Source organism: Pipistrellus kuhlii, unplaced genomic scaffold (assembly GCF_014108245.1).
Source record: "Pipistrellus kuhlii isolate mPipKuh1 unplaced genomic scaffold, mPipKuh1.p scaffold_m20_p_15, whole genome shotgun sequence".
Taxonomy (NCBI): Eukaryota; Metazoa; Chordata; class Mammalia; order Chiroptera; family Vespertilionidae; genus Pipistrellus; species Pipistrellus kuhlii.
Window position 1 is genome coordinate 32,619,505 of NW_023425460.1, and position 245,135 is coordinate 32,864,639.

The 245,135-nt window shown below is 44.1% G+C and overlaps 7 protein-coding genes, 1 long non-coding RNA gene and 1 pseudogene across 24 annotated transcripts; 4 read left to right on the forward strand and 5 right to left on the reverse strand.

Annotated features, from left to right (window-relative positions):
• Nucleotides 1-12,100: 12,100 nt before the first annotated feature.
• On the reverse strand, nucleotides 12,101-18,337 carry FGF8 (fibroblast growth factor 8). Of its 3 annotated transcripts, XM_036437949.2 has the most exons (6): nucleotides 18,100-18,131; nucleotides 17,995-18,031; nucleotides 17,377-17,463; nucleotides 16,936-17,116; nucleotides 13,718-13,824; nucleotides 12,101-12,863 (listed from the first exon to the last, which is right to left on the reverse strand). In XM_036437949.2, exons 1-6 carry the CDS (start codon nucleotides 18,129-18,131, stop codon nucleotides 12,573-12,575), a joined length of 735 nt encoding a protein of 244 aa, XP_036293842.1. In that variant the 3' UTR covers nucleotides 12,101-12,572. The 3 variants fall into 3 exon arrangements, with proteins under 3 accessions (XP_036293842.1, XP_036293846.1, XP_036293845.1); XM_036437953.2 differs by lacking the exon at nucleotides 17,377-17,463 and having other exon boundaries at nucleotides 16,936-17,083; nucleotides 18,100-18,337; XM_036437952.2 differs by lacking the exon at nucleotides 17,377-17,463 and having other exon boundaries at nucleotides 18,100-18,337.
• A 5,216-nt stretch (nucleotides 18,338-23,553) lies between these two features.
• On the reverse strand, nucleotides 23,554-26,051 carry NPM3 (nucleophosmin/nucleoplasmin 3). Of its 2 annotated transcripts, XM_036437957.2 has the most exons (6): nucleotides 25,896-26,051; nucleotides 25,519-25,604; nucleotides 25,155-25,274; nucleotides 24,931-25,024; nucleotides 23,963-24,087; nucleotides 23,554-23,880 (listed from the first exon to the last, which is right to left on the reverse strand). In XM_036437957.2, exons 1-6 carry the CDS (start codon nucleotides 25,999-26,001, stop codon nucleotides 23,872-23,874), a joined length of 540 nt encoding a protein of 179 aa, XP_036293850.1. In that variant the 5' UTR covers nucleotides 26,002-26,051; the 3' UTR covers nucleotides 23,554-23,871. The 2 variants fall into 2 exon arrangements, with proteins under 2 accessions (XP_036293850.1, XP_036293851.1); XM_036437958.2 differs by lacking the exons at nucleotides 23,554-23,880; nucleotides 23,963-24,087 and adding an exon at nucleotides 24,370-24,627 and having other exon boundaries at nucleotides 24,858-25,024.
• A 947-nt stretch (nucleotides 26,052-26,998) lies between these two features.
• On the reverse strand, nucleotides 26,999-54,933 carry OGA (O-GlcNAcase). 6 transcript variants are annotated; one of them, XM_036437844.2, is made up of 16 exons: nucleotides 54,280-54,933; nucleotides 50,081-50,132; nucleotides 49,577-49,674; nucleotides 47,703-47,833; nucleotides 47,198-47,369; nucleotides 45,260-45,358; nucleotides 43,791-44,075; nucleotides 41,600-41,758; nucleotides 40,543-41,156; nucleotides 39,996-40,170; nucleotides 36,745-36,830; nucleotides 35,691-35,795; nucleotides 34,922-35,007; nucleotides 34,463-34,655; nucleotides 30,316-30,475; nucleotides 26,999-29,110 (listed from the first exon to the last, which is right to left on the reverse strand). In XM_036437844.2, the coding sequence occupies exons 1-16, from the start codon at nucleotides 54,476-54,478 to the stop codon at nucleotides 28,974-28,976; spliced, it is 2,751 nt and encodes a 916-aa protein (XP_036293737.1). In that variant the 5' UTR covers nucleotides 54,479-54,933; the 3' UTR covers nucleotides 26,999-28,973. The 6 variants fall into 6 exon arrangements, with proteins under 6 accessions (XP_036293737.1, XP_036293738.1, XP_045437986.1 ...); XM_036437845.2 differs by lacking the exon at nucleotides 30,316-30,475 and having other exon boundaries at nucleotides 54,280-54,926; XM_045582030.1 differs by lacking the exon at nucleotides 43,791-44,075 and having other exon boundaries at nucleotides 54,280-54,924.
• A 284-nt stretch (nucleotides 54,934-55,217) lies between these two features.
• On the forward strand, nucleotides 55,218-61,653 carry LOC118718939. The gene is made up of 2 exons (XR_004987996.2): nucleotides 55,218-57,716; nucleotides 57,951-61,653. It is a non-coding gene; the product is annotated as an uncharacterized LOC118718939 (long non-coding RNA).
• KCNIP2 (potassium voltage-gated channel interacting protein 2) lies at nucleotides 58,867-79,982 on the reverse strand. Of its 6 annotated transcripts, none has more exons than XM_045582034.1 (10): nucleotides 79,620-79,982; nucleotides 63,511-63,606; nucleotides 62,627-62,725; nucleotides 61,855-61,979; nucleotides 61,369-61,438; nucleotides 61,136-61,206; nucleotides 60,903-61,010; nucleotides 60,629-60,733; nucleotides 60,429-60,491; nucleotides 58,867-60,150 (listed from the first exon to the last, which is right to left on the reverse strand). In XM_045582034.1, exons 1-10 carry the CDS (start codon nucleotides 79,690-79,692, stop codon nucleotides 60,103-60,105), a joined length of 858 nt encoding a protein of 285 aa, XP_045437990.1. In that variant the 5' UTR covers nucleotides 79,693-79,982; the 3' UTR covers nucleotides 58,867-60,102. The 6 variants fall into 6 exon arrangements, with proteins under 6 accessions (XP_045437990.1, XP_036293831.1, XP_036293836.1 ...); XM_036437938.2 differs by having other exon boundaries at nucleotides 62,627-62,680; nucleotides 79,620-79,981; XM_036437943.2 differs by having other exon boundaries at nucleotides 62,627-62,680; nucleotides 63,521-63,606; nucleotides 79,620-79,980.
• Nucleotides 79,983-81,556: 1,574 nt separating this feature from the next.
• On the reverse strand, nucleotides 81,557-228,822 carry ARMH3 (armadillo like helical domain containing 3). Of its 4 annotated transcripts, none has more exons than XM_036437870.2 (26): nucleotides 228,656-228,822; nucleotides 219,239-219,351; nucleotides 217,391-217,447; nucleotides 217,135-217,281; nucleotides 214,485-214,592; nucleotides 206,864-206,956; nucleotides 206,008-206,082; nucleotides 205,800-205,886; nucleotides 198,679-198,735; nucleotides 195,702-195,745; nucleotides 194,606-194,666; nucleotides 192,251-192,297; nucleotides 191,658-191,733; nucleotides 189,497-189,590; nucleotides 182,622-182,723; nucleotides 177,061-177,119; nucleotides 174,164-174,229; nucleotides 173,031-173,100; nucleotides 171,483-171,543; nucleotides 168,179-168,267; nucleotides 152,000-152,082; nucleotides 150,691-150,817; nucleotides 147,416-147,491; nucleotides 109,441-109,519; nucleotides 85,260-85,376; nucleotides 81,557-83,117 (listed from the first exon to the last, which is right to left on the reverse strand). In XM_036437870.2, the coding sequence occupies exons 2-26, from the start codon at nucleotides 219,338-219,340 to the stop codon at nucleotides 83,025-83,027; spliced, it is 2,070 nt and encodes a 689-aa protein (XP_036293763.1). In that variant the 5' UTR covers nucleotides 219,341-219,351; nucleotides 228,656-228,822; the 3' UTR covers nucleotides 81,557-83,024. The 4 variants fall into 4 exon arrangements, with proteins under 4 accessions (XP_036293763.1, XP_036293764.1, XP_045437989.1 ...); XM_036437871.2 differs by lacking the exon at nucleotides 228,656-228,822 and adding an exon at nucleotides 228,231-228,466; XM_045582033.1 differs by lacking the exon at nucleotides 228,656-228,822 and adding an exon at nucleotides 219,725-219,864.
• On the forward strand, nucleotides 121,105-121,632 carry LOC118718929 (annotated as a pseudogene).
• A 3,234-nt stretch (nucleotides 228,823-232,056) lies between the features above and the next one.
• On the forward strand, nucleotides 232,057-234,802 carry HPS6 (HPS6 biogenesis of lysosomal organelles complex 2 subunit 3). The gene has a single exon (XM_036437855.2). It carries the CDS (start codon nucleotides 232,219-232,221, stop codon nucleotides 234,640-234,642), a length of 2,424 nt encoding a protein of 807 aa, XP_036293748.1. The 5' UTR covers nucleotides 232,057-232,218; the 3' UTR covers nucleotides 234,643-234,802.
• Nucleotides 234,803-237,668: 2,866 nt separating this feature from the next.
• LOC118718931 (39S ribosomal protein L42, mitochondrial-like) lies at nucleotides 237,669-238,257 on the forward strand. The gene is given in 2 exon segments (XM_036437961.2): nucleotides 237,669-238,133; nucleotides 238,136-238,257. Coding segments are annotated over 2 exon segments (426 nt in total). The 5' UTR covers nucleotides 237,669-237,814; the 3' UTR covers nucleotides 238,243-238,257.
• Nucleotides 238,258-245,135: the final 6,878 nt, after the last annotated feature.

Consider the following 245,135-nt stretch of genomic DNA (forward strand, 5'->3'; position numbering starts at 1 on the left):
TTCAACCAGGGTGGACCTTCCCTCTCTGGAACTCCCTGATGCCTTGTTGGCACCTGTCGTAGGTCACTTTTCTATCACACTCTGCTCCGCATCGTTGGCCATTGTTGTCCTTTGCAGAGTAGAAAGACTGGAGTCAACAGATCTGGCTTCAAATCCTGGCTCAGTCACTTGCCAGTTGTGTGGCTTGAAAACAGTATTTAACCCTGCTGTCCTCTAATTTCTTCCTCTGTAAATACAGAATATCGACGCCTAACACATGGAGTCATTAGAAGGTCAGCAGAAGGAATGACTGAAATAATGTATGTAAGCACAGTGTCTGAAACATACGGCACTCACTAAAGAATATTTATGCAACCCTACTACACACACACACACACAGACACACACACACATACACTGTAGTTTTGGGACCTCAGCACTTACTTAAAACATTTATATTGACATTACATATATGCCTTAATTCTCTTATCTTTAAACCGTGATGATATTGTCTGATTCATCTACACTGAATCATTGAAATAACATTGAAAAACATGCCCATTTGTAATTGCCTATTTGGTATCAGACCATCGTCTGTGTATCTAGTTTCTCTTACTGGATGGTAAACGTCCCAGAACGGGAACAAAGTCATCGCTTTCCGTGTGGACAAGAAGTGAAGTGGAGCCCAGGGCCGGGTGCATGGCGGTGGGAAGAGTCATAGTTAGGACCACATCCCCCGAAGAGCCAGCCCCCCCCACTGAGAGGTGCCCTTCTGCCGAGCCCACTACCATTCTCAGTTACCACCATCTACTGACGGCACAGGCACAAGCACAGACGTCACAAACGGTGGCTCTACCTTTGTCCTTGAACATGGTGTCCTTAGTTTCTAAGCCCAAGTCCCAGTCACTAACGGCAGCCAGAAGCCAGGCCTTACGATGCCCTCAGGTTGAGAAGTGAGCAGGAGCCAGAAGGATCTCTGTCTACCTGTGGGGCAGGGCCAGTCCTTGGTGCTGGTCCTGGAGTAAGGTGACCAGACGTCCCGCTTTTAGCGGGACAGCCCCGATTTTTAACAATTTGTCCCGCGGCATTTTTAAAAAGTCCCGATTTTGCCGAAACCGGTTCGGCGAAGTCGGCCTGCGGACTGAAAGGTCCCGGGTTCGATTCCAGTCAAGGGCATGTACATTGGCTGCGGGCACATCCCCGGTGGGGGATGTGCAGGAGGCGGCTGGTCGATGTTTCTCTCTCATCGACGTTTCTGGCTCTCTATCTCTCTCCCTTCCTCTCTGTAAAAAAATCAATAAAATATATTTAAAAGAAAAAAAAAAAGTCCCGATTTTAAAATCGGTACTTTTTTTAAAATGCCGCGGGACAAATTGTTAAAAATCGGGACTGTCCCACCAAAAGCAGGATGTCTGTTCACTTTATCCTAGAGGGCAGTCAGGAAGCCTGAGCTCGGGAGAGGGCAGGTAGAAGGTGAGTCCCTGCCGCTAAGCTCCTGGCCCTGAGCACAGCACTGCTCCTCAGAGCCCAAAGCTGCAGGCCAATCAGCAGCAACACTCCCCGGCTAGTCAACAGCCCAATCCCTGGGACCCAGCCCAACCAACTCACCTTTGCCTTTTGCCCAGGTCAGCTCGGGTCCAAGGATCCTCCAACAGGGAGCGTTCTGCTGGATTGGGGCTCACAGTCAGTCTTCGGAGCACAGCAGAGGCAAAGGAGCAGCTCGGCCAAGCGCCTCCTCACCGGGAAGACGGGAGCCGTGGCGATCCAGCCAATGGAGGCCTGGAGCTGGTCTGGAGGGGGAGCAGCTGTGCCCTGTTGGCTCCCAGATCATCTCAGAGGCCTTAGTAGGCCTTCCAACCTGCATCAGCAGGAAGGGAGGGGGCGAGTTTAGGATAATCAACACGGCCTGCTGAGGGCTTCTTCCTAGGCCCCTGGTCGGCAAACTCATTAGTCAACAGAGCCAAATATCAGCAGCACAACGGTTGCAATTTCTTTGGAGAGCCAAATTTTTTAAACTTAAACTTCTTCTAACGCCACTTCTTCAAAATAGACTCGCCCAGGCCGTGGTATTTTGTGGAGGAGCCACACTCAAGGGGCCAAAGAGCAGCATGTGTCTCGCAAGCCGCAGTTTGCTGACCACGGTCCTAGGCGAAGGGGGAGAGGAGCTCACCTCCTAACCACAAGGATTCCGTTTACCGCCGGCTTCCTCTGTGCCTCGCAGCGATCTAAACACTTCCCATGCGTCGTCTCGCTGGCCCTCCACCCGTAAGGAGGCTCTGTTATAAATCCTACTTCACAAGGGAGGGGTGAAATAACTTCACCGCGTCACAGAGATCCACGCTAAAGGAATGACCACTCGTGGCATCTCCTTTGTCTCGTAGCGTGGCTTGAAGGGGAAGAAAGAGTTCATTTGGAAACTCCCTAAGGCCCTTGGGCTCTGGGGCAGGATGTAAGACTGAAGAGCCTGGAGTGAGTGGCCCAAGACTCTTTAGCGCTTCAGAGACCAAAACCCCAGGTTCAGATCCTAGGTGGACCACTAACTAGCTCTACTGACCACTAACTAGCTCTATGGACCACTAACTAGCTCTACTGACCACTAACTAGCTCTATGGACCACTAACTAGCTCTGTCGCTTGGGGCAAACTGCTTCGCTCCCCTCAGCCTTCATTCCCCGCAGGCGTCTTCAAACTACGGCCCGCGGACCACATGCGGCCCGCAGAGGAGTCTGATCCGGCCCGCCAGGTTTTTTGGGCAGTGAGCGCAGCCGAGGTGTTACAGTAGGAATTAGTAGTTCATATAGTCCGGCCCTCCAGCTCTCTGAGGGACCGTGATCTGGCCCCCACTTTAAAAAGTTTGAGGACCCCTGCCCCATGGGTAACATGGGACCGGGAGTGGGATCTCGCAGGACGATGGTGAGGCTAGGGCCGGACCGAAGATGCAGCACCTGGCACCTGGGTGCTCGATGTGATCATTCCGCTTCTCCCTCCCTCGGGCCCGCTGACCGCCCCGCAGCCCACCGGAGTGAGGGGAAGCAGCTGGGAGGGGGCGGGAGGGGGAGGAAGGGAGGGGGCAGTTTGAGTGACTGCAGGCCAGCCCTGAGGGCCTCACAGGGGATATTGGCCCTAGCCACAGGTGCACCAATTACTCTCCCCTCGAAAAGCCTGGGGGTGCACTTCCCCCTCCTTCTCCCGCCCCGCCGAGCCGGCCTGTGGTGCAGCAGGAGGCAGTGGCAGCCCCCCAGCACCAGTCCGCCGGCTGGTCGTTTGTCTTCGGGTTTGATGGCCTCCCCGAGGCTCCGGTGCTTTGGAAGGTTTCCCTCCCTCTCCCAGCCACCTCCCACCACCCGCGGCTCGGGTTTCATCCCTGGGAGCTCTGCTCCGAATGGAAGTTTCTGGTTAAGATAATCCCTGGGTATGAGTGGTCAGTGCAGGAGGAGGCAGGAGCCTCTCCGAGAAGGGGTGGGAACAGCCCGGCTTGTCCAGGTGCTCTGCGCAGCGCGGGCTCAGCGGCTCGTCCCCAAGGCACCTTCCTTCCCAGCGGGGCCGGCCGGGGGCCTGGGCAGGGGGCTGCAGCCCACCCAGCCCTTCCTCTCCGGAGGGCCCGTGCCTCCTCTCCCCCTGACGGGCTCAGGCCCTCCGCCTCCTTCGCCGCCTGCCCCCGCGAAGATGTCAGACTCGGAGGAGGACAGGGGAGCCCACGCCCTGAGCCCACCAAAGCAGACTTCGTTTGCATCTGGTCTATGGAATGGGCTTCCACACAGGTTTTCCTCCTGAAACGAGCTTCTCTTGTCAAAATGTCTTTTTGGAAAACAGACACACCCGTTCAAACCTTCCGCCTCTGCACGGGGAAGGTGAGGGTCAGGGAAGATGAGGTTCTCTGATGATGCCGCCGCCGCTCATTCTCAACGCCTTTCCCTGCGATCGCTTTTGTGAATCGGTCCCGTGGGGCACCTGGTGCTGCCCCGCTCTTTGCCCACACCACGTGGGGGGACACCTTCAGGTTCACTGGTCTGTGAACCCCAACACATGAGGCACCCAAGGGCAGGGACCTTGCCTTGTCTCCCCTTTGTCTCCAGCAACTCAGCGTCCGGTGTGCATGGAGGGAAGTTGGGGCTGAAGTGAGTTGGGCTGATCCCCGTCGGAACCAGCCCAGGGGGGTCCTCTCTCCCACGAGGCTGCCTTAACGCTGAGCCCTCCCTCCTCTGTCTCCTACCGCTCCTTCCTCCTCACCGGCTAGCTGGGGTCATCTGTGTCACAGGGGGCGCTTTGGAGGTCACGGGCCTCTCTGGCTTGCCCACCATTGCTTCCCAACACTCGCTTTAACGCCTGGCCTAGAGGATGCGCCTAACCCACTCTCCCACGCCGGTGCCAGGCCCAGGGACAGGGAAAGCTGGCATTGGCCGCGAGGAACGATAAGAAGCCTTGAATGTTGACTCTGTGTTGTCTGTGCTGCTCTCCTTCCATTCTTTCCAACCAGACAACTCACACCTGACTCCCCCCACCCCTATCGGTGTGGGCTGCTTCGGGGGTGGGGAGAGTGCGGCCGGACCAGGTCTGCGGAGCAGGGCGGGGAGGACCTGCACGCGGGCCGGAATGAGCAGGAAGACCGCCCCCCACAGACACATCCTATCACCCTCCCAGCTGTCCTGCAGGGCCGCGGCCTGTGGCGGGCACACCTGCTTGGGTGAAGTCAGGCTTCAGGTGCAGAAGAGCCTCGCCTGTGATCTCTCCCGGAAAACAGCTCCTGGAGACTCTGCCTTCCTCCGCTCCTCGAGGGGCCTCGGGAAGGACATGGCCACGCAAACCTGGGCTCCCGGGGACTCGGCTCCGCTGGCCCAGCTCTCCCCCAGAGGCCGCCCCCACAGTAGCCACCGTGTGTTAGGGACAGTTGGGAAGGCCCTCGGCCAGACACCTTTCATTCTCCTGGAAACTCTAATCCTCATGACAGCTCTGTAACGGGGAGTCTGGACCCCACTTGGCAGGTGAGGAAAGTGAGGCCTGGCGAGGTGGAATGACTCCGGGTACACAGTGAGGGAGCCAGGATTCCAGCTCGGTTCTGTCTGACTCCAGAGTCCTTGCTCTTCACCGTCTTGCCCAGCCATTGCTGACCTCTGGCTGCTCCTGCAGCCATGTCTCTGACTTCCTTCTCTGACTTCGCTGAGGCCTGAGGACAGGAATAAAGATTCCCTCTCCCTCCCCCCTCTCTCCACCCACACTGCTGGTGAGGAAAGTGCCCCCACACAGAAGCCTGAGTCCGGGGACAGGCTTCTGGAAGAGGTCCTCCCCTTCCTCACACACCTCTGCGTCCTCCCCCTTACCAAGGTCCCAGGACAGAACTCTCACCATTCCAGACGCCAGAGCTTAAGCCCTGACCCTCCTCTCTCAGCACCCACCTTGGGCTTCAGCCTTGGGTCATGGCCCCCCCCCATCTTCCCGCTTTTATTCAGAACCCCCTCGCCCAGGAGCACCCTAGAAATGACCTCTCCCTCCTGCTAGCACCTCTCCTCAGAAGCCCGGTTTCTCTTCCGCCAGGCTCCACCCCCACCCCCACCCCACCAGGGAGGCCCAGGCCTGGCTTAATGGAAGTGGCTGGAACTTGAGCCCAAGTAGAAAAGTCCGTGCACACCCTCCGAAGCCTCAGCCCGGCATCCTCCTGACCCAGCCTCTCCTATCGGAGCCGGGATCGGGCAGCCCCTACATGGTGTATTACCCACGATGAATGTTTTATGAGCGAGCTCTTCATTACTGCCGGCTGCGGGAGCTGGGGCAAGGGAGGAGGGACGGGGCCGCCCACAGAGATGCCGGCCAGGGAGACGAGGTGGAAGTATGTTATTAAATGGCCCGGGGTAGGTTGTGATGGGGTAGCTCAGTGGTCGGCAAACTCATGAGTCAACAGAGCCAACTATCAACAGTACAACGATCGCCATTTCTTTGGAGAGCCCAATTTTTTTTAAACTTAAAACTTCTTCTAACGCCTCTTCTTCACAATAGACTCGTCCAGGCCGTGGTATTTTGTGGAAGAGCCACACTCATGGGGCCAAAGAGCCGCGTGTGGCTCGAAAGCCGCAGTTTGCCGACCACTGGGATAGGGAGATTTCTCTTGGAAGAAAGGTTTCACAAGAGTTGGTGACGTTTGTCCAACTGCGATGATTAAATGTCGGCAGCTGGAAACAGGAAGCAGCCCAAGAAGAGAGAGGTTTGAAGCCTGGGCTTGGGAGCCGTGAGCCTGCGGGCAGACAGAGGGACAGCTGGAATTTGGTGTTGACCCTGGCCACTCCCACCCTTGGAAGCCACGGGCCGGCTCTCTGGGCAGCCGGCTTGGGTCTCAGGGCCCAGTGCCCTGGCTCCTCAAGGGCTTGCCTTTCTGCCACTCCCAGGCACTCTCTGGTCCTCTGGGCTCAAGGGAGCAGGAGGCTACAAGCCACACAGAGAACCTGTCCAGGCTTGGACTTGCCCTCTCGAAGCAGTGTCAGTCCTGGGCCCTTGTTCTGAGCACCTCCGGCCAGGTCCCAAGCTACCGCCCATCTGACCCTTCATGGTTGGGAAAAGCTAAGGGCATTGTGTGACATGGGTTAATGCCCTGACTCCCCTCCCCTGTATGCCCGCCCATCCTACCAGCACACCACACCCAGCTAAGGAGGGAAGGAGGAAGAAATGCTGCTCCCCAGAGCGATCCAGTGGCTCCGCTCATTTCGCTGTTGCTGAGAGAGGGACTAGGGGGCTGTAGCGCTGAGCCTGAGCCCTTCCCAGCATCTGCCAGCCAGTAGCTGGGGGACATGCATGAGGGTCAGCTCTGGGCCTGCCCAAATGGACAGTTCATCCTTCAGGGTCAGCAAGAGATCCAGATGGGGCGGGGGCAACCAAAGGGACCTTATTGGCACAACCCTCCACCGTAATGTGGGACCTGGGGGTCCCCCTGGAGTTCCTGCCAGCTCCCCATCTGTCTTGCTACCACTTACTCCTCCTCTTTCTTCTGCTCTCTTTGGCTCTTAATTCCCCTTCACTCTCTCCTTTGAAGTGCCCTGGTTGCTATGGAAACCCAGTGGCAGGGAAGGAAGCAGAATTTGGGGAGGTTCTGAGACGTCCATCCCATCAGGCCCTACTTAGTTACTTGTTCGTCCAGATTCTGAGACATTACTGCAGCTTGAGGAAACGGGGGTGAGCCTGGGCAGACAGCCTTGGACCTTCTTTTAGTAAAATCATGCACTGGATGGGCTCGGAGGGTCATCCATCCTCGGACTATTCTCTGGTCTCCCTGACCTTCCAGCATTGCCAACGCCTGACCCAAGTCCGAGACACAGAGAACTCCCAAACCACCCCCTCCACTCAACACCTCCGAGTCCACTCACATTTTCCCAGTTGATTGCTTCAACTATTGTTTATTGCATACCTTCAATGTACCAGGCACTGTCCTAGGCACTGGATAATCATCGATGAGAGACACAGAAACCATAAGCAAGTGTACACATAAACAACAGGATAATATCAGATCGTGATAAATACAACAAACTCTTGCAACAACATGGATCAGCTCCCCACCCCAACTGCCTTTGGCCTGTCCCCCTGGCCAGCCCTGCACCCTGGTTGAACTCCTGGTCTAGGGAACAATTCGCATGTTAGCCTTTTATTATATAGGATAAAGCAGGGAGTGATGACAGGAAACTACATAATGAGCAGTCAGCCATCCAGCTATCCAGAAGAGCATTCCAGGCAGAGAGAACAAGTGCGGAGGCTCTGAGGCAGATGCAGCCGGAAGGCAGCGTGGCCCTAAGGGAGAGTGGGAGAGTGAAGCCGTAAGGTTAGGGCAGACGGGAACACACAGGCCGTGGGGGGTGGGGAGGGTTTGATTTAAATTCTAGAAGACACAGCCACAGCCCTTCAACTCCTCTAGCTATGGTGGTAACACAATCATGTTTATGTTTTAAACTTTGTGCAAACTGAGTACAGAAAGGATTGTAGGGGGATAAGAGAGGAAACAGAGAGAGCAGTTAGGGGGCTGCTGTCATGAGCCAGACAGGACTGAAGATAGCTCGGAGCAGGGTGGTGGGAGTCGATAGGTAGAATTAGGTTATTGGATCTGACATATGCAATGGAGGTCCAGGGAGCAGGGTGAGAGGCAGGGAGAGGCTGAGAGAAGAGCAAGAGACTCCCGGGTTAACCCAACTCTGTTGGCTGCTCCTTCTCGGCCCTGGGTGAGCAGAGGTGGGAGGAAGGGAAACTGTGTGGACAGTAAAACTCGCCCTAATCCCACCTAAAAGCTTACGCTCAGAAGTTGCTCTTTTGCCTTTATCACCAGGACACCACCGAGTCTGCTCACATTTTATCAGTTGGTTTTGCTCCCATCTATTCCATGGGCCACGCTTCCTCAGCCCTCTTTGCGGTACCCCCCTTCACCTTGACCTCTAAATGTTTGGAGTGTACCAAGGTTCAGGCTTAGAGCTCTTCTTATTTATGCCCGCTTCCTAGGTAATCCATTCCATGTCTTGGCTTTTAAAAATCACCTGTGTGCTGAACACTCCCAAATTTATATCTTCACACTAGACCTCTCTCCCTGAATTCCAGACTCATACACAACTGCCTACTCAACATCTCCACTTGAATAATTAGTCGCTCAGACTTACCATTCTGTGCACCCCCATCCCCCCTCCCACTACACACACACACACACACACACACACTCATAACCTTCCCTCACTTGGCTCCAGCCACACTGGTCTCCTTCCTCTTCCTCTAATACAATAAGCCTTTGCACCTGCTGTTCCATCTACCGGAATGGCTTCTTCCCCAGATATCTTTTATTATTATTATTATTGTTGTTGTTGTTGTTGTTGATTTCAGAGAGGAAGGAAGGAAGAAGGGAGAAAAACATAATTGATGAGAGAGAATCATTGATTGGCTGACTCCTGCATTCCTCCCACTGGGGATTGATCCTGCAACCCAGGTATGCACCAACTGGAATTGAACTCGGGACCCTTCAGTCCGCAGGTTGACGCTCTATCTACTGAGCCAAACCAGCTGGGGCCCCCAGATATCTTAACGCCTTACCTCCGTCAGCTGTCTGCTCCAACATTAAGTTTTCAGTGGGGCCTTCTTTGACCGACCTGTTTGCAATTGCTACCACCCTCGTCCACCTGTCAGCCTCATTTTCCTGTAGTGGTTGTCGGTATCTATTCTATACACTGTTTGCTCTGCATCCCACCACTAGAAGGTGAACTTCATAATAGCAGGGCTTTGTCCCTTATACCCTGCTTCTCCTTAATCAGATCACAGCCTGGCTCATGATTGGCACTCAACAGTGAATGAATGAATCCAGTTAGGGAAAGACCGCCAGTCCTCAAGAAGCAGCCTGGGTCTGAGGATTAAGACCTGATTTCTAGTACTCGCTTTGGCACTAGCCATGTGGCTTCCGGGCCTCACGCTGTCTCTCTGTAAACGGTGGAGAACTTCTGGTCCTTTGCTGGTGCACGTTCTAGAAGGAGGCTTAGCGATAGCCCACCTTCGGCCATTTGGCTGAGGGTAGAAGGCAGGGACAGACAGGACCTGGTGGAGTAAGAGGAAAAGAACTCTTGCTTCTTTCTAGTCAAGGTTTGGGTGGAGTCTCCACTGGTTTTGACTTGAGAGGCAAGGGTTTGCCTTGGACTTGGAGCGCTGGTGAGGAAGAGTGAAGGGGGGGTCCAGCCCCATCTGCTGAGTGCGGACAAGGAGAGGCCTGGTCCCTGAGCCTGGCCCCTCCGCATGGGGAATCTGTGCCTGGGAGGGCCTCGCGGGAAGTGCTGCAGTGAGAAAAGGAGAAGGGAAGGTGGGAAACCAGGATGGGTAAGAACCAGGAAGGGAGGACTGAGAGGGCTTCTGTGGCATCACCTGTGCCTGCGCATTGGTCTTCAGTGGAATTCTGGGAGATGAAGCCTCCACGCAGACCCGGCCAGCGCCCACTCCGAGACAGACCGGCAGGCCTTTTGGCTGGGGAAGACCCAGCCCTCCTCCTTTCCCTGGGCCTCGCAACAGCTCCCTGCTTGTTTTCCCCGAAATAAATGGGCTGAGCATATTGGGCCGGCAATAACCCCTTGAAATCAGTTGTTATCACAGTTAACAACCAGTTTGGCTTCAGTTCAGGCTGTTAACTATCAAACCGCTAAGTGCCGGTAATGATTGATTCTTGGCCAGTTGCAGCTTGAGTGGGCTGTAAAACCCCATTAGTGAGGGTTCTGTGGAGGCAGCAACTCAAAGATAAACAAGGTGGTGGGTGCCCTAGCCAGGCCTAGCCCACTGCTTTGGGCTCTGCCCCATGGCACCTTGGCCTGGAGTCCTGCTAGGATCCAACCCCTTCCCAAAGTCTCAGGCCGTCTCCTGGACCAGATACCCATCATCCCGTCCACTTCCCCCACCCCACCCTATCGTCATCTCCCTCCTCCCTATAGGCAGGCCCAGCTCTACGGACAGCCCACCTCTTCCCCCTTATCATCGCCATAGCACAGTCCCCCCACCACCGCTCCGGAGTCCTCAGGCCTCAGGGTCGCTTTGGCCTCGCCAGTGGCCAGCCTTGGCCCGGCCTGGCCCCGCTTTGTGGCCAGGATCACAGGCGGGGAGAGCCTGACATTCCACCCCACCCCAGACTCCCTCCTGTCCGGCGGCTTCCCCCAGGAATTGCTCTCACACAAATGAAATGCGGGTAATTACTGGGCGAGGGGCTGGACAGGCGGCCTGCAGATGAAAGCGTTTCCTGGACGGTCTCTTCATTTGCATGGCATCAGAAGCTGCTCAGAAGGTGTGACTTTTCCCACAGTGAGACCCAGCGCCCTGCACAATAAAGCCAGGCTGCTCACCCAGAATTAATTAAAGGGGGAGGGGAGGAGATGGAGTGGAGTTGGAGGCACGAAGAGCGGAGAGCTGGAAGAGAGATGTCTAGAGCGCCCCCCCCCCCCCATCCCCAAGTCCCAGTGTCTGTAAACCAAACCTACCGTACCCAGAACCCTCACCCTAGAGCAGGCTGGAAGAAGCGACGTGGACAAACCGCAGGGCATCCCCCATCTCACTACTCCAAGGCCTCCCACGGAACCCTGGCATTCCCGATCCACCTGGATGGCCTGAGCCCGGGACTTGCAGCTGCGACTCTGGGAGACCCATGTGTTTAGAAAGCCTTGGGGTGCTCGCCTGCCAAAGGAGGTGCCACAGAACAGACGCGCAGAGGGGAGAAGTTTCTGGATTGTCCTTGGACCTAGGAGCTGGGCACCCTCAAAGAAGGTAGCAGAAGCAGCTAGCACCGGAGGCCTCAGTTACAGAGCCTGGGCCAGCTCTGCCCTCAGGAGACCTGTTACGTCTGGGTTTGGGCTCTTCATCTTAGCATCCCATGGTGTGGTATGATACCAGTGCCACCAGTTCCCATCCAAACACCCCCCCATGGACCGTCCCCTTTCCCACACCATGACCTGCTTCCCCTCCCTCCAAGCCCCCTCTCTCCAAGGGGGCAGCCACTCCCTAAGCCACAGTCCCTGGGCTCTTTGGCAGCACCTGAGCTCAGCACCTTCTGCTCACAGCTCTCTGACCAGATCTGCGAAAGCGAACACTTGTTCTGTGTCACGAATGTCAACACCAGCCCTGGAGGTCCCCCCTCTGACACACCCCCACCTTGGGCCCTGGCAGCTGCTCTTTTCTTTCATTTTCTGGAGGCTCATACTCAGAGAGAATGAGCCTCGGCACCTCCTGTCTCTCTCGCAGACCTAGGCACACACACAGGCACTTCTCTTAGACGCACGGAGTCCGCGATCGCAGCTCTGGCCCTAGGAGAGCCATCATTTCTGGCCCAGGGGTGGCCTGGGGAAGTGTTAGCCATAAATCCTGTTAAAAGCTAGGAAGTCCGTGTCTCCCAGGACCTGCTAAGAGCCTCTTCTCACTCCTTCCCCTGCTCCTGTCCTCCCAGGAAAACCCTCCAGTGTCAGTGATGGAGACAGCAGACAGACATGGGCCTCAGGCTGCAGGGAGGCTAGTCAGAGATGGGGCCTGATTTGCTGCATCTCACAGCCCCCCGCACTCCCCCCCCGGCCAGCTGGGGCAGGGAAGAGGGGCGGGAGGTTGACCCCAACAGGACTCACCCACCAGCACACATTTTTAATATGCAAATTAAATAAATATTTCAGTCATTTAATAGCACTAATACACAACCTCCCCCCACGGATGCCCACCCTCACAAAGCCTGACCTAAGTGCCTCCCCTCCCCTCTCTGCCCCCACCTGGGGGTGCCGTGGAGCTCCTGGCTGCCTGGCCAGCTGGCCCTACGGGCACTGGGGGCTCCGGAGGCTCAGGGGCACCTCTGCCGGATTAGAAAAGGCCCCCCCGACTCCTGGGCCACCACCCGGCCTTCCTGAGAGTGAAGAAGACACCACAGCCAAGTGGAATACAAAAATAGAGCCTCTCTTTTGTTTAAAAAAAAAACAAAACAAAACAAAACAAAAACAGCAAACAATTATCAACAACTAGAACCCGGGCTCCCCCCAGGCGGCTCCCCAGCCTTCAGGGGCGCAGGCCTCCTCTGGCTGAGTGTCTGGGTCTGTGCCCCCCAGAGGCCTCGGGGGGAGCTGCGGGGCCGGCCGGTGGCGCCTATCGGGGCTCCGGGGCCCAAGTCCTCTGGCTGCCCCGCAGGCTGCGCGTGAAGGGCGGGTAGTTGAGGAACTCGAAGCGCAGGCTCTGCTCGGTGGTGTGGTGGCCGCGGGGCAGGCGCTTCATGAAGTGGACCTCGCGCTGGTGCTGCCGCGTCGTGGAGCCCTTGCGGGGCCGGCCCTTGCGGGTGAAGGCCATGTACCAGCCCTCGTACTTGGCGTTCTGCAGGGCCGTGTAGTTGTTCTCCAGCACGATCTCCGTGAACACGCAGTCCTTGCCCTTGCCGTTGCTCTGCAGGTAGGAGCACCAGGCGCGGCGTTACTGGGCTCTCTGCGGAGCCCCCGCCGCCGCCCCCGCCCCCGCCAGAGGCAGAGGGCAGGCGGCCCGGGCGGCAGGCGGGCTCCCCAGCAGATGGCACCGTGGGCAGGAGCTGCAGCCCACCCCCTGCCCGGCACCGGCTCCTAATCCCTCGCCACCCGCAGCCCGCCCGGCAGCTTCCTGTCCTCCCGGGCAGCAGCGACACATGGCCATCCCCGGCAGGGCTGGGCCTGCCGCAGAGCAGGGAGAGGGGCCCGGACCCTGCCCGCCCTGGCCTCCTGCCCGCCAGTCTGGCCAGAGCAGCCAGCACCCACCCGGTTCCCCAGCTGCCCCCCTCGGTCCCTGAGGGTTTGGGGTCCAGGGCCCCTGGGCAGCCACCCCCTGGGGGAGGGGAGGCCCTCGGGGAGGCGCTGAGCCTGCAGCCCCAGAGGCCCAGCGAGAGAGCGAGGAGCTCGAGGCTGGAGAGGAGCCGTGACTAATGGGGCCATTTCAGAGCTCGGCCGAGGGGCTGGGCCTGCGGCTTACTGAACATTCCAAATGCTGGTACCATGTAATTGGACATAATAGCAAAGCAATTTGGCGATTTGTTAAAAAGATATATGGAATTTACCGGCCTCCCCCCAAGCCCCTTCCCGAGCCTTCCTTCTTCCCTCTTTGCCTTTATAGCTCTTCCTCTCTCAGGCAGTTCCCTTCTCCCTCACCTCTCTCTCCGGAGCATTCGGTAACCCCGAGGTGGCCCTGTGTCTCCCTGCCCGCCCTGCTGTCATCCTAGAGGAGCCCCCCAGGCCCCCAGCCGCTCCCGGGACCCCTTCCTTCTGGGGCGTCACCTTGGCAATCAGTTTCCCCTTCTTGTTCATGCAGATGTAGAGACCCGTCTCAGCTCCTCGAACCCGAACCCGGCTCCCAAAGGTATCCGTTTCCACAATGAGCTTTGCTGTCCGGGACAGAGGAAGAAGGTTACCGGAAGCTCCCCACGGACCTGGGGCCTCGCCCCAGCTGGCCACACACTTGTCACATCCTATAGCACCTGCTCGGAGGCCCAGGTGCCCGAGAGGTGGGCATCAGCCCTCTAGGCAAGATCAAGTCCCCTTCCCAGCCTCAGGAGGCTTACAGAGGATGGACAAGATCACGGTGTGCCCACTGGGTTCCGCAGAGCAGCTTTGGGGCCATCCAATGGGAAAGAATCTCTTAAAGCCAGACAGTAATGACGTTTATGTCAAGGCTTCCCGACTAGAGTTCTCCTGCTAATGGGAAGATCTATGAGGACGCTTCCAACTCAAAACATTGTGTGCACGGGCCTGCAGCTAATTATACACATCTGGGTGCAGTGGCGACCTCCAGTCCGGAGGCTAAATGTCAAAGCATTCCCTCCTGTTTCTGGTACCTCGGGGTCTAAGTCACATCCCTGCCATCCACCCACCCGCCCCCCTGCCCCACTGCTGCTCTGCTGAGAAGACGGGGATGGCACAGCTCTCCCTCACACAGCCCCAGCCAGAACTCAGACGCCAGCGTGGAGGATCCCGCCTCTTCCCCATGCTTCCCAGCCACACAGTCCCCAGCCCCGGTGTCCAGAAACCAACAGCTCATTGGTTTTTCCTCTTTCAATGGCCACCACAGCGAGGCTTCTCGCCCCAGGGACCCAGCCCTTTCTGAGGGTGCGGAGGGAGGAATAAGGCACACTTTTCTCTGTCTGGAGAGGAAACGTGGAGCTGAATGCTATGCCTCTTCCCCCTCCTCCGTGCCTTCAGACAGCCAACTCGCCACAGAGGCCAATTCCTACCAGCTCCCGGTGTCACTCCTCCCTTTGAGGCTGCTTTAGCCCTTTGGGACAGAAGGGGGTGGGTCTCCTGCCATCCCCGCTGCAGAGCTCAGCCTCCTCCTGCCTGGAGAAAGCTCTGGGACTCCCACAGTGACAAGGCCGCACCGCCTCTGTCTCTGAAACTCCTGGGAAGATGGGCATCAGGGTCAGCAAGACACCCTCACGGCCCAGCCTGAGGCCGCCCACCCCCTTCCCATAAGCACGGAGCTGGGACCCCACAGCCAAGTCCTCAGTCTGGCTCCCAGTCAGCCAGGGGAGAATGCAGCTGTCACCTCTCCTCCCACCCACCACCTCCTCTTGGATCCAGCCAGCCTGCTCATCCCTTCCCTGCGCGTCCTCCTGGGCCAGGAGCGGGCGCTTTTAGGGGCCAGGACAGACGGACGCTGATGGGCCAAGGGCAAGGGAGGACCCCTCAGAGGACTCTGGCCACGGGGGGCGGATAGGGATGGAGGAGGCCCCCCCTGTCCCTTTCTGCGGCCCATCAGAAAGCCGCTAGGACCTCTCTGCTGCTCTTTTCCAGACGCTTCCTGTCCTGGCTGCACACCCCAAGCCTCTGCTTTTGGGCCCTCCCGCTTCCCCTCCTGCCGGGCAAGCAGGGCCCACAGAGCCCGGGAAGCAGCCTATTTGCTTAAGGAGAGACGTGGGCGTCAGCCCCCTGATGTGAAAGACGAGTTCTTCCACGGCCAGCGCAGCCTCTCCCTCCCTCCACAAAACCCCAAAACCCAGGGATGCCCGGCCATTTGCTCTGACCGAGTGAGCCCAGGAGCCAGGCAGGCATGCGTCCCCGCTCCCTGGAAGCTGAGAAGGGCAGCTCGCAGCCCCTCTGGAGGGACAAAGGGCCGATTGGCTGGCCCTGCCAGCCCAGCGGGGGAGCTGGGCCACCGTGCAGGCCGCCCCCGCCCCCACCGTCCAGAGCCCCCACTCCCCTTCCTGCTGGCTGTTTCTGGGGAGCTGGGGCTGCCGTCCACCGCGGCTTTCCCCGGCCCCGGCTTTTGGAAAGCTTAACATTTTCAAACCTATTCTTCCACCCAGTGACAGATTTATCCCAGGAAAATTATGTCTCCTTCTCCAGCTTTGAAGAGAAGTCAGCTACGTCGACGCAGAAAAAATGCAGCGAGACATACTCGATCCCCCAAACTGGCTCGAGAAGAGGAGAAAGTATTCAGGAAATGTTAAAAAAGGTGAAAGTAAGAAGAGTTTTAATCGCTCTGCCAGACGCGGGGGTCTCTCCAGAGATTCATAGAGAACAATCTTGAACCTCTTTTTTTTTTTTTTTTTAACATTTACAGACTTGCAACTCTTTTCAAAACTCCACATCTGAAAAAAAAAAAAGGGCTTGTTCTTTTTCTGTTTTATATCATTCTTCATTTTTCTTCTTAGCTCTTAAAGTGCCTCACCTTTTTATTACATTTTAATAGAGTCTTCCCCTCTCCTTTCATGCTTGTTTAACTTGGTCATTATTTAAAGGTTTTTAAACTCACGATAATCGCTCTCTAAAAACAACACCCGCCGCCCAGAGGGCTTGCTTTCCTCGGGGTACATCGGGCTCTGGAAACTGGCCTCCTTTCAAGGCAGGAATATTGAATGTTTTAGAAATCAATCAGTCCTCAGACTCTCGGGCCGGCCGGCCAGGCAGTAGCTCCCTGCACTCACCACCCCACAGGGAGCCGCTCTGACCCACCACCTGGGCTCCTGGGCTCCCTTCCCCAGGCCCATTCCCAGGTGGGACTGACCCCTCTGACCACAACGTTTAAAGGTTCACAGCAACAACCAATTCCCCCCGCCCCCCAACAAGCTGTGAGCGTGGCGGGGAAGGGGGGACTTCTCTTCTCTTTCCCACTCTCCTTTCGTGGGCCCTGGCGACATATCCTCTTTCAAGAGCTTCCCTCCAACCTGGCCCCCCTCCCCCTGACCCCTCTGCCGCCTCCACCTGCAGCTGGGGAGGGGTGCCCGCAAGGGGGAGGTGGGAAGGGAAGTTCCTGGATTCATTCATCTGCTGGGCAGGGAAGGGGCACCTGTGGGCCAAGTACTCCCCAAGGCCCCTTCCCCAGACCTCGCTTCTCCAGCTGACCCCCAACATGCCTTAACCCCTTGCCTTCTGAGCTGGCGAGCCTGCAGGCCCCGGGGCCACCGCACCACACAGTTGGGGCTGGTGGGTGCAGTCTCAGCCGGCCAAGGGAAGGGCCTGTGCCACCAGCCGCTCCAGGCTGCCCCCCGCCGCCTTACCGAAGGGGTCCCCGTCCTCCGCCATGGCGTTGATGCGCTTGTTGGCCAGGACCTGCACGTGCTTCCCGCTGGTGCGGCTGTAGAGTTGGTAGGTCCGGATGAGGCGGCGGCTGAGCTGATCCGTCACCAGGCTCTGCTCCCTCACATGCTGTGTAAAATTAGGTGAGGACTGAACAGTTACCTTTAGGAAATTGAAAAATACACAACACGCCATTATAATGCTACTCTGCCCAGGGGCCCAAGTGGCCCCCATTGCCCTGTCCCCCACCACCACCCACCCAACCCTCCCACCCACCCCACCCCGTCCACTGCCCCCGGCAGCCGGCCGCAGGGACTGGGGGTCCCCCCACCATGCCAGCTCAGGCTCCCACCCCCTCCCGGGAGAGCCGGGCACACCCAGCCTCACGTGGACGAGCGGGGACGGGGAGGATGCGGACCCACCTGTTGGGGAACACCCTGGGCCTCGCGCCCGGCTCCGAACAGGGGAGCCAGCTCCCTGCCCGGCTCAGGCCCCCCGCCCGGGCCTTCCTGGAAGAGCAGGGCGCTTTTGAGTAAGGGGGCAGCGCCGCCGGACCCCTGACATTTACACAGACAAACTGACGGGCAAACGCTGAGGGCGCACAGGGCCCGGGCACCTGATCGCTCCGCCCGACCGGCCACCAGCCGCCCCCGAGGGCGCGAGAGGGTCCCGGCCGCAGCCCCCCGCCCCGCCGGCCGCAGCCCCCGGACCCTGGCCGCGCGCTCCCCGCCCGCCGGCCCCTCCCCGGCGCCAGGTGCGGCCCGTGCGCTCCGTCCCGTGCGCTCAGGCCGCCCGGCCTCCGAGGGCGCGGGCCACGGCGCGGGGCTGACCCTGAGCCCCCGGGTCCCGGCTCCGCCGCCACCGCTGGGTGACCTTGTGCCGGGCCCTGCCTCTTCTCCCAGCCCCCCGCCCGAGAGGTCAGGGTCGGCTGGTAAGGTCCCTCCAGCCCCGCGGCGTCGGTCCCGGCGGCCCTGCCCCACCTGGACCCCGCCGGCCCCCGGCCCCGGCCCGGCCCCGGCCCGGCCCCGCGCGGCGCCTACCTGGGCTTGGAGGCAGAGGACCAGCAAGTGCAGCAGCCTGCGGAGACAAAAGCGGGGTGAGCGCGGGCGGGCGCGCGGCCGGGGGGACGGGGCGGCGGTACTCACAGGCAGCGCAGCGCCGCGCGGGGGCCGCCCATGGCGCGGCCCGGAGGGAGCGGGGAGCCGGCGGGAGGACGCCGCCCGCGGGCGCACGGGCCGGAGCGGCGGCGAGCGGGGCGGCTCGGGGCGGGGGCCGGCGGCGATGCCCACGCGGCTCCGCGGGTCCCGGGGAGGGCGAGCTGGCCGCGCCGAGTGGCTCCGCGCCGCTGCGGGAGCCGGTGGCCGCTGGCGACTCGGGAGCCGGCGCGGGCGGAGGGTAACGGGCCGGCAGGGTGGGTGGGTAGGTGGGAAGGGGAGGGGGAGGGGAGGGGGCGGGGGGCGCCGCACCGGGCGCGAGGGGGGAGCGCGGGGCGGGCGGCCGGAGCCCGCAGCCCCGGCTGGGAGCTGGGGCCGGGAGGCAGCCCGCGGCGGGGGCGGGGCGGCCGGGGCGGGGCGGCTGGCGGGGCTGGGATTGGGGGTCTGCGCCAGGGGAGGGGTCTGGGGACCCGCCGGAGGGGTGTGGGCCACCGGGGTGGGCGCCTCTCCCCCCCGCATCCGGGGCCTGTCCCCTTGCGCGCTCTGGAGGGTTGGACACGCGGGGACGGGGGTGCCTCGGGCGCCTGCTCCATGGGGTCCCCGGGCACTCGGGTGAGTGGGAAGGTGTCAGGGCTCCACGACGGGGCCCAGGGCTCTCTCGCCCCAGGAGGTGCGACTGGCCATTGAGCCACCTACTGTGCGCTCCCGCTGGGCCACCTACTGTGCGCTCCCCCTGGGCCACCTACTGTGCGCTCCCACCGAGCCACCGACTGTGCGCTCCCGCTGGGCCACCGACTGTGCGCTCCCCCTGGGCCACCGACTGTGCGCTCCCGCTGGGCCTGCCCCCAGGGAAGCCGCGAGGACGCCGGACTGAAGGGCTGTGAACCGGGCTCCCGGGCAGTGCATGCGCGACAGAGAATCCAGCCCCGGCCTCCCGCTGAACCCCTCGCCCTGTCTGTCTCTCCTGTCCGGTTCAGTCTCCATGAAGCCAGAGAGAGAGAGATCTCTCCCTCTCCCCTCCCGCCCCCATCATCACCGTCTCCTCCCGCCCCTGTCCCCCTGTCTCCCACCCCCACCCATACAAACACACACACGCGCCCGCCAAGACTCGGGAAGAACTAGGAACCACCTATGCGAGGGAGCCCCGAAGTCCCTGGAGAGGACGCCCAGCCCCTGCCACCCCCAAAGCAGCAAGCTGATGGGGCAAAGGAACTGCTGCCCGCTGCTTCTCCTGGGAAAGAGGCTTCCCCCAGGCCGCCAGCTTGTCTCCCTCCGAGTCTCATTATTTGTGCACTTGAGGTATTTACACACCTACTGTGTACGAGCCAAGCCAGGGACTGGGGCTTTGTGTCCACGGGGGTGGGGGAAGTGCCCAAGGAGGAGGGGTGGGCTTGTCTGAGCTTTCCCAGCCTCTCACTGCTTCACATCCACCTCCCCAGGTGGAGGCGAGAGGGGGTTTCTGGGGGAGCAGCGTGGGGGAGCAGCGGTGTGTGGGGGGGGGGAGGGTACTTCTCAGCAGCAGGTGGAGCCGCTGATGCCCAGCCCAGCTGCTGCCTTTGACCACACCTCCCCTGCCCCGCTGGCCCCTGCTCGTCCTTGGGGATGGGGATGGAGGAGTTGGGTAGTCTCAGGAAGCCATTAGGCCAGAGGCAGTAAGCAGGCCTTTTTCCAGCAGGCAGCCAAGGTCTGCCTTCCTCTCCTTTCTCTGTGTCCTGCCTCCCCCCACTCCCAGCCACACTGCTAACACTGAGCAACGTGCACATGGGAGAACAGAGTCAGAGGACTTGTCCCAAGATCTCACCCCTCCTCAGAGGAGTGGGCTTCCTGAGCCCACCTGCTGCTCCCTCCAGGAGTCTGTTCACTCTGTTGGCTCTTGCCCAGACAGACCTGCAGGCAAGGACCATGTCTTATGAGCTTGGCACTTGCAGCTCATGGCACAGAGCTGGGCAGGGTTGCTGTGCAGTTCATATTCGGTGAACCAGCAATGGGGAAACTGGCTGAGCATTTAGACCTCAGCCCATGTGCTGCTTCCCTGGAGAGACTCGCCTTCACCCCCTAGCCCCAACAGATAATAATCATAAACACAACCATTTATTTGCTAGAGCCCACTGGAAAATGGCCGCATTGGGTGGGGTGTGGGGAGACAGGTAAGGTGGGCTCCGTTGCCCACGGCCCAGACCATCCCCTTTGCTTTGTTGTGCTCCTCAGAACTAGAGGCCTGAGGGGCACCTGTTGAGTGCTTACCTCCCCAGCTGCACTGCTTCAAGCAGGCAGGAGACTCACCACCTTCGCCTCTCGCCTGTGCATAGTGGGCCCTTGAAAAGATTTACTTGCAGACTTTAATGAATGAATGAGTGGAGAGATGGAGAGCAGAGGACAGGAAGGGCCTTCTCCCCACCAGCGACCAGCACCCCAGCACCCAGCCTCTCCTTAGTGTGTTGTGCATGGCCCTGGAGTCACAACCAGAGTGACTCTGGGCACCAGCCTTTCCTGGAGTGGGGGTGAGAGCCAAAGCTCCTGGCTCAGATCAGGGTCCGACCAGGTTCTGGAGGCCCCAGAAGGCTCTGAAGGCCCTGGGCTGAACCTCTGTGATCAGCACCCTCCCCTCTCGCCCAGAGAAGCCAGGCATCTGGGCCTACAAGTGTGGATGTCAGGGTTTTGGTCCTGCACCTTAAGCTCTCCCAAAGGGCCTGCCTCTGCAGGACCAGAATTCCTTTACATTTGAAGAACTTCCCCTGAACTTGATCCTCTTCCATTTGGGGGGGGAGAGAGAGGGAATTCTTCTCGTACCCCCAAAAGCCTGTGTCTCTAGAGGGCCACAGATGGGGACACACCCTAACCAGGCCCCAGGTACAGCCTGGGTACCCTCTGTGAGTGACAGATGCAAATATTCCTTAGGGGCCCCAGCAGGCTGCTCCCTCCCGCCCTCGCTCCCTCGCTAGCCTCCCAGCCAGCTCGCCCTCTCCTTTATCTTATCAAAGCCCCGTAATTACAATTGCTATTTTGTTTCCTTGAATCTGCAATCAGAGCTCCCTGGCCCTGATGAGGGAGTGCCTGTCAACCTGATCGCTGAGTGACAGCCCGGCCACCTTTCCCGGCCGCCCCCACACTTCGCAAACACAAATACCCTTCTCTCTCTCTCTCTCTCTCTCTCTCTCTCTCTCTCTCTCTCTCTCTCTCTCTCTCCCTCTCTCTCTCCCTCCCTCTCTCTCTCTCTCTCTCTCTCTCTCTCTCTCTCTCTCTCTCTCTCTCTCTCTCTCTCTCTCTCTCCTTACCAATACAAACACACACTCCTCACCAACACAGCTTCTCTCACAAGCACACCCTCGCGGGTACCCTCCCACACACACACACACACACACCTTCAGCCTCTTTCCAAGCGCATCCCTCGCCCCCGGCCACTCCCGGCCCCTCAAATCCACACCAGCTCGCGCAGCTCCATCGCGCGCCTCCTGCGCCCGGCGTTCAAAGCGCCGCGGACCCTCCCCCGACCCTTCAAATGCAAATCGTCGAGACTGCGTTAAGCACTTGGGGCTCCGTCTGGGAGCCGTTCCCCGTCCCCGCACCAAAGGCAGGTCTGCCCCCCTCCCCCGCAGAGCCGCTGTTCGCCTTCATCCCCGTGAATTGGCAGCGCTCCTACTGTGCGCGAAGGGTGCAGGAATGAGAATCGAGGAGAGACCGGGGTGGGGGAAGAAAAATTAATTCCTAGTCCTCTCCGCGGGGCGCCCGGTCCGGCTGGGGACCTCCAGCACCAAGGGGCAGATGTGGATTGGGCCCCCACTGCGGGCAGCAGCCGGTAGGGGATTCACTGAGACCCAAGACAAAAGTCAAGGCACACAATGAGCCATCAGCGGCGTCGCCGAAGGTAAATATTTGAGCTGAGCCATGCGCAGGAGGCAGCTGGGTCGGCCTTCCCCCCTACCAAGCCCGGAGAGATTACTCTTCCCAGCATCCAGCGGGCCTCCCTCGCCTCCAAGCGTGCACGTGCTGAGGGCTTTGGAGGCTGCAGGTGAGAGGAGGTAGGGAAGCGCTCTAACCAGAGCCCTCACAGTGAATGATGAGCAAAGGAATTAATTCCGTTCTAATAACTTATTCCCTCGCCTTCCGCCCAAACTTCGGCGCCCAGACACCTTGCAGGGCACATGGGCCCCAGGACGCCTCAAGCCCCTAAAGAGGCGACTCGGGGTAGCCACACGGCCACCGGTGGTTCCAGCCTCGCCCACCAGAGGGCGCCAGCTTCTTCCTCCCCCATCCCTCTCTGCTCCCTGCTGTGGGAAGGTGACTGCTTGCAAGCCTGGCTGCCCTGGTTCCTGGCAGCAGCACTTCAGCAAAGTGCTCCTGGCGAGGATAAAGGGGCCTGTAACCCTGATCACCACAAAACAGCAGGATATCTTCTGTCATCTTCAATTCGAGGGAAAGGGAGGTTAAAATCTGGGCCTCTGCTCCTCACCACAAAGAGGAGGGAACTTCTCAGGATGTGTTCAAGAGGAAGTGCTCTCCGAAGCTTACCCCAGCTGGCCCAATACCAGCCTCTCAGGTTATCTAGGGACCCCTCCCACTTGCTCACTCATCTGTGGGAGGCAGAGGGCCTGGCCCCAGCAGGCACTGTTCTCTGTCCATCTTCAGCATGTCTGGCCCCAGGCTATCTCAAGAGGTAACCTTTTATTTGTTTGTTTGTTGGCATTGAGACACCCCCACCCCATCAACACAGCTGCTGAACTGCTGACCCCAGAGTTGGCCACAAATACAACACATCACATCAAGTAAATCCCTTTCTCTCCGGGCACAGCAGCAGCCAAGCGCCAGGACCAACTGATTCCAGGCACCAGAGCCCCTAGACCAGGCAGTGTGTGTGTGTGTGTGAGAGAGAGAGAGAGAGAAAGAAACCCCTTAACCTAGGAGGCTGAATCCCAGGAGCTCCTTTCTGCCCCCATATGCCAGGCCACCAGGATTCTGGTTTCCCTGTCACCCAATCTGGCCAACCCCCTCCATCTGGTCCCTGGAATCAGGTTTCTAAAGGCCCAGATCAGCTCGGAGACAGTCTGCAAGGCTGAAAGGAGGAGCAAGGACTGGCCTCCTCCCTACTCTGAGCCCCCTCATGGGGCTAGAGATGCACATTCCTCGGGCTGCTTAAACCCCCTTATCTGCCCCCCTGCCCATCAGCCTGAGTGCTGACAGAGGCCCAGACCCCTTGTTTGGATGCTGATAACCTCCTGGGATGGCCCTCCCCCACCTGTAGGAACTGGAAATGAGTTTGGTGTTGGGAGGTCCTCTTCTAGCTAGACAGTTTGGGCCTAGGCCTGGCCTAGGGATAACAGGATCCCACAGTTCGTCAGCCTCCCCCAGGCCTGGGGCCACCCTCAATGCTGCCACAGTGCCACCTGGTGGTCCCTAGGGGAATGTCAGCCCAGCAGGGAGAGAAGCCACACAATGAGTTTTGCAAAAAAAAAAACTCTACACCACTTTATTTTCATCCTTTACCCAAAATGTAAAAAGTGTTTAAAATATGTAAGTCCTGAGCTTCAAATGCTGACCTCCAACCTCAAAGGGAAACAGGGTCAAGACAGTTCAGAGTTCCACTCCTGAAGAAAAGGGGAGCCCCAGGCATAGTATAGAATTAGAACATCAGGACCCTAGCAAAAATGGGACTCCCTTTCTCCTAGTACCAGCCCAATTCCCAAAGCCCCAAGCCCCTCTTCAGTGGAGACATTTAAAATTCTTGATACTTGTTCAGCAACGTGGTGTATGGCATGTATGCAGCAGCTAGCTGACCTGAGGAGAGCAAAGAAGAGATCAGCATTCAGGCCCTCGTCTGCTCCTCCTGACCTCCCAGGCACCCTGCCCTCCCACTCACCAAGGGGGGTTTAGGCCTGCCCCTCTGTTTCTTGGCAGGCAGAATGGGGTACAATTCATCTTCCTCATCCTCCTCACTCTCCTCTTCTTCACTGTCTTCTTCCTCAGAAACACTGCTTACAGTAACTGGCATACACACAAGTAGTAAAAGGAAGGGGGGGTAGTTAAAGCCAGGTCTCCCTCATTATGTTATTCACTCATGCACCGCGGTGCTAGGCAGGGCCCTGAACGCCCAGCACTTATAGTCTAGATGGGAACAACCGCCCTAGCCGGTTTGGCTCAGTGAACAGAGCGTCCACCTGCGGACTGAAGGGTCCCGGGTTCAATTACAATCAAAGGCACATGCCCAGGTTGTGGGCTCGATCTCCAGTGGGGGGCATGTAGGAGGGTGCTGATCAATGTTCTCTCATTGTTGATGTTTGTAGCTCTCTCTCCTTGTCTGAAGTTAATAAAAATATATATATTTAAGAAAATAAAAAAGATGGGAAGAACCTCAGATACTAAACTGGGTGACAAAGAGCCAAAGGGTTACACATCGCTGGAGCTGGAGAAGCGGAGACAGGTTCCAGGAAGGCGGGAAGCATGAGGACAGAAAGTGAAGGACCCATCATGTAGAACCTGTACGGCAGCTACACTGGGAGATAGGCTGGGAGGGGGCAAGAGTGTAGAGTCAGGCCAAAACCGGTTTGGCTCAGTGGATAGAGCTTCAGCCTGTGGACTGAAAGGTCCCAGGTTCAATTCCGGTCAAGGGCATGTACCTTGGTTGCAGGCACATCCCCAGTGGGGGGTGTGCAGGAGGCAGCTGATGGGTGATTCTCTCTCATCAATGTTTCTAGCTCTCTCTCTCTCTCCTTCTTCTCTGTAAAAAGTCAATAAAATATATTTTTAAAAAGTGTGGAGTCAGGAGGAGCAGAAATGGACAGGAGACCTGAAGGAGAGTCCACTGAAGGAAACGGAGAGGACTCTCACCAATCTGGTGCCGCCCAGTGATCTGCACAGGACCAGAACCTGACTTCAGGCGGAAGGTTACAGGAGGCTGAAGCTGGAAGTCATCCAAACTGAGCTAGGAGAAAGACAAGGATGAAGGTCTAGCCCAATCCTTCTCTCCTCTCCCTCTCCTCTCCTCTCCCCCCTCCCCCTCCCCCCTCCCCCCTCCCCCCTTCCCCCTCCCCGGGTATGGCCAGGGAACTCACCATGGGTTGGCAGGACAACCTGAGGTTGGCCACGGGGACTGCAATCTCCTGGTGGTCATGATTACGGGCCACAACTTCTACCACATTACACTCATCTTTGGCCCCCTCGGTGAGGCAGAGCTGGGAAGGGTACACAAGACTTTGGGGTCTCCCTAAGCAGGCGACACAGTGGAGGCATCTATCCTAGAATTTGCTCAACCTCAGAGGTCCCTCTGAATTACCTGGTCACGGGAGGCCATTGGGGGGTGGGGCAGAGGAGGTGATTCCCACAAAAGAAAAGTTTGGGGCGGGCTACAGGCAGAGGCCCACCCGTGGCCTGCTCAGGACAAGCTATTCATCCCCACCCCTCTTCCCCACCCCTCACCATGGTCAAAGCCAGCACGTGCTCTGCATCATCCTCTTCCTCTACCTTGAAAGTGAAAGAGCGGGTGTGGCCGGAGAGCTCACAGCCTGGAAGAGATCAGGGTGTGAGTGTGCACGATTGTGGGGAAAGAGGGGACGTTTCCCCAAACTCTACCACGTGTGGCCGTGGACTGACCGGCCACCGTTCACACGCCCACTTCTCCGGAACACCTGGCGCTCGGCCCGGAGCCCGCCCCACACACCTGGACGGGGGTCTGGCCCCCACTTCCGCTCCAGCAGCCGCGTGCAAGCCCCCTCCGCCCCCACCCGTGCCGTGCACCCCTCTGCATTCCTTCCTCACCCCGCCCAGGACGACCCTCACCCCTCCTTCCTCAATACCGAAGAGAAAACTGTCCATAGTGACCGGAGCGGGGCCCCGCAGCCCGCCGACACCCCCGGCCCGGGCTCGGCTCTCCGGACCCCAGAACATTAACGAGGCGGCCATGCTGCGAGGGCGCTCCGGAGCCCCGCCCCCGACACGTACTTACCGGGGAACCCAGCGGCGGCGCCCCGCCCACCGAGGGGACGCTGGCCAATGAGAGGGAGCCGGAAGCGATGGGCCAGCTACCCCGCCCAGCCTGCTCCGAAGGAGGGGGGGAGGGGGCGGGCCGAGGCTGCAAGGGGGAAGCTGCATGAGGGAAGCGGGAATTTGAGATTAATGTTCCCCTTCGCCCTCATTACCACCAAGGCTTCCTGCGGGCAGCTCCTACCTCGGTGCTCTCCATCTCTCCCAACCCGGGGTAAACTTTCCTCAAAGGGAAACTAGGTTATAAACATGGAAACCTTCCCAAATCCCCCAGCAAAGGTGTTTCAAGGCATTTTTTCTTATAAAAAAACAGGGAAATGCACCATTTGCATTTGCTCCAAGTGAGTCGGGTAGCCGTAAGTGGCATTTAACCCCAGGTATCTTGTACCAAATCACTCTCTCCTAGACTCGCTTCCAGCTCCAATGACTTCGCAGCTTACTATCCAGATGGCTTATCTTCATTGAGCTTCAGATGCTGGCGCCTGCTGGCAAGACTAACTCCTGCTCCTGGTTCGAGCTCCTCCCAAATCATTCCAGAACATCCTTCCACCTTACTTTCTGGGCTCATATTTTGGGCTACTCTCCCAGCTTTCACCGTTTAATCAAGAACCACACTAAAAGCATGTTCCTTATCCTGTTGAATAGCAGGAAGTCAAACAATTTGCTCCCAAGTTATATAACCGAAGTTAAAACTGACAAAAGGGCGACTAGGCCAAGAACCAGTCTACTTTTATTTTTGGCCTTGCCTTGGGAAAACCGGAAAGGAGGTCTTTTATTGGAGATGGGAGGAGGAGAGGACTGCCCTCAAGAGCTATGAAGAGGGAGGAGGAATACTTGCTTGCAGGTGAGACATGAAGGGCAGGAGAAAAGATACGAGGCGGACACAGAAATTAAGTTTACACAGTACACCACCATACACATTCACTTCAAGTTTTATTTTGCCTCTTGCATGATCTTCACATAATTTACAGTTCGTTTTCTACAAGAACTGAGCTGTGATCTAAACAATCAAGGAAATGTCATTCCAACTTTAATAAATATTCATAACCATAGAAGTAGCATAGCATTTTACAATCCTAGAGTGATGAATGTATAGGCATGAACATCTGGTTCTCAGCATTTGTGACCAGACGACTAGCCAGTTATTAAAAGCCAAGAAAAAGCCACAAGCGAACACTAAAAGTCTTGATTCATAGGATGTTGGCCCTGAAATGCTCCAGATAAAATGCCACAATTATTCACTAGTGTAGAAAACATATTTAAAGAGAAGCCCATGACACTAAGCCGTTTAAACCAATCTTGTAGATACTCCTTTCATACCTCAGCCTTGAAAATGCAAATGTGGTCCAAACTTTCCAACCTACTATATCTATCAGTTAGAGGTTTCTTTCTTTCCTCCCTTCATCTCCCCTATTCAGTGCCACTCACGGGCCTTGGTGGAAGTCACTAGTGGAACCCCTTCTAGGTACCACCGTTGAAGACGCTCTCAAAGCCCATCCTGAGGGAATCCTATGAAGAAAAGTATGTCTCAAGTTTCCTTTTCCTTGCCCTTTCCCTCAGCTCAAAGTTAATTATCTGATACAAAACTACAGGGAAGCTGATAATAAAACAGTTATAAATCTATGAAGAAGTCAGCCAGTCATGATGAAAAAATGAACCCTGCAGAAATTACCTACTAGCCTCATGCTCAGAACCCTTAAATACGCCAAATCTAAATTAAAATACATGAAGCTCTCAGAATCTGTAAAGGAAAAATTAACCATTAAGTCATTGATTAAAGTATACTCATTATTTGTCTCTTTTAAAAATTCAATACAAACATGCAAGAATTAGGCTGTGATTTAATAAAACCAGTAGTAACAGGTCTTGAAATGAAAGGACAACTGATCTGGGGGCAAATGGGACCGATCAGTCCCTGAACCCTACTTGACAGATGTCAAACTAACATCACACATGCTGACCTGTATTGAGGCTAATTTCTAGAAGTGACTGCACTTGCACAGATTGAGTCCTATGAAGTTAGGCTCTCATACCCAAAGTGGTTGTGGCCTAGCTTAGGTGAGAGGCACTTTAAAAATAAAACTTCCAAAAAAAAAAAAAGAAGCCTAAACCAACCAAAGGCAAAAAAGTCACTTTCCACTGACTTATATTATTCAAAGTGCCATCCTGAATCACACCTTTCATTTTCAAAATGAAACAAAACCGGTAAACACAAAGGTAGGCAGATCACAGCTAGTTTATATACAAAAAATTTACAAGCTTGTCATTTTTAGGCTTTTGCCACAAACAAATGCACATTTGTCCCTACAAAGCACAACACGCCTGAACCAATCATCACTACCGGAGACAACTGGCCATGGCTTTACAAAAAGCAGAATAACTGCCCAAAATTGAAATCATTTATTCAGCTTATACTACGCCACAACCATCCCACTTGGAATTTCCACCCTGAAGGCTCTGAAATCCACTAAATCTTTCTCATCTCTGCCATGTCCCCAAAGAATGAGACATTTCATTCAATAAGCCAAGGAGGATGACAAATGATTTTGATTACTCTAAGGTGAAAAATGCAACCACATTGGATGCAGAAAACAGTGCTGACTACATTTATTGAAGACCCCCTTCCTATAAGCCCATGTAAGAGGACTTGACACCTAACACAAGACCCAAAAAGGGGCCCACGTATCTATTTCCTATAGGATTTGCTGAATACTATCTTCTAACCAGTGAGTAGTCTCAAAATATGATGCATGAGTTTTACATAGTCTTCTTTGTTTCCAATCCCAATTGACTCATCTGTGGCCGCTCCAGAGGCTGAACTGTATAAAGACCCCAACCACTACCCACCAGGTGAAGTTAAGAGACTTTCGGACAGTTCATAGTGCCAAATGTCACAGGCTTCGACCAAGTATAACCACATCCTTTGGAAATCCTTCCATTTTTGCAATTTCAAAACAGCCTAACTTGCTGTAAAATTCCAGAATTCTTTTATCATCTGGTCTCACTTCACAGAAAGCCCCTCGGGAGCCTAGAAATAAAACAAATAATCAAAATACATTAATTAGTAGAATTACAGATATAAATTGACTACTCTTTTAATATATTTCAAACAAATCATAGTGGGAACTTATCTATTATTAGTCTACAATTTTTTAAATTTGTATTAATACTAAATGAATATTAATAATGATTATTAAATACTATAGTAATAACTATCTTAAATGAATATGTTAACTAGCTTGGATGTGGTTATTTCAAAATGTATTTCCAATCATCAAGTTGTACAATAAATATATACAATTCTTAACTGCCAAATATACCTCAATTGAAAAAATTCAACTGTAAGTGCAACTCTTCTCCAGAAAGAAAACCTTTTGGGGAAGAGGTCGTAAGAGACCTTAAAGCAAAGGTTACCTCTTTGAGGGCATATCCCCAGTAGGGGGTGTGCAAGGGGCGGCTGATCAATGACCCTCTCTCATCGATGTTTCTAACTCTCTTTCTCTCCCCCTTCCACTCTGTACAAAAATCAATATATTTAAAAAAAAAAAAAGGTTACCTCTGCTTGATGTTTTAATATTAAGTTCTAAGCACAACACTAAGAAGTATGCAGGGTTGTTTAAATTATCCCACAAAGGGAAAACACTGACTCAAATGATACAAAAATGCAACAGGTGCATTCTCAATGTATCAACCACCCTCTAATGAGCTGCCCGCTTTTATATTGCCCAAAGATTACAGTTAAGTTTTTTTTACTATTTAAAAAGGCTGTTTAAAAAACACTACAACATAAACCATATGCGGACCTTAAAGCCTAGCATACTTATTAACTGGCTCTTCACAGAAAAAGACTTCATACTTATGTAAAGCCACATATTTTTGAAGGTTGAGTTTAGCCAAGTTTGAAGGAAACGGGTGTCTGTATTCCTAAATGAAATTTCTCCCCAAAGTTCATTTAATTTTCAACTATCATTTATGAGTCTCTGGCAAAATAAATATATCCTCATGTGTTCACTTCTCATTTACTTGAGGCTCAAAATAAGCATTCATTGTGTAAAAGAGAAGCATTTTTCAATGATTAATACTCAAGCAATTCTTGCACAATAATTCAGAAGCCAAATCATAAATGGTGGAGAAGGGAATGTACATTCACTATAATTCACTTCTTTTTAACCTAAAACATAGTCCTATCCCCACCTAACCCAAACACCAGCAACTCCACAAATATGTACTCACCATTAGCCTTCAGTGAAGATAGGAGGCAAGCCATCATGCTTTTGGCTACACTTGGGTCAGTTACTTTTTTATGAATATCCACCTTTATCAGAGAAGGGAAGTTGGCAAGGAAAGTTTCTGGCAACACTTCCTGCTCTTCATGGAAACTCAACATTATTTTCTAAAAATTAGAATTTTCTAAAAATTAGAATCTGTTTTGATTTTCAGTATCCACTCATTCTATATTTATATCCCAACTATAGAACTCAATAACAGGAAGGGAAATAATATTCAATAACTCCTCTAGTCATATAATTATCACATAGAGAATTAACTAACTTACAGTTCTAGCTAAAACATTTTCACTTTTTAAAACTCTAAATATAGTATATGCTATATTTAGGATCTTGGAACAGAAAGTGGACTTTAGTGGGAAAACTGTTGAGTAGTGAAATTTATAGTAATGTACCTAAGTTGGTAGACTTGGACAAATGTAGAAAATGAGTGAGCGATATAAAGGAACTCCGTAGTCCTGCCAGCATGGCTGAATGGTTGAGCATAGACCTATGAACCGGAAGGCCACCATTCCATTCTGGGTCAGGGCACATGCCCAGATTGCAGGTTCAGTCTCCCAGTAGGGGTATGCACAAGGCAATCAATGATTCTCATCACTGATGTGTCTCTCTCCCCCTTCCACTTTGATATCAATAAAAATATATTTTAAAGTACATAAAGGAACTCTGTGTTATCTCTGTAACTCCTTTAAATTCAAAATTATTCAAAACAAATTTGTTGTTGTTGTTGTTAATCCTCACCAGAAGATATTTTTCCCATTGATTTTTAAGAGTGTGGAAGGGAGGGGTAGAGAGAGAACATCTATGTGAGAGAGACATTGATTGGTTGCTTGCTTCCCACACGTGCCCCAACATGGACCAGGGATCAAGCTTGCAACCGAGGTATATGCCCTTGACCAGAATCAAATCTGCATCCCTTCTTCAACCCATGGACCAATGCTCTAACCATTGACCAAAACCAAATAAAATTTTAATTTGTCTGGTTTTCATAAAAAATATGAATATGCTTAACACTGAACTGTATACTTAAAAATGGTTAGGATGTTAACTTTTATGTAATGTAAATTTTATCACTTAAAAATATATATATATTTACATATATATCTTTTTTTTTTTTTAATTGATTTCAGAGAGGAAGGGAGAGGGAGAGACAAAAACATCAATGGTGAGAGATAACCATTGATCAACTGCCTCATGCACATCCTCACTGGGGATGGAGCCTGCAGCCTGGGCATGTGCCCTGACCAGGAAACGAAACTGTGACCCTTTAGTCTGCAGGCCAACACTGTACCCACTGAGCCAAAACCAGCAAGGCTACATTTTACCACTTTTTAAAGAAAGTTTATTAATAGACACATTTTATATGGTCATTCTTTTTATGTTCCTATGCTGGAAACAGTAATTGTCAGATATGGAGCAGCAACACATCAACAGTTCAGTCACCAGCATTCTGCAGTCAGTGTCAATGCAATCCCTTAGTGATGCCATTACAAAGCCACCTGGCTAGGAGAAGAAGATAAAAAATAATAATAAAACTAGAGAGAGAATGTGAGTACACTGGTATAGGGAGAGTTTCAGAAAGGAGGAGCAAACTAAGAGTCCAATATATTCCTGAAAGTATTTATTGAACGTAAGAAGTTATCCTAAGAAGGAACCATTTTTTAAAATGCATGTGTTGCCCAAGCCGGTTTGGCTCAGTGATAAAGCATCAGTCTGCAGACCAAAGGGTCCTGGGCTCAATTCTGGTCGGAAGCACATAGCTTGGTTGCAGGCTCTTCCCCAGCCAGGGCCCTGGTCAGGGCAAGTGCAGGAGGTAACCAATTGATGTGTTTCTCTCACATCAATGTCTCTCTCCATCTTTCCTTCTCTCTTTCACTATCTCTAAAAGATCAATGGAAAAATATCGAGTGATATTTCAAACAATAAAAATGCATGTGCTGGCCCTGGCCAGATAGCTAAGCTGATTAGAGCATCGTTCTGATATGCCAAGGTTACAGGTTTGATCCCCAATCAGGGCACCTACAATAACCAAACAATTTCTTTATATAAACCCTAATATGCAAATAGACCAAACAGCAGAACAACCAGTCACTATGATGTACGCTGACCATGAGGGGTCATGCGTTTAACACGGTAGGCATCAGCCACGACAGGATGCTGGAACAGGTGAGTGGGGCGCCAGACCAAGGCAGGGCTCTATTCTGTTATTGGGGCGAGCCTCTATTGGTTATTGAAAATTCATTGCTCCCGTGCACCATAATGCCGCCCAGCACTCATAACTACTGCTGGGGCTGGTGCCAGCCCCACTGGTACCCACTGCCAGTGCCTGGCACCAGCCGCTATTGCTCAGTGATATCAGTGGGTGTGAGCAATGGCTGCCAGCCCCAATCGCCTCAGGGCTTCTCCACCTCCCCCTGCTCCTGGGCAGCAGCCACCACTTTTTAAAGTAAATCCCTTTGCCGAAACCGGTTTGGCTCAATGGATAGAGCGTCGGCTTGGGGACTGAAGGGTCCCGGGTTCGATTCTGGTCAAGGGCATGTACCTTGGTTGTGGGCATATCGCCAGTAGGGGGTGTGCAAGAGGCAGATGATCGATGATTCTCTTTCATCGATGTTTCTAACTCTCTATCTCTCTCCCTTCCTCTCTATACAAAATCAATAAAATATATATATATTTCTTAAAGTAAATCCCTTAGCAATGCCACTCCCAACCAGCCTATAACTACTTGTACCCCGACAGCTCTGGCCCCAATCGCTCCTCACCATCAGCAGGTACAAGTGGGGCTGGCGCTGTCAGCACGTGGCACCATGGCAGCGGGAGTGGGACTGCTGGCAGACAGGACATGGTTGTGGGGGGCTGCAGTGGAAGGGGCGGGTCAGGGGAACAGAAGATGGGCCGAGAATCACCCGTGCCCACCTCAGCCTCAAGGCCCCCAGTTTCTTATTGATTTTTCACAGAGAGGAAGAGAGAGGGAAAGAGAGTTAGAAACATCGATGAAAGAGAATCATCGATCATCTGCCTCTTGCACAACCCCCCACTGGGGATGTGCCCGCAGCCAAGGTACATGCCCTTGCCCAGAATCGAACCCTGGACCTTTCAGTCCGCAGGCCGATGCTCTATCCACTGAGCCAAACCGGTCCCGGCGAGGCCCACAGTTTCTTTCAAGGTGCACTGGGCCCCTAGAGTGAATGCATAAATGTGACAAAAAGGTGTCTCTCTCTCTCTCTCTCTCTCTCTCTAAAATCTTTACAAAGTGATGTGTGAATAAAGCTAGTTGTGGATAGATATATAAGTAAAATAGTGGGTTGTTTTTTAAATATATATGCAATATATAAACCAAAATAATCATTAATTGACCAATGTGGGGCACACTTTTTTTTTAGAGGAAAAATCCACTGAAGTTGAAACAGACATAACAAGTGCTCCTATCAGAAGGCAGACTCCCAGAAGCTCACCCCTATTGTTTTATTACAATGAGAAAAGCTTTACTAAGAAAGCCAGCTTAGCTTCCTGATAACCAAGCAAATGTTGTCCTACACTTGTCCTGAGTACCCAGAGAACATCCTTAAGTTTGGTGGGGGGGGGAAAAACAGGAAAGTTGTTTATACTGTGTTTTTACCCAAGGAAGTATTAGAACTATGCTTCCAAATCAAAAAGAGTCCTAACGATGAAGGAACCGTAGAAAATAACATGCTAAGAATAAGCCCTAAGGCCCTAATCGGTTTGGCTCCATGGATAGAGCGTCAGCCTGTGAACTGAAGGGTCCAGGGTTCGATTCCAGTCAAGGGCATGTATCTTGGTTGTGGGCACATCCCTGATGGGGGGTGTGCAGGAAGCAGCTGATCGATGTTTCTCTCTCATCGATATTTCTAACTCTCTATCCCTCTCCCTTCCTCTCTGTAAAAAAATCAATAAACTATATTATATATTAAAAAAAAAGAATAAGCCCTAAGATTCTTTTCAATAAGAAATTCAGGAAGCACTGAGATTTTAAGATGGACCTACTTTTTTTTTTTTTAAAGTATATGCTTACTTTTTAATAAGTACTTATTCAGTAAAAATTACTATAGTGGAATTCTAAACCTGTGCATTACCTCCGCCTCAGAGAGTTCTTTGTCACCATTTGGCTTGGTATACTTCTCTTGCATGAAGGGAATCCAGGAAATTTTACATTTTTTAATGAAGGGGGTCACGTCTACAGTGCCCAGGGCATAACCACATATGCCATCTTCATCTTCTAGGACAAAGCAATAATCCAGGCTGAGGGAAAGCAGCCCTCCCACTAACCTGCTCAGAAGAAAAAAGGCCAGAGTGAGTTTGTAAGTTACTAACACAAAATACAGACTTCAGTAATGTTAAGGCCCCAAGTATTTGAATGACAACCTATGGAAACTATACCTGGTATCTGAAAAAAACTGGAAATACACACATCTTAATATTCAAATTTAAGATTTCTAAAAAACTATTTCCAGTCATCTCCTCCCCTCAACCTTTATCAGGCTTTGAAATGTCTACTTCCCAAATCCAACAAATCCAAATACTTCATCACATACTTGTCTCCAATAAGGTCAGGCTGACTTTGAAAAGGTAAACCCACTCCATCGTCATACATTTCTCTGCAAATCTTGTACACGGAAGCCTGAAAATACAATCTAGTTAACTAACACATCAAGAAAAATTGACAACATAACTTAATGTGATTTATAAGTCAGACTGTACTTCTAGGACAGGAGATAACAAAATGCCTGGCCTGTCATAATTATCAACCTTTGCTGTTTTAAATAAAGGTTTACTCACTGAATCATAGTTGTAAAACCAGTAGAAAGTAGCATGGTTATAGTAAACATTACAAAGTGCTTTGCAGAGGGTGTATATAGGCAGTAAGTAGTGGATTCAAATCCAGCAAACTATCAATTGTCTGTTTTCCAGGATATGTTATTGTCTTTAAACAGGCTTTCTTTTCTCTGTAGCTGACTGTCACTAGCCTGTAGGCAATTCCCAACTGAAAATTATAGAATACTAATACATTGGAGAAAATCAGTCAAGACAACATATCATTTAGACAATTTGGACTGGTCAGTAATTTCAACTTTGAATACATTTCATCTAGTTTTTTTTAAGGGAGGAATTAAAGACCTTAGCACAAGATAATGAACTTTTAGGTTCTTCCTTAAATATATCCCCTCGTCCATGATCAATGTTTAGTTAACTCTATCTAAAGTTCATGTTTTAAGACAGAACTAATTCTTTTAACCAGGAGTTCAAAAGAAAAATAGGAATAAGCACCATAACCATACACCAGGCTGGTAGACAGACAATTACCTCATCTTTAGGAAAATATGGTCTGATAGTATAAACTTTGGAGGTAGGAGTCAGAGGGGGTGGTTGAAAAAAGAGATCATTTGCCCCATCAATTGGCAGCAAACGCTGTGGGAGGGAAAAAAAAGATGGATTAGTGTTGGCAAGATATTCATTTTTTTACATGAGTGTACACTGCAGACTACCAACTTAATATTAACTGGCTACTGCAGGCAGACCTAAAGATGAGGGGTGTACTATATTTTACTAAAATAAACACTTCTTTACTGGGGGAGGGAAGTGCTTCTGAATAGAAATTACCCTAACTGAATTACATAGTTTTAGTGGCTTATTAATAGGGATTTAAATTTACAGTAAAAAAAAAAAAAATCCATTCCAATTATGACAAATTTCTTTCTTTTTTTAAATCTCATATAGACCATCTTTCTACTAAAAGATGGCAGAACAGAATGTCAGAAGGAGAGGTTTGGTCTGAAGAGGGTTATCTGTCCAGGAGACGCTTTATCCCCAAAGCAATGCGCTTCAGTTTGCTGTGCGCAGCAGAGCACCTGTTGGGGGGAGAAAAGTAGAGCACCTGAAAAGTCCATGAACAAATTCTAATAGCAAAAACGCTTCATATTTCGTTCATATTTTCACTAACACTGTTCTTTCAAGTGTTTTATTTATAAGATAATTGTGACAGTATCCATAAGCTCTTTCACCATCATTTGGATAATTATTCATCCTTTTTGCTCATGGAGTTTCCACTGGCAGACAAGCATGCGCGCATTGTGCATTGCGGGCGCAGATTAAAATGCTGTGCGACCTGCAAAGAAACAATGTGAAGTGTACCTAGAGCCGCTGCGCTTCGCAGGCGCGGGGGGAATTGGCAGCATCTCCTTCAGAAATTACTGTGAAAGAGGAGGAAAATTTGATTTAAAATCCAGCTATGTAACTAAATTGAATTTGGGACTAGAAAGCCTTCGGCAGACCAATCCTTCCAGCCATCTGATGCGCAACATAAGGTTTCTCATAAAACAAAGAAAATGTCAATTCAGTTGTGAATTCATATTGATACCTGGAACTCTCCTGCTAGACCGCCTCTAAAGGCCCAGGGTTCTTGGTCTCCAATTAAGAACTGTGCTGAAGAATGACTACGACACCCTGTTGAGATCAGATCCAAGCGGAGAATGTTACGAGAAAGGGGATTTCCTGAGGTCTCAAACGTCCAACAAACAAACACTTTGTGGAAATAGCTCTCTAAAAATAATAATCCAGGGTTTCAGGACAAGGCTGTGATAATTTTTTTTAATTCATAATAAAATTTCAATACTAATGTTTTTCCTCTGGTTAATAATCAATGTTAAGAGTTCTATCTTTAATTTTTGGAAGGGAAGCAAGTGTCAAATTTGTCTGGGTCGAGTTTATATATTGTCTAGAAATGACCATAAAAATCAAGACAGCATTCTACCTCCTGTTCAAGTCTGCTGCTTGCTCTGTAGTAAAATTACAGTAACTATTGTATAAAGTGAAATGAATGAGACATTTTATTATCACAGCCTATGAAGGAATTAAACCTGTCTGAAGTCACATTTTGAGGAAGGGTACAGGAAAGGGGAAAAGGGGAGAAAAAGGGTTAATCTTGTCAGAAGACTAAATTCAACAGAATAAAAGAAATTGTCCATAAGTTGGCCACGAGAACAATATATTTTTTCTAACAAGGACAATTCAGATTCAAACTGGGTAGTAATAATACCAGCCTGACAGAAACTGCGAACTAAAAAGAGCCAACTGATGCTCCCAATTTGTCCAGAGCTAAGATATATTGTACTTTTCTTAAAAGTATGACAATATCTGGCTCCTCTGATTGGCCATTATAATCTTGGCAGTGCACTGAATAGATGCTTGAAGTAGCAGGCTTTGGGGTCCAGAAGTCAGCATTAAGGTTTATCATTTAATCACCTTCATATTCACATGCAATAAAGGCAGCTAACAATAGAAATAATTAAAGGCAAATATGGGGAGGCCAAATCAAAATCATCTGCCTAGTCTTCTGACAAGATAAGCAGCGCAACATAGGTCTTTTCCATTTGAAGACAGCATTCTACCTCCTGTTCAAGTTAACAGTCTCATCATCAGTACAAGGTATAATGTGCTAGTCAGACAGTCCCAAAGCAAACCAATTTTTTTTTTGTTGTTGACAATTCAGGCCCATTAATAAATTATTATATCGAGGTTTGTCGTTTTGTAGGGGTAGGGGTATTTTTAAAAAGAACATATAATGTAATATTTGTAAAGTAAATACGAATAGGGTAAAAATTTTTAGGCTATGAAGAGAACTTGCCCCATTCCATAGCTCAGTGTAAATATACACTGCAGGAAAAACTATAGCTCTCAAACTTTAAGATAAGCCAATTTCCCCTGCCCCCCACTTTGAGACTACAATGTAACTAGCACTTCCAACTATCACAATAAAAAGCTGCATGTACGAAGAGCTGTGTAAATAAAAACATGGTTAATGCCTCAGTCGCTGCGCAAACGTGACTTCAGTGCATATCTACTGCCCTTAAATCTACCTGAGCTACCTCACAGATAGAACCTTTCAATTTAAACTAATTAATCAGGACGCGCTGTGAACATCTGCCGCTGTCCATCCATTAGTAGTAGACACTTGTGCTGAGGATTCTCCCATCTGTACACAATGGGGAAGAAGATAATAGAAGTCGTTAGTAATCAAAAGTACTGCACAGCCACATTCTTTAAAGGACTGAATGCCAGCTGGATTGGAGAGAGGAGGAAAACAAAGGGTTCTAATTGGTAATTCCCTGAAATTACTACAGAACCATGAAAATACTCTCTTTGTTGTGAGCTTTTAGTAAGCTTTTCAAAGATAATCATTTAAAACTTCTAAGGTGCTCTGAGCTTGAGATTGTACAACAGCTATCTATATAACTTGAGAAAGCTACACCATCATTGCACAAAACAGAGGGAAAGCCTGAGAGGAAACAACACAATATCTATATAATCAAGAATTTAATTTTTATTAATTCTTGAATTAAAAGCTGAATATCAAATGTTTTAAGAGATACTTTCTCAAGCTCAATAATCCAGATTTCAGAGTAGAAATTTAATATTTAAAACCCTACAAGGGTTAATTATAACCCTCAGGCCAGAAGCCTGGAAGGCAATTATTGCATCCAACAACCAACATAGAGGTTTCACCTGAGCCAAAGAGCAGAAATCTACCACAGAAAAGAGGTATCTCTTGGAGCCTTTTAACAAAAGGTAAAAATTCTCTCTTCTACCTGTTCTGCTATATGTATGTGCTATATGTCCTATATTTTCAAATTAACAATTAACAATCAGAGACTAATTTTAGCTCCTAATTGTGTAACAGGAAACTTATTTTTTAATATTTAAGAACCCCAAGTATATAGGTAAAAAGTGAGAAATCTCATTGCCACTACTCCTTAGTTAATCTAAGCTCACAATATTTCACACATCTTCTTCATAACCAAGACCATGTAACCCATCATTGTATTTGTGACTACTATGAAAACTATGACATATCAGTTAGCCTTGCTGCCTGCTGCGTGCTGCATTGTAAGTCCATTACATATTCCTTACTGCTGGAATGATAACCTGGAAATGAAATGAGGTCTCTGGAGAAATTTGGCCATGCTGGTGCTTTTTACCAAGTTTTAACATTAAAAAAAAAAAGAGAGAGACATAAGAAGTCCATTTAATGGACAGATTTCTTAGGGGGCTGTAACTTCCATCCCCTGCTAAAACCAATTACTTGGTAGAGATAAAGAAAAGGCCATGTGAGGCAATACTAAGTAGCACCAGAATAGCCCACTACTAAAGCTCGCATGCGCACAGGGCTGGGAGGATGGCTTCCTCTTGCCAGGCCCCTTAGGTCATTTCGGCAATTGTTCTGTTAAAGGGCATTAAGGTTATCAAGACACAGCAAGCAGCAGAGAGCTTACAGAGCCACAATTCATAGTGTCTCATCTCCAAATCAGACAAAAGTGGGATAAAAGGGTCCCATCCAGGAAGCATTCAGTCAGAGTAAGTTAAAGTCAGTACTGTCTAACACAATATTTATGCTGAATTAACCCAAGGGAGAAAAATCAATATATTCAATGTATTTACTGAGACTTGTACCTCAAGTATGCGACAATGGCTACACGTTTGAAAAATTCTAGGCAAAGAATTTAAAGAGTTGGAAATTTGCAAATTCCCTAAATGTTTTTCTCCTGTGGGATAATGTCTTTTTTTCTGTAAGGGACAATATGTCTGGGAAGAGATTATTCCTGGTGCACCTACCTAACCACTGTACAAAAGACTTCACCATAGACATTATACTCTTGATGTCCCAAACGTAGGAGTACATGTCATAAAGGATTGTCCTGTTGGCACAATTGGAAAGCCGAGTGAACATTCCCATCACTAGTCCACACATTTCTTCAAACTTGGCTGCCCGTGACCGCCATTCTTCAATCTATTGAGAATCAATAAAAAGACTCAAAAATTTGCAAGCTTAATAAAAATAATCTAAAACAGTTCTAAATTAAGCTGTTTGCTATCAGGTGCCTGCTTAAATTCTTTAGACATCAATATAAGTGTGTGTTAACTCAAACTGACAAATATTCCTAAAATAATCAACTTTGACTTTCCTTCATTCTTAACTGTAAGGTCAAACTATAGAACTCTATGTACCAGATCTGGTAGAGTGCACATCCACTTTATAGAATATATTTTAAGATCTGGTCAATTTTCTGCCAGTTACCAGTGTACTCATTTTAATACCTCCTCCATATCATCAACATGGGACCTATCCAGGCTAGAGAAGCAAATAAATAAATATACTCACTTTTTCTGAGTCCTTTCCTTTACAATTGACACTGACAACACTGCTGTTTGCTCGAAGCCACTGGAACTCACGTAACATCTGTGCTCCTTTGGGTCCATGCTCATAAGGTAAGTAGAACAGATCAGCAAGTAACTGCAAATCCTCCAGAGTCACTGGCTCTACAGTGTACAAAGGCTTTTCATTTGGAGCTGGCACAAACTGCTCCTTGTTTATCTGTTCATCAGTCTGCATAGGGGCAATATCACTGATGCAATCTTCCTGCATAGACATCTCTGGGGATTTTGATTCAGCTATGCTCTCTTTATCAGTGTCCATTGGTTTCAATTCCTCTGCCATTTTAGCTTCTACAATTTCTGTTAATATTTGATTGTCATTCTTATGGTCTGTTTCTTCTTGTTTTTCCACTACCATGTCCATGGGTTCCTCATCTGACTGTTTCTTTTCTTCTTCCTTGGTCAGAACTGTCGGTTCACTACTCAAGGCTGCTCCCTGACTCATAATGGGCTCCTGGTAAACCGTTGTAACTACAGTTGTGGAATTTAAAGAAGGCGATGTAACTAGGGGAGTCCCATCAACTACACTTGATTTAGCTCCACTATGTGCAACTTGCCTACCTACAAAAACAAATTGTCACAAAAATAACCAAAATTAGAAACGGAACAAATTAGATCAGACATTTTCTTATCATATCTGTAACTGGAACTTCAGTTTGAGTTTCCAAATAATGTAAACCCTGAGTAAAGTCTAAAATCACCAGGGAAGTGGAGAAAGAAGAAACAGATGATAAACATTCCTAAATATGCCAATACCTATTATCCTCTTTTGAAGATCTGCATTTAAAAACAGTTAAATAAGTATCTCAAAATAAATATTTTTAAAACAAATTAGCATTCTAACAAGATAACTATTTACAACCATGACTTAAAAACTTTACTCTTCTCTAGAGCCCTAATCATTTTGCCTGGTGGGCCTATGGCAAGGCACATCCCAAATGTTCTTTATTTTTTGACTCAACCATGTGATCCAACCCCATTACAAAAAATGGCCCAAAACTCACTGCTGTACTGATGAGGTACTCCAAAATCCTGCAACCATTCTGTTAAAGCTAACTTTAGAGCCATCTGTGGACTATAAAGTACATCAGTTTCAATATCTTCATCACTGCCTTCATTTTCTAACTTTATTTGGATTGATACAGTACTGTCTTCACTGTCAGCTGCAAAAAAACAAAACAAAACAGTTCTGATTACAAAAGCCTCCTGACAAGGGGGACAAATTGTTAGAGTATAACCAGAAAAGCAAAGAACCAAAACAACAAACCTTAACATAGAAGTGCAAGACCTTCACCGAACAATATTTATGCTGAATTAGTATAGGACCTAAAAGTCCTATAAATGTATCGCTAAATGTAAAATCCCAATTGAAATTTAAAAAAAAACAATAATTTTAGAATTACTGGAAAAGTCATTCATAAATGCCCGAGTACCAATTACTGGGAATGCTAAGTTAAAGGCACTATTCTTTTCATAAAGAGAGCATTCCCTACCCTTCAGGGGCTTATAACTTAATGGGTAAATAATTATGAAAAAATAATGGGCAAACTAAGTGCATTTGGGGGGGGGGGGTGTACAAGTGATTAGAGAGTCCACATATGAGCACAAATAATAAGCAAATAAGAAAGCTCTGAACCAGGAAAGTGGTGGAGAAAATTAAGTATGAACTCTGGGTTGGTATTCAAAACCCTCTATTCTTAGCTATTCTCTTTTCCCTTACATGGCCCAGATTGGCTAATGTCTACTACTTCTCAACATGCTTCATGCCCTGCCTTAGAAGAAATAGGAGCTAAGTGCCATGAATACAGAGGGAATGGAGATTATATCCTAATTTTGTAGGGTTGGGGGGGAGGGGAGAAGAAGGAGGGTAACAATGACCGAGCTATAAAGGGAGGCATTAATTCAACAAACAGAACTGGAAGCAGGGGTATAGAATTATATTCCAAATATAACAAGATGATTTGACTGTGGGTGGTGGAAACTCAATGCAATATACAGATCACGTATCATTGAAATGTACACATGAAATTTTTATGATCTTTTTAACCACTGTCACCCCAATTAAAAAAACAGCACACACTATACAACTACCTACCACCAAGCATCACAATGTGACGTTTCAATACCCCCAAATGAGCCAAAATTCAAATAACTTTGAATGTTCAGTGTCCAGTGTTTCCACCAATGTCCAACAAACTACTCATACTTTGACATAGTTTAAGTATCCCTTCTCTATTACACTGTTTTTTACCACCAAATTTGCTTATCAGAAATAATCGCTTCCTCCCCGTGTTCCTACAGCACTTTGTAGGTAATTATCTCAGCTCCTGCCATATTATAAGTACAGTTGCCAATATACTTTCTACAATACCAGACTATGTTTTTCAACATTAGGGAATACTTTATTTTTGTACCCTTAGTGTTGGTAAGATACACTTACCACACAATAGATATTTAAATGTTAATGACCCTCCAAGTAACAAAAAAAGATGATCCACTGCCTGTCAGGTGTTACTTGTGACACAGACATGTCGTCTATCTTTGAGGAAAAGGACAAGAAGGAAGGCCTGTCCAGATTTCAGAGTTTCTGTCCTTGGTGGGGGACATAGCCATTGAGTAGCATCTTTTTGGGGGAAACCAGTGACCCAGCCCAACCAGAGGCCTCCTGAGACCACGAGAAACAATAAAGTGTCTCCTCTCCCCAGGAAAAAAAAAAGTTAATAAATAATTATCAGCATTCTCTTACTTGCAAATCAATTAGGAATTTTTTTTCATAAATAAAAAATCAGTAAGCCAACATTTAAAAAATGAGAATAGGTTCATTAAGTTGAATCTAAAGTAATTCAGATAAGAATATCTAGTCATCTAAAATATCCCATTAATAAAGTTACCTAAAAACATAAACTACAATAAATCAGAATTCTAGGGATAGCATAACAGTAATAGACTAGTTAGAGTAGTCAAAGGTTAAGTGACATTTTAAAAACAAAAACCCGAGGCCAAAAGGTTCTTAGGTAACTTGTCCAAAGCCATTCAACCCTTCTTCTACCATATATGTACACATCTTATTCATAGAACTAAGTAACATACCTTTAAAAAAATATCAAACTGTGACAACAAATGAACACTTATTTGCCAATGTCTCTAGTTAACCCAGCTCTTCTCCCAAGGTCAAGGGTTAAGTGGTATACTTACTCATCACTACATCTTTTCTCACTCCATTCATGTTTGATTTGTACCAGGTGGCAAGGGTATGGATAGCAACATAGTTGGCTTCAAATTCACAATTTGGATTAGTCAGGACTCCTTTTAACCGTGGGATGAGTTCTGTGGATCTTCCTTTGTATGGGCCCAGAAATAGTCTCTTCTGATCATAATCATTAGCATGAATGTTATCCCAGATTACCGGAGCTCTCTTAATAATCTTAGAAACCTCTTCAATGGACTCTACTGGAATTTCTTTAGAAACAACTTTGGGACCTAGAAATAATGACGTTTTATTAAAAAACCCTCACCCATGGTTCTTCAAAATATACCGCATACAATATTTAACTGTGTTTTCTTTGTTATATGGATACTTTTTAACAACTTTTCTTTTTTAAATTGATTTGAGAAAGAAATATCAATTTGTTGTTCGATTTATTTATTACTTTCATTGGTTGTGTCTTGTATGTGCCCTGACCAGAGATTGAACCTGCAACACTCTAACCAATTTATCTACCCAGCCAGGGCTATTTTTCTTTGTAAAATAATGCAGCAACATGTCTTTTTACTCAGTTTTATTCACCTTCCCACCTCAATATTTCTCCAGATTCCTAGAAACAGAATCAGTCAAAAAGTATGAAAATTTAAGGTTTGGGCAAGCTTCCTCAAACTGATATGCTAGTAAGAAAGTTTTTTATGTAAACAATTTCTTTTTCCAATGTAACATAGTATATCCTTAATTAGAGCCCAATTAATCTAAACACTGGGGGGGTTTCTGACCTTTTTTTAAAAATATATATTTTCTTTTTTTTACAGAGAGGAAGGAGAAAGAATAGAGCGTTAGAAACATCAATGAAAGAGAAACACCGATCAGCTGCCTCTTGCACACCTCCCACTGGGACGTGCCCGAAACCAAGGTACATGCCCTTGACCAGAATCAAACCTGGGACCTTTCAGTCCGAAGGCTGACGCTCTATCCACTGAGCCAAACCGGGTAGGGCTGACCTTAATTCTTAGAATGAAAGCTCATATAGCTTGCTGATTACTAGCTATCAATCAAGTATGCCAGCTTTCATTTTATGTAACAAAACAATCTCCTAGGGCTGAGATCAACACCCGTTAGCCCAGTTCCTATAGATCTATTATTTATCAGTATTATTTATCACAGATGTTTCTTATACTAAGTGAAGAGTGAATACTTTGTAAAAGAGAATTTTAATAACAAAGTTTTCTGATTAAGGCTCAGTTTTTTAAGAAGTATCCAATTAGGGGGAGAGGAGGAGTAAAGGCTGGGGCTGGGGGCAGGCTGGGAGAGGACAATGGGGGGTGGGAGGGGGAGACACATATGTAATCCTTTCAACAATAAATAATTTTTTTTAAAGTATCCAATTAACCAGAACAACCAACTTCTCTAGGTTCTAGTTAATTCAAGTATCACGGTATAAATCTTAAAGACTTACCTGTCCAAAGCACCTCAATTCCAGGCAGAAGCTTTTCACCCACAGTCCTTAAATAAGGAGACTGAGACACATTTGGATAACAGAAAGTGCCACAATATTCTGAAATGTAGGGGGAACATAAAATAGTTAGGAATGAAATGGTCATGAGTTTTTAAATGGAAAAAATATGTCTACTAATACTAAATTCTTTTCATCCATATGATAAAGGCCTCCATGTCGTGCCCCAAAGGAAATGCAAATGGAAAGTTCATTTAAGAATAAATTCATTTTTTTAAAGTCAATTCACAAAACCTAATATTCTCCCTTCAATATTTGAGTACAGATCAATCCTATGATCACAGAAGTTTACTGCAGAAATAATTTAAGACTTTAGCATTTTCTACATAATTCTGACTTGTCTCCATTTTTTGAGTTACAATCAGAGGCCAAATAGACTGAATGGATTAACAAAGAATGCAACATTATGGTCATGGATATTAGTACTCAACTGCAACTAAATTACAATTTATAGTGAATTAAGTAATTCCAGTATAATCTTATTGAACATTATTTGAGTACTCATGTAGTATCAGACCACCAAGATAAGGTTACTGGCTCACAATACTCAAGACAGACATACAAAGTTAAATAAATTGTCTAAAATTTCTTGGAACTTATTTTCTCTTCCTGAATAAGAAGTTAATTCTTGGGAAAATTTCTTCTAAGCTGAATTTTGAGAGGCAATTAAAAGAGACTAAAACATTTTCAATGGAAGAAAACATTTTCAAGTAAAGGAAGGAGGGGAGGAAAAAGGGAAAAAAATTATTAAGCTTTCTATGCTGACTTCTGAAAGTAAGAGACTCGTTGGGAATGGGAGGAATGATAAAGGACAGAGATACATGGGCAAAAAGAAGGAAGAGGCAGGAAGAAATAAAAAACGACTAAATTAAAATCTTTGTAAATGTGTTTTTTTTCTAATTTTCATTTTGATACTAGAAATCCTGAAAATGTAATGTCCATATACAGTAGCTCTCCTTTGTCTGCTTGGGCTACATTCCAAGACCCCAGTGGATGCCTAAAACTTCAGGTGGTACTGAACCCTATATATACTATGTTTTTTCCTACACATACAAACCTATGATAAAGTTTAATTTATAAATTAGGCACAGTAAGAGATTAACAACTAATAACAAAATAGAACAATTATACCAATATATTGCACTGTGAATGTGGTCTCTCTTATTGTGTTGTACTCGCCTTTTTCTTTTTCTTAAATATATTTTATTGATTTTTTACAGAGAGGAAGAGAGAGGGATAGAGAGTTAGAAACATCGATGAGAGAGAATCATCAATCAGCTGCCTCTTGCATAGCCCCCACTGGGGATGTGCCCGCAACCAAAGTACATGCCCTTGACCGGAATCGAACCCGGGACCTTTCAGTCCGCAGGCCGACGCTCTTTCCACTAAGCCAAACCGGTTTTGGCTGTACTCGCCTTTTAACTTAATGGAAGCACCTTACCGCTTCTCTTTGGCATATCTGAACTGCCAGCATCAATACTCTTGTGCTTTGGGATCATTATTAAGTAAAATAAGGATTACCTGACCACAAGCACAATTCCTTAACAGTCAATCTGACAACCAAACGGCTAAATGACTAGTAGGCAGGTAACGTGTAATATTTTCCAACCGTGGTTGACCATGAGTAACTGAAACTGCAGAAATCAAAAATATGGATAACAGGGGACTACTGTACTTCCAGTACTAAAAATACATAAAATCTTTTGCCTATTCAGTTATCATTTATTAGGTCTTAGTTTAAGACCTTGAGAAGTATCTTCTAGAAAAAAAATTTCTATCTTCATACACCCAAGAGAGAGGGTACAGCACAATAAAGCCCAAACATGGTCCTTGGAAAGGTATGTATTTCAAGACTAAGTATAAAGCTATTGTATACAATACCTGTGGGACAGAAGAGGAAAGTTTCCGGCTCTCCTAGGTACTGATAAATTTCATTTGTGATGGAGACCTGAGCATGAGCGAAAGAACTGAATACCTCTTTATCTGCTGCACACATGTTATGGTCAATATCATCAAAAAGCAAGGCAAATGACCTGCACCCAAACTGAGAAACCTAGGGAAAGAAAAAAACAAGAAGCCTTACTAGCTCATCTTAGAGTAAAAAGTATAGAATTCCAAAATTAAAGCATATACTTAATAGTTATATTTAAAAATCACTTATAAGCATTCTTTTAAGAAAGTACTTATGCAAAATAAAGTTTGAGAAGCACTGATACCTCCAGTAAACTTTAGAAAATACCCTTCTATCAAAAGCATTCAAGTAAAAAATCTATACAGAAACAAAAAGTATAAATTTGGTTTCCTTTTAACACCATAAAAGCAACACAGAAAACTTAGTTTCAGGTACTGATTCAGGGAAAAAGAATGAAAAAGTTAAGGAAGTTACCTGGTCAAGTTTGCGTTTCAATGTAGAAACTTCCTTGGGATTCGAAAAGGTAATATCCAATCCAGGTGAGATAGCGTAGATGAACTCTATCCCGTATTCCCGCGCAGCAGAGATGAGAGTCATAAGTTGTTCTAAAGAACAGAGTCCATGTTTTTAGAAAGCAGCACAGAAAACTAACAGAACCTTACCTTTCGATTGAAAAGGTCATTTCTCCAATTTACAATGAGTCAAAAAATTTAATTTCACAAAATTGTTATGTTCAATATAACAAAAAAAAATGCTTTTTTTAAAAACCAGGGTTAAGTGATGGCCTTAACAATCCTGCCCCCTCATCTTTATAACTACAGGAAAAATATTCATTACAGATTTTAAGTTTTTAAAATGTTCTAGTTTTCCTAAATAAACTGAAAAACTATTGCACAACACAGAATATATCTTTAAATAAGTTTCAGTGGTATCTCAAAATACATTTTGATTATGGATCACATTAAAGTTCATTACCAGCATCTCCAAAAAACAATTAAGTTGAAGACACTTATACAAAGTAGTAAACACTTGATGAAGATGGGATTAAGTTTTAATTGCTTCTTCATAATTTAAGAAAACTTTGTCTTCGGTGCCTTGGCTGGGCTCTCTAACCAAACATCCTGTATGTACATCATTTAATTCCAAGTATGAAAACGTTTCCCCATTTGTCACCCTAGCCAGTTTTGCTCAGTTGGTAGAGTGTCGGCCTGTGGACAGAAGGGTCCTGGGTTTGATTTCGGCCAAGGGCACCTTCCCAGGTTGTGGGCTCGATCCCCATTGTATGATATGCAGGAGGCAGCCAATCAATGATTCTCTCTCATCATTGATGTTTCTATCTCTCTCTCCCTCTCCCTTCTTCTCTGAAATCAATAAAAATGTATTTTAAAAAAGAGCAAAGCCATTCTCTCTCTCTTTTTTTTTTTTTTTAAAGCACCATTTGTCTAATTTACAACAAGGTTCTGTGATATACTTTACCAATTTTATTTAACTAACTCAACATAAAAACACATATAAGGACAGTTAAGAGATTGCTTTTCACTTCAGTACAGGCCTGAACTCTGGTGAGGTCTTTATTTTAAATAAAGACTGGACCAATAATAATAATCAAGTAGTCAAGACCAAAACATACTTAAGCCTAAAGGAGAATGATCAAGAATACTGGTCCTATCTTTATTTAAATTTTTGGTATTTTGTTAATGGATTTTTTTTTTTAATATATTTTTTATTGATTTTGTACAGAGAGGAAGGGAGAGAGATAGTTAGAAACATTGATGAGAGAGCGCCCTCGATCAGCTGCCTCCTGCACACCCCCCACTGGGGACGTGCCCGCAACCAAGGCACATGCCCTTGACCGGAATCGAACCCGGGACCTTTTAGTCCGCAGGCCGACGCTCTATCCACTGAGCCAAACCGGTTTTGGCGGATTTTTTTTTTTTTTGCATTAACTTTGTTTAAAGTTGCATAAAATATTACTTATCCCAATTTTTTTTTTTTTGAGTCCTATAAAATTTGTGTCCAAGATGGGTGCCTCATTTGCCTGGCTCCAGGCCTACCCCTACTTCGGCACCCTTTCATCAGTGGCCCACTATGTAGACCACTGGCAGAAGTTAAAATGTACAATTTATGACCACAGAACAGATGGAGTCAGACCAGCATCCCCATGAATCACACCATGGCTACGCACAGTTAGCACTAGTCTTTCAATCTGCACTAACTCATGTAGTTACCAAATAGAACTACCTACAAAGTGAAAAAAATACTTAATAAAATTTTTATACCACTATATTAAAAATATAGCTGTTTTCTTCACACATTCTGAATTTATGGATTAAAAACAAAAAGATTACCAGCTTCCTCCACTGAATACATCTCTCGCCAAAACATCCTATGTTTGTAGTCATCTTTTGGGGCATACAAGTATGTATTTAATTCCCATTTCTGGAGCCTTGAGGGGAAAGAAAATTGTATTATGTATAAACAGGCACATGCACAGGCTGTAAAAATCTCATCTTCCTCCCTTTTGTTGAAGCATCTCTTAAAAAGCTAATAATATTCTGGAACTGTAGCTTTTAACCTTTTTGTGGAATTGTAAAAAATATTACAACAAATGTCAGCATACTAAACAGTCTTAACTAAAAACATAACAACTCCAAGTGAGGCAGGTGAAACCCAAAATATATTCAGTTTCCCCAGGGAAGTTTGAAAACCAATGGCTTAGGTTTAGAAGAGGTAAAAGATCAACTTCTACAACTGAGAAATCATCAAATTGCATCTGGCTTCTTGTTAGTATTTCTTCAAACAAAAGGAAATGTTAATGATTTCAGACTCTTCATCATAAAATAAAAATTTACCTTCTAAAGAGTTCTTTTCTCTGTTCCATAATCCAAGGTCTTCCATAAAATCCTGGATTCAAAGTAAGAATAAAATTATTTTCAAGTTTCAAAATCCGTTAAACTGTATGCGAAAAAGTTACAAAACATACAATACAATCCCATTTTGTGAAAAAATGATGTGTAAAATTATACCAAAACCTGAAGGGTATTTAGTAAGTAAAACAGTAAGGTGTCTTTGGGTGGTGATATTATAGAGGAATTTTTTTATTAATATTTTAAATATATCTTTATTTATTTTATTAATTTATTTATTTTTATTGATTTTTTACAGAGAGGAAGAGAGAGGGATAGAGAGAAACATCAATGAGAAAGAATCATCTATCAGCTGCCTCTTGCACACCTCCTACTGGGGATGTGCCCGCAACCAAGGTACATGCCCTTGACTAGAATTGAACCCAGGACCCTTCAGTCCGCAGGCCAACACTCTATCCACTGAGCCATACGGGTTTCGGATATAGGGGAATTTTTATTCCCTTTTTGTTTGGGTCAATTTTCTGATTTTTCTATCATGAACACATCTATAATAAAAAAAAGTGTAATATGCTAATTAGACCTGACATCCTTCTGGATAACCCTCCTGAGGAAGCTGGGGCTGCAGAGGGAAGCCAGAGCTGTGAAGGGAAGCTGGTGGTGGTGGCATTAACAGGGGAAGGAACGAATTTCATGCATTGAGCCTCTAGTTACTTATAAAGTCATTTAAAAACAGCAAAAGAGCCCTAGCTGATTTGGCTCAGTGAACAGAGCATCAGCCTGTGGACTGTAGGGTTCCGAGTTCAACTCTAGTCAAGGGCACATGCCTGGGTTGCAGAAGGCAGTTGATCTATGATTCTCTCTCATCATTGATGTTTCTCTCTCTCTCTCTCTCTCTCTCTCTCTCTCTCTCTCTCTCTCTCTCTCCCTCCCTCCCTCCCTCCCTCCCTCCCTCCCTCCCTCCCTCCCTCCTTCCCTTCCCCCTCCTTCCCTTCCCTCCTCCCTCCCCCCCTCACTTCCTTTATGAAACCAATAAAAATATTAAAAAACAAATGAACAACAAAATAGCCCTGGTCGGTGTAGATCAGTTGGTTGGGCGTCATCCTGGACACCAAAAGGTTGCCAGCTGGATTCCACATCAGGGCACATGACCAGGTTGTGAGCTTGATCCCCAGTAGAGGGTGTGTAGAGGCAACTGATATTCATGTTTCCCTCTCACGTTTTCACACTGGTATTTCTCCCTCTCACCTCCTCTCTCTCTCTCAAAATCAATTTAAAACTCTTCAAAAACAAACATAAAAACAAATAAACATTCTTATTTTGGAGGGGGGGAAATATATATATATATATATACACACACACACACACACACACACACACACATACATATATATATATATTTAAATCTAAATTTTAAAAAATTTATCTCAATCTTACAATGGGGGAAAGAGAAGCAAAGTAACCCAAAACTGCTATTAGTAACAATTACTACCTAGGAGGGGAGTTAAACTGCTTTTAAAGAAGGGAGGGGAGATAATAAGGTTGGGGGTGGGGAATCAAGAACAGGATTAGAAAATAACCTGACTGACCTAATTTTATCATCAAAATTTTCAAAGGTCCCGATATAAAAGGAACCCCAAAAAACACCTTAAACTACATTCACAACAAATTCAACAATGGAACTGGCCCAAACTGGCTCAAGCAATCTCAATTCCAGAGCAAAGGTTTGAACAACTGATAATTCAAGAATATTACTTGCTCCAGAGTGTCCCAGGTTTGGAGCAAAGCACTATAATGCACATTGCAGGAATCAAATTTGCAGACTGATGATTTTAGTAGTATAAGCACTAAACTGATACTGGAGCTCATTGTTGTGCTAATCACACTTTACAAACTCGCCTAACCTTTATTTTCCCTCTCGCAGTCAAATATATCTGCAAGAGATTATTAGGACGACCTCTCAGAAGAACCATGAAGAAGGTTAAAATTGCATTTTGAATACAAAATGGTGTCTATATACATACATACATACATATACATACACACACACACACACACACACACACACACACACACAAACACAGCCAGTACACATAATCTACCTATGAGACGAACATAAAACCAAAATTTCTGAAATGGACTAAACTCCAATATCCAGACAAGATGGTTACTCTGCACCACAAACAAGGACAATGACAGCCCTCCCCCCCGAAACATTCATTACATACCAATGTATGAAACCAGCAATTTTCAATCTCGACAATTCAGGGTTACCCTCTTACAGGTGATCACCCTCTTAAGGTGATCTTGCTTACAACAGTAGGTAAATTTTATACAAGTCTTTATAGCTTTCCTAGAACACTTAACATTATCATTTTTCTCTTAAAGGAGTATGCATTAAACATCACTTTAAAGCTGCCTCAATATAGCAAAGAATCACTTTCAGAAATCCTAGCTTTGCTCTTCGAAAGTCAGGTTGGTTTTGATTAATTGGCACCAGAAAGAGGAAGCAGTGCTATTACAAAGAAGTTAAAACCAACAAAGAAAACAAAAAAGGAATCCTGACAATACATACAGTATTTCTTTCTATCCCGTTCATTTTAGGAAGAGTGCCAACTTACAAGTATAAAAACAAACAAACAAACGACTATCAGGTGCTTAGTAGCCACCAAGAAAATATACAAGGGAATGGGACAGAGGTGGGACAACACATAACAAGAAAAGTCTATTCTCTAAAAAGAGTAGTTCACTTTCAATACCATTCTGAAAAACAAACCAATTTATTCAAACTACAACAAGCTTTTATCTAATTACTTTAGGTAAGTTTCCCTAGACTCACTCTAGTCTAAGATTTCTGTATCCTCCAATATTAACTCCAAATACAAAAGTAGTTTTCCATTCTGTCTTCCCCCAAATTCTGCATGTTAAACAGAATTTTTGAGCTGTTTCACTCCTTACTGAAAATTAGTCTGTTCTCAACACCCTACAATTTACCTAAAATGCAATAACTATCACCCATCTTTCAAATGTGTACACTATGCCAGCAAATTGCAACTGGTGTGTGACAAGAATTTTTAAAACATGACAACAGCCAACACAATAGCTATCCGGTGTGAGTTAATCAACACTATACCGATCTTTTTGTCAGACTGACAAAAAAAAATCAATTTTTTAGTGTGCTGCAGTTTTTCAGTAATTAGTTTATATGTGCCATGAAATGAAAACTGCTGAAAACTGCTGCTGTATACCGATAACACTGATACTAAGAGGGCAACAATCCTTCCTTTTCCATGCTTTTTGGTTTCTTTATAGACTAATTTTTATGCACTTTTACTCCTATACATGCCATTGACGTATAGGAGAGAATAAAGCAGACAGCTAGGAAACCCTGGGTCGGCCCAAATACTTCAGTAAATTCAAATCCATCTGTATATGCTGTACTCGAGGAAACGGTAACAAAGTATCTGATGAACGCTTCCAACGCCACATATACAGCGGAATATTTGCCCGTTGTATTAATAAATCGTGTCATTTCCCCCAACTACCAAAAAAGTCCATCGTTCCAAAGCGGGAAGGGAGGTCTCGAGGGCATTCTTAAAACCACGCCTGCAGTCACTCAATTAAAATTCCGTATCTCAGACATTAAAAGGAAAGCTCCTTCCCTCGGAGGGGGGCAAAGCACCGTGGTTGGCAAGGGGCAACTTCCTGGGCTGCAAGTGAATCTTCAAATGGGGGGTGGGGGGGGATGACGGGCCAGCAAAAAAAAAAAAAAAAAAAAAAAAAAGAATTCTAAGCTAAAAGGAAATAGTAAGGCTGTCGGCCTACTGTGCTTCTCTCCCCTGCAGGAGTACAACCAGCAGACGTGTGGGGTTATTTTTTCCCAAGAGGAACATCCCCGGGAACAGACACGTAAGTACAACTGGGAGCCCAGCACTCGCTCCCGCCGCCGCCTCCGCAGGAGAGGCTGGCTCGCAGCCCGCGGCGGGTGGGGTCGGGCTTAATCGCCAGAGGGGAATTCGACGCCATTTAAGAACCAGAGGGGAGGCCTGCCCACCTCCTCGCCTCTCGCCCGGGTGAGCAGGGTCCAATTTCAACCCCAGGGCTCTGAGCCCCCGGCACCGCCCCCCAGGACAGAACCTGTTAGTCCTGGAGGGGCCGCTCCCGCCCGGCCCGCGCAGAACGCTCACCTTCCACCACGCCACACAGGAACTTCCGAGCCCCTCCGGCCGCCCCGGGCGCCGCAGCGCCCCCGGCCCCGGCCGGGGTGTCTTCCCCGGGGGCCGGCGTGGCCGGGGGCTCCAGCGCTGCCCCCGCCGAGCTGGCAGGGTTGGCGTTGAGCTCGTTCTCCCGCTCCTCCAGCGCCGCCTGGCTCTCCTTCTGCACCATCCTCCTGGCCCCGGCCGCCGCCGCCGCCACCGCTACGGGCCCTCCTCGGCCGCGGCTCCTCCTCGGCCTCCGCCTGCCGGACCCCCGGGCCAGAGCCGCGGACAGGGCCTCCTCCGCTCCAAGTGCTCGGCTCCCGGGCTCCTGCCCTTCCCCCTCCGCCCTTCCCCCGCCCGCTCCGCAGGGACCCGAGTGCCCGGATGAGAAGGGCGGCGGCGCCGGAGCGAGCCCTTTGTCAGCTGCAGCCGCAGCCGGAGCCGGCGGAGCGGGAGGCCTAAGCCCAGAGCGGCGCTGCGCCTCTCGCCCCCGGGAGGCAGGCGGCCAAAGCGGCTTTTCTCCGTCCTCAGCTGGCCTCCGCTGCCCGCCCTGGAAGCTTCGTTCTTCCGCTGGTTCCCCCCCGAAACCCCGAGAGGTCTCTCCTGCCGCTGCCGCTACCACCAGCTTCCTGTTTATCCGCACTGCGCCTGCGCCGGAGACCGGCTCAGACCGGTCCCCTCAGCCCGGCTCCCCCGCCTCCGGCAGGGCAGGCCTATCGCGAGCCTTTCGGCGGGGAGAAGGGGAAGCGGGGAGCCGCGGAAAGCGGAAGGTAGTGAAAGCGGCAGGATGTACCACTCGGGTCCGCCACCCTCCGGAACCAGCCGGGCGCCGCGGGGCGGACAGTGACCCCACCCAAAGGAAGGGAATGTGGGAGGGGGCTGCAGTCCATTGGGGCACTTGGGAAAAGGAGGGGAGGAGAGAGGCGTTTACTCCCCCAGTGCGCAGGCGCGGGAACGAAGCCTCTGGTTCTTAAAGACGCAGGAAGGAGTTGACCTATTTGTGTCGGGGTTCTTCTTCGCATAGGGTTGGTTCATGACGACGGCCCAGGCTCGGTTCTGTGAAGACCAAGCGTCAAGGTGCTCAGCTGACCCCTGTGGCTTGAATCATTATTTTCCTCTACCCTCGGCTTGGCTCTCCTTAAAAAAAAAAAAAAATCAATCATTCGCTCCTTCCTTCCGCAGACACCTATTGAGCTTGCCTCGTGCTGGGCTGTATGTAGGGTCACTATGAGCTCACAGCATGGCGGTGGAGGCAACCAGGTATACACACAACCCCCATAAGGTGAGGCCAAGTGCTAACGGAGAGCAGAGAAGGGACTGACTGCATCCCCTCTGGGGAAGAGGCAGTGGCCATGACGGTGTTGTGTTTGAGCTGCATGTTAAAGAATGAGGCGTTAGCCAGAGTGAGTCCTGAAGAAAACACTCGAGGCAAAAGGAACAGAGTACAAATGTAGGGAGGGGTGAAAAGGCCAGGTGTGTTTAGGAATGGGGAGCGAGCGAGAATTGTGAATGAGAAGTGAGATCCCTTGGGCCTCAGCATAAACATCAGTTCCTTGGGGAAGCCTTCCCTTAGCCTCAGACGGGCTCGGATCCCCTTGCTGTATGTTCTCAGAGCCTCCTGTAGTTCTGTCAGAATGCACCTACATTTATGTAGAGAGATCTGTCTCAAGGTGTGAGGTAAAATGTGAAATAAGCATCTCAGTCTCATTGTGATTACAAAGGCGTGGTGGGTGGTAGTTCGACTTGTAGCTCTAAAAACACTTATAGCCCATGTTTGTTTTTATTCTGAGAATGTTGAGATTGGGGTTAAGCGGGTAAGCATTTTCTTAGCGGATTTCCTGTGATAACAATTGGGAGTCATAAGCAGCTTCAGTGGATCCTGTGATCACTTGTGGAATTGAAGACTGTTATTCCAGCTGGCCCCAGCCGTTAGTCTCATGACACTTTACTCTTTGCCTCTCACCTCACACCATGATATCTGCTAGCAACCCAGTAGCCACAATTTCCTCTCTCCACAGGCCAGACTCAAGTCTGTGGTCCAAGCAAGATCTACTTTCCACATCTATATCTCTCAAATTTGAAGGGCAGTTCTTGCTATACACTTGCTCTCCATACCTCACCTACAATAGGAATTAAAATTTAATAGGTCTGTGATAAATATTTGTGGATAAATGAGATAGGGCCCTGCTCTCACAGAGGGTACATTCTAGTTGAGGAAACAGGCCATAATAAATTCAATACATACGCAGGAACTCAGTTTGTGATAAGTAATTATGAAGGGAAGAAATGGAGGTGATAAAAAGTAACCACAGCAAAGAGGGGCTACTTTAGGTGGAAGAGTAAGTAGTGATCCAGGTGAGTAATGACAGTGGCTTTGACTAGGGAGCAGCAGTGGAGAGAGAGAGGTGGTACAGCTTTTGTGGTGGAATTGGTGATTGATTAAAAGGGGGTAAGAGGGAGAGTGAGGGAGAGGAAGAAATGAAGAATTCTCAATTTTCACCTGAGCAACTAGGTGGATGGTATCATTTACTGAAACGGGGGATACTTGGAAGGCATGAATCAAAGTTCCATTTTGAAGATGTTAAGTATGAACATTTCAGATCCACACGAATATGTCAAATAAATTCTGAAGCTATAAACTCAGGAGTCCTCTACATATAAATGAAGCCACGGGGTTTACAGTGATTTAGAGAAGAAGCTCAAGTCTGAGCTGTGGGGCCCAGTGTTGTTTAGAATTCCAGTTGAAAAGGACGAGTCTGCAGGAAAGGGGTCAGAAGGGTCATCCGGAAATGTAAGAGAAAAACCAGGAAGTATTATACAAAATACTGGAAGGCAGGAAAGGAGGGTGTTTTGAGACAAAGCAGCTGACAACATTCAGAGTCTGACCAATGGATAGGGAAAATATCAGAATGCCAACCTGTTTTTTTTCTGGTTCCCATTTGTGTGCTCTGGTTCTGGGGCACTTCCTACGTCACTAGAAATTCTCAGCTCAGACTTCAGCTTCCCTTGAATGTGGATCTACCCTAAAATATAGAAAATGTCTCCATGCCTAATCCAGTTATATACACACACTCACCATGCTCATTCATCCAATCATACAATTATTGAGTGCCTATTATTTGCCAGGCCTTGAGGATAAGACAGTGAGGTGGGGAGAACTTAGTCCAGGCACTCAAGAAGCCCTCAAGAGCTTACAGTGTATCAAAAGCACTACATAGTTATAAGCTGAGATGTGCCATGAAGGAAAAGCATAGGGCACCATGAGAGCCTGTCAGTGTCACCTTGTTTACAGTATCCATCTTTCATACACAGATCTCCACTGTGCCACAAGGCCACCCTGAACAGACTAGGGGACTGAGTCCTCCTATAAATGTGCCTGTTTCCTCTTCTCTACAATGGAAGGCCAAAAGATAACTGAATCACAGGTTCTTTTTTTAAAATATATTTTATTGATTTTTTACAGAGAGGAAGGGAGAGGGATAGAAAGTTAGAAACATCGATAAAAGAGAAACATCGATCAGCTGCCTCTTGCACACCCCCCACTGGGGATATGCCCACAACCAAGGTACATGCCCTTGACCAGAATCGAACCCAGGACCCTTCAGTCCACAGGCTGACGCTCTATCCACTGAGCCAAACTGGTTTTGGCTAAATCACAGGTTCTTAACTAAGGCCCATGAATGGGCTTCGGGGATACACAAATAAATGGAAAAGTGTGCTTTTTTTTTTTCCTTGTGGACAGTAAACCCATAGCTTTCATCAGATCCTTCAGAGGTGTTGTGACCCAAAAAAACCCAAGGACCTAAGGATCAGACAATTGTGTGATGTGAGCCAGGACAGATGACAAAATGATGCCCTTTGGAACTATTTGTTTCTTGGATACCATACCCTTCCCTTGACCTTGTCAGCGTGTAGAGTTATGGAATAGAAGGCCTGATCCCTCTTCTATGGATGGCTAAGCTTAGTAACTATATGAAGGAACCTTGGAGAAAGAATGGCAGGAATCTACCATTGGTGGCCTCTCTCCTGGAACAAAACAAAAAAAGGTTCCCACCCCACAAAGGAAGTCTCTATTACCCTAGTGTCACCTGCTCCATGGTCACCTGCCCTGGGTCCACTCCATCTGATCCATTCTTGGCTGCAGTATAGACATAAATGTATGTCCATACTGGAGGCAAGATTGGGATGTTTATACAATGAAATTTCCATTAGAAACTAAAGAGAATGCTCCCCGTCCAAAGAAAGCACTTTGAGATTAACTGATGTCTATCAATTAGAAATTCTTGATTCAGCTTGTCACAATGTCTAGACAAAAGACAGGTGGTTTGGCATGTCTTTTGGACATTAATATCCTGTCTCTTCCTTGTCATTTCTAAAGGGAGAGATTCCCATGGTTGCTTCTCTGAGGTCAGGTAGGTTTCCAGCCTTTTCAGAACCTGTGCCTTGGTCTCCTGCCAGTGGTTGGCCATACTGTGGGAAAGAGAGGCACTTTCTTTGGGATCTAAAAGGTTTCAGGTACATGAGTTAGAGGTACGTGTGGGGTAGGAGAGACAAAAAGGCAGAGACAGCAGCCTGTGCATAGCCATTGTGTTTTATTGGATCTGGTGTATTTCTTATTTTACAAAATATACAGAGGAGCCAAAAATGCAAAGCAGCCAACAGTGTTCTGATGGGAAAGGGAGCTTCCTAGGGGCCCTTGCCCTCAGATCCTAGCTAGTGGGACAAGCAGGTATAGTAAGGAGTGGCAGCATGGCAGGGGTGCTGTTGATGATATGAGACCTGGATCCTACGATTCCTGCCTTCTAGGTGTGTTCAGGGGCATCTCTGGGTAGATTTAATAGAGCAAGAGGAGACACTAGATGGGAATTGGGGAGGCTCTCTGGGAGGTTGAAATAAAGCCTGGGTAGAACAAATATGCTAATGAATGCCCCCTCACTGGGTTTAGATGCTATGCCTGTTTCCCTCCTTCCCTTTTCTTCTAATGCATCCACTGGGTGGTCCTGACTCACTCTATGCTGGTAGGCTGAACCTTTGGCAGGAATCAGCCAGGACATCTCCCAGCCATATTCTTCTGCTGCCAACATACAAACAGGAAGGAAGGAGAGAAAAAAATTCTAGGGATGAGCCAGACTTCACAACCCCAGGATCTCTTGGTATACTGAACATTGTGTGGAACATTTCTGGGGTGTTTCTAAGGAACCAGGGTCTTCTGAAGAGCCTGGAAACTCATATTCTGGTGGCAGACCTGTAGAGCTCAGAGTCATAGCCTCAGGTCTCACAATCTCTAGGCCTTTCTGCTTTATATCCCAGCTACTTCCTAGGGCCGAGCCACTGCCTGAAGCCCGAGAGTTCTCCCTTGTCCCTCTCCTGTGGAGCTCTCTAAGGCCCTGCTCTGAAAGGCCAATTAGTGCCAAAGACCTGTCTGAGAAGGGAGTCTTAAGGAAAATGTTTATGTTAACAGGGATGGGGGAAGCACCGTAACAGGAGAAATTTTGTCTAGTATCGTGGCTTCTAGAGTGGGGTTTGGAAGTGGAGAACCACTTAATTCCTTCAGCAGGGGCATCCTTAGCACTGTCAGGGAGGGGGTGGAGCCATTGGGAATTGGGAATACCAGCTGATACACTCCGCCCACTCCCTGGCTCCTTCAGCTCCAATGATCTGAACCACCGAATCCCCAGCCTCTTGGATTCCTACAGGCCCTAGGGCAGGGATAGGGTGAGGAGAGAGCTAGGAAGAGAAAGATGAGGTCCAACTGGACTAGGGCTAGAGCATGGTCCCGCCACAGGACAACTGACCCCCTCTCCTGGTGAACTAGATGACATTGTCAAAGAGCTGCATGGACCTCATGATGTTCTCATCCTGTAGCCATGGTGTGAGAGAGGCAGATTGGAGAAAGAAAGAAAAAGAGCTTGTCAGAGGCAGGGAGAGAGACACTGAGTCATAAATGAGGACATTCAGAAATGCAGAGAGGCAATGAGGAAGGAGACACCCAGAGAGACCAGAGGTGAAGAATGGCAGGCCTCCCCCAGTTGTGAAGGAACAGGATTGGGAGTGGGGGTGAGTTAAGGAGCCTTCTCCTATATCATTGAATTAGGCCCTGAGTCCAGACCAGGAATATGGAGGGAGGGGACCTGTACCTTTTGACAAGATTCAATGAATTCCTCAATGGTCACCACGCCATCCTTATTCCTGTCCATCTTCTGCAAAAAGGTAGTTTGGAGGGAGGGAGAACAGGATGGATGGCGGGAGAGAGGCAGGTAGAATTCAGGCAAGTTCCCTACTGGGACCTCACCTTCTCTACACTCCAGGGCCCTCCAGCCTACCCAGTCCCAAGCACCTGGAAGAAGCTCTCCACATGTTCCCTTGGGGCCTCCTCCCGGAGTGCAGGATATGTATACTTGCCCATCATGTCATAGATGGACTTCATGATATCAAGCATTTCCTGTTGGACCAAGAAAAAAAGAGGGTCCCTCTTCAGAGCCTCTAGCCTCCAAACCAGGAGGCCTAGGCCCTAGCGCAGGCATTAGCCTGCTGATGATGCATATGTGGGTGACATTTCTTTCCTGTGGGCCTTTTGCACCCCCTTCCAGCTCTCCAGTTGCCTTGCACACCTCCTTGGTGATGCAGCCGTCCTTGTTGAGGTCATACAGGTTGAAGGCCCAGTTCAGCCTGTCATCGATGCTTCCCCGAAGAATCACTGACAGACCAGCCACAAAGTCCTGAGGAGGAGGCAGGGAGGAAAACGTGTCTTTAGAGACCCTTTACCCAACCTGCTCTCTGGGGCTGGCCTATACATTCTGGCCCTGAAGTTCTAGGCCTCCCGGGCCCACCTCCTCCAGCTTACCTCAAAATCGACTGAGCCATCATGGTTGGTATCAAAGGCATTGAAGAGAAAAGTGGCATATGTGCTAGAGTCTGTAGAATATGTGGGGGACAGTAAGCTTGACTTCCAGACAGCAGAGGGCTTCCTATCTCTATGGGGTTCCCCAAGCTTCTCATCATTTGGCATTCCCAGCCCCTCCTGCCCCCCTCAGCCTAGAGATGAACAGCTGCACCCTTTCAGGCCTGTCCCCTCACCTCCTTGAGGAAAGAACTGGGAGTAAATCTGCTTGAAGTTCTCCTCATTGACAATTCCACTGGGACATTCCTGGGGAATGGGGAGACCAAGCTAAAGACAGACAAAACCCCCTTCTACTTACTCTTCTTCCTACCCCTCTCTCACCATGCCCAGAGATTCCCAGAGAAGGAAAAATCTTCATGGCTCCTGGAGGCTCACCATGCAGCTTTTCTAATGGGAGGCAAGACTTCTCCCAGTACACAAATAAAATGAGACAAAATAAAATAAATAAAATACAGAACTAAGCTGGCAGTCTGGTCTGCCCATCTCAAACAGGCCAGAACTCCGGCTAGAAGTTCCGTCTGGGAGGGGCAGAGGAGGGAGTTCTCCTTCCGCCTCCCTTCCCTCTCACACCCCAAAGCCAGGCCACCCTCCTGAGAAGTCCTGGGTAGGCCCCGCCCCTCCTGCCCCACCCCTCACCCCGTCTGGCCTGGCTTCGCACTCACGTTCTTGAAGCCTCGATACAGGACCTGCAATTCTTTGCGAGTGAACTTGGTTTGCTCTTGCAGCTGCTCCAGACCCTCGGGCCGGTGACACACGGTTGCCAGCTCAAACTCATCCTCCACGCTGTCTGCGAGGATTAGGGGGGACGAGGGGAGGGAGAGCCGAGCCTCAGGCCCGGTCCCCACTGCCCTTCTCCAAAATCAGAGACCCATACATCCCCCTCATCTCCGACTCCAGGGACCAGCCTGCCAGCTCACTGGACCCCAAGCCAAGGACATGAAACCGAGGAGAGAAGACACTGGTCAGCTTCAAGGTCTATCAGCCAAGGCCAGTGCCTGGTCCTAGAGCCAGGGATCCGACCCATCTCAGGCCCCTGGGCCCTTGGTCCCTGGTTGGCGGGAAAAGCCCCAAACCCATCTTCATCCCAGAAGGGGTTGGAGTAGTAAAGACAGGTTCAAGAGGGGGATTCTGAGGATCCCAGCTCTGGGACTTCCCAGACCAACTCAGATCTGCCCAGTCCAGGTCTTGCCTTTTCCAGATCCTTCCTTCCTACCAAACCCCGCCTACCCCAGCCATGCCTGAGCCATGCCCCGTCCAGCTCCAGCCAAGCCCCATCCAGACCCCACCCTGCCTCCATTAAGTCTTAGCCAAGGCCCCACCCTCGGCCCCATTTCAGGACCCTCCCAGCCCCCAACATCCAGTCCCCAAGCAAATACCCCCACCCCGTGCTCCCGAAGCACCCCCGCCCCCGCCCCCACCAGGAGAGTAAGTCACCTGGGTCCAGCGGGCGGGGTCTGTGGGGGCGTAGGGAGGCTGGGGCAGCTAATGCTGAAGGGAGCGAACTGTCACCGAGAAAGCTGAAGACCCGGCCAACTGCAAACACACTCCTCACACTCACTGCGAATCTCACAGACCCGCGAGTTACAGTGCGCACACCCAGCCCCGCACGCAGAAGCACACACGACGAACGGGCACAGACACATGAAATGGGCCCCACGCACGCGTGCTTGAGAGGCTCACGCCTGCCCTTTTTCCAAATCGATCCCCAAGTGGGATCAGGAATCAAACACTCTCAAATAACTACAAAACGGGCCTTTAGAGCTTGCATATGACATGGACTAGGCCCGACTGAAGGAACAGGTATGGACTAGAGACAAAGGGAGATCTCTCAACTCGGAACCAGGTTGCCACCGGGAAATCCAAGTGTCCTGGCATCTGGTGGAAGGAGCGCTCCGTTCGCATGGGGGACACACATGTTGACAACCAAAACATGCCAGGGACAGGACGGGAGGCCGGAGACTAGACAACCCAGGTAAGCCAGCACAGACCGCACAGCCGCCTGGACCCGCCCCAGCACTAGGCTCAGGCCTCAGCCCAACCACACTGGTCACGCCCAGACACAGGCCCCGCCCACTCCTCAAGCAGGCCCCGCCCGCAGACACTCAGGCCACGCCCCACGCTGGCCACACCCACAACCAGATTCTTCCCAAAGAGGTAGCTACGCTTGCTGCTCGCTCTTGTGCCAGCCAGCGCCCACCCTAACTCTACCGACACACTGGAGACACACACACACACACACACACACACACCCGCTCCCCACACAACGGTCCCATCCCACACAACAGACCCCGCCCCGGAAGTACAGGAGCAGCACTTGCTTTCACTGACTGAGGGCAGGGCTTGGGGCCCGCAGCATGGCAGCAGCTGGAGGAACCGCTGCTTCAGCGCTTTTTTAGCAGGCCCTGGAGGGTGGCCTGGGGAGAGAGAAGACCCCAGGAAGGCACATTAGCCCCCTCTGCCCCTCCGTTCCCTTTCCCACCATCACAATTAACCCCGATTGGGGGCGGGTGTTGGAGGAGAATTAAGAGGAGGCGGCTGGGGCTGGGTTAGAGGAGCCAAGTGGGTTTCAGAGGCAACTTGGACACCTTGCTTAATGGGATGCAGCCAGGGATTGCGAGGCAGTGGGGTAGGGGGTGGGGGAAAAGTAGCACTGGCTTCAGTGTCTGCTGACCCAGTGCCCTTGCCTCCAGTGTTATGGCTGAACCTCTGAGGGTGATGTCCACCTGGGTAGGAACACCTCTCTCTCACAGACACATCCAGACAGGCATGTATAGAGACACATAGCATGATAAATGACGGAGTAATGGATGCCATAGTGACAGCCCAATACCCAGTAACTCACACCCAATGGCCTACTTCAACACACACACACACACACCCACACACACACACACACACACTGACCTAAAATTCCTTAATACAAATATAAACAACCTAGGAAAACATATACATGAGGACCTCTGCAGGCCATCTCACACACAGCGTGATCAAACCACACAAAACACACAATGACCCTGGGACTTCATGACACAATGCATTAATGACACACTAAGACCTTATAATATCATGCCACATATCAAGGTCACAACGTCACATATCCATGATCATGTTATGACCTATGTGCCCATGGTAACCAGATACCTAAGACTGCACCCCACCCACAGAACCCCTGTCTGTCCTGGGTATGTCCACCTCTCTGTTCTACAACTCCTTATTCCAAGGCACCTAATCTTCTTACCAGTGGAACAGAGTTCCTCATCAGCTAACTCATCCACCCTAAAAACATCCCTTCCCGGTCCTTTCTAGTATGGCTAGCTCTTTGAAAGGGAAATCATAGCACACTTTGATTTCAATAACAGAACTTAAGATGAGTATTTTGGTGTGAGCCCACTGATCACCATTCATCTCCCTTCCTCTTATTTATACACTTGTCCTACAGCTCTAATTGCCTCCTAAGGCGACCCCCCACATTCATGTGTGCCTGTCTCCCAACTGCACCCACCTCCAGGCTCCAGGGCCAGAATCCAGGGGTCCTGGTGTGGACACAGAGGACCCCAACTTTGTTTGGTTGTAGGTTACTTGGGCATCCCAGCTCCCACACAGGCCCTGCCCTTCCAAGTCAGTCTCCATCTTCAGAAAGTAAGTGCTAGAAGTCACGGCCTTCTCCTCCTCCAATATGTCCTCTCTCCCTCCGCAGCAGGAGCGATGGAGAGGTGGGAGGGAGGGAGTGGGTTGGACGGGGGATCGATGGCAGCCTGGCCCCTGGCCCAGGACTCCATTAGCCTGGACTTTGGTTTCACGAAGCCGGGTTGCACCTGGGGACTTTGGTGGTAGAGTTGCCACCAGACAGGGGAGGTTGGGGTGGGGGTAGGGACTCCCGCCCTCTTCCAACCACCACCTCTTCGCACATCCTCCTTACCTGCTCCCAGGACTCAATCTCCTCCCTCTAGGCTCTTCTGAAGGTAGAAAGAGAAAGGGGCTGCTTTCAGCCTAAGGGATGCTGGGTTTCCTAGGTGACCCCTCATCCCACTAAATAGTCTAAAGGGGGTGGCAAGTTAGAGCCCAACTGATTTCATCTTTTAAAAACTGGATGAACCCTAGTTTGTGTCGGTCCAATTCCTGTTTCCCGTCCCATCTCAAACAATGCAGCAGAGGATGGAGTTTTCTGCTCTAACTGAACACTAGAGCAGGCAATGCATGGACCTCCTGTTCTCCCTAGCTCCTTCCACATCGCCTCATGCAGTTTTCCTCTCACGGTTCCTGCTTGTTTTCCTGTCCCTGGTGGAATTGGGGAACAGCCATGCTATGAAGCTGCACAGCTCTTGCTGTAACCAGAGGCAGAGACCAAAACACTCTGGTGGAGGCAGAATATGTCCCCCCGCTACCTCCAGTATCACTCTCCCCAACTGACTTGGGAGTGGAGTGGAAATTTGATTTCTCACTCCCTGTGTCTGCACCCTGGAGACCATCTGCCATTGGATCCTGAGAGGATATGGGGGCTTAGGAAGCAGGGTCCCAACCTGACCCACCCCTCACCCCCCTGCCAGAGCTGACCTGCAAGTGTCTCATTCAGTGTTCCTTCTCCTGTCCCTCCAGAGCCCATTCCCATCCCAAGTCTTGGGAATAGCACTGTTACATTGTCAGGAAACTCTGGGAACAGCCACACACACAACCTGATCCCCGAAGAGGCTCAGCTCATACCCAGTCCGCTCAGACACAGTCGCATCTACCACCTGACAAAGCCACACACTCTGTCACTTTGACACATTAAATCACATCCCCGTCACAATACACAGGCTCACACAGTCACACATTCATCCTTTACCATCTCACACATGAACACACACCATCATACCCCCTGAATCTGTCACCCCCTGAGTCCACAAACTCTCTGGTACCTATGCCTGCGAGGATAGAGGTGTGGGAAGCATCTTCAGAGCCGTTGTGGGCCCCTGGCCCCAAAAGGGACTCCCCAGAAGTCTAGTGTTATGTCAGGATTCCCGGAACCTCCTTCCTCTACCCTAGGTATGCAGTTTATCTCCAGACCTCTCCTCACACCTCCCAGGCTTCCCTCATCTCCATACCCTAGTCCTCCTGCACTGCATCCTCATCATTTCCATCATGTCCTCTGGTCTTCTCTCTTCACCTCCCAGTCCTCCAGGATTCCCTCCTTCCCTCCCCTAGATGCCCCAGCACAGAGTTCCCGTCTTTACCTCTCCCAGATGTCCTGTTCCCCAAGATTCCCTCCTCACCGCCCGGAGATGCCCGGTTCCATCACTAACCAGCTGGCTCCTGCTCCCCGTCATGTCAGAGTAGCCCCTCCCCAGTGCTGCAGGCGCTGCCCCCCCAGCCAGCAGCCCAGAGCTGCCCAGGCACCTGGGTTACCTTCCAAGGAGACAGGCTCAAAGAGGCCAAACTGCTCCAGGACCTTGACAAACAGAGCGAGGACCACAAGCACGGCGACCATCTCCAGCCCATCCAGGGTCATGGTGGGCCCGGGGGCATGGCCCCAGGCAGAGACTCGGCACGCCTGCCCGCCAGCCCTACTCACACCACCTCCCCCTCGGGCTCCCCATGGAGAGTAAGACTGCCGGCAGCCTCCCGCCCCTTCTTCTCTGCATCTCCTCCCTCTCACCACCTCCCTCACTCCGCCCCTGCCCCACTGGCCTCCCAGCCACAGCCGCTTCCTCTCCACAGGCCACTCAGCCTCTAGGCTGGCATCTTCTTGGGAGCCTTCGGTGTGAAGGATATGGACCCGGCCAGGCCAGAGGAGGGATACAGTGACCGACTCTGTCCCCAGGACAGCTTCCCCGGACACCCTGTGGCTACTCCGTGCCAAAGGGAGGGGCAGAAAGAGGAGCTGTCCTTAGGGGGCAGGCAGGGAAGGGCAGTGTGAGAGATTATGAGTAAGTAGGAGACGTATGGGTCAGAATATGAGATGGGCGTCTGGGTGTTTTCTGGTGTGTATATTCCTGTTAGTATGGAAAATACGTGCCTGTGTGTCTATATCTGATTGTGCACCTGTCTATTAGGTGTGTGTCTTGTGTGTAGGGGTATGCGACCTGGTTATCTATGGTGTGTGTTGAAGAGTGTACTGGAATATTTCTGGGTGTGTATGGGTGGCCGTGTCTATGTTTTAGTAGTAGACTCAGGGGCTGTGGGTCTGAGGACTGGTAATATGGATGTGTCCTATAAATAGGAGTCCCAGTCTCTGGTGGTTGTGTAATTGTATCGGCATGGAACTGTATGAGAATATAAAAGGGAAGGAAGCAGTGACCTCTCCCGCCCAGAGGACACTACCAGCATCGATTGCAGTTGCCATAGAGACGGTGGGGATGGGGCGAAGCATTCTCGTCCCAATGGCCACAGACAGGGAAATTGAGGCTCCGAGAGCGAGAATTAGGCCCAACAGCCCGGGCAGGAGAAAGGTGTGCTTAGCCTTATCGGGACCTTTTTGAGAGGAGACTTGTGCACCTGCCTTTGGGGCCAAGAGGCTCAGTTTCTTGGGAGAGGAGGAGAGGCCGCTCTTCCTTCCTCCGGACAGCGCTGCCCGAGCCCTGCCTGCCCCTGGGAGCCATCAGTGAGCAGATGGAGAAGCCCAGGGTAGAAGAAATCTGAACTCGCCAAGGCACCACAACATTCCCGGAACTCCTCCGCCATCTTCCCAGCTGCTTGGGGTCAGCGGTGGCTGTGAGGGTAGGTGACGGTGAGGGTAGGGGGTCAGCGGTGGCGGCGAGGGTAGGGGGTCAGCGGTGGCGGTGAGGGTAGGGGGTCAGCGGTGGCGGTGAGGGTAGGGGGTCAGCGGTGGCGGTGAGGGTAGGGGGTGGGGAGAGGCCTGCAGAGCCAGGGAGCCAGACAAGGGCTGCGGAGTTACTGCACAGCTGAGTGACACTGACTGCACACTCACAGTGTGTCAGATAGAGTTCTATATGCTGAGTTTTCACAATAAACCTGTGACAGCAGTAGAGTTATCCCCACATCACAGGTGGTGAAATTAAGGTGAAAGAAGGTAAGATCAGCCGAAACCGGTTTGGCTCAGTGGTAGAGTGTTGGTCTGCGGACTGAAGGGTCCTGAGTTCAATTCCGGTCAAGGGCATGTACCTTGGTTGTGGGCACATCCCCAGTAAGGGGTGTGCAAGAGGCAGCTGATCGATGATTCTCTCTCATCAATGTTTCTAACTTTCTATCCCTCTCTCTTCCTCTCTGTAAAAAAAAAAATCAATAAAATATATTTTTTTAAAAAGAAGAAAAAAAAGAAGGTAAGATCAGCATCAGAGCCTCCATTTTAAACCAGTCTGACTGTGAGCCTACCGCACTCTAAACCACCACACTGCACTGGCTCCCCTCTTAAACAGCTGGAGGCCCAGCTTAGGATGATGGACCCCAGAGGAAGCCCTCTCTCGGGGTCCAGCTCTGGAATGAGTGTGTGACTGAGCCACAGTCGTGGGGTGGGGGTTGGGTAGGAGCTGGTCCCACCACTTCATGAGTCACTGATCTGTAGTTTTACAGACCACCACTGAGGGTCAGGCCATATCTTACCCATTTCTGCCGTCTTTCCCCCAACACCCCCCCCCCCCCCCCCCAACATCCCAGGAACGTGTTGAAAGGAGGGAAGGAGGGCAGCTCCTGCAGACTTGATCCTCTGCTTCCCTCCTCTCCTCCCCCAAGAAGAAGTAAACTCAGGGACTGCTTTCAGGTCCTCACACTAGAGATTACAGACTCACAGGTGAAACCAGCACACGTCTTCCTGTCACAGTCCACATTCCACACCTGGCGTTGACTACCCCTCCCCTTACCCTCATTGGCAGATCTCTTTCTTTCAGCCAGTTTGGCCTCCTCACCGCCTCCGGAATACACCAAACTCGGTGCTATCTCTGCCTTTGCTCCTCCTGCTCCCTCTGCCGGGAATGCCCTCCCTTCTGCTCTCCTTCGGTCCTACAGTTCTTACCTGCCTGCCGTTTGAAGACTTCTTAAATTCCCTTCCCTTCAAAGCCTCCAGCTCTCAGTGACTCTCAGATACCTGAATTTCTACTGGACTCAATGTTGGGCCTCAAAAGTCAGCACCTAATTCTGGAATATATTAGTGCGAACAATAAAAGGAGGCAGCCTAGCCGTACTAGGTATTAGGTTTGATCAAACAATTAAATCAATACCCCTCTCAGGCCATTTCACTAAGGACATTCCCTTTGCTGAGGCCACATTTCACTTGCAGTGACCGCATTCCATTATCTCCCCTCCAGGTCTACATAAAGAAGTCTCCCTCCAGAACGAGCCCGCCAAAAGTCCTTTAAAAGCCACGGACTCCTGTCCATCAGGCTCAGCCACCTGGTGTGCAGATGATCAAATAAATTCGTGATCCCTCACCTTCTGGCCTCTTGCTCCTGCATTCCTCCTTCGGGGACCTGACAGAACCCAACGTGCCAGACTGGGTTCAAGTCCAGCTTTGCCACTTAATTTAATCTGCAATTAAATGAGCAAGTTCTCGACCTTTGTGTGCCTCAGTTTCCCATCTCATGTTTGCTGGTTGGAGTAAATGAATTTAAAATGGAAAGCTGATAGAACAACTCCAGGCACAGAGTAAGTGCTGAAGTGTTTGTGACCATCATTTGTTTAATTACCATAATTTATTTATTTAATCCTCACCTGAGGATATTTTTCCATTGATTTTTTAAAATATATTTTTATTGATTTCAGAGAGGAAGGGAGAGGGAGAGAGGGATAGAAACATCAGTGATGAGAATCACTGAATGGCTGCCTCCTGCCTGCCCCCTACTGGGGATGGAGCCCACAACTCAAGCATGTGACCTTAAGCAGAATTGAACCCAGGACGCTTCAGTCCTCAGGCTGATGCTCTCTGTCCACTGAGCCAAACCAGCTAGGGCTAAATGGATTTTCAGAGAGAGGGAAAGACAGAACCATTGATGTGAGAGAAACACACCGATTGGTTGCCTTTGGCACACGCCTTGACCAGGGCCCAGGCTGGGGAGGAGTCTGCAAGTGAGGTACATGCCCTGGATGGAATCGAACCTAGGACCCTTTGGTCCACAGGACTGATACTCTATGCACTGCGCCAAATAGGCTAGGGCTGCGACTGTTATTAATAACATGCTACATACCCTTTATCTTTCTACAGCTCTTAACAATATACAGTTTCCACAAACATTGTTCTCTCATTGGCTTCTCATGACAACCCCATGAAGTAGGCAGAGTGATTAGTGTTGTGCCCATTTTATTGATGAGTTAAACAAGGCCCAGGGAGATAAAAGGACTTGCTCAAAGTCATCTAGTTAAATGATGCAGATTTGAACCAGATATTACTGGATCAAACCTGCTTCCTCAACTAAGTTCCTAGAGGGCAAGGATGTTTTGTGTTTTTTTGTGTTTTTTAAATTGTAAAGATAAATTGATTGCCAAGCTCTGAGTTGGTGCCTGTGAAACAAAGAGAAACCAAACAGACCCTGGCTCCCACTGGGCAGGGAGAGACAGCTCGCTGAGAGAACTTCAAGCCATCTAGTCATTCAAAAAAAATATTTGTTGCATGCCTAATGCACGGTAGGAACTGTTCTAGGCAAGCCATGATATGAACTAAGGTAAAAATTTTCTAAGTGGGAGGCCAGGCAAAACTTGGAGAGGTTGTTTTTTGAGTTGACTCTTAAAGTATGGCTACAATGTCAAAGGACCACCTTAACAAAGGGATAATTTATTGAGCGCATTCTGTTTCCTGGATATTTTACATACATGACCTCACTTAGTCCTCATAATAAACCTGGTAGATAAGGCCTATTATTCCTGTGTGTATAGCTGGCATGGTTAGAGTAAGTAGTAATATACCTATTTTGTAGATGAAAGAATTGAGGCTCAGAGAAGTGATTTTCCCAAGACAGCACAGATAATAAGGGATAGATGAAAACTTGAATCAGGCCCTGAACAGTGTGGTTCAGCATTGTCCCATGTACTGAGAGGTCACGGGTTCAATTTCCAGTCAGGGCACATGCCCAGGTTGCAGGCTTAATCCCCAGTAGGGGGCCTGCAGGAGGCAGCTGATCAACATTTCTCTCTCCCTCTCCATTCCTCTGTCTCTCTCTCTCTCTCAAGTCAGGAAAACAAAATTAAAAACTCAAATGATCTGCCGGCCTGCTCCCTCAGGCTGTCTCTCCAGTGCATGTGGATATGGAAAGGAATCCTGGATGACTGTAGCTTACTCACCAGGAGCTAAAAGTGATACGACCAAAAGGGTCAGAGTCCATGGAGCCTTGAATGCCAAGCCAGACCATTTGCATTGAAATAATACAGCATCATTCCCCTGACCTCTGATGCTGATTCACAGATGGACAGACTGACAACCTTGCAGCCAATTGCCCTGTCCCTGGCCTTCCACTTTCCTCTCTCACAACCACCCTCAACCTTTAGATCTTGACTTAGCCTTGACCCAGCCTTACAGGGACTCAAGGTCCTAAATCAATCAGGCCTGTGGTGGGAGGGTCTGTCAGAAGTGAAAGAGTGAGTCATTTTTCAGGTTCTCCCTTCTCCCTCATAGAGACTTCTCAAGTCTCTGGACCCGTGAGAAACTTGTCCAAATGTGTCCTCCTCTAGCACCCTCTAGTTCTTTATTCAAAGGAGTGAAATCAATCTTCCTCTCTGTAAAAAATCAATTTTACATATATATATATATATTAAATTGATTTTTTACAGAGAGGAAGAGAGAGGGATAGAGAGTTAGAGAGTCAAAAACATCAATGAGAGAGAACCATCAACCAGCTGCCTCTTGCACACCCCTACTGGGGATGTGTCCGCAACCAAGGTACATGCCCTTGATCAGAATCGACCCAGGACCGTTTGGTCCACAGGCCGACGCTTTATCCAAACCGGTTTCGGCAGGAGTAAAGTCTTTTTAAAAAATGAAATATGGTAGCACTCATACTTGGGTAAAAACTGCTGTTTGAATTTTAACCTTGCTATCTGACTTCTACCTTCGATTGCTTGCTTAAACAATAGGGTAGTTACAGGAGATTGACTCCCACTGACTCAGTAGCTTCAGGGGTAGAAACTGTAGATAACCTTTAGTTCTGCTTTTGTATTATGGGCAAGATAGGGTCACATCCAATGTCAAGCAGAGTGTGACTGGGAACCAACCCTGCAGGCCGTCCCCAGTCTTTAGAATTTAGTCCTGAGGGGCCAATCAGGGTTAGCCGAGGCAGTGACATCACCGACCTGAATAAAACTCCTGGGCTGGGTGAAATTCGCTCTCTTCCGCCATGCTGCCAGCATGAGTGGGATAGCCTATGCTAGCATAGAGATGGCTCTTTTGTTTATTGCATCGGACTCGGCTCCCTGGTGGTCCTTGGGGATCATGACTGGAATCCCCAGCCAGGACCATGAGGGACCCCCATTCCGAAGAGCCTGACTGGCCGCGGTAGGTGTGTGTTTGTCTGTGTTTTTGTGTGAGCGCTCTGGAGGGACTGCCCCTCCATCCGGGCTCTTACCTGGGTGTTTACCGGCTGCTGCGTCAGCCATGGTTTGAGTCCAGATTCGAATCTGTAATAAATTCTAGCATGCTTAATCAAATTGGCTCCGGTGGTCCATCTCTTGGGGACTCGCTTCGTAACAAAAAATATTTTTTTAATGACTTTATTATGTTTTTGGTGTTTTTTGTTTTTGTTTTTGTTTTGTTGATCCTCACCAGAGGATGTTTTTCCATTGATTTTTAGAGAGAGTGTAAGGGAGAGGGAAAGACACAGAGAGAGAAATAAATGTCAAGACATATCGATTGCCAAGGCTGGTTTGGCTCAGTGGAGCATCAGCCTTCAGACTGAAAGATCCCAGGTTTGATTCCGGTCAAGGGCATGTACCTTGGTTGCAGGTACATCCCCAGTGGGGGATGTGCAGGAGGCAGCTGGTCGGTATTTCTCTCTCATCCATGTTTCTAACCCTCTATCCCTCTCCCTTCCTCTCTGCAAAAGATAAATAAAATATATTTTAAAAAATAATAATAAAAATATAAAATAAAATTATAAAAAGACACATTGATTGGTTGGGGACAGGGGATTGAGCCTGCAACTAAGATATGTGCCCTTGACCGGAATCGAACCCAGGACTCCTCAATCTGCAGGCTGATGCTCTTTCCACTGGGCCAAACTAGCTAGGGCTCATTGATTTTGGAGAGAGAGAAATGGAGAGGGAGTGAGAGAGAAACATCAGTGTGAGAGAGAAACAGATCAGCTGCTGCTGAAAACCAACCTTAATGGCTCTGAATGGTCGGAGCTATTAACTCATTGTTTAAGTTGAGTCATTGGTAGTTAAATGTGAAAAGGGAATCCAGAAGGCTGGTCAACCTTAATGGCTCTGAATGGTCAGAGTTATTAACTCATTGTTTAGTTGAGACAGTGATAGTTGAAGCAACTTTAACCTGTTGTCATATGTAAACTCTTGCTGATTTTCTATTATTGGAATTTCCTGCCTAAAGGATGTGGGTGTATCTCAGAACCTCAATAAAAGGGATGGCAAAAGGCCAGAGCAGGGTAGTCCTCCCCCTAAAAGACATTAACTCTTTTCCAGTCTCTTTTAATTTGTGTGTGGCCTTCTCCAGAACATGGAACCCTGAACCAAGCGGGACCTGGAAAGAGATCCCACAAGCTGCCTCCTAAAGGTACCCCCAGGGATCAAGCTCAAAACTCAGGCGTATGTCCTAACCCTGAATTGAACCAGTGACACCCCAGCGCACAGGACAACACCAACCACCTGAGCAACACCAGCCAGAGCAAAGGAGTGAAGTCTTCATGGAAGTGCTTCAGACACAGTGAAGGCTCAAGGGAAAACTTTTTTATTATTATTAAATTATTATCTGTGTACATATTGGGAAAACTTTCTTGAAAGCATTAAATGGGCCCTCCTTGGTTCTCTCAAATCTCAGCAGAGATACTCCTATCATTTAGTCATTCAAACCTTATGGGAGACCCACCCAATGTTTCTGTCCCACTTTCTCTATCCGTCCTCCTCCAGTGAAGATCGCAGCCAAGGAAGATCCCAAGTGCTCTCTCTCAGCCGCCCGGCAACTCTCTCCCCCAGCAGGGCCAGAAGACACAGCGGCCCCCAGCTGTATCAGGTGATTAATGAACTCCTAGGCCTTTGGGCTATTTTGGGGCCTGGAAGTCATGCCTGCTATGATTGAGAACTGGCCCTGCCAGGCTCTAGCCATCTGTCACTGAAGACAGGCCCAAGCAGTGGGCTTGGGGGACGCATGCTCCCCAAGCAACTTCTAAGTATGCCTCTGGCTCAACCCATCTCCCCTCCTTCTGAGGAGCACAAGGCAAAGAGAGGCCTGCCTGTACTCCAGGGGCTCCAGTGGATACCATGGAGAGAGCCAGGGAGCTACAGGTTCCAGAGTGCCCCAGGGTAGGTTGTTTTGGCCTTCCTGGGGCCAGAAGGGGAGGGGATGCTGGGTTTCCCAGGCAGCCCTCAGGAACCCCAAGTGGAAGTGTGTACAAATGGCAGTGCCAGGATACGATGCCCGTAATCCCCATATCATAAATTCCACAAATCCCACACCAAAGTACCAACCTGTGAAGGCTGCACAACTAACTTAGTGTGACTCGGGGTACCCCCCACCCAACTCCAAAGCATAAAACTCAAGTCCATGCAGTTTCACTGTCACAGAATCCCAGGGATATGCAACCTCAGGGACACACAGCCCCAGCATTCACAACCCCGCTGATGCATGCACAACCAACCCCCTTAGAACAGACTCCTAGCGATAGACAAAACAGTGACATGTAATCCTTCTGCCCCACACGTTTCCCCACCCTATCATGCATGAGCTCACTAGCGGAGTTCATGTTGGTCCAGTCCTACCTCAGATTTTTTTCCTCTGGACACGCACCCCAGTCATCTTAAGATCCCATTAAACTAAACAATTCAGTGAAGGGCTGGGTCATATGTGTGTGTGTGTGTGTGTGTGTGTGTGTGTGTGTCCCCTCCCCTGCTCTGCTGCAAGCTTCTTCCCTGTATCCCTGTGAGGTGTCTTACCTCTCGCCTGCCTGCTTGAAGCCCCCTCCTCTGCCCTCAATGAGAAGCCCTGCCTCCTCTTCCACCATGGGGAGGGTCCATGATGCTCATCTTTCCTCTTGCCAACCCCTCCACCTCTACCCCCTCGGTAAGAACCCTATTCCCACTCTGTCAGGGGCACTGCCCTTTAACCCCCTTTTTTTGGGGGATCCAGCTCCCTCCACCTGTGAGGAGCCCTTCCCCTCCCCACCTCTGTAAAGCTCCTATCCCACTTCGCTCACTTTTTGAGGGTTCCAGCCCCTTCCTCCCTTCCTCATACCTGGCGACAGCGACCCAGCCACCAGCTGGTAGAGGGACCGCGCTGCCTGCCCCAACGGGCTCCTGCACCTGCGGGGGCAGCGGTTCATGATTCCGCCGGGAGCACAGTGGCCAAGCTCCGCCCCCGCGGCCCCGGGGGGTCGGTCTCCGCCCTGTGGGCCCCGCGTGGGCGGCGCGGGAGGGCCGACCGGCCCCGCAGGACCAGGACCTCCGTCCGCACAGCCTCATCCACTCCAGGTCTTCTCCGCACCGCAGGAGGGAGCTCGCCTTCGCCCCACATCAGAGCACTGAACCCCAAAGTTCCCAGACTGGAGCGGAGGGACGGGGGGCGGGGAGAGGGGGCGGGACAGAGAGGACTCCTCATAGCCTTCTTTGGGAACATTTTCTGGGTGTCTGTTGGGGAAGAGCGCTCCCACGGCTTTTGAAAAAGGAGTTGGGGGGTAAATGAAATCTTTTAGCGCCCTTCCTCGGCCATCCCTCTGCTGGTCACACCCTCCTCTCTGCATTTTGGCAGAGATATGAAGGGGTAAGAGGTGAGAGGATACTGTTGTCATGGCAACTTCCCACACTTGCATACTTCCTGGACCAATGGGGGGGGGGGGAGCAGAAGGGAGGAGGAGGAACTGGCTAGTGTACTGGGCAGAGAAGAGGTGGCAGAGATGTGCCCCTACTGATCTTCCTCCTGGCTCCAAATTCCTTTCCCTCATAGCTGTTTGTTTTGTGTCCCTCTGTCCCAGCAGGTTCAGATTCTCCCATTATACACTGACTGCCAGCCAAATGCATTGGGAGAAGCCACCCTCTCTATAAAAAAAATATATTTTTTATTGATTTCAGAGAGGCAGGGAGCAAGAGATAGAAACATCAATGATGAGATATGATAGATCCTCCCTTCCTCCAGTTGATGGACAGACCTAAACCCCACCTGTGGCCAGACATTCCTGAGCTCTGAACCACCCATCAGTACCTGCCAAATACCCTAAGCCCCCATTCCTAAGTCCCTAGGTCCCTAATCACCAACCAGCGTGTGCTGAGTGCCCTAAGCCCCGTTCCCTATCCTTAAAGGTGCTTGTACCCCCGACACTCCCTCTCTTCCACCCCTCTCTGTGGAAGCAGCCGGCAGGGGTACTCTTCCCTCCAATAAAGCCTGTGTGTGTCCTGCCATCGCCGTCTCCGGTCCCCTTCTCTATTTAATCTATGAAGATAGAATCATGGATTGGCTGCCTCCTGCACATCCCCTACTGGGGATCGAGCCTGCAACTGGGGCCTGTGCCCTGACAGAGAATTGAAGAGTGACCTCCTGGGTCGTAGGTCCACGCTCAACCCTGAGCCACCCCAGCAGAGGGAGACGCCCTCCCCCCACCCCCACCCCCCTTCTCGGTCCGAGCCCTGACCTCTTTCCTGAATTCATTCCCATCCGGCTTTACCCAGAGTAAACCCTTTTCATTACCCACTATGCTTTCAAACTGCTGGGACAGAAGGGACATAATTCCACTCCTCTCGACTGGCATTCCGTATTTCTGTTTGAAAATCTTACGTTTACAAAGCAAGAGTCGCCGCCCAACTCCCTGCAAAGCTTGCCCTTTGATTGGGAACATCCTCCTCCAGAATCAGCTCCGCAGGCACAGCTCCTTTAGTACCACACGGGGGCGCCCCAGTCCGGGGAACAATCTTCATGGCCAGAAGGACGCGATTCCAGAGATCCCAGGCCTTGGCCAGCCAGGTGCGTATTCTCTCATCTCCTCCAGTCCCTCCTTTGTTTCCAGCTGGGAGAGGCCCGCCAGTGACCACTGACTTTTCCCACCCGCCGCACTGCCAAGCGGCCCTGCCAGGCTGGGAAGACCAGGGGTGTTAGATGCGGGCGCGGTGACTCTCGGATCCCCCCTCCCCCCAATAAAAGTCTTCTCGGTGGGCACAGGGAGGTTACCTTGGGAGGTGGCCCGGCCGCCCCTCTCCCCTGAACGCTCTTCAGTACCGTGGACAACGCCTCCCGGCAGGTTTCTGCTCTGGCATCTCTGAGCGCCCAGCGCTCAAACACAGGGGGCATTTCAGCCCCATTTGTCTTCCGCTATAAAATAAGCCCTCCTTGGAAAGGAGATATCCTGGTAGACCTACTTCTCTTTCAAAGCCGTGTGTAGACCTTTCTACAGAGAGGATGCTCATGACACAGAACATGATTCGTCATGCTGGCCAACATTTGACCTTTCTCTTTCCCTTGGGAGGCAGGCGAGTGTATTCCCCATTTCACAGATGAGCAAAGTGAGGCTCAGAGAGAGAAAAAGTCATCCTGGTATTCACGTTTCCATTCCTGCACCTTCTAATAAAAATGCTTCCCCTCCTTCACCCAACCGATCTCTGATTATTCAAACAGCCAAGTGAAGAGGGGATGATTCCATTATAGGGAGAATCGATCAAAGCAGTAAGCAAACACTGACTAATGTGGTGCTAATAAGTGCCCTGGACCCTTACTGCTCTCAAGGATTCCGGTTGAGGACAGTACAGAGCAGAAATGGACAGCTGGACCTTTGGATTCCATCCAGATTGAGGCACAGCTAGGGCACATCAGGGGCCTGCCTGGATGGAAGGGCTTCCATTCCGGGGGTCTGAGCATAGGAACTAGGCCCTCCGCAGGCTCAGTGAGTCAGAAAGACACTTTCCAAAGGCATTACTTCTAGTCCTCTGCCCCATCCCCAAGTCTTAACCTCATTTCCTTCAGGACAGACAGGATCACAGCCTCCCTCCACCTCCCCAGCTGGCTTCACACACAGGAGGCGCTCTCCCTCCTCCATCTTCTGTGTAGAGTTTTTGAGCAGGCTGCACACTGAGAGACAGGAACACACACGTACATGGAAATGTACACAAGGTGTCACCCACACAAACACATGGATCTGCATACCAAACCCAGGAATGTGCCCGGGCACAGATGCACGGGTCTCACGTACCTCCCCAATGCGGGGGGGAGAGGACATCCGGGCAGCAAAGTGGCTTGGGGGACATTTATAAAGGGGAGGCCACATGGCACCTCCCAAGCCAGAGCTTCTTTCTATCTCTGGGTCTAGAGGGAGGCAGGAGAGTGCGTTTTCCTTTGGGTTTGGGTGAAGTTCTGGGAAGGTTGCTGGGTATTGAATGAGCTTTGGTTATAAGAATGATCTCTGAGTACTTTATGGAGTGTGTGTTTGCGGGGGAAGGGGGGACCTGACCCAGCACTAACCAAAGCCCGGGGCCGGGGGGCCAGATGCTGCTCCCAGGAGCCAGGCTGGGCAGCTAGGACACTAGAATCCCCGCTGGCTACTGTGGGAAGCATGGGGGAAACTGTGTGTGCTGAGGACCTCCTTCTGCGCCAGGAAGCTAGAGAGGCAGCCAGGGGAAGAGGTGTCATAGACACTCACAAAGCCCCACTGAGACACCACCACATGAAAGTGCACAACCAGCATTGAGTGCCAATATCACCCACATGGTCTCACAATCACAAAGCGCAGCACAACCCACATTAACAGATGCTTGTGCCCCAGGAAGTTCACAACGTTGTACAAAGAGACAGACCACCACAGAGTGAAGCCCTGACACTAACGTTAGTCACATGCCACTTCATACAGAACCACACACTCAGAGCACGAGTTGCACAAAGAACAGAAACACAGGGTCAAACAACTTCGTTCATGCACTCAGGGTACTACGTAACCACACTCAAACATCTGACGAGATCATACAATCCCACAACCACATACAATCATGCTCGCCCTGGCTGTCACCAAGCCCAGGGCACATGGCAACCAGCTGTGGGAGGCGCACACATGTATATATACTGTTATACACAGACACACACAAAGAATGACAGGCACTCACGCACCTCCCACCAGAGCCCTCCTGCCTTGTGTCATAGGGCCCACACCTGCTGCCTCTCCCCACCTGCCCACCTGCTCTCCCCACCCCCTGCCATTCCCGCTCCCTCCCTCCGCCCTCGGGGGACCCAAGACTTAGAACCTGTGTCCAGGGGAGGTGCTTGGAAATGGGGCAGAGTGTGGGTAAGGGTTTGGCAGGGTCAGAGGCTTCAGGGTTTGGAGGAATGGAATCTACCCTCCCTCCCACGAGCCCCGATCCACCGACTCACCAGTGAGCTGGTCGTAAGATCCGTCCAGGTCTCGGGAATCGGACAAACTCTCCTTGCGACCCTGGCCCCGCATGGCCCCCCGGCGACCCCCTCCCGTCCCTCCTGGGCTGTGGGAGGGGGCGCCGGGCGCCTGGGAGAGGGCGCTCGCACGGCGCCCCCTGGCGGCCAAGCCCTCGGCCGGGGCTGGGGGCCAGGGGAGTCTGGGCTAGGACTGGGTCTGGGGACCGGGCGGGTCTGGAGCCCACCCAGGGGTCCTGGGGCAGGAGCGGGAGGGAGGCTTGGGCAGGAGGTGAGCGCAGAGCCCGAGGCAGAGCGGAGCGGAGCGGAGCGCGGAGGAGCCGGAGCCAGCCGCCTCTCTGCTCCCGCCCCCTCCCCGCGGCTGTCACCACTGCCTCCCCCCTTTGGCGCTGCCCGGATTGGCTCCCCTACCCCCGCCCCCTCCTCTCCGCAGCTCCAGGAGGCACCGGGGGAAGGGGGAGCTGGGAAGTGCCGGGGCAGGGATTGGCTCGCCAGCAACACTACCCCCTAAACCCCAAGCCTGGGTCTTGGGGGTGGAAGAGAGGGCAGGGCCAGAAAGCACCACGGTGAGGAAACTCCGCCCCCAGTGCTCCCCCACTAACCAGCCCTGGGCGCGTAAGTCTCCGTCCGGTGCCGTTAGTCAGTCTCTACGTAGCCCCTATTTTTCTCTGTTGTTCTCTTCCTATTTACAGGTCTCTGTGCCCTCCTCCCCCTGCCCCCGCCAGTGCCCACCGCTTGAAGGGGGCTGGATTCAGAGGGGTCCGCCTGAGAAGGCAGGCTTCCCTCAGGCCAGGGGACTACGGTTTCCTCTTCTCTCTCGGAAGTACCGACCCTCGCCCACTCCAGGACTTTGGGCACGTTCCCTCTCAGGGTGCCTTCTTCCTCATCTAATGACCCCTGTGGGCCAACTGGGGAGAAAAGGAAAAGAAAGTCAAACAGGTCAGCAGAATCCTCAAGACTTTCTTGCTCTTCTGTTTCTTCAACTTTCCTGGCCGTCTCTCTTCTATCACCTGCTCTGTCCTAGATTCCTCGTTTATCCATAAGATTTGGGGGGGGGGGGGGTCAGGGAGGGTGCGGGAAGAGTGGCAACTGAGAGTTTGAGGATCCGGGTGGAGATCCACAGTGGGGAATAAATGCTCTTGATGTGAGCCCCGCTCCCTTCCCAACCCACCCCTGTGAGGATGGAGGGGAGGGGGTGTCTGCTGGGTCTGGATGGCCTGGTGGCAGGGTCCCAGGTCATCCTGCCCGTCCAATGGCTCCTGTGGAGGAGTGACCTGTTTAGACCAAAAGCTTCTGCTAAAATGACCCCAACACATTTAATTTCTTCAATTGGACTTAATTTCTAAGAATTTGATTCAATTAACTCAGCAGGGATTATGGGGGGAGACCAGGCATGAAAAGGGCACAAGCAACCAAAGGAAAGGCTGTCTTTGGGAGCAATGGCCTGCTCCTGGCTCTGGAGGGTCCTCCTGGGCCTGGCCAGACCCTGGGGAGTGGAGAGAGCATGGGCAGCTTGCTTTGGAGTTCAGTTCTGGGAAGGGAGGGAATTCCTGTTTAGATTCTTAGAATAAGGTGTATAGGCCAGAGATGGAAGGGCCTTTACAACGGAATCCTTTATTACTTCATGCCCTTGACTTGCACTTATTCACTTCACAGGAGGAGTCCCTAATGGGCTGGCTGTCCTCCTCAATGCTGAGTTTGGAGATAAGGGGACTTTCTTCTCAACCTTTCCAACCAAAGGACTTCTCTGAACTCAATTTTCTTCTTCTGTGGCCAGGAGACTCCAGAGGAGTCTATAAGGATAGGCACGGACCCCATAGCCAAATGGGACCAGTACCTGGAAGATTACCTTAACTTTGTATTTGAGAAATGAGTTCTGGGTGAGGGATCAAGGAAGAAGAAAGACACTAACACGACTGTCCCATACAAATCAATGTTTAATAATTTCAGCTTGCCACCAGCTTCCAGCTCCAGTTCCATCCACTAAATGCCCCAGGTTGAGCTATCCATCTAGTGAGCAGAGGTGACCCCACTGCTGATCTCTTAATCTACCCTTGTCCATGGCAGCATGCTGGTGGATTCTCTGGTGCTAGTGCTTATCTGCTCAACGCTGGAGGCAGAACCCTGGTGCCAAGGCAGGGGTGGGAAGGCAAGTATCCCTCCCTTGAAGTTTAAGTGGAACGGTAGCCAGAGAGGTCCCTGTACTTACTCCTAGACTCTTGCTGTGCTGCTTGCTCCCTGCCCTCCTGAGGCTTTAGGAAGTGTTTTAGAAGGGGAGGGTCTCAGAGCAGCAGCTACTCAGGAGGCAGCTCTTGGGTAGGTAGTCCTATGGAGGCTGTTCAGAGGAGGAATCACAGGCCAAATTCTCAAATGTCAAGAGTCTTGCCTGTGGCTCCACCCACAATGCGGGCAGACAGAATGGCCTCTCCATGATGCTCACTGGCCTCTTTCGGACGGAGGGTACGGTGCCCCCAGCAGATTCTCTCTGACCTAGGCACCAAACCACATTAGGAACAGATCCCTCCCAGAGGAAATTCTCAGGCAGGCTGGATGTAAACAACAGCCGGCTGAGGGGGTGGGACACGTGGAGGGAGCTAGGCAGAGGCAGGAAGGCTCCGGAGGAGGGGTGGCTGGGGAGGTGGGGAGGTTGCTGGAAAAGGAACCAGCGGAGTAGGCACCTGAGGGCTCCAGAAAACCTGTCAATGTTTATTTCACACAAACATCCTAAAGACAGTTTAAACCGGATTTGAAAATGAAAAGCTAAAGTTGTGGCCCTAAAGTGCTGATGAGTCAATGGTTGGGAGACAGGGGAAAGGTAACAGGTACTCCTGGTACCAAGACTCAAATCCAGAAAGTGAATACTTCCGTCTCCCAGATAAGTCAGCTTTGGATTTAGAAAACCTTACCCTAAGCCTGAGCTAAGACTCCTAGTGACTGGACAGAGTGACAGCGGGACGGGGGAGACAGATTTCAAGTCCAGCTGAGCCCCAGGCCAAAGGAAGCAGAATTGGTTCCACTACATCTGAGAGCTGTCTGTTTTTCAGAAGCCTTGGAAAGCCCTTGATCCTCACGGTACTGGCATCACCCTAAGGCTTGCCCCAACAGCGCCTGAAAATTAGTCAGTAGCCTCAACTTGTAATCGCAATTGGAAATGTGAAGGGATGTCCAGGGAGCCTTCTCTCTGTGCCCACCCACCCCGCCCCAAATAAGATTATCCCTGGCTTGCCCCTTCTGTCCAAGCTCCCCTGAAGCATGGCCTTCACCCAGAGAACTGGGTGTCCGTGTTGTTCTCCAACCTTGGGGACAGCCCCCTCTCCTCTGACTCCCCCTCCAGCCCAGAAGCCTCATGGGTAAGGGCAGTCAGTGGCTGCTCAGGTTGGCGTGGTCTCAGGAGATAGTGGAGAACTCCTTGAGCAGGACTTCCTGGCTGAGTGTGTGGAAGGCCAGGTTTCTCCGGACGTTGGTGCTAATGGATCGAACCTGGGAAAGTGGGGGAGGTAGGAAGGAGGAGGACACAGGCAGAGAGAAAAGAGGAGAGAGTTGTTACAGACAGTAGAGGGCAGTGTTTGAGACACAAGGCCAAGGTTCAGTGCTAGAAGTTTCTCTCAGGAAATAAACCCTTTGTAGCTATCATCCCTGCAGGCAAATGAGCAAACAGCTCGGTGATAGGGAGGAGAAGAGGATCTGAAAACCTAACGTGGTAGAAGCAAGGAAGGACAGGGCAGGCCTTTGTCCTCGCCTCCGCCTTGCACAAGGGTGATGAAGGAGAAACTGATGCTAGTGGACTCACACTCTGGAACTGCCTCCTTTTGAATGCATTTCTAGTCTTCTCACTCTCCCTTTGTATTTATCTCCTTTTTGGGAAGAACGTTTACAGATGCAGGCCTTGTCTGGAATAGATGACAGGGGTATAATCCAAGGAGGATAATGACCAGGATCAGGCCATATGGCTAGTGAGTCCTAGGCCTGGGGCAGAACCCAGGTTTCTTAATTCCTAGTCCAGCACTCTTCCCATACAACAAATATGCGCTCCTACTTTAAAGGAAAGGCTGGAGTGTACCCTTGCTGTGTCTCTCCTGCTCACCTCACATGTTTTCTACCCACAGACCCAGAACCTTACAGGAAGTGGTCCCTGTGTCAGAGGGGAAAAGATCTATGGAAAACGGGTCAGAGGACTCCCTACTCTGAGCGCATTCTAAGAGGAATCTAGTAGACTCGGGAAGGAGATCCATTCATAGGAAATAGATGTGACTGTTGTATGAGAGAAAGGGGGAGGAGGGAGGAAGGAGAAAAAGAGTGTGTAACTCTGCTGGGCCCCACACTCCAGGGAGTTTTCCTTAAATTTCTGCTTTGCTATGGGCAAGATAATGCAGTCACCAGGCTGGGAGCAGAGGAAAAGGCGGTATGGCAAACAGCAAGCAGCTAAAGCTCATTAGCTCCAAACCCTACCCGACTGTCTCTGCTCCCCTGTGCCAGAGGCACAGGTAGAAGGTAGCAGCTAGTGTCAAAGAGCCTTGAGATAGAGCTTCTCTAATGCTCTTCTCCACAATCATCTTCATCCCCCAATAACTTACTTAGTCTCTTTCTTATGTCTTGGACTCCACATCACCTTAAAGACTTGCCAACTACCCCATACAAATACTCTATTTCCTTATACTAAAGGCTTCCCTTTTACCAGCTAACTCAACCCAGAGTATATGTCTTCCTCACCCCGGGAAGTCCGAAATCCTGGAAATGTCAAGTTGGGCTGTGTTTAGTTTAAGACAGATGAGCTAAAATCCAGTATCTTCATCTCAGAATCAGCAAAGAGTAGTAAAAGCTGGGCTGATGCAATTTCTGCCCAGCAGTGGGCGGTCTGAGGACATGGGAAGTAGGTACCGAGGCCCGTGTGTCCTGGTCTCAGCCCCCAGCCGGGAGTTCATGTGCAACCAGGCAGGCGGAGTGGCAGGACTCCAGGGAAGCTGAGCTTTTCCTGAGAGTAGCTCTGAGCTCTGTGCAGGAGAGGGACCATCAACAGGGAGAGGCCAGTTCTGTGAAGAGATGCTGACTGGGAGGTGGAGTAGGAGGCAGAGCAAATGTTCACTGTACCAGGTGGCCATGGATGGAGGCTGTAGGAAGCTGAGTGATTGGAAAGTGGGAGTGGGGACAGAGAGTGAAGACTGGAGAACTAGGTTTGGGGGGGGGGGGGGAGAGACACTCAGACCAGTTAGGAATTTAGGAAGTGACTGCATAAGGAGGAGGAGAATCAATTATTCTCATTAATTGCTCTCTAGACAGGATAAGGAGTAATGAGCCAGAGATGCCACTGGGAACACATGTCAAACCCCAGGCCCAGCTGGAGCTGTGCAAGGGCTGTCTCTATGGCTGCAGAAGAGAGGTGGGCAATGCTGTCTTGGGCTTCTCACCCTTTCCAACCCGGCACCAGCACCCTGGGGAGTATCTTTTCTCACTGCCTGGTCCTGCGCTGCTTTGGGAGAGAAGTTTGCACATCCCTTAAGTCGTATTTCATCAGCCTTTGGAATACTGCGGTTGTTCTCTAGATGCTCAGCTGCAGAGTAGAACCCAGTGATTGGGAAAGGGTCCCCAGAGGACACAGATAGAGATGGAGCGGGGCAGACTTACCAGCTCTTTGAAGAAGGCAGCTTCCTTGTGCTGCTCCGAATAGCGCTCATACTGGTCCAGGCCGTCCTGTAGCTTCAGTGTGAGTGTGTCATAGTTGGCTCGTACTACCTCCAGCACCTGGGGAGGTCAAGAGCCAGGCAGGGCTTAGTACAGGCAAACCCCATGTTATGTGGCCCCATGCATGCCCCTCCTGCTGCCCTACTGCACTGCTCACTACTTAACACACACACCCCCAAAAATCCCTAAACGTGGTCGCAATTCCTCAGGATTTCGGGATCACGATCTAATCTCTTCCGTTCCCCACTTTTCCTGACTAGTCGAGCCTGGCCACCAAGGCTGTTTACTATGGTTGTGGTAAAAGAGCATGAAAGCGGTGACAGAATAGTGAGCTTCTAAGCTCACCAATGTCCCATAGCAGAAGTGTGTTCTCAGCCACGTCCTGCAGCTTTCTCTGGCCAGGTTGCCACAGCAGCTCTGTAGACTTTGCCAATGTATCCTTCCTTTTTCCCTTTTGGGAACCATATTTCTTCAGTTCTGGGATGTTCCTCAGCACCATCTGCCACTTGTTTTCGTCTCTCAATGCCAACTCAGTCTTCCTGTCTATTGCCTGGATCGAACTTTTGGGTATCCCAACTTTGGGGTGTAGAGAACACTTTCTAGACTAAGCTAGAGATAACCTCATCTTTTGTTCTGATGAGCGGGTCTCTCACCCACCATTCCTCTCTCTGACTTCCTAAGGTAGGGATTCAGACTCAACTGACTCCAGAAACCTTGGATCTCTGTTGTTCCAAAAGGAAGGGACTATCGCCGAAACCGGTTTGGCTCAGTGGATAGAGCTTTGGCCTACAGATTCAAGGGTCCCGGGTTGGATTCTGGTCAAGGGCATGTACCTTGGTTGCGGGCACATCCCCAGTGGGGTGTGTGTGTGTGTGTGTGTGTGCGTGCGTGCAGGAGGCAGCTGACCGATGACTCTCTCATCGATGTTACTGATTCTCTATCCCTTTCTCATCCTCTCTGTGAAAAATCAATAAAATATATTAAAAAAAAAAAAAAAAAAAGGAAGGGACTATCATAGCTGGTCCTGATGTGACTTCAGTTTATAAGATCATGGATTAAAGGCAAGGAAAATTAGGAAGAGAGGCACTACATCAAATTAGAAGAAATGAGCTGGGCAGAAAGGAGAGACCAGGAGAGGAAGTGACTGTTCACTCTGGCACTCTGGGTGGTAGCTATTTTGCAACTTGATCAGACCTGGGAGGGAAGTCTATGATGTCATGGAGAGCTCCCAGCTCAGTAGGAAGCTTAGGAGAATGAGTAATGAGGGAGGCTTAGCTCTAACAGCAGATAAGGGAGAAGGGAATAAGCTAGAGTCAGGACTGGTCAGAGGGATCAAGGATAAACTCCTGGAGGGCGCAAAAGTGCCTCTGAGCTGTTCTCAGCAATTCAGTCTTGTGCCAAGGTATTCACATTTGGTCGCAAACACTTCTGCCTGCCAAGAATTCCTGAGGGGAGAGGATGGGTGGAGAACACGGGGAAGGCTGTGTCCCTGAGTTTGGGGGGGGAGGGACAGCTAGGACAAAAGTCTGGCCCAGGTTCTAGGTAGGATCACTACTCCAGAACTCCTCAGGTGATTTTGCCGATGTATCCCAAGATCCTAGTATGGGCTGGCTCTCTTGCTTCAAATTCCATTTGAAAGCTCTGACAGCAGGAGGACCAGTACCCAGCAATGGCAACAACCCACAAAGAAACCTGGTCCTTTAATACACCTGGGCTGTGTTCATGGCTGGAATATCTATAGCCAAGGTCTTGCCTCCAAGATGGAACCAACAAAAAACAAACAAACAAACAAACAAAAAAAGATGGAACCAACCCCCAGAAACTAGGCAGAATAGAAGAATACATGCTGCCCAAACCCTGAACAATGGCAGCCTCGGCAGCATGGCCTCAGCCTGTCCTGAAGGTGTCAGTTGCCAAAAGACAAATGCCATGCTAAAGCCAATGTCTGAGAAGGTGAGGATGTCAAGAGATGCTCCATCCCAAGAGCCTCACACCTCACACCAGGCTGCCTTGATCACCTGGACTTTCTCTTCTGCCAGGGCAGAATGGAAGCTCCAAGATCTCACTCAGAACAGGGATTTCTCCTTTCCCAGGAAAGCTGGCTTTTGCCAGAACAGCTTCATCAGTTTCTTGCAGGGAGGTGAAAGCAAAGAAGGTCCCTGCACTGCCAGCCCCTTGGAAGAAAACCACTAAGTCTTGCTGAACTTAGTGCATGATCCCAGCTCTCCTCTGGCCAGAACTTACTTCTCTTTGCCCTCTTTTACCCAAGGAAAAGTTGCCCTTCAGTTCACCCAACCTTTGCCATCTCCTGCCCTCATCATTTCTCTTAAGTTCCTAAAAGAAGACATTGTAAGCTCAAGTCAGGGCTCTAGCCCATTCGGGACTTTGGAGCACTGGGTACTTTCCTAGTTTGGGACTTTGCCCTCTGTTAACTCCAGACTTTAGGAACATCCCATTTGGACCTCACACTCAACAATGGCCAGAGATGTGGCAAGGGCAGCACTTAGTCAGAGGGCAACCTCCAGAGCCCTGTGCCTAACAAACTTAGGCTTTACCATAATTTTCAGCCTTGGTCTCTGGCTTCCTGGCCTCATTCTGGCAGAGATCCCTCCCTAATCCATCTTCTAAGTACAAGCCTACCTTCTATCATCAGCTATTGGGCTTGCAGGTTTCCTAGAGCCATGCTCACCACCTCAGCTCAAAGTAGCTCCAAAGTCAGTAAATCACCTGTAAGCCACATGCTCTCTAAGGAGTCCATACCCCTCCCCACCCCCGAGACCATCACCAGACAGAAACGGGAGTCCTGGCAAGAGGCCTGATAGAATGGAACTGGTAGTCCCACTCTTACTATAGGATCTCAGGTAATCTCTTTACCTCTTGGAGCCTTAGCTCTTCTCTCTATAAAATGGAACTTGAATTTGTCTTCCTAAAATGAGATGAGAATAAAATTTTGAGTTCTTTTTTTTTAAAAAAAATATATTTTATTGATTTTGTACAGAGAGGGAGAGAGATAGAGAGTTAGAAACATCGATGAGAGAGAGTCATCAATCAGCTGCCTCTTGCACACCCCCTACCGGGGATATGCCCGCAACCAAGGTACATGCCCTTGACCTGAATCGAACCCGGGACCCTTCAGTCCCCAAGCCGATGCTCTATCCATTGAGCCAAACCAGTCCCGGCTAAAATTTTGAGTTCTTAAAAGTAGCATACAGTTGATGGAAACATTATCATCCCAATGACTAAACAACTAGCTGGCGAGCTCTTGGGACTCCAGAGTAACTGTCTTCACAGCTCACTGCAAACTATCTCAACGACCCTATGTGCATAAATCGTTCTTCATCACAAAGGAACAGCTTCTGGACTTAAGTGGAAGACACAAATGGCCTCAGTTTGGGGAAGAACAAACTGGGGACTGGGGTGAACCCAAACCCCTCCTGTGAGGGGAAGGGCGTGACATAGGCCTTAAGGTCAGTGAGGCCTGAATTTTGGTCCCACTGACCACTAATTAGCTATGTAAACACATAACTTAATGTCTTGGGGCCTGTTTTCTTATCTGCGAAATGGAGATAACACTACCTCACAAGGCTGAAGTGAGAATGAAAAGAGATGATTGTCCAATGTCTGGCACATAATGAATAATCAATTAATAAATGGTTATTAATTTTATGATGAAAGCTTCTTTCTGGTGACAATGAGCATTTGGCAGTTCTTCTTATCCCCAGGCAGAGTTAACCATAAACTGGGAGCTAGGGCCTTCATTCAGGATATGGAGATTCTGGTGAGGAGAAAATCTATTTTCTCTGTTCAACATGAAAGCAGGCTTTCCATAATGACTGTCCTGAGTTAACTGGCAATGTATCAGTCAGAAGTCAGAGAATACTCAACCTTCCCAATCTTGGCAGTGCAAAGGGATACAAGTTATACTGAAGAAAAGCTGATCAGAAATACCCACAGAGGCCAGCCTTGAATCTAACTGATTCTGAGGCTCTTGGTGTCATCAGGAACAGGAAGGAAAGAGGTCCCAGAGCACTAAGTTAGTTCAAAATTGCTGACTAAATTTCAGACAAACTCACACCCTCCCCCTAGCACACACAATAGACATTCCTCACAGTCTATTCAAGAGCCTGTGCCCCATTTTTTTAAAACAGAGCCTTCAAAATGGGAAATAATTTCTACTCTGAAGACAGCAGCAAAGGAGAACAGTCAAGTTGGTAAAGTTCCTGGCAATGGCTATCCAACCTTTATGTCAGAGAGGCTTTGTCCTGTGCCTGAAAAATTGCTTAATCTCAAATCACTGTTGGACTGAATTCCCAGCAGAATGAGAATTAGGGGAGAGCTAAGGAAAAGGATGTGACTTGACAGCAAGCTTGTGTCATTACCTTCTTCTCAGTTTGAACACACCTCACAAGGACATTTCAGAATGGATCAAACCCGGTTTTAAGAAATTAAAACTATGGATTGTGTATTTTGGGAGTAAAGTAACATTATTTCACATTCTTTTAACCTTTTGTTCATCCTTTTCTCCCCCAATGATTTCAGAGAGGAAAGGAGATAGATAAAAACATCAATGATGAGAGAAAATCATCAATTGGCTGCCTCCTGCATGCCAACTACTGGGGTGGGGAGATCAAGCCCACAACCCAGGCATGTGCCCTTGGCCAGAATCAAACCTGAGACCCCTCCATCTGCAGGCCGATGCTCTATCCCTGAGCCAATCCCGCTAGGGCTGCTCATCCTTTTTGTAGGACTTATTTTCAGCATCAGAGCTGAGCCTGAACAATCTGCCCTTGAGGCAGAGCCTAAACTGCGGGTGCCAGAGTCACAGACCTGTCAGAGGTAATGGCTGTCCCTACAGCTGACGTCTCAGGGGCCCTGCTTGCTGATGGAGGATCTTCCTTCAGAATTAGCTGACACAGTAATGCAAAGTGGATGAGGTGGCAGACAAAATAGAAGAGACCTTGGATTCCGTCCTTTTCCCTGTCGTAAAGGTGTGACATGATTTCAGCCTGGCTGCCTATTCACTGGTTAGTCTTGCAGCTGACTCCAATCCACACTCAGTGTTACTGGCTGAACCCTATTATGTGCTTACATCTGTGGGTATGACCTTCACGGTGGTTTATCTTGATTCCCCATTTTGCTAGTTAGCTCCTTAAAGGCGGGACATGGCTGTGAGGGCTTTACAAACTATCAGAGTGCTGAGAACAGTGCTGGGCATACTGTAATGTCCTAACTATAATCTTATTGTGTGACCTTGCTGAGAGATTCCTTTCCTTTCTGGCTGGGCCTGAGTATTACTAAATTAGTCTACAACTATGTTGAATGTTTACTGTTTCTTAGGACTGTTAGGTGCTATGAAAAATCTATAATGTAACAGTGGGTCCCTTCCTTCAGAGTGCCGAGAATCAAGTTGTGACACAATTTCAGTGAGGAAATCAATAGCAGTAGCATGTTTGTTTCTCCAGGAGAGGACCTGCCACTCTGCCTGTCTACAGCTGCTGATGTTTAAACCTTAAAGCAGTGTGTTCTTTCCTCCACAGTATACCCCTCATTGGTGAGCCTGTAAAAGACAGGTCTCTTCCAGAAAGAAAGTCAGGGAGGGGAGCATTTGCTCATTGATGGCAGGAGTTGGAATTTCAGGTCCTAGAAAGCAGTTATCCATGGAGTTATTAAAATGAGAGAGATAATAATAGCAGCTAAGGTTATTAGGCACTTTTTGTGTATCAAGCAGTATGTTTGGCACTTATTTAATCCTCACTATCGGCCCTATATGATAAACATTATCATCCCCATTTTACAGATGAGTAAGCTGAATCTCACCCAGCTCCACCCTGCTAGTAAGTGGTGGAGTTAAGATATGAGTTCAGAAAGGCTGAATCTAGAACTATACCCTTTAACAATGGTATCTTAAAAATTACTAGCTATTGGTTGAAACTCTTTTTCAGAGTCTAGGCACAACTAGACCCAGTGGTGATCCACCATGGTATTTACTTGGAGAACATCGTTGTAGTGCTTCTTTTTAAATTTAATCATCACCCAAGGATATGCCTTTCAATGATTTGAGAGAGAGAGAGAGAAAGAGAGAGGAAGGGTGGAGGGGCAGTTGGAGGGGGAGGGAGAAAATCGACTGGTTGCCTTCCATATAAACCCCAACCAAGGATTGAACCTGCAACCTGGGTATATGCCCTGACAGGAAATCGAACCGGAGACCTTGCAGTGCATGGGCCGATGCTCAACCAACTGAGCCACACTACCAGGGCTTCAGTGCTTCTTGTTTATTTTTAACTAGTCCTAAATTTGGAAGAGTAAATATGGATTATGGAGGAAGAAGAACTGGCTTTTTCCTTTTCTGTCATCATAATTTCCATTCCAAGCTGTCTAATAACTTAGTTGTAAGAATGCTACTGAGAGCTGTCCTTAGACTGGTGAAATCACAAGGTTAGGGACAGACCTTTATTGATTCTGGGAGAAAAGAGGGTTGTTGCCCTTTGGGAGATCCATAACCAGATCTGGGAAGGTCTGCTTTTAGCAAGGTAATGTGGGAGGCTATATGAGCTCCCTTCAGAGAAAATGAAAGATCACAGCTCCAATGTCTCTAGTTTCTTGTGAAGATAACTGAGCATTTCAGCCCTTTAACAAATCCAGAGAAGGGAGTTAGGCAAAGCCCTGAGTAGGTCATTCTCATTTTTACAGGAAGAGTTATCTTCCTTTGAGTCTGAAGACGGCTACCGGGCAGTAGAGAGAAAAAGGTTTCGGTCTTCCTGGCTGAGAAAAGGTGTGCTTGACTTTCATTGTTCCTCCATGGATGACAAGATCTCATTTTGCTTTTACCAAAAATATTGCCTGTAACCACTTGGATCTTCTCCTCTCTGGCAGTCTCCTTTGCCACTGACCATTACTGAGGATTACTCTGTGTTCAGCACTATTTCTTCTAGAGATAGGACATTATGCGAGAGCAACAAATAGTTTAGAGTCATGGTATGGAGAGCAAAACTGATTATTCAGACTGGTTCTGTGGGCACATGGATAGGTTTGTCCCAAATCTGGAATAATTGTAAGGGACGAACATCACTTCCCAACAACTTTCTATGGAACGGAATCTTTAATTATTTTTTTCATCATCAGCCTGCAGAATAAGAGTTACCACTCAGCTTCCTCTAATTGATGGGAGAGAGAAGCAAAGGCAACGTTTAGACTTATGCCTGGTGATGCTCGTTTGTGGTTTCAGAGCTTGATCTCTCAAGCCGTACTTTCCTGCCTTGTGGAAGAAATGAGGCCCAAAAATCATCCACTCTAACTAGTGAATAAATATCTGAAATAAATCACATGGCAGTGGGATTATCATGAAAAATCCTTTAAAAGCCTGCATCTTCTTTCTTCCTTTAAACTACTATGTCTGTTTCAAATCATCCAGGGATTATTTTTTCTATGATTGGGGATTTGGCTAGATTAAAGTAGAAGAGCATGGAAAGTTGGCCCTGAGGTAGGAGCATTCATGTAGAAGGGATTCACTGAATCATTTTAACACCCATCCACCCAAGCCTGGAGATCATCTGACAGCTGTGGCTAAAGAAGCCCAATAGATTAAAGACCTCTGAATTTCAAGCCTCTAAATGGGTATTAAGTAATTAAAATAGCAAGCCAAACCAGATTTTGCTGATAATGAATTTGGAGTGGTCTATAAAGTTTTGTTGGTGGTTTACACCAACCAGGACAAGGCTGAGCAGGGTCTTCACCTGCTACTGGTGGAAACTGAGAATCCCTGGAGCTCTGAAGCTCGAACATCAAGCCAGACTTTACCAGGTTACCTTCCCAGCTCTCCAGAGAGCACGCCTGCCAGTTCCTAGAACTGAATTTGATTTCCTTGAAAGTTTGTTCTCTAAGAGTCCAAGTTTGGCCCGTAAACTCAGGAACGTGCCCCAGTACAGGAAGAACCCTGGATGAGGATTAAGAACCCTGGATGTTTTATAATTCCAGCTTTTTCCTTTGGGTAGTTTACAATCTTTCTGGACATCTGTTTCTTCATACGTGAAATGAGGGCCATGAATTAGGTAGGTGCTTTCAAAGGTTCCTTGCAAAACTATTGTTTCTATGATTTTATCCCTATGGTAACACTTTGCCAAAAAGAAGTATGGTTGCCTTCCATGTCATTATCCTCAATTATTAGTGTTACTTCCATACCCTCCTGGCCATCCTTTAACCACCTGATTCAACTTATTTGAATACATCAAATACTTTCTCTTTCCATTTTTCTTCTTTGTTCCCATAGCCTGCATTCATTTGGCACCTTTGTATTTGCTAGATGCTATCACTTATATTTTTGTTTATTTTGTATATTATCTCTTTTCAAAATGTTTTTATTGGTTTTAGAGAGGAGGGGGGGGGAGAGAAACATGGATGTGAGAGAAACTTCGATCAGATGTCTCATACACGCCCCATAGTAGGGATTGAGGCCACAATAGTCATGTGCCCTGACCAGGAATACAACAGGCAGCCTTTTGGTGCATGGGACAAAGCTCAACCAACTGAGCCATATCAGTTAAGGCATATATTATCTCTAAACTTCATAATATTAGAAAATATTATGAATAATAATGACGACTATTTTACAGATAAAGAAACCAAAGTTCAGACAGATCAAGATCATATAACTAGTAAATGATGATTTTTTGAACCCAGGTTTCTGATTCCATAGCCTCTTTTTCATTACCTCCCACTACAATCTTCTTGCTACTACTATGTTCCATGTTTATTTCCTATTTTATAAAAAGTCTCAGTAAATTTCTCTATTGTTTATCTTGTGGTTTCCATCCTCATTTGACAGCTTTGCAGAGAAGGCTATACATGTTGTCTGGACTGGGAGTGGGTCGATGGCAGTCTTAAATAATCTCCCCTGATAGGTTATACTGAAGATGTCAGATCAAACTGAGAAGGTGGTAATGAACACAAGCTTTCTGTCAGGTTACATCCTTTGCCTTAGCTGTCCCCTAATTCTCATTCTGCTGGGAATTCAGTCCAACAGCAATTGAGACTAAGCAATTTTTCAGGCACATGGCAAAGCTCTCTCACATCAAGGTTGTATAGCCACTGTTAGGAACTTTTCCAAATTTAAAACTGAGAAAGAAGATAATAAACTATTTTAAGCAAAAAATAATAGTAATGTACTGTGAAATTGATAACAAACCTTAAGAAAATTGTATAACAACACTAGTACAAAGAATAGAAGGGGGATAAATGGAAATAAACTATTGCAAGATTATTATATATTACATGAAGTCATATATGTTACATGAACATTATTTTGGAGGTATATTGCAATAAGTTTAAAGATGCATATTATAAGCCCTAGAGCAGGCGTCTTCAAACTACGGCCCGCAGAGGAGTCTGATCCGGCCCACCAGGTTTTTTGGGCAGTGAGCGCAGCCAAGGTGTTACAGTAGGAATTAGTAGTTCATATAGTCCGGCCCTCCAGCTCTCTGAGGGACCGTGATCTGGCCCCCACTTTAAAAAGTTTGAGGATGCCTGCCCTAGAGCAAAAACTAAAAAAATAAAATGAAGAGATATAGCTAAAAAGCCAATAGTGAACATAAAATGGAGTACTAAAAAGTATACTCAATTAATCCAAGAGAAAACAGAAAAACACAAAAGAATAAAGAACAGATGGGAGAAATAGAAAAAAAAAAAGATGGCATATTTTAACTCAGCCATATTGATAAATTAAATGTAACCTCTAATTAAAAGGCAGAGATTGTTAAACTAGATATAAAATCACAATTCAACTATGGGCTGTCTAAAAGAAATCCACGTAAAATATAAAGACAGATATGTTGAAAGTAAAAAAGAGATAAAAAGATACGTTATAAAACACTAATTGAAAGAAAGTAGATTTACTGCATTAATATATGACAAAGGAGACTTCAACACAAGGAATTTATCAGGAATAATGAGTGAAATTTCATAATGATAATGGAACAATATTATCAGTGTTAATTCTCCCCAAGGTTGATCTATAAAGTTAATGTAATTACCAACAAAATCTTAACAGCCTCTTTTTTGTGTGTGTGTGTGTGTGTGGTGGTGGTGGTGGTGGTTACATAAATATATTTTATTATATGTTAATTATACCTTAATAAAGTTAAATAAAAAGTCATGACAAGCAAAAAAAAAAATGCTATGGCAGTAAATTTGTCTTTTTTTTTTTTGAGAGAAAGGGAGAGAGAAATAGGAACATAATGATGAGAGGGAATCATGGTTTGGTTGCCTCCTGCACATTCCCTACTGGGAATGGAGCCCGAAACCCAGCACTTGCCCAACTGGAATCAAACCACACCCCCTGGTTCATAGGTCAATGCTCAACCACTGACCCACACCAGCTGGGAAAGTTTATGTCTCTTTTTTGGTCTTACTATTTCATTTTTGGTTGGGGCAAGAATGATTCAGACTGATATATCAGTCACTCTAAGCTAAGAGTTCTTAGAGTTTCAACAATGTCGATTCCCCTCATTGTACTCCTCCCCTCCACTTCACCAGTGGCATTCTTCCCTGACAAATGAAATGGACTCTGGGTAGCAATCAACAATGTTTGAAATAATATTCAGCTGGGTACTAGCCACATGAGTTGTTGCTTTTTTTTAAGTGAGTGCACTTAAACTGGCCTTTCTGACAAAATCATTTGCCAACCCTAGGGATTTATGCCATGGACAACTAATGAAGATTCTACTTTTGCCTTTTTAATGAAACTGAGGCAGGGATAAAAGATATGGCTCTCCATGTGGAAACTCACTCCAAATAGGGATCATCAGCCAACCTTTTATGGATTTATAATGAGGCAGTGTTTCACCAGGGTACAAGGAGAGCAGGGAGGTTATTTGTCCTCCTTATGCTTGTAAAGAGTCAGGTGGGGCTGCTGTAAGCATGCTAAATATATCACCGAGGGAGGTCTACAGGGAAGCACACAGGCAAAGAGGTCCGAGCAAGAAAGTAGTGATCCTGACTCTTATACCAAGAAGTCCTCAAGGATGGGCAAGTATGAGTTTTGTATTTTTATAGCCCCTGGCTTGGCACACAGCAGATACTTCTGTTCTTTTGCATAGAAAAGAAATAATAAAATCTGGGAACTTGAAGCTAGAGCACCCATTATTCCTTCTCTTACTGCACTGACCAAGGACATCCAGAAACAGAGGATTCTCACATCAAAGCAGGATCTGAGATATTCTTGGAAGGCAAGAATTGGTTCTTTTTCAGAACACTTTTTCAAAGTAGTTGAAAAAAGAAAAGAAGCCAATAGCACAGGAATTAGAAGAGATAGCAACCTGAAAATAAAATCATAGACTTCTTTGAGGGAGCATCCCTCTCTGGGTGCTTATGGTGACTTTCTATCCAAGACAACCTGCATCTCCAGGGCACAGTTATCCAATATATGTGTTTGGAAACAAGGACCTAAAAATGGACACAAATCTCTTAAGCTAGAAAAGATAATACCTTTTAAAAGAGAATTATTTCCTCTATACTGGCACCCTGCATATAGAATACAGAAGTTTTTTTTCCCCCTTTCTATTTGCAAATCATATGGTTGAGGACCAAACACAATTTCAGAGCCAATGTAAGTTGGCCAGTTCTCCCTGTCTATCCATGTCTTTTAAGCCTGCTACTAAGGGCTCTCTACTGCCCTGAGATTTACTGATCTGACCGTGCCCTTCAGCAAGATGGACCAGATAATGAACCTCACAGTGGGTGATTAGAGAGGGGCCATCAGTTGGTTAAAGGAGTGGTGACAGTGCCTTTCTTTAATTTCCCTAGGCAGTTGCCCCACCTCTCTTACGTTATTTGGTTGAAGCCCTAGACACTCCTTGTGAAGCTTTTCTTTGCACTAATTACAGATCCAACATGCCCGGGCCTTTACTCTGCACAGCAAGGCATGCAATCACACTAAAAAGCGGCCAAGGTAATGGGGGTGGGGAACATGATGCACTAACACCACATCAGGCCTTCTCCTTCTCTCTGGTTTATTGCAGTGGGACCACTCTGCCCAGCTCAAACCAAGATGCAGATTTCTTTGTTCTCCCCATGTGAGGTTTCTTCCAATTTTAGTGTATGTGCTGCCGAAGGGAGTACCCATGTGAGGTTTCTTTCCTTGGAAACATATCACTTCTCAGGAAAGGAGACAGAAAACACATTCAACATGGGGTCTCTGCCTCTCTGCCTAACCTCACTTATCTGTCCCTCCCTAACAGACAGTTCTTCACAGAAATCCATCTGTGGGCTCTCTAGTTACCCTTCTAGCTGACTGGGTCATATTTAAAACTGCATTTTTCGAGAGAATCCAAGATGGCTGCTCAGGTAGACACCTAGCCGCAGCTGCACACAACAATTTCAAAATACAACTAAAATATAAAATGGACATTACCCAGAACTACAGGAAAGTCGACTGACTGGAGAAATTCTACAATGAGAAGCAAGGAGAAAACCAGAAGGAAGCGCGGAGGAGCTGGAAAAGCCTAAGGTACAGAGAAACGTGCGGCGCGCAGAGAGGACAGAGCCGGAGAGGAGGGAGGCGGAGTGCCTGGCTGGCGTTCCCTAGTGGGAAGGAGATAAAACTCCGACTGTGCTGGGCCCCCGACTGCTCTAAACCCCAGTTTTAGGCCAGACCCCGGGGACCCAGGCTCATCCATAGGGAGCCGGGCTGCGAGGCAGAACCCCGGGGAGAGGCGAAAGGAGGTCCCGGAGGCGCGCACACTGCGTGCAGAGAAGGGACGGTCGGCTGTGCCGCGGGATTGCCCTGGCGGGAAGGAGACAGGGGCTCCAGACTACTGTGAACGCCACCTCCAACTGAACTGAACCCCAATTCCGGGCTCATTGTGGGAGAGCATAGACTGTTTGGCAGCAGGCGAAAATCGAGGGCACCTATCTCTCAGAGGCACTTTGCAGCGAGTACTGAAGGACCCTGGGGATTACTGAGACCGCATAGGGCGGGGCTGACGGAAGCCAAGGCTGTAGGCCACATGTGTCAAACACAAGGCCCGCGGGCCAAATCCGTCCCGCCAGGCCTTGCAATGTGGCCCGCACTGCGCTGTCATCACTGCACTCCGCTGCGTTTCCATCACAATGACAGTTTATGACTGTTCAGTAAACCATTCGGCCCGCGATTTAGGCTGGATTTTAGATTTTGGCCCCTTCTCTGATTGAGTTCGACACCCCTACGTGTAGGCTCCACCCTGAAACCCCGCCCCATCTGTAGCTGCGAAATGCGACAACGAAATAGATCACAAACGAAAGAAATGGAGGACAAAAAGCAACTGGATATAGAGTTCAAATCTAGACTTATAAAGTTTTTCAAGAATTTCCTAGAAAAGATGGATAAGACCTATGAGGATATGAAAAGAGATCAACTAGAATTAATAAGGAATCAAAAAGAAATGATAAGGGATCAACAAGAAATAATAAGAGATCAACAAGAAATGATAAGGGATCAACAAGAAATAAAGAATACATTGTCTGAAATAAAAAATATTATACAGAGTCCTAAAAACAGAATGGAAGATTGCAAGAATCAAGTCAAAGAGTTGGAACATAAAGAGCCAGATGACACTCCTCCACAGAAGCTAGAAGGCAAGAAAATCCAGAAAATTGAAGATAATGTAAGAAACCTCTGGGACAACTTCAAGCGAACCAACATCAGAATTATGGGGGTCCCAGAAGATGAGAGAGAGCAAGATATTGAAAACATACTGAAAGAAATAGTGACAGAAAACTTTCCCCACCTGGTGAAAGAATTAGACTTACAAGTCCAGGAAGCACACAGAACTCCAAACAAAAGGAATCCAAAAGAGGACCACACCAAGACAAATCATAATTAAAATTCCAAGAGCAAAAGACAAAGAGAGAATATTAAAAGAAGCAAGAGCAAAGAAGGTAGTTACCTATAAAGGTGCACCTATACGATTGTCAGCTGATTTCTCAACAGAAACCATGCAGGCCAGACGGGAATGGCAAGAAATATTCAAGGTGATGAATAGTAAGAACCTACAGCCAAAGATAATCTATCCAGCAAAGCTATCACTCAGAATCGAAGGTCAGATAAAGAGCTTCACTAATAAAAAAAAGCTAAAGGAGTTCATCACCACCAAACCAGAATTATATGAAGTGCTGAAGGGGGTTCTTTCAGAAGATAAAGTAAATAAAGATAAAAATTATGAACAACAAATACGTAACTATCAACAAGTGAATCTAAAAACCAAGGAAATTTTAAAAAAAATCTGATGAACAATATTAACTGTTGAATATAATAGAATCAGAGGTATGGAAAGGGAGTGAACTGACGATTCTTGGGGAAAAGGGGAGAGGGGGTTGTGGGAAGAGACTGAACATAAACTGTGCACCTATGGATGAGGACAATGGGGAGTGGGGAAAGGGCAGAGGGTGGGGTGGGAACATTTGTAATAATATGAACAATAAAAATTTATTTTAAAAAATTTATTAAAAAAAATAATAAAATAAAATAAAACTGCATTTTTCCTTGGGCAGGATCACTGAGAAAGGTCAAAGTGCTATTATGGTACTTGCAAAAATACTTTCAATTAACACTTACTAGTATACTGAAGATAAGTTTGCATAGGAACACTTCTGGCCTCTGATGTTACCACAGTGGCAAACCATGCTTTTCTGAGGATCTTACACAGTTTTAAGCTACCTCTTTGGGAAGAGGTCTTGATGGAAACAAAACAAATGTTCCCAAAGATCTATTTGGAAGGAAGGAGGTGGCTAAAATCAAATGGAAGAAGGAAGTCCCACCCGTATATTCTCATCTAATAACTGGGGTATAAGATCCTTCTTAGGTTAAGAAAGTAAGGACTGTTGTCTCCTGTAACCTCTTGAAAAGCTGACAACTACTGGAATTCCTACAACTCCAACTCTATTCTTCCTATGCACTGCCAATGATGCTTCACTGGCAATGAAGCCTGGCTGAGGAAGACCAGAAGTTTATGTAATGGACATTTCAAAATTCGTACTTAGTTGGAGAAAATGCTGACAGTGGCAGAGAAGAATAAGCTGTGCTCTTCACCAGTGATCTCAGCATTCATCCAGCTTGGCTCTGGGGCATTAATTTTGAGTTTTCATTTTGCCTTTTTAAAAAAACAAAATGGAACTACTACTTTAAAACCTATTAAAATTCAGTGTGCCAAGTTTTACATTCTGACTCACATAAGTATATTATCTATTAAAATAAATAAATAAAACCTAAAAAATCACCATCTCCTTTAGTGTGTAGAAAAGTTTTATTTCTCATTCCTGATATGCTTAGATGGAATAAAGAGACTCTTCTTTCACTTGTATTATAAAGTTATCACACTGTGCCAGGAGCCTCTATTTAGGCATTTCTGCCTAAACTGGCAGCAAACTCACCAGGCCTCTGTGTTCAGTGCTTTTCCCCCTCAACTGAATGGGTCCTTCCCAAACCAGGACCTTTCCCAGCCTTCAGGAATGAGCCCTATTATCTCCACTCTTCCTGTTTCTCCAGCCACTTTCCTATCCCTGGCTAGCCTCTTCCTCTAGATCAGAGTTCTCAACCCTTCTGATGCCACGACCCTATAATACAGTTCCTCATGTTGTGGTGACCACCAACCATAAAATTATTTTCGTTACTACTCCATAACTATAATTTTGCTACTGTTATAAATCGCAATGTAAACATCTGTGTTTTCCGATGGTCTTAGGCGACCCTGCTAGCGGTTCTCAACCTGTGGGTTTCCTGACAAAAGTACAGGAAACTGAATTACGGCTACTGTGGGAGTCTGAAATCTCAGCTCTCCAGCAAATGTCTCTGCCAAGGCTGTCTTGAACGGCGGTTAAGACCCTGCTCCAGGTTGAGAAATCATCATAGGGGCTCTCAGCCTGGGCTGCTCAGAGGCCTCAATTGCCTGGGCGAGAACTTTATATAGATTGCTGCTCCCCTGGGGAAAGTGAAGTATACTCACCTTCTGCTCAGAAAGCCTCAACACACAGCTTTACAGCCCCCTTCTCCCAGTCTCCCTCAACCACCAGGGGGCTGGCCAATGCACGCTTGGCCTATGAGAGCTGAGGGTTTAATTTTCAACATTCAAGTTAGGGCCACTTAGCTTCATGGTGGAAGCATTCACACACAAGGCTACAGAACAGCTCCCTTCCCAACACTCACCCCCTCATATTCCAGTTGTTAAACATTTACTAGCACACCAAGGGCCAACAACTCTGAAGCTGAAGCATTAGGCTCCGTTTTCCTCATAAGCCTTGAAGCTCTTAGGATATTTCTCCAAGATCTTTCTGGGCTTTCTCCAAGATGTTCCCAAATAATGGGTGCCACCCAGGGCCCCAAACGTTTGCATCACAAATTAGGGCTTTTCTCTTATTCTTTTTTTTTTTTTTTATAATATATTTTATTGATTTTTTACAGAGAGGAAGGGAGAAGGATAGAGGGCTAGAAACATCAATGAGAGAGAAACATCAACCAGCTGCCTCCTCCACACACCCCCACTGGGGATATGCCCGCAACCAATGTAAGTACCCTTGACCGGAATCGAACCTGGGACCTTTCAGTCCGCAGACTGATGCTCTATCCAAAACCGGTTTTGACTTTTCTCTTATTCTTATTTCATTCCTCTCTGGGAAGATAAAGCTGGGTTTCATTAGGGTTTGTAAACACAGCAGTTATACTTAGGATTAGGAGAAAGTAAAGAAGGGTTAGAAAGACCACTAATAGATGGAAACAATACTTACCTTCCAATGCAACCTTCACTCATTCAGCTGGGAAGCGTTTCTTGTCTATTTTCCTAATTTACTTTAACCTACTACCCAAAATGAATTATATTCTGTTTTGTCATAATACTTTTGAAGATACCTTCTGTAATGTACATTATACAGGACTCCTCTGAATCTAATATCCAAAGCTCTAGTGAAAGTGGAAATTTAAATAATGGGAGGTGAAACTCCATAAAATTCCTAATGTAGAAAATTTATGAATTTGGGTATTCTATGGTTCTTGACATATGAGGTACCTGCAGACCACCTGATCATACCAGAAAATTCCAAGGTATGTATGTAGAGAAATTTTTAGCAGGCCACTTGGCTGAAAGAAACACCACCTTCAAGACAGATTTGACCACTCTTCAAAACAAAAAGTAGAGCGGTGGTTGTCAAAGTGAGAGATGGGGAGTGGGGGAGTTGTTCAATGAACAGTTTCAGTTTCGTGAGATGTAAAGGTTCTCAGTGAACAAAGCATTGGTCTGTGGACTGAGGGGTTTCAGATTCGATTCCGATCAAGGGCACATGCCCAGGTTGCTGGCTCAATCCTAGGTGGGGGGCGTGTAGGAGGCAGCTGATCAATGATTTTCTCTCATCATTGATGTTTCTCTCTCATTCCCTTCCTCTCTGAAATCAATAAACATACATATATATTTTAAAAGTTCTGGGCAGCTGAAACTGGTTTGGCTCAGTGGATAGAGCTTCAGCCTGAGGACTGAAAGGTTCCGGGTTCAATTCCAGTCAAGGTCATGTACCTTGGTTGCAGGGGTATGCAGGAGGCAGCTATCGATGCTTCTCTCTTATCGATGTTTCTAACTCTCTATCCCTCTTCCTTCCTCTCTGTAAAAAATCAATAAAATAAATATTAAAAAAAAGTTCTAGAAATTGCACAACAACGTGCTTATATTAATACTACTATACTGTACACTTAAAAATAGTTAAGATAGTAAATTTTATGTGATTTTTAATAAAAATTAAAGTAAAAAAGAGATAGGCTTGTCCATTAGGTCTTATCACATGCCTAGCATTGACGCTGGCTCATACCAGGCCCTTGCTGAATGCCTGTAAATTAAATGATAGGCAGTGCAATTAGGACAGGGATGAGAGTCCGTGCAGTAGGGATTATAGAAACTGTGATAATTTAAATGACTGAATTATATTTCTAAATCACCCAGCCTCTGGATACCCTGTGACCCAGGGATAAGACTTACAGAAACTCTCAGACTTTTCATTCTTTCTGTCCTTTTTAGGTCCCTGACTTGGAGTACATTTTATAATCTATGCCTCTTGCTGAAACCGGTTTGGTTCAGTGGATAGAGTGTCAGTCTGCAGACTGAAAGGTCCCAGGTTCGATTCCGGTCAAGGGTACGTACATTGGTTGCAGGCACATCCCCGATGGTGGGGGGGGGGGAGAGTGTGCAGCAGGCAGCTGGTTGATGTATCTTTCTCATCGATGTTTCTAGCTCTCTATCCCTCTCCCTTCCTCTGTGAAAAATTAATAAAATATATAATCTATGCTTCTTTATCCAATTCCTATTCCCTCTTCTTTCAAGTCCCAACTCAAGTCTTCTCTCTTCTATATGGCCTTTCCTGACCACCACAACTTGCAGAGATATTTCTCTAACCTAAACTCATAGATCTTACTACTAGGACTGCTCAGCTATGACAATAAGTTGCCTTAAGCCATCTCTTGCACTTACTTATTTCATCCTTTGAGAACAAAGGCCCTTTTCCATACTTCAGTATCCCTCAAATGCTTAGCTCAATCTAAAGCACAGCAGACATTAAAAGCTAAAATAGTGATTCCGAATGAAGGCTGAAGAAAGCAAGAGTAGGCCAATCACTTACTTGCTTTCCAGTGGGATATTTCAAAGGAATAAAATTGGTCATGAATGTGACTGAAAGCTTAAGGATCAGATACTTAGAGAAGGCTTTGACTTGAATCTTAAATTGCCACTATGTACTCTAGCTAGTCAGGGCTCTAGAGAATCTTATGTAAAGTTCTGCTATGAAGCCTTCTCTTGCCTGTAAGGAAATTATATTGATTGCCTATAAATCAATATGTTATACCATTTGTAAATCAAAACAAATAGTGAATAGCCTAAAAGGAGCTCAAGACCCTCGATGGGCATTTTAAAAATCTAAGGGCTTTTGGGGCAAGGAAAGTATGAGATAGTATTCAAGGCAGCCTGAGTTTCAAAGACTGTTTGGGAATTTTAAGAAAGATGAGCCCTCTTCAAGGAGGGAATAAAAAAGGACATATAAATAATTTTAAACACTATTTCAGAGTGTACAATAATTATCTAAAGCCTATTTTTGGACCTTAGGTTAAGAACCTGTGAAGAGTTCACGACAGACCTCTTGAGTGTGGACTCATTTCTAATATGATCTAGCCAATATTAATAAACTATTTTTCCTAATTTGAAAAGCAAGAATAAAAGAGAGGGAGGAGTATATAAGAGTTTGGGGCAGGCCAGATAGAGAGGAGAACCCCTTGAAGAGCTTTTATTTCAACAGTTCTATAAAGGGAGCATTGCATCATCAAAACAAGATGTCCTCAAAGCAACCAAACCCAAGACTTAGACCGGAGTCAAAGAGTTTCTCTTAAATACTTTCCATCTACATTTATTTAGAACAGACAAAAGGGTCACATTTATGAAACACAGGTTGGTGACTCAGCTATCCTCATACTAGGAGAATGAAAATCAGGCCACTAGTGGGAGGAGAAGCATATCAAATGATTGTCCAGCTAAGGACAGGTCCTTAACAACAAGCCATACTGGGAAGAGAAAGGAACTAAACCTCAGCTGAGGATGGGCAAGGAGCCTGAAGGGCAATTTTTACAAGATGTACTAGAGATAAGCAAACCCAGTAGGAAACAAACTGGGGAGTAGTTTCACAGTTCTTGGAAAAATAAGCTGCATCTTCTCCATAATCGTGATTCATAAAGATATGTGAAATACAAAATGGTCAAATACCCTTATATTATTATCACATACAAATTACTTATATTACCACATACAAATATTAACTTAAAATGGATCAAAGACTTAAATGTAAGAGCTAAAACTATATAACTCTTAGATGAAAACATAGGAGAAAAGCTTCATGACATCGCATTTGGCAATGATTTCTTAGATATGACATCAGAAGGGTAGTCAACAGGTCAGCCAGTCTGGCTCAGTGGTTGAGCATCAACCTATGAACCAGGAGTTCACGGTTTGATTTCTAGTCAGGACACATGCTGAAGTTGCTGGCTTGATTCTCAGTAAAAAGTGTGCAGGAGGCAGCCAAACAATGATTCTCTATCTTTCTCTCTCCCCTTCCTCTCTGAAATCAATTTAAAAAGTTAAGAAAGGGCAGGCAACAAAAGAATAGAGAAGTAGGACTGCATAAAAATTAAAGTTTTGTGCATCAAGGGACACTGTCAAAAAAATAAAAAAGGCAACTCACAGAATGGGAGAAAATATTTACAAATCAAATATCTGAAGATGAATTAATATCCAGAATATAGAAAGAACTCCTAGAACTCAATAACAAAAAAACCCAAACAACCCAATTAAAAAAAACGGGCAAAAGGCTTGAACAGACATTCTCCAAAGACGATATGCAAATGACCAATAAGCGCATGAAAATATGCTCAATTTTAATAATGATTAGAGAAATGCAAATCAAAACCACAATGAGATAGCACTTCACAACCATTAGGATGGATACACACACACACACACACACACACACATATATATGCAAATAACAGAAAACAAGTGTTGACGAGAACGTAGAGAAATTAGGATGTAAAATGGTACAACCACTATGGAAAATAGTATGGTGGTTTCTCAAAAACTTAAGCAAAATTACCATTTGATTCAGCAATTTAAATTCTTGATATATATTATATGAACTGCAAGCAGGAATTCAAATAGCTATTTGCACATCAATGTTCATAGCAACATTCTTTAAATAGCCAAAAGGCACAAACAATCTAAATGTCCACTGATAGGTAAATGAATAAACAAAATGTGCTCTCACTCTACACATACACACACACACACACACACACACACACACACACACACTGCAATATTATTCAGTTTTGAAGAGAAATTAAATTCTGGTACATGCTTCAACATGGCTGAACCTTGAAGACATTATGCTAAGTGAAATAAACCAGATACAAAAGGAGAAATATTGCATGATTCCACTTATATGAGCCACCTAGAATAATCAAATACACAAATACAGAAAGTAAAACATGGTTACTAGACGCTGGGGAAGGGGAGGAAAATAGGGAGTTACTCTTTAATGGGTATAGAATTTCAGTTTGGGAAGATGAAAAGTTCAGGAGATGGATAGTGGTGATGGTCCACAAAATGTGAATAGACTTAACGCCATTGAACTGTACACAAAAAATGATTAAAATGGTAAATTTACATATATTTTATCATGCACAGAAAAGGGGTCAAAATGAACAAGCTTCACAATCAACTTCAAATATGACGCCTGTGTATACAATATAAAAATGCATGCAGTTTATTACATTAGAAAATGCACATTCAATCATGCAGAGGGTATATTAACTGATTAAAAAGTTTTGCCCTCTATGAAGCCAATAAGAATTAACAGAAAAATGTCATCTATATTCTGGATAACTAAAAAAACAAAAAAACAAAAAAACCACAAACAAACAACAACAACAACTCCATGTGAGATAATGGACTTTGTTTAATAAGCAATGGATTTACAAGCATCATCTTGCAATGCTCCAAACAGAGGCTGGAATGTGTCTGGGGTTATCAGAGCTCAAAAACCCACAAATCTATCAAAAAGATAGAAAAAAAAAATGGCAGGCTGGGCAGGCAGATCTAACAAAAAGCCTTCTCTTGTCCACTATCTTACTAGGTGCTATAGATTCCAGTTAACACCTGTTTATGGTCTTTAGTTTATTTTAGGAGTCCTTTAGAATCTACTTGGGGATTAAGTTCTCGATTTTTTTCTTTCTACTTAGTTTGCTGCTAACAATTGCATCTCAAAGTCACTTTTTGGGAATTTGTGAATACACTTAACGTTAAGTGATGTTAGCATTAATGTTCCTAAGTGAAGAGAGAGAAGTGCTCCAACACATGTTGGAGATTAACAAGACAGTCAAATACTTCAATTCTGATAGTGCTGAGAATAAAATTAAGTGTACCCTAAACTATCATGTAATGCCCTTCAAAGTCAGTTAGGGAAGAGAAGCAACAACTATTTTGAGAGCAGTTTTGCAAAGGGTCCCAGAATAGTTTCACCCTTCCCCCATTCCCAAGTGAAAAGGATTGGTAAGAAAATTAATGAGTGTACAAGAACTCTGTGAGAATGAGGACTACACTTAGATCACTCACCAGAGCCCCATTACCCGGCACCATACATTGTATACAGCAGGCCTGTGATTATTTATTGACTAAATAAATCTTAGAGACCTGTTATCCCTTCCCCATTCTCAAACAGAACTATCTGCTCTCCCCCATAGAAACTGCCTCATCTCTGGTTTGCGGACTCTTTTTGAGAGGCACTTTCATTGGCTTCATTTAACTTTGAAAAAAAGTTGGGGGAGAGTGAGGACATGTGCTTACTAATCATCCTTTTCCAGATTGCCTCATGCGCCAGAATAGATTTTTATTATTGGTCTGTGGCTGCTAGGGCTGTAGGAAGAGTTCAGCCTGACCTTCCCAAGCTACGGGGAATGAACACTGCACATGGCTGTCAGAGAAAAGCTCTTCCTTTTTTTAAAAAAAAAATAAACAAACAAACTTGTAGACTAACCAGAGCTCTCTGTGGTAGGAAAGTCACCCTTTCTCTAACTGAACAAAACTCAAGATGCTGTATTCTTTTGTATGAAAATGGTATGTAGTAAAACCAATCTGAATTGGTCCATCAGGAAAAAGGTAGCATCTTGAAATACCTCACAGACAGCAGTGGTATCAAACAGGATTCAGGAATGCTCCACAGGCAGAATAGAAAAAAAAAAAGAAAGAAAATGAAGCCATTTATAAAGGCAGTTTAAATAACAGGATGGACTCTCATTGGTGGCCTCACGAAAGAGAACAAATATGTCACAGGGAACAACTGATATGCTAATAGAGTCCTATCCATCTGGCTGAGGAAAGAGCCACTGGTTGGAATACTGAGAAGCTTGTCTATTAGGAAAAAGGCTTGCTGGGTGCCTCACTGGAAGAGCTAAACAGCTTTTAGGAACTCTGGAATACATGGTCATCCTGTAGCTGACTAGTCCTGTTAGCAAGAAATTCGAAGAAGGGTTACACTGGTGCACTGGCAAAAAGAGGCAGAGCAGAGCATATGTGGGCTTTTAAAAATTGGCTTGGGGCTTATATATCTGGACTCTCACCTCATGCATACCTTGGCCCTCCAACTTAAGAATAAAGTGAGAAGGAAGGGAGATTATGTGAATAGGATGTCTCATGTTGTCCTTTTAAAAATAGGACTCACCAGGCCAGCATGGCTCAGTGGTTGAGTGTCAACCTATAAAGCAGGAGATCACAGTTCAATTCCAGCCAGGGCATATGCCCGAGTTGTGGGTTCGATCCCCAGTGTGGGGCTAATCAATTATTCTCTCTCATTATTGATGTTTCTCTCTTTCCCTCTCCCTTCCTCTCTGAAATCAATAAAAAAAAATTTTTTTAAATAAAGAAAAGGACTCAAGAGTCTCATTCTGAAACCAAGTTCAAGCCCAAACCATGCGCTAAAGTCCCATCTCTATTTTTATATAATGCAGAGCCAAGTGCAGGCACTTTGGGAAGTGGGGAAATCAGTCCAGACTCCAGGAAAACAAACACAATGCTACCTGCATCTCCAATCAGTCCTTACCATAAAAAGATCTGCTCAGAAATAGTTGTTCAAAGCATATAGAACTCAATTACTAAAGAAAATCTGCCCCAATGAGGGCTCATGTTTTAACAAGCCAAACAGCATCATATTAAGCTGAACTGAGGGTTTTTCTAATTGGCAGTTTCATCCATTTCTAAGATTTCATTTCTTATTTTAAAGAATCAAAATGACTCTCTGCCTAAAATAAAAAGAAATGCCTTATCACCCACTCTAAAATAAGAATTCTCCAAATTTTCACCTACATTTCTTCTATATAATTTAACAAACCTCTCATATGGCACAAAAGCTGAAGCCATAGTACTATTTAAAGTACTATTAACAAATCCCTTACTAATTCCTCTTAGCAGCCTAGCTCTTGCCACTCCCACTAGAAGCTCAGTCACAGAATCCCTCTGCCATTAGAGATAGGGCAACTACTTGATCCCAGCCACCAAGCAGGGTCACTCTAGGGAGAATAGTAGCTTACCTGCTCCTCAGACAGTTGGGATATATGATTCACTGCAGCATAGGATTCAATTTTGGGGTTAAAGTGGTTGATGATGGCTCTGAAACAAAGAATTAACATTAATATAGCACTGGATGGAAAAGAAGAAATGCGTTAAAAACAAGTATTGTGTACTGTCTGGTTTGGAGTGCAAGAGCATGGGAGTGATTGTCGGAGGGTAATTGTCTCCTTACTGAACATGAGATCATTTGAGGGTGAACTGATAACTCTGAAGAGGGAAGGATTTAATAATTTATTAGAGACAATAGAATTAAGCATCTCTGCTTTGCAAATGAACTAGAGAAAACTTCACAACCAAACAAAAAACAAAACCAACCATCCTTCAGACAAGAAACAGGACCCAGTGGGCTGTCCACTAGGGGGCCCCGGTGTTTCAGTAGGGATGGAAAGTAGTTGGCTCTGCTCTGAAGAGCTCCAAGGGGAGAACAGGGCACTCTGGACCTACACGTATGCTAAATGCAATCTCTGACGAAGGTGAGCTTTATCAAAGCCTAGAATCAATCTTCATACTTGTTAGTTAATATTTCAAATCAAAATTTTATTTCCAGCCATTGAAACCAAAATCTGAGTGTCATTTTCAAATACTCCCTCTCCTTTACTTCCTCACATTCAAGGTCACTAAGTCTTATCAAATCTACCTCTGAAAAAATCTCTGAAATCTGAAATAAATAAATTTCTCTAAAACCAATGCCTTGATATAGGTCCTTGTTGTTTCTTTTCTGGGATAGCAGAAAAATCACAGATTTTAGATATTAGTAAGAGTTTAGTATGAGTCTATCCTATATAATAAAAGTCCAGCAACCATAATGGCAGAATGATCAGTACGACCGCTTGACAAGTCGCTATGAAGTGCACTGACCACCTCTTGGTCCCTTTCTCCCAGCCCGCAGGCTCTCATTGCTGGATGGTTAACGGGGAACTGGGGTGAGTAGCGGGTGATGCCAGTGGTGCCAGGCCAAGGCCCCAGCCTTGGGAGACATCACAAATAAGTGTTAAATATATCATGGTAATGTAAGATAGAGAAAATAGGTTGAGGAGCATTTCTTTTGTAATTCTTAAAATTATTCCAAAATAAAAAGTTTATTAAAATGTGTATGTGGCCCTGGCCAGAGCTGCTCAGTGGTTACAGTGCAGGCCCTTGCACTGAAGGGTCATGGGTTCAGTTCCTGGTCAAGGACACATACCTTGGTTACAGATTCAATCCTCACCTGGTTGGGATACATGCAGGAAGCAACCAATTGATGTGTGTCTCTCACAGTGGTGTTTTGTTTTGTTTTTCTCCACACACACACACACACACACACACACCCGCTTCCACTCTCTAAAGAAAATAAATGGAGCCCTGGTTTGGCTCAGATAGATCAAAAGGTCCCAAGTTCGATTCCGGTCAAGGACACATGCCAGGTTGTGAGCTTGATTCTCAGTAGGAGGCATAGAGGAAGCAGCCGATCAATGAAGCTCATCATTAATGTTTCTTTCTCTCTCTCCCTCTTCCTTCCTCTCTGAAATCAATAAAAATATATTAAAAAAAAGAAAAAAAGAAAATCGATGAAAAAAATATCCTTGGATGAGAAGTAACATGACAAAACAAACATTTGTGTGTATGATAGCGTAATAGAAATCAATGTTTTCTTTTCATATAACTTATTGATTGTAAAGAATTCCATAACCATTGAAAATATAACCATAACCAGGTAAAAAAATATAACCATAACCAGGTAAAAATATAAAAACCAAAAGTTTTACAAAAACATGGTCTGGAATCCTACTTTGACCACTTATGATTCTGAATGATTTTAGGGAAGCTATAATCTCTCATCAGAGAAAAAAATAATACCTTTCTTAGCACTTAGCACAGTACCTAGGAATAGTACATTGTAGGCGAACAATAAATGTTTGTTGAAAGAGTGACTAAATCTTAGAGGAATCTTAGAACATTTATATAATAAAGCAACATTAAACATCTAGCACAATGCCTGGCATACAGCTAGTGCTTAGTAAATAGTCAATGAATGAATAAATTAAATAAGACAGAAATGGGTCAGAGTCCTATGCTTTATGCTGCAGAGCATATATGCTCATATTGTTTGGCGGAAGGTATGACAAATTTGCCAGTCTGGGAATCTATATTTGGAATGAAGATAAAATCAACCTCCAACCTGCCCTGTGACATTCTCTTCCAGAGCTTCAAATCTCAGCAGGTGATTAAGGTCTCCCTCCCACCAGACAAACTGAGAGACTGTTTAGGAACCTAAGAGATGTGGAACAGTCTAAATCCAGTTAGCAGTCTCAACTCAATACCCACAAAGGGCACTGAGTATATGTCTCTGCTTTACTTTTCTTGCTGTTTCTTTAGGGCTGTTACTTGAAAAATCTGAGTACTAATCTGATCTACTGGAGATGCCGGACACTAGGCTTAGGAGATAAGAAAAATAACCTGGCACTGACTGTTATTTCTTCCAGCTTCTTTAGGAAGGAATTTGAGAGCGGGATTGGGAGCTTCATACTGTTGAAATAGAAATATGTTCTGAGATAACAAAGAGATGACAAAACACTGACACCAGGATAAGTCGCCCAATTGAGTGACACATGCATTTGCAGTGATCGAAATACTAAGCTTCTCCTCTAGGAAGTTCGGAGGCTACCAGGGCTCCTCTGGGTTGTGGTTCCACACCGCCCCCACCTGGCCATGGCCCTAGACTGGGACTTATGCTCTCAGTGGAAGAAAGATGAGACACCAGATTTATGAAAGAGAGAAAATCTTTTTTTTTTTTTTTAAAGGCTTTCCTTCCCACTGATATTATTGCCAAAAGGATTTGCTGTCATCTCTTCTGAAGATTTTGTGCGGGTGAAGGGGTAGAGAGAAGAGGAAATTTGAGTAGGGAATAAATCATTAAACAGAGCCATATGGAAAGATTAAGGCTTCCCTTTGATAAGGGTGGCAAGACAATTAAAGAGAAAAACAATAGTGTGTGTGTGTTTTTCCCCCCAAGAAATGGTGCTGAGACATTGGATATCTATATGCAAAAAAATAAGGTTAGATCCCTATCTCACACCATATACAAAATTAACTCAATGTGGATCACAGATCTAAATGTAAGAATTAAAAACTATACAATTTTTAGAAGAACACATGAGAATACTAGGTGTGTTGGTTAATAATGCAGATTTTTTTCAACAGATGGAGTTACACATATATTGACATATATGCAATTTTAAATGTATGCTATTTTGTCGAATTGACAAGCTTCAAAACTGCATATGTCAAATGTGAAGATGTTAATAATATATTTTTACACTTAAAAAATGTCGAATTTCGTGCCAAAAAAGAAGCATTTGTGGAAAGTTATAATTCATTACTTTATTTTGAAGAAAAATGCTGCTGAATACTTCTGGAAGCTTCTGGTGAACATACTCCATTTCAAGATACTTGTGAACACTGGTTTAAACACTTTAAAAGTGATGATTTCGATGTGAAAGACAAAGAACGTCCAGGTCAACTGAAAAAGTTTAAAGACCAACAATTACAAACATTATTGGATGAAGATATGTGTCAAACTAAAAAACAACTTGCAGAAAGATTAAACATTGCTCAGCAAACAATTTCCAATCGTTTACAAGCAATGGGAAAGATTTTAAAGGAAGGAAAATGGGTGCCACATCAACTGAACGAAAGACAAATGGAAAACCGAAAGTCATCAGTAAAATGTTTCTTCAATGGCATGAAAGAAAGTCTTTATTTGCATCGAATTGTGACTAGTAATGAAAAGTGGATTTATTTTGAGAATCCCAAATGCACAAAATCATGGGTTGATCCAGATTAATTATCAACATCAACTGCAAGGCCAATTCGATTCGGAAAGAAGAATGCTCTGCATTTGGTATGATCAGGAAGGTGTGCTGTATTATGAGCTTCTAAAACCAGGTGAAACCTTTAATACTACCAACAACAGATAATCAATTTGAACCATGCTTTGATCATGAAAAGACTAGAATGTTCCAGAAGACACAGCAAAGTAATTTTGCTTCATGATGACACACAATTACACATTTCAAAACCAGTTAAAGACATGTTAAAAGAGCCCTAACTGGTCTGACTCCGTGTATAGAGGAGCGTCGGCCTGCGGACTCAAGGGTCCCAGTTTTGATTCCGGTCAAGGGCCTGTACCTTGGTTATGGGCATATCCCCAGTAGGGGGTGTGCAGGAGGCAGCTGATTGGTGTTTCTTTTTCATCGATGTTTCTAACTCTCTCCCTCTCCCTTTCTCTCTGTTAAAAAAAAAAAAAATCAATAAAATAAATTAAAAAAAAAAAAAAGAGAGAGACACATTAAAAGATCTTGCCTGGGAAGTATTAATCCACCCACTGTATTCACCAGACCTTGCTCCTTCAGATTACTACTTGCTTCAATCGATGGCACATGCACTTTCTGAGCAGCACTTCAAAACATAGGAAGAAGTGGACAACTGGGTCTCTGAATGGTTTGCCTCAAAACAAGAAAAGTTCTATTGGGACGGTTTCCACAAATTACCTGAAGGATGGGGAAATATGTAGGTAGTGACGGACTTTACTTTGAATAAAAGCACTTTTGATGTTTCTCTTGAAATTATTGTGTTTTCTTTTATTACAAAATCTGCTATTATTAACCGGTACACATAGTAAATCTTCACAAGCCTGGGTTAGGCAATGATTTCTGGGATAGGATACCAAAAGCACAAGTGACAAAGAAAAAGTAGGTCAAGTTAAAAAATGTTTGTGCTGCAAGTGGTACCATCAAGAAAGTGAAAAGAGCCGAAACCGGTTTGGCTCAATGGATAGAGCGTCGGCCTGGGGACTGAAGGGTCCCGGGTTCGATTCCAGTCAAGGGCATGTACCTTGGTTGCGGGCATATCCCCAGTAGGGGGTGTGCAAGAGGCAGCTGATCGATGACTTTCTCTCGTCGATGTTTCTAACTCTCTATCTCTCTCCCTTCCTCTCTGTACAAAATCAATAAAATATATTTAAAAAAGAAAGAAAGAAAGAAAGTGAAAAGAAAACCCAGAGAATGGAAGATAATATTTGGGTATCGTACGGCTGATAAAGAACCCCAATGAGATGCCACTTCACACCCATTAGGATGGCAATAATAAAAAAGACCGTAACACGTGTTGATAAAGACATGGAGAACTCTCATACATTGCTGGTGGGATTGTAAAATGGTACAGCTACTTTGGAAAATGATTTGGCAGTTCCTCAAATGTTAATAAACAGAGTTACCATATGACTCAAAAATTCTACTCCTGGGTATAAACCCAAAAGAATGAAAATATTATGGCTACAGAGAGCCCTGGCCAGATAGGTCAGTTGGTTAGAGCACTGTCCAGATACACCAATGTTATGGGCTCGATCCCTGGTCAGGGCACATACAAAAATCAACTAATGAATACATAAATAAGAGGAACAACAATCAACGTTTCTCTCTTCTTTCCTCTCGCTCAAATTAATTTTTAAAAAAACATATGTCTATACAAAAACCTGTGTACAAATGTTCATAGTACCATTATTTGTAATAGCCAAAAAGTAGAAACAATTCAAATGTCCATGAATGTATAATGAAGAACGGGTAAACTGAAGAAAGGATAAACACTATGTGGTATGGCTATAATAGATTATTCAGCCATAAAAAGGAATTTAGTACTGATAAATGCTACAAAATGGATGGACCTTGACAATATTAAATGAAAGAGGCCAGACACAAAAGGCCATATATTGTTTGATTCCATTTATAGAAAAGGTCCAGAATAGGTAAATTATTATATATAGAGAAAGCATATTAGTGTTTGCCTGAGGCTAAAGGGAGGATTAGAGGAGTAATGAAGGTTGACTGCTAATGGGTATAGAGTAATTTGGGGGGGGGGGGGGATATAAAATATTCTAACATTAGATTGCATGATGGTTATATAGTAAGTTGTACATGTTAAACGGGTAAATTATAACATATATGAATAAATTTGCTTTTTAAAAAAGATTAAGACCTCTTTGCCTCCAGCAGTTCTTGAGAAAGTTGCTTTCTCCAGCAAACAATTCTGCTAGAATTTACAGATCCCAGAGTGTTTCACTTACCAAGATGACTTCCTAGAGCCTGCATCTGTTAGCAATGCTGGTGGCAGGAGGAAAAGAAGCTCATTGGGCCACTGTAATTTACTGTATAAATTACAGCAGATAGAGTTTAAGGAGCTTCTGGAGAAGCCTCTGTGTGTACCACGAGAGGACAGCAACGTGGTGAGACTGGCAGGGGAAACCACATGTTTAGGGAGGACCAACCATGCCTGGAGATAAGAGAAGGTCAACTCCTGGTGATATGTGTGATCTCTTTAGATTAAAAGGTTTGCATTTGGCAAATGATGTCAACTTTTGGCTATTGAAAAAAGAACTCTTTGGAATAAAAAAAATTGGGAGTAGATTGGTGCAGGAGAAGGAAGGTTATTTTTAACACTCCTGACCACTTTTTTATTTTTATTTTTTTTAAGAAATGGCTGAAGCTGCCCACATTACTCAGAAAGTCATCCATCCAGGACTATAAAGAGGGTTTAAAGAAATAAGGCCCGACTATCCAACCTATGAAAGAAGGAGGTGGGGGGGAAAGAGATCAACCAAAGGACTTATATGCATGCATATGAGCATAATCAATGGACATCGACGGTGTGAGTGTGTGTGTGTGTGTGTGTGTGTGTGTGTGTGTGTGTTGAGGGCATGTGCTGGAGGGGTGGGGGTGGCCAGGGAGAGGTCAATGGGGGGGGGGGGCTTATGTAATACTTTCAACAATAAAGAATTTAAATAAAAATTAAAAAAAATAATAAGGCCCAAGGAAAGGGAAAGAAATCTGGAGGTAGAATTTGGTGGACAAAGGAAATATAATTTTTAACCAAACTTCTAGCTTTTCTCAAAATGGAACTAAGTGCTCCATGTTAGCAAAAACCAAATTTATTTTGCTCACCAATATATTCTCAGGCCTTTAGCAAAATGTCTGGCATACTGGCAGATTTGATTCTTAAAACTGAACGAATGAATGAAAGTCTGAGAAGGTTTCTGTCCAGTCTCACCACAAACAAGCTCCATGATCACCAGCTAACTCCAAAAGTATGAAAACAGCAGTAAAAATATTTTATCCCTATCATGGGGAAAAATATGGCTTAGACAGGAACAGCTGTCCTCCAAAGAAGTGTCTCTCTGTCTCTCTCTCTCTCTCTCTCTCTCTCTCTCTCTCTCTCTCTCTCTCTCTCTCTCTCAAAGCTTCTCATCTCTAATCATACCAGGAGGCCAGAGAAAAGCTTTCTGACATTGCCTATTAATCTCTAGTAGCTTCTGAAAGTTAGCCTAAGTTTCTGTTGAATCGGGGGCGGGGAGGTGGGAGAGCATTGGGGGAGTGTGTTACATGCTGGTATGTGATCTCCTAGTGCAGCTGAATTAGACAGCCCCAAAGAGGAAAAAGAAAAGAAAAAGACAATGGCATAGTCAAGGGTATTTCAGAAGCCAGCCTCCGTGAGGGATGACTCTGCACCCAAAGCACCTTTAAGGGCAAGAATCTGGGCCACCCTCCAAGCAACTGTCAACTCTGTCTGCTGAAGACAGGGGTCACTTACACAAACTGAAGCAAAATGAAGTGGACAGATGGAACAGCAAGGCTGAGCTGGGGATTTCTTGGTCCATTTTAAACTTATTCTCTCTGACTCATGGCTCTGCAAAGCAGCTCTCTTTTCCCTAGTGCTAGGTGGATGATGGCTGAGATACAAGCTAATGCCCAACTTACCCAAGAAATGCATGGAAATGCTACCTTAACAATGTAGGCAATGTAGCTTAAGAGAAAATGTGGACTCTTTTCCTCATATCCAATGTGAATCTAAAACAAATCCTCCAAAGATGCAATTTCTCACAACACCAGCCACTTCCTACAGACAGGGGGAGCATCTAAGGGTCTTTCATTAAACAACAGATAAATGTTTCATCCAGGAGCCCAGAACATGGTGACTGTTTCCTGACTGATGGCTGAAGGTTGTTTACTCGAAAAGTTTATATAGCTCTTATTCCAAGGGAGGAAACATAATTAGTATACTTAACTTGGTACATACTGAATCTTCAATGTTTCACCCTAAAATTATTCCTATAAGGCTACCAGATTTACATTAAATAGATTATGAGTGAATACCTAAATTCTGGTAAAAATAAATCTGGATCTCAAGGTTCAAACTCATAAGAGCTATAATTCTGTATTTTTAAATACTTTCTAAACACATACAACTGGATGTCATGCTTTTGTTTACACAGTCTTCTTCACATGAAATGCTCCCCCCAACATCACTAAAAAGACTGAGTCTTTCCTTGAAGACCTGGTTAAAATACCATTGCTTCCCTGAACATTATATATATATATGGCTTTAGAGGCAGTAGATCTGTATTAAAATCCTGCTTACTCCACTTCTAGGCTGTGTCACCATAGGCAAGAGACCAATCTCTCTGAGTACCAGTTTCTTCATCTACTTGGATTTCCTTTTCAAAGCTTTTCCTGTTTTCCTATATTTACACCATCTAACATGAGCTAAAGGAAACTTCTCTCCAACCCCCAAGCAGCTTCCCTTTTCCTAGACCCAAAAGAGCAGCCCAGTGTGATATATTACAGAGTATACTCTCAGATGTCTGGAGTTAAAGACAAGAAAACCATCACATTCATAACTGCTTCTACCTGGGAAACCTTCAAACATACAGGTAAAAGATTGGCTTTGGAGAAGGGGTGAAGGTATGATTAAGTGACATGTAACAGTGTTTAAAATGGTTTATCTGAGGTTGAGTTACTTAATTTCAAACCAACATTTCTTTTCATCTTCAGAACTGCCTCATATACTTCCATTTCATGCAGCAATAAGCTTTCTTCTTCATGGAGTCAATGAATCTTCAGCCCATCAATTCAACAATAACAAAAAAAAAGCTATTTCCCTTGACGCCTGTTAACAGCAGTGCATTACAAGCCTCAGAGATTCTGCTAATTAACATTAAACAAAATAAAACCTCAAATAAGAATTACCTTCTAACCTTTTCACTTTGAAACTATCTACTCAAAACTTCAGGGACTGACCTGCTAAGGTCATTCCTCTAACTTATTCTCTATGTACCAAGTCTTAACCCTTTCATGCCAAGCAGCCCCTTCCATATACGGCAGTTTCTGTGGCCATTCTTTTTAGGACACACAAAAATAGAACCTTACTATAGAAGCCATTTTGACAACCATCAGGAAGAATAAGCTACTGCCCAGTTTATCTAGTTGCTTGCTTTACCCAATGATCAACTATGCAAATTGGCCCAATTACTAAAGAGAACTTGATTTATTTTTGTACACAAACTTACTGGTCTAAGGGAGAACAGAGAACGTATATCATTGACTGCAACATAGTAACCGCATATTTTAACCTGGAGAGTGAACAATATGAATCAGCATTCCTCTATATTTCTAGGTGAGAAATATATATGTCACACCAGGTAGGTTATTTACCTATTGGGTGACATTTTCATCCAGGCACTGCATTGGACAAATGAAGGCTTAAAATTCATTAAGTGAAGCAAAGCAGGAAAGAGTTAATGTATGTGAAATGTACATGCACACAGCCTGAGGGGCAGTTGTCTCATTTTCTGGAGCTGTGTGCATGCTTATACATTTTGGCAGTTTGAGCTTTCTACTTTGATGCATGACTTTGTCCAATGTGGGTTTCCACCTCATCACCTGCTGGAAATTGGGCAATTGGTTATAGCTACTTTGCTTGAAAAATGAGCTAATTTCTAGTTACTGTGGCCCCAAACCATAGATTTAAGCCAAGTAAGAGGCCATGGGCTTTACACTTTGGCTAAATTATTTCCTCTACCACTGCCATAAGAAAATAATGAAATTCCTTCCTGCTTTAGATATACCAACCTGACATTTTTTCACTGTTTACGTAATCACAATGAATGTAAATGAAAAATGAACCACAGGAATTGAAGGAACCACAAAAGTCAAATGGACCATCTACATTTCCATAAAAGACATTACTTAATTCGTTCCCCTTAGAAGTGTTTACTTTTTATTAAAGGTATGTCTCCATAAATGAAGACATGCTCCAAAATTTTCCTAGGGGTAAAACACTGACAAGATTAACCTATCCTGGCCCTGACTGTCACCAAAATACACCAAGGTTGCAGGTTTTTAAAAATATATATATTTTATTGATTTTTTTACAGAGAGGAAGAGAGAGGAAAGAGAGTTAGAAACATCGATGAGAGAGAGACATTGATCAGCTGCCTCTTGCACACCCCCTACTCGGGATGTGCCTGCAACCAAGGTACATGCCCTTGACCGGAATCGAACCTGGGGCCTTTCAGTCTGCAAGCCAATGCTCTATCCACTGAGCCAAACCGGTTTCGGCAAGGTTGTAGGTTTGATCCTTGGTCAGGGCACATATAAAAATCAACCACTGAATACATGAATGGTGGAAAATAAATCTCTCTCTCTCAAAAAAAAAAAAAAAAAAGAAAAGAAAAGAAAAAGGAAGATTAGCTTATCCCTGCTCAGATCCCATTATTCTGTGCTTCCGCTTCTCTTGATTTGTCTCTAGTGGCAAAGCAGAAATTGGTGGCACAGTTCCAGGGAGTATAGAATGCAAACCTTGGATAAACTTTGCAATTAGATTGGCCCTGGATTTCCTATCTCCAGAAGCAAGGCCCCTCTAAACTCTCAGCTATATCTAATAAATACAAAGGAATAAAATGTGCCATGTGGGAATGTTATTAGATTTTCTGTCCCACTTCAAGACAGAAAATCCTAATACATACATGGGAGGACTTCTCGGGCAGAAATCAGCTCAAAACCCCAAGAAGTAATCTAATTTTAATTAATGGTGAACATTGCATTCTCCTGAATGTGACTCAAAAACTTTTAAAAAACTGGCATGAGCCCTAACCAGTTTGGCTCAGTGGCTAGAGCGTCAGTCAGCCTGTGGACTGAAGGGTCCCAGGTTCGATTCCAGTCAAGGGCATGTACCTTGGTTGTGAACACATCTCCAGTAGGGGGTGTGCAGCTGATTGAAGTTTCCAACTCTATCCCTCTTCCTTCCTCTCTGTAAAAAATCAATAAAATATATTTATTTTTAAAAACTGGCACAGGCCAATCACCTGAAACATTAACTACATCTCATTCCCATGAGCCAAATTAAACAATTTATTATAAAACATTTAACTTTGAGCAAGAGGGGGGGGGGGGAATTAGCAGTTGGCTTACTTAGACTTTTTTTTTTATCATTTAAAAAACAGAGGGAAAGCTCTGGTTGGTGTTGCTCTGCAGTTACAGTGCCAGCCCATGCATCACATGTTCATGGGCTCGATTATTGGTCAAGGGCATTGTACCTGGGTTGCCGGTTCTATCCCTGGCCCTAGTCAGGGCTTGTGCAAGAGGCAACCAATCGATGAGTCTCTCTCACATCAGTGTTTCTCTCTTACATCCATGTTTCTCTTTCTCTCTCCCTCTTCCTCTCCCTCCCATCCTTCCACTTTCTCTGAAAAACAACAATAACAAAAACACACACCTCTTCCTCTTCCCCAAAGTGGCCATAAGTGAACTCTAAAAATGGTTCACTATTCACTAGACCCAGAAAACTCCATGAAATCATGCATATCAAGAGGCTAAAACTTTGTATTCACTTTAAGAACACTCGTGAAACTGCCCAGACCATTAAGGATACGCATATTCGAAAACACACCAAGTATCTGAAGAATATCACTTTAAAGAAGTCATTCTGTCATTACAATGATGGATTTGGTAGGCATGCCCAGGTGAAACAGAGGGGCTGGACACAGGGTTGGTGGCCCAAAAAGAGTGTTGAATTTTTGCTGCACATGCTTAACAATGCCGAGAGCAATGCTGAACTGAAGGGTTTAGATGTGGAATCTCTGATCATTGAGCGTATTCAGGTGAACAAAGCTCCCACGATGCGTTGTAGAATCTACAAAGCCCTTGGGCGGATTAGCCCCTACATTAGCTCTCCCTGCCACATTGAGATGATTCTTACTGAGAAAGAGCAGGCTGTTCCTAAACCAGAAGAAAAAGATGTCCCAGAAGAAACTAAAGAAACAAAAACTTTTGGCCTGGAAGTAAATTCAGCATAAAATAAAATTTAAAAAAATCAATGGGAAAAAATATCCTTGAGTGAGGATTAACAAAAAATTAAAATAAAAAAAAGAGGGAAATTAATTTAGTAGAACACACACTGGACTAGAGACAGAGGGAAATATTCTGTGGATCCTATACTAGTTAGAGAAAAAAGGCACATGAATCCCAAACTAATCAGAAGAGCTGTGCATATACCTCAGAGGTAGCAAGGGAGGAATGGGATCCCATATGGACAAAGGAGGGAAATGACTGCCAATATTTCTGAGTGGTCTAGTTCGGGCATATGGACACCGTACTGGACAGGAGCGGTCCTAATGTTCGTGCACGGCAGAGAGGGGATGGCAGACAAATGGATCACATACCAGTTTTTAAGTACTCCAAGTAAAGAATGAAATTAAAAGACATGGAAAGAGGTTTATGCTCTATCCCAAGGGCACCTTTTGGAACTCCTCAGGAAAGGCAATCAGTGAGTCTGCCAAAGTAATTAAGCAAGTGAACATTTACCATAAAGCCCACATCAGTAAAGTGAACAGAGATGAATCTTATTACAGTGACTGTCAGCTCTGAGCCTGCAGGTACTAACCACTGAGATGTGGCGTTACTCGGCCCTGTCTGCTCGCTCACCCATTGTGACGGAAAGCTTCACCCTTCTTGTCAGCTCTAAAAAGCAGACTGCTTTCACCTGCTCCGGCAATGACTTATGTTGCCTTCAGAGAGGCCTCAGCACCAGTGTTGTTTTGTAAGAAGCCTGGCTATAAATATTGGGGGAAGAGGTGTGGTTGGCTAGAGAAAGGAGCCTCGAGAGATAGAGAGGCAGAGATATGGGAGAAAGCAGGGGAACTGCATAGAAGTTTGATTAGTAAGGTAAGAAAAATGGGATAGGTTAGTAGGTCAAGAAGTAAATGAAGCCCTGACTGGCATGGGTAAGAGGTTAGAGCATTGGCCTGAGCACTGAAGGGTTGTGGGTTCAACTCCCAGTCAAGGGCATCCCTCTCTCTCTCTCTCTCTCTCTCTCTCTCTCTCTCTCTCTCTCTCCCACTCCCTCTAAAAATCAATGGAAAAGTTATCCTCAGGTGAGGGTTAACAAAAAAAAATAAAGTCAGTAAATGAAGCCCTGGATGGTATCATAGCACATGCATAGCAGTGACTGAAGCATTGCGTACAATGAAGGGTTTCGGGGTTTGATACTAGTTAAGTCATGTATGGGAGGCAACCAATAGATATTTTTTTCTGTTTCTCTCTCTTCCTCTCACTAAACATATCCTCAGGTGAGGATTAAAAATAAATAAACATACAAATAAAATAGTAATCATTGCTTTAAAAAGAATTATTAAAAAAAAAGTAAATGAAAAATAAATAAGCTGCTCAAAGTATTAGACCATTCTACTTGGGTGAAGTTGATAATATCTCTCTCACTGAATAAGGAAAAAATTAAAACTTCATTGCAATATACTTTTTCTACAGGAAAAAATATACTACTGAGGCATGTTGCTTTTCCAATGTTAGTGGCAGCCTCAATATCAGATTATTGAGTTAGCTCCAAAGCAAAAGGGTCAGATTTTTCTCAACAACCTAATCCATATCTATTATTGAACAAAATGCACTATTTCCTAGTGAAATGTATACTTACCAACTATCCTAAGATTTACAAATGGCACCTGGAACAACTTTTGGCCCTATTTCTTTCTGAAAATAATTATGAGAGACAAAATGAAAGTCCCAAACCCATGGTTGGCAAACTGCAGCTCGTAAGCCACATGCGGCTCTTTGGCCCCCTGAGTGTCGCTCTTCCACAAAATACCACGGCCTGGGCGAGTCTATTTTGAAGAAGTGGCGTTAGAAGAAGTTTAAGTTTAAAAAATTTGGATCTCAAAAGAAATTTCAATCGTTGTACTGTTGATATTTGGCTCTGTTGACTAATGAGTTTGCCAACCACTGTCCCAAACTAACTAAATGGTAGCCTACGAAGTCAGGATCCTCACAAGAGGAAGACTGCAGGAATACCTGTTGAGACTAATTAAAAAAATCTCACAACATTAAAAAAGAACTCATCACAGGCCATGTGTCTATCACTCAGAGGAGCAGGTGAGAGTAGACATGTAGATAAGGTAAGACCCCTGTGTTCAGAAACCAATAAATTTCTACCTTATTATAGACAGTAGATCCTAAAGACATTGCTAGGAGACAGATATGATCAGCCAATTGAAGAAATGACATGGAATGGCTTGTGACTGAAATTGATGGAAGTCTCATAGCACATGCACACGCAGGCACCCATACATTTGTGCTTCCCTGTAGGCCTAGAACAAGAGCAAACAAAGAGCTGTGGTAGAAAATGACTTGCAACCCTACTTTCTACCACAGTGCTTTGTTTGCAACAGGCCTGCAATTTCCTTGCATTCAAAGGCAGTGGGAGGTGGGAAAAGGGAGACTAGATGACGACTATTCAAAACCAAGCAGCGCTGCCCAGGAGAGGACTTAATTGGAGGATAAATTTGGGGACTGATTCTTTGACAGCACCCCCAATAATAGCTAGTAAAGCAGGGGGTAAGAGCCAGCTCCAAACATTCATCATAATAGTGCAACAAGATGAACGTCTTTGGGGGAGAGTCGATGAGATCCTGGAGTAAGAAAATGAAGCCCATGTGGAGGGTAAGGCAGTTGGCTCTGGCAGATTTTCTCTGTGGGAGGCTGGGTATAATTGTTTTATGCTCACAAAGAAGTTATTAGTTGCTTTCTCTTCAATATCCCAGAAATAGTGGTGACACTGCCCAAAGGAGAAATTTGGTTTTATAGTGATTGCAGAACTTTATACTATATGCACCATTTTAGAAAGAGAGAATTTCTCTATTTTCTCCCCCTCCCTTACTCTGCAAATTGCCTACTTTCTCCACTTGATCTTAGCCATAAGGCTGAGAAGTGATGACAGCTTTCTTATATAGTGCAGGAACAATCGTCCCTAGAAGAAAGTTCTACGGTTTCTGAACCTAAGGTTTTGCTAGTACAGCCATTGATTCTTGATAGTTTAATTTGTTTGACAAACATTGAATATTTACTATGTGCAGGGACTATGCTAGGAAATGGGGGAGGCAAATGACATTTGATTCCAATTAGCAAGGAATATAGAGGTTAATGGAAAAGGCACTCCATAGACAATTTCATTAGAATATGGTAAGGGCCAAATGGTATCATGGGAGCACGAGGAGGGGGTGGGTAGAGCCCAACCTGGGGCCTACAAAAGGCATCCTGAAGGAGCTAATGCTTGAGTTAAGTCTTATTTTAAAGCTTTCCCGGCTAAAGAGTAGCAGGATACCTTTGTGAAAGCCACAAGCCTGCCAGGTCCTATTTGCACCTTTTTGCTCAATACTGACTCAAAGATGCTCATGGAGTTAGGCTGTGGCAGGTTCTGTGCCTCCTTTCACCTAAAACTAAATTAAAGCACACAGCAGCTACATACTATTATAGTAAGCTGAAGGCAGGCCTTTCCATCTCATGGGAATGATGGATCTTGGTGGTGCTGTGCCCGAACCGCCCTCCACAGAGTGTCAGTCTCCAGCTGGTGTGGCAGCTGTTCCACTTAAAGCTACACGGAAGTCTTGAGTCTCTGATCTCCACCAAACCACACTGAAGAGAATAAATGGCTCTGCTTTGCAGCTGCCTGGTAATTATAACAGTTTCCCTGGTCCTCTTTTGGCTTATAAGACAATAATATGCACTTGGGAAGGTCCTCAGTAAGAAATAGAGAAGAGAATTTTTACTTTATAAAGAGCCTGAAAAAACACCCACTGCCAGCAGCAGTAAGGCACCAAACACCTCAAACAATAGCACGTGAAACAGCATCAAACACAGATTCCTTCAGCAGGGCCTCTAGCTTACATAAATGATAGCAATCCATCACTCAGCCAATGAGAGGGCTTTTTAAAAGCATCCTTATAAAATCATCTTTTAAATTCAGGAGATCTGTAAGATAAAAATAGCATTAATTGTCTTGACTTGTTACTTTAAAAAGCAAGAAAGTCAGCCCAAGCCAGTGTGGCTCAGTTGGAGTGTCATCTTATACACAGGAAGGTCACAGATTCAATTCCAAGTCAGAGCACACATACCTAGATTGGATGGTTCAGTTCCTAGTTGTGGAGAGTACGAGAGTCAATCAATCAATCTCAATCTCTCTCTCTTTTTCTCTCTTCCCCTTCCTCTAAAATAAAGATAAATAAATAAATAAATAAATAAATAAATAAATAAATAATATTTCCTCAGGTGAGGATTTAATTTAAAAAGGAAGAAAATCAATGCATAATGCTATTAACAATTCACTTCAAAGTGGCTTTAGTTGTCTCAAAGCCCCATTTTAGATAATTAAAACTTTTTGGCTGTCCTCATGCTACTCTAGAAGGAATTAGTAATAAATTCTACTGGTCAGGATAAACAATTCAGCTCATCAATGAGAAAGGGGACTCTCTTGACAATCCCAAAGCATACTTCCTCGCTATCGTAGATTAATTCAGCCAAGAATGTATTGGGCCCTTCCCATGCTCCAACTCTCCCTCCCATCCTGCAAGCAGACTGTGAGACCTTGGGAACCTGGCCAGCAACTCAGTCTAAGAAAAGCCAAAGAGAAACTGCTTCTAGATGGCAGCCTGGCGTATAAACAGCTCTTGTTTTGATCTCACTACAGGCACATCCCCCTCCACTTGCATGCCCTGTTTTACTGTTTTCTGTATTCTCTAAAACCTTATGTTGGGAAAGTCTAGGTGGCGGCAAACGAAGAGCACTGGCCTGCTGACTCTAGTGTGGCCAGTCCGTAGGCCAGATGGACTTAAGAGACACAACTTCACTGGTGGCAGCCAGCGTGGTAGTAAACTTTACCAGTGCACACATAAATCCTAATAAACCTATGCCTTTCACAGTCAGTCCCCTAAATTATTTCTTTGGAATCCATGAACATGCAGCAGTTTGCATAACATCTATTAAATCTGAAGCACTCTTTTATATGGGGGCCCCACAGAAACATTGGGGAGCACAATCAGAAGGGAGCTCTGGAAGCACTTAGACATCTCAATATCCACTTCCCTAGCTTAGGACCTCAGAGTGCTGTTGATTCTGGAAGATGATGGTGGCAATATTAAGGCCTTAGAAGATAAAACCATTCATTCCAGGCATCCACTCATTCTTTTATGGTACCATACTGCACTGTGCTAGGGGCAGTGATTACAGAAGCAAAACAAAACAAAACGTGGCCGAAACTGGTTTGGCTCAGGGGTAGAGCGTTGGTCTGCGGACTGAAAGGTCCCAGGTTCTATTCTGGTCAAGGGCATGTACATTGGTTGCAGGCACATCCCCAGTAGGGGGTGTGCAAGAGGCAGCTGGTCGATGTTTCTCTCTCATCGACGTTTCTAGCTCTCTATCTCTCTCCCTTCCTCTCTGTAAAAAATCAATAAAATACATTAAAAACAAACAAACACGTGGTCTCTGCACTTAGGAATTTGCCATCTAGTGATGGTCAGATAAATAAAAGACAATACTACAATGTGACAAGTGCTTTAAGAGATGTATAAAGTCCTGTGGTAATACAGGTGGAATCATACTTCTTCAAAGAACCCAGAAAGCTTTTAGGAAGGTGACATCTGACATAGATTTTGAAGAATAAATAGGATTTTGCTAAGTGAAAAAGAGGAATGGGAAGGCATTCTAGGTAAAAACACATGCAGAGGTATGACATCTGAGATTCTGTGGCCAATTGTACTTTGGCCAGATCTTAGGACAGATGGGAGAGTGATGGTAAATAAAGCTAGAAAGGAAGGTAGGCTGAGGTCACGGTGTCATGCAAGGAAGTTTGGACATTATCCTATCCCTAACAGTGATGGGGAATCACACAAGATTTAAGTCTGGTAAATTTTTAATGCTTCAGACATAGAAAAAGGTGCAGAAAAGAATATACTGGCCGGGACCGGTTTGGCTCAATGGATAGAGCGTCGGCTTGGGGCCTGAAGGGTCCTGGGTTCGATTCTGGTCAACGGCATGTATTGGTTGCGGGCAGATCCCCAGTAAGGGGTATGCAAGAGGCAGCTGATCGATGACTCTCATCGATGTTTCTAACTCTCTATCTCTCTCCCTTCCTCTCTGTACAAAATCAATAAAATATATTTTTAAAAAAAGGATATACTGAATGTTTATGTATCTAATATTCAACTTCAGAAAGCATTATAATTACCTTCTAAACCCTCCATTAATAAATAAAAGACAATACCACAATGTGACATACACATAACATACACACACACTGAGTGACCAGATTATTATGATCTCTGAATGCACAATAATCTGGTCACTCAATGTATATTCTTTATAATAAAAGTCTTTTCCATTTATTTAATCCCTAGAGTTGAATTTCAGAAGCACAGGTCTTCACACTACTGGTGGGAATATATGTTGTTACCATGATTTTTTCAAGCAATTAAAAAATATATATTTTATTATATATATAGTTATAATAATATATATATTATTGATTTTTCACAGAGAGAAAGGGAGAAAGATAGAGAGCTGGAAACATCAATCAGCTGCCTCCTGTACTAGCCCCCCCGGCCCCCCACTGGGGTTGTGTCCGCAACCAAGGTACACGCCCTTGACTGGAATCGAACCTGGATCTTTCAGTCCACAGGCTGACGCTCTATTCACTGAGCCAAACTGGTTTTGGCTTTTCAGGCAATTTGGCAATAGTTAAGTACAAGTTGCCCAAACCTTATGACACAGTAATTCCATTCCTAGGTATATTTCCTAAAGATATTCTCCCAAATGGTCACAGGGATACATAAGTAGAAACATTTATTCAGTATTGTCTTTCATACCAAGAAAGTGGGAAACCACCTACACTTCAATCAGTAGGATGGATTATGGTATATTTATACAATGGAATATTATGCAACATTGAAGTTGGATTAGAGCAATACAAGTCAATAAAAATCTTACAAATATAATGTTGAATAAAAAAGTAAGTTGTAGAACGTAAGATAATATGCACAAAAAAATTAAAAATACACAATAATTAAATAAATTATTTAGTAAGAATAGTAAAGCAGCTTATAAGAATGATAAATCCCCAAATCAAGAGACTATTTATTTGGGGAAGAGAGTGATAGATATGCAGTCAAGAAGAGGTATGTGGCCCCAACTATATAGTTTGGTACAGTGGATAGAGCATCAGCCTGTGATGGAAGGGTTCTGGGTTTGATTCTAGTCAAGGGCACATGCCAGAGTTGTAGGTTCGATCCCCAGTGGGTAGTGTGCAGGCGGTAGACGATCAATGATTCTCTTATCATTGATGTTTCTTTAAAAAAAAAATAAATAAATAAATAAGTGTGTGTGTGTGTGTGTGTGTGTGTGTGTGTGTGTTTATTGATGTTTTTTACAGAGAGGAAGGGAAAGAGATAGAGAATTAGAAACATCAATGAGAGAGAAACATTGATCAGCTGCCTCTTGCACACCCCCTACTGGGGATGTGCCCACAACCAAGGTACATGCCCTTGACCGGAATCGAACCCGGGACCTTTCAGTTCACAGGCCGACGCTTTATCTACTGAGCCAAACCAGTTTTGGCAAGTCAAAAATTTTAAATGTAATTTTACGATTTCTCTTCCTACTAAAATTTATTATTTCTACAAGGTTAATTACAGCTTTATAATTACTATTTGCTGACCCTGCAAGTATTAGTGGACATGTTAAGTCAGAAAAAGAAAACAATAAGCCACTTGATATAGAGGGCTATGAGAAAGTCCCATTTCTGATTAAATTAGTTTAATTAACCCTGAACAAAATGATTAGAGTGCTGTTCTGACAGCAGACTTCATCGAGCATATTTGCATTATTTATCACACTAGAAGGAGAAGAAGGGACAGAATTTTTGTAAACAGGGATACAAATCAATATGAGATTTTAACAGATGGAGTCTTGGTTGGGAACCACAGCAGCCCCTTCAGGTCCAGTGCTGAAAACCATTCAGATGAAAACATTGAAAGACCCAGAGACATTTGCTTTGCAAGTCATTTAGGGAGTCAGCATCTTGCTAAATGTAATCTTCCCAGTCTGGGTCAGAATGATGGCTACACATCTGCTCTGGGTAGTCAGCAGTTAGCACACTAAGCTGCAGCCACAGAGCTATACTGAATATTATCCCTGCAACTAATGCAATACTGCCATTATATAATTTCCCAGAGATATTTTTAGAGATATTGAGTAGATATTGAATAGCTTGGCATTCAGGGAGGTACTTCAAGTTGGACATGTAAAGCAAACACTCTATACAAAGTTTAGAACATCGAAGACACGAGGGAGAAGGGCAAAGAGCGCAGCAGCTATCAGCATTGGTTTAGCATTTGTGGTTCACCTATCCCTGCTATGGTGCAAACCTGACTTAGACACCCATAATGTAACCAAGCTTTTTGTTCCAGTCCAAATACAGAGACTTATAGAAGTTGTCTCTGAAGTCAGTTTTGGGACACAAATATCCCTGGCATTCTTCTGTGTCTTATAACATTTCAACAGTGGGAGGGCTCAGACAGAAGAAATAAATAAAGCTCTAAGATAAAAAATTAAATTCATAGAAAACCCAAATAATTGGATTCAATCCATAAATTTGGAAAATGATCCTTTTTTCTATGTCTGATGGCTATCAACAAGGTCCAAGAGCTCCTTAACTGATTTCCTTCTTAAAATAACCCTCTCATTAGTATACAGTTTTATATAATATCGGGTCTAGTAATAATGTCGTTATTAAACATTCGTTTAAAATCTTGCTTGGCGTTGACTTGTATTGACATAACCTTCAAACATGTAGTATCTACAGAACGTGTGAGGTGCAATTAACAAGTTTTGCTTGAAAAAGTTTGTGTTTGGTTTGGTTTTTGTTGCAAAACTAGGACTAAGAAGATGGCGGATGAAGAGCATATTCGGCACTGCATGCTTTACGAGTTCCAATTAGGAAGAAAAGCAAGTGAGGCTGCAAAAAACATCTGTAGTACTCTTGGTCAAGATGCAGTTAGCGCCAGAAAATGCCAGCGTTGGTTTGAGAAATTTCGCGAGGGAAATTTTTCGTTAGATGACAAGAGTGGTCGAGGCCGTGTGTCCAATTTTGATCAAGAAGCTCTTCAAGCTCTTTTGGTGCAAAATCCTCAAATTACTCAACAAGAGCTTGCGACAACTTTAAATTGTTCACAAAAAACAATTTCCAATCAATTGCGTGCACTTGGCTAAGTCCAAAAGTTTGGAAAATGGGTTCCTCATGAGTTGACCGACAACAACCGTAATCAAAGAGTCACAATTTGCAGTTCGCTCTTCTCTCGTCAAAACCGTTTGCCGTTTTTAGAGCAAATTGTTACCAGAGATGAAAAATGGGTGCTGTATGTTAATTTGAAAAGGCGGCCTCAATGGTTGGACAAAAATGAGGCTCCGCAGCCCACGCCAAAACCTGACTTGCATGCGAAAAAAGTGATGTTGTGTGTTTGGTGGAATTTTAAAGGAATTCTTCATTATGAACTTTTACCATCTAACCAAACCATTACAAGTGCAGTGTATAGTGCCCAATTGGAAAGGTTAGCCCAAGCTTTAAGAGAAAAAGAACCCGCACTGATTAATCGGAAGGGCGGAATTCTTCACCACGATATCGCACGACCGCATACTGCAAGAATCACTGCTGAAAAACTGCGCCAGTTGGAATGGGAAGTTCTCCTTCAACCTGCATATTCTCCTGATATTGCCCCTTCCGATTACCATTTGTTTCGTTCTTTGCAAAACTTTCTTCTTGGAAAAAAATTTAATAATGAAGAATGCCTCAAAAATGCATTGACCGAATTTTTTGCATCAAAATCACAAGAATTTTACAACAGAGGGATTAAAATGCTTCCTGAGTGTTGGGCACAAGTAGTAGAAAACAACGGCAACTATATTGTTGATTAAATTTTGTTGTATTGTTTAAATAAATTCGATTTTAAAAAAGTATTAGAAAACGACATTAATTATTACTAGATGTAATATAATACTATCAATAATATCTAAGGAATACCACAACCCACCCTCCCATTTCTGCTTCCTTGGAATTTGAAAGCAACATGAGGAAAATCCAAATCTTCCAATTCTACTCCCTGTTACTCAAATTATTTTCAAATAATCGGCACATATAAAGTATGGTAGTGATGGTCAAAAATTTAATTTCCCTTCACCCTGAAGACTCCCCCCCCCCCCCAATTTTAAAATTAAGGTAAAATCCACATACAGAAAATTTTACCCTTCTTAGTGTAGAGTCTATACATTTTGAAAAATGCATACAGTCATGTAATCATCACCACAATCAAGATACAGAACAGTTCCTTCACCCATAAAATTCCCCTGTGTCCCTCCTCCTCCCAAGTCTAGTCCCTGGCTGATCTGAATTCTGCCTCTACAATTTTGCCATTTCTAGAATGTCATAAACATAGGATCATACATTATGTAGCATTCTGAGTCTGATTTCTTTCATACTACATAATGCAATTGAACTCGTTGTTACCTGGTTCTATGCATGCTATTTCTATAAAACAGTTATATACTTCCCCAATGGAATAGCTGTGATGCTGTATTTGTGATGTTTCTCTTCCTGGTCCATCTATATAATTTTTTTGCTCTCCTGGGTATAAGAAATATCTCCAAACCATTATCACTTACAAACTTCATTAAGACTTTGTTTACTTTTAGCCATAACTCATTAATAAGAAATGTTAAATATGCCCAATTTCCTCAACATCCTGCAACATCTTAGAAAACAACACTCATTCCTCATCCACACACACTACCATTTATTTTACACTTGATTTACAGTACACACTGCACCAGTAGCTTCTCTTCTATATTTTTAATCAATTTTCAGTTGAGCCAAGAATTTTCAGTATATCACTTTTAATAACTACAGGAAAACCAGAGCTTTCCCCAATTCATTTGCAGTTAATGTACTTTCTGGACATCACAGATACGGATAAGGACCAATAGAAAACAAACTCGGAAAATTTGAAGTGTTTCTCTCTAACACCAGCCTAAAAGCAACATTAGGCTTTGTCCTCCTTCAACAGTGTCCCATTCTAAAAACAGACTTTCAAATAAATGCTGTATTAATTAAACCACAGATGAGGAGGAAAATAGTCAACATAATTAACATACAACGCAACAGTATGGCCTAATTAATCACCATGAAGAGCAATCGAATAAAATATTAAGCATTTCTATGGAGCAATTTAATCTGGCAAGTAATTAATCACAGAAACACTAAGCAAAACAAATGGATTTCCCTTTTAGGAAGTCACATTTATCATCTGTAATGTATCCCAAACTCTAATTTGTTATCCGACTCAAAATTGTCCAGGAGACAATGAAGTGTCAGCCATAGTAGAACATGCTTTCTGGTGAAAAAGAACACTGAGTTTTTCAAATCAAGTTACAGTCCCTGAGCAACCAAAGAGCTAAGGGTTACAGGGCAGAGGTACCTGGCGATAGGCATGGAGTTCTTCCTTTCTTTTTTTAAGGCATAGAGGTCTTAACCTCAAGCATTCTAAATCTAGGTCAGTTTAGTCAAACCCATAGATAATTGCTAAATGACTCATTTAAAAAAAGAAAAGAAAAGAAACACTTAGCATTAGGTGTGACAATTATAGGTCACAGATATTACCAAAATGCCAAAGGGAGGACTCTCAAAGGCTGATAACGGAGAAAAACAGCTTTTGATCTTCAGAATAAACAAAGTGGGAAGGGGCACATTTCAATACAGTGAAATTTATTTTTAAAAAAATATATTTTACTGATTTTTTACAGAGAGGAAGGGAGAGAGATAGAGAGCCAGAAACGTCGATGAGAGAGAAACATCGACCAGCCGCCTCCTGCACACCCCCTACAGGGGATGTGCCTGCAACCAATGTACATGACCTTGACCAGAATCGAATCTGGGACCTTTCAGTCCGCAGACCGATGCTCTACCACTGAGTCAAACCGGTTTCGGCTCAATGCAGTGAAATTTAATCAAAGAAATCTCCTTTACTCCTTCGTCTGTCTTTATACAATGGCCCACTTTCCCTGAGCCCCCACAGCTTTACTAGTTTGAAGAAGTCAATAGGCTGAGTTTTTGAATGGCGCAATTTTCAAAGACAGAGGGACACACATTAGCTAAGAAGGTACAAGAGGCTATCTTCAGAACTCCTTTCCAACTACCCTCTCTGCTTAGCTATATTTGAACTGTTCATCCTCCCTCCTTTCTTTTTTTTCTTTTTTTTTTTTTTAACCAAGAAAGCTCATAGTACTGCAAGCTTTTAATATCCTCTCTCTCGCCTGGCTGACCGTGGCTCAGTGGATGAGTGTTGACCTATGGGACCAGGTAGTCATGATTCGATTCCTGGTCGGGGCATATGCCAATGTTGCAGGCTCCATCCCCAGTGTGGGCCACGCAGGAGGCAGTTGACCAATGATTCTCTCTCATCATTGATGTTCCTCTCTTGCTGCCTCTCCCTTCTTCTCTGAAATCAATAAAAATTATTTTAAAATGTTCCCATCTCTTCCTGACTTACTTTATTTTTTATTTTTTATTTTTTTTAGCAAACTACTATAGATTAAAAGATTTGAGAGAGTCAGGCATCTGCTGGCTGCAACCAAAGTGGTTTTCTCTTTACTGACCTGCTTGACCTCCAATGCTGGGTCCCATGAAACATTCAATACTTATTCAACTATAAAGGGAAAGGTGCTTTTCACACTTCCACCCTGTGTTTACAACTTGAGAAAAGCTATTGTAGCTATCCTATTTGGCCCAGGGCATTTTCCTCTAGATTTTAACCCCTGCCCTCCTTCAAACCATTTTGCTCTATTATCCTTGGCTCTATTTTCAGAGCCACTGACTTGTACCTGAACTCTTCTACTCTGCCTGGCCCACCAGTCCATTTCTCTTTTGTGGAGTCTGCTTGGCAATTCTGTTCAGTACTTTGACTAACAGCCCATTCCAGATCAGGCCCAGCCAATTGGAATCCTCACTTATCTAAGAGAGCAGACCTCTATGCTTGTTAATCTATGTTTAACATTCACTGAACACAGATACTGTGTTACCTGGATGAGTAAAGCATGCTTACCTTCAACAAGCTCACAGCCTAGTAAAGAAGACAGACAGAACATCAAAGCAGATAGTTACTACTGTGGTATGGCCAGGTTTTGCCCTAAGAATGAAGTGATACTCAACACATACTAGTTCAGCAGGTAAGTTGATAAGTTGAGGAAGGAAATCTAAGCCAAGGAGGCATGATGATGAGGCATATAAAACAGTTTATTCAGAAAATTCTAAGTTTTCTCCTGAGAACTGTAGGTAATCTGGCATAGCTGCAGTGAGGACAGAAATTCCAGAAAGCATATTAAGGATGGAATTGTATGCCATACCATAAAGCTTAATTTTTATTCTGCAAGTGTTAAGGAATCCAATGAAGGACATAAGCATAGGAAGGAGAACAAGAGAGGAAGGGGCAGAGAAGATAACAAGTAGACTACAGGCTTAGAAAATACAACTGAAAAAGAAATGGGGAGAATGAATAAATTAACTGTGGTATAGTTATATAATAATAAAATACTGCTCAGCAATAAAAAGGAATGAACTACTAGGTATATTGCACACCCATGTTCATAGCAAATTATTCACAATAGTAACAAATGGAAACCACCCAAGTGTCCATCAGAAAATGAAAAAATAAAATGTGGTTTATACATATAATGGAATGCTATTCAGTCTTAAAAAGGAAGGGAATTCTGTCACATATGCCAACATGAATGAACCTGGAGGATATTGTGCTAAGTGAAACAAATCAAAATTGACAAATAAATTATGTATGATTTCACTTATATGAGGTATCTAAAGTAGTCAAATTCAAAGAAGTGGAGGAACAGTTGCTTAATAGGTATACAGTTTCGTCTGTCAGGATGAAAAAGTTCTGGAGATCTGTTGTAGAACAATGTGAATATTCTTTTTTTGTTTTTTTGTTTGTTTGTTTTTAATATATATATTTTATTGATTTTTCACAGAGAGGAAGGGAGAGAGATAGCTAAAAACATCCATGAGAGAGAAACATCGATCAGCTGCCTCTTGCACACCCCCCACTGGGGATGTGCCCGCAACCAAGGTACATGCCCTTGACCGGAATCGAACCTGGGACCTTGCAGTCCACAGGCGGCGCTCTTTCCACTGAGCCAAACCGGTTTCGGCAATGTGAATATTCTTAACACTATTGAACTGAACTGTACACTTAAAAATTGTTATTATGGTAAATTTTTTGTTGTATGTTTCTTACAAAAATTTTTAAAATGTTCGTTTTTTTTTAAAGGACTGAACTAATATACACCATTAAGTGGATCAATCTCAAAAATATTATATTGACTTCAAGAAGCCAGACACAAAAGAGGACATACTATAGTTGACCCTTGAGCAACACAAGGGGTTAGAGGCATCCACCCCCACGTAGTAAAAAATCCATGTATAATTTTGAACTTCCCCAAAACTTTAAGAGAGAGAGAAACATCAATGAGGAGAGAGAATCATAAATCAGCTGCCTCCTGCATGTCCCCTACTGGGGATTGAGCCTGCAACCAGAGCATGTGCCCTTGGCCAGAATTGAACCTCAAATCATTCAGTTTGCAGGCTGATGCTCTATTCCTGAGCCAAACTGGCTACGGCAACATTCCATTTCTTGAGACGAGTGGTTTGCAGGCTCATTTTAGGATCAGTCTTTATTTTAATCATGTATTAATATACTAGGGGACCATATAGCACTCTTCAGAATTTATCAAATAGTTCATATTTTTAAAGTAGGAAATTAATTCAGATTAAATGGCCAAAAGGAACAGATTTTATCCCATTCTATCTAAATCTCATCTAGTAAATTTTTCCTTAAGAAAAAAGTATTATGCTGTAACTGGTTTGGCTCAGTGGATAGAGCATCGGCCTGCAGACTGAAAGGTCCCAGGTTCGATTCTGGTTAAGAGCATGTACCTTGGTTGCTGGCACATCTCCAGTAGGATGTGTGCAGGAGGCAGCTGATCAATGATTCTCTCTCATCGATATTTCTAACTTTCTATCACTCTCTCTTCCTCTCTGTAAAAAAAAATCAATAAAATATATATTTAAAAAAGAAAAGAAGGATGTATTACAGTCAAAACCCTGTTCAGAAATCTTCTATCCCCTTCTACCGAAAATGAGCTCCAACTACAGATGTCTATTCCTGCTGCCTTTACAGAGGTGCCAACAAGATGAATGCAGGAGAGGGGAGACCAGTGAGAACCAACTGTCTCTGGAACTTCCTTGAGATTGAGAATTTTCATCATATAAAAATAGTGTCAAATGAGAAGAGATAAACTAATGTTCTTTGGTACACAAGATAGTGAAAATACCTGTCAACACACCCTCTGTTTGACATCCCACTCACATGTTATTGGTTTTAAAAGAAATAATATAGAAACCAATTAGAACAAAAACATCTCATTAAACCTCCTACAACAGGAGCCCGCTTTGCTAAAGCATGCACAATCTGGGCTCCAGAGAGAAATGTATAATCAAGGTAAAAATTAATCAAAACCTACATAAAAAGAACAGCAAGAGACAGCTTAAGAAGAAAATCTTTCCTCAGTGTTAGAAATTCCTAAAGTCTGATCACTGAATGCATAATTCTGCTTATTATTTTCTTCTACTATGTAGCATTATAATATTTATAATTAGGCTGATATCACAGTAAAATGACAGTACGATGCACACAATTCATTTAACAATTAATCTACTGGAGCTAAAAATTCTTACCATGTCATTAATTGCCTGCTTAAAATGCTGCCTCAGTTTTAGTTCTAGATTATCACACACCTTTAAAAACCCAGAGGAAATGTGATGCACAAGGAAAGGCTTATTTCGGGGAGAAATAGCAGGCAGCACTGAGCTTCACACTTTTCTCTCCCCATGGACCCAAACACAGAAGAGACTTCATTGTGACCACCAAGCTTACTACTGATTAAAGGAGCATCTTTCTCAGTGAAGCTCTCACACCCACCCTCACCACAAGCTGCCTTTTAAACTGTTCTTTGTCTGTCCTAATTTCAATATAAGCTACAATCTTTCCTCCTCTTCCTCCTACTTCTCCGGTATTTCCCTCTCCCCCTCCTCCTCCTCCTTTAATATTTCAAGTGGTAAACCTCTCCAACGGGGTTTTGGGAGAGTAGGATAGAGAAAGACTTGAACTATTCTATGAAGGTTGTCATCTCTGATTTCTCTATAAAAAGATTTTATTTTTCCAGTCTGGCTCTGGTTGATGATTTTCCACCCACAAATTTATTCTTTACAAAGAGCTTTGCAGTTGGTTCTTAGGGAATTGTTTCAGTCTTTAAGTCCATTTTATATAACAGCAGCAAGCCAAAACTCAATGAGGGAAAGATTGTTCCCAAATCACCCACCAGAGTCAGGATTAAATAAAAGCACCTGGATAAAAATTTAGAAGGCATATTTATCAAAAGTTCTGATGATGAAAAACTACAAAGGAAAACTAATACATAAAATGACATAATCAGGCCTCAAAATATATCCTAATAGCCCTGGCTAGTGTGGCTCAGTTGGTTGGAGCATCTTTCCATACACTAAAAAAGACTGCAGGTTCAATTCCATGTCAGGTGGAACTGAACACTAAAAAACACTGCAGGTTCAATTCCATCCATACCCAGATGTGGGTTCAATTCACGTCAGGGCGCTTATAGCAGGCAACCAATTGAATTTTCTCTTTCATATCGATGTTTTCCCCCCTCTTCCTTCCTCTCTTTAAAATCAATAATAACATATCCTCAGCTGAGTATTAAAAGCATATATATATATATATATATATATATATATATATATCTCCGAATCAATAGAACAATAGGTTGCAATGAATTATTTAATAAATATGTAGTGTTTCATTTAGGTTAAAGAAAAAAAAAATCAACCAGAGATGTTCAGGAGATTCACCAAAACAGTAATATTAGTAATAACTATCTCTGAATGGAGAAAGTTTAGATGACCTTACTTTATTCTTTGCACTCTTCTGTATTATTTAAAATTTCTATAGCATTAAAACAAAACAACAAAAAAAAAACAAATAAACTACCACAAAGCACATCATTACCAACTAAATAATTACAGGATGAGAGAGAGAGTTTGATAGCAGGTCACTTTAAGGAGATTTGCAGGTTTTAGTAAGACCTACGCTTGTTATGAAGCAACAATGCAAGTCCACTATTGAAAAATTCATGTAATTGCCGAAACTGGTTTGGCTCAGTGGATAGAGCGTTGGTCTGTGGACTGAAAGGTCCCAGGTTCAATTCTGGTCAAGGGCATGTACCTTGGTTGTGAGCACATCCCCAGTAGTGGGTGTGCAAGAGGCAGCTAATAGATTATTCTCTCTCGTCGATATTTCTAACTCTCTGTCCCTCTCTCTTCCTCTCTGTAAAAAATCAATAAAATAATTAAAGAAAAAGAAAAAGAAAAATTCATGTAATTGGAGGCTGCAAATAAAACGCCCATATCTCAAGTGCTAATAGTCTCCCTATAATTTAAGCTACTCAGATTATATTTGGATCTCATTTTAGATGTCATTCAATCCAATAAACATTTACTGAATGCTTATTTAGTGCAAGGCACATCCTAACACCATACTTGTAGGAGGTAAATTGAGAAGTTAGGATATGACTTTTAAAAAAAATCACAGGAGCCAGAGATTTGAAGCTATGTCATATGAAGAACAACTGATGGAAGAAAAGATGTTTTGCCAACAGAATGGCAATCATATACATGTTAACCCTCTAAAGAAATTCACATATAGAAGACAGGAACATTCTGGTGTTGCATCTGAAAGAAGAAATAGAATTAATAGGTTCAAGTTATGAAGAGAAAAATTCCAACATGAGGAAGAAATTCTCATCCCCTCAATGGAAAATATTAAGAACTACTTTACTAAGTGTTCAAATAGCTTTGGGAAGGAGTCCAGGGAGATGGCCTCTTAGGTTCTTTTTTAAGGTACCGTGACCCAGGCACTGCTAATCTGCCAGATCAAAGTCCAATAAAATAATAATAATAATAAATTAATTAAAAAAGAGGAGGTATGGTATCTTAGCCATTCTGGGGTAAATCTGAGAATTTAGAGTGATTAAGCTTCTATGGAGCCAAAAACAGGTCTCTTGTTGTTCACAATAATCCAGACACTTAGACTTTCATCTGCTGAAGAGATGCTTGTTTGGGTTTGCTGATAGGATAATATATTACTACTCAATAGTCATGGCTTTTTCATCCCATTATCAGGTTAACAGTCTACTTGTTCAACATGATTAGAATACCTGGGTTATGTGTGACCAGAGTTTGGCCTGATTTTGGGAAAGATAAAGAGAGAGGGAAAAATAAGGGATAAGATGAAAAACTTCCCACTTTTAAAAAGACTACTTTATAAAATAACCTAGATGTAAGATGCAAAAGGAAAAGGAATTAGAGACCTAAACGATGCCTGTTGTTCTCATTTTCGGTTAAGTTTTTGTAAGTTACAATTAGAAACCAATAGTTTGTGAAATAAACCATGGTTAAATGGATTCCTATCCTACCTTAAAAAAAAAAATCAGTTAAGGAAGATGAGAAAGTTCTGGAGATGGCTGGTGGTGATGGTTACACAACTATGCGAAAGTATTTACTGTAATAAAACTGTAGACTTAAAAATGTTTAAAATGATAAATTTTGTTATATTTTTTCATCCTTAAAAAAAAATGTCCCTAGGCAGTTTGGCTCAGTGGATAGAGCATTGGCCTGAGGACTGAAGAATCCTAGGTTCAATTCCAGTCAAGAGCACTGACTACAGGCTTGATCCCCAGTGGGGGGCATGCAGAAGGCAGCCAATCAACGATTCTCTCTCATCATTGATGTTTCTATCTCTCTCTCGCTCTCCCTTCCTCTCTGAAATTAAAAAAAAAAAAAAAAAGTTGAAGTGGAAAAAGCCTCCAGTGGAATTTCAGGTTGAGGTAAGCAGGTTTCATACACTAAAGTTACACTCAGCTAAAATCACAGTAGGCCCAACTAAAATTCTTAATATTCTATAACACATATCTGAATATCCTAAGTCAAAACTTCTTTATTGTGCTGCAATTCACCAAGCCCAGCTATGACCTAATGCCAAACCTCACTTTGTAGCATAAACCAAGTTAAGGTTAAACAGATTAGCCACATGGTTTTTCTAACTGTAGTCCTACGAGATTAGGCAACAGCAACTATCAGAATAATATATAATGCTCCTAATTCATTGGAGAAACGATATAGCAGCAGCCTCATTTCAGAACTTTTTTTTAGACAGCACAGTGTTTTCTTTCTTTCTTTTTTTTTTAAATATATTTTATTGATTTTGTACAGAGAGGAGGGGAGAGAGATAGAGAGTTAGAAACATCGATGAGAGAGAGTCATCGATCAGCTGCCTCTTGCACACTCCCTACTGGGGATATGCCTGCAACCAAGGTACATGCCCCTGACCGGAATCGAACCCGGGACCTTTCAGTCCCCGGGCCGACGCTCTATCCATTGAGCCAAACAGGTTTCGGCTAGACAGCATAGTGTTTTCCATACCCTGTAAGAGGAGATCAGTTGATCTGATTAACAAAAGAAAAGAAAGGCCAAAACCGGTTTGGCTCAGTGGATAGAGCATCGGTCTGCAGACTGAAAAAGGTGCCAGGTTTGATTCCGGTCAAGGGCATGTACATTGGTTGCGGGCACATTCCCCAGTAGGGGGTGTGCAAGAGGCAGCTGGTCGATGTTTCTCTCTCATCGATGTTTCTAGCTCTCTATTTCTCTCCCTTCTTCTCTGTGGAAAATTAATAAAATATATTTTTTTTAAAAAGAAAGAAAGAAAAGAAAGGTCATTACAGACAAATTCTAACCTCAGGGGTAATCGGAGCCTGTCTGCCACTTTAGAACAGGCAGCTGGAATAAGAGCCTATGTTCCTGTATTTCTTGCTAATTGAGTCACCAGCCCGATGCCTCGGCTTCTATTCACTTAATCCATATTTACTTTTCACTAGACTAAATTGCAACCAGCAGCTGAAGTGCCTGGCATCAAACTGCTCCTCTTCTCCACTCATCAGTATCTAATGGCGATAAGAGAACCGTGACCAATATTGTAGCACGAACAGGCGCATGGGTGAGAGGACTTGGGGGGACTTTGAGTGACTGAGCCCTCACATTCCCTTTCCAACTTTAACTCTGTGGCCATCAACAGTCAATGTTCTTTCTTTGATTACTGCCTGAGGGTTTTTATTCTGTGACATTCAAAACTCTACGGACAACCTTCTCCAAAGGATGTTAACTCCCCTATGTAGAGGCCGCTGAGAGCTATTCTTGTTCATCTGCCTCCCCAGCAGAGTACACATTTAAAGCTTTCCTTCTTCTCCCCCCTTTTTTTTTTTTTTTTTTTTTTTGAGGGAGCATTTTTTTTTCAGAGTAAAGGAAAATAGCTACATAGCAAATAAGTAGGAAAGGAAGGAGGAGGGAGGCTCCTTAGTATTAGAACAAAAAAGACCATGGAACAAGCAAGGTAACAAGAGGCAAATTCATTAGGTGAACAATTAAGAGATTTACAAAGAAATGCACTGAAGTCTTACTTCAAACCCTACACTTATCACTAATATCTAAAAAGTCATTCTTGAGCCCTAGCCTGTTTGGCTCAGTGGATAGAGCATCGGCCTGAGGACTGAAAGGTCTGGAGTTTGATTCCGGTCAAGGGCTCAATTCCCAGTAGGGGGCGTGCAGAAGGCAGTCAATCAATGATTCTGATCATTGATGTTTTTAGCTCTCTCTCCTCATCCTTCCTCCAAAATTAGTAAAAAATATATTTAATAAAATAAAGAATAAAAAGTCGTTCTCGGAAAAAAGAAAAAAAAAGTAAACTCATTCCAAATAAAGGAGAAAATTAATATGTAAATCAGAGTTCAAATTTTATCCAAATTAAGGAAATTACAGATCAGGAAAAGACCTATTTTCAGTGATTTAGCCTCTACTTCTGTGAGCAATCAGAGAATAGGATTGTGAATCTGACACTAATAAAATGTTCATTAAGTGAAAAGCATTAAGATGTTAACTTGAAGAGATTCATTACAGACTTCAAATTACTTTGAAAGTAGTTTGATTAGATGAAGATCAAATTTTAGTCTAACATTTTTCTTGTTCTCTTTTGACTCATTAGTCAGCAGACATCTATAGGACCCCAATAAAGGAGCCTGCTAAGTGGTAGCAGGATATATTTAGCATAGAAGTCTCCAAGGAAAACTTCCCAAATGTGTTCTCCTTCCATCCCTGAACATGTTCCCTCCCCTCACCCCCATCCTGACACCAGAGTGTTCTTTTGTGGACTGGGAGATCTGTGAAGACAGCTGCAGGAACAATTATACCAAGTAGAATTTTAAAGGTGGAGCTATATTTTACTTTTCTTGTAGCAAAGTAATGGAACAACCATCCTATGGGGAGAAATAAACACAGTGCTCTGTATGTTAATGACATCAGGTGTTCCAACAGAAATAGCACTTTCTAAGCAGCTGCATTTTAAGAATGTCTCTGAAGGATCAAATAGGAAGAGAGAGAGACAAGTTGTTTAAATACAAATAACTTTGACAAGTAAAGAACTAGCATGACTAAGCGAGGAAAGACAAGTGAAAAGCAAACAGTCTGACACTTGAGCAAATTTAGGACTCCAAACATGTGGGAGTACTTTTAATTTTCACTATCAGAATCTAAGCCCCAAAGAACAGAAAGACCTGCAGTCTTTTACCTACTGGTGAGATACTATGTTACAGTTGCCATCAGATGTACTGCATTCCAGAAAATTCCAAAGGCATAATTTGTAGCTGTCATCAACTAACAAATCAGCCTCAGAGGTCCTCCCAGCTGTTACATGTCTGAAAGTTGCACAGGCAATCCAATCCCTTCCCATGGCTATCAAAGAACAGGAGAGGTGGCGAAGAGTTTGTTTGCTCTGCCCTAGAAAGCCTTTCCAGGTTTGGGATCAGCACAAATACCTTTATAAACAACAGAAGTAAATGTTACAGCCATCACAGTATTATTCCTAAACCTTTATAATCAACTTGATAATCAACTTGGCAGCAAACAGTTAAATGTCTCACAGTATTGTTGGGAGATATTTAACCCACAAGTCCAATTTTCTGACAATCTCCTGTTTTCTAAATCATTCAAATTTAATAGTGTCATGGATGTACAATAAAACCTCAGAGAAAAAGAAAAGGAGCATAAAAAGGCAGCATTCATTAATGTTGGCTCAGTGGAATAGAGACTTCTTAGGCTTAGCACTTTTTTGCCCTCAGCTGAGAAAAGAAAACTTCCTGGACCATCCTTATACAAAGCATTGACATCAAGCCACACAAAAAAAGCAAAATATCTCTTAAGGCTAAGGGTAACATATTAACTTTTTTTATTAAGTTATTATACGTGTACATATCTTACCATTGCCCCCCCACCTCACTCCCATACATGCTCTCACCCTCCAGTGTTTTGCGTCCATTGGTTATACTTATATGCATGCATACAAGTCCTTCGGTTGATCTCTAACATCTTAACTTTTATAGAAGGGACAAATGAAGACATATTTAGGAAACATTCTAAGGAAGGCACAAAATGCTAAACCTGAAAAATCGTATGGCAATACCTCAAAAAAAATTTAACAAAGAATCACCATATGATCCACCAATTCTACTTCTTAGTTAATGCTCAAAAGTAAAAGCAGATACTGCTCAGATGTTTATACACCCATGCACAAATAACCAAAGTCACAATAACCAAAAGGTGGAAGTAACTCGCTTGGGGCTTCATCAATGGATGAATGAATAAACAAAATGTAGCACATACATGCAATGGAATATTATTTAGCCTAAAAAGGAAAGAAATTCTGACACATGCTACAAGAGGAGTGAACCTTAAAAACATTAGGCTAAGTGAAATGACCAGTATTTTTATAGTTTACTAAGTGCTTTCATATACATTACATCATGTAATTCTCACAACCACTTCCCTATGAAACAGTTGATATTGCCATGATCTCCATTTTATAGGTAGTGGAAAAAGTTCCAGAGAAGCTAAAAAACTTGCTCAAGGTCACACATTAAGACAAAAACAAAAAATCCAGTTTCTCTAACTGAAATATCCATACTCCTTTCAATTATCTTGCTGAGTTTTATGTTTACCTCTACGGAAGCCTTTGATGCAACTCTACAGAAGGAGGCAATATGATATAGAACAGGAGTGGAGAACGTCTGGCCTGAAGGCCCATTTATTTGGTCTGGCCCAGCCAAGGCATTAGGGGAGAGTTCATTCAATGTTTGACAATATATACTAGTAGAAGGCTAATTTTTAAGTGGATAATTTTGGCCCGCAAATTATGTTATAAATATCCAAATCACCCTTGGCAGAAAAAAGGTTCCCCACCTCTGGTGCAGAAGAGCCCTGGACTTGGGAGTTAGAAGGCCTATGATTAATTCTCAGCTTTGCCACACAATTGTGAGACTTTCTGCATTTCACAATATCTTTAAGACTCAGTTTCCTCATTGGTAAGAGTGTCTTTAAGTTTATAATATAGTCTTCTTTATAGAGTTTGAAATTAAAGAAGACAGTAAATGAAAGAGCAGAACAAAGTTTAGAACTTATTAAGTGAAGAAAATGTCAGAAAGAAAAAAATGTAAACTTTCACAGGCTAAGCATCACCAATATTTCCGCAATCTGGCCTTAGTGTGTAAAGTGGCACTTATCACAAACACATCTTTCCAGGAATCTCCTGAGAAAACTGACTGCATCTCTGATACATTTGACACATACTCTGAGTCTAATTCATTAGCAACAGTGAAAATGATATAATAATTATTCTCTGCAGCAAATTTATCAAAAAAGTTTGAGGAGTAAAAATGGAGTAGAAGCCTAACAAAGACTTGCAAAGAGAAGGAAGAGGTCATAGTCACAGGCATCAGCTAAAAACTTAACCCAGTCCTGGGGCGAGCTGGAGGGGGTCAATGGGGAAAAGGGGGGACATATATAATACTTTCAACAATAAAGAATTATTAAAAAAAAGAAGAAAACTTAACCCAGTCCTTTCTAATCTATTCAGAAAAAGGACAGGCCAAGATCTTAAACCAGCTGTTTGATGGCCCTTGAAAAGAATAAGGACAGCAGCCAAGCCAGAAGTCACTAAAAGGAAAAACAGCAAATTAGGAGATAAAACAAGCATAAAAGAATGTGGTCAAAGAAACAGATGCCAGATGAAAAGAAACTGCCTAGAAAACCCAAGTAAAGACATGAATAAATAAACATAATTTATACCCATATGCACTTTATAATCTAACCAATAATCTAGTGCTTCTTTCAAATACCCACATTTGTCATATTGCCCTTAGGCACAAAGAAATATTTGTAATAAAGCTGTTTGTAATTCCTGATACTTTCAGAAAATCATATTTATCATTAGACCTCACTACCATATCTGGTTTACTTGCTAGGTGCAAATATAGTTATTTGTGAGATTTATAAAACTGTGTATGCTACAAAATGTCTCTAGGGTCAGGTAAAGCAGATCAACCTTCAGTGCAATCTTGTTAGCACATCTCACCCTCATCCCAGCCTTCTCAATGTAATTTCACACTTTTCCTTTCATTCCCAGACATGCCAAACACTATAGTAAATCACTACAGGGATAGGACAGTTTGCCTTAAAAAAAAAAAAAAAAAACTATGGAAACAAACACCGACTCCAAGCTCTGTCATACATTAGGATATACCAAGTTATAAATGTTCTGGTATATTACTATTACTAGGAATGCCTGGCAAAGCTTACATCTGGAGCTAAATCAAGTTTCCCCATCTGCTGGGTTTGCCTCATCCACTCAATGTTAATTTTTCAATTGTTTGCAAGAACAATTTAATAACTTGAGAAAAATGGAAAATAAATAGGCCCAGAGGAAGCAAGAAATAAAGAAAAGTCAGCTTTAGGTTTCCCAATACTGAAAACATAGTTTCTCCATTTACAAACGGCTCACTCCAGTGAATACATGTTATTTCCTTTTATGTCTCTGGATCTATTTTGTTCATCAGTTTATTTTATTCAGTAGATTCCACATTATGAGTGAGATCTTGTAATATTTGTCTGTCTCTGACTGGCTTATTTTACTTAGCATAATACTCTCCAGGTCCTTCCATGTGGTATTTCTTTAAGAACCTACACCAACTTCATGTATGACTCAGTTTTATCCCACAGCACTCTGTAATTGCCTTGTGGCTTCATAAGGAATCTAGAGCCCCACAAGCTCCATTCCATTTGCCTGTGTTTACCACAAATAGAAATAGCCATGTAAAGCAAGACGTCAAGGATCCAGATTCCCATGAGTCATTCTTTGAACTGAGAATGGCTTTCATATGCCCTATACACAGAAAATACTTTGGCAATAAAGATGCCTGAAAAGGCCCTGCAACCATTTCTGAGTAAGAAAAGAAAATTCACAGAAGAGCACTGTGCGTTATTTCAATATGACAAAATAAGTTTCATGCATGCCTGCTTTTCTTGATCAAGTACGACAATTTCTTCCACTCCTACAGGCTTCAGGGCTTAAAATAGTAGTGGTGTTCAACAAACTACTTAGAAAAGTACAATATATCTGAGGATGAACCAAGCAATTCTGAAAGAGAAAATCTCATTCCTTACCTGATATTAACCAATGCATGGGTCACCTTGCTAGCAGCTTCTTTCCACTGGCCTGCATTGGTAGAAAGCCTCAGGACTGTACAGAAGGCAAAAACAAAGATCTGTCAGACCCCTGGTATAAAACACAGACATGAGGATGAAGTCACGTCTCAGAATAGCACTATTAGAATAACCAAACAGAGCCTGTACCAATCTTCTGTCTAAAATGTCCTCCTCCTAGCCCTAGCTGGTTTGGCGCAGTGGATAGAACATCGACTGAGGACTGAAGAGTCCCGGGTTCAATTCCGGTCAAGGGCACGTATCTCAGTTGCAGGGTCTTTCCTAGACTTGTCCCTGGGTGCATGCAGGAGGCAACCAATCGATGTGTTTCCCTTACATCGCTATTTCTCTCTGTCTTTCCCTCTTCCTTCCTCTCTCTCTGAAAAAAACAAAAACAAAACAAAAAACAACAACAATGAAAAAATATTATTGGGTGATGATTAAAAAATAAATAAAATTTTAAAATAAAATAAAATGTCCTCATCCTAGAGTAGCAATTTTCAACCAGTGTGCTGCAAGACTTTTTAAAACATGCAATATCTATCTAGTCAGGAGCTCTGACCTCTTTTCCCATATATTGTCAAACAAAAAGATAACATCCATCCAGTGCAAATGAATCAAAATTACCTTTTTTTTTGTCAGATCAGCAAAAAAAAAAAATCTATTTTTTAATATGCCATAGAATTTTAGCAATTAGTTTATGTGTGCCATGAGATGAAAGAGGTTGAAAATCGCTGTCCTAGAGTTAAATATAAGGACTTACTTTTCACCGGGAATTTTTTTTCACTTTCTATCAAACTACTCCTCTGCTTTAGGTTCCCCTTCCTCCACTCCCCACTAAAAGATTCCCATACTTAGTTGTTGCATTCACATATAATCTATTTTAGTTTCCCTGACTTAGTTTCATGTGACCTGCAACATGAATCAACGGGAATATTCTTTCCTTCTCTAACCAAATTCTGTCTCTTTTCCACACTTAACCACAGGAGGAGAGATGATAGGAAGATAGAACATTCTCTTGCAGCTATGAGCTTCAGGATCATACATTATAGTACCTATACTATTTTAGAAAAGAGACAAACCAGCAATGCTCCTTGAAAGAACAAGCACATGGTGGGTATTCCAAGTTTATGTTTTTAATGAACAAATAGCTAATAAGAGCTAATTATGTAGTAAGTTTACTACGTGCCAGAAATGGGCCAAAGTTGAGTTATATGCAACACAGCATATAGAAGAGAAAACTGATACTCAGAAGAGAAAAGTAACTAATCAAGGTCATTCACAGTTTTATGTAATGGAGCTGGAACTTGAACCTGGAGAGAATAACTCTAGAGCAGTGGTTCTCAATCTTTCTAATGCCGCGACCCATTAATACATTCCTCATGTTGTGGTGACCCCCCAACCATAAAATTATTTTCGTTGCTACTTCATAACTGTAATTTTGCTACTGTTATGAACCATAATGTAAATATCTTTGTTTTCCAATGTTGAGAACCGCTAGCAGGGTGTGCAGTAGGCAGCTGATCCATGATTCTCTGTCATCATTGATGTTTGTATCTCTCTCTCCCTTCCTTTCTGAAATCAATAGAAAGTTTAAAAAAAAAACAACAACAAAAAAAACCTAACTTAAAAAATGTTTTTTCCACCAGAAGTTTCATCATACTTTATAAAAAATGGAAAGAGTACTAAAACATACTATCTCCATTTGTTGTGCTTAATTTAGTGAAGATTTCACTTTTCTATTTGTGTTATCTTAAAAAATTTATTTTTTAAGATAAATTTTTTATTGTTGATAATATTGCAGATAGCTCTCATTTCCCCACCCTTTCCCCCCTCCAGATTAGCATTTTAATTCCTTTGGCAGATTTGAGCATTCCCAGATATCCTCTCTCATCTTGTTGCTATAGCTACGAGGACTTAATCTCATTTTACTCTGTACATGGCCCAGTTAAACAGGTATGACAGGCTTCTATAAAATTTCTCTCCCACTCAAACTCTTTTTCTTTCCTCACTGAAAGGCATCTTTATTCATCTATTAATGGGTGCTGAAGCCTGGAATGTATATTTATATACAATAGCTACACATGTATATATATGTATGTGTGTGCCAAAGCAATAAAATATTGTATACTATTTTAAATGAGTGCAGTTAATTAGGTATATACCAATTACACCTCAAGAAACCTATTAAGTTGGGGATTTTAATAGATAGCTTTACTAAGTGAATTTCTGTTTCTGTGAAATCTTCCCTGAACTTTCAAACTCCAGGTAGTTTTTACTAGACTCTTTACTCAAATTTACATGACCTCTTTCAGAAATACAGGTAGGGCCGAAGTCGGTTTGGCTCAGTGGTAGAGCGTCGGTCTGCGGACTGAAAGGTCCTAGGTTCGATTCCGGTCAAGGGCATGTACATTGGTTGCGGGCACATCCCTGGTAGGAGGTGTGCAAGAGGCAGCTGGTCGATGTTTCTCTCTCATCGACGTTTCTAGCTCTCTATCTCTCTCCCTTCCTCTCTGTAAAAAATCAATAAAAATATATTTTAAAAAAAAGAAAAAAAGAAAAGAAATACAGGCAGGACAAAAGTAGATTTACAGTTGTGAGTTTGCAAAACACAGAGTTTATTCTTGTATTATTATTTATTAATTATTGTATTTTCTCACAAACAATTGTAACCCTACTTTTGCTCTACCTTGTAGTTGTACTCACTATGGCCCAAGAGTAAATTTTCAGTGAGCCAATCACCAAAAGGTTTGCAAGAAAGATTTTTATTTAATGCCCACTTCCTCTTATAAGTTACTATGCTAAAATATATAGGTACATTAAAACCCCTTAAAATCTTGTACTTTCTCAAATAACACAATGTTCTTCCCTTGGGATCCAAGCTCTTCTATTTCCACTGTCAATTCCCACCCACTCCTTCTCTCCCATCTCACTGCATTCACTAAGTCCACGAGCCTCCCTATTCTCTCTTTTCTCACAAAAATCAAGAAAGGGCTACAGGGCTGCTAACCAGCTTCCTACTGAAATGAATTCTGAGTTCTTGAAGGCAAAAAGGTCCATATATTCCTTCTTATTGTCTGAGAAGAAGAGACTACTGTATTTCTATGCCAAGCAAGGGCACCAAGCAACTACAGAATCTTTTGTAGTCTTTTCCTTTTATATGCTAAAAATCACAGCTGATGCAGAGAGCTGAGCAAAAAGAGGGCAGAGTGAAGTAAAAAGAAAAGACAGCTTACCCATGGAGTATAGGTTGTCAAAGCTCTGGTGCATGCGGATAATCTCATAGTAGAGTTCATCATAGCTGCTTGGGGTGGGCAGGAATGTGTCACCATATGTGATAAACATATTAAATAGGTTCACAATCTAAAAAAGAAGCAAAAGCCCATACTCAAGTATCACACTATGAAGACTGGAAGGTATCAGTTGTATACTGCAGCCAGCTCTTATTGGCTTGTAAGAGCTGATTGTTACATTTTTAGGAATTTGTGAGATGGTTATTAAACAAAGCTATTATTAAAAAATAATTTACATAAACTTACAATTTAATAAATTATATTACAATGAAGAATTCTTATTTAGAATAAATTCTAAAAATCATCACTGCCTAATTACTTTCTATCTTTTAGTATCATCTATGTTCTTGAGATTAATTTACATCTCCTAAATATGATGTGGTGAGAATACCATCTATCTTTCCCAACTCTGCATTCAATGATGCCATTTTAATAACTTTGGAATCGGTCCTGGTGGGTATAGTTTTACCGTGGAAATCAACAACAACAAAAAATCAGGACTTTTCCCCCAAAAAATGTTAAACATTTATGAACACACTGGGTAATATCCTGAGAAGACAGTAAAAAGGCAAAATGCCTGCCTATTATCCCAAAAACTAGTTAGATAAGCAGACATCTGCAGTGTCCCTCAGAAACTAAGTGCAGCTATGATGGAACTATTCACGTGGCTGGGACACCTCTAGAGCTTTGCTATGTACCAACATAGATACTACAGTACTGTAGTACAGTCTCTCTCCACTGGGACTGTACATATTCAGACACAGAGATCTGACGTATACCCGCCCCTGCCAGGTACTATACTCTCATGAAAGAAAGAGACTCCTGCCCTGGCTGGTGTGGCTCAGTTGATTGGAGCAAAGGGCTGTAGGACCAATTCCCAGTCAGGGCATATACCCAGATTGCAAGTTGGATCCCCAGTCGGGGCACATATGAGAGGCAACCAATAGATATTTCTCACATCAATGTTTCTGTCTCTCTCTTCCCCTCCCCCTTCCTTCCTCTCTAAAATCAATAAAAACATATCCTTAAGTGAGGATTAAAAAAAAAAAAAAAGGAGTAGAAAGTATACCAGGTTCACCAAAGACTTAAGTAAGAGTAGGGAGCACCAATATAGAGATTCTAGTCCAAAAGGAAAATTAAGTCCTGGTTCCCCCTATGACTTAGTCCCCAGAACCTAGTTCCTGTTTCAAACCAGCCCATCTCTGTCTTAGGGTAGAACTTTAGAAAAAGAAATATTTCTTTGGTTACTCACCATAAGGGCTAACGTAAAAATGTTGTGTTTGGCCAAAAGAACAGTCTCATTTGACATAAGGAACTTCAGCAAATTTATCAAGGCTTAAAAAAAAAAAAAAAAAAAGACAGATATCAACAAGCTATTCAAAGCATAACCAATAAAGTTAAATGAAAGCAATGAAAATCAACGCTCTCTACAGAAATCCAAATACGGTAAGTCCAGCTACTAAGCACTTTTTAAAAGTAGGTAAGGTAAGTATATATTTGACTTGGCCTTCCCAAGCACAAGTCTGCTTACTGCCCATAGAAGGTTTTAAAAAATCTACTTCAAGCTCAGAAATTTGACTATAAAATACATATTAAATATTCTAAAATTATACCCCCATCAAATTTCCTTAATTTACAAGTCAAAATAAGGGTTCCCTTCTCACTCTAGGCTACTAGCATCTCCTGTCACCAAATGTTAGCTATGTACCTATTTCAAACATCATTGCTAAGAGGGACATTTTTCAATTCTAACTGATCACAAGATGACCCAGCTATGTTGTAGAACTTATACCTGGACTTCAGCTCAGAATCGGATGAGAGCCCATGAAGAGGAAAAATAAAAAAGCCCTTAACTGTCTAACTATTCAAACAAATGTACAGCTCTGCTCTGTTCTTTCTCAACCAAGACAACACTCACTGAAAAGGTCCTCTTTTTGCAAACCTTATTGAGGGGAGAGATTGCCAAAACCCAAATTCCTAGGTTAGCAGTGCAGCTTTAAAGACATTTTACAAATAAATATTAAGCATAAAGGAAATTTTCAATTGCCTTGTACTCATTCGCCTAGGACTGTAAAATTAATCCTGCTTCTGTGTCCCTCATGACCATCAGCTCTGTCTTAGCAACCCTATTTGATGGCAAACTAGAAAGGGGTTTGGCAGCTGCAAGCAATTGTTGGTCCTCCCATCTTCTCTTCTTCAACCCTCCTTACTTCCACAGACACAAAAAAAGATTTGACCTCTCCTTTCTAAGACCATATCTGCTTCTTTGCCAGCAAAGTCATTTCTCCCATGATCTCTGAGCTTTGTGAAGTTTACTACTCTTAGAGAAGAGACATGGACTTTGATTTGAAACAGCAGGGAATAATGAGTAGGAGTAAAACCTCTCAACACTGGCTGCCTGCCACACAACACCCCTCACTCTCAAATCCTTTAAAAGCACAGGTACAACAAAGAAGCAGCAGGTAAGGAAAAGTACAAAAGCCTGTCTACATTCTGTTTCTAAAGCCGGGATCTTCCCCTCAAATAGCAAAAGAGTCTTGCAATGGATGAAGGAGGTAGGAACTCATTTATGAACTCTTTACTCCTGCCCCAACTCAAAGTCTTTGAGGATTCATAATGGACAGGCAAGTGATAGGCAGCTGGGCCTTTGATATGATCTGTTAACAAGTGATCTGTTGGACTGGGGGGAAAAAGAAAAAGCTCCATGGGAGGATCACATAATCTGCTTAACTCCTACCAGGAGCTCAGATAATAAAGGGAACTAACATTAAAATTCATATAAAACTAATGCAGACCAAATCTCTCTCGTTAATGATCACTTTGCAGAGTAAATTTAAGGGCTGCCCACTCCACCCTCTACCTCAGAGCTGAGACAAGCTCTGCTAATGGATAGATCACATGACAATCACACTCTATAAACTCACAGGAGAAAAAGAGGAATTGATGGGGAGCACACGTGGAACTTGAAAAACGTAATGGCTGGAGAGAGATAAAGCAGCTTTTGTAAAATCCAATCAACGAGGATTTTGTCCCCAGTGCAAACAGCACAAAGATGCAACTTCAGCAGTGGTTATATGATAATTAAGGGACACAAAACCTGGAGAAAAGGAAGTGGAAACAATGATTTATTGCTCCTCTGCTGGACTACAGTTAGTCTTGAACTCTGGGATTCAGAATCACGGATGACAAAGTGATAAATATTAGAGAAGGAAAAGAGCAATTCTGGCACCATCCAAGAGGTGACCTGTGTCCCGCTGCAAGAGACATCAACAGAGCTGAACAGTAGTGAGGAGGAAAGTCTGGCACTGTAACACTGAGAGTCAATGCCAAGGGATACCTGTATCTTGCCCCTGATAATTTAGGTCAAATTCCCTTTTCCCTCCAAAAAACAAGCCAAGATTTTATCACCTGGAAGTAGCCATTCTCTAAAGCAGAAGACGGGAACCTTTTTTCTGCCAAGGGCCATTTGGATTTTTAAAAAAGATATATTTTTATTTATCTCAGAGAGGAAGAGAGAGGGAAAGAGAGATAGAAACATCAACGATGAGAGAGAATCATTGGTTGGCTGCCTCCTACACACCCCACACTAGGAACTGAGCCCACAACCCTGGCATGTACCTCTGGCAAGAATAGAACCCAGGACCAACTGCAGGCCAACGCTGTAATCCACTGAGCCAAACTGGCTAGGGCCCATTTGGATATTTATAACATCATTCACTCAATATAAATTTATGTTGTGCCCGGCCAGAATGGCTGAGTGGTTCAAAGTTGACCTGTACAGCATGAGGTCACAGTTCAATTCCCGATCCAGGCATATGCCCAGGTTTCGGGATCAATCCCCAGTGTGGGGCCTGCAGAAGGCAACTGATCAATCATTCTCTCTCACCATTGATGTTTATCTCTCTCTCTCCCTTCCTCTCTGAAATCAATAAAAATAAAAATAGAAAAAATTATGTTGCTCTGAAAAAAGCTCCTAAATTTATTGAATTTCAAGTCTGGCCTGTGGTTGCCTTGGCAGGATCAGACAAAGCGAGCCTTATACAGCCTATGAGCATGATGTTCCCAACCCCTGCTCTACAGGGAATTTAACAGGCAGCTCAAAGGAACAAAGCAACCTTAAAATTGGCTCCCACAAGCCTCTGACATCAGGGACTGTTACGCCCAGACTTCGTGATCCCCAAGGACCACCAGGGAGCCGAGTCCGATGCAATAAACAAAAGAGCCTTCTCCATGCTAGCATGGTCTCTGTCCCACTCACGCCGGCAGCATGGCGGAAGAGAGAGTGAATTTCGCCCAGTCCAGGGGTTTTACTACGTCGGTGGTGATGTCACTGCCTCGGCTAACCCTGATTGGTTGGGTGAGGGCTAGGATTCAGTTACAGAATGGAGGATAACTCCGCCCTGCCCCACAGTGGAGTCAGGAGCCCATCCTCGCTCCGCCCTGCCCTCTCAGGACCACAATTCCTCTCCAACAGAGAATGCCCCTAATATCTCATGAAATAGTGCTTTTTTTCCTTCATCATCTCCCTGACTTTGCACTCATTCTACCAACTGTTCAGTGTATTCTACATCACTGCAGACACATTGTCTTTTATCCTCTAACCTGATGTAATGAGATTTCTAGGTAAGTCTATGAGGCTTCAACATAGCTGATTATAGATTTTTCAGAGCTAGAAATGACATTTAATGTCATTTAAGGTTTTGGGCTCAATCCCCAGTAGGAGGCAGCTAATCAATTATTCTCTCTCATCATTGATGTTTTTATCTCTCCCTCTCCCTTCTTCTCTGAAATATATATATATATTCAGAGAAGATATATAGATAGATAGATAGATAGATATAGATAGATATAATTTTTTGTTTGTTTTATTTATTTATTTTGTTAAAAAAAAACACAAAAAAACAGACAGCCCTAACATGTTTGGTTCAGTGGACAGAGTGTCGGCCTGTGGGCTGAAAGGGCATGTACCTTGGTTGCGGGCACATCCCCAGTGGGAGGTGTGCAGAAGGCAGCTGATTGATGTTTCTCTCTCATCAATGTTTCTAACTCCCCTCCTCTCTGTAAAAAATTAATAAAATATTTTTTTTAAAAAGACAACAGGTCAATGTATTTCTTTCCATAGAAACTAGCATGATTCCTACAAACACTCTATCTCAACTTTCTATAATCTCACCATAACTGATTACCAGATGAAATTTACATTACAGTACTAAGTACAAGGCCAAACATACAAAGGTATTTCCTCTCTGAAGGAGAAAGGAAAGGAGCCAAGTATGTTCAATCAACAGAGAGAGCCATGAACTCTTAGGCAGGAATGAAAATTCAAAAGGAAATCTGGGCAGCCTTTGAAACAAACCTTTGGCAGTCTTCAAATAATAATCAAAGTTCACAAAACCACTGAAGCACCAACGATATTCTAGGAAAGCCTTGGGATCCTGGGTTCAACTCCTAATCTTTGCTATCTCTACTAAATGAAGCTTCAGATACCTGGCTCCAATTGCTCTTAACCTGAATGAAAAATAGAGAAGTTATGTCTGCAATATTTGAGGTATTATATTATACATTCAATACATTAAGTTATAGGGAAATGGATGTTCCACACACACAAATTCTTCATTGGAAGGTCTTTTCCATCAAGCACTTTGAAAATTTAATTTCTGGGCTCTTTTTCAGGAACTAGAAATTGACTGCAACTGCTGCCTTTTTTGACTCTGAACTGGAGGCAACTGTCAGCCTCACACTTAGCTTTGGCCCAAGCTCCTTTCCTTGGGAAATCTTGTGTATGAAGTATGGCAGCGGTGTACAGCAGTTCTGACTTTACTGAATGCAGACACAGGTGGAATAAAGGATAGTGCGCAGGTTCTGGGAAGCTGAACCAGGAACAGGTACCTTGATGGTTCCTGGGTCCCAAGTGAATTCTCAGAGGCAGAGACAACCAATCTATTTTTCAAGTGGGAAGAGTTCAGTACCATCCCCTGAGAATTCTGCCACCTTATACACAAGGTCCCCCCTCAATCCTCAGGAAGCCTTGTTTGCCAAACTGTTCCTAGCATTTATGTACCTCACATCATAAAGACTCTCAAATTTTATCCTATTTTGAATTCAAACTGTACTGTTATGTAGGAGAGTAGAATGAATAATGGATATGGGAACGTCTCCAGGACTAAAACCTGTCCACACATTGAGGTAAACCAGGTGCACAGATGAACAAGCCAACCATGGAAAGACACAATTAAATGGTACCTCAGATGCCTGCCTCAGAGAAGCAGAGGGGAGGTTTAATTACAAACCCAAGTGAATGACATTTAAATAAAATTAAAAACAGGAAGGAGACAGAGAGCCTCCAGCAGAACATAAATAAATGTCTCAGAAGATTCAGGGCAGAGAGAGCTGTCTGTTGAACAGCTTTTATATGCTATGAAGAGAAAGAGATACAAAGCAAAGACAAGTCTGCCAGGCCCTATTTTGTGGCCTGGCATGGAGCTAGGATAAGATGCCACAGATCACAAATCAAAAAAATCCACTCATTAGGGAAAACGGATAATTTCACAGGGACTGATAGCAGAGGAATATTCACATCTCACTTGCTTAGGAGAGAGGTAGAGGAATTTAAAGGACTAGAAATAGCACTAGTGTAATAAGCCAAAGACTCCAAAACCCTAGAGGCACTATAAACTCTAACCAATTCTAGCATCTCTGGACAAAATCACCAATTGTCCAGGGACATTGCCAGCAATCAGTAGACTCACTATCAATCAGCTAAGTGGCACAGGAAGGATTTAGAAGCAAGCACCCACCAATAGAATAATTTAAAAATACACTAGGGTGGCTTCTCAAAATATAGGCATCTGTCTGACTGCAAACTCAAACACCTCCCTGAAACAGGACAACATATCAAAAAAATAAAATAAAATTATTTTGGTTGCAAGCAATGAACCTCTCCAGGTGAAGATTGCACAAAAGTCTGTACATCTGGTAGGAAGATTCTGGGAAGATGGCAGAGTATGAAGCACCAGAACTCTCTCCCCCCAGCTAGACAATTGCATTTGCAGAATCTGTCTGATTAACTATTTTGGAACTACGGACTCTGATGAAAATTTGCAAGTTACAGAAGATTTGGATGGTATATTTTGGTTAATTTCAGTCAATTTTAGCTCCTAGCACTACGTAACAGCTACCCATCCCCCACCCTCAGCCATGTGGCAAGAGCTGGGCACTTGTCCCTGGAGCAGCTTACACACACACATCTTGTGGAAGCTAAGGTGGCAAAACTGACCCTGTCCTAATAGTGGGGTTATGTGCACTGATATCTGACTGCTGCTTTTGATTCTAGGGGTCAAAGAGGTGGGCGGCCATTGTTTTACACCTCCCCCATTGTTGCAAGCCCTTCTCCTTCCAGATATGTGACTTCCAGGAGATTAAAGAGTCAGTACTCCTTTTTCCTTTGCCTTCATATTTCACATTTCCCCTTTAGAAAACCAGACATTGCCCTGGCAGGTATTGCCCAATGGTTAGAGTGTCAGCCTAAGCACCGCAGAGTCATGGGTTTGCTCCATAGTCAAGGGCATGTATCTGGATTGCAGATTTGTTCCCCACCCTGGTTGGGGCATGTGCAGGAGGCAACCAATCAATGTGTCTCTCTCACATCGATGTCTCTCTTTCTCTCTTCCCCTCCCTCCCACCCTTCCACTCTCTATTAAAAAAAAAAAAAAATCAATGGAAAAAACATATCCTCAGGTGAGGATTAACAGAGAACTGGACATTAAAGACTTAGGATATTCAATAAAACAACTGCACAAATAGGAAAAATTAAAAAGTGACTGTGCATGCCCAAGAAAAGGCTCAGAAGAGACCTAAGAAGACATTCAGTTTAGAGATCAAGCTGATCCTCAACACAGACAGCCTATAACAATAAAACAACAAAACAATAATCAAGTCAGCAAACTCTGAGGAAGGGACAGAATCTGATTTCTTGCACCTTGAGGACATTATATTAAGTGAAATAAACCTCACAAAAAGACAAATACTATATCATTCCATTTACATAGGGTACCTAGAAAGTAGACTGGTGATTGCCAAGGGTTGGGGGAAGGAAGGAATAGACAGTTATTATTTAATAGGTACAGAATTTTAGTTTTACAATATGAAAGGAGTTATGAGAAAAGATGGTGGTGATGGCTACAAAACAATGTGAGTATATTTAATACCACTGGACTATATACTTAAAAAATGGCTACAATGGTAAATTTTATGTTTTAGGAATTATACCATAACAATAATAATAAAAGGGTCAGTACATCAACAGGCTGCTCTGCCTAATCTAGATGAATTGGAAAAAAGAGCAAATCCTTTCTTTAAATGGAAGTTATGTTCTACTAGTATTTTTCATTTTCCTTGTTTTTGAAGTGTATCTACTAAAAGAGAAAATATGGTTCTCATCTATCTCCAACTTTCCAATTACTTGGAACACTGCAATTCTCACTCACAGTTACCACTCACCCTCTTCTTTCTCATGAAAATGAGCTTTTATGTGAAAGTTTCCATATGGAGGAGCATGCAGGATCCCATATATGTACCTCATTCCTGTTTAGCTACCTCTAATTAAACATGCTCAGAGGCCAACATTACCAACTGAAAGATAGCCAAAACCACTCTTTAAAAAATCTAATAGTCATTGAGACCATGTGTCTGAAGTAGATCCAAAAACTTTACTTTCTGCCAAAATGAATGAAAATCAATAATAAACCTGTCCTGCTCTCTGAGCCAGGAAACGAAGATACTAATGAAACCAAATGATATGTTCCTTTAGAACAGGGGTGGGGACATCAGAATTACAACTAAATTACAGAACAACCATCATTCAGAACTGCCTGAAATCTGGCTGAATGGAAATCCTACAACTAGAGAAGTAAAGAAAGTACATAGGAGGGAAGAGGCATAAAATGGGCTGGTATGACACCCAGATGTGGCATTTTTTTTCAATCAGGTTAGACAGCTCAGCTGCAGAGGCCTCCTGTGAGAAGTAAGGGATCCCAGCCCCACATAAGACCCCTATCCCAGGATTCCAGAGCTGGGAAGAGAAGTCCCTGTAATTTCAGGCTATAAAAATCAGTGGGGATTGTGACTGAGTGACATGGAGGCTGCTGGAGTCCCAGGCAATTCTTACAGGGTTTCACTTCCTCTGAGCTCCAGTGCCCAGCATCAACTTTGGGGGATCCAGGGACAAACAGGGAGAAACTGGATTGTCTGGAATCGAGACAGGAACTCAGTGACGGCTTTGTCCAAGATAGGGTGCTCACAGGGCATTGTTCCTGTGCTGGGATCTCCCCTGCCACAGAACTGACTGGCACCCAATCAGAAGAGCAAAAAAGAAGAAAAGAATCCAAAGATATGAAATAAATGGACTTATGAGTCCAGGAAGCACAGAGAGTCCCAAACAAGAGGAATCCAAAGAGGCCCACTCCAAGACACATCCACATCATAATTAAAATGCCAAGGGTTAAGGACAAAGAGAGAATCTTAAAAGCAGCAAGAGAAAAGTGGCTGGTTACCTACAAGGGAGCACCCATATGACTGCCAGCTGATTTCTCAACAGAAACTTTGCAGGCCAGAAGGGAGTGGCAAGGACCTACAACCAAGATTACTCTACTCAGCAAAGCTATCATTTAAACTTGAAGGTGTGATAAAGAGCTTCACAGACAAGAAAAAGCTAAAAGAGTTCATCACCACTGAACTAGTTTTACATGAAATGTTGAAAGATATTCTTTAAGAAGAGGAAGAAGAAAAAAGATAAAAAATATGAATAATACTATATGTAATACTTTAAACAATAAAGAATTAAAAACATATGAACAATATAATGGCAATAAATACATACTTATCAAGAACTGAATCTAAAAATCAAAATAGACAAACAAGAATCTAATGAACAGATTTAGAGGCATGGAAACATGGAACAGACTGACGAATCTCCGGGAGGGGAGGTGGGGGAGAGAGGGGGGCGGGAGAGAGGTCAACCAAAGATCTTATCCTATATAATAAAAGCATAGTATACAAATTGTCCCCTCAACCAGAGTTCTTCTGGAAGTTCGAACATGGAGCGGGCCAGCTGGGGGAAGGGAAGGAGTACCTGGCTGGCAGCCGGCAGTCAATAGGGACCCTATCAGTGCACAAATTTTGTGCACTGGGTCTCTAGTATGTGTGTGTGTGTGTGTGTGTGTGTGTGTGTGTGTGTGTATGTATATATGTATATGTATATGTATATGTATATATATGTATATGCATTTACCTATGGACATAGACAATAGGATGGTGAAGAGAGGACAATAGTGGGGGAGGGGGACATCTGTAATACTCAACAATAAAGACTTAAAAAAATAGTAATAAAAAAGAACAAGGGTGGCCGAAACCGGTTTGGCTCAGTGGTAGAGGGTTGGTCTGCGGACTGAAAGGTCCCAGGTTCGATTCCAGTCAAGGGGATGTACGTTGGTTGCGGGCACATCCCGGGTAGGCAGCTGGTCAATGTTTCTCTCTCATCGATGTTTTTAGCTCTCTATCTCTCTCCCTTCCTCTCTCTAAAAAATCAATAAAATATATTAAAAAGAACAAGGATGGGGAGCCTTTTGCTGCCAAGGGCCATTTGGATATTCATAACACCATTCACTTAATTTACTTAATATAAATTTGTTGCTATAAAAAAGCTCCTAGATTTATTGAATTTTGAGTCCTGTCTATGGTTGCCTTGACCAACCTGCCTTCTACAACAAGGGCCTTCTACAACCCACGAGCCAGATGTTCCCCACCCCTGCTTTAAAACTAGGATAGGCACAGCCACAAAAGCATAGCTACTCCTTCCTCTGTCTCTTTAAGTGACAAGACATTAATTGGTCTCTGGTTAGGAAGTAACTTCATGTGCAGAGAAAGAACAGAGATTGCTCACTCTTTTAGTGGTTTTTAGATGGGAATATTTTTCTCCTTATAACAGGCTAAACCTGTTAGAAATTCTTATCTTTTTCTTCTGCCAAGTTTCTGAAGAGATGAAAGAAAGATTCAAAATAGTGTAAATTTTGGATTTAGTCAAATGTGGTGATTTGAAGAGGATAAAAAGAGTTTCCTGGCACTCTTTTCTAGTCCTGGGGCCTTCTATACTGCTATAAAGAATTACATAACAAAATTAGGGAAACAGATAAATATATTCTAATGGCCTATATTAGAACACTCTAACTTTGAGAACTGATTATCAACAGAAGATAAAAGCCTCCATCTTTTTGCACATGAAAGCTAAAGCTAAGGTACTTTAAAAAAAAAATTTAGGAGATAGTAGAGGGGATGGAGAAGGAGAAAAGAGAGGAAGAGAAAGAGAGAGAGAGAGAGAGATCAATTGGTTGCCTCCTGCATGAGCCAGACCAGGGTCAGGGATCGAGTCTGCAAACAAAGTATGTGCCCTTGACTGGGAATCAAACCCAAGACCCTTTGGTCCACAGGCCAACACTCTAACCACTGAGCAACAGGCTGGGGCACAGAGCAGTATTAATTAAGTACATCAAGCCTAGCATACATCTTGTAATATATTTTGCTAAATCAGAGAAAACTGGGGATAAAGAGCAAGAACAATTTAAAAAGCAATGAAAAAAACAAAATAGTAATAGCAGCTTCCAAAATTCCTCTTCCCATCTACTCTAGCTATTTACTGCTATGTTCTTTCCCACCTAGATATTCTCTTCAAAACTAAAAGAAGCAATAATGTAGTTATATAAGATGTCACTATTAGAAGAAGCTGGGTAAAGGTCGCAAAAATTCTCTGTACTATTTTTGCAACTTCCGGTGAGTTATAATTATATCAATAGTAAAAGTTTTTAAACTAAACTAAGAGGAGCAGACAATTTAAAGTTTCCCAAAGGATAGTTTCCCAAATCAGGCGGGGCTACCAAACAGTCAAAATTATACTACACAAGAACTACATGATAAACCTATGGCTCAGGTCATTCTTTCTCTTGAAAATGCTCGGTTCCATATAACAACAGCATAACTACAAAAGGCTCTCGGTTTCCAGTCTCAAGGTATATCTAAACTATGAAATCGTAGGCTTCTGCCAGTGATGAGAGGGCTAGCTAGGCACTCTCCAGGCTTTTCATTTTCCAAGTAGGTACCTGAAAGTCAGGCAATGTACAATTTCTCTCTTTCACAAAGCTGCGATGCTTTGGATGCTGTTTAGCACAGTGGAGCTGAACAGATTGTTTTGGGGGCTTTGGAGGCCTTTCTTCCTGCAGGGAGGCAAATGTTGCCTAGTGATCACATCTGAGCAAAGGAGTCAGGAACACTAAGTTCTAATCTGTTTAGTATCTGTTCCATGATCCTTAGGGAGTAAATCACTTCCCTCTATACCTCCACTCCCTTCCCCAACAAATGGTGCTAAAAATAATGAATTGTCACCCAGGAATGTAGCAGGGTGAAAGGGTAAGAAGGACTGTGGTCCCTAGATAAATGTCGAATATAAAATGCCAGTATAAATCTGCCTTTATATCAACCTATGTTTTTAGACTGTGGAAAGTTGCATTATTTAAATGCAGGCTGCCTCCCTAATGCCACTTCTGCCTGAAGTGGTGGTAAAATAAGCTGACTCCATGAAGCTCTGTTCAAAGATTTCCTTTTCCAGCAACTACATACTTCTCTCTAAACATTCTACTCATTTTTTGGTTAATGGCTTAGAAACCATCAGTTTCCATTTTTACTTGGTAAAAAGCAATCCATGTATCTGTAACGTAAGGAAGAAAGAGACAAGAAAAGAGAAATTACTCACCACTCTCTTTTACATCAATAACTAAAATTAAAAGATAATGGCCTGGCCAGTGTGGTTCAGTGATTGAGCATCGACCCATGAACCAGGAGGTCCCTGGTTCTTTTCCCAGTCAGGGCACATGCCAGGTTGTAGGTTTGATCCCCAGTAGGTGACATACAGGAGGCAGCAGATCAGTAATTCTCTCTAATCATTGATGTTTCTATTTCTCTCTCCCTCTCCCATCCTCTCTGAAATCAATAAAAAACATATTTTATTTTATTTTATTTTTTTAAAAGGTGATGGAATTAGCTCAACAGAAGCATGACAACAAACATCCTATGGGTTCTATTATTATTAGTTCTAAGACCCAAACACAACACTGTGCTGCTTTAAGAAAATATTGATTGATCAATTCTAATATCTATTCACTTATTCTCTCAAATGTTTTCTGAGTCCCTATATAACCCAAGTAGTGTATTGAGGATGAAATAATTATTAAAACACAAACCTTGCCCTCTAGGAGCTTTTTAAAGGGACAAATATTTAAACAATTCATTGTTCAGACATGTGTAAACATAGCAAAACAATGTGATGTGTTAAAATAGAAGCTCCAAGTGCCATAGTGACCAACATAGTCTTTAGCCTCAAGAAGTTCAGAGAGGAGCCCTAGTCAGTGTGGCTCAGTTTTTTGGAGCGTCATCCAATACATCAAAAAGTAGTAGGTTCAATTCCCGGTCAGGGCACATACCCAGATTGCAGGTTTGATCCCTACTCAGGGGAAGGGGGAAGTGGTGGAGGGCTGAGTGCAGGAGGCAACCATCGATACTTCCCTCTCATATTGATGTTTCTTTTCTCTCTCTCTCCCTCTCTCTCCTACTTTTTCTCTCTCCCACTCTCTCTCTCTCAATTTTTTAAAAATATATTTTTATTGACTTCAGAGAGGAAGGAAGGAGAGAGAGAGAGAGAGAGAGAGAAACATCAATGATGAAAAAGAATCATCGACCGGCTGCCTCCCGCACACCCCACACTGGGAATCAAGCCTGCAACCTGGGCATGTGCCCTGACCAGGAATCAACTATGATCCTGATTCTTATGTCAATGCTCAACAGCTGAGCCACATGGGCCAGGCTCAAGTCAATTTTTTAAAATGTTTAAAAAGAAGTTCAGAGAGAAAACTGCTAAACTAAAGTTCCCAGGAGGAATGCAATATGATCAATAAATACAGAAAAAAATATTTAACCAGAGACTAAGATGTTCTGTGAAAACAATAATTTGGAGTCCATGGAACCCAAAATTAACATAGGTATTCTTTTTTTCTTTTTTTAAAAATATGTCTTATTGATTTTTACAGTGAGGAAGGGAGAGAGATAGAGAGCTAGAAACATCGACCAGCTGCCTCTTGCACACCCCCTACCAGGGATGTGCCCACAGCCAATGTACATGCCCTTGACCGGAATCGAACCTGGGACCTTTCAGTCCGCAGACCGACGCTCTACCACTGAGCCAAACCGGTTTCGGCAACATAGGTATTCTTAACATGAAATCATGGATGGGCTCTCAGAGGGTCCATGAACTCTCTGAAATTATTATAATTTGTATGTGCAAACAGACATTTTTTTGGACACAAAGATCATTCATTACATTCTCAAAGATAAAGAACTATTTCGCTAGGATTTTATTCTAAAAACCACTTTTCTATCTGTATCAGAGGAGAGTTGTAAGGCCTAAGGTTTTACTCAAAATAGGAGATCTGGATAGCCTAGGTGTCAGAGAAGAGCTTCTGAACTTTCCATAACTTGGGGGGAAATAGTGATTGCTGAAAAGAGGACAACGAGAGAGTCCTTTCCATAGTCTAATTGAAGCCAGCTTAAATATATTTCCCCACACACTCAGATGCCATGGTGACAGGCATCATATAAATAGACGGTGGCAGCAGGGAGTAGGTCACAGCTTGTAGTCAACATATCAGGCAGGATTAACCCCCCAACTAACGCAGCTGGCTTGTCCTTGTCCGTGAGACAAAGCCTGGGAATTCCATATAAGAATTTAGAGGGGGACCTATGGCTATCTCCCCAATAACAAAAAGCTACAATAGCCAACAGCATAGAAATAAAAATCACTCCAAGTACAGGGATATTAAACAACCACATCCCATATGACAGAGGCATTTTGATCCTAGCTGACTGCTTCCTAGGCACCCAAGGACTTCTGAATGTCTAATCTAACACCACATATGCCTTACCAGTCTTATTTACAAATAAAATTGAATTAAAGTTTGCAGCTCATGTATGGACAAGTAACTATACATATATGCCTATTTGCCATGATGAGTTTCAACAGCTCCCTCAAATAAATAAGTCTAAAAGGCAAAGGAAGAGTGAAAACATGGGCATACCATTATATGAGGGTGGCACCAGCCAAAGAACAGGTGGATCCTCCAGTCACATTTGTATTCACTGATTGCAATATTATACGTTATTATGGGCTCTGATGCATCACATTAGTGTGATATTTTGCAGTTTTCCTTAACACCTGCTGCTCTACATCGCACTGTATACTCCATGTATGAACACATGGAGTCAGGGTTCCAGGAGGGCTCTTTCAGTCTATCTAGGAAAAGAAGATAACCTCACTTGGCAGAGAGCTCTAGCACAAATGCCTATGTTTTAGAAGCAAGCACTCATCCACTAATGGCACTCATATATACCTCCTCTACACTTATCCAGGGCCATAGGCTGTCAATCCATCAATTCTGAGATAGCACATAATTACAAACATGGCTGACATCACAGAAGTACTCAAGGACATCAAGTCAACTGACCAACAAAGAATAGTCTCCTGACCCACAATTTCCTAGCCAGATGGGGAAATGTAAGAGTCAGAAAAGATAAATATAAAAGACATTTTTAAATTTCTTTAAAAGACGATTGCCTCTTTAAACAAAAATGATGGCCATGAACTGAGGGGTTTATAACCTATATAAAAGTAAAATGTATGACGATAATAGCACCAAGGACAGGATATAAGGTAGAGGGAGGTGAACAATGGGAAGCCAAGGGCCACAGTGAACAGAAGGCAATGTGGAACCGGCAATGTGAAGAGTGCAATAAGGAAGAAGACGGCAGATGATGAGGATGGGAGAAAATCCAGAGAAATCCCAGGGGCCAGAAATATGATAGCTAGGATAGAGAGGAAAGAAAACAGAATAACAGAAAATAAAACCAGAAGAGAATCAAAAGCAAGCAAAACCAACTACTTCCACCAACTCTTCAGTTACAATGTGTAACTTCATGTCAGTTACATACATAAGATTTGTACTTGATATAAATAAATCCTAAAACTGTAACAACAGGGTTGCATCATTTTTGTGTTTCTCTCTAATCCTAAATTTCAGAGCTTAACAATCATATAGCTAATAATATTCACAGGCAAATTTAGTAGTCCTTTATATTAAAAAGAATTGTTCCTAAGAAATTCTACTAACTTTAGTTATTTCAATCTTTTTTTTTATCTCTCCTTAGCTCTTCTGTCTTTCGGACATTCCCTCGGTCTGAAACACAAAAAAATGCTGCTATTGCCATTTAGTGTTATTCTCCTACTCCCCTTTCACCACCATAGGCCTTAACCGCAAAGATCTTGTTAATCCATTAATTAAAAATCTCTACTTCCCATTATGGACGACTAAATTTAGAAAGCCAAACTGGGTTGGGAGGAAACAACAAGTCACAACAAGTGAAATAAATTCAATAGAAGAGGGCAAGATTACTGATCCTTTTCTTCTTTTCTTAAAAAGCCTCTGACACTAATACACCCTCCACTGCTGAGACTACAGAGAAAGTCTCCCAGGGTGGGGTAACCATTCATCACTATAATTATCTGGAGAAGACTTATTGTGCCATCAGGTCACCAAAGCCACAGGACCTATCAGCAAATGAATGAATGCCTCGGGGGAATATGTCTCTCCTTGCTTTCTTGTAAGCTCCATTTAAATTGCACCAAAGGGGTGGCAATTGAGCATTAATTGTACCCTTAGAGAAGAGCCACTTCCCGCCTGCAGGCAGGGCAGTGGCTTTACTGGGCTACTGAAGGATACAAAGGCAAAAGTAAACACTGTAATTTGCTGTTTTTGTCTCTGGCACAGGGGGAGTGGTACAATTGACACTGTCTGTAAACAGTAATAATGCCAGATGTAACACAAAGAACAGGATTCCCCCAGCTCTCCACCCCCTCTGCACCCCCTTCTCCCTGTGACATTCCTCCTAAGATTACTCATCTTGAAGAAACACACAGAAGCCTCCATATAGTCCATATGCTGCTACCAAATGGAATTGAGGGAGAATCCAAGTTTGTACTGACTACTCTCTCTTACTCAAAGGAAGCAGCATTGGAACTCAATAAATATTCAACTGTTTCTAACAGCTGGAAAAAAAAAAAAAACAGGAAAGAGAGAGAACAAGAAAGAGAATATGGAATAGATATGTGACATGCTCCGGTCTGGATTAGAACAAGGCTGAAATGACAAAAAATATAAATGAAAATACAAGTATCCTAAACAAACTAAAAAGTTTTTTTTTTTTTTAATCATTTTGTGCTCCAGCCTAAAAGCTCATAAAAGATATAGGAAAAGAGGAGGAATTAAAAACATCAAGTTACCTGACCAAAGTTCCCGCCAGGTGTAATGCAGGCGTACTCTACACTTCTTCTGGTAACAAAGCAGCTTATGTACTACCTGAATGCAGCGTCTGCAACAGAGAAAGAGAAAAGCTGGGATAAGCCTAAGAATATAGTGCAACTTGCCAGAAATACCCTTTCTTTAGTGAGGCAACTTTGCTGAGGCCACTAAGATGCTGGCTATAAATCAGTACACATGCAAAAGAAAGGAATGCCTACCTGCAGCCTCCCAGTGAGTAACCCCCCAACCTCCCCCCACACACACACTGCTGATATTAAAAATATTTTGCAAACAATAGAGAAATATAAAATAATAAATATATCAATATATATATTAAAAACTTTAATTCCTTTATTCTCTAAATAAACTGCATCAAAGCTACTTACCAAGAGATAAAAATTATAGTGTAAATCATCCTAATAATTTCCAAATCATTTGTTCATCATAGAAATTGTGGTGTGATCTCTCCTGTATGATGCAGTTGTCATTAGCTACAGAATACCCTTAGTTGAGCCATGATTTAACTTAGGAATATACAAACTCTCTTACCAATTTCTCCATTAAATTGATAGTCATTAGGTACCTGGTGCTGTCAGCTAGGGTGGTTGGATGCTGCTCATGTGTGACCACCCCTGCACAGTACATTCCAAGATGCCAGCACTTCTCACATGGCCTGGATGGAGACAGCCTGCCTGCCCCTGGCTCTTTGGAGAATGCTTTCTCTACACTGAGCCACCGTGGAGCAGCAGTGAGATACAAACTAGGTCCCCCACCCCTGCTGCCACCACCTTCTGGTTAAAGGCTACTGATACCCACTCCTGCACTGTTCCTGCCTCTGCAGCTACCCAACACGTAACATCATTAGCCTTGTGGTCTCAACTTACACTATTTACCAAGCAGAACAAAAATTTTAACACTGCTACTACCTTAAAATTATATATTGGCTGAATGACTCCAAATTTCATTCATGCATATGTCAACATAAGACACAATTTAACCTGAAATATTCTTGTAAGGTCCCCTGAAGTCTCTACATTCTTCTGGTGCCTACCACAGATTTGGAGCTTTTTGACTTAGTAAGAGTCCAAGTTTTCAATAGAAGAGGAACTTAAAGGAGAGTTTATTCCTCAGAGACTATTTCCCCGCAGTCCTAAATCTTATGACAGCAGTGGGGATGGCAGCAAGAATCAAGGATTACAGCCAGGAGTGGAAACTGCCTGGGTTTTCCCATTTCTTTCTTTCTCGATTCTTTTCTTTCTACCTTCCTTCCATCCCTTCCTCCCTTCCTCCCTTCTTTTCTCTCTCTCTCTCTCTCTCTCTCTCTCTCTCTCTCTCTCTCTCTCTCTCTCTCTTTTCTGTATAAGCGCCTTCTTCCATTATTACTTACCTATAGTATTTATATACAGATGTGAAATTATTTCATTTCTGACCCAGATCCTGGCTTTGAGTATTAAGTCTTTCTACACTCCATACTTTTTCATATTTCACCAGGAGGATTATAAAGTTATCTGAAATGGTCGAAATTCATTTTTATTTCAACCTCTCATTCTCTGCTGTTTGCTTCTAAAAAGCAGTACATAATAATAAGTAGAGCAACAACCTGGCCTGATGCCCAGCTGGGAGCAGATAAGTTCACCTAAAAAGGATCTGATGCTCCAAATGCTAATATCTGGAAAAAGGATTGGAAGAGGGAGGAATATCTGAAAATATGCCCACAGGCAATAATGAAGAAAGTGAATTCAGCCCAAGGCTGGGACTTTCTGCTCAGCCTCAGTCAGCTTGATGCCTCATTATCTTCTCCATCTTCCCTAACCTTAGCACATTAAATTAGGGAGCAGATGGGAGAAAGCAAGGAACTATAGAAGGTTAGGAGGGTCTAAAGAAAGTATTTAATGTAGACCAGGTTCATTGGCTAGGACAGTAGTCGGCAAACCGCAGCTCGTCAGCCACATGAAGCTCTTTGGCCCCTTGAGTGTGGCTCTTTCACAAAATACCACGGCCTGGGCAAATCTATTTTGAAGAAATGGCATTAGAAGAAGTTTGCTGAAACCAGTTTGGCTCAGTGGATAGAGCGTCAGTCTGCGGACTGAAAGTTCCCAGGTTCGATTCTGGTCAAGGGCATGTACCTTGGTTGCGGGCACATCCCCAGTAGGGGGTGTGCAGGAGGCAGCTAGTCGATGATTCTCTCTCATCGATGTTTCTAGCTATCTATCCCTCTCCCTTCCTCTCTGTGAAAAATCAATAAAATTATTTAAAAAATAAAATAAAATAATTGTGAGAGACCATCAGATCTCCTCAGGAGGTAGGAACCTCCTAGCTGGGCCACTATATACATAATCTGTCTAGTTAACACAGTTCTGGCCAGGCTGCTAGGACAATGTAAGCTGAAAAGGGACCAGAAGCTCTATCTCTCTGGCCTTTTTCTACCTCCTAACTGCTGCTAGTCCATATCTTTGGATTAAAACAGCCGCTCACGATCACTGCTTCAGTGCATCAGCCCTCTTCCTCATGTAATGTGCCTATAAGTGATAATGAAGATATGTGCAGAATCCAAATTGTGGTTATACTTTTCCCCCCTTCTGGAAAGATGTATATTATAAATCCACACCGTAAAATGCTCCCTGACACTTCTCCACACAAATTTGTTTTTTCTGAAGTATACACAGAAATTTTGTGACTACAAATGTCCTATCACTCAACTATAAAATAGATTTGCACACATTAAATAAACCACAGTCTCACTCATTTGTGGAATATAATGAACAACATAAACTGGTGAACAAAAATAGATCCAGACACATAGAAACATCGAACAGACCATCAAACCTCAGAGGGAAGGCAGGGGAGTGTGGGAGGGGGGATAAGAGATCAACCAAAGGATGTGTATGCATGCATATAAGAATAACCAATGGCCGAGACTGGTTTGGCTCAGTGGATAGAGCGTCAGCCTGCGGACTCAAAGGACCCGGGTTCGATTCCGGTCAAGGGCATGTACTTGGTTGCGGGCACATCCCCAGTGGGGGGTGTGCAGGAGGCAGCTGATCGATGTCTCTCTCTCATCGATGTTCCTGGCTCTCTATCCCTCTCTCTTCCTCTCTGTAAAAAAATCAATAAAAAAGAAAAAAGAAAAAAAAAAGAATAACCAATGGAAGCAAACAGTAGGGAGTGAGGGCCTTAATGAAGGGCAGGAGTGGGCTGGGAGAGGTCAATGGGGGGAAAAGGAGACATATGTAATAGTTTCAACAACAAAGAATTTATTTAAAAACAAAAAACCATGGTACTTACACATAGAGATCCATAGGAAACTCCTTCATCATGTGTGTTACAATAAATTCTACCATCAGGTCTGAATAGGGAAAGGAGAAAAATTAAATCAATCAGAATTAAATTCATTCCTTGCTTTTGAGTTGGAAAAATACATCTGAGTACACCATGTACTCATACTGAGTGGCATCCATTAAGCACATCTTTATTCACATGAACTTAAAATTTATTTTTACATAAGGCACTTTTGCAACACTCTTCACCACCTGCCACTTGTAAAATAACAAAAAAATTAGTTCACTCTCCTACTTCCAGAAGGATGCCTTGACCTGCCAATAAATTCAGAATCAAGGGAGAGTTCGCTTTACAAGTTTTTCATACCATGTTACTAATACAAAAAGCCAGAGGGAAATCATATTCTGAGAACTCATTGATGAGGTACTACCCTGTTTCCCCGAAAATAAGACAGTGTCTTATATTAATTTTTGCTCCCAAAGATGCGCTAGGTCTTATTTTAAGGGGATGTCTTATTTTTCCATGAAGAAGAATATGGTACACATTTATTGTTAAATGAAAATAAAGGAAATTTATTACCTGTACGGTACGGCAGTATGGTAGTTGTCAACACAAACCAGACAAACTGTGAATCCTACAGTATCAAGAATTTACTCGTTTATTCAATGACAATCATGTCATCATCTTCTGGAACATCATCATAACAATCCAATTCCTGGATTTCCTGGTGAATTTCTTGTGACTCCATTTCTTTCAGAATCAGTGGACCAAATCTCTCATGTTTAGCCTAGGGGGGCCTTATTTTTGGGAGGATGCCTTATATTTCACTCAGAAGGAAACCTGTAAGTAGGTCTTATTTTCGGGGAAACACGATAGTAATCAAAGAGGAAATTATGGATCACATCCATGTAACCAGAGACTCAGCTCTAAAGCAATGTCTATCTCATGTCACTATCAGATATTGACTGAAAAGGTCCATTAGGCTTTGGATCAATAGAAGTTTATTATAGAGTCTTAATTGTTTCTAAAGTCAAGTAGATTTAGGAACTAGGGCTTAATATTCAAATGAAATGAGATTAAGAGTTCAGATAATTCCCCGAGGAAAATGCAGCATTCTAACAAAATTATCTAAGATATAACTCTGTCAGTCTCATCTCAGTTTATTTACTCAGAGGAAGTTTTGCAGGCCTTGAACTTCAAGACTCCTGGCCAGCTGACATAACCATTTCAACCAAGAAAGTGAGGGAAGAATTTGAAATCTTTATCAGGAATAAGATATTTTACAAATGTAAATCATGTCTCAAGCTTAGACTTAATCATCTATCTCCTTAAAAATATCTTTTTCTTTGAACAAGAGCACCCTTTAATTGAGCATTTTATTCACTGGAACTGCTTTACCAAACTCAACAAAAAATATGGTTTCTTAGGCCAGGGAAGAAACATAACTAATAAAAACTTCTCTGAGGAAGAAGTATATCAGCCAGTATTTATGGCTCATCTTAATCATAAAAACCTGTCACTGACTCAGAAAAATACAATTATGATGCTACTCACCCAGGACTGCACATACTAACGGACGGCAGGGAAGGTTCTTGTCTGCTGCCTTCTTCCTGTGCCGCATAGGCTTCACACAGAAAAGAAATGAAATGAATAGGCATCTGAATTGACATCCAACGGCTCATCACCATGGGTCTCAAGCCAATAATATCACTACTACAGAGATGCTATCTTTTCTGGGGGGGGGAAGGGAGGACCAAAACGCTACTCAGTTATCAATGCAAGCCTATGGTAAAAACACAATTCACAGCAAAATAACAGCCCCAAAGGGTACTGGGAGATATTACACAATGGGAAAGCTGTTGTTTTTTTACTTTGATTTTACAAGCGACATTACTAACAATAAAAAGAGGTATACTAATATTTTTCATCGATAAAATAATAAGGAAAAAGGGGAACAAAGGGACTGTGTAAAGGCAGCAACAGAGGCAGTTACAAAAAACAAAAGTAGCCCAGCCAGTGTGGCTCAGTGATTAAGCATCAACCTATGAAAGAGGAGTTCATGGTTCGATTCCTAGTCAAAGCACATGTCCAGGTTTCGGGCTAAATGCCCATAAGGGACATGCAGGAGGCAGCTGAATAGAGAGTGATTCTCATCATTGATGTTTCTATTTCTCTTTCCCTTTTCCTTCCTCTCTCTGAAATAAATAAAAACATATTTTTAAAAAAGTATTTTTTTAAGTAAGTTTCAGATATAAACCTCTGTGTGATATTTTTTAACATACCCCCAAGTTTTAGGAAATTTCCTGATCCTTCATATTCTACTTCCCTCACTACTTAGATGAATAAGCAAAGCAGCATTTAGTCTTAACTAGCCAAAGATCATAGTACATTTTAAAAACAAAAGGCTTAGGACCATCTCCTTGTTAAAATCTATGTTACTTATACATTCTAATACCACTACCATGGGTAATAATCCATCCTCTCTTGAGTAAGAAACAGCTCCATGACACACACAAAAATCCTGACAACAGGCATAGGTTTGTTGAGTAACAGTCAAGCAAGAGCCCTTTAGCACAACATTCCACCCACATTTGTTGTAAGTAGGATCAAGTTCATCTACCCCAATTCTGCCAATACAAAAATAAATTTCCTCTAAGAAAAAACAAGAAGCAAAAAGTCATACCTACCATTTTATGTAAGTTTACTCGAAAATTCATGTTGTCATCATGCAAAAATGCATTGGCATACTGATCCTAATAAAAATAAAAATAGAGAGACAAAGTAAGGAATGAGAGCCATACTTCAGTTTATAATCTATCACACTTCCTACAAATCCTTGTTCTTTAAGAACAGTATACTTTTAAGGACCAATTGGAGAGCTAACAGGATGAACCTAGAGTCTTTATGTCAAACCCTACTTAAGACATGAGATTTTACTATGAACTTGATCCTACTTACAACATAATTCTCAGTATGTCTCTAACTGGCCCAGAAACTCTAAGCAAATTACACACAATAAAAATTAAGGCACAGCCGAAACCGGATTGGCTCAATGGATAGAGCATCGGCTTGGGGACTGAAAGGTCCCGGGTTCGATTCCGGTCAAAGAGCATGTACCTTGGTTCCGGTCAAAGGGCATGTACCCCTTCTGGGGATGTGCAAGAGGCAGCTGATCGATGACTCTCTCTCAACGATGTTTCTAACTATCTCTCCCCCTTCTTCTCTGTACAAAATCAATAAAATATATTTAAAACAAACAAACAAACAAACAAAAAACTAGCTGTGCAAACCACAGCTTAAAAAAAAAAAAATTAAGGCACAAAGACTTGAAGCAAATGCTGAGAGGAATCTATTTTCCTATTTTTTCTTCCTTCCCATCTGCCCGAGGAGCCTACTCTGTTTGTGACAGCTTGGAGGTCTCTATAGGGGCTGCATATGCATGTGCAGGCTCCACAGGAGGATCTACAGTTGAGAAGAAAGGTCTGTAGTGCATTGGGAACGGCTTTGGCATAGCAGAAGAAAACTGCTACATAGGCAGCATGGCAGTAGGCAAGACCCTGTCTATCTCTGGCTTCACCAAAGACTGGTGGGCAATCAAAAACATCTTACTATGGATCAGTAATAAACATCCCTTGGCCCTTCCCAACACCTTAGCTGAAGATCTGACATGCCTATAGACTAATTACTAAGAACTATTACAATTTGTGAAAAGCAACTCCTTTAAAGATTTTCTTAGAGCCCAGCCAGCATGGCTCAGTAGTTGAGCATCAACCTATGAACTAGGAGGTCACAGTTCAATTCCCAATCAGGGCACATGATCTTTTGGCCTTGATCCCCCAGGGGGATTGTGCAGGAGGCAGCTGATCAATGATTCTCATCATTAATGGTTCTATCTCTCTCTCCCTCTCCCCTTCCTCTCTGAAGTCAATAAAAATATTTTTAAAAATATTTTCGCCAAAACCAGTTTGGCTCAATGGATAGAGTGTCGGCCTGCAGACTGAAGGGTCCTGGGTTCGAGTCCGGTCAAGGGCATGTACCTTGGTTGCAGGCACATCCCCAGTGGGGGATGTGCAGGAGGCAGCTGATCGATGATTCTCTCTCATTGATGTTTCTAACTTTCTATCTCTCTCCCTTCCTCTCTGAAAAAAATCAATAAAATATATTTTAAAGTATTTTTTTTCTTAGATTTTTTTTAAAGCAATTACACCCAGCCCACTTACTAACCAGCAGCTCTTCTATAACAAGCTATCCCTAACCTAGGGAAAAGAAGGTCATCTTTTCACAGAGAACATAAAAAGGAAAAGAATGAGAGAGATCTCTATTCCACATAAACTACTTTTAATGTTTTAATGAAGGGGGAGGTTGAAACTACAAATTTAGCTTTAAAATTGAATCAAGTTCTGCCATACCTGTGTTGCCACCAAGATCCAGGATGAGTTCAGGACTACTAGTAGTTAACCAAGCAAAACTACCCCCTTACAAAGCAAAAGCATCTCTTCTTTAACTCCTCAGACTCTTGTTCATCAAACTGCACTCAGCCCAACTTCACTCACTTTCCAATTGCCTTCTTTGGCTTTTCTCTCCTCCTCCCCCCACACAGAAACCTGAGCTCCTTTTTTCATTTTGTGAAGTGGAAAAGACCCAATCTGAGCAGCTTCAAAGGGGCAGGATTATTTTTTCTAGAGTTAGGTCTCTGAAACTGTTACGTATTATATCTCCCTCACCAGTCTAGTCTGTGTCTGGCACATAGTAGAGGCTCAATTAATATTTACTGCATGAATTGATTAATTATGACATTAGCCGAGACCGGTTTGGCTCAATGGATAGAGCGTCGGCTTGGGGACTGAAAGGTCCCGGGTTCGATTCCGGTCAAGGGCATGTACCTTGGTTGCGGGCATATCCCCAGTAGGGGGTGTGCAAGAGGCAGTTGATCGATGACTCTCCCGCATCGATGTTTCTAACTCTATCTCTCTCCCTTCCTCTCTGTACAAAATCAATAAAAAAAAAATTTAAATAAATAAATAAATAAATAAATAAGTTTAAAAAAAAATTATGACATGAATCTGCCCTGGTCTGTTGCTCAATGGTTAGAGTGTCGGTGCTCAGACTGAAAGATCAAGGGTTCAATTCCCGGTCAAGGGCATGTACTTTGGTTGCAGGTTCAATTTCCGGCCCTGGTCAGGATGTGAGCAGGAGGCAACGAATCAATGTTTCTCTTTCACACTGATGTTTCTCTCTCTCTTTCTCTCCTACCCTTTTCACTCTCTCTTAAAAAAAAAAAAAAAAAGTAATAAGAGCTAGAACCTTCCAGTTCTCAATTACAGTATGTCATAATTCATTAATTCATGCAGTAAATAATAATTGAGCCTCTACTATGTGCCAGACACTGAGACTAGACTGGTGAGGGAGACATAATACCTGTTATCAGAGCTTACATTTTAGCAAGAGGAGACAGACAATAAAAAATGGGTATATTTTCTCTCCCAAGCTTTAGGACCCTAAAAGTCAGAAAATGGGTGAAAAAGGCAGAAAAAATAGCACTCTGTAAGAAATTAGCTAATACCAGAAGATGGATGAAACCTACCTCCGCAATACATGTGAGGATAATCAGGCAGAGTTTGCCACTATGAAGCCGGTGCTCATCTGTAAAATAAAAATAAAACCCTTCTCTCTAAATCATCCATACCATGTTTCTATTAGAAGTGAATAAAGATATGTATCATCAAAAAGAACATTCATTCTTTCTTTCCCCACAAAAATTCATGAATTCATGAATCAAGGTTTTACTAGAGTAATTCTTGCTTTTCTTCTAGGCAAAAGAATGCCCCCAGAAGATTATTTTTCTTAAATATTCTTGGTAGTCTGATGGACAGCTAACTACCTTCTGAGAGTCATCTAATTACTGTAATGGTTCTACTGTCGTGGCCCAAATCATGGCCATGTCCTTTGCTTTCATGTCAGCTCTTTGCTTCTCAATAGTCAGGTCCATTCCCTTTCCAACACTTCCTCATCCACTAGCCATTAGCAACACCATCTATACCCACCTAACTATTCACAGCAAATTGGCAGTGGAATCAGAAAGAAACTAAGAGATCAGGGTCAAGCCCATGCTTCTCCTTGCACTGTGCACATTATTTACAAACAGGAAAGCTGTGAACTGGATCATTCTTCTTCCTGCCAAAGTCATTCACTCTATATATCATACTTACTTAGTACCTACTATACAGCAGGCAGTGCACTGGGCACTGAACAAAACAAAGGACCCAGTCTCCCAGAACTCACATTCTAGTTATTAAAAGAGAAGAAAACAACCTTGAGAGTAAGGCTCTAAGACCACACTCAGGACCAAGAAAGAGCTACTGAATCTCCTCCATTTACCAGATCCATCAAAGCTTCTTTACTTTCAAGAATCTTTGTGGGTGAGGGGTGAAATGGAGGTAAGAAGAGGTGCACACCAAATTATCCAGAATAGACAAATGGCTTATGATGTTTCAGGTTAGCTCTGACAGGACAGACTGAAGTTCATTCTGGAGAGGAGATCTATTAACAGATTACAGTGCTATAGTAAAGTGAGCTAACAGTACTTACCCTAACATTAACCTGCTACTTCCTCAAAGATGGAATCTATCAACTAAAACCTGACTATTAAAAAGCATAATGGATCAACTAGTCCAGAAATACATTTACCTCTCCTCAGAGATAGGCAGTGTAAAAAGAGGCACGATGAAAATCCCCAGCTGACATTCTCCACAGCTTACATCAGAGCCCCCGGCAGGGGAAGAGAAGTGCCCTGCCAGGCAAAGCTAGATTCACAACTCCTCCATCTCTACCTCCGGCCACTGCGTTTCCCTGGCATTGTTCTCCCTTCCCCCAAAATCTGATGAACAACTCTATAGCTATTTCTCCACTTTTAAAAATAATGTTTCTTAATGCAAAAATAAGGCATATTTTATTATGAACATTTTTTAATTCAGAAAAGGACAATAAAAACTAAGCTTAATCATACCACCCAGATGTCCTATCTGTCGAGATTTTAGTGAATCAACTTGCAGTCCATGTATAGATATACATATATTTTTAAATATTTTTGCCTAATGTCTATTTTTAAGATTAAGCAGATTCTCCTTTAAAGTGACAATACTCAAGTCAGAAGAACCTGAGGCGGGGGGAAGACTTTGAAAGCAGAGCCAAATCAAGGGAGAGAGGAACACAAAATTCTGGAGAATTGAGAGGAAAGGAATAACTGAGAGGAAAGGAGACACACAGGTAGCTTCAATGTCATTAATAATTGCTTAAGTTGAGTGATAGGGTCACATATGTTCACTCCATTATTACATATTATAATGTATGCTATTTATTATAAACTTCATAACAATATTCATATATATTAAAAGTATATGTATTTATACCTATAATAACAAAAGCATAATATACTAATTAGATCAGACATCCTTCCAGACATCCCTCTGGATGACCTTCCAGATGAAGCCAGGGCTGTGAGGGAAAGCCCAGGTCCTAGGTGCCAGGGGAAAACTGGTGCCAGCAGTCAGAGGAAGGAAGGCCGACTCTTCACGAATTTTGTGCATCAAGCCTCTAGTGTGTGTGTGTGTGTGTAAATAGATAGATAGATAGATAGATAGATAGATAGAGAAGAAAAAAAAGGTAATTCCCAGAAAAGGTGGGGGCATGGGAAGAAGAGCCAAGAATAAATGGCTTCTATGCTCCCCAAAACATAATGCGATCTCTTTATCAAGGGCATGCAGGTCAGGAGCTTAAGAGACAGGAAGAAAGCCAGTCCAATAAAGCCACACTGGAGCCATTTTTGAAATGAACGCTTCATCATACCTAACCTTGCCCCTTGCCATATTTAGGCTGCTTGTTGGCAAAGACCTAATTCAAATTGTGTTTAGAGAAACAGCCTGAGGCAAACCATAGTGCAATTAATCTGCCCTCAATTTTGCCTTCCATTTTATGGATGGCAAAATGACCAGGACAAAGAGGTTTATATAATCATTAAAGCTAAAAATGAGTTCCCAGGCCTCAATTCACTGTGTTATATCAAGCAAAGCTAAAAGATCATTTTCAGGGTCACATCTTTGCTGCAATATGTTGAGAGAAAGGAACAGGTTACCCCTTCCCATAAAGGAGAAACAATGGCCTCCGGAAACACTGATACACCAGTCGTCTTATCCTTGCCTGGCTGATCTCACTTGCCAAGTCCCAAAGATTCACCATCTCTGCAGCTCCCAATGGACTGCCCTATGTTAGGAGTTTGTGATATGAGCTTCTTTCTCTTGAAAGAGCACCATCACAAGGCATAACAGAAGAAAAAGTCTAAGTTTATAAGGCAGAAATCTCCAAGAGCTAATGCATTATGTACGAGTGTAACAGAATTTAGATTCTGCCCATCCAACTTCCTTTGAACTCTGGTGATTTATTTCCCTTATTTATCTTTTAGTTTTCTAGCTCTGCCTACCAACGTTTTCTTCTAACTCCAAAAGACCCCATATCCTGGTCTTACCCTCTTAGCTGCTTTTCGGCTCCATTCTGGAATTACTGAAACCTGCCCAGCCCATCTGGCAAATACTTAATGCCTAAGGGAATCTTAAACTACCTCACAAAGCATTAGTCTCTCCTCATGGAAAGTAAAGTGACAAAAGCAATAGTATTTTAGCAACTTTGTTTCTGCAAGGAAACTGGATTTTTTGTTATCTGGGAATTTGAAGCTTATCCATAGACCATAATTTAAGAACCCAAAACAAATTCAACTACTGAGCAGAGAGAACAGTTGGTTTCTAAAATAGGATTTAAAGAGTCTTACAAGAAAGGCTAATTTTAAAAAAGAATATACACCAATTTGTTAAGAATAATTAATTCTAAAAAGTTTCATTCCAAAACAATTTCACTTTGCTAGTTAACCATTGCTAGAATGTATTATCTTTAACAAATACTATTCAAATTACTTCTGTAATTAGGGAAAAAATATCTTTGTAAATGGGAGAAGCCCACTGGATCAACCAGTAGGTACTAAATAAAATGCTAGTTAAAATATTCATTAAGCTGAAACCGGTTTGGCTCAGTGGATAGAGAGTCAGCCTGCAGACTGAAAGGTCCCAGGTTCGATTCCGGTCAAGGGCATGTAACTTGGTTGCGGGCACATCCCCAGTAGGGGGTGTGCAAGAGGCAGCTGATCGATCTCTCATTGATGTTTCTAACTATCCCTCTCCGTTCCTCTCTGTAAAAAATCAATAAAATATATTTTTTAAATATTCATTAAAATGTTATGTGTGGCCCGGGATGTGTGTCTCAGTGATTGAGCATCAACCTATGAACCAGGAGGTGGTAGTTCCATTACCATTTGAGGCACCATGCTCAAGGTTTTGGGTTCAATCCCCAGCAGGGAGCGTGCAGGAGGCAGCCAATCACTGATGTTTCTATCTCTCTATCCCTCTCCCTTCCTCTCTGAAATAAAAAATATATTTTTTAAATACTATGTGTAGCTAAGAAACTATCAGTTATAAAAAACATTTTTGGGACAACTGGGCAAACTAAATACCAATTGAATATTACATGATATTGGAGAATTATTGTTGATTTTCTTAGCTATAATAATGGATATCTTGGAAAAGTCTTTAATTTTGAGATACATGCCAAAGTACTTAAGGTGTGGATGATGTCTACAACTTACCTTAAAATGATTCAGTCAAAATAATAACAACACACAAATAAATTTAGAGACAAACCAAATACGGCAAAATGTTAATGGGTACATGGATGATCATTGTATGATCCCTTCAACTTCTCTGTTTATTGGAATTCCTTCACTTTTTTTTTTTTTTAATTTCTTCACTTTAAAAAATTGGAGGAAAAGTACTATCTATCTAAATGGTTTATTTCCAGAGAATCTCACTTATATGAGGTACCTAGAGTAGTCAACTCATAAAGACAGAAAGTAGTATGGTGGGTGTGAGGAAGGTAAATGGAGGTGGAAGAGGGCATAGAGGAGATAAATGGTGATGGAAAAATAATAAAATAATAAAATAATAAAATAAATAAATAAATAAATAAAATAAAATAAATAATGGGAACTGAGTTCCTGATCAGTAAGGCAAAAAAAGAAAGGAGGGAGGAAGGGAGAAAGGGAAGGAAAGAGGGAAAGAAGGAGAGAGAGACAGTGAAAGAGAGAGAGAGAGATTGGAATGGTGGTGGGCTGGGGAAAGGAGAGAATATAGAGAATGCAAGTTACTGTTTAACAGAGTTTCAGTTTTGCAAGATGAAAAGAGTTCAGGAGATGGTGGTGATGGCTGCACAACAATGTAAATGTACTTAATGCCACTGAATTGTACAGTTTTGAGTGGTAGGTTTTATGTTATGTATATTTAGCACAATGAAAAAATAATAGAAATAAATAAAAATTGTGAACACAGATATATCTAGTATAAAGAAAAAAACTGAGTTAAAAAAACACACAAAACTGAGATATATACTGAATGGAATTTGCCAGGTTTCTCCCAATCCTTTTTCACTCCTAGCCCAAAGAATCTATTACCCTACCAACCAATGAAAAGGTCATAGGAAAACCATAAACAGAAAGAACAGGAACCCAAACAGAAACTAAAACTTTCCCATCACCCATTTTTCTCCCAATTTCCACTCTGCATTTCTGGATGGGTACTGACACTTGTATTTTAGGTGTTAAGGAACACAGTCCCTCTGGATCTCACCTCTTCCTACTGTACTCTGTGCAACAGTCCTCTAATTCTCACCACAAGCTGGTGCCTTCAATTCTTGTCCTCAAAAGGGAATTCCCTGAAGTATGCTAATCCCACTTCCCACACAAAGAAGTTTGCATCTACTTACCAAAATCTGCTAAGAAGACTTGCTAGTTTTTGTAGAGACCTTTTTTTTTTCTGTTCTATTTTGTAGCACTCCCCCTCCAGCTCCAGGTTTTCCTAACACCACCTAACTGCCATCTGGCAGTGAGAAATCACTGTTTTCCAGTAATCAGGGCCATCACCCTGTACAGGAGGCCCCAATAGTTCATCTGTGGAAGCTTCAAAATATTAATATTGCTCCTTGATTCTAGCTAAGAATTCTGCCACACCCTCTGCTTTTTGAGCCCCCAAAGCAGCATGCCTTCCTTACCTTTGGTGTCCTGCATGACAATCGAGCTATATTTTAAGAAGGTTATCAGTAGATTACTGGTCTGTACATCTGCATCCAGTGGGAGTTCCACAGAACTTATAACTGCAATAGAATAATGAAATGCAGTTAGCCTATATTACTTAACACTTCTATCTCCATAGCTAATTTCCAGCAGACAAGGAAATCACTAAATAAGCCTTTTTTTTTCCCCCCCAAAAGAGAGACCAAGTGCTTATCATAAAACCTTTCTCTTCCTAAGCCCCCAGAGTCCTTCCTACTTCCAAGATTAACCCAATGCTCTTCTCTCCTATCCAGGAGGGCCAGTCTTCATGAACAGTGCTTTTATCCCAACTTCCTACGAAGGGTATATTTTTCAGTTACAGTTTACATTCAATATTATTTTGTATTAATTTCAGGCATACAGCACAGTGTTTAGACAATCACATACTTTTCAAAGTATTTCCCCCAATATTTCCAGTACTAAAAAGGGTATTTTGATTCCACTTCTAACTCCAAATAACACCAAAAGATTCAGGGTCCTTCTTAAAGGCACTTTGATTTGTACCTAAGGGTAAGATTGGTACTGAATATAAAATGAGTTTTGCTTTGATGACTCTCCTGCTTAAAATAAATGACAATTCTTTCTTAATAAGGAGAAATCTTGCTCAATTTTGAAAATAAGCATTTAGGCTGGAAATACCCAAGATCGAAGGCAGAACTACAATACATTCAAATGATATTCCTTAGTCCCTTATCTGCAGTGAAAGGGAGCCTAAAAGGAAATCCCAGAAAACAGGAGGACATTATTATTTGAGACAGTCTGGGAACTGACTTTTATACACCCAGCTGCTTGCTGTTTCCCAAAGAAACTACCCCTCCACATTCTCTAAGTCACAGTCCCAATGACCAGTGAAGGACCAGACCAGGGCTGACCTGAGCTGAACAATCTTATGTAAATTCCCCAAGTTTCTAGGACTTTAAATTAGACTTACACGTTTTGTTAAGTGCTTTTATATTAAGACACAATATATAAGCAAAAGGAGGTTCATAATAGTCCAGACAAGTTGAGAATCAATAGCTTTCTACTGTATTTCCATCCATGAAGACTCAACTGAGTTTTGGATATTATTCATAATATGCATTCATACTATAATGGATCCCTTTGGAGTTATTATGATATATGCACAGAATGTTTATTAACAATGGGAAGTACTTGCATATTATCAATCCATAATACAGAGCAAGCACAGCAAAAAGCCTCATGAGAAGAAATTAGCATGCCTCATCCATGGCAGTTTTCCCACAGTTCAGCCCCCAAGAACTAATAAAAGACAAATATAGCCCTAGCCAGTTTGATTTAGTGGATAGAGTGTCGGCCTGTGGACTGAAGGGTTCCTGGTTTGATTCCAGTCAAGGGCACATGCCTGGTTTATGGGCTCAATCCCCAGGTAGCCAATCAATGATTCTCTCTTATCATTGATGCTTCTATCTCCCTCTCCCTTCCTCTCTGAAATCAATAGAAATATATATTTTTTAAAAGACAAATGTAGCCAAAACTGGTTTGGCTCAGTGGATAGAGCGTCGGCTTGCGAACTGAGAAGGGTCCCAGGTTCGGTTCTGATCGGGGGGCATGTGCCTTGGTTGCGGGCACATCCCCGGTAGGGGCAGTGCAGGAGGCAGCTGATGGATGTTTCTCTATTCCTCTCTCTTCCTCTCTATAAAAAAACCTATAAAATATATATTTTTAAAAATAAAAATAAAAATAAAAATATATTTTTATTTTGAAACTAGAGGCCACATGCATGAAATTCATGCACTGGGGGGTGTCCCTCAGCCCAGCTTGCACCCTCTCCAATCTGGGATCCCTCTCACAATCTGGGACTGCTGGCTCCTAACCGCTCGCCTGCCTGCCTGCCTGATTGTTCCTAACTGCTTCTGCCTGCCAGCCTGATCACACCCTAACTGCTCCCCTGCCAGCCTGATCGCCCCCAACTGTCCTCCCCTGCTGGCCCAACTGCCCCCAACTGCCCTCCCCTGCCAGCCTGGTCACCTGGTGGAAGCCACACAGAGCAACAGAGGGGACCTATCCCCACAGCGGGGCTGAGGGAACTCCGGGGAAGCAGCAGCCACGACCTGCCCTCTAGCAGGGCTGAGGGAACCCAGGCGGCAGGTACATGGAGTGGCCACTGGGGCTCCCACCACCCCACATGGCCACAGGGACTGAGGTGGCCGGCATACGAAATAGCCGGCCCCGACACCCCTGTGTACGCCACCATCTTATGATGGTGTTACGGAGTGAGGATTAATTTGCATGTTACCTCTTTATAATATAGGATACTAAAAGGGCTTAATTTATGCTACAAGTAAATGACCGGAAACTGTCATTTCAAACTACTATAGCCTATTTTGAAGCTCAGAGCCCATAATCACTCTTCTGTCCTATACATCTAACTTTTAAATGGGACTTTTTCCCCCATCCACTCACAGCAATAACTGGAAAACAATCTGTATATATAAAAGCCAAACAACTGGAATGCCGGAACAACTCAAACGACTGGTTGCAATTATATACACTGTGGCAGTCAACCAGCCTGATCAGGGCCCAACTCGGCCTCCTGAACCTCCCACAGCCCCTCCCCCTGTCCAGCCCAGCCTCCAATCAGCCCCCCTAAACCTGATTGGAAGTGGGGATGACCAACCAACCTCCTACAGCCCCCCTACCAGCCCCACCCCTAATAAGCCCCTCCATCAGGGCAGAACCAGCAGATCTCTCTCGGCTCCTCTCCCCCACCAGCCTGGCCCTGATCAGCCCCCATTGGGATGGACCAGCCAGACCCCACCCATGCACAAATTCATGCACCAGGCCTCTAGTCTTATGTAATATGTAGAAATATAAAAGTATATGTATTTTTACTTTACCAGAAAGTCCTCTTATGCCAAGGCTGAGTTGTCAAATGTCAAGTCTGAGCTGAGAACAAATGTTACAGCTAAACTGTTGGCTTTGAGTGATATACCTTTAAATATAACTGAGCTACTGAACACAACTATAATTAAAAAGCAAAACCTGCCCTAACCAGTTTGGCTCAGTGCATAGTGCATCAGCCTGCAGACTCAAGGATTCCAGTCAAGGGAATGTACCTTGGTTGCAAGCACATCCTCAGTAGGGGGTGTGCAGGAGGCAGCCGATTGATGTTTCTCTCTCATCGATGTTTCTAACTCTCCCTTCCTCTCTGTAAAAAAATCAATAAAATAGCCAAAACCTGTTTGGCTTAGTGGATAGAGCGTCGGCCTGCAAATTGAAAGGTCGCAGGTTCGATTCCGGTCAAGAGCATGTACCTTGGTTGCAGGCACATCACAGTGGGGGTGTGCAAGAGGCAGCTGATCGATGATTCTCTCTCATCGATGTTTCTAACTCTATCCCTCTCTCGTCCTCTCTGTAAAAAATCAATAAAATATATATATATTTTTTTAATCAATAAAATATATATATTTTTAAAAACATCTGAAAACAAGCTTATAATATTTAGGATCCCTATAGAAAAGAAATTAATTAGAGGAAAAAGAATAAAAATAGCCCTAGCCAGTTTGACTTAATGAATAGAGCATCAGCCCGCAGTTTGAAGAGTCCCAGATACGATTCCAGTCAAAGGAACATACCAGTTGCAGCCCTGATCCTGGTGAGAGTGCATGGGGGAGGCAAGCAATCAATGTGTTTCTCTCACATCGATATTTCTGTCTCTCCATTCCTTTTCATTTTCTCTAAAAATCAATAGAGCCGGGACCGGTTTGGTTCAGTGGATAGAGCGTCGGCCTGCGGACTGAAAGGTCCCGGGTTTGATTCCGGGCAAGGGCATGTACCTTGGTTGCGAGCACACCCCCAGTGGGGGGGGGGTGAAGAGGCAGCTGATCGATGATTCTCTCCCATCGATTTTTCTAACTCTCTTATCCCTCTCTCTTCCTCTCTGTGAAAAATCAATAAAAAAATATTTTTTTAAATGAATAAAAATCAATAGAAAAATATCCCTGGGTGAGGATTAACAACAAAAAGAACAAAATAGAAGAAAGAGAATAAAAATCCCTCACAAATTAAAATCTCCTTCCTAAGGAAATTATTCCTTGATCTCTGTCTTCATAATTCTTTCCAGCAGCCTTTGTCAAGGGAGACAGTCATTTGAAAGTGGGCTGACTCCATCTTCCCACTAGAAAAAATAAAAAACTCACTAGTTGTAGGTAAGTAAGCACAAATCCTGCCATTGCATAATCAAGTGTGTGGGTGGAAGTGCTCACAATGAACAGTTTGAAAGGCAGTTCTCTGAAGCATCCAAAGCCCAACATCACATGGAACTCAGATATGTGTGTGTGTGTGTGTGTGTGTGTGTGTGTGTCCATGGTAACCAGGCAGGCTTTATCTTTAAAGAGAAAGAACAGTATTTCCATTGGATTATTCAGTGACCTGAATAAGCAGAGACAATTAGGCAATCCTCGCTACTTGTTCCTTCTCATTAAAATATTTTGGAATTTGTCTTTCAATTTTAAACAGATCCAATTTGCCTCCATAGACCTGAATATCAACAGCACCTCCTTGTCATGCTTCTGCATGAATACTGCTTTATTACCTTGAAATGCTACTGCTGCAAGTCCAATATGAAAATTTAAATGCGAGAAAGCAGATCAAAGAAGTCCTTTCACATAGACACAATAGGGAGGCACCAAAAAAAGATCAAAGTTAGATTTCCAGTATTTCATTTTTTTTAATATGTTTTTTTATTTTAGAGAGAAAGGAAGGGAGAATGAGAGGGAATCATCAATAAGCTGCCTCCTGCATGGCCTACACTGGGAATTGAGCCCAAACCCCGGGCATGTGCCCTGACAGGAAATCGAACTGTGACCTCCTGCTTCATGGATTGATGCTCAACCACTGAGCCACACCTGTCAGGCTGACTTCCTGTATTTCTTTACCCAAAATGAGGTCAACATTTGAGGCAAAATACCAAGTATTAACAAAGATTATTTTTTGGGTAAGGTAGTCCATCAAACACACTCAGCTTACTGTAAAACTAACTCAGGTGATACATAGTCTATTGTACAAAATTCATAATTTCTTTTCTGTTACCTTTTTCTTAAGTTACAAACATAAGATTTATATAGTGGAAGGTGTTTATTTTTTATTTTTTAGGGGGAGAAGTCTTAAATACCCACCAAACTCCCATCAAATCTAATAATTTTCTAAGGGGGAGTGGCAAACAAATACATAACAGTGAATAAATCCCAGGTTTACTCTCTCATTCATTTATTCAACAAATATTTACTAAGTAATAACCATGTCAGGCACTATGCTGAGCAGAAAGAAGTGACAAAAATATACATGGTTCCCTGCCCTGACTCATGTCTTGGTTCTTTTGTTTTGTGTGTGTGTGTGTGTGTGTTTTAAAATATTTTTTATTGATTTTCTTACAGAGAGGAAGGAAGAGGAATAGAGAGTTTGAAATATCAATGAGAGAAAAACATCGATCAGCTGCCACCTGCACACCCCCTCCTGAGCATGTGCCCACAGCCAAGGTATATGCCCTTGATCGGAATCGATCCCGGGACCCTTAAGGTGGACCCTGTGGAGGCCAACACTCTATCAACTGAGCCAAACCAGTTAGAGCCATATCTTTTTTTTTTCTTTTTTAATATATTTTATTGATTTTGTACAGAGAGGAAGGGAGAGAGATAGAGAGTTAGAAACATCGATGAGAGAGAGTCATCGATCAGCCACCTCCTGCACACCCCCCACTGGGGATATGCCCGCAACCAAGGTGCATGCCCTTGACCGGAATCGAACCCAGGACCTTTCAGTCCCCAAGCCGACGCTCTATCCATTGAGCCAAACCGGTTTTGGCAAGTTAGGGCCATATCTTGGTTCTTAATTGCAACTCTCACTAACCTTAGGCAAACCACTTATTTCTCAGGCCTCAATTCCCTCATTTGTCAAATAGTAACATAACATTACTATTTCACATTTATGTCAGTGAGATATTCATAAAATATCTCATCTGAGTCTCACAAGTACCCTGCGAGTTTGGCAAGGCAGGCATCACTGACCTCTGAGGTCCTTTTAAGATCTAGTACTTCATGACTCAATGATTCCCTAAGGAAGACATGGTGGAATTATGTAGCTTCTTACACAGAGAAAAGTACTTAACTATCTTTCCCAAAGTTTTCTTTGGAGCTTAAGGAGTCCTTCTGAAGAGCAGTATTTTTCAGACAATTTCTTTTTTTCCTTTTTTTTTAATGTATTTTATTGATTTTTCACAGAGAGGAAGAGAGAGGGATAGAGAGTTAGAAACATCAATGAGAGAGAAACATTGATCAGCTGCCTCTTGCACGCCCCTACTGGGGACGTACCCGCAACCAAGATACATCCCCCTGACCGAAATCGAACCTGGGACCTTTCAGTCCACAGGCCGACGCTCTCAACTGAGCCAAACCGGTTTTGGCAAGACAATTTCTTAACTAAGTGAAATAATAGACAACTGTGTTCTTTGTTCAACACAACTATGCTCACCCTGAAAGATTCAAAACTATATTAATCAAAAAAACAAAAGAGGCTGAAACCAATTTGGCTCAGTGGATCGAGTGTCGGCCTGCGGACTGGAGGGTCCTGAATTCGATTCTGGTCAAGGGCATGTACCTTGGTTGCAGGCGCATCTCCAGTTGGGGGGGGGGGGGGGGTTGCAGGAGGCAGCAGGTCGATGTTTCTTTCTTTTTTTTTCTATGTTTCTCTCTCATCGATGTTTCTAGCTCTCTGTCCCTTTCCCTTCCTCTCTGTAAAAAAATCAGTAATTTTTTTTTTTTTTTTTTAAAGAAAACAAAAGAGGCTGTGAGCTTACCATCAGAGGAGGGCGGTGTGGTACCAAGTGGTGTGGCTGGGGTTGTTGGAGCGGGACTGACAGGGGTGGTCACCAAGCCTATCTCTGGATGACTCTGAAAAAGAACACAGATGGATAAGGAAAGAGAAAATCCAGTTCCGAGTACCCTCTGATTAATATCCTTTCTGGTATCCCTGGCCTCAGAGACAGACAGCTCACTGAGGGGGGACTGCTTCAACATTTAGTTCCCATGACTACCTGATTACTGTTGATGCTTGCTAAACACTAACAAGAAGCTCTGTGGGCTAGTTCTTTCTAAGCAACCAAGATCTCATTATATAAGCTTTTCTGTAGAATCATTCAAATAAAAAACTGGACTAAACAAATACACAGAATTATTCTACAAAAAAAGGGGGGAAGCATTTGCAGTCCTATTTGAACCTGAAGAAGATTACTCTCATCAGATCAACTTCATTTACAGATTATTCTGATGACCTCATATTTGATAATAAATGCAGGTGAGCCAAGAGGATAGCAGGTACTATAAAAAGAGCTATGCAGGTGGTATCCTTCCTGTTCCACAACAAATTAAGAGTGTGTGGGATGGGGAGGTAAAGACACAAGGTACACATACACTGGGGACCAAAACAGACGGCTCCTCTGTCCCTGACCTTCTTAGCCACCCCTGCCACATCAGCTCTTCAGAATTAAACTGAGTGGAAGCCATTCATTCCTCCTCCCCAACAGCTTCACTAACTCTTTACTTCCTTTAAAATCAGTTAGTTACATAATTCAAAAAGCAAAGGTACTTAGTAAGAATAGTAAAAAAAGTAAATAAAGTCTCATGTTATCAGTTGTGAAAAATTATGTGTCCTACTTAACAGACCCGACACCAGCACACTGCTTTTTATTTTATTTTTAAATATATATATATTTTATTGACTTTTTACAGAGAGGAAGAGAGAGGGATAGAGAGTTAGAAACATCTATGAGAGAGAAACATCGATCAGCTGCCTCCTGCACACACACACACACCCCACACTGGGGACATGCCCGCAACCAAGGTACATGCCCTTGACCGGAATCGAACCCGGGACCTTTCAGTCTGCAGGCCGACGCTCTATCCACTGAGCCAAACCGGTTTCGGCCACATTGCTTTTTAAGCATGGCTTATTTTTGTTAAACTCAATCAGGGGATCCTATACATATCTGCCCTTTGAGAAAAAAATATAAGTAAATCTTCCTTTAAAAGAAACCTAAGCCTGGCCAATGATACTCAGTGGTTGAGCTTTGACCTATGAACCAGTAGGTCATAGTTCGATGCTGATTCAATCCCCAGTATGGTACATGTGGGAGGTGGCCGATTGATGACTCTCTCTCAGCAGTGTTGCTTCTGTCTCTCTCTCCCTCTCCCTCCCCGTTCCTTTCTAACATCAATAAAAATATATTTTAGAAATATGTATTAGGTTTCTTTTATTTTTACATATATATGTATGTGTGTGTGTATGTGTATGTGTGTGCGTGTGTGTTTATGTTTAATTTTACAGCTAAACCAGGTTGCAGGCTCGATCCCAGTAGAGGGTTACTGGAGGCAGCCAGTCCATGTTATACTCTCACATCAGTGTTTCTCTCTCTTTCCTTCTCCCTTCCTCTCTCTCTAAAAACCAATAAACTGGGAGTGGGTGGGAAGAGATTAACCAATGAATTTATGTATGTATATACATAACCCATGTACTCAGACAATAGTAGGATAAAAGACTGAGGGGAATGGGGGAGAGGGCAGGCTAGAAGGGGTCAATGGGGAAAAAGGGGGATATACGTTAATATTTTCAACAATAAAGTGTGTGTTTTTTTTAAATCAAACTATTCCTTAAAAAAGAAAAAAATCCATATGGGTTGATAATACCAAGGGATTTCCAGTGAGCAAAATGAAGTAATCTCAACTCATCTTGGTTAACAGAATCAGTAAAAACTTTACATGTTATCCAACCCACTTTGTACCAGATGGAAACATACATATCTGAGAATAGCACAAAGCAAAGGCAACTGATGCAACTCTGTGTTACTACCACTTACCAATGCAAAGCAGGGCTTAAACAGACAAAGCCAGAATGCTTGTCAAGGGAGTGAATCTGTAGGAAATTCAGGAAGAAAAAGGATTGGAGTTTTCAATATAACCAACCTGAGCTAACACTGTGATGAAGTTGCGATTTAAATGAACAGCTTCATAAAGTGCCAGGAGGATGGCCTCATTGGTTCTAAAGAAAAAGAGAACAAACTCTCTTATAATGGAGAAGTTAGAACAATATAACCATCAAGATAAGATTTCACCCCAGCTCCTCATTATCAATCCTTTTGAATTTCTGATGCTTCTTTTATTTCATCTCCACCCCAAAATATAAAGTTTATATAGGCAAAGAGGAAAAAAAGTAAAAAGCCTTAACTTTAATACATTAGTTCTTATCTACTTCACTCATTATTTTCACTCTCTCTGTTTCACCCCAATCCAGTTAAGTCCTTAACTGGCTCAGATACCCAGCCCTCTTGCATTCCACTTCAAGGATAGCTGGAAATAGTTTCTCAGCTCCCTGGGGCTCAATACACAGGAACCAAAGTAGAGGTTTCTAAGAGTTCATTCTCAAGAAACACTTGATACATCACCAAGAAAGTTTGAATCTATAAAAGATTAACAACAGATAACATCTCACACTCTCACACACAGTTGGTGAGCCCACATTAAGTTCAAGTTACTGCACAAGAATGTCAGGCACTTACTGTACTGAGATTTTCTCATGGGCATCTGCTATGAACATGTTGCCCACCTGTGGGAGAAAAGGGGAATTGCACACTTATAGCAGGAAAATTTAAGAGGAGCTCTGCCTAAGAAGCCATTAATCAGTGGAAAAACAAGCTACTTGCTGCCCAAGTAGCTTGGAGCTCTGGCCCACCAGTCATACATACACACCAAAATCAGCCCACTTTGAAGATCTTAAAAGAATAATAAGCAATAAATAAAATGAGAACTCCAAATCATCTTTTTTAAAGGGAGTTAAAAACAATCCTAGTACTTTTTTCCAGCTCTCCTTTTCAATTTAAATTTAGTAACCACTGACAGGAAGTAAATGTTAACCTAGACTTGTGATTGGCAAACTGCGGCCCAAGAGCCACATTCGGCTCTTTGGCCCCTTGAGTGTGGCTCTTCCACAAAATACCACGGCCTGGGTGAGTCCATTTTGAAGAAGTGGCGTTAGAAGTTTAAGTTTAAAAAATTCAGCTCTCAAAAGAAATTTCAATCGTACTGTTGATATTTGGCTCTGTTGACTAATGAGTTTGCCGAACATTGACCTAGACCATCATTCTGCATCTTTCCTAGAAGTTATTTTATTAAAGTCAGAAACTAATTCCTGCACAGCCAGAGTGACTCAGTGGTTGAGCGTAGTCTACTCATGAACCAGGTCATGGTTTGATTCCCAATCAGGGCACATGCACAGGTTACAGGCTCAATCCCCATTGGGGGGCATGCAGGAGGCAGTCAAGCAATGATTCTCTCTCATCATTGATGTTTCTATCCTTCTCTCCATCTCCCTCCCTTTTTAAAAACTAATTCATAAAGAACATCACAGAAAGTAAGCTAATTTCATCCAACATAGAGCCATTTTCAGCTTCCTTCTTTTTCCAATCATTTGGAAATGATTGAGTTTCAGACCAGAACTGCATATTTGAGTTTCAGACCAGAACTGTCTATGTGAAACCCATTGTCCATTTATCAGATCACAAAATTTTTAGTTTGTGTTCTAGGCAGGAAAGCAGAATAAGTATATATTGCCTCCAGTATGTGTGATTATCAGAAGCAATGAGAAATATGTCCATCCCTCTAAAAATACCATTCTACCTGTTTACTGATGTACAATACAAAACTATGCAGCTGGAGCTTCATTTGTTTGTTACAAAACTTTTTCTTCTTGACTAAATGGCAAATATCCTTGAGAACAATATATCTAAGTCATTTAACCAAATACAGCCCCCATAGTGCTCTGACCTCTGAGAGACTTTAGTTATTGATGTTTCAGAGTTAAAGAGTATGTCAAGTCCTTCCTGAGTGTAGACTCTAAGAAAGAAGAGCATAGGCATTTGGGGTGGGGAGGATTGACTTTTGGGGGATAGAGGGATGACTTTTTCTTGCAATGATCTCAAATCTGTCTTGCCCTAGGCCTTGACCAGCTAACTCAGTTGATTAGAGCATCATCCTGATATACCAAGGTTGTGGGTTTGACCCACAGTCAAGGCACATTATAAGAAACAACCAATGGGGGTTTGGGGGAGAAGGAGGATCTATGTAATACTTTCAACAATAAAAAATTGTAAAAAAAAAAAAAATCAATCAATGAATGCATAAATAAATGAAACCACAAAACTATGTTTCCTTCTCTCTCTAAAATCAATCAATAAAAAAAAAAATTTTAGATTGTCTTGCCCTAGGACTGATTATTTGACTACTAATGCCCAAGAAGACTTTCTGAATCTGCCTAGAGTCTAAGACCTGCTAGTTTATTTCTTAAAAATTAGTCACAGATTACCTGGCCTAAAATGCCTATGATGCCAAAGCTGAGAAACCTAGCTCAGCAGTCTTGTAAAGTAGACCAATAACTTTCTTAGACCATGAACCTCACAGCCCATTAAGCCTTTAAACAGGTGGCTCAGGTCCACTGCACCAATCCCTCGATTCCAGGAACAGCTTTGAGGAAACAAGTGGCCACAGCAGACAGCCAAGGAGCACTCAGGGTTATATTCGGATCTAAACCCTCCCATTCTATAATCCATAGGGTTGGTCCTCAAACAAAGCCAACTTTTTAGAAAGCAGAAGTCTGGCTTAAGATGTACCTTTATTGTAGCCTTAAAAACTAAATTAATTAATTTGAAAAAAATCTAACTCAGAGAAATCAAAGCTCTTCTTTCTCCTTACTTCAGTTTGGAAATCACTAAGAGATACAGCTCTCAAAATAATCTGCTCTAAGTAGACTTCTCTCTCCCCTCATCATGCCATCACCTCAAACTTCTGAGTCCAGTTTTGTCTACCCCTACAGACCTCTTACATTTCTGAGTGGGAGAGAAAAAATAAGTAGGACTTACCATATTTGTTAAAGCAGAGAAAAAACCGCTCTGGTGTTCTTCTTCCTTGTCTTTATACTGCCTAAAGAAAAATAACTAAATTCAACTTGAGTATTATCCATCAAGGATGTCTTTGTCCTTAGCATTCCAGGCAATCAGGGCAGGACACTCATAGAATTCATTGATTCCAGAAAATAAAAGCACTATGACAATGTAGTCACTGCAGCTTCTCCTGCAAGCTAAAAGGCACCCATCTGCTCCTGAGGTAGTGTATTACCAAAATGCCTGGCTACTTTGGTAGAGACTTAGAAAGCAAGCTGCAAAAGTGTGAAACTACTCTAACATATGGCTGATCCAGTTATTTCTCAAACAGACTATTACTTGAAAAGTGTGACAGTGAAATTACTTCAAGGCTGCAATAGTGAATATCGTGTTTGTTTTTGAAGGAAGAGGACGAAAGAAATCTGTGAGCTAAACTATTTGTGGAGATGAGACCAATTTTAAATTCTAACACCCAATTGTGTATGAGGAAAGTATGGAAAGAAGCAAGACAGATCCTGCCTGGCCCTTGAGAAGACTGGGGACACTTCTGGTTCCCATTCACTGAATATCCGCTACTTCTCCATCCACAGCTGGAGGAAAAGCATCACTGAAGTGAGCCCACAGAAGAGACAGGGACTCCAGGAAACTGCAGTTGATTCCTAATGAAAAAGAAGCATCTGGAAACCTAATGCAATGTTTCCTCTTTTTACTTATATTTTTAAGCATACAAAAAAAGCAGTGTTTCACAACCTTTTTTACTTAGAAAATGATGTTTGTGTGATACACTGGGCTAAATGGAAGAGCCTGCTTGTGGCTGAAATACTAGTTAAAATGCTCTGAGATAAAATGCTAAAAGCTGCAAAGAATGTGCCTACTTATTTAAAGAAACAACGGACCAACCTGATGGCTTCTCCCTTGGTGTTACAAACAACCCCTGCTAAAGCCATCCAGCCAAGCTAGAGCAAACACCTCTGCCAGCAGCTGCTCCTCTGAATACTTCTAGCATAGGCAAGGTAAGTTCATCCAAGAACTCGAACAAACCTGTTTCCCTTTTCTCCTGGAAAGGTAGACTTACCTGTTGTACTCAGATAAAGCTTGAGCAATCACAAGCCCCATTCCCTGGAAAGAAAAAAGAATAGGTGAAATAAGGTTCTGGCAGTGATGCTATGATGAGGCCAGGGAAACACTAATTACAACACCATGGTCCAAGCCCAAGAAGTTCTACCTGAAAGTAAGCAACAAGGACAGAAATTCTGAGAGGCATTGCCAAAGCATCAAAAGCAACTTCTTTGGCCCAGCTGGGGTGGCTAAGTGGTTGAGCATTGACCCATGAACCAAAAGGTCACCAGTTCAATTCCCAGTCAGGGCACATGCCCGGGTTGCGGGCTCCATCCCAGTAAGGGGCATGTAGAAGGCAGCCAAGTAATGTTTCTCTCTCATCGATATTTCTATTTCTCTATCCCTCCCCTTTCTCCTCTCTCTATAAAATCAATAAAAACTTTTTTTTTTTTTTTTAAGAACTTTGCCTTTTGACCAGAACCACCACCTTCCAGTAGTTCACCAAAATGACTAACACAAAGAGAAAGGGGAGAGGCACCTGCTATATGTTCTCTAGGCCTTTTAGAAAACATGGAGTTAGCCGAAACCAGTTTGGCTCAGTGGATAGAGCGTCGGCCTGCGGACTGAAAGGTCCCAGGTTCGATTCCGGTCAAGGCCATGTACCTTGGTTGCGGGCACATCCCCAGTAGGGGGGGTGCAAGCGGCAGTTGATTGATGTTTCTCTCTCACCAGTGTTTCTAACTCTATCCCTCTCTGTAAAAAATCAATAAAACATATTTTTTTAAAAAAGAAAAGAAAAGATGGAGTTATTCCTTTGGCCACATACATGTGAATCTACAATAAAGGTAATATTGTGGATATAAAAAAAAAAAAAAAAGGACACTGTTCAAAAAGGAATGCCCACAAATGTTACTGTGGCAAAACTATAGAAGAGTCTACAATATCACCCAGCATGCACTGGGCATTATTGTGAACAAGCAAGTTATGGGCAAGATTCTTGCCAAGAGAATTAATGTACGTATTGAGCATATTAAGCACTTTAAGAGCCGAGATAGCTTCCTGAAACGTGTGAAGGAAAATGATCAGAAAAAGAAGGAAGCCAAAGAGAAAGGTGCTTGGGTTCAACTGAAGCATCAGCCTACTCCACCCAGAGAAGCACATTTTGTGAGAACCAATGGAAAGGAGCCTGAGCTGCTAGAACCCATTCCCTATGAACTCATGGCATGATAAGTAGGAAAAAATAAAAAAGACTTCTATGCTGATAAAAAAAATTTTAAATAAAAATAAATAAATAAATACAGGAACATCTTTGAAGGGATTTTTCTGATCTATTAATAATTATCTTAATGTTACTTAACAGTGTACCAGGGGTAAAACAGACCAGCTCAAATCACTGACAATTTCGCTGAGATCATTTTCACTTCAAAAGAGAAGACTGAGTTAGAAGTTGCAAACAAAAGACAATTCTCATATGTCTCTAAAACAACCTTAATACTGGTAAAAGTGACAATGAGTCCCATGCTAAATGAAGGTGCATTTAGACAAGCCACTCTTCAAGCCACAGGAGTATGAGAAGAAGATCTAATAAAAATTAAAGTGACTTATCAACTTTCCCTCTAGAATCTATTAAACACAACACAAAGATCAATTAAGGCCACAAGATGAATAATGGGTACTTCTATTCATAAGGGAAATTAGAAGAATGAAGAGGGCAAGATGGAAAGAGAATAAAGCCAGACACCTGGTCATCTTCCTCCTCCCTATATTCAGAGATCAGATGTTATTTCCCAACTTTCAAGGACATATTGCAACAGATATATACCATCATCCATGTTTCAGCTTCACCACGTCAAGCTATAAATACCATCTGGATAGTTGTACAAAAAGGAATTTCTGATTGGTTAGTCACTTAAGCCTCCTTTTCTCCCCAGCTTTCTTGAGGTATAATCCTAATATATAAAAAGCCAGGGGCCATCATGACCAAACAACAGGCTGCTGGGGCAACAAGGCCGCCAGGGGGGTTAACAAGGAATGACCAAACGACTGAACAGCAGGCTGCATGGGGTGACCAGGCTGACAGGGGGGGTGACCAGGCAGGCAGGAGAGCGGTTGGGGGCAACCAGGCTGGCAGGGGGGGGGGGCAGTAAGGGGTTACCAGGCCAGAGGGGGGGGCAGGCATTATGGGTAACCAGGCTTGGGGGGGGGGGCAGTTAGGAGTGATCAGGAAGGCAGGCAAACAGTTAGGAGCCAGCAGTCCTGGACTGTGAAAGAAATGTCCGACTGTCGGTTTAGGCCCGATCCCCAGGAGGGAGGGATCCCGGATTGGAGGATGTACAGGCTGGGCTGAAGGGACCACACGGGGCACCGCTCTCCCCCCCCCGCCCCCCCCGCCTCTGGTTGACATATAAAATTGTAAGCTATTTAAAGTGACAGCATAGCCAAGACCAGTTTGGCTCAATGGATAGAGCGTTGGCTTGGGGACTGAAGGGTCCCAGGTTCGATTCCGGTCAAGGGCATGTACCTTGGTTGCGGGCATATCCCCAGTAGGGGGTGTGCAAGAGGCAACTGATCGATGACTCTCTCTCATCGATGTTTCTAACTCTCTATCTCTCTCCCTTCCTCTCTGTACAAAATCAATAAAAATATATTCAAAGTGACAGCATAGTATTTTGATATATCATTTAAGCCTTCTTATCCTTGGAAGTGTAACTTACTAGACTTTGTAGGATAGTCAACCTCAGCACACTATAACATGAAATATAATCAAATATTTAATCATGATTAGCAAGCAAATGTCCCTGCAAATCTTTCTTCCATGATGAGAAGCTAGAATACAATAAGATAGTTGCACTAATGCTCTAAAAGAAACACAAAGTCCCTCTTTATAGCCAGATGAAATTAACACAAAAACCCTCTGCTCTCTAAATATCCACTGCAAGTAAGTTTATTGAATGCAAGCAATTAAAACAATACACAAAGATCCAGATACTCACATTGAGCGTGGCCTCGTCATCCACAATAGACAGCTTCACAATATAAGGATTCACAGACTGTTAAAGAAGAGAGAAGACTCAAGGTGACTGTGACCTACTTAAAAACCCATTATTTAATAAGGTGTTAATAAAAATGCAGGTATCAGGCCCTCTCTCCACAGCAATGCTCCTACTATCCACACCCAACCCATCTTATAAGCTGACTTCCCCATTTCCAATAAATCTCTCAATGTGCATGGGCAGTCACCATGCACAAACATGCATACACATGCATACACCTGCTCACACACAAACTCTGTTCTTTTCCTTTGTGCTGAAATCAGCTCATCTGGCACTTCTCCCATCTTTTCTTCATGTTTGTTTCTAAAAAGTAAGTGAAGACTCCACAAAACTCCCTCTGTCCTATCCTGCCAATAATTTACTGAGTCCATAGGGACAACTGTCTTCCGGGGCACATAAAAGCTTCTTTGCCATAAGGCACAAATTTGTAAGTTGTTAACTTACATTCTCATCCCAAAGGCCCCTAACCATTCCACAAACAATATGCAAGGACTGATTCACCCACCCGTAAAACAAAGCCACCTGGGGGGTGGAAAGTGGCAGCTGCTTAACAGCCAGAGAGGCCATTTGTGGATCTGATACCCAAATAACACTGCGGGGGAACAGGGGGAAAAAGGGATGTAATTACCCAAACTACAATCTGGTCAGGACACTGAGATTTAATGACTGTCCCATCTCTTATAACACTGGAAGATTTCCTGAGTTTTCCCAGACCCAATCTCAGCTGGGCAGCATATGGAAATGAACATATATTTAAACTCATTAAGCAGTGGGGCCATCTCCTACTGGTGAGATGAGAACCAATGACCTGCTCACCTTGAAAACATCCCACCCATGGGATGTGAGGAAAGATCTCATGTAGATCAGGCACCAATTCTAACCCAAGGCAAGCAAGGAACAATAGTTCTCAGATTGGCAGTTTTTACAGCAACCCAAGAAAACTCATTACAGAGAAACTTAGAAACCCAACTAAAAGGCTAACCCCCCACAAAGACCTTATTTAGTCAAGTTTCTGAGGGCATCTTTCGAATGTCAGTTGGGAATGGAGAAAGACAGCTTTGCTTTCTTAACAGCCAAATGTTTATAAGGTTTTCTGCAACACAACCCAAGAAGGCAAATCCCATTCCATTTGTTACTTGATGTAACAGAGGAAAACTCTCAACATGTCTTCCTAGAATCAATAGTCAAATTCTGCCAGTACTACAGATTTCAGATAAGGTCCAATGCAAGTGGATGCTTAAAAAAAAAAAATCAGCAATAGGCTAACTTAGAGATGCCACCATGATTAGAACACCACCAGAAGAAAACGACTAGTTTCTTAGCATTTTTTTTCTTTTACATAAGGAGGGATTTATTATCTCAAAAAATGAAAGCCTAGAAGTAAGGCAGTTTCAGTGTTAATTTAGTGGTTCCACAATGATAACAAGACCCCAACTTTCTGTTTTGTTATTTTCAATATGTTGGCCTTTTCCTCAGTTTATCTCCCCATGGTTGCAAGATGGCTGCTGAGGCTCTAGTCAGCACTTTTTTTTTTTTTTCCCTGATGTTAATGCTTTATTTTTTATTTTATTTTTTATTAAATTATTATCTTTGTACATATACCATTGCCCCCCTCCCATACATGCCCTCCCTCCCCAGAGTTTTGTGTCCACTGGTTGTACTTATATGCATGTATACAAGTCCTTCGATTGATCTCTTATCTCCCCCAGATCTCCCTAACCTCCCCGCTGTAATTTGATGTTTTACTGTCTCTATATCTATCTTTTGGTTCTTCAGTTTATAATGTTCTTTATCATCCATAAATAAGTGAGGTCATGTGGTGTTTCTCTTTCATTGACTGGCTTATTTCACTCAGCATGATGTTCTTCAATTCCATCCAGGTTGCTGCAAATGATGAGAATTTCTTCTTTTTTATGGCAGCATAATATTCCATTGTATAAATGTACCATAGTTTGTGGATCCAATCATCTGCTGATGGGCACCTAGGCTGTTTCCAAATCCTAGCTATTGTAAATTGTGCTGCTATGAACATAGGGGTGCATATATCCTTTCTGATTGGTGTTTCTAGCTTCTTGGGATATATTCCTAGAAGTGGGATTACTGGGTCAAATGGGAGTTCCATTTTCAGTTTTTTGAGGAAGCTCCATACTGTCCTCCACACTGGTTGCACCAGTCTGCATTCCCACCAGCAGTGCACGAGGGTTCCTTTTTCTCCGCAACCTCGCCAACACTTGTCGTTTGTTGATTTGTTGATGTTGGCCATTCTGACAGGTGTGAGATGATACGGCATTGTTGTTTTGATTTGCATCTCTCTCAGCACTTCTTTTCTTCTTTTCACCATAAAGGTGGAGTTTTATTTTTTTTTATTTCCTTATTAAGGTATTACATATGTGTCCTTATTCCCCCATTACCTTCCCCCCTCACTCATGCCCTCACCCCCCTGTTGTCTGTGTCCATTGGTTAGGCTTATATGCATGCATACAAGTCTTTTGGTTGATCTCTCCCCCTAACCCCCACTTTCCCCTACCTTCCCTCTAAGGTTTGACGGTCTGATTGATGCTTCTCTGTCTCTGGATCTGTTTTTGTTCATCAGTTTATCTTAGCATAATTTTTTAAAGTCCTAGTCACTCACCTTCCAAAAAGTACACTGTTCAGGTAATAATAAGGATCATCTGATTACCAAGAACAGTCTGTGCTTTTGCAGCAGTTGGGGGAAAGGCCAGGTGGCTAAAAGCAAGGGTTTGAGTTCTAGCTTCTCTACTTATTAACTGTGAAAAGCATACCAATTAATAGAAGCTCAATTTCCTCAACTGTAAAATGGGAATTATATTTCTTCCTTGGAGTTGCTATGAGACTTAAATGAAGTAAGACATGAAAAATCTTTAGCATAGTATCTGGCATATGGTAAGGGCTCAATGATTGGTAACCATATTTTTTTCCTCCTTTGACATTTTTATCATATCCAAAGGAAGCTCTTTAGGGAAGGAAGAGAGAAAAAGAGGGAGGGAGGAAGAGAGAGGGAGGGAGAGAAACAAGTTGCAACTGGACATAATAAACAATTTTGTAATTTCTGGAAAATGTCATGTTCAATAGGCAACAGTTGGAGAGTGAGTCACTTCATCTCAGGAGATGTGGCCAACCTAGAAAGCCAGGATATTAATGCTGTAAAAAATTCTGTTCTCCAGATACTGATTCTCCTTAGCACTATGTACCTGTTGTGCTGGTCACGGTTTAAAACTAGAGGCAATCTATTTTTCAGCCACAAAACAGAATTACAAATTCAGTGAGGCATCATGAGGTTCCTCTCATAGAGTCCTTTCATTTGATCTAAATAAGTCATTCCATTCTTCCCATTTTCCATTGCACTGCCTTAGGCCTTTTTTGTTGTTATTGCCTCCTCTACCTCTTTAAATAAAATAACTAAAATGGAATGCATTACTTGAGGTGAGGAAGAACTATCTTTTACATTTACTACATGACATTGTTCCTATCTTTTCTATTACTTCCATTCCTTAAGTCCAACACCTTATTTGCTTTCTTTGTGTTTAGCTGGGCACCCAGCCACTCTGGTGCCCTCTGTACCTTTCTAGAAAGGTTACAAATTACTGCATTGGTCACTGGATTGATTCTCCACAGCACATACCCTCTTGTACTAGTTTGTATAAAATTTCATCAACTTTTGCCGGTTTGGCTCAGTGGATAGAGCAGACTGAAGTGTCCCAGATTCGATTCCAGTCAAGGGCATGTGCCTTGATTGCGGGCATATCCCCAGTGGGGGGTGTGCAGGAGGCAGCTAATCGATGTTTCTCTCTCATCGATGTTTCTGACTCTATTTCTCTCCCTTCCTCTCTGTAAAAAAATCAATAAAATATATACTTTAAAAAAAATTCACCAGCTCTTGGTTTTGCTACATTCATCTGGAATTCCTCATGTTTCTTCAAAAACCTGCCTCCTCCCTGGTCACCAGGCTTCCTTAATGGTTTCTGGTGAGTGACTTATATCAAAAGCTGCAAAGCCTAGATAAATTATGCCCACCAGCTTGACCTTGCCTAGTATATTAATTCTTCTGGGGCTTCTGACAGACTAAAGATGCATGCCTCTCTCCAGAAATATGATTTTCTCCAGTTCCTGGGCCATGTCCCATTTTTCAGGCTGACATTTCAGAGAGCCCTACTGGGCTGAGCCAGCTTTCAGTTCACATTCAGAAAAGCCAAGACACTGCCACAGAGCGGCCTGCATCCAGAAGAATGTTCAAAAAATACTCATTACTGATGATGATGCTTTCCTATCACATGTAACACAACTCTCTTTAACTATCTCAGCTATTTTTCTTGCAGCTGTTATAAGGCCCCAGAGGATATTATACATGACAGAGATCAAAATGGCTGCCATGCCAACCCCTCCAGATACCAGTAAAACAGGTTTTGGTGATAAATTACGTATTTATTAGTCGCTTTAAACACCATCCGTCAATTCCTCCAAGATAATGAAAATGTTCAGCTCCTGGGTTTTATAGGACATTAACATTGCTCCACATATTCCAGTTCCTCTTTAAGTGTTCCTTTCTCATGGTCTTCCCTCCTTCCATATCCCTCCATGTAAGAATAACCTCCAGGTTTTGTTACTCATCATTGTTGACCTGACTAGGAATCTTATCAAACATCACTAAGTGAAGGTCCACAAGTTCAGAAATGATAATCCTCCCTCCAGCTGGCCCACTTCTCATAGCACTGCTACTTACTCAGTGAAGAAAGTCAGGTTGCCTCAAGGCACTTTCTGACTTCTGGGTTTAGAAAAATACTCCTAGTGTCCAGGATTGAAGGCTAAATGCTCCTTATTAGTCCAAAGCTATCCCCAATGTGGCCTCTGCTCTTCTCAAAATGACATTTTCTGCCCTTTGAGGGGAATCAAGCAGACACACCAACCAATCCAAGTAGAACTCTGAGTTCTGCTCTTCATCTCGAAAACCTATAAATCTGTCCCCAATTAATTCAGGGGCAAAAAGAACTCCAGCATTAACATGAATAAGGCTCTGACTCCAATTTCCATTAAAATGAGAAAGAGCCCTGGCTGGTTTTGCTCAGTGATTGCAGTGTTGGTGCACGGACCCAAGAGTCACAGGTTCACTCCTGGTTAAGGGTGCATACCTCAGTTTTGGGTTCAATCCCCAGCCTAGATCAGGGCTCAGAGCGGGAGGAAACTGATAGCTACGGTATGTCCCTCTTGAGTCAATGTTTTTCTCTCTCTCTCTTTTTTTTTTTTTTTTTTTTTTTTAATATATTTTATTGATTTTGTACAGAGAGGAAGGGAGAGAGAGAGTTAGAAACATCGATGAGAGAGAGTCATCGATCAGCTGCCTCTTGCACACCCCCTACTGGGGATATGCCCGCAACCAAGGTACATGCCCTTGACTGGAATCGAACCCGGGCCCTTCAGTCCCCAAGCCGACGCTCTATCCATTGAGCCAAACCGGTCTCGGCTTTCTCTCTCTCTCTCTTCCCCTCTCCCCTCTCTTCCACTCTCTCTAAAAACCAATGGAAAAAATATCTTCACTCTTCAGTGAGGATTAAAAAAAAACAGAAAGAATTCCCAGACCAACAGTGATACTTTTACAAATGGATTGCATTATGTAAATCCAACATATGAAAGTCCAATCTTTCAAAACAGATGCATTAGGTCAGTGTTTCCAATCCTGGCAAATCATCATATTCAATAGTGATCTTTAAAAAAAGATTCCCAGATACGGGAGGGGAGTGGACTGACAATTCTCGGGGAAAAGGGGAGTGGTGGATGCGGGAAGAGACTGAACATAAACTGCACCTATGGATGAGGACAATGGGGGGTGGGGAAAGGGCTGAGGGTGGAGTGGGAACCTGGTGGAGGGGGGAAGAAATGAGGAACCTTTGTAATAATATGAACAATAAAGATTGATTTAAAAAAAAAAAAAAACAGAAAAAATAATAATAAAGAAAGAAAGATTCCCAGGTCCCACCCCCCAAGAGATTCTGGACATTTCTTCTTTTTTTTAAAAGTTCCTAGGCCCGTGGTCGGCAAACTGCAGGTCGAGGGCCACATGCAGCTCTTTGGCCCCTTCACTGTGGCTCTTCCACAAAATACCATGGCCTGGGCGAGTCTATTTTGAAGAAGTGGTGTTAGAAGAAGTTTAAGTTTAAAAAATTTGGCTCTCAAAAGAAATTTTAGTCGTTGTACTGTTGATATTTGGCTCTGTTGACTAATGAGTTTGCCGACCACTGTTCTAGGTGATTCTAATGATAAGCTGGGTCTGGGAACCACTATATTAAGGGATATTTACTCACTTTATTAGAAGTTGCACTACAGAATTCCTTTAAACTGCTATATCATCTGCCCCATGCATTTAATATAAGATTTTTACAATTTGGCTTATAAAAATAAATCCATATACCATTTACCAAGAGCATGTCTTCCACATTAAGCAAAGTCTTCCAGGAGTAGCCACATGTAGGAAGATTATAGAAAGACTAGAGGCCCGGTGCACAAATTCATGCACCAGTGGGGTTCCTTGGCCTGGCCTGCAGGATGCAGAAGGTTGGCCAGCCCAGGATGGACCGCCCATCTCTCGCTCAGTCCCAATCAGCCAGACCCCAACAGCAAGCTCACCTACCTGTCAGAGCATCTGCCCCCTGGTGGTCAGTGCACATCATAGTGAATGATTGAGAGGCCTTAGCAAATCATTAGCATATTACACTGTGATTGGTTGAATGACTGGACTACCAGAAATTAGCATATTAGGCTTATATAGGATAACAACTATTATATAGGATAACAACTATTGATTAAAGAAGTCACTTACGCCCTAACTGGTTTGGCTCAGTGGATAGAGCATCAGCCTGTGGACTGAGGGGTCCCAAGTTCAATTTCAGTCAAGGACACATGCCAGCGTTGTGGGCTCAGTCCCCAAAGGGGAGCATGCAGGAGGCAGCCTATCCATGATTCTCTCTCATTGATGTTTCTATCTTTCTCTCCCTCTCCCTTCCTCTCTGAAATCAATTAAAATATATTTTTTTTAAAAAGCCACTTACCTCATATTTTCTGTAGTTCACCAGCAAAGCCAAGAGGACTACAGCATCATAACCATGCTCCCTACGACTTGGGGGGTGGGAGAGTATCTGTAATAAGAACCAGAAATGTGTAATAGTGCTAATTCCTAGTTCCTAGGAATGCAGATAGAGAAGATTTGAGGAGATAGTCTACCCAAAAGAGAAAGAGGTGACAAGGGAATTGACGAACCTGTAAAATTGCTTCAAATATGCTGTTGATCATTACATACTCCAGGATAGTGTTCTGGCTGATGTTATCTGTCACCTGAGTGCAATAAAAGGCTTTTTAAAGACCACCCTGAGAGACTCTGAAATTGCATATATATCTCCTCTGCTAGCATCTAAGAGAAACAGAAATGTTAAAACATTCTAGTATATACTTTCTGGACCTTTTTTAAGCCCCCTCAAAGCCACTAGAGCCCAAACAGAGACTACATGGATAGGAAATTAGCAAATTAAAACTCCCTAAATTTTTTAGCTTCTCATTGTTTCTTTCATACCCTCACACAGGCATTTGCTTAACTGTTTCTTGGATTTCAATCCGCAAATGCACAGGAAGAAGTTTATGATCCAGAAGTCTCTGAGTAGTGGCAAGGAAAAGGAACCACCTGAAGCAAATGATCAATACCTTGCCCTCCTCGCACTAGAAGTTACAGGTGAGTTTCATGCTATAAAATCTAAATCAGAATAAATAAAAATATTAAGAATTACAAAAACTATTTCCAAATGAGACCTAATGAGAAGGACAAAGCTGGTCATCCAGTAGAGAGTAATTCTCCAGGAGTGGTAGATACCCTTAAAGTAACAAATACCACATATCCTGCACGTTAAAATGACAGCAGTTACTCCAAAGTGCAACTTCCAGGAAACGAAAGCCCATGCAACTAATGAACTCTCACACATTCAGAAACAACAGAGTGATGAAATGCCCCAGTACATAATTTATTTTCCTCTTTTCCTCTCTAGCTTTGGGCTCAAATTTTCAAATAAGCTTGTCCCTGCTGTTAACTAATACCTTGACAAGGAAACATAGATGAGTGACTTACAGTCACGAGGCAAAGGAGAAGTTTCAGACATAAACTCTTCAGACTTTCAGAACCTTCTGCACAAAGCAATGAATCCAAACTCTCCATCAAGTTCTGAGAAAGATAACAGTTAAATGTTAAACAATACCAAGTAATATCTGCACCAATTCTAGGTTTTATTACACAGAGTAATGTGAATACACAAGAAAGTAACCATATCACACCCTGAGGCCCAGGTCTTGCAAAATTAGACAAAGAAAATTAGACAAAGACTACCAAAATTTAAGAAAATGCTTAAGTAACAACAGCATGGAATTTACTATTCTACCAAATAAATGTTTATAGCCTATCATCCTCATATAAACCTTTATTTTAGAATGAAGTACATTTTTAAATATTTAAGATTTAATAATGGGTAAATTAAATAATAAGTATATAAACTAAAAACAACAAATAAGCTAACAATAAAATAAAAATAAATTAAAAATAACAAATACCAGGCTGTTTTTATTAGAATGGATTTGTAGTATAATTTGATATACCAGGACTCCTCAAGGGTGGGTTACATTTTGAAAAATCAGTAGGAATTAATTAAAACTTGAGGAGGAAAGGAATTCAAGACACGCATTAGCATAATCAAAGACAATGAGGAATGAAACAGCTCTGAATATGAACTTCGAATACAAGTAGTTTGTTATTACAGAAGTACAATGAGTGAGGCACAGTGATGAAAGATGAGACTAGAGAAATAAATAGGGAGCAAGTCTTGAAAGTTTTATAAGGCTAAGAGTTTGGTCTCTATCCTGTTAGTGATAGTAAACTAATGAAGGGTTTTAAGCAGAGAAAAACGAGTGTAAGATACAATACCTCTGGTGTCAGTAAGGATGACAGATTTACTAGTAAAGATGGTAAGCCTGAAGGAATTGAGACAAATGAGGACTAATCTGTCCATTTTCTGAAAATAGCTGCCATGTCTTATTTGTCTCTGTATCCCCAGTGCCTGACACACAGGAGCCTAACAAATGTTTGTCAAAGAATGTTTAAAGACATCACTGTAATGGTTCAAGTGAGAGATAATGGGAACACTGGTAAGGGGGTGGGAAAGGGGGAGATAGGAGAAATATGAGCTGAGGTAAAATTAGCTGAACTTGGTGATCATTTGGATGTGAAAAATGAGAGAGGAGAGAGTAAAGGATGACTCCTAGGTTTTTGGCTTTAGATACTGAGAAGACAGGTGCACCTATTCTGATAGGGAATGGATGAGGAAGAACAGATGTAAGGAAAACAATGAGTTCCATTTTAAATATGTTGACAAAAGATATTTAGGGAGTGGGTATATTCAACAAGTGCTTACAGAGTACATATGCAATTCTGAGACTCATGAAGGGATGTTAATGCTAAAGTTAGAGACTTAATAATCAGTAGCTTATAGGCAGTAGTTAGAATGATGAGGATGAAAGAGAAATGGGGAATTTTACTATGATATATACATGAACTGTATAAACTATAATTAAAAAATTACTCCAGACTCCAGGTTCGAGTCTCGACCGTCAAACGGAAGCATCTCAGATTTGATACCCGGTCAAGGGTACATGCCTGGTTTGCAGGTTAGATCCCCGGACCGGTCAGAGTGCATGCGGGAAGCAACCAATCAGTGTGTCTCTCTACATTGATATTCCTCTCTCTCTCTCTCTCTCTCTCTCTCTCTCTCTCTCTCTCTCTCCTCCATCTCCATTCCACTCTCTAAAAATCAATGCAAAAAAATCCTCAGGTAAGAATTAACAAAACAACAAAAATAACTCCAGGTAGTAAATCTTTGTGTAGTCATAATTGTCTATTCATAACTTTTTAAAATTGTCTAATCACTATGAGGATTCTTTGACACACAGTATTTTTAAATATATTTTTATTGATTTCAGAGAGGAAGTGAGAGGGAGAGAGAGATAGAAACATAAATGATGAGAGAGAATCTTTGATCAGCTGCCTCCTGCATGCCCCACACTGAGATCGAGCCCACAATCCAGACATTTGCTCTGACCAGGAATCAGACCATGAACTCCTGGTCCATAGGTTAACACAACCATTCAGCCACGCAGTTAGGGCTTAATATATTTTTATAGCCCTAGTTGGTTTGGCTCAGTGGATAGAATGTCAGCCCATAGACTGAAGGGTCACGGGTTCAATTCTGGTCAAGGGCACATGCCTTAGTTATAAGCTTGATGCCCACCCCAGGGAGACAACCAATCAATGTGTCTCCTCACACAATGTATTTTTCTCTGTCTCTCCCCTCCCTTCTGCTCTAAAAATCAATGAAAAAAAATATCCTCGTGTGTGTATGTATATGTGTGTGTTTATATGTGTACACACATCTATGTTTTTTAAAATATATTTTTATTGATTTCAGAGAGGAAGGGAGAGGGAGGAAGAGAAACATTAATGATGAGAGAATCATTGATCAGCTGCCTCCTGCAGGCCCCCTACTGGGAACCGAGCCCACAATTCAGGCACGTGCCCTTGACCGGAATCAAACCTAGGACTCTTCAGTCTGTAGGCCAGCGCTCTGTCCACTGAGCCAAACCATTTATGTTTTTTATTTATTTTTTAAAATAAATTTTTATTGTTCATATTATTACAAATGTTCCTTCCAACCCCCCTCCATTGCTCTCCTCCACAGGTTCCCATCCCACCCTCTGCCCTTTCCCCACCCCCTATTGTCCTCATCCATAGGTGCACAGTTATGTTCAGTCTCTTCCCACATCCCCCTCTCCCCTTTTCCCTAAGAATCATCAGTTCACTCCCCTTCCATACCTATTATATTCACAGTTAATACTGTTCATCAGATTTTTTTTTTAATTTCCTTGGTTTTTAGATTCACTTGTTGATAGTTACGTATTTGTTGTTCATAATTTTTATCTTTATTTACTTTCTCTTCCGAAAGAACCCCCTTCAGCAATTCATATAATTCTGGTTTGGTGTTGATGAACGCCTTTAGCTTTTTTTTATTAGTGAAGCTCTTTATCTGGCCTTCGATTCTGAGAGATAGCTTTGCTGGATAGATTATCTTTGTCTGTAGGTTCTTACTATTCATCACCTTGAATATTTCTTGCCATTCCCGTCTGGCCTGCATGGTTTCTGTTGAGAAATCAGCTGACAATAGTATAGGTGCTCCTTTATAGGTAACTACCTGCTTTGCTCTTGCTGCTTTTAATATTCTTTCTTTGTCTTTTGCTCTTGGAATTTTAATTATGATTTGTCTTGGTGTGGTCTTCTTTGGATTCCTTTTGTTTGGAGTTCTGTGTGCTTCCTGGACTTGTAAGTCTAATTCTTTCACCAGGTGGGGGAAGTTTTCTGTCACTATTTCTTTCAGTATGTTTTCAATATCTTACTATCTCTCATCTTCTGGGACCCCCATAATTCTGATGTTGGTTCGCTTGAAGTTGTCCCAGAGGTTTCTTACATTATCTTCAATTTTCTGGATTCTCTTGCCTTCTTGCTTCTGCAGAGGAGTGTCTTCTGGATCTTTATGTTCCAAATCTTTAACTTGATTCTTGCGATCTTCCATTTTGTTTTTAAGACTCTGTATAATATTTTTTATTTCAGACAATGTATTCTTTATTTCTTGTTGATCCCTTATAATTTCTTGTTGATTCCTTATTAATTCTAGTTGATCCCTTTTCATCTCCTCATAGGTCTTATCGACCTTTTCTAGGAAATTCTTGAAAAACCTTATAAGCGTAGATTTGAACTCTATATCCAGTTGCTTTTTGTCCTCCATTTCTTTCGTTTGTGATCTATTTCATTGTCTCGGCATTTTTGCAGCTTCCCTGATGGGGCGGGGTTGCAGGGTGGAGCCTACAGCCTTGGCTTCCATCAGCCACGCGCTATGCGGCTCCTGAGTCTCAGTATTCTCCAGGGTCCTTCAGTACTCGCTGCAAGCACCTCTGAGAGAAAGGTGCCCTTGATTTTCGTCTGCTACCAAACAGTCTAGGCCAGGGGTCCTCAAACTTTTTAAAGTGGGGGCCAGATCACGGTCCCTCAGAGAGCTGGAGGGCCGGACTATATGAACTACTAATTCCTACTGTAACACCTCGGCTGCGCTCACTGCCCAAAAAACCTGCCGGGCCGGATCAGACTTCTCTGCGGGCCGCATGTGGCCCGCGGGCCGTAGTTTGAAGACGCCTGGTCTAGGCTCTCCCCCAATGAGCCCAGAACTGGGGTTCAGTTCAGTTGGAAGTGGAGTTGGAGGTGGCATTCAGAGCAGACTGGAGCCCCAGTCTCCTTCCGGCCAGGGCAATCCCACGACACCGCCAGCCGTCCCTTCTCTGTGCGCAATGTGCACGCCTCCGGGACCTCCTTTCGCCACTCCCCTGGGGTTTCGCCTTATAGCCCAGCTCCCTCTGTTTGAGCCTGGGCCCCCAGGGTCTGGCCTAGAACTGGGGTTCAGAGCAGTCGGAACTGGGGCCCAGCACAGTCGGAGCTTTTATCTCCTTCCCACTAGGGAACGCCAGCCAGGCACTCAGCCGCCCTCCTCTCCGGCTCCATTCTCTCCGCGCGTGCCGTTTGTCTCCGTACCTTAGGCTTTTCCAGCTCCTCCGCACTTCCTTCTGGTTTTCTCCTTGCTTCTCGTTGTAGAATTTCCAGTCAGTTGACTTTCCTGTAGTTCTAGGTAATGTCTACTTTATATTTTAGTTGTATTGTATTGAAATTGTTGTGTGCAGCTGCGGCTAGGTGTTTACCTGTGCAGCCATCTTGGATTCTCCCCATTTATGTTTTTTAAATAGCCTGGATGGTGTGGTTAAGTGGTTGAACATCAACCCATGAACTAAGAGGTCATGGTTCTATTCCGGGTCAAGACACATGCCGATTGTGAGCTCAATCCCCAGTGTGGGGCATGCAAGAGGCAGTCGATTAATGATTCTCTCTCATCATTGATGTTTCTATCTCTCTCTCCCTCTCACTTCCTCTCTGAAATCTGTAAAAATATATTTAATAAAATAAAATTGAAAAAGAAAGCTTAAAGTTTAAAACTGAAGTTACTCTTGCATATTTTGTTACATTTTATTTAAGCTCATACATGTTTTTAAAACCGTATGATCAGATTATATAAATCATATAAAAAGATGCTCAGGCCCTAACTGATATGGCTCAGTGGTAGAGGGTCAGTCTGCAGACTAAAGGGTCCCAGGTTCGATTTCAGTCAAGGGCATGTACCTTGGTTGTGGGCATATCCCCAGTGGGAGGTGTGCAGGAGGCAGCTAATCAATGTTTCTCTCTCATTAATGTTTCTAACTTTCTATCCCTCTCTCTTCCTCTCTGTAAAAAAAACAAAATATATTTAATTTAAAAAAAAAAAAAAAAAGAGGAGATCCAAGATGGCTGCACCCAGGTAAACACCTAGCCGCAGCTGCACACAACCATTTCAATAAAATACAACTAAAACATAAAATGGACATTACCCAGAACTACAGGAAAGTCGACTGACTGGAAATTCTACAACAAGAAGCAAGGAGAAAACCAGAAGGAAGCGCAGAGGAGCTGTAAAAGCCCAAGGTACGGAGACACGCGGCGCGCAGAGAGGACGGAGCAGAAGAGGAGGGAGGCGGAGTGCCTGGCTGGCGTTCCCTAGCGGGAAGGAGATAAAACTCCGACTGTGTTGGGCCCCAGTTGTGACTGCTCTGAACCCCAGTTCTAGGCCAGACCCTGGGGACCCAGGCTCATCCATAGGGAGCTGGGCTGTAAGGCGGAACCCCGGGGAGAGGCGAAAGGAGGTCCCAGAGGCGCGCACATTGCACGCAGAGAAGGGACGGTCGGCTGTGCCGCGGGATTGCCCTGGCCGGAAGGAGACTGGGGCTCCAGTCTGCTCTGAACGCCACCTCCAACTCCACTTCCAACTGAACTGAACCCCAATACCGGGCTCATTGGGGGAGAACTTAGACTGTTTGGTAGCAGGCGAAAATTGAGGGCACCTATCTCTCAGAGGCGCTTTGCAGCGAGTACTGAAGGACCCTGAGACGCAGGAGCCGCATAGAGCAGGGCTGACGGAAGTCAAGGCTGTAGGCTCCACCCTAAAATCCCGTCCCATCTGTAACTGCGAAATGCGACAACGAAATAGATCACAAACGAAAGAAATGGAGGACAAAAAGCAACTGGATATAGAGTTCAAATCTACGCTTATAAGGTTTTTCAAGAATTTCCTAGAAAAGGTCGATAAGACCTATGAGGAGATGAAAAGGGATCAACTAGAATTAATAAGGAATCAACAAGAAATTATAAGGGATCAACAAGAAATAAAGAATACATTGTCTGAAATAAGTAATATTATACAGAGTCCTAAAAACAGAATGGAAGATCGCAAGAATCAAGTCAAAGATTTGGAACATAAAGAACCAGAAGACACTCCTCCACAGGAGCTAGAAGGCAAGAGAATCCAGAAAATTGAAGATAATGTAAGAAACCTCTGGGACAACTTCAAGCGAACCAACATCAGAATTATGGGGGTCCCAGAAGATGAGAGAGAGCAAGATATCGAAAACATACTGAAAGAAATAGTGACAGAAAACTTCCCCCACCTGGTGAAAGAATTAGACATACAAGTCCAGGAAGCGCACAGAACTCCAAACAAAAGGAATCCAAAGAGGACTACACCAAGACACATCATAATTAAAATTCCAAGAGCAAAAGACAAAGAAAGAATATTAAAAGCAGCAAGAGCAAAGAAGGTAGTAGTTACCTATAAAGGAGCACCTATACGATTGTCAGCTGACTTATCAACAGAAACCATGCAGGCCAGATGGGAATGGCAAGAAATATTCAAGGTGATGAATAGTAAGAACCTACAGACAAAGATAATCTATCCAGCAAAGCTATCTCTCAGAATCGAAGGCCAGATAAAGAGCTTCACTAATAAAAAAAAGCTAAAGGCGTTCATCAACACCAAACCAGAATTACATGAAGTGCTGAAGGGGGTTCTTTCAGAAGAGAAAGTAAATAAAAATAAAAATTATGAACAACAAATACGTAACTATCAACAAGTGAATCTAAAAACCAAGGAAATTTTAAAAAATCTGATGAACAATATTAACTGTTGAATATAATAGAATCAGAGGTATGGAAGGGGAGTGAACTGATGATTCTTGGGGAAAAGGGGAGAGGGGGATGTGGAAAGAGACTGAACATAAACTGTGCACCTATGGATGAGGACAATGGGGAGTGGGGAAAGGGCAGAGGGTGGGGTGGGAACCTGGTAGAGGAGAGCAATGGTGGGGGGGGGGGGGGAACATTTGTAATAATATGAACAATAAAAACTTATTTAAAAAAAAAAAAAAAGCTGCTCAGTCTTTATCTTGCAGAGAAAGAATGCCTCAATTCAAATTTGAATTTCAAATTTTCCCTTATTCAGATAAACCTAATCTGTAAAATAAAAACATGCAAATTCAAGGCCAAATTTAATCATCTATATCTATGTGAGTCCAAATCTTCTAGTACAGTCGTCGCCAACTTTTCGGACCTCACAGACCACCAGTGGTCCACGGACCACCAGTTGGCGACCACTATTCTAGTACAACTAACTGTCTGCAGATGGTACCCATGAACAGCTGTCAGAAGCAGCCATATACAGGCACAGCTGCAGCTTATGCCTCACCTTCATGCACAGTTCCGCCTTATCAAAGCCCATCAGCATGTTGATAATGTCAAACCCAGAGGTAGACTTATTCTTTTGATGTACGCCTCGAATAAGTGCACACAAGGTCTGCAGGAATGAGAGAAAGAATTATTTCTGGAAAGGAAGTCTCAAAACGAAGGACACTGGACCTGTAGCCTCACATTGCAACCTCAGAACCTCCTCCTCACACAGCTGACATTCAAATGCTCTAATACTTGCGTTTCAAAACTCAGGCTGAGTCTTTATACGTGCAAAACCCAGAAATAAGAAGAGGAACAGCAACTAAAACTATTTTTATCCTCTTTTTCTGCTGCTTTACAGCAATCTTCTTTTTTAAAATTGCAGTGGAGACAAAGACTGGAAAGTGATATTCAAAAATTAAAAAAACTTTTGACTTTGTATTATAGAACTGATGAAACTGTCCTTTATTAAAATTAATTTTGTATTTACATTATAGTTTATCATTTTTAATATTTTAACAACTACAAGTTATTTAAGTCCCTATATGATAAAAACCAATTGCTTCAAATCTTAAATTCATTACATTCCACTACTTATTAGCTGTGTGAGTCTAGACAAATACGTTAACTTTCAATGCCTCTTTTCTCATCTATAAAATGGCAATAACAATAATAAGCACCCATCTCATAGGAATGTTGTGAGAACTATATGAATTAATACTATAAAGCACTTAGAATAATCCCTGCAACTTTGTTAAAGCTCCAATAATAGTATCTCAAATGTTGTTAAAGTTCAATAAGTATCAGCTATTACAATAATGTACTATATTTTAATTGGTCACCAAGCGGTTTAATGTCAATTTATTTCCACCAAACTAAAAACAGTTTACAATTCATGCCCCCATGCGATTACAGAAAGTACACTTTTCAACTTTCAATGAGCCCTTACAACTGTGGAATTTATTGTGCCAAAGGTCAACAATAGTCCTTTCTGGAGCATCAGCTCATGAGGTAATTTCTACATTCTACAGATGAGAAAACTGGGACTCACAAAGTGATCTAACTAGTAAGTTAGAAACTTAAAACCAAATCAATCAAAACTTCAATAAAATCCTTTATGCTTTCTGTGTATCACTGCCCTAAATCTATCAATTACTAACCTAGATACTCAGCCCTAGACTAGCTACCCTTGGAGTTACTGGACAATAAACCTTAGAAACTGCCCATCATTCATTCAGTTAAAATATACTTATAGAGTACTATTTGCCAGGCACTGTTCTACACACTAGGAACAAAGTTTTGAATGAAATTATCAAAGTCTATAATGTATCCCCACGAGTCCAATGGCTAGCATATAACAGTCATCTAAGAAATAATTTTTCAATGAATCTTCCTATTTATCATGCCACTTAGCATTAAGAACAATGATTCTTAATGTTTCCAGAGTTACAGACCCTTTTGAAAATCTGATCAAAGAAAGCCCTCTCTCCAGAAAGATTTTACATACTCATATAAAATACTACATTTAGCTGAAACCGGTTTGGCTCAGTGGTAGAGCGTCGGTCTGCGGACTGAAGGGTCCCGGGTTCGATTCCAGTCAAGGGCATGTACCTTGGTTTCGGGCACATCCCCGGTAGGAGGTGTGCAAGAGGCAGCTGGTCGATGTTTCTCTCTCATTGATGTTTCTAGCTCTCTCTCTCTCTCCCTTCCTCTCTGTAAAATATCAATAAAATATATATTTTTTAAATAAAAACTAAAAAAATACTACATATAATTTCAGGGAGTCAAGGGCCCGCTGAAACCTCAGATTATGAACTCCTGAATTAGTGAGAAAATACTGTATTAAGAATCTCCTCTGCTCTGGCGGTGTTGGTAAATGATTAGAGCATCAACTCATGCATTGAAGGGTCTCATGTTCAATTCCCAGTCAAGGACACATACCTGGGTTGCAGGTTCATTCCCCAGTCCCACATGTGGGAGGCAACCAATAGATGTGTCTCTCTCATCAATGTTTCTGTCTCTCTCTCCTCCCTGCCTCTCTCCCTTCCACTCTCTCTAAAAAAAAATAATCAATGGAAAAAATATCCTCAGGTGAGGATTACAACAAAAAAATCTCCTCTGGCCTAACCGGTTTGGCTCAGTGGATAGAGCGTCAGTCTGTGGACTGAAGGGTCCCAGGTTTGATTATGGTCAGGGGCATATGCATTGGTTGCGGGCACATCCCCAACCAATGGGGGATGTGCAGGAGGCAGCTGGTCGATGTTTCTCTCATCATCAATGTTTCTAGCTCTCTATCCCTCTCCCTTCCTCTCTGTAAAAAATTAATAAGATTTTTTTTTAATCTCCTCTGATTTTTGCTGTACACTAAATAAACTTGCCTCAGTTTCCTCTCTATTTCTTCCTTTCCTCAAGTAATAATAAGAATTCTGTCAAACAATCTGCCTTGACACTAGATCAAATTATACAAATGGACAAGATTACTACTATAAGCATTAATTTGTTTAATCAGGAAGATGACTAAACAAATATGGCATATGTTTCATTACTTAAAGAAGTAAAGAAAAATGAAAATCTCACACCTAGGGGCAATTCTAAGTTCCTCAGGTTTCAACAGATGTGTTACAATTCCTTTCTCTATTAACAAGACTTCCAGTCTCCCAGCCTTGTACCTGCAATGCATTGACAACTCGAATTGGATGTTCCTCTCCTAGAGCCTGGATGCAGTGTTGAAATAAGCAATTAATGTTGTCCTTGATCTTCATTAACTCCTCACCATCAAGAGATTCCAGTTTGCCTTCTAGGTAATCTAAATTCACCTGCCAAGGAAACGATAAGAACCTGAGTTCACTTTTAGTACAGCACCTAGAACACATGAGAAGGCAATCACAGTTACCAGGAAAACCCACAGGTGCCACCAAGTCTTACCTTCATGAGGAAGAGCTCCTCCCAAAATCGAGGGCTGCACTTACTTGGGTCCTCTATCTGAAATTAAGATAAGTAGGTTCAATATCTGCAGCTAAACATCAAATCACTAAGAATACATTTGAAAGCATCACTACACATAATCAACATTACCTTACAAAATTAACTTTGAAAATTACTTTTCAAAATTAATGTTTTACTTGGTCAGTATAAATTATTGTAATGGGGAACAACAGTTTTGGGTGTGTGTCCCCCAAAAATCAATAAAATATATATTAAAAAAAGAAAGAAAGAAAAAGAAGAAGTGCACCTAGCCCTAGTCAGTTTGGCTCAGTGGTTGAGCATCAACTTATGAACCAGGTGGCCACAATTCAATTCCCAATCAGGACACATTCCCAGGTTGCAGGTTCAATCCCCAGTAAGGGGCGTGAAATAGGCAGCCAATCAATGATTCCCTCTCATCACTGATGTTTCTATCTCTCCCTCTCCCTTCCTCTCTGAAATCAATAAACAAAAAATTGTTAAAAAAGGAAGGGCACTTAATCATCCAAATAAATTAGTCAAATTATATGTCCCCAATGAATTTGTATCAAGCTGTTTTCAAAGCCCATTCACATATCTAAAATAATAAAAGTGTAATACACTAATTAGACTGGACAGCCAAACGTCCTTCCTGACGACCTTCCAGACAAAGTTGGGGCTGAAAGGACTGAGGCAAGCCACCATGGCTGGAGGGCCAAGCCCCTTGCACAAATTTCCTGCATTGGGCCTCTAGTCCTAAATAATAAAAGCCTAATATGCAAATTGTCCCCTCGACCAGGAGTTTAATCAGGAGTTCAACTGCTCGCTATGACATGCACTGATCACCAGAGGTGGGCAAACATGGCAGGCATCAGTGATGTGGTGCTAGCAGCAGGTGGCAGTGCAGGCACTGCTGGCCCCAATGGGCCTCAACGAGAGCAGGACTGCTGTGGGATGGTGCAGCAGGTGAGCAGGCAGTGCCAGGCCAAGGCAGGTGCGAGCAGGGGCCCAATCACTCTGCCAATCACCACGCAGATGGCAGCAGGGAGCATAGACTATGCCTGGCTCCCAAGCACTGAGAGAGTGGGGGTAGAGATGGGGGTGAGGGGCGGAGATGGCCCCAAGCAATCGCCCCACAGGCAGGATGGTGACGCAAGTGAGGGGGCAATACCAGGCCACCCCATAGGCCACCCCAAGGAACCCCACCCATGCACAAATTTGTGCACCAGGCCTCTAGTATGAAATATAATGACCCAGTGAACCAAGAATGGTAGATAATCATTATCTCTTTTGGGGAAAGAGGGTCAACAAAGTTAAGTGACTTATAAAAGAGCAGGAGCCAGAACCCAAATCATCTCAGTAATACTGTCATGGTTTTTACAATATCTTGTGTTGATTGCTTCTACTTGCCCTCACATATGTATTTAGTCCTTTGTACAGAGTTTTTAGCATGCTCTTTCCTCAGTTAAATTGGTCCAAAAGGTTAGCAAAAATTATAGTGCTAAGATCCAAATTTTCTCAGCAATAATTTTCAAACAGAAACTCTAGACCAGTGGCCGCCCACCTTCTGGACCGCACAGACCACCAGTGGTCCACGGACCACCAGTTGGCGATGACTCTTCTAGACAGAGGCTTCCAGTTAATGAGCGAAATAAGAAAAAAGATAACCCTTACTGCCACTTTACAGGAAAGCTAATGACAAAAACCTGTAGGCCAATTGCCTGCTATCACCTTTCCTTAAGTTGACCTCTTAAAATTACTACCAAGAACTAATGTCTTAATACAATGAATTCTAACATGGATCATAAAGGAGATGGATTCAGGTCTTACCATGAAGATCTCATCATACATCAGCACCACTTTTTCCTTCAGTGGCTTTTTGGAGGCTGAAGATTTCCGAAGCAAACCCCCTCTTTTCTCTACCTGTGCCATGGTTAGAGAATCTGTGAAAAGAAAACCAGAGACAGAGCTAGAATTGCTCTCCCAGATTCTGGAGATTCTATTGAAACACCTCTTAATGGGAAATTTTTTAAGAAGAAGAAATGATAAACAACCACGCTATAGGTCTGTCCAACACCCTCTCTCCTGACCAGGTAATTTCAAGATTTAAATTATAGCACAACATATTTTACATCCTTAAAGCATGCCAATGGACAAGGCTGAAAGCAGATCCAAAACCAAGCAGGAAAGTGTAACGAGCTCCATCTGTAATAGGTCTAGCCATATATTTGAGGTTGATGGAAGGAAGGCTGCAAAGTACACACTGCCCCAGACTGATGGTGAAGTTAAATTTCAAGTATTGATCGAGCTTAGGACCATTAAGACAGGAAGTGTGCTGCAGACTGATATGCTCCATTGATTTTCCCCAGAGTAAGTAGGTTCTCGTCACTGCAAAGCACTTGGCTTTCACTGCCTCATAAATCACAATGCACTTGACTGTCTTCAGAAATTCCTCTGGAAAGAGACCCAAGGTAGAAAATATCAGTTAAAGGCTAAAAATTAAACTTGATTTCAAAATAACTGAATTTTTAAAAATATATTTTATTGATTTCTTACAGAGAGGAAGGGACAGGGAGAGAGAGATAGAAACATCAAAGATGAGAGGGAATCAATGAGCAACTGCCTCCTACATACCCACCCCTGGGGATCAAGCCTGCAACCCAAACATGTGCCCCTGATCTGAACTGAACCCTGGACCCTTCAGTCTGTAGGCTGACTCTCTATTCACTGAGCCAAATCAGCCAGGGCCCGAGGATATGTTTATTGATTTTAGAGAGAGGAAGGAGGAAAAGTGGGAGAAAGGGAGAAAGAGACACATCGACGTGAAAAACATCAACTGGTTGCCTCCCTTATGTGCCCTGACCAGGGATCAATTCTGCAACCTAGATATATGCTCTGACAAGGAATCGAATCCACAACCTTTGGTTACCGAAAAACACTCCAACCGAATCACCCAGCAAGGGTTGGAATTCCCAATATTTTTTTTTTAATCACATACATGTTATTTTCAAAAAGGAATTCCCAATTTTTTAAGTGAGAACTTAAAATCCAACAGGTCTTCACTGTGGATTTACACATATTCCCTCACTTCCCAGATTCTTCCTACTTGAAAGAAACCAAATTTATTCATTTGTCTCTCTCTCTTAAATACTAGGCGTTAGTTGTGAAACTTAATCTTAACCAATGGCAAGTATGGAGGGTAGTGAGGAGCCTGATTTTTACTTCCAGACTAACCCAAAGCAGAACAAAATTAATTTTGTTCAATGACTTTTGAGAAATATGCAGTACCTTTCAAATCAAAATAAAAGGTTTGTTTAAGGGACAGATGCATCAAATAGCATAAAAGATTTTATCTCAGACATTGTTTTTCTCTAATATATACAGACAAAAAGGAGATTCAGCTCTGAACACAAAATGCATAAAGCACAGAAAATTTCTCCAACTAGGAATTAGGCATCTTTAGCAAAGGGAATGCATCCTATACCTTTTCTATAGTCCCATGGCTCATAGTATACTCATCACTGACTGAATCTGAAGGGGGGTGGGGGGGGTGCAGCTGAAAAATAATAGATCTGACCTAAAATGTTAGTAAGACCTCTCTTTATTGAGGCCTCACTAAGCCCTCAAATTCCATTATGGTGCAGAGAAAATTGAAGGGGAAAATAACAAAGAAAAGATTCTTGTGGGCAATTTATGCTATATTGATCATGGCTTTGCCTTAAAACATGAAATACAGCCTCTGTTCAAAACATTCCTGTGTCTCTTAAATAGGTTGTCAAGAGGAAGATATCCTTATAGGGGAGAAAACAAATTGGAAATCAAGAGGATCTTATTAAAATAAATCAAAAGCAGCCGAGATCGGTTTGGCTCAATGGATAGAGCGTTGGCTTGGGGACTGAGGGGACCCAGGTTTGATTCCGGTCAAGGGCATGTACCTTGGCTGCGGGCATATCCCCAGTAGGGGGTGTGCAAGAGGCAGCTGATCGATGACTCTCTCTCATCGATGTTTCTTGCTCTCTGTCTCTTTCCCTTCCTCTCTGTACAAAATCAATAAATATATTTTTTAAAAAAAATAAATTAAAAAAAATAATAATAAAATATAATAAATCAAAAGCAATGCAATTCTAAACTTAGTGGGTATAGATCTTTCATGTACTCAACTTCAACCAGTTGATTAGCAGAAATAGTGGGAACCATGAGTTCCTGGATGTGAAAAGCACATGTTTACAAACATACCCCTCTGAGGATTTATAATTAGGTTCCAGCTAATCAATGTCTACCTCAAATCTAATAAACTCACTTTCTCTATTTCAGAATCAATACTTTCTAATAAGCGAATGGGGATAGGAGAAGAGGGAAAAACAATTCCAATCTAAAGTACCAAATTCCCTAAGAAATTAAATTATTTTCATCACTCTCCTTCAATTTGGAGCAGGGGGGGACATTCAACCAAGAGCTTCAACTCATTACTCTCTGTCATCATCACAAGCAACTGGAATTTACCACTCAAGCTGTCGAAAATGTGACCTCCTCCAGCATTTCTAACCATGAAACACAGCAAAGGTATATCTAGGGTGGCAGACTGGGAGAAATTACAACTCTTACAGAAGGTTTTCAGGGTAGAGGGTATCTCAGAAATTAAGCCTGTACTCCTAAATTTGAAAGTAAAATATCTGACTGGTAGAGCAGTCGATTGCAGCACATCAATGTGAGTATAATCTATTTACATCCTCTCAGTGCATTTTTTCCTCTTTCACAACCCTCCCCTGTTGTAGAGAATCAGCACCTGCTGAGGAGCATCAAGGCAGAATGGAAAAACCAACCAATAGAACCAAAACTAGAATACCAACTAGATGACAGAGGAATTAAGTCTTTACTCCTCAGTTTCCTTACAAATAAAACAAAGGATCGGACTAGACCCGTGGTCGGCAAACTGCAGCTCTAGAGCCACATGCGGCTCTTTGGCCCTTGAGTGTGGCTCTTCCATGAAATACCACGGCCTGGGCGAGACTATTTTGAAGAAGTGGTGGGAGTGGCGTTAGAAAAAGTTTAAGTTTAAAAAATTGGGCTCTCAGCCGAAGCAGGTTTGGCTCAGTGGTGGAGCGTCGGTCTGCGGACTGAAGGGTCCCGGGTTCGATTCCGGTCAGGGGCATGTACATTGGTTGTGGGCACATCCCCAGCGTGGGGTGTGCAGGAGGCGGCTGGTCGATGTTTCTCTCTCATCGACGTTTCTGGCTCTCTATCTCTCTCCCTTTCTCTCTGCAAAAAATCAATAAAATATATTTTAAAAAATTGGGCTCTCAAAAGAAATTTCAATCATTGTACTGTTGATATTTGGCTCTGTTGACTAATGAGTTTGCCAACCACTGGACTAGACATATCATCTAATGATTCTCTCAACATCACTTAAATACCATAAACACATAAGGAACACCCACATATTATTTTTTTTAATATATTTTTATTGATTTTTATACAGAGAGGAAAGGAGAGAGATAGAGAGTTAGAAACATCAATGAGAGAGAGTCAACGACCAGCTGCCTCTTGCACACCCCCTATTGGGGATATGCCCGCAACCAAGGTACATGCCCTTGACCGGAATCGAACCCGGGACCCTTCAGTCCCCAAGCCGACGCTCTATCTATTGAGCCAAACCAGTCCCGGCAGGAACACCCACATATTATAAAGCACTAGCTTAGGCCCTAGGCCTACAGGGTTACAAAAAGCAAACTTCTTACCTGATGCTCTGGGAGCTCACTATCTATTGGCAGAGACAGACACATAATAATGCATAGTACAAGGCAATAAATAGAGAAATAAATAGAGTAAAAGCACCAAAAGGAAGGGAAAGAAGCATTCTATGACTATGACCTTTGTTGATCCTGGTTTTTAAATCCTTGTGGTGAAGACGCAAATACACAGCAAAGCCATAGTAATCCCACAGAAATGTCATCTTAGGCTTAATACAGCTTCTCAGAAATAAGACATACAAGGCAAAATATAAAAGAGAATCGGGCAACTTTTCAATACTAATTTCATTTACCACCAAAAAGGAATGGTTTCAAATCCCCTCAACTCAATAGTAAATAAATAAGTCTTTTATTCCTAAACCTCAGGGACTGCTGGTCCCATGACCTATAGTACAACTTTTATCTGAAAGTTCCAAGTCATACAAGTTCATATATATATAAATATATATTTGTGTGTGTTTTTTTTAATTTATTTCAGAGAGTAAGGGAGAGGGAGAGATAGAAACATCAATGATGAGAAAGAATCATTAATCAGCTGCCTCCTGCACTTCCCACACTGGAGATCAAGCCCACAACCCAGGCATGTGCCCTGGCAGTTAGGAGAATTGAACTGTCACCTCCTGGTTTATAGGTTGATGCTCAACCTCTGAACCATGCTGGCCGGGCCATACAACTTCTTAAGAACTATATATTTAAGCAATCCAGGCACATAATTCTTTTTTGTTGTTATTGTTGTTGTTAGTCCTCATCTGAAAATATTTTTCCATTGACTTTTTTTTTAGAGAGAGTGGAAGGGTGAGGGAGAAACAGAGTTATCTGTTCCCTAAATTTTTTGCAAGGTATACCATACTCCCTGGAGGTAATACTAGCAGTGTAAGCATTGAAGAGAATGCAGGGTATTCCTCCAAATCTCAACCTTCATTTTTCAAACTAGTTCCTAATATGCCTCTTCATTTCTTTTTTTTCTTTTTCTTTTTCTTTTAATCCTCACCCTAGGACATGCTTAGAGAAAAGGAGGAAGGGAAGGGAAGGGGGGGAGAGACAGAGAAACATCAATGTGAGACATAAAAATAGATCCGTTGCCTTCTATACGCTCCCTGACTGGGGATCAAGCCCAAAACCCAGGTATGCGCCCTGATCAGGAATCAAACCAGCAACCTTTCGGTGTATGGGATAACGCTCAACCAACTGAGCCACTCACACCAGTCATCTCTTCATTTCTGAAAGCCCCAAGGATTTAGCTCACTTGCTGGCCCACATAGTCCAGTTGGCCCTCTAAATTTACCCTTGTCTGAATCTGTATTTACTTAACTTTCCAGATATAGGCATGGGCACTGTACTGTGTTCTACTATTCCTCGTGGTTCCTTGCCATAGCTTCTTTTTTTTTTTTCTTTTTTTCTTTTTTTTTTTTTCTTTTTTCTTAATCCTCACCTGAAGATATTTTTCTATTGGTTTTCAGAGACAGAGGGAGAGACAAAGAGAAATATTAATGTGAGAAAAACATGTTCTTCCAATTCCTGACTGGCTCTAACACAAGCTTACAACTCCTTTCCATTTTAATGAATTTTTAGTGCTAGTCACTCTAAATCTTTTATATTTTCCAAATGGTGTAAGGCCTGCATTCTTTTTTCCTCTCTCTCTTTTTTTTAAATATATTTTTATTGATTTTTCACAGAGAGGAAGGGGAAGGGATAGAGAGTCAGAAACACTGATGAGAGAGATACATCAACCAGCTGCCTCCTGCACACCCCTCACCAGGGATGTGTCCACAACCAATGCACATGCCCTTGACCAGAATCGAACCTGGGACCCCTCAGTCCGCAGACGACGCTCTATCCACTGAGCCAAACCGGTGTTGACAAAGGCCTGCATTCTTGAACCCACCTCGATCCTTCCCTCCTTTCATGGAGAGCTCCAGGGCAGGTCACCACCCCCTTATTTTACATTTTCTTTTTTAATTCCAAGGGATGGAATTCATCACTTATTCCTCCAAATCTTTCAAAGCTCTGCCTCCCACTCAGGGTGATATATATAATAAATAACACGACTGAGTACTACTACACACTTGGCAATGTTCTAAGTGCTTTAAATATACTATATTTAATCCTTACAATAATCAGATGAAATAGCTAATATTAGCATATTTTTACAATGAGGATTCTACTTTGCCCAAAGTCACACAGCTAGTAAGTAGGTAAAGCCACTAAATACTTCTCTCGGGTAGCCCTTCTCCCTATCAGAATACCCTATTAATGCAAAAACTCGGATGTTGACTGGTAGAACATTCAAAATCCAGATTCACGTAAAGTTCTATGGAGACTCCATACTGATATCCATAATATCAACATTCCCACTTTAACAAAAAAAAAGCCTTAGTCATCTCAGGACCTTGTCTGACAAGCATCTTCCCTACTTTCTAGATACGAGGACAGAAGCAGCCTGATCCAGGAGGTGCAGGAGCCACTGTGGGGCAGCATCCATACCTTGTGCGTGCTCTGGGCAATGCTCACCTCAGAGTGAGTGTGGTGCCGACACTTGAAAGTTAAAGTAATTCCGGGACTTTCCCAAGACGAAGCAGCAAGTGGCAAAACCAGGAATTTCCCAATCTCCACTCTAGGTATCAACCGCTTTCTGTACCTATGAATGGTGAACTAGCTTCACAGAATTCAATCCAATCTCATCAGAATTGACCAAATCTGCCTATCTTCACAAACTAATACAGTTGAAGAGGTTTAAATAAACATGACGATCTCAGGTTCCCTTTCAAATTATTTTACACAAGAAAGAATGCATTTGTACCTTCAGAAGGAGAAACCAACTCCAAATTGACAAGCCTGCAGAAAACACTGATTGAAAATCACATTCCTCTGACATCTCCCAGAATGAAAATTCATTGTATGGTTCTCTCTTCAATGAGCAGGAGCCTCTTGTAAATTAACACTGTCTATCTCCTGCTCAAACCCTGAGCTTCCTCAAGCAGCACAACGTCACTCATATGTTCTTCATTTCCTTTCCTACTGAACCATACAAGCCTCATGAAAACCACCTAAGTATAAAATGAAAATTATAAGAGATTCCCAGAATCTTCTCTAAGAAAGCCCCAAAAGGTGACTGCAACCTTACAAAGCAAATTGATTTCCTGCTAACTTAATAACTAACCTTATAATAACTCAATCATAGTATACCACAAAAAGGGGACCTAAAATTACTGTTCTGGTCCCTGCCTTGAGAAGCTCACAATTAAATGGAAGAAGTATATATTCTGATACTTCTTTATAAACAAACAAAGTAAAGATTTTCGCCGGGATTTTCTTTTTCTCCAGATATGCCCTCACTTACCATTGCCAATGTATTACACTCACTGAACCTCCTCACTTCCAGCTGCCTACTAATATCTCCATAGACACATCCCACAGGCAACGTGACCTCAGCACACCAGACTATCTCCTCTGTACTTCTCTCCATAGCCACTCCGACTCTTTAAAAATTTGTTCTACTTTTTTCCCAGTGCATATCCTGGCCAGCAGAATTCCCATTCACCCAATCTCTCAAATTAGCCCACTCTCCAGTCACCAAGTCCTGTTGCATCTACCTCCAAATTACTTCTAAAATCCACTCTTCATGTCCACTGCCACACTTTTTTCCAGACTCTCACTTAATTGCAACAATGCGAATTGGTCTCACTGACTCATTTCTCATTAATCTGCACTTCTGTCATTCCGTAACATAAAAAGCACCTCCTGACAACTTCCCTGCCACATATCCTGATTGGGACAAATTTCTGACTTTTAAACATCACATTATTTTTTCCCCCTCACACTTGCACCATTTCTGTGTTCATACTGTTCTCTCCAACTGGAATGCCTTTCCTTACTTGTGCAAGCTCCTACTCATTCTTCATCACCCAACTAAAGTATCTCCTTCTTGTGAAGGTTTCCCTGACTCTCCTAGGCAATGGCAGGAGTCCCTTCACACTGTAGAAATTCCTTTATAATGATATGTAACACACAGCACAATTTTCATATGAATATGTCTTTCTGATGTCCTTTAGAAAAGATACTCTTATTTCCTTTTTTTACTATTATTGATTTTAGAAGGAGGGAGAGAAACAGACAGAGAGAAACATCAACTTGCTGTTCCACTTATTTATGCATTCATTGGCTGATCCTTGTATGTGCTCTACCGGGCCAGGGCAATGCTCACATTTCTAACCCAGTGCCGGTTACATAGCAAGTGCTCAATAAATGTATGTTGAACAAACAGTTCACCTCCATATATCCTGAATCAATTTATTTGGCCATTTTCCCCAAATATTTCCTAAATGAATTCTTGAATTTGATTCTATGGAAAATTTCAAGTTTTATAACAATTTCTTTTGAGTTTTCAAGGTGCTTTTTTTAAATTATACAAATGTTGAACAGGTGGAATGAATGAATGCCTACACTTCCAGAGAAAAGCTCCCCTATTCACTAAAAGAAGGTAATTCCCCCTTTACAATCCTAACAAGAAGGATCCACCTGTCCCTAGACAGATTATCTTAAAAGACTTTACACAGTACGCAGTGCACACAAATCCAACTGAAGGCACACCCAAATAATCCCAGCTAATTTATGCTAAATTCAAGGCAGGTATATAAACCTTATTTGTCTTGGTTTACAAGTCACTGAGTGCTCAGGATAGCAAAGAAACAGCTCTGCCTCAGCTCAAAACTTTTTCTGTAGAGGAGTAACTGGGGGAGGGTCTTATAATCAAGAAACATTTATTCGGCCCTGGCTCAAATTCTACTCCCCACTCTGCAGAGGCAGCACTCCCCACCTCTGACAGCTCTCCTTCCCCAGGGAGCTAGCTTCTTCCCCACACTTGTCTGGGAACAGGGTCGTGTCCCAGCCCCACACTAAGTAACCCAGAGAACGCACGGCGGCTTCATTGATTCGGAGTGAAGGGTGGGCTCCAGACCGCGGGTCTAAAAGGAGCGACAGGACGGGGCCCTTCCGGGACATCTGAGGCTGAGGACCAGGGTCAGGCCGGCCCTTCCCTGATCCTCCTCCAAGGTCTTGCCCTAAGCCCGCACCCCAAGGCCAGGCTGGGCTGAAGGCCACCCAGGAGCGGGTACAACCTGCGGAGGGGAGGCTGCCTTGGGGGTCAGGGTCAGCCCCGGGTTGGGGTCAAAGGTCGGTTGCCAGGAGGGCCCAACAGGGAGCAGGAGGGACTTGACAGGCACCGGACCGGATGTTCCGAGGGGGGCCCCCCGGGGCTGGTGAACCGAGGCGCTGCGGGCTCCGCTCCACCGCCCCGGGCCCAGCCTCCTGGCCCCACGCAGCCTCAGCATCTGCCCTCCCTCCCTCTCCCCGCTCCCCCGCCCGCCCGCCACCCCCGGCGTCCCCTCGGCGAGCGCAGGCCCCGCCCCCGGCGCCGCCACAGGGCCGAGGCCTAGACACAGCAGGACCCGCGGGGGCTGGCCAGGTTCGGAGCCCGGCCCGGGCCCGCGCCTCTTACCGAGCCCCCGACTCCTCCTCCTCCACCCGCGCCGCTCCCGGGCGCGCTCGCTCCCGAAGCCACCGACGCCGCCGCTGCTCCGGGCTCACGGCGGCGCTCCCGACCTCCCCGACCCTTCCCCAGGCCCACAGCGCCCCGCTGGGTCCTAAAGCCCGCCGTCTGAGAACTGCGTCCACACCCTGAGGCAGGCTCAGACCACGACTCCCAGCAAGCATCACAGACAACAACTCCCAAGATGCACCGCGAAAAATTTTAACAAAAGAAATATCTATGTGAGGATCTGCAGGATGCAAGTTGCAAAGGCAATGTTTTTAAACATGGCAGGATCTGACTATGGCTATACACTGGCAGAGTTTGGAAAGATGTATGTTCCAAGCTATTTGTGGCAACTTTGTAGGATTGGAAAGGATTGGAAACAAATTCATCTACCAACTATGTATTGTGTGACTACTACGTGCAGAACATCGTGTAAGGCTGTGTTAACTTGGCAAGTAACCTGAGTCTGTTTTTGCATACTCAAAATGGAAGATTAAAAAATACATACTGGGCCTTGCAGGTGTGGCTCATTGGTTGAACATCGACCTATGAAGCTGGAGGTCATGGTTCGATTTCCTGTCAGACAGAGCACATGTCAGGATTGCTGGCTCAAACCCCAGAGTGGAAAAAAAAATTTTTTTTTCCAAAAAACAACAAAACAAAGTGGGTCCTGCAGAAGGCAGCTGATCAATGATTCTCTCATCATTGATGTTTTTCTCTCTCTCCCTCTCCCTTTCTCTCTGAAATCAATAAAAAATATATATTTAAAAAAAAAAAAAAAAAAGATATGCTGGGCCCAGCTGGAGTGGCTCAATTGGTTGAAAAATCATCCTGTGCATGTTCGATTCCCAGTCGAGGGCACATACCTGGGTTCCATCCCTGGTGGGATTCTGTGTGTGTGTGTGTGTGTGTGTCTGTCTGTCTGTCTCTCTCTCTCTCTCTAAGCCTGTCCTTGGGTGGAGATTACAAAAAAGATATGCGGGGCCGAAACCGGTTTGGCTCAGTGGATAGAGCGTTGCCTGGGGACTGAAAGGTCCCAGGTTCGATTCCAGTCAAGGGCATGTGCCTTGGTTGCGGGCAAATCCCCAGTGGGGGGGTGTGCAGGAGGCAGCTGATCAATGTTTCTCTCTCATCGATGTTTCTTACTCTCTATCCCTCTCTCTTCCTCTCTGTAAAAAATCAATAAAATGTTTTGTTTTTTTTTTAAAGATATGCTGGGCAGTAACTTCAATGATTTTATGGAACTGAGCAGATATAAATATTTTGGAGCCATTTGGCTTAGTGGTAATGGTTCAAATCACACAAGAAGAGAAGGAATGACCTAGGAAGAAGGTTAAAAATGGGATCAATATAGAATTTAAAACACCTACATTTAAAGAATGGTGGAGGGCCCTGACTGGTTTGGCTCAGTGGATGGAGCATGGGCCTACAGACTGAGGGGTCCCGGGCATATACCTTGGTTGCGGGCACATCCCCAGTGGGAGTGTGTGTGTGTATGTGTGTGTGTGTGTGTGTGCAGGAGGCGGCTGGTCAGTGTTTCTCTCTCATCAATATTTCTATCTCTCTGTCCCTTTCCCTCTCTGTAAAAAATCAATAAAAATATATTTAAAAAAATAAATAAATAAATAAATAAAAAAGAATGGTGGAGGAAGATGAACCAATAGCAAACAAAATTCTGGCGATAGTAAAGAGGAAATTGAGAGGGAACAGATGCTGTGGAAACCACAGGAGGGGATTTCAGGTAAGTAATTGTTTAAGAAAGGAATGGAAGAAAACGTGGAGGCAGCAAATGCTAGAGGATCTTTGCAAGAAACTTGACAGAGGAAAGGGAGAGGGAACAATAGGGCTAAAGGTAATAAGGAAGAAAGAGCGACTTCTAAGACAGGACAAATGGGAGTGTTTCTATGATGAGACCAAGAGGAGAGAATGAACCTGATGTAGTAGAAATGGATACAGTTTTCTCTGGGAATTTGTGGGGGAACAGAGGGAGGAGCAGAACTCATGAAGAGGGACTAGACTTGGAGGGAGGAGAATACCGATCACATCACCTGAAAAGGCAATCGGAGGTGGAAAGAGCCCCTGCATATCAACTTGTAGGTGTTGCGGAGAAATTACACACAGAGCCAGTGCCTCTAACCCACATGTGTCAAACACAAGGCCCGCAGGCCAAATCCGTCCCGCCAGGCCTTGCAATGTGGCCCGCACCGCGCTGTCATCACTGCACTCCGCTGCATTTCCATCACAATGACAGTTTATGACTGTTCAGTAAACCATTCGGCCCGCGATTTAGGCTGGATTTTAGATTTTGGCCCCTTCTCTGATTGAGTTCGACACCCCTACTCTAACGCATGTTTTAATTTTTTTTTTTTTCTAGCAAGCTGTTAGTTTTAGTGGTGAATTGTTGATAAGGTGCTTTGGTATACTGACTCTGGACTCAGGTTACCTGTGGTTGAAAGCCCACCTCTACCTGTACTGTTTGTTAGCTGTGTGACCTTGGTCAATTTACTTAATCTCTCTGTGCTTTTTATTTATTTTTTAAATATATTTATTGATTTTTTACAGAGAGGAAGGGAGAGGAATAGAAAGCTAGAAACATCGATGAGAGAGAAACATAGATCAGCTGCCTCTTGCCCGCCCCCACTGGGGATGTGCCCGCAAACAAGGTACATGCCCTTGACCAGAATCGAACCTGGGACCTTTTAGTCCACAGGCCGACGCTCCAGGAGTCCTCAAACTTTTTAAAGTGGGGGCCAGATCACAGTCCCTCAGAGAGCTGGAGGGCCGGCCTATATGAACTACTAATTCCTACTGTAACACCTCGGCTGCGCTCACTGCCCAAAAAACCTGGCGGGCCGGATCAGACTCCTCTGCGGGCCGCATGTGGCCCGCGGGCCGTAGTTTGAAGACCTCAGAGTCTAACCACTGAGCCAAACAGGTTTCGGCCCTCTGCTTTTTATTTTATCTGTAAAAGGGGCTTGTCGAATGGAAGTATTAGCTAGTATAATCATTTTCCATTAAATTGTCACTTCTAGGAGGATGAGGGCTTCTCTTTTGCTCAGGCCTGTCTACTCAGAGTTAAGTGCTCAATAAAACTTCATGAATAAATGAGTGCATAAGCTGGGGTGAGAGGGTGAGGCTTCGAGGGAAGGAAAGCCGTGGGGGAGAAGGATGCTTTCCGTTCAGGGCTCAGCGGGACTGGCATACCGACTCCTGAGTCAGATTCTGGCCACTTGGCGGCTTCCTACATCCCAGCTCAGGGAAAGCGTCTCCAGGGGCGGCGAGGTCAGCGGCGCAGCCGCCGGGGTGCTCCGGGAGCTCCGGGAGCTCCTCCCCGCGGCTTCCGTGGCTCCTCCCCGGGCGAGCCCTGGGCGGGCCGGCGGGCGGGGCGGGGCGGGGCCGCGGAGACCCTGAGGCCGGGCCTCCGCCCACCTCATCGGCCCGGGACGGAAGTCTCCGCTCCTCCGCCGACCTCCCCGGCTAGGACCCGCGAGCCTGCGCGGGGCCTCGCCCCCCGGGCAGCCGGCACCATGAAGCGGGCGGCGACCCTGCGCCTGCTCTCGGACCTGAGCAGCTTCAGCGGCGCGGCCCGGCTCCGGGAGCTCCTGGCTGCGGATCCAGCCGTCCGGGTCCGAGTCCGCGGCAGCCCGGACGGCCGCCACCTGCTGCTGCTGCGCCCCCCGGTGGCGCCGGCCCCGCAGCTGCTGGTCGCGGTGCGTGGACCCGGCGAGGAGCTGGAGCGCGCCTGGCCGGCGGGCCACCCGTCCCCGATGGACGCCTTCTTCCTGCCGTGGCCCGCGCGCCCCGCGCTGGTGCTGGTGTGGGAGAGCGGGCTGGCCGAGGTGTGGGGCGCGGGCGTGGGGCCCGGCTGGCGGCTGCTCCAGAGCACCGAGCTGTGTCCCGGCGGCGGGTCCCGCGTGGTGGCCGTGGCGGCGCCCCGAGGCCGCCTGGTGTGGTGCGAGGAGCGGCGGGCGGATGCCGAGGACCGGGCACCGCCGCCCCGCGCCGCGGCTTCCAGCCACTGCGTGTGCGTCCGGACCCTGGAGCCCGGCGGGGAGGCCGGCACCAGCCTGGGCCGCACCCGCATCCTTCTGCACCACTGCCCCCCTTTCAGGCTGCTGGCCTCCCGCAAGGACCTCTTCCTGGTGCCCGCGGCCACCACCTTGCCCGGCGTGAGCCACCTTCTGCTCATCTGGAGCCCAGGCAAGGGGAAGGTGACGGTGGCCGCCCCAAGCCTTCGCCTCTCTTACAGTAAGAGCCTGAATCCTGGACGAGGGGACACGTGGGACTTCCGGACCCTGCTCCGAGGTCTTCCTGGGCTGCTATCCCCCAGGCAGCCATGGGCTGTCCATACCTGGGCCCCAACTCCCCAGGGCCTGCTGTGGCTTGACTTCCGGGGCACTGTGAGCCTGGTGCAGCCCCACGGCGGCACCCGGGCTGTGGGCACCTTGCAGGAGGCCCCTGTAGGCCTCGCAGAGTCTGCAGCCCTGGGAACGTTTCATGGCACGCTAGCCTGTGTGCTGGGCTCCACGTTGGAACTGCTGGACATGGGCAGCGGGCAGCTGCTGGAGAGGAAGGTCCTCAGTACAGACCGAGTCCATTTGCTGGAACCCCTAGCGCCTGGCACAAAGGGTGAGGAAGAGACGGAGCCCCGAGGAGGGGGTCTTCGTTTGCTTTCAGCCTTGGGTCTGTTTCAGGTAGTATGGGAAGCCCCGCCGACGCTTGAGCTGCCTTCGGCTGAAGACCTGGTGTTTGAGGAAGCCTGCGAGTACTACCAACGGCGGAGCCTGCGGGGCGCCCAGCTCACCCCAGAGGAACTGAGACAGAACAACGTCTTCCGGGCACCTCAGGCCCTGGCCTCCATCCTCCAGGGCCACGTGTCCCCATCTACCCTGCTGACCACCTTGAGGGCCGAGCTCCGCGATTACCGGAGCTTAGAGCAGCTCAAAGCCCAGCTGGTGGCTGGGGATGAGGAGGAGGCTGGCTGGACGGAGCTGGCAGAGCAGGAAGTGGCACGGCTGCTAAGGACTGAGTTGATAGGAGACCAGCTGGCCCAGCTCAACACCATTTTCCAAGCCCTTCCTACAGCAGCCTGGGGTGCCATCCTCAGGGCTCTGCAGCTCCAACCGGATGGGAATGGCAGGTTGAGGTCCCAAGCTCCCGCTGATGTGTGGAAGAAGGTCCTAGGGGGCACAGCAGTTGGAAAGGACCCCCCCAATGGGGCACTGCCCCTCTTCGAACTGCTGTGCCAGTGCCTCTGCCAGCTGGAGCCACGATGGCTGCCACCCTTTGTGGAGCTGGCACAGCAGCAGGGTGGGCCTGGTTGGGGGGCCGGGAGCCCAGGGCTTCCCCTGTATCGCCGAGCCCTGGCAGTACTAGGTGAGGAGGGGACCAGGCCTGAGGCACTAGAGCTAGAGTTGCTTTTGGGCAGTGGGCGGCCCAAAGCTGTGCTCCAGGCTGTGGGGCAGCTGGTGAAAAAGGGGCAGTGGGAGCGGGCCCTAGAGTCTGGCTTAGCCCTCGGCCCCTCCAGCCCCCTACTTCGAAGTGAGATCTTCAAACTGCTGTTGGCCGAGTTTGCTCGGCACCGCCAGCTCGATGCTCACCTCCCCCTCCTGTGCCGCCTGTGCCCACCAGACCTAGCTCCAGCTGAGCTCCTGTTGCTACTGCACACACATCTCCCCGATGAGTCGGAGCCCCCTAGCCCATTCCCTGAGCCTGGAGCAGAACCCCCTCTCACTGTGGGCTTGCTCAGAGCTCTGCTGGAGCAGACTGGGGCTAAAAGACAGTCCTCAGGCCCAGTTCTAAGCCTGTATGAGGACATCCTCTGGGACCCAGGCACTCCGCCCCCTACCCCACCTCGGGGACCTATGACTACCCTCCAGGCGTCAGACCACCCAGGGCCAGGGGCCTGGGCTCCATCTGGACAGGACCTCTGTGTGACTGACACAGGCTGAAAATCCTTTCTGTGACTAGAGAAGGATGCCTAGGAGTTGGAGAGGGCCAGGGTGGGACCAGTTTGTGCAATACTCTTCTCACTTCTGGAGCAATGTAAAAATATATACATATGTGTGTGTATGTTAAATATTGTGGTATAATAAATATGTTTGGTCTTCATCCTCAGGTTTTTGTTCTGGTACAGAGCTCTCCTAAAACCCCTGGACTTTCCTGAGTGATAGGAACCTCTTTTGTTGTTCATATCGAGCTCCTTTAGATCACACCTGCCTGTCTGCTAATGAGGGTGTGGCCCGCAGCCTCTGAGGGGGCTGGTTACCAGAAAGGCCAAGTGTTGAGAGGACTGGAACTTTCAGCCCCATTTCCAATCTCCTGGGGAGGCAGTGGGTTAGAGATTGAGCTCTGTCTATAAAAACTGCCGAACAAGGAAATTTGAGCTTTTAGCTTGATGACTGCATCAAGGTGCTGGGAGGATGACACCTAGAGAGGGCATGAAAATGACAGGCACACACATCCATCCTGTGCCTGCCCTCTCTGCATCTCTTCCCTCTGGCTTTTCCTGAGTTGTATTTCCCAGAGTTCTGTGAGTTATTCTAGCAAATTATCAAACCAACTTATAAGATGGGAATTCCGCCGAGACCAGTTTGGCTCAGTGGATAGAACGTCGGCCTGTGGACTGAAAGGTCCCAGGTTTGATTCTGGTTAAGGGCATGTACCTTGGTTGTGGGCACATCCCCAGTAGGGGGGTGCAAGAGGCAACTGATCAATGTCTCTCTCTCATCGATGTTTCCTCTCTCTTCTCTCTGTAAAAAATCAATGAAAATATATATATTAAAAAAAAAAAAAAAAGATGGGAATTCCACCAGTTCCTTGCAACTGGCATTAAAAAAAAAAAAAAAAAAAAGTCTATATCATTCATGCCCAGACAGTGTGGCTCAGTGATGAGTGTCAACCTATAAACCAGGAGGTCACGGTTTGACCCCCAGTGGGGGGCATGCAGGAAGGAGGCAGCTAATCAATGATTCTCTCGTCACTCTCATCACAAAGATGTTTCTTTTTCCCTCTCCCTTCCTCTCTCTGAAATAAATAAAAACATTTTTTAAAATTTTTATCATTTTAGCCCTGGCCTAAATCTTTATCAATTAGGCATCTTGCCATGGACAAAAAGGTTGCTGGGTCAAATCCCAGTCAGGGCACATGCACGTTACTGGCATTTGAAAAGGGCGCAGTCTCGCTGGACTGAGCCCTTACCCTGTGAGACCTGAACTGATGCCAGGTAGTTAGTGTCAGAATTGAATTGACTTGTAGGACACCCAATTGTGTGTGTGTTGTGTGTGTGTTCTACAAGAGAACTGATTGTTGATGTTGGAAAATACTCCAGAATTATAAACACAGCTTGTATCGGGTCTAGTAATACTTAATGTCGTTTTTAAACATTCGTTTAAAATCTTGCTTGGCGTTGACTTGTATTGACATAACCTTCAAACACGTGGTATCTACAGAACGTGTGAAGTGCAATTAACAAGTTTTGCTTGAAAAAGTTTGTGTTTGGTTTGGTTTTTGTTGCAAAACTAGGGCTAAGAAGATGGTGGATGAAGAGCTTATTCGGCACTGCATGCTTTACGAGTTCCAATTAGGAAGAAAAGCAAGTGAGGCTGCAAAAAACATCTGTAGTGCTCTTGGTCAAGATGCAGTTAGTGCCAGAAAATGCCAGCATTGGTTTGAGAAATTTCGCGAGGGAAATTTTTTGTTAGATGACAAGAGTGGTCGAGGCCGTGTGTCCAATTTTGATCAAGAAGCTCTTCAAGCTCTTTTGGTGCAAAATCCTCAAATTACCCAACAAGAGCTTGCGACAACTTTAAATTGTTCACAAAAAACAATTTCCAATCAATTGCGTGCACTTGGCAAAGTCCAAAAGTTTGGAAAATGGGTTCCTCATGAGTTGACCGACAACAACCGCAATCAAAGAGTCACAATTTGCAGTTCGCTCCTCTCTCGTCAAAACCGTTTGCCGTTTTTAGAGCAAATTGTTACCGGAGATGAAAAATGGGTGCTATATGTTAATTTGAAAAGGTGGCCTCAATGGTTGGACAAAAATGAGGCTCCGCAGCCCACGCCAAAACCTGACTTGCATGCGAAAAAGTGATGTTGTGTGTTTGGTGGAATTTTAAAGGAATTCTTCATTATGAACTTTTACCATCTAACCAAACCATTACAAGTGCAGTGTATAGTGCCCAATTGGAAAGGTTAGCCCAAGCTTTAAGAGAAAAAGAACCCGCGCTGATTAATCGGAAGGGTATAATTCTTCACCACGATAACGCACGACCGCATACTGCAAGAATCACTGCTGAAAAACTGCGCCAGTTGGAATGGGAAGTTCTCCCTCAACCTGCATATTCTCCTGATATTGCTCCTTCCGATTACCATTTGTTTTGTTCTTTGCAAAACTTTCTTCTTGGAAAAAAATTTAATAATGAAGAATGCCTCAAAAATGCATTGACCGAATTTTTTGCATCAAAATCACAAGAATTTTACAACAGAGGGATTAAAATGCTTCCTGAGCGTTGGGCACAAGTAGTAGAAAACAACTGCAACTATATTGTTGATTAAATTTTGTTGTATTGTTTAAATAAATTCGATTTAAAAAAAGTATTAGAAAACGACATTAATTATTACTAGAACTAATACATGCAGATTTTTTTAAAATATGTTTTACAGAGAGAGGAAGGGAGAGGGAGAGAGATAGAAACATCTATTGGCTTCCTCCTACATATCCCCTTCTGGGATCAAGCCTGCAACCTGGGCATGTGCCCTGACCGGGAATCGAACCAGCAACCTTGTGCATGGGCCAGTACTCAACTAACTGAGCCACTCTGGCCAGGGCAGTTGGTGTGTTTTTGAATAGCTAAAGATATCAGAGGGTTGTGGGTTATAGAGGGAGTTGTTGATCCTAAATCTGTTAACTAAAGTGGCCATTTTCAATCATGAAAATAATTAACACTTATAAACATTTAATATGCTGGTTTTTTGATAATTCCTCATTTGGAGACAAGATGGCAGGCTCGTAGTGAGCAGACATCAAGGGATGAAAATAGGTATGCCTAGAAGCAAATTTTAAAAGCATTTTCTCTTTAAATCTTTTTCTATACCACTTGATAAGCATCTTGATTCACCATGGCTGTATCAGCAGTGAAATGGGCAATATCAAACAGAACTATTTTGAAACATTTATTTCTAATCCAAAATGGAGCTTTATATTGTGTTAGTCATAAATCCACATACTCTTCTCTTCCAGATGACTACAATTGCAAAGAAGAACTTGTTTTTACATCTGATGGCAGGACGATAGTTTGCTATCATCCTTCTGTGGATATTCCATATGAAAACACTAAGCCTATCCCTCAGCCAAATCCTATGCATAATTATGAAGAAACACAGGATCAAATACTGAAAACCAGATTAGAAGAAAAAGATTAACACTTTGAGCAAGGACCATGATAGAACAACTTAGCAAAATGTTCTTTACTACTAAGCACCGTTGGTATTTTTATGGACAGTATCATACACGTCGTAGAAAATTGAATCCTCCAAAAGACAGATGATATTGAGGTTTTCGAAAGTAAAATGCTGTCCTGTTCTCATTTTCCATTTGAAAAAATGCAATCAGGCCGAAACCGGTTTGGCTCAGTGGTAGAGCGTCGGTCTGAGGACTGAAAGGTCCCGGGTTCGATTCCGGTCAGTGGCATGTACGTTGGTTGCGGGCACATCCCCGGTAGGGGTGTGTGCAGGAGGCAGCTGGTCGATGTTTCTCTCTCATCGATGTTTCTAGCTCTCTAGCCTTCTCCCTTCCTCTCTGTAAAAAATCAATAAAATATACATTTAAAAAAAAAAGAAAAAATGCAATCAGATATATTCACTGCTATGTTATATAGTAAAATAATAATAAAATGTCTTTTCATCTAAAAAAATTAATTAAATACTCATTTAATACTTCTGATAACCCCAGCAGGAAAGTAATAATAGTATCCCTATTTTACAGGTGATGAAATGCATTTAGAAATAGGAAATAAGGTTTAGAAAGATTATTGAGATCAGTCAACTAAAAGGTAGCAATTCTTTTTTTATAATATATGTTTGTTACTGATTTCAGAGAGGAAGCGAGAGGGAGAGAGAAATAGGAACGTCAAGGATGAGAGAAAAAGATTGGCTGCCTTCTGCGCACCCGTACTGGGGGTTGAGCCCACAACCAGGACATGTGTCCTTGACCAGAATCCAACTCAGGACCCTTTAGTCCACAGGCTGACATTCTATCCACAGAACCAAACCAGCCAGGGCAATGTTTATTTGTTTTTAAAGTATTTTTTTTATCGATTTTAGAGAGGAAGAGAGAGTTAAAAACATCAATCAGCTGCCTCCTGCATGACCCCCACTGGGGATTAAGCCCACAACCCAGGCATGTATCTTGACTGGGAATTGAACCGGCAACTTGGTGCGTGGGATGACATTCAACCAACTGAGCCTCACTGTATGTGCTAAACTCCATGTTGAATACAGCTATCAGGAACTTTCCTTAGGAAGTGTTCAGATGTGCCAGAATTTGATTCACACTGACCTGGGTGGTCAGGGGAAGACAGGGCGCTTCAAAGAATGGGAAAGAAGGAGACCCCCACCCCCAGCTCCATAGGGAGCCACCCCAGGCCGGAATGCCTGACACTTCCTGGAGAGAAGGGAAGAAGAAACCTTGAAGTGGCTCTTCAAGTCTCCACTTATTCTCTTCCTAGGCACAGGCTCCCCCTAGTGGTTCCTCTTGTCACCGCCAGCTGCACCCACTACCTTAAACCTGCAGGCATTTGACCATTTCTGAAGGACAGAGGAAGCCTCTGGAGGTGATAAATTAATGTTCTCGAAGGGTAAGAATGGAGGAAGGGGAAGAACGGTGGGAAGAGGAGGGAAAGGAGAGTGAGGGGTGGTGCCCTGGCCAGTGTGGCTCAGTTGGTTGGGTGTTGTCCTAGCCCTTTTTGAGTTAAAGGTGAATGATGGACAATGATACACAAGGCTAACAAAAGTTGCTGGTTTAATTCCCAGTCAGGGCACATACCCTGGTTGCAGTCTTGATCCCCAGTGTGGGGTGTGTAGGAGGCAGCCAATCAATTATTCCCTCTCATCACTAATATTTTTCTATCTCTTCCTCTCTCTTCCTCTCTCTCCGAAATCAATAAAAACATTTTTTTTAATATATTTTATTGATTTTGTACAGAGAGGAAGGGAGAGATAGAGAGTTAGAAACATCGATGAGAGAGAGTCATCGATCAGCTGCCTCTTGCACACCCCCTACCGGGGATATGCCCGCAACCAAGGTACATGCCCCTGACCGGAATCGAACCCGGGACCTTTCAGTCCCCAAGCCGACGCTCTATCCATTGAGCCAAATCGGTCCCGGCTAAAAACATTTTTTTTTAAGTCACATTCATGGTAGAGGCTGAAACAGCAATTAAGTTTGCCATTTGGGGCTGTTGTCTCTTTCTAACGGTAGCCTTTAATATTTTTTTGTAATAAACTGGCAATCTAGTAAGTAAACTGGGTTTCTTGAGTTTCGTGAGCTGTTCTGGCAAATTAATCAAACAGATGAGGGCGATGTCCCTCCCCCTCATGAGAATGTTCAATGTACAGCCAGTTAGTCAGAAGCACAGGTAACAACCTGGACCTGTGATGGATGTCTGAAGTGGAGGTCTGTCTTGTAAGATGGAAACCTTCACCTGTGGGATCTGAAATGATTCTCCAGGTAGATAGTGTCAGAATCTAGCTGAATTATAGGACACCCAGTTAGTCAGATACTTGCTTAGTGGTGTTGAAGAAAATACAGTGGCAATGGAGGGCAATCCACATTTGAACCCCGGCAAGGGCCTGAAGTCTGGGGGGGGGGGGGGGAGAGGGGGACAGGATAACAAACCACCAGAGCTCCCCCCTGCAGGCTCTTTCCACCTCACCCAGCAAGTTGGATTGGATTTTTCTAATGAGCTTCCATCCACAGAGAGTATTTATATCCCTGTCCTCGCGGGTAGAGGGCGCAGGGTCAGGATACCAGGAATGAGGGAAGGTTTGGGGGAAGAGGGTTTCCTGCCCAGAAATGATCCCTAGGGAGAAGAGCCAGAGAAATGAGGTTGGGTAGGCTGGGGTCAGTCACCTGTGACTGTGATTCCGGGAATCTGACACTCCTGTGGGTGTGACTCGGGCTCTCTGGGAGGCTGGGATTCTGGAGTGGGGGGTGGGATCTGAATCTGGCCCAGAGGGAAATTCCTAGGGTGGAGGGAGAGTTAAGTCCACTCTGTGCTTCGAGGATGAACTTAAGGGAGGAGAGGTTGCACTTGCTATTTCTGAGGGAGTAGCTGCTGTAGGAAATGGCTTCGTATAGCTGCTTATTGTTTACAGACTGCCGATGTTCCAGCTCCTAGGGAGACAAGGCAGAAGGGGAAAGCTAGAATTAGGTTGGGAGGGTAGGAAGGTGGGGGGGGAGGGAGGGTACGGAGGACATACAAGGCCGGGTCAGAAAGTAGAGAGAGGTGAGAATCAGGAAAAGAGGACAGGTGGGAGTGTGGAAGGGTGTAGAAGTTAGGAGGAGATGGATGGAGAGGTAGCGGAGGGGTGGTGGTTAGGAGTGTAAGGGAGTCAGGAGTGAGGAAGAAAATGGAAGATGTGTCAGGGGCAGATGAGAGGAGCAAGGGCATGAGCAGGGGTTGGGTTTGGGAAGTTCTGGGTAATGAAAAGGGGTGTTTTTTGGAGTCATGGGGCCCAGATAGTCAAGGTGGGGAGGGGTCACACAGGTTAGGGTGGGATCTTCCTGAGGAGACCAAGAGGGGCTCCTGAACTAAGGGACCAGCTTTCAGACAGGAGAGGTGGGCACTGGGTAGGGAAGGTCAGCATACAGGAGGAGCTTGGTCATGGCCAGCAGGAAGCAGGTAGGCAGGTTCTGGGGACTGCACGGATGGAGCTTATAGCTTCTGCAGAATTCATACAGGCAGTTATACAGTATGAGGCCAGACAGAAAGAACACCAGAACAAAGATGAGGCAAACAGCATTACGTAGCCAGCCTTATATTTCAAGACCTGGGAGGGGGGCCAGGCAGGAATGTGGCTTTGGACTTCAGCCAAACATCGGTTAGCTACTCACACACCCTATCCTCCCTCCTATGTGTGCAGGACAGGCTGAGGCAGTGACAGGAGTGGCCTCTGAAGGCCGAGGCCGGGCCAGCAAACAGAATTCCCTTTATCTTCTAGCAGCTGTGCCACTAGCAGTCCTTATTTTTTATGCTCTCAGCAAGTTTAGGTCTAGGTGGGGCAGGAGGCAGAGTGGTAAGACAAAATGGACCCAATTCAGCACCTTCTGAGCAAAGGCAGACCCTCTCCTTACACCATCCAGAAAGCACCTTTTTTTTTTTTTACAGAGAGGAGAGAAGAGAGATAGAGAGCCAGAAACGTCGATGAGAGAGAGAAACATCAACCAGCTGCCTCCTGCACACCCCCCACCGGGGATGTGCCCGCAACCAAGGTACATACCCCTGACCAGAACCGAACCCGGGACCCCTCAGTCCGCAGACCAACGCTCTACCACTGAGCCAAACCGGCTTAGGCCAGAAAGCATCTTGACATACTGACATGGGACAGGAAGGCTCTTATGGGACTCTCTGCCTGTTATACTACCCTACTTGTTTTGCAGTTTCTTAGTTCCTAACTCTCCATTCCTCTACTCCAGTCCTCCCACGCATCCTGCTTCAGAGGCCCATCCATTCCCATCCCTGTGAGTTTCAGAGCACCCCCTTAGGCAACCTCCTGGCAGTGAGCTGGCTGGAAGAGGGGAGATGAAGAGACTATTTATGTACTTTCTCAACTCTATTATTAACTCATCCTCCTAACAATCCTATAAGACAGGTGCTGTTATTATCCCCATTTTAGAGATGAGGAAACAAGCTCAAAGAGATGAAGTGACTAGCCGAAACCGGTTTGGCTCAGTGGATAGAGCGTCAGCCTGCGGACTGAAGGGTCCCATGTTCGATTCTGGTCAAGGGCATGTACCTTGGTTGTGGACACATCCCCAGTGGGGGGTGTGCAGGAGGCAGCTGATCGATGTTTCTCTCTCATCAATGTTTGTAACTTTCCATTCCTCTCACTTCCTCTCTGTAAAAAATCAATAAAATATATTTTAAAAAAGAGAGAGAGAGAGAGAGATTAAATGACCTGTTCAGAGTTACCCACTTATAAAAGGTGGAGCCAGGGATTCGAAGTGGGCATCTATGGCAAGAACCCACGCTCTGAACCACTGTGCTGTGGTGACTCCCAGGACCCTCATTTCATTTGATATATAGTAGTATATTGATTTCAGAGAGGAAGGGAGGGGGAGTTAGAAACATCAATGAGGAGAATCCTTGATCAGCTGCCTCCTGCACGCCCCCTAGAGGGGATCGAGTCCACAACTCAGCCAGGGCCTCTGACTGGAATCGAACCCCGGACTCTTCAGTCCGCAGGTCAGCACTCTATCCCCTGAGCTAGGCAGGGATCCTCATTTCAGTTCACAACACCAGTGCCCTCTCAGTTCTTCCAAATGCCAACATTGCCTTTCATCCTTGGCACCCACTCATTCCCCAAATTCAGTAAGCTGCTAAATTGTATCTTTTCTCCTCCTCCTCTTCCCAGACCCACCACAAAGGCCTTAACTTAGGTTTCTGTTACTTTCCACCAGGATTCTGTCTCATTTTTCAGCTTAGTGTTTGGTGTTATAAAGAAAGATAGCTGAGGTGCGCTCCCTTCTCCCTTCTTCCCCCAACTCTCCACGCTCCCCTCCAAAATAATAATAATAATAATAATAATAGTAATAAAGATAGCTGAGTACATAAAGAAAATTTTAAAAATGGCAAAAAAAATCCTCTTAGAATTCAATCATCTTAGTATCACCATTGTACTTTCTTCCCATGTATTTTTTCTTGTGACTAGACTCCTTTATATATAATTGCAGCCACTTCAGATGATAATTTATCATACTATTTCAGCTAACATTTATCATGTGTGTGTTTTTTTTCTTCAACATTCTTTTAACCTCTTGGTAAACATAATTTGGATGGCTGTGTAGCATTCCATTGTTAGGATGTCCCATAAGTTAACCAAGCCACGCTCCTATCCATCACTTTCTGGAGTTTCCAAATTTCCTGTAGTATAAATAATGCTGGGATTCCCAGAAAGGAAATTCCCCGAAAGGAAATTAATGGGTCAATTAGTGTGCACATTAATACAAGTTGCTTTTCTGAGAGATTACCTTACTCAAAGTGTATGAGATTCTAGCTTCTTCACAGTCTTCCCAGCATTAGGTAGGGTCATTGAAAATCTTTACCCAATGCCGGGAGGGGGTTGGGAGTGGTAGAAGTGGATACCGAGGATGTGCCCGCAACCAATGTACATGCCCTTGACCGGAATTGAACCTGGGACCTTTCAATCCACAGACTGACGCTCTATTCACTGAGCCAAACCGGCTTCAGCCATTGGTTGCTTCTTATATGTGCCCTGACTGGAGACCAAACCTGCAACTCTAGCACATTGGGCCAGTGTTTCCCAAACCTTTTTTTTTTAAAATATATTTTATTGATTTTTATACAGAGAGGAAGGGAGAGAGATAGTTAGAAACATCGATGAGAGAGAGTCATTGATCAGCTGCCTCTTGCACACCCCCTACCGGGGATGTGCCCGCAACCAAGGTATCGGGTCTAGTAATAATTAATGTCGTTTTTAAACATTCGTTTAAAATCTTGCTTGGCGTTGACTTGTATTGACATAACCTTCAAACACGTGGTATCTACAGAACGTGTGAAGTGCAATTAACAAGTTTTGCTTGAAAAAGTTTGTGTTTGGTTTGGTTTTTGTTGCAAAACTAGGGCTAAGAAGATGGCAGATGAAGAGCATATTCGGCACTGCATGCTTTACGAGTTTCAATTAGGAAGAAAAGCAAGTGAGGCTGCAAAAAACATCTGTAGTGACCAAGATGCAGTTAGCATCAGAAAATGCCAGCGTTGGTTTGAGAAATTTCGCGAGGGAAATTTTTCATTAGATGACAAGAGTGGTCGAGGCCGTGTGTCCAATTTTGATCAAGAAGCTCTTCAAGCTCTTTTGGTGCAAAATCCTCAAATTACCCAACAAGAGCTTGCGACAACTTTAAATTGTTCACAAAAAACAATTTCCAATCAATTGCGTGCACTTGGCAAAGTCCAAAAGTTTGGAAAATGGGTTCCTCATGAGTTGACCGACAACAACCATAATCAAAGAGTCACAATTTGCAGTTCGCTCCTCTCTCGTCAAAACCGTTTGCCGTTTTTAGAGCAAATTGTTACTGGAGATGAACAATGGGTGCTGTATGTTAATTTGAAAAGGCGGCCTCAATGGTTGGACAAAAATGAGGCTCCGCAGCCCACGCCAAAACCTGACTTGCATGCGAAAAAAGTGATGTTGTGTGTTT

Excerpts from the sequence above, each read along its gene's own strand:
- KCNIP2 (XM_045582034.1), bottom strand. The coding sequence starts at position 79,692 with ATGCGGGGCCAGGGTCGCAAGGAGAGTTTGTCCGATTCCCGAGACCTG. Across the intron at positions 63,607-79,619 it reads ATCTTACGACCAGCTCACTG|GCCACCCTCCAGGGCCTGCT; the intron begins GTGAGTCGGTGG and ends CTCTCTCCCCAG. Across the intron at positions 61,980-62,626 it reads ACCCCGCCCGCTGGACCCAG|ACAGCGTGGAGGATGAGTTT; the intron begins GTGACTTACTCT and ends TAATCCTCGCAG.
- ARMH3 (XM_045582033.1), bottom strand. The coding sequence starts at position 219,764 with ATGGAGCATATCAGTCTGCAGCACACTTCCTGTCTTAATG. Across the intron at positions 191,734-192,250 it reads CATGAGAAAATCTCAGTACA|AACCAATGAGGCCATCCTCC; the intron begins GTAAGTGCCTGA and ends CTTTTTCTTTAG. Across the intron at positions 85,377-109,440 it reads CCCAACTGTCTGAGGAGCAG|GTGCTGGAGGTAGTACGAGC; the intron begins GTAAGCTACTAT and ends TGACCTCCCCAG.
- NPM3 (XM_036437957.2), bottom strand. The coding sequence starts at position 26,001 with ATGGCCGCCTCGTTAATGTTCTGGGGTCCGGAGAGCCGAGCCCGGGCC. Across the intron at positions 25,605-25,895 it reads TATGGACAGTTTTCTCTTCG|GCTGTGAGCTCTCCGGCCAC; the intron begins GTATTGAGGAAG and ends GATCTCTTCCAG. Across the intron at positions 25,275-25,518 it reads ACGTGCTGGCTTTGACCATG|CTCTGCCTCACCGAGGGGGC; the intron begins GTGAGGGGTGGG and ends TACCCTTCCCAG.
- FGF8 (XM_036437949.2), bottom strand. The coding sequence starts at position 18,131 with ATGGGCGGCCCCCGCGCGGCGCTGCGCTGCCT. Across the intron at positions 18,032-18,099 it reads CGCGCGGCGCTGCGCTGCCT|GCTGCTGCACTTGCTGGTCC; the intron begins GTGAGTACCGCC and ends TTGTCTCCGCAG. Across the intron at positions 17,464-17,994 it reads TCCTCTGCCTCCAAGCCCAG|GAAGGCCCGGGCGGGGGGCC; the intron begins GTAGGCGCCGCG and ends CTGCTCTTCCAG.
- HPS6 (XM_036437855.2), top strand. The coding sequence starts at position 232,219 with ATGAAGCGGGCGGCGACCCTGCGCCTGCTCTCGGACCTGAGCAGCTTC.
- OGA (XM_036437844.2), bottom strand. The coding sequence starts at position 54,478 with ATGGTGCAGAAGGAGAGCCAGGCGGCGCTGGAGGAGCGGGAGAACGAG. Across the intron at positions 41,759-43,790 it reads GAGAAAAGATGTAGTGATGA|CTGACAGTGAAGACAGTACT; the intron begins GTAAGTATACCA and ends GTTTTTTTGCAG. Across the intron at positions 35,008-35,690 it reads CATATTTTCCTAAAGATGAG|GCTTCCGTGTACAAGATTTG; the intron begins GTAATTGTCTGT and ends TTGTATTTTCAG.